Here is a 252636-nt window from a genome sequence, read left to right as displayed (position 1 = left end):
AATTATTTCTCTAAAATGTAACATGGCCAACAAAGTACATTTCGTTGCTGTAGTCTGCAATCAGCTTAGATGCAGTAGAATGTTTTCCAAAACAAAATTTGAATTTCTTTAAATTTATCAATCTCAGGAAAGGGAGCACTGTTCATGTAAGCATTAATGGTGTCCCTAATTGTCAACCCCATAGAACCACTTATCACTTCACAGTCAAGTCAGCTGAGCTAGATCATATTTACAGCAGCTGATAAAAACTGCAAAACAAGATGTCCTTGACCTTGCAGGCTCTTCATTTAACCCACCACTACACCACTCCTCTATATGCATTCATTGCTGTTATAAATTGACTTCATGGCTTAGTTTTGATATCATTCACCCCACCCCCAATAATAAAAACTGCCACTATACAAATAAAAAGAGAATGAGAGAATAGATTTTTTTCCCTTCTGTTTTAGTAACGTTGTACGTAATACCAGTAACATGGTGGTGTGGATGTCACAAGGTAATGGTTTACTTTATCCCATGACTTACTATTGGAAATCTGGGCCTGCTGTCTTGCACGTAGGCCACTTGGACATTGATACATGTAACAGCTATTTAACTCTTGTCTCATGATTCTATATAAGACTTGTGGGACTGTGCAGATCTGTATGTAGACCATTTGGACATTGTTACTTGTAGCAGCTATTTCTCTCTTGTAGTTGTTTCATCTAATCATTTCATGTAGGAAGTCTAAGACTGCTGATCAGTGGGTGGACATTGATAACAGGGATCTGCTCATTGAACGAACAATAAATATATCTCTTCACCTACATTCAACAGAGAGAAGAATTCTTCAATTCCACTTGATGTGATGAGTATTTTTTACAAGACCAATCTGAACTTTAATGACGGTTGAAGGAACAAAAAATAAATCCCTTCACCTAAATACAGCAGGAGATGGATGCAATCAAAATGTAGCAGGACAAGGCAATATCATGATGACGAAAAGAAAAAGAGAAACATTGTGATTCTTCAATTCCACATGAAAACATTTTTGACAAGAATAATCTGAACTTTAATGACAGGCACAACATGCTGTCATTGATGCAAATCCCAGAGATATGAATGCCAGAAGTCACTGTTACTGATACAGCCAGAATAGGGAGGTAAGTAAAATCTAGGAAAACAGATAACAAAATATGATTTTAGTTTTCAAAATAATTTATTCATACTGAAATAGAATCCATGATTCAGATTTTTCTTTGAAAAGATAGTTTTTACCTGAGGCATTATGGTTGTTACATAATATGAACTTTATAAATACAATTATATGACGTGGAGACAGCATTTGAATAACTTAAATATTAGAATTTTTATTCACAAATATGTCATCTCCTCCAGCTTATTTTAACATAATCATTTTAATAGAAAATTAAAATTACGAATATGGCTTACAGGAGACAATATTTCATGCTGTATGATCTATTCAAATTTAAGTTCCAAAGAATTTTTATTATCAAAATTAAAGAAATGATATCAATTTAGTAACTGTATATAAAACATGAGCAAAGTTTCAATATCAATTGAAGTTAATCCACTTTTTTCTGTTGTTTACCATCAAACATCACTGGTAGAAGATGTCAAAATCATGAATAGAAAATTTACATATTTATTTATGATTCATTTAAATATCAAAAGCTGAAAAAAAAATGCTTGATTAATTTTTTCTTCCAACTGCAAATGAATTATTAGAGATATATCAGTATTTTAGAAATTAAGTGTGGAGTGGTGGAATTTTCTCACCCCATCTAAAAGGGAATCAAAAGAATTATAACAATAGCTGTCACGAATAATAATAATAATAATAATAATAATAATAATTGGATATGAACTCTGGTCAAGAGGGCCAAAATTTCCTAAAAATAGGATTTTTTTTTTTTTTTTTTTGCAAAATAATCCACACAGACCTAACCTACAATATTATGAGTAGGTGTTACCCTTGGGGTCATCTTTCATCTGTGTGAGTTTGGGGTAAATCAGTATATTTTTACAGAAGCACCCATTAGATGCCAAAACTGAAAACTCTCTCTAATTCTGGAACCGATAATGCTAGAGACCTCTTGTTTTATGCATTTTATAGAGCTTGTCAAGCGCAATACTGCAGGCAGTGCCCATTATTGTTTTCAATATGTTTTACAAGAGTCGCAATATTCAGTGGTAAAAATAAAATGCAAAATATCTCCAAAATTAGCAAAGATACACCCGTAATTATTATTGAACATGATTAGGAAGTCATATACTGGTATTTTAACTGTGACCTTGAAATGAAGCTATGACCCAATTTTCACCATGAACTGAAGCAATTTTTTAGTCCCTTATATCTCCAAAACTGGCAGAGATAGGGCCATAGTTATCATTGAACTTGACTTTAGGAAGTCATATATTGGCAACCTAACTCTGACCTTGAAAGTGCCCTTTGACCTACGTACCCTGTGCCAGGAACTGCACTAAACAAAATTGGATTTGACCTTTTACTTTTTCTCATGATTTTGTTATAAATTGTAATTTTCAACAACAAAAAAAATGGAAAACTCTTGTTCACTGCATTTTATAGAGCTTGTCAAGCACAACACTGGAGGTGGTGTCCCTTTTTTATGTACAGACACAGATGTGTCTGTACATATTGCCATCACCTGCGACTGTCGTCGCCCTCGTCGCCGTCGTAAAATGCAGCCTGAGTTGGAAAAGCAGTCTAATTGGCTTCTTTTTCTGGAAGTTATACATTTTCAAAGTGTGCACTTGAACTCCCATGGGCCTGAAGCCTTATATGCTTGTTACACATTTTACTTACATTGGTATTACATGTTGAGCATAATTAAAATTTGATGTTGAATTTGCAGTTTAACATAATGTACTTTTGCATCAGAATTGACAGTAGCCTATTTTGTGCATACGGAGATATTTCCTGCTTTTTGTCTGTACATTTGACAGCTTTGCTGCCTTGTTTTGTTTTCCTTACGAATGCACTTACTCCAGGTGGTGGTACAATGCCTGGAGGCGATATTTCCTCTCTTATCCTATATCTATTATTGCATTCACAGCACTGTGTTTGTTCTTTTTATGTACAGACACAGATGTGTCTGTACAGATAGCCATCATTTGCGTCTGTCGTCACCGTCATCGCCGTCGCCGTGCACTTTTACCGATAACACGATAGGTGGGAAAACAATTTTTCTTTTGGCTTGAATCTTACAGAACTGATGAATATTCATAATACGCAGGGCAAGTTCGAAAATCAGCATGATCAGGCTGTTTTTAGGGAAGTTATGCTGTTTTTTTCACTTTTTTTCAGCATTTATGTAGCACCGATAACACGATAAGTGGAAAACCGTTTTACCTTTTGGCTTGAAACTTACAAAACTGGTGAATATTCATAATACACAGGTCAAGTTCAAAAATCAGCATGATTGGGCCATTTATATGGAAGTTTTTCTGTTTTTTCACTTTTTTTCAGCATTTATGCAACACCGATAACATGATATTTGAAAAAATGTTTTACCTTTTGGCTTGAAACTTACAGAACTGATAAATATTCATAATACGCAGTTCAAGTTAAAAAATCAGCATGATAGGAACATTTTTATGGAAGTTATGCTGTTTTTTTCACTTTTTTCAGCATATATGCAACCCTGATAACACGATAAGTGAAACAAGGCAGCAAAGCTGTCAAATGTACAGACAAAAAACAGAAAATAATGATGCAAAATAGGTCATTTTGCCAATTTTGATGCAATAATAAATAATGCTTATAATAGCACTGTTAGTCAACACTGAATTTTAATCATGCACAACAGGTAACATGGTCAATAACAGGAGCTGACCCAGAGATATTTTCTGACAGTATTCCAAAGTATCTTTGTTGATCCATCCTCTATTTTGATGATCTTCCAACAGAAAAAAAAAAAAAAATCAGTCAATATAAACTTAAAAATCCGAACGTCTTCCGGAAGCTGACCCAGAAGATGGTCTCAATCCATCCCTTCAATAAGATTACAGTATCAGGACCATGAGAGACCAAAGTCACATGATGAAAGTCTCAATATTTGAAAAATGATGACAGTGCATAAAATAATATTACATAATGTTTGAAAACATAAATAACATACAACTGCTTATGTGGAAATACAGAAAATGTGCAGAGCTTCAGGCAGTTAAATATCACAAATGCAAGTGTTTGAGAAAAAAGTTATTAAGGAAAATAAACAAAACTAGAAAAGCACTCCGAGAGTGCAGACCTCTGCCCAGGCAGCAATTGTTGATTATATATATATATATATAAATTACCTGCATAATTTACCTCCATAATTATCACTGCTTCCTTATTATTAATCTAGCAGAGAGCTTAACCTTTGGGAGTTTACAGGGAGATATCAATAAGTGTGCTTTATGTAATCTCATTTAATGGCCTATTAATAATCAATTAGGCAAATTACTTTATAACTCAGAGCTAAGCTAAGTGATACCCAAGGGAAATTTACAGACTGACCCTCTCAAAGACCCTTCAGGCCCATAAGTCACATCTTAAGAAAAGCACAAAACAATAATGCACAAAATAGGAGACTACCAATTCTGATGAAATGATACATTATGTTAAACTGCAAAGTCAACATCATATTTTAATTATGCACAGCAGGTAACACCGACCAAAGTAAAAGCATAAGGCTTCAGGCCCATCAGAGTTCAAGTTTATACTTAGAAAGTGCCAGAATAAAAAAATGAAAATTTCACACAAAATTGCATAAATTCAATAATAAACGATAACCCAATTGACCTAGCTTTCTAATTTTAACTGCATGCCAATCCTAAAAATCATTCTCATAAGTTAAAAATAATAATAAGTAACAGTTTTCTTTTCATAATGTTTGCAGTAGCAGTGCAAAAAGATTATTGTAAATTTTGATGTAACATTGCATAATAAATTATAGAATAATTATCACCAATTTTTGATTATTGATTACAAATAGCATGGACATGTAGAAAATTTGATTACCATTCGGCTTCATGTCCATGGGAGCTCCGAGTCCCACAATGAATATGCCAAAAAGTAAGTGAATATTTCACTCAAATGTATAACTTCCAGAAAAAGACGCCAATTAGACTGCTTTTCCAACTCAGGCTGCATTTTAGTACAGTGTTTCTTTTTTTAAGGTTGGACAGTCATAAGTAAAACGGTTTTCCCATCATGGTCATCATGGCAGCAGCACCAAAAATTGTGTTTTCTTCTATTTTGAAGCAACATTACATAATGCTTAACAGCATATATGACCATCAATTTTTATTTAATAGAATATTAGTAACATGGACTTTCAGAAAACATGACAAGCAAAGGTCTTCAGAATCATGGAACTTCAAAGTCACACCTTGAAAATGCCAATAAGTGAAAAATTAAATTTTCACAAAAAACTGTTTAACTGCCAGAAAAAATTACCAAACAGACTGCATTGCCTACTGAAGCTGTATTTTAGACCAACATTTCTTTCCTGTAAATTTGATAACAGTAAGTGACATGATTTTCTTTAAATGGTCATCATGGGAGCAGTGCCCAAAATATGGGTTTCTTCGAATCTTGATGCAATATTACATAATGTTTAACAGCATAATGACCATCAATTTTTAATCATAAAATATTAGTATCATGGATATTCAGAAAATGTGACTAGCAAAGATCTGCAGGCTCATGGAACTTCAAAGTCACATCTTAAAAATGCCAAACTGTAAAAAAGACAGCACTGTTCTGAAATGGTTTTATTTCCATTTTAACACTTTTTAAACAAAACAAAATAAACAGTATACTTCCATTTTTATATGACCAACTAAGAAAATTGATGAGATGGGAAAAATATATATAGAACAGTGTTAAATGTCCAATTTCCTCCATTCTGAGATTCTGAACATAGTTGATGATTGAATCTAACAAACTGCAATATGATATGATATGAGTTTATTTCCATTTTTGACACTTTATTACACAATACACGATATCAAGTTTACCATCATTTTTACATAATCAACTAACAATGTTGTAAAGATGCAGGAAATATCATTAAGAATTGAATCTGAGGAAATGTGAAAAAACAGCATAACTTCTAAAATAATGGCCAGATTATGCTGATTTTCCAACTCAACCTGCATTTTAGTAAGATTGACCACTCCTGTAAGTATAATGACAATAGGCCTATCTGTTTTTCTTATGTAGTGTTATCAGTGTTGCATATATGTTGACAAGGCAGCAAAGCTGTCAAATGTACAGACAAAAACCAGAAAATAAAAACGCAGGAAATAGGATACTGTCAATTCTGATGAACTAATGTATTATGCTTACTGTAACTGCATAGCCAACATCAAATTCTTATTCTGCATAACATTGGATTAGGATGAAAGTAAAATGTGTATCAAGCATTAGTTCCCATACCTAGATCAATCTAACAGGATCAATGCAACTCCAAGGGGTTTCTCACTAAATTGCTTTCAGTTTGAGAGTCTTAGGATTTTGGCATGCCAGTTTCAGTAGGACAGACAACTAAGCCACTTACATTGATTGCAATTTAGCGAGAATTCCCATGGAGATAGATCGATCCACAGTTAGCGTGATAGGGTCTGGAAATAGTCCCTAAGGTGTCAGGCTGATAAGAGTTAAACTTTGGAAATGCCAGAATGAGGTGAAAATTACACACAATGAATGAAAATTACACACAAAAAAAAATTGCTTAAACTCATTAAAAAAAAAAAAAAAAAAAAAAAAAAAAAAAAAATATATATATATATATATATATATATATATATATATATATATATATATATATATATATATATATATATATATATAATAACTATATATTATTATTATTTTTTTTTTTGGGGGGGGCTGTATGTCAATCCTAAGAATCATTCTTGTAACTTAACAAAATACAGAAAATGTTACAAAGTAAGAGTACAGGGCTCCTGGCAGATGGGAGTGATAAGTCACAACTTGAAAATGCCAGTATAGCACTCTATAAACCTGCATTGCCTCCAAAACAGAAAACAATCACACTGGTTTTCAAACACAAGCTGCGCACTTCTGTCTTATGAAACTTTTCACTAAGTTTCAGTATCGTAAGTAACATGGTTTTCCCTTAATCGCTATCCTGGCAGCAGTGTCCAAAATAGGGTTTTCTTCAACTTTCATGCAATAAAACATAATACTTAACAGCATAATGACCATCAAATTTTTATAAAAAAATAAAAGTATCATGAATATTAAGAAAATGTGATTTGGGAAGGTCTTCAAGGCCATGGAAGTTCAGAGCCACACTTTCAAAATGCCAAAATGTAAACAAGAGATAACTGTACTGAAATGATTTTCTTTCCATTTTCAACACCTTTTTTAAAACAAAATGATCAATAAACTGTCATTTTTAAATGTTCAACTAGGAAAATTGCTGATATAGGAAAAATAGCAATAGAACAATTTTCAATGTCCAATTTGCTCTATTTGCAGATGCTGAACATAGTGAATGATTAAATCTGACAAACTGCAATGATGAGTTCCTTTCCATTTATGATACTATATTACACAATGCACAATATTATAACAGGTTTACCATCATTTTTATATAATCAACAAACAATATTGTTAAGAAGCAGAAAATGTCAAAACAACACTTTTACATATCTTATTAGTTCCATAATGAGACTGACAAACTGCAATGATATTTGTTTATTTTCATTTTTGACACTTTATAACATAATACACAATAACAAGTTTACCATCATTTTTACATAATCAACTAACAATGTTATTTAGATGCAGGAAATGTCAAACAAACACTTTTACGTATCTTATTAGTTCAATAATGAGACTGTTAATATGCCTAACAATTGAATCTGAGGAAATGTGAAAAAACAGCATAACTTCTAAAAGAATGGCCCGATTATGCTGATTTTGGAACTCAACCTGCGTTTTATAGTTAGTTTGACTACTCCTGTGAGTATAATGACAATTGGCCTATCTGTTTTTCTTATATTGTGTTATTAGCGTTGCATATATGTTGAAAGAAGTGAAAAAACAGCATAACATCCCTAAAAATGGCCCGATCATGCTGATTTTCAAACTTGACCTGCGTATTTTGAATATTCATCAGTTTTGTAAGTTTCAAGCCAAAAGATAAAATTATTTTCCATTTATGGTGTTATCGGTGCTGCATATATGCTGAAAAAAGAGGAAAAATAGCCTAAATTCACTAAAAATGACCCAATCTCGCCGATTTTCGAACTTGACCTGCGTATTATGAATATTCATTAGTTCTGCAAGTTTCAAGCCAAAAGGTAAAATGATTTTTCACTTATCATGTTATCAGTGTTGCATATATGCTGAAAAAAGTGAAAAAACAGCATAAATTCTCTAAAAATGACCCAATCATACTGATTTTCAAACTTGACCTGCATATTATGAATATTCATCAGTTTTGTAAGTTTCAAGGGAAAAGGTAAAATGGTTTTCCACTTAACGTGTTATCGGTGCTGCACATATGCTGAAACAAGACAGCTCTGTTCTGCAATGGGTTTACTTCCATTTTTAAACAGTTTTCTACCATTTGTATATGATCAACGAAGAAAATTGATGAGATGGGAAAAATATCAATAGAACAGTGTTAAATATCCAATTTCCTCCATTCTGAGATAATGAATATAGTAAATGATTGAATCTGACAAACTGCAATGATATTTGTTTATTTCCATTTTTGACACTTTATAACATAATACACAATAACAAGTATACCATCATTTTTACATAATCAACTAACAATGTTATTAAGATGCAGGAAATGTCAAACAAACACTTTTACGTATCTTATTAGTTCAATAATGAGACTGTTAATATGCCTAACAATTGAATCTGAGGAAATGTGAAAAAACAGCATAACTTCTAAAAGAATGGCCCGATTATGCTGATTTTGGAACTCAACCTGCGTTTTAGTTAGTTTGACTACTCCTGTGAGTATAATGACAATTGGCCTATCTGTTTTTCTTATATTGTGTTATTAGCGTTACATATATGTTGAAAGAAGTGAAAAAACAGCATAACATCCCTAAAAATGGCCCGATCATGCTGATTTTCAAACTTGACCTGCGTATTTTGAATATTCATCAGTTTTGTAAGTTTCAAGCCAAAAGGTAAAATGGTTTTCCATTTATGGTGTTATCGGTGCTGCATATATGCTGAAAAAAGAGAAAAAATAGCCTAAATTCACTAAAAATGACCCGATCATGCTGATTTTCGAACTTAACCTGCGTATTATGAATATTCATCAGTTCTGTAAGTTTCAAGCCAAAAGGTAAAATGGTTTTCCACTTATCGTGTTATCGGTGCTGCATATATGCTGAAAAAAGTGAAAAAACAGCATAAATTCCCTATAAGTGACCCGATCATGCTGATTTTTGAACTTGACCTGCGTATTATGAATATTCATCAGTTCTGTAAGTTTCAAGCCAAAAGGTAAAATGATTTTCCACTTATCGTGTTATCGGTGCTGCATATATGCTGAAAAAAGTGAAAAAACAGCATAAATTCCCTATAAGTGACCCGATCATGCTGATTTTCGAACTTGACGTGCGTATTACGAATATTCTTCAGTTCTGTAAGTTTCAAGCCAAAAGAAAAAACAGTTTTCCACTTATCGTGTTATCGGTAAAAGTGCACGGCGACGGCGACGACGGCGACGGCGACGACAGACGCAGATGATGGCTATATGTACAGACACACCTGTGTCTGTACATAAAAAAAGTGAAAAAATAGCATAACTCCCCTAAAAATGGATTGATCTTGCTGATTTTCGAACTTGATCTGCGGATTATGAATCTTCATCAGTTTTGTAAGTTTGAATCCAAAAAGTAAAGTGGTTTTCCACTTATCGTGTTATCGGTGCTGCATATATGCTGAAAAAAGTAAAAAAAAAACAGCATAACTTCCCTACAAGTCACCCGATCATGCTGATTTTCGAACTTGACCTGCGTATTATAAATATTTATCAGTTCTGTAGTTTCAAGCCAAAAGCCAAAACGGTTTTCCAGTTATCGTGTTATCGGTGCTGTATATATATGCTGAAAAAAGAGAAAAAATAGCCTAAATTCACTAAAAAATTACCCAATCATGCCGATTTTCGAACTTGACCTGTGTATTATGAATATTTATCAGTTCTGTAAGTTTCAAGCCAAAAATTAAAATGGTTTTCCACTTATCATGTTATCGGTGCTGTATTTATGCTGAAAAAAGAGAAAAAATAGCCTAAATTAACTAAAAATGACCCAATCATGCTGATTTTCGAACTTGACCTGCGTATTATGAATATTCATCAGTTCTGTAAGTTTCAAGCCAAAAAGTAAAACAGTTTTCCATTTATCGTGTTATCAGTGCTTCATTTATGCTGAAAAAAGTGAAAAAACAGCATAAATTCCCTATAAGTGACCCGATCATGCTGATTTTCGAACTTGACCTGCGTATTATGAATATTCATTAGTTCTTTAAGTTTCAAGCCAAAAGAAAAAACAGTTTTCCACTTATCGTGTTATCGGTAAAAGTGCACATCAGTGTCTGTGTCAAGACACATCTGTGTCTGTACATAAAAATGCTTTACTTTTTGGCTTGAAACTTACAGAACTGATGAATATCTATAATACGCAAGTCAAGTTCGAAAATTGGCATAATCAGGGCATTTTTATTAAAGTTTTGCTGTTTTTTTTTTTTTCACTTTTTTTCAGCATATATGCCTCACCTATAACACATTTTCGATTGGCCAATTGTCTTGAAATTCACAGTAGTGATCAGTGTTACTGAAATACAGATTAAGTTTTGAAAATAAGCTTGATCAGTTTAAGTTTGGTGAAGTTATGCCTTTTTTGTTTTTTCCTCAAATTTAATTCTAATAAAAGTAAATTGATTATTTTGTTTTATGTAAAAAAGGTGTTGAAAATGGAAATAAACTCTTTCAGTACAGTTTTCTCTTGTTTACATTTTGGGATTTTCAAAGTATGACTCTGAACTCTATGGGCTAGTCACATTTTCTGAATATCCATGATACTTTTATTCTATTATTAAAAAAATTATGGTTATTATGCTGCCATTGTGTAATATTGCATCAAAATTGAACAAAACCCTATTCTGGGCACTGCCTCCGTAGTGGCGGTGAAAGGAAAACCATGTCACTTGCTCTTCTCACACTCACAGGAAAGAAACATAGGACTGAAATACAGCTTCAGTTGAAAAATTGTCTCATTAGTTAATTGTTTGGAAGTAATACAGGTTTTTTGTGAAAATTTTATATCTTTTATATGTTGCAATTTACAATGTGGGAGCTCCCTGGCATGAAGCCCAGTGGTTATCAAATTTTCTTAATGTCCATGTTTTTAATAGTAGATGTCTTAAAATTGGTGGTATTTATACAGTTAATCATTATGTAATGTTGCATCAAAATTGACAAAAAACCTACTTTGTTCTCTGCCATCATTAATATTATGTAAACTAGTCTTACAAGAATGATTCTTAGGATTGACATACAGCTCACATTAGAAAACCAGCTCTATTGGATTATCATTTTTATTAAATTTATGCATTTTTTGTGAAATTTTCATTTTTCTCATTCTGGCACTTTCTAATTGTAAACTTGAACTCTGATGGGCCTGAAGACTTATAGGCCAGTAAACGAGCATATTTTCCCCATTGAGGTTGGAAAAAATTGGTGACAAAGGTTTCTCAACTGATTCTGGTCTGTTGGAGGCCCAATATAGCCCAAAAAATTTTCCCCATAAATCCCCCCATGGCAAAGTCTCATTTTCCACAAAAATCCAAAATGGCCGCTATTGAATGGGGTGGGTGGACTTGAAATCCATAACTTGGAAACCCAATGTCACAGAAACATGCTTTAAGTATCAATTCCTACTAAGTGAAGGATCCCCAATCTTTTGAAACTAGTCTCAAGGTCACTGGAGGTCAAGGTCATGACCTTATTACAAGGTCAAGGCATTTTTGGAGGAAAAAAACCCATAATGTCTAAATGACAGTTTCCCAATGTCACAGAAACATGTTTTAAGTATCAACTCCTACTTAGTGAGGGATTCCCAATCTTTTGCAACCACTTTCAAGGTCACTGGAGGTCAAGGTCATGACCTAATCGTAAGATCTACACATTTTGCAAGCAAAAAAAATGATGTGATGTCCATATATTGGTAACCTAATTCCACAAAACATATTTTAGTATTCACTATTATTGAATGATACACTGCCAATCTTTTGCAAATTTATTCAGAGTCATTTGGGGTCAAGGTCATGACCTTAATTTCAAGGACACTGCATTTTTTGAGCCGAAAATTCCCATATTAGCTAAACCTTTGTTATTGGATGTCACAGAAGCATGTTTAAATATCATTTCCTACTAAGTGAGGTTCTGAGAATAATATGCAATTGCTTTCAAGGCACCAGAGGTCAATGTTATGACCTTATTTTCAAGGTCATGGCATTTTTAGCTCGGACAAAATGCCATCATGTCTACATTTTGATAACCCGGCCAATGTCACAGAAACATGTTTAAAGTATCGATTCATACTAAAGTGACATATTGCCGATCATTTGAAACTATTTCTAAGATCACCCCAGGTCAGGGTCATATCCTTATAACAAGGTTGTCATAATATTTAAGAAAAATTGATTTTACACTTATCAAATACAACACAGGTGATTGTTTAAAAAAATATTTCATTATAGAAAAGGCATCGCTGCTGCTGCATAGTACTCATTTAAATAAATGGCATTCAGTTTACAAGGCTTAAGGGTATACTGTTCCCAATTCAAGACCACTAGGGCCTAGGTGTTATATATATGTTTAAATAAAGCTGTGCGTTTTACATTATACAGGAACTAAAAGTACACTAAAAGCTTAAATACAAAATATAAACTTGTTTCATACTGGGTAAAGACAGCCTGTTATACAATCACCATTGTAGCCTCACATAAGACATGTAAAAAATTGTAATATTCAGAATCTTATTACAGCATTCTATACTACTGCAATGGGGGAATTGATTCATGTTGGGTATATATGTATATTTAGATAAAACATTCTGGAATTAGAAACGGGGACGTTTTATATTGGACACAGGCTGGGGGTACAAACTGCCAGTAAAAAAAAAAACAATCATACAACCGGTGGTAAGTTTACAAGGAATGAAACAACCATATCAGAAGCAGGTAAGCAGTTTCCCTGGGGAAATATGACCAGGTGGGATGGCACCTTTTTATGGTATTTGCCTTCTTGCCCAGAAGTCAGATTGCTACACCATTTGAACATCCGTAACAAATAACTTGGGTTTCTCGCCAGCTTTTAAAAAAATTATCAAATGTTGATTTCTCAGATATTCACTTCCAATGCTCCTCTCAAATCTTCAAACTTACTAGCCACAAGTTTATCACAATTGCTAGCTGTGTGTCTTTAACAATAGGTCTACATGTAGATGTGGCATAGCAGAGTTAGGTATGGGTCCATGGGCGTAACTAGGCATACGCACGGATGCACTGTGCGTACAATTTTTTGGCCAACCATGATATTATTTTATATAAATTTAGTGTATTTTTCACGGAATATAAAAGAAAATCCTCTGCTTATTAAAGTCACCTGTATGTACAAATCCTCTGTATCAATTGTATAGGCACAATTGTTCGCCCCCCCCCCCCCCCCCCCGGTCTTGCAAAATGAGGTAAACAATGCCTGTAACCTTAACAAGTCCTATCTTAATCGTCCATTTAACTGAAACTTCCTTTACCTCTTAATTGGAGGGTTCAGTGGCCCGCAACTCTTCTGTACCCTCTTTCTTAAGAATATCTGGCGTTATTTATCTCAGGTAAAAATCTGCCTGAGTGTTATTTTCAAAGAGCAGCTAGATAAAACCTGGACACCAGGTTTAAGAAGGAGCTAGAGAAACAAAGGAAGAATTTTTCCTCAGAATCAAGCTTCAAAGAATTTTGACACGGACTTGACCCAGCTTACCCCTCCAAACTAACAGGGTGACATGGGCAATTTTTACAAACAAATAATTAAACTTAGATGTATCAGAGCTCTGTCGTGTCGTTGTTTTTGGGAGCCATGCATCCACATGTAAGGTGAATGAAACCGTATGTTAGTTCAACTCAGAGGTGGATCCAGGATTATTCGAAGGGGGTTCCACATATGCGAAGCTAGCCTCCTTTTAAATAAATATACCGTTCTGGGTAATAAGAATATTGAAACTTTTTTAATTGCGAGAATATTTCTAACTAAATGACATATGCTGTAATTACGCTGCCCTTATCTCTTGCGTTAGTCTACATTTTGCTGGGAATTTTAAAAATCTTTGCGTACAATTTTTAAAGGTCTGGTTACACCCCTGGGGTCATTCGTCAATAAGAGTCCTTTTCAGAAAAGAAATACATTTTCCTGGACAAATGTAAGGAGCAATTTGACTGCATGATGGACAGTGATTAAAAGGCAAATGTGTCCCCGGCAGATAAGTTGGACTATTTGCTTCAATACAACTTGAGGATATAAGGTAGTCTGCATTAATGCACAACATTCAATATGCATTTATTACCACTTGATCACTTAATATTTGCCAGAAATCTGCACTTAATATTTCTACATGGTCAGCTTCAAACTGAAGGATACAAAGTCCCAGCTACAACCGTTTGTACGTCCTTGGTGCTTTGACCATCAAATACAGGCCTGTAGCCAGTGGCGTTCTGGATAAAATTTTATCTAATTACACAAATATTTCTTGGTAGAAGGCCCACTTTTTCAGAAAAAGCCCCCCCTCCCCCTTTTTGAGACCGCAAGCTCGACACAATGACTGTCAACTGAGCTGCAGCAATGTAAACGAAGGATGAGGACGAGAGCCTGTAGCCAGTTTCCTATCCTAACAGACCTGATAAAAACTTCCAGGTTGCAATCATGTCTCTGTACAAGTTTTCCAATCTGACAGGAGCTGGCATGATATGAAAACATGTAACTACTTTTGACACAGATGAGCACACCAAGAAACAGCAGCTTTAAAGTTTATCGACTAAAACATACTACACCTTCTAATAGAGTGTTCACTTGCGGTGAGCAAGTTCTTCCCAGCAAATGACCTGCTGCTTATTTCAGAATCCCACTGCAGGACCAAGAATTGGGATATTTAGGAAAAAAGATGCTGAAATGACACTCAAAGTGCACCATCTACAAGTTTGTCTTCACACAAAAAAGTTCTTAATTTCCCACTCAGCCCATTAAAATTACCCAATTAACCCAAGTACCAACTTGTGTCAGCATGCTCAGCAGGCTTGGGAGAGGGTATAGCTTTTAGACCTCACCCATCCATGATGGAGCTAAAGGTATTGAATTGACCATTAAGAATCAACACACTTTACAATTGGCAATTCAGTAATGGCTGGCCTTTGGTTGTCATAAAAGCAACCAAATACAGATACTGATTAAATGGACAAATATGCTTTATCCACTATCTCCTCTCTACAATGGCACACTGATACTCCAAAGTAGATCATACATAAAAAGGTAGGACAAGAAGGCCTTAGGTCAATCATTGGGCAGACAAGAAGAGAGCTTATGCCTATAGCACCTGTATTAAAATTAAGTATTTACATCAAACCACAATGGGCTCAGGTCGCTCTATAAAATGTAACATTTGTCATAAAGAATGGAGATGCATATTTTGCTCTTAAACAATCTTATGTGTTGTATTTAGCACACCCTAGAATCAAATTTTCATTAAATTTCATGATGACCTTGCAATAAGGTCAAGCCTGTACCTCCTAGATTTTGGAAATAGGGTAAACAGGGCCCCAGGGTTATGATAAACAGGGCCCCATTTACAAGGCATTAATTGGCACACTTAACACGTTTCTGACACATTTGGTAATTGAGAAAGTATGGAATTTTGCTTGAAAACCTCATGACCTTGTAATTAGAGGTCATAAACTTAACCTCTGGTGACCTTTAAATGAGTTGCAATTGATTGTTTACTTCTCATTTAGAAGGAATTGATACATTAAACATGCATGATTTAGTGGCATATGGTTACCAAGATATAGATAATATGATATCATTCACTTAGAAAATACCATGACCTTGAAATCTTTTCATAATATTGGCCTCTGATGACCCTGAAAATAGTTACAAGTGTTTGGCAGTGTCCCACTTGGTTAGTATTGTTTCTTATAACATGTTTCTATGACACTGGGAAACTGTCACATAGACATTAAGGGGTTTTTTTTGCTCCAAAAATGCCTTGACTTTGTAATAAGGTTATGACCTTGACCTCTGGTGACCTTGATACTAGTTGCAAAAGATTGGGGATCCCTCACTAGATAGGCGTTGATACTTAAAACATGTTTCTGTGACATTGGGAAACTGCCATGTAGATATTATGGGTTTTTTTCTCCAAATTTGCCTTGACTTTGTAATAAGGTCATGACCTTGACCTCCAGTGACCTTGAGACTAGTTTCAAAAGATTGGGGATCCTTCACTTAGTAGGAATTGATACTTAAAGCATGTTTCTGTGACATTGGGTTCCCAAGTTATGGATTTCAAGTCCACCCACCCCATTCAATAGCGGCCATTTTGGATTTATGTGGAAAATGAGACTTTGCCATGGGGGGATTCATGGGGAAAATTTTTTGGGCTATATTGGGCCTTCAACGGACCAGAATCAATTCAGAAACCTTTGTCACCAATTTTTTCCAACCTAAGTTGTTTATTGACTGGCCTATTATGCTTTTACTTTGATCAGTGTTACCTGCTGTGCATAATTAAAATTTGATGTTGACTGTGCAGTTAAGGTGGGTAATAGGGTTAACTACGCTTAAAATCATGTTTTTGAGTTTTTTGTGTGTTTCTATTAATCAAAAAAGTATCTGACGTTGGGATGTAATAATTTTTTTGAATTTGCACCGCAAAATGTGTCTTTTGATGAGTTTTTCAACCGGCACGCGCCCCAGTCAGGCTGACAACTCTGTTGCTAAGGGCCGTTGCCATGAGGGGGGCAGAGCATAGTTAATGAGTTATAAGCCGATTACGTGTGCGGTGATAGGTCATAAGTCTTACATCAGCTAAGCAGTGAAGAAGTCGAGTACACTATGGGGAAGAGAAAAGTCCGTGTTCAAAGTCCATTTCCAGAGGAAAGAAAGAAAATTTTGAGAGTATGTGGGCGGTTGGAGGAAAACCGGTATTTGTTCAGTCGGATGACGAGAGAGAGAATCTACCTGGAGTGAGCGCTCGTAAGATTTTGAAGGACTTTGAACAGCCTTCGGAGTCTTCTGACAGTGATCGTGAGGAAGAAACGGTAGCTACTGGGTACAGGCTTTGGCACAGTGGACAGTTGTTAGAAAGTGCCTACAAGTCGTGTGTGTGGCTGCGACGTTGTGTTGGTCGATAGACAGTTACAGCCATTGGCGCATGTACAGCTCAAATAAAAGCATCATGAAATGTTTAATATTATTCGTCTTTCTTTTTTCTTTATGTATACCTAATAAATGGGTGAAAGAGTAAATCGAATCGTCTAAATTAATTGAGAAATGTATTTGTACGAAAAATTTATTACTAAAAGAAAAAAAAGCTAGAAACGATACTTTTAGCCTAGCTCTTAATTTTGGCGATATATATCGGCGAGGGTATCTGCGACATGTTATGAAACTGGAAATGATTGTTGGACGCTGTTTGTAGAAGGTAAAAAGTAATGTTGACAAAATATAATTTTATTTTCCAATAAATGAAATCAAGGAGCTTTAGAGACATGCAAAAAATTGATGGGAATGGCCAAATGAGAGAAATCCAAGCAAGGGTTGACAGCATGATTAAAAAAAATAACAATGAAAATAAAAATGCATGTTAACTTGCATTTTGCGATGTTTGGAGAAAAACAATGTCAAAATCACAGATCAAGCGGGAAGAAAGAGTTCAAAATGTACCCAAAATAAAAATCACAAAAAGACTTTTTAAAATAATTTATACCCCCCCCCCCCCCCCCGAGTTCACAGTTACCAGGATAATCAGTTAAGAACTACTACTGTCACCCAGGTTTATCTGATCACTTTGCCGATAACAGAAAAGGAAACTCTCAGGTAAAATTACTCGATTGCTGAGGGAGACCCATTGAAACGTTCAAATGCAACTTCACACTTCTTAATTGTGGTTAAACGTAATCGCCTTTGTTAGCGCTTCCTTCTACATATCCTAGACACCCTACTGGGCATCACTAGGCTAGGGCCCTCTCCAGAACTGTCAATCAAAATGGCGGCACGCTTACATGCCTAACGAGTGGTCGGAAAATGTAACAAAAGCACGATTTTCTGCCCCTTCAAAGCGCCCAAACAAAATATTTTTAGATGACAATGAGCAATGGTTCCATCTGATCGTATAACCGATAACAGGTAAATTTGCCAGCTAAGCATTTGACTAATAAGCTCTGTTAACCAACCTGTGAACGTTTTTGGCTGTTTTAACAGCTTTCTATATTGACGAGATAAGTGAATCGCTGCCAAGTATATCTCATTATCTGAGCAACCGATCGTTACAAAAGTTGCACCTATTGTTGTTGGGAATGTGGACTACAGCATGATGTCAGGGGTTTAAGAGGAAATTGTTTGTTTGAAAGTTATCGTCTTTTAAAGTGAATAACCCATTGAAATATGGGGTAATTTAACGTAAAAGATGATAAAATCAAAAGTAAATGGTTTAAGACAATTCCCTGGTACCGCGCTGAAGTGCTTTCACCCACCTTTATGAGGCCTTTTGAATCACTTGAATAGCTGTCTTGGTTATAGAGAAAATCCCAATTCCAAAAAACGGCATTTCCCCCTAAAATTGGCGCTCTAGCATCATCCGTTGGACACTGCACTTAATCCCCATCTTTAATTGGCCCTATGGGAAGTTTGTTTTAATTTTTTATAAAAACTTATAAGCCCAGGGCTTTGTTTCTATGACTTTGGTCCTTTTACTATTAGTCCCCTTAAACCTAATGTGGTCCTTTTCCTATTAGTCCCCTTAAACATAATGTATTATTGCATCAGAATTGGCAGTCTCCTGTTTTTGTGCATTATTGTTTTCTGATTTTCTTTAGATGTGACTTATGGGCCTGAAGACCTTTAATAGAGTAAGACAAAATTGTGTGGTCAGTCTGTAAATTCCCCTTGGGTATTCACTAAGCTCTCTGCTAGATAACATAGTGACCATAATAAGGAAATAGTGAATTAGATTATATTTTTGTTGTTTGCTTTTTAATTTTTTCTCCAACACTGGCATTTTTAAGATGTGACTTTTGACTCCCATTCACCCAAGGCTCTGCACATTTTCTGTATTTCCACATAAGCAGTTGTATTTGTATTCATGTTTTTAAACACTATGTAATATTATTTTATGCACTGTCATCATTTTTCATATATTGGGACTTTCATCATGTGAATTTTAACTCTCATGGTCATGAAAGTGTAATCGTATTGAAGGGGTGGATTGAGACCATCTTCTGGGTCTCCTGGAAGACAGTCAGATTTTAAACTTTATATTGATGGATATCTATTTTTTCTGTTGGAAGACCTGTTTTTCAGTTTTTTTGTCTGTACATTTGACAGCTTTGCTGCCTTGTTTTGTTTTGTTTTTTGTATGGTTATTTCTTTCTACTTTGCTCTTCTATAAGAAAAAGGGACTGAATCCACCATCTACACTTGCAGGAGCAGAGCAGAATTGCAGGAGCACCCTCTTCTTCTTGTAATTCATAATCTTGTAATTCATATATCGGTGATTAAACATAATCCATTCCATCTATGTGTAGTACACAAGGACTATCTGGAGAATAGAAGAGAACGAACCATGGCTGAAGAAGTTAAAGGAGGCATGGAGGTATTAGACTTTCTACTAGATTTGGAGAGAAGACCAGCAGACAACCAGACACCAGTGCCAAACATGGTCAACCAGTGTACAGAGTTGGAGCTAAAAAATGGGAATATCCAATATGTTCCCAGCACCATAGATAGATGTGCCAATCTTAAGAACATCAATCTTGAAAATAACGATCTGAAGACACTTCCTTGGTCGATGTCCAAGTTAAAAAATCTTACACATCTAAACCTCAGCTTCAATCAGTTCACAGAGCTCCCAGCCTCAGTGTGTAGTCTACCACATATAGAGAACCTGGGCCTACATAATAACAAGCTATCCAGTCTCCCTCCTGATATCAGCAAGATGACCACACTGAAGAGTTTAGACCTCAGTGAGAATCAGTTCACAGAGCTCCCAGCCTCAATATGTGCTCTACCACATATAGAGAACCTGAACCTAGGGTATAACGTGCTATCCAGTCTCCCTCCTGATATCTGCAAGATGACCACACTGAAGAGTTTTAACCTCAGTGGGAATCAGTTCACAGAGCTCCCAGCCTCAGTGTGTGCTCTACCACATATACAAAACCTTGGCCTACAGAATAACAAGCTATTCAGTCTCCCTACTGATGTCAGCAAGATGACAGCACTAAAGAGTTTATACCTTTTGGGGAATCAGTTCACAGAGCTCCCAGCCTCAGTGTGTGCTCTACCACATATAGAGAACCTGAACCTAGGGTATAACGTGCTATCCAGTCTCCCTACTGATATCAGCAAGATGACCACACTGAAGAGTTTAGACCTCAGTGAGAATCAGTTTACAGAGCTCCCAGCCTCAATATGTGCTCTACCACATATAGAGAACCTGAACCTAGGGTATAACAAGCTATCCAGTCTCCCTCCTGATATCAACAAGATGACCACACTGAAGAGTTTAGACCTCAGTGAGAATCAGTTTACAGAGCTCCCAGCCTCAATATGTGCTCTACCACATATAGAGAACCTGAACCTAGGGTATAACGTGCTATCCAGTCTCCCTCCTGATATCTGCAAGATGACCACACTGAAGAGTTTTAACCTCAGTGGGAATCAGTTCACAGAGCTCCCAGCCTCAGTGTGTGCTCTACCACATATACAAAACCTTGGCCTACAGAATAACAAGCTATTCAGTCTCCCTACTGATGTCAGCAAGATGACAACACTAAAGAGTTTATACCTTTTGGGGAATCAGTTCACAGAGCTCCCAGCCTCAGTGTGTAGTCTACCACATATAGAGAACCTGGGCCTACATAATAACAAGCTATCCAGTCTCCCTCCTGATATCAGCAAGATGACCACACTGAAGAGTTTAGACCTCAGTGAGAATCAGTTCACAGAGCTCCCAGCCTCAGTGTGTGCTCTACCACATATACAGAACCTGAACCTAGGGTATAACGTGCTATCCAGTCTCCCTCCTGATGTCAGCAAGATGACCACACTGAAGAGGTTAGACCTCAGTGGGAATAAGTTCACAGATCTCCCAGCCTCAGTGTGTGCTCTACCACATATACAGAACCTGAACCTAGGATATAACATGCTATCCAGTCTCCCTCCTGATATCAACAAGATGACCACACTGATGAGTTTAGACCTCAGTGAGAATCAGTTCACAGAGCTCCCAGCCTCAGTGTGTGCTCTACCACATATAGAGAACCTGAACCTAGGGTATAACGTGCTATCCAGTCTCCCTCCTGATATCAGCAAGATGACCACACTGAAGAGTTTAGACCTCAGTGGGAATCAGTTCACAGAGCTCCCAGCCTCAGTGTGTGCTCTACCACATATACAAAACCTTGGCCTACAGAATAACAAGCTATTCAGTCTCCCTACTGATGTCAGCAAGATGACAGCACTAAAGAGTTTATACCTTTTGGGGAATCAGTTCACAGAGCTCCCATCTTCAGTGTGTGCTCTACCACATATAGAGAAACTTGACCTACAGAATAACAAGCTATCCATTCTCCCTACTGATGTCAGCAAGATGACAACACTGAAGAGTTTAGACCTCAGTGGGAATCAGATCACAGATCTCCCAGCCTCAGTGTGTGCTCTACCACATATAGTGAACTTGAACCTAGGGTATAACTTGCTATCCAGTCTCCCTCCTGATGTCAGCAAGATGACCACACTGAAGAGTTTAGACCTCAGTGAGAATCTGTTTACAGAGCTCCCAGCATTGATGTGTGATCTACCACATATAGAGAACCTGAACCTAGGGTATAACATGCTATCCAGTCTCCCTACTGATGTCAGCAAGATGACCACACTGATGAGTGTAAACCTCAGTGGGAATCAGTTTACAGAGCTCCCAGCCTCAGTATGTGCTCTACCGCATATAGAGAACCTTGACCTACAGAATAACAAGCTATCCAGTCTCCCTACTGATGTCAGCAAGATGACCACACTGAAGAGTTTAGACCTCAGTGAGAATCAGTTCACAGAGCTCCCAGCCTCAGTGTGTGCTCTACCACATATAGAGAACCTGAACCTAGGATATAACGTGTTATCCAGTCTCCCTCCTGATATCAGCAAGATGACCACGCTGAAGAGTTTAGACCTCAGTGAGAATCAGATCACAGAGCTCCCAGCCTCAATATGTGCTCTACCACATATAGAGAACCTGAACCTAGGGTATAACGTGCTATCCAGTCTCCCTCCTGATATCAGCAAGATGACCACGCTGAAGAGTTTAGACCTCAGTGAGAATCAGATCACAGAGCTCCCAGCCTCAATATGTGCTCTACCACATATAGAGAACCTGAACCTAGGGTATAACGTGCTATCCAGTCTCCCTCCTGATATCAGCAAGATGACCACACTGAAGAGTTTAGACCTCAGTGAGAATCAGTTTACAGAGCTCCCAGCCTCAGTATGTGCTCTACCGCATATAGAGAACCTTGACCTACAGAATAACAAGCTATCCAGTCTCCCTACTGATGTCAGCAAGATGACCACACTGAAGAGTTTAGACCTCAGTGAGAATCAGTTCACAGAGCTCCCAGCCTCAGTGTGTGCTCTACCACATATAGAGAACCTGAACCTAAGATATAACGTGTTATCCAGTCTCCCTCCTGATATCAGCAAGATGACCACGCTGAAGAGTTTAGACCTCAGTGAGAATCAGATCACAGAGCTCCCAGCCTCAATATGTGCTCTACCACATATAGAGAACCTGAACCTAGGGTATAACGTGCTATCCAGTCTCCCTCCTGATATCAGCAAGATGACCACACTGAAGAGTTTAGACCTCAGTGGGAATCAGATCACAGAGCTCCCAGCCTCAATATGTGCTCTACCACATATAGAGAACCTGAACCTAGGGTATAACGTGCTATCCAGTCTCCCTCCTGATATCAGCAAGATGACCACACTGAAGAGTTTAGACCTCAGAGAGAATCAGTTTACAGAGCTCCCAGCCTCAGTATGTGCTCTACCACATATAGAAAACCTTGACCTCCACAAAAACAAGCTATCCAGTCTCCCTCCTGATATCAACAAGATGACCACACTGAAGAGTTTAGACCTCAGTGAGAATCAGTTTACAGAGCTCCCAGCGTCGATGTGTGATCTACCACATATAGAGAACCTGAACCTAGGGTATAACAAGCTATCCAGTCTCCCTACTGATGTCAGCAAGATGACCACACTGAAGAGTTTTGACCTCAGTGAGAATCAGTTTACAGAGCTCCCAGCCTCAGTGTGTGTTCTAACACATACAGAGAACCTTGACCTACATAGTAACAAGCTATTCAGTCTCCCAACTGATGTCAGCAAGATGACAACACTAAAGAGTTTTAACCTCAGTGGGAATCAGTTCACAGAGCTCCCAGCCTCAGTGTGTGCTCTACCACATATACAGAAACTGAAACTAAGGTGTAACAAGCTATCCAGTCTCCCTCCTGATATCAGCAAGATGACCACACTGAAGAGTTTAGACCTCAGTGGGAATCAGTTCACAGAGCTCCCAGCCTCAGTGTGTGCTCTACCACATATAGAGAACCTGAAACTAAGGTGTAACAAGCTATCCAGTCTCCCTCCTGATATCAACAAGATGACCACACTGAAGAGTTTAGACCTCAGTGAAAATCAGTTTACAGAGCTCCCAGCCTCAGTATGTGCTCTACCGCATATAGAGAACCTTGACCTACAGAATAACAAGCTATCCAGTCTCCCTCCTGATATCAACAAGATGACCACACTGAAGATTTTAGACCTCAGTGGGAATCAGTTCACAGAGCTCACAGCCTCAATGTGTGCTCTACCACATATAGAGAACCTGAACCTACAGCACAACAAGCTTTCCAGTCCTCCTCCTGATATTGGTAAGCTTACTGCGCTGAAGAGTTTGGACCTGAGGCATAATCAGTTCACAGAGTTCCCAGCCTCAATGTGTGCTCTACCACATTTAGAGAATCTGTACCTACATCACAACAAGCTATCCAGTCTCCCTACTGATGTCAGCAAGATGACCACACTGAAGAGTTTAGAACTCAGTGGGAATAAGTTCACAGATCTCCCAGCCTCAGTGTGTGCTCTACCACATATAGAGAACCTGAACCTAGGGTATAACGTGCTATCCAGTCTCCCTCCTGATATCAGCAAGATGACCACACTGAAGAGTTTAGACCTTTCCAATAATGAAATCACATGTTTACCCCATCAGCTTTCTTCGCTGCCACTTTTGAAATGCCTAAATGTGAATGATAACCCCATTCAGCAACCTCCTTACTCTGTGTGTAAGAAGGGAAAACATGCAATATTGAGATATTTAACAGAACTCAGGGAATCAAAAGCAGTCCAGTCTTGCAGATTGCAGTTAAACTTCCTGGGTGAGACAGAAAGTGGGAAAAGCAGTTTAGCACGCTCCCTGAGACACAGGATACCTATGTTGACTGAGATGGCAGATAGAACTAGAGTTGTGGAGCAGTTTCAGTGGGAAATTGAAGGGGACATCAGTTTTAACATCAATGACTTTGGAGGTCACGAAGTGTACAGAGTTGGACACCGTATATTCATCTCACAGAACAGTATAGTTCTTGTCATCTTTGACCTGTCGAGCTATGATCCCCACAGCAGATCACATTTCAGAAAACATATTGGAATCTGGATAGACATGGTGCATTCCCACAATCCAGATGTGAAAATTGCCTTGGTTGGTACACATGTTGATAAACTTGATGAGGCAACTGGAGAAAATGTCTGTGCATTGATACATCAATCAATTGCAGATAAAAGAAGAAAAAGGCAAGAGTGGTACCATATGCAAACTAGAGATCTCAAAGTAAGAATACAAGCCTTACAGAAAGACAAAACAGAAGTCCTCCTTAGGGCATATAAAAAGAAGATAAAATCACTGAACAATACACGAGGATATGATGAATCAAGAATCCATCCTCACATTTTCATGGTGAGTTCCAAAACCCAAGCAGGTTTTGAAGCCCTTACAGATTACCTTGCTACCCAAGCAAAGGAAAGTAGTGTTACCCTCCCCGAGACCTGGCATGAGGCAGTAAAGACCATCTACTCCAGAAGGGAAAAGAAAACTGAAAACACACTTGATTGGGACACTGTGAAGCAGGACATGGAAAACTCTGTAGAGGGTGTATGGAATAATGCACTATACTTATGGAGCAAGCTACGTCGAGGGACTGATGACATTGCAAATGATATCCTTGCCTTCCTTGTCAGCAGAGGTGACATCATCTGGTATCCAAACAATCCGATTCTAAGAAACACCATCTTCCACAGGCAGGAAGTTCTAGCTGATCTCCTGAAGGCAGTGCTCAACCACAATAAGGATGAATTCAAAGAAGTTCTAGGACACATGTTTGTCAGTAAACCCATGGCAGAGAGAATAAGCCGAGATTTCAGCAGGAGAGGGATTGTCTCTGAGCAGGTGATGGAGGCCATGTGGAAACCATTTGGTCTGACAGACAGGGAAGCCAGTGCAATGGTGGTGCTCATGCAGAGGCTAGAGTTATGCTTCAAGGTGAATAAGGGCAAAGATGGCGCCACATTTCACTTTCCATGGTTGCTTGAACTCGGCTGCCCATCAACCATGGACACTGAGTGGCCAAAGTCCATACCTGCGGACACTATACAGCTTACCCTGAATGTGTATTTCCCATACCGTTGTCCTGATGGGCTATATGAGAAATTATCTGTGCGCCTTCATTCTACCCTTGGGCCCTATAAGCCTATGAGGAGAGACTGGAGAGATGGGGTATTTGTGGACATGACTTCATGTCGCATGCAAATGACCCGATGCCAGATGGACAGAGACTGGATGATCACCATTGCTGTCCGAGGTCAACATCTCCCAGACCTGTGGAGAACACTGCTCCAAAACCATGACCACCTTATGGACATCCTGGAGGAAGATTGGCCTGGCTTACCATGTGACAAGTACCTGGTGTGTCCTCACTGTACAAGTCTAGATGTAGAGACCCCAACCCTGTTCCCTGGTGAAGTGATTGACCAGCCCCCAGCCATGACTGTTAAATTGGTGCCATGTTGGAAAACTGGAGAAATGATACCAGCCAACTTAGTATATCCCAATATGCCAGGTAAGAATATTTGTCACATTATTTACTATTATCCCAACCTACCAGTGTGTTATGTTATCCCAGCCTAAGTTATGGTGTCAACTGCACTAGCAAGCACCTACTTTAAAAATAGATATATATTATGACATATTAATGATAAAAGTTCTATTTCAGAAGTCGATGTCTAAGATGGCATCTTCCTTTTTAACATATGTGCAGATGGAAAAAATAGTTTCATTGTTAAAATGTGCCTTGTTTCTCACATATATTTCAAATTACATTTCCAAAATTCAAAACACAGAGAGAAAAAGCCCAATCTTCAATCTTCGTCTAAGGTGGCATCTCCCTTTTCAGATATATGCAGATGGAAAACATAATTAGCAAGAAAACCCAACTCTCAAGTAGATGTTTTGATTCAACATAGTGAACTAGATTTTATTGTCTTTATCTGTTTCATCTTCACAGGTTTAACAGCCATGAAACCTCACCAAAAGCGTGCCCTGAAACAGCACATGGAGCTGCTGGTCCACAACATTACCACGCCATGCCTGAGTTACCTGCTGGACATGCTGATACAAGAAGGGGTCATCACTGACAGAGAGAAGGAGTATGTACGTTCTAAGCCATCTATTGGGGACACAGAGGAAGCTGAGGGGGCCTCAGCAGCAGCCAGTGAGGTGTCTCCTGAACAGACAAGATCTCTGCTCAACATACTGCTAACCAAAGAGGAGAGAGCATTCCAGTATCTATGTAGATGCCTGGAGAAGAATGGACAGGGGTTCCTAGAAGAGGCACTAAAAAGGTGATGAATTGTTTCCCTGTAAATGAAAAGAGAGGGTATATATGTTTTAATACAGTGCTCATGGATTACAGATGGAGGCTATCTGATGTTGTAACACTTTTTGATTCCTAAAAGGTACATTTCTTTAAAGGAAATAAAACTGAATAGGTAGTATATTCAAGAGTTCCCATTGCTTTCATATCATGCTTTCAGATATAAAAGGCAACATAAAAGAAGAGAAACGATTTCAGTATTATTACCTTACTGCAAATCTTTCTTGTTTTCCCTTTCCAGGTCATGAGTCCTATTGTTATATGAGGAAGACCATGTGGACACTGTGCACCATTGGTAACGTGTCTTGTTACTGTATCATTACTGTCTGGTGACTGTGACCCAATGATGCTGACAACATTGGTAACATGTCTTGTTACTGTATCATTACTGCCTGGTGACTGTGACCCAATGATGCTGACAACATTGGTAACATGTCTTGTTACTGTATCATTACTGTCTGGTGACTGTGACCCACTACTACAGTAGATATCCAGTTACATATATGATGAATAACAGAAACTTGACTGGTGTGTGATAAACTACAGGGATGACATATGCCAAACTAACGGATGTCCAATTTAATGTGATATGAATATCTTTCAGAGAAAGACATATATGACTCTTTATGAACAAAGTCATTTGTCAGAGTAAAATCACTGTGATTAGGATTTGAGATGAACTCAAACACTATACGGACAATAGTTGTTTTGTATCTTTCTTAGGATATATCTCTGAGAAAAATGAGCCAGACAATCAAATGGAAAAAGCTTTTTTTACACAGATTTATCACATTAATTATATCATCAGTATAACTACATGTCAAAATAAATGTCAAGATTTTTCTCTCTGGCTTATCCAAAAGGAACCATTCAAGACAGCCACTTTGTACATATTATCTGGAAGAATTTAAACTTCTGATTTTATGTCTTTGATCATCTTAAGCACACCAGTTGTTGGGATCTTTACCAAAGCTTCTGGTATAAGATACAGCCAGCATCTTATAACTTTTTAGCCAACTGATCACTTGGACTAATTGTATGTATCAAAACTAGCTTGAATATCAAAGCTGTATTAATCCAAGTAAACAGCATAAGTTTTTTTTTTTTTTATTTGAAGGAAAATCCTATAATGGTTGTTGATAATATTTAATTCATATTAAGATTTTAAAAAATGATAAGGCACTCGTTTTTTCTGTAATGATTAGAATTGGATTCAATTACTATATAACCCTTCGAGAAATTTGTTTTTGCACATATATTTTCTTTTTTCTTGACAGATGAAATGTGTTCGTAGTCCATATCTCCTACTCAATTGTCTTACGTAAGACAGAAGTTCAAATTCAACTACCGCTGCGATCAAGTAATTATTATCTGTTGTTCTTTTGTTTATATATAAAATTAGAATATTCTTTACTGTATTTATCAAAGCATTTTTTAAGCAATTTTAGCCAGTCTGTTTACTTCCAGATTATGTGTATTGCTAGATCACCAGCACCAGCTGCTGACACAATGTGCAACAAGAAAGAAATTAATGTGCGATATTCTTACACAGTGTACCCTAAGGTATAAATTTAGCATGTATAAGATGCAATTAAAGTTTTTAGATAATGTCAATAAAATGTGTGAAATTATATGTCTTTAAAGTGCTTCACTATGGATTTTGAAGTTGTAAATTGAATAAAGTACTACACCTTGTTTACAGTTAACATGTGACACTTTATTTCCTACATTTAGAGCCAAGTACAGGTTTAAAACACATTTCAGTACTATTCCAATTATTAGAGAAAATACTAATTTTTTAGGCCAAAAAGGATATTCAAATAAATAATCAACATGTTAAATTAAAATATCTAAATTACATTGGAAAAAATAAGTTTTTTTAATGCTTCATTTTCATAAGAAACTAGCAAAAACTTTACATTTACTTAACAAAACCATAATGCTACATGTGAAAACAAAGGACGGACGCGACTGAGAGGAAGAAATGAAAATAAGTTTAACTTATAATTATGTAACAAAAAATCCAGTTCTATTAAAAGAACTGATACAAAACCATCACAGCTGGTGAACAAAAAATTACATATCTCATATACATACACCATTAAGTACATTTTATACAAAAGCAGCCTAAAAGGATAAGAATGCTTGAGCAAATATTTCTCAGACTTCCATAATTTAACATTCATATTCTTAAAGGAGTTGCCATATGTACATAGTAATATACATAAAAAGCTTCCCTTTTATTATATAAAGCAAACGGCACATAAGTAGTACTTTTTGTTATCCTTTAAGTATGCATGCCAAGAAAAGTTGATGTTTACATAAATAAAAAATCGACCCTCAATCCACAGACAATGTTATGTATAAATCTGGGATATATTGATGGGAATTAACCAAGATTTGTGGGAGAGTAAGGTGAGAAAGAATAGCAGAGGAGTAAGTTAGACATGGCAATGAAAAACAGCTGACAGAATTTACCCATTGACATTTTTTTCTGGTTGTTTTCTTTTCAGTTGTGTAGATTTACAGTCAGTACATGACAAGATAAAAAGCAAGGAAAGAAAATCAAGAAAAAAAAAAACTTGGTGGTACTGCACCTACACCCTTCCTATTTTTTTTTAGCATGAGCCCTAACAACAGCTCACATTTTACATCATTATCCAAAGAGTTTGACTCAGTACATGTCACATGAGTCTCCTGGCCAATCGGATTCACGGAAATTTCACACTAATCGCTTGACCACTTCTACCTTACTTGACCACATGAACCTCTGCAAGGCAAGAGACTGAGGCCTCTTGGTGACACACACAGCACAACACTGTGTCTTCGCTGCAATCAAAAAAGGACAACTTGCATTCAACCCCTCAAAGAATTATTTCCAGAGTCTTTGGGCTAATACAATCCCTGGTCGAATCATAAAAAAAAATCAGCCACCAGTCTTCTACCTTCTCAGACCCTTTTTTTTAAAAATCCTGAAAATACAAGTGCTGAGGGTTGGGCAGCTCCATATGATGGGTCTTGTGGAATAAATAAACCACCCAAATATCCAGATTTCCAGAAAAGTCAGACTTTCATCTCTACTATCTGTATCCCCCATACTGCATGTAAGAGTCTGGCTCTGCGTTTCCATTCATGCCGTTGATGTATTCAGGTGGGATAGGACGACCATAATCATCAACCAATGGGCGGCCATACTGGTCAACCATGACAGTTCCGTAGTCATCAATGGGGGCCCCATATTCATCCACTGTCTGACCGTCCATAAAGAAACCAGGATGGGCATCTGGTCGCGCATAAGACTCGTATTCATCACTGACTCTGGAAACAAAAAATATTTTCTTATAGAATTTTAAGCTTTCTTTCAGTTTAAATTTAAATTCTGTTTAAAAAAATGATTGAATGGCTCATAAAAATCAGTTTCAAACAAATCATTCTTTAAAAAAAAAACAACAAGAATAATTTCAAACCAATGTAATGAAATTAAATTGTAAATTATATAAAGGGCACTTTTTTTTTTCAGGGAAGGGGAAGGGGGCTTAAATTATTCTCATATTAGTGTTGTATTGTTTGCCTTCTACCTCATTCCAGCCAGTCCTTTTTACCTCATTCCATATGGCACTCCACCCATCATGTATCCCTGCTCATCCATGTACTCTGGGGTTACATTACCATCCAGGGTAGGGTCAAAGCCGTCTGCAACAAACAGTAGAATGCAATCATTGCCAAATTATTTACTTTTCATCAAGCCATCATAAGGAAACTGGAAGAGGATGGTTAATTTGGTGGTTTAAACAACATCAAACCTGAGTAAGTTTTATTCTAAGGAAAATCATCATTAAAGAAAAGTTTTAAAGATGTTCATCAACTTTTTTATTTCTAAATCTGAAAAAAAAAAAGGAACAAAAAAGTATTAAATTGAAAAGTTTCCTCTACTCCTCACAGCCTCTAAAACCTCATAGAAGACAATGGGCACATTCAGATAGAGACATCATACTACTTGGGTAGGTCCAACTCTGCAGGGACTCTCGCTAAGTGCAATCAACTTAAATGAATGGCACGCCTTCTTGAGCAGCTAGGGGGTAATTGCACCTGGGTTAACACCCCTAGCTGCTCAAGAAGGCTGTCAGACAATTAAGCTGATTCCACTGATTGCACTTAGCGAGTATCCCCGCAGAGATGGACCGACCCAACTAGTACCATGAGTTTATCTGAATGGGGTCAATCAAAACATGCATTATTTGCTGCTGTGAAATATTAACACAGAGGCCACAGATAGCAGCAATTTTGCATGCAGCAGCTTCCAATCTCTGACAACTGCAATGAGGCAAAACTAGCAACTGGGTGCAGAGAAAGCAGGGGTCAACATTTAAGGTCAATATTATCTAGGCTGGGTATTACTGACAATTAGATTGGTTCAAAACATGATTTTTATTAAGGATTTTAGGTACAGGGAGTCCAAAATACTGTTCTGTAATTTGGTCACTGATTTGCAGGGAGCCCTACTACAAATATACCATCATCCCCCCCAAAAAAATCATAAGCCATCCAGCCACCCTTGAAAATACAGGCATCTTTTGAGGCCAGTGGTGGTCCAAATGTGGCTGGATGGCTTTATGGAGAAGGCATTGGTCTAAAGTAAATTAAATAAAAGTCACCCACAGGTCAAAGTCATGCTTAAAAAGTACCTTCTGATAACTCCAACCAGCCTGGTGTAATAAAATAAAATAATTAAACAATACAAAATATGAAAAACTTTTTACATATTAAGACTAATAGTTTATATTTCTATATCGTACAAGTAATAAAGAAAAGCCAGCAATATTTAAAAAAAAGAAAAGGGATCTTTATTTCTCAATATCATCACAGTCAATAAATAAATAAATAAATAAATAAATAAATAATAAACAGGTCAAGGTCAAATGTTCAATATAAAATTGGGATCAAGGGGGTTAGTGTACCAAGCCCACAACATGCAATTATTGAACAGCAATCTATGGGTAGGAAATATGATTACATGTTACTGTAAAAGAGGTTAATACAAAATTAGTGGGTATTTATCTATGCAAAGCAATAACTCATACAGGTAAGATTTGAAAAAGGGGCGGTTCTTTTCCGTGCATCTTTCAAAAGCATGTTTGCTCAAAGCTGCAGAAACCGTGTAGACTGTAATGAGTGCAAATCTCTGAAAATAATTTTCATTTTTTTCCTTCTTTTTGGAAATATGTGAATTCATATCATCCTGTGATGTATCTATCACAAGGAATAAGCACCAGCATGCTGTGCTCCAAACACTTCATTTCACACGCAGTAAATGTATACATACGTAGATAGTCGCCATAGTAACCACCCATCTCTAGCACATCACCTATTTAAAGTAAGAGAGAATGTGTTGCTGATCTACCAAGCTCAGCACTAAATGCTACTTGGAAGTGACAGTAATCTGATGTTGTGATTGGTCAGTGCAGCACCTTGCTGCAGTGAATGACATCTACTGTAGTGATTGGTCAATTTGAAAATCATTCTACACTGTGCATATTATAAGTTTATACGTTATAGCTTTTCTATGGTGGGTGAACTATGCATGATTAAATTTACTGTTTTATATTAATTTTTTGATTTAAGGAAACATTTGCAGTGCTTGGAATATACTATATACTCAGCCACTACTACTATTACATAATTATTAGTTATAGCCATTCTATGCAATATACACTAATATAATAACTTCAAGTCACTAAAAGCCATTGATAAGATCACCTCTGAAAGAAATCTCATATAGTTAATAATTTTCCAATACAACATCCCCACAATATAATAAAAATTGAATTTATCTCTTAAAGAAAAATAATATAATAAAATTACCAAATATGCCTCTCACACCAACCACAATCTCAGCCAACACATCTGTCTCACCAACCACAATCCCCACCCCCACCCCCACTTTACTAACCTGGCGAGCCATAGAACAGGTCAGGTCTGTCCAGTATGTCCGAATCCTGGACATAGGAACCAAAGCTATCGTCTCCATACAGGAAAGCCTCATTGTCCTCAATCTGGCGTGACTCCACCATCTCCAGCCACTGGGAATTGTGCCAGCGGAACTTCTCCAGCTGGATCTTTTTACGCCAATCTTCTTCAAACTCCTACAATGGTCAACCAAAACCTTAATTAGTACATTACATTACTGACAGTTTTTTTTTATCAGAAACTATTGATAAACACTTTATCAAAACCTCAAATAATATACTCTTCTTTATCTTCATATCAATATCTTTATTAATGTACATTCTTTTTGTCAGTGACTTTTCTTATCATTCATTCATAAATTGAACCTAATTGTCATGCATCAAAACCATTAAGTTGCAGCTGCCAGAGAGACGTACTTTAAACACTCTGTAGTACACAAAAGGTGGATGGTACTTGCACTGCAATAGCTATTTCCATTTGTCTCTTTCTGTTTCCCTTTGTCTGGTTATACCCATCATCTCCCCTCCCCCACCTAAACATACACATACACACACTTACACCCTCACAAAAGTGCAAATGAACACACACATATGCTCGCATGGGAACTTACACACACAGACACATTCTTACCCCTATGATATCCAGTGTCTGGTGTCTCTCTCACTCACTCACTCACTCACTCACTCACTCACTCACTCACACACACACACGCACGCACGCACACATTCTTACCCCTATGATATCCAGTGCCTGGTCACACACACACACACACACACCAAAACACACACACACACACACACACACACACACACACACACACACACACACACACATTCTTACCCCTATGATATCCAGTGTCTGGTCACAGACTTTCCTGATCTCTGGGTTCTTGTCATGCATCAAGTCTATCAGATATGCTGGAGCCTCTGTCACAAGAGTCAAGGATGTTTACGTATATATATATATATATATATTACTACTTCCATTTTTATGTACAGACACATTGTCGCCCTCACTGTCGCCGAGCACTTTCACCAATAACACAATAAGCAGAAAACCATTTTACTTTTTGGCTTGAAACCTACAGCACTGATGAATATTCATCATATGCAGGTCAAGTTCGAAAATCAGCATGATCGGGCCATTTTTATCAAAGTTATGCTGTTTTTTTTATTGTTTCTGTTCAATAACATCATAACCCTATACTCAGGGGGTGAATGTGAAACATAAGGAATATAGCAAGCACTGAAACTGCCCCCTGACTTAACACTATAGCCAGCTTTGTGGAAGGAGACATTCCACTGGGAAATTAGTTTACAATGATATTTCAAATAAATTTTGTAACATTATCCAAGGAAAGAAAAGCAATTAAGATAAAAGATATTCAATTTTTCCTCACATATACATTGTCTTAAACATGTAGACTAAGTTTCTTTGTTTGTGAAAATAAGTAGACAAAGCTGTTTGTCTTTGAAAATATGTATACTAAGTTTAAAGTAAGGATACGTGTCTGCTTAATGATGATCTCTCTGGTAGCCTCATGGAATATCATCTGGTAGAAGACATAGATGATCTGGCAGACCACCTCATCATCCTCTTGTTTGGCTTTGAAGAACAATAAAATAAGAGTCAAGTACAATGTGTATAACAGTATAACTGTGGTAGAAAGTGATTTTCTTTTCTGATAAGACTAAACATGTTATATTTTTTTTTCATGAAGCACAATATGTTGACCTTCCACCAAAGGGTCTTGATCAAGTTTTAGACAAAATTTAAAAAATTAAACGAGACTTACCTTGGTTAAGTCGAAGTTTGATTTCAATTCTTTGAGTAAAGAATTGAGGGAGGGCTTAACTGAGATCCGGTTGCGCGCGCAGGGCACTTTTCAAAGTGTTTGTCACATTAACCACATGGAATTAATTACATTAATTCCCCACAGCTCTCTTCCTCTATAATACAAGCAATGAGCTGTAACCCAAAGTTGGGTGGGAGGGTGGCAGTTAAGCCCTCCCTCAATTCTTTACTCAAAGAATTGAAATCAAACTTCGACTTAACCAAGGTAAGTCTCGTTTAATTTTTTAAATTCTTTTTCGTAAGAAGAATTTCGTTGGTCTTAACTGAGACTTTAAAGCTTGATGTGACAAACATTTCATTCATTTCAAAAGATTCTTTATTTACCCAGAACTCCATCCTGGAATCTGTCTTGATTACTTACAATGCGCTTGTCATAGAACTTCGCAAAAGTACTTTTCTTAGACCAACCAGCTTTGTCAATAATGACTGATATAGGTACTGCAGAGGCTTTTGCCTTAGAGGTAGCTGCAGCTCTAACACTGTGAGAGCTAAATGTATAAGTGTCTATACCAGCTCTACTCATAACAGTTTTTATCCATCTTGCTACTGTGTCTCTTGCGACATTATGATGTGGTTTCATGTAACTTATTAACAAACGTGCACAGTTCTTGTCATTTCTCATGACTTTTGTGCGAAACAAATATTCCTTCAATACAGTATACACACAAAGCCTCCTGTCTGGAGGGTAGGCCTTAAAAGATACTGAAACAACATTATAACCTGGCCTATTTTGTTTTAAAGAACCATCTAACTTGAACAAAAACTCAGTTCTCAATTTTTTATAACCTTGAAAACTTAACAACTGCAAAGTTTGTGTACGTGCAGCTTGAGTCAGAGCCATGAGCTTTAATGTCAAATCTTTGAGAGTTATATGCTTAACAGGAGAAAGTTTCCTCAAATATGTCAATACTCTTTCAACATCCCACACCTCTGTGTATCTGGGTTGTGATGGTCTGGCTGCAAACACACCCTTCATGTATCTGATAATTAATGGGTGATTTCCAATTCTGAATCCATCAAAGTTTATTCCTAAAGCTGAGAGAGCTCCACGTGCAGTGTTCAAACTCTCATAACCCAAACCTTTATTAAATTGTTCAGTTAAAAACTCGATTACTGCTTCCAAAGTTGGCGAAAGTGGAGTAATCGTCCTTTTACTACAGTACTGAAACCACCTGTTAATGTGTGTGTTATATTGTTTTTGTGTCCCTGTTTTCCAAGACAACATAAGTATTTTGGTAGAGTCCTCTGAAAATCCTCGTTCTCTGAAACTATTCCTGACACTTTGCAAGCAATCAGTCTTAATTTCCCTTCCAAAGGGTGTTTCAACTGCAGGTGAGGAAGTCTTAAAAGATTCTTCTTTTTCTGTATTATGACTGGTTTTTCCACCAACAATTCCATCAGTCTCGGAAACCATGCTTGTGTGGGCCACATTGGTGCTACAATGATTCCCTTGGCTCTGTCCTGTCTGACTTTCTGCACACAGTTTCCCAGTAAGCTAAAAGGTGGAAACAAATAAACTGAGTTAAAAGTTTCCCAGTCAATGGTAAAAGCATCAACAAAAGAGCAGTTTGGATCAGGCTTCCATCTAAGATCTAATATACCAAAGATTCGACACTCGGCAATTCTTCAAAGGGTAATCCGATTAACTGTGGAAAGACGTTCGTACGGCGGAAGTAGTCAGTCGCGTTGTGTTCGTGCGGAGGTCGAGTTCTGTTGCATGTGGGCGATTTCAAGGTAGGTAAAATACCGCTTTTAGTCTTGTAGTTTCTCTGAAAATGTATGTGCAGAAGGGAAAACTAACAAGGTTCACTTGTGTGTAAAATTTGCAATATTTTGGAGCAGATGTCATCGTGAAAAATTGCCTTCAATCCGTTGTTGCATTCTAATTAGCAATATGGCGACGAACAAGCGAGTCTGAATGCCTTGTTACCTAAGGTCTAACACGGGTAATTTGATTTTTTATACGTTGAATTTTATATTATTGATGACTGAATAACACGTTCGTTTTATTGGTTGATAATTTAATTTTAAACAGCTTCGTTTTCTATTAAAATTTAAACAATAATTCGGGCAATAAAGCAAGATGGCGGTGCAGATCATAATCGCCGGGGTTCAAATGCAAAGCCGAACACGAAATTGGATCTGTACAATGCGTTGACAGTCTTACTATGTCCATCTAAACAAGTTGTGGACGGCCCTAGGGATAATCTTAGTTAAGATTAAGCTTGTTTTCTTAGAAATATTTATCGGTAAAGATGACGATAAAACAAGATGGCGGGGACTATCGTTATCGAAGGGCTTAAAATGCAAGGCCAAACACGAAAATGGATCTGTACAATGCGTTGACAGTTAAACTGTGTCCATCTTAACAAGTAGTGGACGGCCCTAGGGATAAACTTAGTTAAGATTTAGCTTGTTTTCTTAGAAATATTTATCGGTAAAGATGACGATAAAACAAGATGGCGGGGACTATCGTTATCGAAGGGCTTAAAATGCAAGGCCAAACACGAAATTGGGCCTGTACTTTGCGTTGACAGTTAAACTGTGTCCATCTAAACAAGTAGTGGAAGGCCTTAGGGATAAACTTAGATAAAATTAACGTAGTTTCTTAGAAATATTCATTGGTAAAGATGACAATAAAACAAGATGGCGGCGACTATCGTTATCAATGGGCAACAAACGATGGTATTTTTATCCGTGTTTTATACCTAAGTAAAACAATGCGGTAAAATGTGTCTCACATCCTTATAATTATTATTTTTGTTTTGTTTTCAGATGCCATTAAAATGGGTAAAGGCTCACAGGAGAAAAAATAAATAGAAAAATCTGACAGCAAAAATCGGTAAGCTTTCTGGTCTATAACTAGAACTTAAGTTTATGGAGTTGAAAGTAAAATGTTTGATATACATGGGCACTATTATTCTGTCCCCGGCAACATTATTTCCAGTATAGAATACAAAGGCTACATGTAGGTGCTCTCACCACAGTGGACTTACACAAATGACAAATAATAAGAGACTAGCACATGTCAACCTTTTTAACAGTAAAATATTATTTTATTTTCTCAGATTAATGTAATAATACAAGTGTTGCAGATGATTTAGTTGCACCACTGTCAAGTTTGCTAAGTGATTGTAAACAATCAGAAAGACACACTGATGTATTAAATAAGCAAAATGGTAAGCTGCCCGAAATTAAATATTTAATTTTTGCTCGATAGTTTTACAAGTGCACAAAGAGCTAGGTCAGTGTTGTCCGCACAGTGGACTTTAACATAACATGAACAATTAACACATGTCAGCATCTTTTTAACTGTGTGATAATATTTTTTCAGATATATGTTGCAATGGAAGTGATTCTGATGACGACGTACCTCTGTCAAGTTAACTCGGTGCTACTCAAGAACCTGACAGGCACATTGATATTTCAGCAAATGGACCACCTTGAAACTAGCCATATGTTGTTCTTCATGAAAAACAAATTTATCACTATAAATTGTCTCCCTTCTGTAAACTCTGAAGTTTAGTGTACTGTCAAGTCTAGGTTGGAATTGGTCAGTAGTGCTCTTAGCAATAGATAAATATTATCATCAAGTGCATAATTTTTATTGAATGAGATATTAATGTTGAAACAAGTCAAAATAGGGGGGAAAATGTTATAATTCTTTGTCATGTGAAACTAGTACTCCTAAATAAATTACCTATCTGTTGTGATTGTGTCACAGTGGTATCTAAAGGTGTTAACATTTTTATTTGCATTTCAATTTCTGTGCTTTATTAAATCTATAATAAAATGCTTATGAACAGAATATGACTTGTATTATGTTACTTTAACAGCCAGAAATGAATGATCAGTTTTAAATGCCGAATCTGATGAAATATTGATAATTTTTAGCAATCCTCTTTTATTTAGTCATTTTTTAGTGAGATGGCAAACAAAATTGTTACACATATTATTCTTCCAATACATTCTGTGGAAGATGTTCAAAAGACTGATGTTTCAAAACTGATTTTGCAGAGTTTAAAAATATGTGCATGATTTTGAAGTCGCAAGGAAACTATATTGCATGTGTTCTTTATAAATATGAAAAAACGAGTTTACTTTAATTTGATTGTCAATATAAAGATATGTCTTACCTTTCACTATTATTATGAAGTAGGTACCCAAATAAGTGTTTGTGAAAGTGAAATTAAAAACTACTTTTTCTTAATGGATTTTTTCAGTCCTTTTTGTTTCACTGATTTGCTACGAGTATTCTGGTAAATTTCAATTAATTATGCTCTAAAAGAATGACCGCTGATAGTGACAAAGTTTTACAAACATGCATAATAGATCAAGTTTCTGTTTTGGTGTAGCTTCACCATTCAGTTTCTCCCAGTAGGTTAGCATGGCCTTATTCACGGCTTATTGTCCAAAACAGCATCGAATATCACTATCAGTTACGTTGATGATCTCGTCACGTTTCCGGCTATATCTCCACGTCAATTTCTATAAAATGGCAGCTGTTGTTACAGGTAGTGCGCTATTGGGTATTGCCTCTTCTGAATATAAAGTATTAAGACAACTACGAAAAGTAAACAAACTGTACATCTTTTGCACTTTTTAATAAAAAAAACTCCACGTGTGCCAGTGCTAATCCAATATGGCGGATCTACTTGACGACGATGTGGCGTCCTCGAGAATGCACGAGAAATCACGCTATTCGCTAAACACGGGTTAGGTACAATGGGGATTAAAATTAAGCCCGGCTATCAAAACAACTTAAGGGGAACAATAGAGCAATGTTTACCCGTACGAACGTCTGGTCAAAAGGAAAATGCCGCTGTCCAATCTTTCCGTTTATTAGATCTTAGCTTCCATGAACAATATGTTTCTACTTGAGCATTTATTCTAGATGCAAAGCAGTCTATATCTGGGATTCCCCAAAAATTACATATCTTATGAAAAATCTTGCTGTCTAATTTCCATTCAAGATCATCCTTGAATTCTCTGGAAGCCTTATCTGCTGCCTCATTATTTTTGCCAGCTATATGTGTACATGTTAACCAGACATCATGTGATATACACCAAATCCATATGTCACATGCTACTTTATTACAGTTTTCAGAAACTGTGCCTCCCATGTTGTTAATGTATGACACTGCCGTAGTGTTATCTGACATCACCTTAATATGCTTTGACTTAAGATCACGTTTGAGGGACTTGAGTGCATTCAAAATGGCCATTAATTCTAATACATTAATAGGCAATTTACCCTCTACATCCGTCCATCTACCTCCAAAATTATTGTTTTTATAACTTGCACCCCAACCTAAAGTGGATGCGTCTGTATGTAAAGTCTCTGAGGGGTTTGGTCTAGCAATAACCCTATGCTGGGATTTCAAGTTGACAATCCACCAAATTAAATCTGACCTCATACTGTTTGATATTATCATGGGTGCATCATAGTTACCCTTCGATTCTTGTAAAGCCTTAATCTTTGCTCTTTCTAACTTCCTATAGTACAGTTTGCCATAATCCACAGCTGAAAAACTTGCTACTAACAACCCAATGACTCTCGCCACTTGTCTAATAGGTGCCTTTGAAACATTATACAACTCTTCGCATGCAGAAATTATTTTCTCCTGCCTGTCAAGTGGCAGTGTTACTATCATTTTGTCAGAATCAATAACATTTCCCAAAAATTTTAACTTGCTTGTTGGTCTCAAAACTGATTTGTCTTCATTTATGATGAAACCCAATTTGGACAGAAGTGTAACTGTTGCATTTAAGTTCTCCGTACATTCTAAATCATCACTGCCAATTATTAAACTGTCATCAATGTACCCTGAACTAACATAACCTAAACTTCTCAGTTTCCCAAAAACTGGTTTAAGAAGTTTTGTAAACAATCGCGGGCCTTCACTGACCCCATTGGGTAAGCAGGTATATTGGTAGATTTTATCCCTCCACTGGAATCTAAAAAATTTTTGCTGTTCATCTGCAAGTTTAATTGAATAATAAGCATGACGGATATTGACAGACCCCATTTTTACATTTTTGGTTATCAATGGTAGGGTTTTCTCAAAGGTTTCCATCTTAAAATGCTGATATGGAATGAACCGATTTAATTCCTTTAGATTCAGAATTAATCTGTATTCACCATTTTCTTTTTGTCTCAAAAAAATCGGTGATAAAATTTGGCCTGCTTCACTATTCACAGGAATAATCACTTTCATGTCCAATAATTTTTTAATTTCTATGTCAATAATGGACATTTCTAACCTATTAAACTTGCAATTTGATTTCACAATGGCGGGAATCCCACCGTTGAAATCTAGATTAATATGACAATGCTTTACAATGTCAAGAATAAATAGGTCACTTGTAATCAGTTTCCATTGATCAAAAAAGTCAGCCAATCTACCTGCTTCAAAATAATTATTTACCTCATTTATTGCTTGGGCAGATTCCTCTGTCCCCTGCGTACATAGTTTTTTGCAAAAGAAGGCCCTGCTCCAGGATCATCCTGCCACACTCTGGGTCTTCCCCCTCCAATAGGTCGATTAACACCTCTGTACACAGATCCACGGCCTCTGGCACCACGTCCTCTACGTCCTCTGAGAGATCTGTCAAACAATTTATGTTTGATTTTTGAGCAATCCTCTATATCCCTTGCCATTTTGGGAAGATCGTCTCCAAATAAAAATTTTTGGCTGTAAGTCAGCTCATGACTGCAGAGGTGAGCATATTCTCCGCTCAATTGCGGTTTCAAAAAATCTTTCCTTGTCATATTTATCTGCCTGTTCATACTGTATGTCCCATGAGTGCTAGGACATCGTTGCAGTTTTCGATCATGCTGCCAATATGATCACTCGTGTCCTTTTCTGGATTCCTTTCGTATAAGGCCATCTGGTTTACAGTTTTAACTAAAATGTTTGCACCTTTAACCAAAGTATGTGCTATGTTTTGCATTTTCCTATCGTTTGCTTTGGTCCAACCTGGGACCTGGTCCCATATCAACTGGTTGGTTTTCACGACTTGCAGGTAATCACAGTTACCTGGCCTGTGGTTCTGTTTAATCAACTCGTTTAAATGTTGTTCGTCCAGGCCATTCATAAAAAGATCGTTCACAGTTTTGGCCAGCACATCATCCACGTTGTCGGCCATTTCCTCCGACATGTTAAACTTCTTGGCCATGTGCTTAAACAGGTTGTCTTCCGTGTCGGGAAGATACGAGTCCAACTTCCTTTTTTCACCCGTTGTGCCTGCCTCCTCCGGCTCAACACATTCATTATCGACGTAAACTTCGTCGTCATACTGAGAATATTGCGCCTCCATATTATCAATACGACTGACGATGTTCTCTAACCTGCCGTCCTGAGCGTCCACAGAGGCTTTTAAAGATACAAGTAATGACATAATATTATCCTCTGACGAGGATTTCTCCACAGACTTAGGGTTTTTGGAAGCCGACTTCCCTTTACCCTTCCTGCCATCACTCACGTGTTCAGGTCCATTTTTAGTAATGGTACTACATGTAGTTTCGTCCGCCATGACACCACGTGTTCAGAAGCAGACGACGAAACCTGACTGAAATTGCGCCAAATACCGTTGCAAACGGCAAGACCACTGTCTATAACGATATAGCATGCACCACGTGCACAATAAAAATCACCCAAAACCACGTTTCGGTGAAAAAGATCAGCGCCACTAGACAAATTCGCCCTTCAACCAAGGAGTATTGCACCAAGACTCCTTGCTTCAACTAGCGTGCAACCTAAAGTGCCCTGCGCGCGCAACCGGATCTCAGTTAAGACCAACGAAATTCTTCTTACGAAAAAGAATTGTTGGTCTAATTCAGTACTGAAAATGAGCAGTAGTCCACCTAAGACTAACTTTTAGCCTTAAACTATGGGCGGCGGTTTATACAAAAATGCAAAACACGATTAGTCGTCATCGTTATCAGATCAGTCGAAATGAAAACACGATTAGTCGTCGTCTTTATCAGATCAGAAGGCAAAATACGACTAGTAGTCGTCAAAACGCAACTAGTCATCATCAAAACGCAACTTGTCATCATCAAAACGCAACTAGTCATCATCAAAACGCAACTTGTCATCATCAAAACGCAACTAGTCATCATCAAAACGCAACTTGTCATCAAAACGCAACTTGTCATCAAAACGCAATTTGACGCCAGATGGCGCCCATTGTACGAAAATCTAGGCCAAGTCACATGATCCACAGTGATCAAAATGGCGGACGTTATTGAAGCAGCATTATCATATTCCTCGCTCGAACTCGAGAATTATCTCTACGCGTACAATCTAATAATGATATTATATATATAATAATATCTCGAACTCGAGATAATTCTCGAGTTCGAGCGAGGAATATGATAATGCTGCTTCAATAACGTCCGCCATTTTGATCACTGTGGATCATGTGACTTGGCCTAGATTTTCGTACAATGGGCGCCATCTGGCGTCAAATTGCGTTTTGATGACAAGTTGCGTTTTGATGATGACTAGTTGCGTTTTGATGATGACTAGTTGCGTTTTGATGATGACAAGTTGCGTTTTGATGATGACTAGTTGCGTTTTGATGACTAGTTGCGTTTTGATGACTAGTTGCGTTTTGACGACTACTAGTCGTATTTTGCCTTCTGATCTGATAACGACGACGACTAATCGTGTTTTCATTTCGACTGATCTGATAACGATGACGACTAATCGTGTTTTGCATTTTTGTATAAACCGCCGCCCATATTAAACAGTAGTTACTTTTATCTTATAATGAAAAAATTACATGGATCAAAATAGACTACAGTTCTTTTGTGTACTGGGAGAATGAAGAATGATAAAAGCCTTACCATTGAGGAGTTCTATGAGATTCTGTATGATCCCATTGTCTGCTAACATTTTGGCACAGTTGTCATCACAGCACACTGTCCCCAGCAGGATGACAATCTCCAGGACCATGTCGTCCTCTGCAGCACCTGGATAGATTATATGTATGTGGAGAGAGTAAATACATGTGCGCACGCGCACACACACACACACACACACACACACACACACACGTGAACATAGTATAAGGAGAACATGTGAACATTAAAAAGTCTCTCTCTCTCTCTCTCTCTCTCTCTCTCTCTCTCGCACATACACAGGCTCAGGGAATATATGTTGTTTCACATTTGCTGTTAGACAAAAAATAATTATAATAATAAATCAATAATGAAACATTAAGTGAACTTTTTAAAAGAACTATTTTAAGAATCTAACATGTAACAATTAACTATGTGGTCCTTGTAACAAAACCAATAGGCCTTTTGCAGCAGGTTAACGAAAGAAGTCAATATATTGTCACCAAGCTGCAAATTGCCTATTTCCATCACTAAACCAAGATGACAGTCACAAGTCAGTGATGTATATCAACATTTGAACAGATTTAGTAGTGAACATTTGTTCTACCTGTATACTGATATCTGGTGTTAACATTGCCTGCATCATCAGACTCTACAACAAAAGTCACTGGGAAAAGGTGGGTTATAATGTAAATTAAACTGTATATACCACTACTACCACTATTTCTACAACTGTGTGTATGTATACCTGTGTACATATACTTCTCTTTTTGCGTGTGTGTAAAAGATATTTTAGCTTGAAAGAGAAAGAGCACTTGTACACAAACCAGTAGCAGCTGTATTGATCAGTTTTAATTTTTTATAACATTCTGTCTAATATTAAAAACATATATAAGTACTTCAAGAAAAAATGAAACAAAACACAATACTTACCAGGTTGCATTTTAGTCTGTATCCATGGCACAAGCTGATATTCTTTTAAAAGGAGTTCGTAGTCCAAGTCTGGGAAGGTCACATTACCCAGAATCCCTACACACTCGATGACAAACTCCTCATCCTCTATCTTCTGTATAGCATTAGCTAAGTCACTCACATAGTCCTGGGAATTGTTCATTTTTGATAAATGTTTGAAATTGAAACAAAATCTGCATTGGTTTCAATTAAATCAATTAAAACTTAAATATTTTGATTCAATTTAAATCACTGAATTTTTCTGGAAAAATGCTAGATGTATGCAGTTATAGAAAATCAGTAAAGAAATATTTCCAACATTAAAAAAAATTGAAATATAATCTACTGATGATAACATGTATCAAGACACATTTCACTTTGTGTGTATATACATGCATATGTGCGTATGTCCGTGCATGTACACACATATTTCACACAAACTCACAATAAAAAGCTCCTTAGTCTGGCCATCATGTTGAGAGATATTCCTAATCATCTTCATCAGAAGTGGGTCTTTGAACTTGTAAGCCCTCTTCAGCAGCAGTTTGAGGCCCTGACCCTCACAGATCATCTGAGCATTGCGTTTGTTGGCAGCCAGATTGATTCCCAGTGCTATCAGCTCCAGGTCCACGCGGTCTCCTGGGCTCTCCAGAATCATCTTCATCACCTGAAATATTGATTTAATATGATATACAGTATAAATACTCTGTCTGTCTGTCTGTCTGTGTGTGTGTGTGTGTGTGTGTGTGTGTGTGTGTGTGTGTGTGTATGTGCGCGCGCCATAACAAAGGTTAGAACTTTTTTCTGAAGCCTTCTGATCTTGTAACACAATTATTAAATCTGAAATATGTTGACTTCAGTTTTAAATGATCACATTAAGTGTGTAGCAGTAGCAGTAGCAGCAGTAGTAGTAGTAGTAGTAGTAGTAGTAGTAGCAAAAGAAGCAGCAGTAGTCTTCTATTTTACTACAAACATTAAAATCATATAAACATACTAAAGTACTTACAATAGGAATGCAATCTGTGTAAGTAAAGAGAGATTTACACTTGTCATCCAGACTGAGGTGGTATAAAATACACAGCACTATCAGCTTGTGGTTCTCATTACCTGGGAATAGACAATAACATATAATTATATTTTATCTGTAGTTTAAGACATTTATACAACTATCTATACAACATTGAAGAACTTTTCATTTTCTATACACAAATAAGAAACAGGGTTATAATTTCAGTGTTTTTCTTAATTTATTGAGGGGGAAGGAGGGATAAAACATCCAAACACAAACCCAAGTGTGATATCACATTTCATCCTGTTATATTCCAAACATACCTAACAAGCCCACAAATTTGGGCAGCAGGCCCACTTTGACCATCTTCCCCCTCTGTTCCTGGTCAAAGGAGAGGTTCAGCAGCAGCCGCAGGGTGATGTTGAGGAGGTCCTCGTGTTCACAGGGGACCAGGCGTGACAGCCTCTCCACTATCCCGGCCTCCGCCTGGTAACAGATAAAACTATGCTTGTCTTTTTTCATGGCTCACACCTTTTTACTATTAGTTTAGGAGTATAAGAGTTTAAGTGAACTTATACTTATTTCACTGAAAAATGTTCTTTTTTTCAACATTATTAATCTCAAATTGATTATCATAATATTATTTAAAAGTTTAAATTATTTAACTTGACGAATATAGTATATGTATAAGCAGTAAAAGGAAAAGCCCACTTCTTACCATTTCATTTTTATTTTCCACAAATATACTGAGTTTCTTGAGAAATGAGACAACTAGTATGAGCAGTTCAAAGTTGTCCCTCTCCAGACACTTGACCAGCATGATTACAATGCCTTTGTTCCTCATCTTCTTCTCCACACTGGTGTCTTCTGACAGGTTCAGCAACAGGTAGAAGGACACTGAAAATAAACATGGGCATGTACTGATTCAGAGAAAAAAAGATAATTTCACTGGAATTTTTATAACATTAATTCTCTCTTGTACAAACAGCAAACATTCGCCTGGATTAAAAAAGCTGCAATTCCATTTTACAAAACGAAAATTCTATGCACAAAGCCTTTAGGCTTTAATTTTAGAGATAACTTTCAACAAACCTAACCACTTCATTATAGATAAAGAAAGAAGAATATTTGGAAGGCATTTGTAAAAAGGTTAATTCCCCACCTCTTAGTAACTGCTCCTGTTTAGCTAAAAGACCTTTAAATTTCTTCTCACTCTTCTCATAGTCAGCTTTGGCCTTCTCACTGTTTTTGTCTGCTTCTGGTGATCACAGTTAAGCAAAACAATTAAATCTTTGACGCCTTCACCAACATCCAAATTAAACAAAATAAATTAATTTAAAGCAATCACAGTTAAGCAAAACAATTAAATCTTTGATGCCCTCATGGACATCCAAATTAAACAAAATAAATTAATTTAAAGCAATCACAGTTAAGCAAAACAGTATTTTTTAAGTATTTTACTCCTTCACCGACATCCAAATTAAACAAAATGAATTATTTTTAATTTGGCCTAAATAAATACATGAACTTTTATAACTGTACTTAAGCATTTCTGTACTATAACAATACAGCTGACCCTGTCTGATGTTGGACAAAGCTAGTATTGTAACACCAAGAACATAAAATAGCTGATAAAATTCTTTACAATCTTATACACACATTTTTATTTTACTATTTTGTTTGTCCCATAAAAGGATATCAGCCTTCCTCTTTTTATCCAACTCCTGTTTCCACAGCTCGTACTTCTTCAGCTCATGCTCAATGATCCCCATGGTGCGAGCACCGATTTTGAAATGTGAGATGACTCCATGAAACTGGGAGAATGAGGAGAAACAGAAGAAGATGTAGATGATGTTGGTCGCCAGCTCGGAACTCTTCTGCCAGTCTTCACGGAGTACTCTGGCTAAAGCGCCTACCACAGTTTCTGAAAAAGAGTTAAATATAAACAGAATCTTAACAATCTTAAAATCACTGTTTTTATATTGAAAAAATGAAGGAAATTTTTGTTTACAAGCTTCTAAAATCACAAAATACAAATGTGGTGAAGAAGGAACAAAAATTACCACACGAAAATTGTTTTCACATCCTTTTTGATGAAAAAGATTAGTTCACACAAATATAAGCTTTGTCTTAATTCATAACAATTCCCCCAAAACAATAATAATCTGTGACACCATTTATTGGGTATACACCACCAGCTCCATTATAACATAATTTCAGTAAAACATCATAATAACTATAGCTGACCATACCATTCTGGAAAATCTCTTCCAAGTTGTCTGGGTTCCTGGCTAACTGCAGAAAGAGAGCTGATCCTCGTAACTTCTCTGGCAAATCCTCATACAGGAGTTCCAGGTATTCATCTACATCATTGAGGTTGGCTGTCTCGTCTATTTCTGTGCCTTCAAAGGTCTGCTGGTCTAGAGGCTTCTCTGATAATGTCTTCTTCTCTGGTGAAATAATAAAATCAGTTGTTAAAATAATATATAGATATGTAAGGAACTACCATGTGGGCATACTTTAAAATCCCTGTCACCTTAGAAAGAGGCCTTACATTGTAAAATTCTTCTTCACTAAAGATTACCACAAAAAGGCCTAAGTGCTACTATTGCTACTCCATGGGTCACATTATAGTAGAGTAAATGTAACTATAGATGTACATATTGAGTCCACAACCTTATAACAACTCCTGTTTCCAAATGACATAACATAACATAACATAACATAACATAACATAACATAACATAACAATCTAATCCTGTTCAAGCATTTCAGACAACTGAGAAAACATTAGCTGACTGGTGGAAGTCTTTTTACTTAAATACTACTACTACATATTGAATCTAAAATATTTTATGCAATTTAAATCATATGCTATACACTCCGTCAGTGCAATCACTGCTTCTCCAAACAGCACCATAACCCTGGAACACGCTCGGCTGTCACCTTGATTGGATAGTAAACGATTGTCGTAAAATCGCTAAATGATATTAAAATCGGGTACATAAACTTAAAAACCACCTAGGACAACCTAAGACTGCCACATTAATCCAATACAATGCAAAAATAAACTATAACAAGTGGTTAAAGCCTTCAAAACGAATGTCGTAAAGTCCCCATATACCTCCATAGAGACAATAAAATAGAATGAGCTTCTGAAACAAAACTCAGCCAACTTAAACATAATAATCGAAATAAAATACTGCCGGGCATTGGAGCGGCCTAAAACTTGGCATGCTTACCGCAAATACTGCAGGCTACATCATCCCATCGCTCGTTAGTAAATTCCGTGCATGGCATACGCACAATCAAACCGTATATCCAAATTGCACCTCTGATGTTTGAATTGGTCTTCTCTAACCTACCATTACGAAAAAGAAGCCATGCCATTGGACAATGCGACCTCTGCGGTTACGTCACTTCCTGATTTGAATAGTGTAGAGGACCAATTCAAACATTTAGCGATTTTACGACAATTGTTTACTATCCAATCAAGGTGACAGCCGAGCGTGCCCTGGAATGAACATGAAGAAAAACGAAAATGCATAATACCATTCCCTTTTCCAGGTGGTGGAGAGTCCTTCCTCTTCTGAAGATAGTACAGCAGTTGTTCTACCTCTGGTAGTTTACTGGGGTGGATCAGCTTACACTTGTCTATGATCTCTCTAGCCAGAGCCGCAATGTTAGTGTTCTGGTTCAGTGTTTTTACTCTTATTCTGTAAAATGTAGACATGTAGTTTCAAATAATTTATAAGGTTTATCTGCCAGGAAAGACTGGTGGAATGCCAACTTACCATTTCGCATAGGGCTACAAGTTATTTCTTGACACTTGGACTCCTCTTTATTTAAGTCAGGGCAAATAACTGCTCATGGTTTCACAGGCTACCACCATAATAATATGTTGTAATTGTTTTCTTATTTAACTTGAATACTCACATTTTCTGGCATTCTTTTCTCTCTCCCAGCATTGGGTCACCTAACTCCCCAAGTATTGTTGCTTCTAGTTCATAGTGGACAACCAGGGCTTTTTCCGTGGGATGGACATCAATGTTTCCCCCCTTCACTTTCCTGGGGGAAATCAACATTTGACCCATCTTATTTTTTTTCACATACTTTTCAAGGACTTCAAATACCAACTAAAACATTAAGACAGTTCCCATGAAAAAGAACGATTTTTTCACATCTCAGCATACCTTATGACGACCAATTAATGAGATTAACGTTGCGTTTCACAATCACAAATCACAATCGGGGCAAATCCTAATTATTTATCATTTACTGTGCCTGTAGTAACCAAGTTAACAAGCGGTTTACTGACAACGTACCTCTTCAGAAACCGCGCATCTTCAGCCTGCATGCTGGTCTGATGTATAAGTAAGTCAAAATCTAAAAGACAATTAAATACATCATACAGACTACTAGAATTTTATCTTATTCATCCTCATTATAGAAAATTTCTGACACTCGTCCACCATCTTTTAAACTATTTTTCATATTCTCGCTCTCGCGAGATGTCAGGTTTGACAGGTCCAGAAATAATAAAGATAAGAAAAAAGAAAATACACTGTCTTATATATATGGTTTTTAAAAAGTATCTGACTGTATGTGTATCATGCCTTGACACATTTTTTTTATTAAAAATATTGTAATATTAAACGCGGTCTGTCGCTAGAGGGCAGGTCAATCGGCAGGTAACTGGCAGGTAAATAACAATGTGCCTTAGATCACATAAACACTTTTTCTGTACAGTTAGGTGTAATAGAAACACAGAGGAAGGCGTATTAAAAACTCTTTTTTATTTTGTACATAGTCATACCGGTATTTCCTAAAATAATGAAATGCTTTCCCCAGTAACGTGATTGTGTCTGTGGATTAGTGTGGTATGATCACTTGCAATAACGCGTTGTTATAATTTACTCTCAGTACACAGTATCAACACGACCGGAGAACTGACGAAATGGCAGAACCAGATACGGAGAAGTTTTACCAAGACGCTGATAAATATTGGAAAGAGGTGCCAGCCACAGTTGACGGGATGTTGGGAGGTTTTTCTCACATCTCTAATACTGACATCAACGGATCAACAAAGTTTTTAAGACAGTTCATCAGAGTAAGTATTCTGTGGAAAACGCATTTCATACCCCTGGAGGAATCCATATCACTGTGATGTTGGAAATTTGAGATTTCTTTCAATATTGCGTACACTGTTTATTGATTTTATATTATATTATATTAACTTATTAATTAATTTTGATAGAATACTATTTCATCAAGTTACCAAAAAAAGAAGTTTGATATATAATAACATTATTTTTTTCTTGGTCCATTGCCAAAGTACCCATCCAAATTACCCAGATATTGTATATAAAAAGTCTTTTATTTCAGGGTGAAAATGCAAAGACAAAGTCTCACCGTGCTTTAGACTGTGGTGCAGGGATCGGAAGAATCACAAAACGTCTCCTGATCCCACTCTTTGACACTGTTGACATGGTTGAACTGAACCCAGACTTCTTAAACAAAGCCAGAGAATTCCTGGGTGAACATGCAGATAAAGTAGAACAATACATCGCCAAAGGTTTACAGGACTTTACTCCCGAGGCAGGGCGCTATGATGTCATTTGGTGTCAGTGGGTGCTTGGACACCTGACGGACTCACACTTGGTGGAGTTCTTTAAAAGATGTAAAGTGGGACTGGCACCTGACGGGATGATCTTTGTGAAGGAGAACGTGACATCAAGTGATGAGGTAGATAAAGATGATACAGACAGCAGTGTCACAAGGCCGAGAGATATTCTGGTTAAACTTATGATGGAGGCTGGACTGAAGATTATTAAAGAGGAGAAACAAAAAGGATTTCCCAAAGGACTTTATGATGTCATCATGTTTGCCTTGACGTAGGATTTGAATCTGGTTACTCAAAACCACTGAAATATGAACAAAAGTTTATCTTATATTCTTGGTGTGTAAATATAAAACTGAACACTCTTTTTCGCAACTTTGCATCTTTTGCTGAACGAATTTTCCACATTATTAAAAACGTTGTCTGCTGAGTATTAATGCTGTTTTCTCTGGCATACTGAGAGGCAGATCCAGGGATGTTTTCTCACAGTCTTCCAAATTATTGTTCCATCCTCTATTTTTGACTGTTTTTTGACAGGAAAAGTTGGATGCCCTTCAGTGTAAACTTAAAAATTTTTACCATCTTCTGGGTCTTCCAGAAGACAGCTTCCGTCCGCCCCTGATACTAGTTATTTGTTCAAGTTTGTTCATGACAGGCATTATTGCTATTTCACCCAGTCAACAGGGAGGTGTATAAAAAAGTTCCTTCCTGAAAAATGACTTTGTATAAAAAGAGGTACGAATGCAGCCAAAGATTGATTCCAAATCTGGAATGTCACTCTGAATTTCTTTACAAGGATTATGTGAATTTATTAGCCTTGTATATGCTGCTTTAGAGGTTTAAATTTATTTTTATCTTGCAAGCATCTAAAGGAGTTTACATATGTCATGTTTTCTTGTAATAAAAATATATAGTCTTTGACGTTTTATAACTGCTTTATAGGATCCTGTACATTTTTCAAGCTTCATATATTAATATTGAGAATTTAAACGATTACGATTTGAAATATCTGCAGTGAAATTTTGCAAAGAACTGACCCTGTTGATGGTACTTACTCTCAACAGTTTTTTCAGGTTGATTAAGACATTTTATTTTATGTTGAAACTTTATTTCATACCAAGCAGATAGCTTTTTTTTTTTGGTATCACGTAAAGAAAAGCATAGAAAAAAATAGGATAAAAATTGCTACAACAGTAAACTTTTACTCTGGAAATTGATATTGATATGATATTGCACCTTTAAATAATTCCACTAATTCTTGCACAAATAACATAAGATATGTAGAACTTTCTGTTAAAAAAAGAAAATATTGAAAATTGATTTTCAAAAACTAAACGCCTTAATAAGATATATAACAACTATATTCAGTACCAGTCAAGATGAATTTAAATGTGTACTCAACTGTTTACAAAATTATATGTAACAAAACATCTAACAAAATTTAAAACATAACATATTTTCCATTACATAAGAAGTACATGCACTGCTACTAAATGCTGAAAACTTGTTTTCATATCTTCTTTATATTTACTACCACCTACTGGTGTTTATTGAAATAGTTGAATAGTAAAATAACAAAATATGTCACAAAAAATACAATGAATAGAAAAATGTTTACAATCATTGCCTAGAACAGATGAATCAGTACTATAAAAATTACCCACAATTTAAAATTACTGCAATATTTTTTCTATATAAATTTAACAAGTAAAACTGGTAAAATAACACTTAAGCACAATATATAACTCTATAATTTTACATCAATTTCAATGATGAATAACAACAATAATAACTGTAGATGAAATTATGTACCACACCATACTAGATTATGATCATAGTATTAATGTAAGGTAATTTCAAATCTGGTTTTACACCAGACAAGAATAGGTTGTTTTAATGTTCTTTTTACAAAGCAGAATTCACTCAGGCTGTGTAGCCGCGTCTCCTTCTGCTTTCTCTTTACAATTGGCATTTTCAATAGATTTCTTTTTATTGATTATGACCATGTGAGATTTCTTTTTATGGTTAGAATCATGCTGAGGTTTATCCTTAACATGTACATTTGCAGATGATTTCTCTTTCTTATTGTTTGAATCCAGTTTTTTTCTACTGTTTGAATCCAGTAATTTCTCATTTTTATGAGTCTTTTCATGTTTTACCCTCCGTATGTTAAGAATGAATGCTTTGTCACAGTACTGACATTTATATGGCTTGTTATCACTGTGAATCTTCACATGCATCTCCCACACAACTCGCTGGGCAAATGACTTGTCACAGAATTCGCACTTGTATGGCTTTTCTCCAGTGTGAATCCTCTCATGTTCTACAAGAGTGAACTTCCGAGCAAATGCACTATCGCAAAATTTACATTTGTAAGGCTTCTCTCCAGTGTGAATTCTTTCATGCATAAGACAGTTTGACCTTTGAGAAAACAACTTCTCACAGAACTGGCATTTGTAAGGTTTTTCACCCGTGTGAATCCTTTCATGCCACACACATTTATTTTTAAGTGAGAATGCAGTGTCACAATATTGACACTTATAGGGCTTCTCACCGGTGTGAACTCTTTCATGTTTAGCACAGTTTGACTTTTGAATAAAGCTCTTGTCACAGAACCTGCATTTGTAAGGTTTTTCTCCAGTGTGAGTTTTCTCATGTTGTGCCATGCTTCCCTTCTGGGAGAACGTCTTACAGCAGAAAAGACATTTGTAGGGTCTTTCTCCACTGTGAGTTCTCTGATGCTCTACAAAGCTAAACTTTCTATAAAATGAACTGTCACAGAATTGGCACTTGTATGGCTTCTCTCCAGAGTGAGTTTTCTCGTGTCTCACTTGGCTTTCCCTCTGTGCAAAAACCTTGTCACAAAACTGACACTTGTATGTTTTATCTTCAAAGTGAGTTTTCTCGTGTCTGTTCTGGCTTTCTTTGTGTGAAAACCTCTTTTCACAGTACTGGCATTTATATGGTTTCTCCAGATCCCCATAGTGAGTCGCTTCATGTCTGTCAACATCGCTTTTTGAAATGAATGATTTGCTGCAGTATTTGCATTTAAATTGCTTCTCCATATCTCCCTCATGGGATTTTTCATGTTTTTCTCGATCTTTTTTCAAAACAAATCTCTGATCACAGTATTTGCATTGATAAGGTTTCACAAGATCTCCCTGCTGAGTTTTTTCACCATGAGAGCTTACTTCATGTCTGTCCAGGTCACTTTTCAAACTGAAAGATTTGTCACAGTATTTGCACTTATGGGTGTCTATTATTGGATTAATTTGCTGTGCATCAAATGAAAGCTCTTCTGTCTCTACATTGCCTGCCATTTTGCCAACTGGAGCTGGTAAGTCACTGCGTAGTGCTACACAACTATCAGCAGCTTCAATGATCTCAATTTTTGCATTCCTTCATGTATACTTCTTTGTAGTTGTATTGGCCCTTGCAAACTGAAATATTGGGGAAGAAATCAGTAGATCATATGTGATGGTGTTTATGCTGATAGTGCAATAGCCTTAAGAAGTCCTTTTCATTCACTGTCAGCACTACTACTAATTGCAAACACATTTTTGTGGTATATCATATAATTACTCATTAATATTATAGTTTTTTTTTTTTTAACTCAGAGACCATTGAGCTACTTTTTGTGCACTTTTGTTTTGGCGAAGTAGATTTTCACACGTCGTCATCATGCGTAAAAATCAACATCAAACAGTTTGATTGCCAGTGTGTGTCATTTTCTAATTTGTCCTTGAGAAATCAGATTTATTAGAAATGGGCGTTCTAAAGGATATGGATTTCTTGTATCGCATAATGATAGTTCTAAAATTTATTCATGTACTTACATGCCACTCTATCGGTCAGAATTCCTTTCTGGGACTGAAGTGGGTGTTATTTCCATTTTTTACCTATTCTTATAAAGTGTATGTATCATCAGCTGTTGAGTTTTGTCTACAGTGGAAAATAACTTATCAACGATTATGCATGCACCTGTAGCTTGTCTTGGCAATAATTATGTGAATAAAAAATGGCGGCGCCCATATAGATTATTTCAGAAAAAAACTTTATGTGTAAAATGCACGGTTGAAGTACTGCAGACAATATGATTAGAGGAGGGAATTCACAGCGGATGCTGCGCTAACCTTAGCACTGTGAAGTTTGTCGGATACGCATTTTATTTTTTAGCAAGGCTTCAAGAGCGAGTCATTCATTTTCTCGACATAGAGAAGCGACAGTTTCTGTTTACAAACAGAGTGAATCATCATGTTGCCCACATTGGCGCTTATTTTGATCTCGTTTCTGTGTGGAATAATCCTGACGCTGGTCGTCCAGATCTATATTATCGCTCGTTACGTGCAGAGACAGCCCGTCTCCGAGATTCCTTACGGTGCACAGACTTCAAAAGCCGCGTTGCCACAGGTAAATGTTGTAAGATGCACTATCTTTGATTGTACCTTATTTGTGAAGGTGTATCAATAAAGAATCTCTATACATATACTAGACTGTATTGTAAAAACTACCAACTGCAATTAAGCTTTTATTGATTAATTCATGTGAATTAAATGAAAACGCATTAGAAGAATAATTGTGTAATTTCTATATATATAATAAGACTAGTCTTTTTTTTTTTTTTTTTTTTTTTTTTTTTTTGTGAAGCTATACAGTAACTATGATACAGTATGCCTAACCAGAACAAAGTTGAGACCGGTTATCAAAAAATTCAATGAAGGCTATGAAAATTCATATTTGGAAGCAATATTTAAATTTTATTTGAATGGTCAGCATGTTTTTATTTTATAAATATCTTTTTTTACATTTATTTTACTTTTATTCACTTATTCTCATTTAATTTTGCAGGAACTTCAGAACCTGGTCTTGAATCTTGACCCAACGAAAGAAGACAGCTGTGATAGCCTCAACTTGTTTGTTCAGTTCTTGTTTAGAGAACTGAAGGACACCAAACGAATAAGAGAGTATGTTAAACACGCTCGGCTGTCACCTTAAAGCCTTCAAACCGAATGTCGTAAAGTCCCCATATACCTCCATAGAGACAATAAAATAGAATGAGCTTCTGAAACAAACCTGATCCAGTTCCAACAGAATAATCGAAATAAAATACTGCCGGGCATCGGAGCGGCCTAAAACTTGGCACGCTTACCGCTAATACTGCAGGCTACATCATCCCGTCGCTCGTTTGTAAATTCCGTGCATGGCATACGCACAATCAAGCCATAAAGCCAAATATCACCAAATATCACCCCTGATGTTTATCTTGGTCCTCTCAACAATCCAATTCAGGAAATGACGTAACCGCAGAGGTCGCATTGTCCAATGGCATGGCTTCTTTTTCGTAATGGTAGGTTAGAGTGGACCAACTTAAACATCAGAGGTGGAATTTTGATTTACGGTTTGATTGTGCACGGAATTTTACAAACGAGCGATGGGATGATGTAGCCTGCAGTATTAGCGGTAAGCGTGCCAAGTTTTAGGCCGCTCCGATGCCCGGCAGTATTTTATTTCGATTGAAGGCTTTAACCACTTGTTATAGTTTATTTTTGCATTGTATTGGATTAATGTGGCAGTCTTAGGTTGTCCTAGGTGGTTTTCTAGTTTATGCACCCGATTTTAATATCATTTAGCGATTTTACGACAATCGTTTACTATCCAATCAAGGTGACAGCCGAGCGTGATGTTAAAGATAGGAAAGTGCAAGTGGTCAAAAAACAGTCTGAGCCAAAAACTCAGTACTTTTAGCCTGATACTTCCCAGTGTGACACTTACAATCTACTGTTACTAAGAGGAGAATAACTGAACAATTTTAAAAATAGATGTATTATATTTTGGCTTCATTTGTACTAAGAATTGGTATAGTACTAACATTATAGAAGGACTTCACTATTTGACAATTATGTACTCCCAGAATGATTTAATTTTTTCATGAAATTCTTCTCTTTTGACAGATTTGGTGTAAAATATAAAGTGTTTACAACATTGTTTTGACAGGTATTTGAATGAATGCCAAAATTTGATAATGATGAATACAATGTATGCGTGATTTATTTGTGTTGGGGATTTGTGTTTATCTGTCTACATGTCAGTGTTCCAGGACTGGTTCTCGAAATTGCTGCCTACATGGTTACTTGTTTTATTTCTAGATGGGTGACCAAGAAGATGAACGTAGAGTTTGAAGAACTTCTGCAGACTACCACAGGGAGATTAGTTGATGAAATCTCTGTAAGTAGTAGAATTACATCATATACTGGTACATGTGTACTAGAGCTTAGACTACCACAGGGAGATTAGTTGATCAATGAAATCTCTGTAAGTAGTAGTAGAATTACATCATATACTGGTACATGTGTACTAGAGCTTGGACTACCACAGGGAGATTAGTTGATGAAGTCTTTGTAAGTAGTAGTAGAATTACATCATATACTGGTACATGTGTACTAGAGCTTGGACTACCACAGGGAGATTAGTTGATCAATGAAATCTCTGTAAGTGGTAGTAGAATTACATCATATACTGGTACATGTGTACTAGAGCTTGGACTACCACAGGGAGATTAGTTGATGAAATCTTTGTAAGTAGTAGTAGAATTACATCATAAACTGGTACATGGATTACACCAAAAACTAAAATGAAATTATTGGTGTAATTGTTAAGTGAAAGATGCCATTTTTAAATTAAAATGGGTAAGTGACTTTTACATTGAGGTCATATTCACTTTATTGTAGAACTTGTTTTTAGCAGTAACTTTGTATTTATACATTAGAGTTTCATGTCATAGTTTCATCACAGGTGCGGCATTACACTTTGGGGAATACATTTCCTGTGGTGAAGTCGTCCAAAGTGGCTGCTGTCAAGTTACATGATGACAGGCAGAGCATGGAGGTATGGCTCTAGTTCTATGGGGATATGAAGGAAAATGGAATCAGAGGGATATAAAGTTATATTTAACACAAATATACTAATTGGTGTTTACATTTGAAAACTGGAAGGCAAAAATACTTTTATTCACACTCATTTGTCATCTTTTTTTTTCTTTTTTGAAGAAATCAAATATCTAAAAAAAAATTATAATAAAAAATTCTAATTTTTTATATAATTTGGCCTTGGTCTTCATTCAGACTTTTAGACTTTCATTCACTGTATGGAACCCACAAAAATTCCTTCTAGGAACTAGATTTGAAGTTAGACATTGAATACTCTGGAGGTTTCAAGTTAGCAATAGATGTAGACCTCATATTTGGAAAGTCTGCCTTCCTGTCTGTGGAGCTGTCCAAACTGAAGGGAAGACTGCGCTTACAGTTGTCAAGGCTGCCTTTTACACACTGGTCTCTGACATTTTATGAGGTAAGAGGAGCACTGTTCTACACACTGAATTAACATGATAAATATTTAAGTTTTAATGATAACAATAATTATTATTTTTTGGAGGGGGGGGGGAGGGAGATGTTGCCATGGTTTAATTAAAATGATAAGTAAATACTTGTACAGTGCAGTTTATGCTGAGAAGTATCTTTTAGGTCTATGTCAGTGGATCATTATCATATAAAGGCATAAATATAACTTTCATGCTTTTTTTACATTATGATATATTGCAGAATCTGCTGTTTGTATCCCTGTAAGTTATAGTGCTTATTTCTGGTATCTAACTGCTTTCTACTAATTTTAGGAACCTATTATGGAATTTGAAGTGGATTCCAGGTTTGAAGGAAGACCCATTCCACAACTGACATCTCTAATTGTTAATCAGGTATGGATGAAGATCAAGATTAATCATCAAAACCTAAAGGTCTGTGTGGACTCTGATGTCTAGTTTTAGAAAAATTAGAATGGGAAAGAGAAATCTTTCATGAAATGTTGAGGTCTGTGGCCCAAATATGGCATGTTCCATCAGTTAACTAGCCACAGACAATTGTTCTGATGACAATATGAAGCAATATGATATATTTCTGATTTTTTTTCCAAATTCAGTTAAGGCGTACAATCCGTAAGAAACACACATTGCCATTCTATAAAATCCGCTATGGTCCCCTCTTCCCCAAACAAGAACCCGAATCCAGCTTTCCTGATGTGAGACATGATGAGAGGAGTATCTGTACAGGTAGACTACAGGTGGGCCAGCTCACCTGTTCCAGGCTGGCAGACTATGGAGGAGATGCACACCTGTACTGTACACTGGCTATTGGTGAGACACACGTTTCATCAACCTCAGCTCTTTAATTAATATTGTGTATTGAGAATGGTGCAATTGGTACATTTGTTGGGTCTCTATACTACACGTGACATGATAAAAAAGAAACTGAGAAAACGGGTGATGATGATGATGATGATCCATTCTTAAGATTCACTACGTAGGCTTGATCATTATGAATATGATTATTGTAGCATATGTCAAAATAGATTCTAAATAACTTTTGAAGAACTGATATTGCTGTACTCGAACAGAGATTTAAGAATTATTTACAGGAATGTGTTTAAAAAAAGATGTAAAAAAAGTGGCATACACAAGATGACAAATTTAAAAGAATATTTTACCCTACTATAATGCCATTTAAGGTACAAATGTGACTTTTTAGCCTAGATTAAATTGTAAATTATTAGTGAAGAGTAATCTTTACAGCTTTTAATTTTGAAATATTGAGATATATTTTCTCAACAGATAGTGCACCTTGGGTAGACCTGGCTATGAAGAAGAGAAGAGTATATAAAACATATGAGGTGCCAATAAACAGACCTGTGGGTCAAAATTTGGGACTTCTTTTTAGAGAGGTAAAAAGAAAAAAAAAGATTATGTAGAAAGTTGAACCATTTATGAAAAAACAAATCCATACATGACATTTTTTTAAATGTTATTATAATGTATTAACAAGTTTTGAAGGGTAACAGTAACTACTATTATAAATTTCTATTTTTACCATTTGAATATTTTATAAAGTAATATGAAATGTTTTTTTTTTCTTTCCAGGAATTTAATGTGGACAAATATGAAAATGTTCTGGTTATAGAGGCTGTGTTTGATAACTCCCCAGCCAAGGAAGGAAATATAAAAAAGGTAAAGTGTTATTGGAAATGTTCATCAGCTTTGAGCACCATGAAATACACCTATGTTGAATAGATACAGAAATTAAGGCTCATGTAGGTTTTAGGGCATATTGATAGGTAAACCCCCTATGTATTCACATTGAAATATAAGGGACTTTGTATTGACCCGTGTGTGTGTGTGTTTGTGTTCATCAGTTGTCTGATTAGTAATGTTTGCTATGTTAATTGCTGATTAGGAAGAATATAACTAAATGACCAGGTTACATACACTTTCAAAGTAATTATGTGATTAAATTATGTCAGTTATGTGTGCATAAATAAAAAAATAAATAAAAATAAATAAATAATGTATTAACTTAATGTCACATAAAACCACATATATTCCAGGGTGACATCATGTCAGCAGTCAATGGTGTCAAGATCAACTCAGAAAAACAAGCTGCAAAATTGATCAAACAAGCTGGAGAAAAGTAGGCAGACATGAGTTCTTTGCTCCTCATGATCATCACAGAATTACATGATTTTTAATTCAACTCTGAAGTGGCCAACAGGAAATTGTAAAGTACTCAATCTTTAAGAAAATATTTAATGCACAAGCAAAATTGATTTATTATACGCTATTCACAATGAAAAAAGTAACTTTATGGCATTACATTGTAATGTTTTAAATTTCCTATTATTTGATTTACTTTATGAACAATAGCTATTCAGGTTAAGAAATTAACTACGTACATGGAATTGCAGTCTAATGTTTTACATTTCCTATTGTATTACAGATTCAACTTGCGTATGGAGAGAGTGTCTGTAGTGAAACCCAAGAAGAAGAATGTTCAGCAGTTAAGTGGAGATGAGTTGGAGGAGGACAGGCTCAGTCTCAAGGTGAAGATAATTTATGTATCATCTTTTGTTGTTGGAAAAAAAGCAGCAGATTTGTATTCTAAAATGTTAGAAACATTACAGTTATGGAGAAGATAAACTACACAAAACATTGTTTTCAATATAGTCGTGTGAATGATAACCAAGATTGATCAGATTGAAATAGAATTCACTGATATCAAATGGTTTAATATATTTGGCTCATTTACAATGCTGAATAAATAAAGAAACATTTTTTTGTAAAAATTGATAACATGTAATGACAATGAGCATGCAGCTAATTGGATAACAAAACAACAAAAAAGCAAAGAGGAAGTGTCAGATAGCTGGTGCAGAAAGAAACCATGAATTGGATAGAATTTAGATATGATTATAATGTCTCTCTTTTTTAACACATGTTTAAACCAAGTGATATCTGTATATTATCCAGGAACCTGGCCCAGACACTCAAAGCATTTACACAGAGCCATATGAAGACTTCATCAACATCACCGAGGCTGCAGTGAACGGTGTTGACGGAGACAAACTGGAGAGTAGCTACAGTGGCGCCACCAGTGGTGAGGGATCTCCGCTGCAGAGACGCCGATTTCCGTTCCTACCCAAACAGCCCATGTTCTTGAGGAAGAGAATGACTAAACAGGGCAATGGTAATTTGACATTTGCTAATTTAAAAAATGATTACACACACATAAGCTGCATTGTAGTGAAAGGTAAATCAATCAAAATGTAAGCTTTATTCATGAAAGTTTAAACTTACTGACACTGTGTAAAATTCTTATAGTTTGCCAAGCTTTTGGTCTATTTGCTAGACCTTGGTTACAACATTGTCCACTAGGTGTCACTGCAGACATTGGATAGATGACCTTGCTTAATACTAGTGTTTAAAATCTTTTGTAATTTTTATCATTAATACACTGACAAGGACATTAATTAAAACTCATTCAAAGCTTGTATTTGAATTTATTACCATTTAAATGTTAACATAAATTGTCTACTAAATTGATTAGAATCCAAAGGAACAAACTCATCAACATCAAAGGCCACACCCTTGCCCAGTGTGTCAGCTCCTGCCGTAGTGAAGGAAGACCCAGCTGTGGAAGGAGTCAAGGTCAAAGACAAGGTCAAGGACAGTGTTTCAAGTGGAGACAGTTTGGCATCTTGTAGAACCCATAGTGACCCTTCTTTAAATACCAAGGAAGAAGTAATTTGCTTTTAACTCAACACTTATATGTACTTAAATCTTCTACTGGTACCTGCTCTTTTCTCTTAAAGCGTGTATTTCCATTATTTGTATATTATATTGGTGTGCAGGATGATTACCATAAAGGCTTGGCCTATTATTTAAGAAATAGTGTGTTTGTATATTTGACTTTGATTCACTTTTCTTTGTCTCCAAATTGTCTGCTGAATTATAATTTTTAAAAAATTGAGACCTGTGATATTCACTCATGAGTCATGACAGTAAAAATATATTTAGAACTTTAAGGCATGTTTGCAGATTGTAATTATCGAAGCTTTTTTTTGCATGGCAACCTTAGTGATAATAAGAAACTTAATGATATCCTGAGGATTTTTTTTCCAAATTAAGTTCTAACTTCGTATGTCTATAAAATTCCAGCCCTCCATCCCCTCAGACAACATGAGCCTGCCTGATATAGACCTGCCTCCACTCAACATCCGTACCACCAGAGACCGGGCTGACACAGAGACTGACATGGACCTGAGAAAGACATCTTTAGTCACTTATGCAGTGGTGAATATCAGCTCTTTAATATGTCTTTAAAATTTATGTTGATATTTTCAAACAAGGGTAAAAAGTTACATTTTAGTTTTTAATATGACACCTATATCAGGGAATGGGCGTAAGTTGTTATACTGAAGAAATAATCATTATTATCTTTGTTACAAGGTAAACTGTAACTGGAGAAAAAATTAAGAGAGATATACGGCTGGAGAAAAGTAAAAAAAAATTATACAGGAGCCTCATCTTTAAGAACACTGAACTTTTAGGCCATAACCAAGTGTGATTCATAGCAGGCATGAAATAATGAATTTTTTTCTTACAGTCTAAATGAAACATCTTTGTGCAAAAGAAAAGATAATGATGAATGTCATTTGTAGCATACATAATTGATGTGTTCTCTTTATTGTAGGAGCCAAAGTGGAATGAAAACTTCACATTTGAAGTCCAGGACCATCATAAATACTTCAACATCTGTGTGTGGTGCAAGACCTCAGCCAAAGTGGACAAACAGTTCCGGGTCATCAAGCCAGAGATGGACTTTGTTATAGGACACGTGAGTACTGCAATAGGATTATGACATGTTGATATCATAAACTTGTTCTGGTCTGTCAGGTAGACCTGGGCCTCATGTAATGCAGTGGTTCAGTATCATTCATTTTTTTTTTTTTTGTGTGTGTGTGTTTCAGAGTGGAGCAATGTTTTATGTCAAAGTGTCATTGAATCATGTGTCATAAATATCTTGTGTGACACTAGTAGAAATATTTATACATATTAACTTGTATACATACAACACCACGTAGGTATGCAGTGTCAAAGGAATAAAAAATTTAAGATAACAAAAATAGTAACTGTAAGAAAAAGTGTGTGCCCTGATGTTACCAGTATTAATGTTGACCTTTCCCATTTAGGTCAGTATACCCCTGATGGAGATAGCTGACCAGTGCTTGGCCACCACCCAAGGTGACCGACAGCTGACATATACACTACTGCCATCCATGACTAGGGGAGGAGCAAGGTGAGTCATGTGACGGTTGACATGGTGACAGGAAGACTGACATTTGGCTTACACACTGCTGCCATCTGTCCAATGATGGTTCCAGAGGCATTTTCTGACAGTCTTCCAAATTATCTTTGTTGATCCATCCTCCATTTTTAACCGTCTGCTGACAGAAAATATTAGATCCCGACATAGAAACTCAAAAATTGTGACGGCCTCCCCCACACCTTATCTGTCACATGGGGAGGACCATTCTGTGTATTAGTCACATGAATAATGATTATTTTGTAGTAAGCAAAGTAAGGATCAAGGATGCCTTACTGCACTTGGAGATGAGCTACCTGTAGTTGCTGTTCATATTCCTTTGCTACATAATTTATATCCTAAATTTTGAAGCATAGGAATATGGCATCTAATTGTATCACAAATATTTTTTTTATATAACAAATTAAGACTTTCTCTTCTGTTTCTTCAAACAACTTTGAAGGGCATTTCTGGTATTTGTCCGACTGATAATTTAAACTTTCAGCCGATCTAAAACCAAACTGAGTCTCCAGCGAGGATTTGATGAATCTCTGACGTTTGGGGACATCACTCTCACATTTCGCCACGACCCTGGGCCCCTGACTCCACAGCAGAGGAAGAAAATCAGAGAGGAGATTAAAAAACAGATGGAGGACGAAAAAGAGAGGAAAACTCTGCAGATAGACTCTGTGAGACCCCAGACTGTAGTGAATGAAGAGATTAGAAAGTAAGTATTGTTGAGCGTACCTGTTTTTATTTTTCTGCATATATGGTGTTTGTGTCATAGATTGTTGATGTGTGATTGGACTCTTGTATGTGAAAATTTTGTTTTTATGAATAACCTTATTTGAACTTTGGAGTGGTGATTCCATTCAAATGAACCAAGTTTAAGTTAATCATTGTTAATCCAGTATTTTTTAAGAAACTTAGACATCTAACAAGTGGTTTTGTATGTATGTATAGCAAATAAAAAATAATAAAAAATAAAAATTTAAGAAATAAAATTGACCCTGTTCAATTTCACAGGAAATTTTCTGATTAAATTTGTTAATTGAAGAACATTAAATGACACTCCCTTTTTTAAGCGGTATTTTAATAACTTGTTCTTTTAAATTAAATGTCATATCTGTTTGGGCATTAAAATGTAATATTGATGGTACAGTTTAAACCTACAGATGTGAGTTGTCTTCATGTTTTGTTGTAGGTCCTTAGAGGGAGGTCATGACTTTGTAGAAACTAACTTCCATTCTGTTACTTACTGTAACTTTTGTGGAAAGAAGGTAATGGGAGAAAAGTTAGCCTGTGTTTTAAACCTAATTGTTGTGTGAAGGAGTCTGATTATATCATCAGTTTAATATTAATTGTGTTCAGTCCAAACATTATATATTAGTTGTGTTACATTGTTTGTTGATCCAGTGTTATCTCATTAGTAATGTCTAACAGGATAATTATGTGTTTTGGAGCTCACTAAAAGTGTTAATTAAACAAGCATGAGGGTGTTTGTAGCATTTTGGTCAAAGTCACACCTTTTACTAGGACCTTTGTTGCACAGGGCTATGATAAGTTAGTTCCTGGACATTTTACGCAAAAGTCCTGTGGTTAGGAAAAGAAAGAAAATATTTAAATTTCTCATTTCTAATGTAAATTGTAATATTTACAGACCAAGTTGAAAACCCATGTACAGGAACCCTCAAAGATTGTCTTTGTAGAAAATGCAAAGTTTAGCCTATGATATATTGTTCAGTCTGTTGTTTGTTCCCCAGATCTGGTTAAAGGCAGCCTACCAGTGTTTAATGTGTACCATGATCTGCCATAAGAAATGTATTCAGCGATGCCAGTCCACTATTACTTGTCCAAGGTAAGATTTCTGTAAAACTTCACTTATTTGATTCAGTTTTACATGTACATAGCTTAAATGCAGCATGAGCTACTGACAAATGTTGCGTTTTTAAACAAAATTGTTCATCATTTATTATGGCCACCATTTTTTACTGGAACGCCCATAATTATGAGAGTTATTATAGAATTCTACTGGATTATGTTTTCTTGACTTGCAGAAATGGGAAGCCGCCAGATGTGCCAAAGCCAGTACAGGAGGAGAAGACAGAATCCAACTTTCATCGAAAGAAAGAACACGTCAAAGAAGCAATACTCACTCGATTGCGTAAGAAAACAGGGTCATCACCACTGGTCACTGGCAGCGAGGAGCTCCTAAGAGCATCAGGTTAGATGAAAGATATGTTATGACTACAATGATTTGGTTGTCATCCAAGATGGCCATTAAAAACTTTCTGTTATGACAAAAGGAATGACAATGACAATATTTCATTTGTTTATTTTCTACAGAATTTTGCCTTATTTTGATATCAGATAGAAAAAATTATTGAATTTTGTTTGATTCTGATGTGAGATAAAGCAAAAAAAGTATTTTCTGAGTGATTTTCTTTCCATTATTACATCACACAAAATGTATACCTTGCTATATTTTAGGAGAAGTCAAGATGGACCTACCAGAGAGTTCGCTGGGGAGCGGAGTGAAGGATGATAACTTTGTCCAAACTAAACCTAAAAAATCCCAAAGACGCAGACTGTCCAACAGTGAATCTGCAGAAACTAAGGTTAGAGAGATAAGCAAGTAAAAAAATTGGAAAGAAAAGTAGAACACTGGACAGTGTTATAGTGATGAAGAGATTTGAGTATATCTATAGGTTATTATTTAAAACATAGATGAGTCCTTGTTGATTTTTTTACTTTAAACATCCAACATGAAAGTTTTGAAAAAAATTTCAGGATAGGTCACAATGGGTGAACTTAAAACCAATTAGATGTGGATGACCCATTATTAATTCTTACTCTAATGTTGATTCATCATTAATACTCAGTGTAATGTTGATTCATCGTTTATACTTAGTCTAATGAGAACTGAACTGCGTTGGCAAGAGGAGTCTGCTGGCTTTTCTTACTAGTTATTATATTTAGCATTTTCTTTCTTCATAGTTCATGAAATAATGATTAAATTTTAAAATATCAGCTAATGGTGTGATAATTAATATTCTGATATTTCTAGGAATTTGACTCCTCAGAGACCAACAGTTCAGACTCGGAGGAGGAGTTGAACCTGATCCAGTTCCTGCAGAAGCACCAGAAGACGCATCAACATGAGGAGCAGGTGGTCTCCAAGGCCAAGGAGATGGGGAGAGATCTGCATGCAGACCTGACACCTATTGACAGGAGGGATAAACTAGATGCCATGGTAACTAGCCCTGGAAGTCTCTTGCTTTATATGATAAATGATGTACTATTTTTATATTTAGATATATGTATATCTACATATATTTAGAAAGATGACACAGCCAAGCAGGCCTGTAAGTCATAGAATTGTTCTTATAATCATAATCTACTGGCATTCTGCAAAACCCAATTATCTCTTTAAACAAATTTGAAACAACATTTGCTTTGACCTTATTAATATAATTTCCTGTTATTGATAACAGAGAATTAGGCGTGATTTAAGCAAAATGAAGTCTAAAACTCTCCTTCCACTGTTATCAAATGTAATATTGGGAACAGTATTCTTAAAGATTGCACTCGTTTTTTCAGATCACAAAGTTCCAGCAAGAGATAGACCTGGAGTCGGAATTTCGTGCCGACCTGCTGAAGGAAGAGAAGGAGGCAGTGCACCCAGATCAGAAAGTCCAACTGAAGGCCAAAGTGAAACACTCCGAGGAGAAGATCCAAGCCCTGGGCTATCTCATGCTCCATTACTGTGCAGGACTTCAACATTGTCTGGATCAGATGGAGGAAGAGAAGCAGAAGAGAAAGATGACCTCTGACGCTGCTAAGGTGACCTCTGACCCTTGCTCAGATGACCTCTGACCCTGCTAATGCTACAGATGAGAAGCAAAGAAAGGAACAAGGAGAAGAGCTCTGACTATTTACTTCAGGAGTTGAAGCTGAGAAAAGGATTATGGAAACTGTTTTTTTTTTTCACACATATTGGGTTTCAACTTTTTTTCTATTGACCTGGGAGTTGTAGTATCCAACAAGGATTTTAATTAAGCAGGTGTCTGCAGAATATGAAAACTTGTGCTCATAGTCCCACATAATAAAAACTGACCTTTACCTCATTTTTTTGAAAGTTTTTGACTTTTATTTAGACCACCATAGTATTGACTGGTTTGTGTCCAGTTGCTTTTGTTCTCTGGAGAACCATCTGCTAAGATTAACAAAGATTTTTTTCCACTTTTTGTCCTTGAGAGCGAGCTGACATTGCTAAAAACTACCGCTTCTGCTTGGAAGAGTACTATGGAGACTGACATAGACGGACAATAAACAATGAAATATAATCAGTACTTAATCTTAATATAATACTAGGTTGTCTTGCACATATAAACCCATGTTGTGCACAGGTATATATAAAATATATATATAAAATATATATATAAATATATATATATATATATATATATATATATATGAAGCTCTGGCTTGATTAGTCATAATTTCATGATGCTATATTTTTTCCAGTTATCGACTCATTTCTTAGACTAGTCAAATGCAATTCGAACTCAGATTGTGCATAAATTTCTTATTATTTTTGATTAATCTTATTTTTTTACCTCTTTGACTTAGATTTATTTTGTAATTTTTTGAAGTTTGTTTTACCTCCAAATGTTTTTATTAGGTTTCTCTGTGATAAATTGAAATCACAAAGCAGTTTCTGAGCTTCTTTGTAATTGGTTACTTCTTTGAGCAGTGCTCTTTGTTACACCGTGTTGCCGTAGGAACAGTGCACCGAAGCTGATCTTGCCATCTTAATGCATTTACTGTGATAGAACTTGGATGGAAATTGTTTACTTGCTGAATATGTAGAAGAGCTTTTGAATCAATGCATCATGGAGAATTCAGTGTAATTACTGTTGTTTAGTGTGAATTGTTTTATTTATGAAGTGAATGAGCGCACAAATTTGAATAATTGAAGAATAACTGAAAAGTGCAAAACATTCCTACCAGAGTGAAGATGGTTATTAAACAAGCCCAAATATAAATTTTACAATTTTTTTAAAAATTAGGTTGCTAAAATTTTAAAATTTATTGATCCCATGTGCTTGGATGCCACATGATTGTTTTAATAATGTCTGTAATAGTGTTGTCTTTGCAGTCAATAAATGTATTGTATACTCTTAATTGCGATGCTTATTAATACTGGAATTGGACACAACTGGATTGTTAGAAGAAAATAGGAAGAAATACGTAGCTCATCAAACAGGAGGCGGTTCTGGGGCAGCTTAAGGTGGAAAACGACTACCAATAATTTTTTTCAGATTTAAATTAAAAAATGATTGTGTCTATGTAATAGTGAATTAACCAGAAAACCACTCAGTAAGAGAAATAATTTTATCTGAAATTTGTTAATTTTTGTCAAAGTAATATGAGATTAAAAGTGGCAAAACATCAGGTTCAGCATAAAATAGTCATTACTTAATTACTTAAGGAATGTATTTTCATAAATCTACTCAACTCTACATAGAATATATTATAGTAAAATTGCACTTTTTCCTTTTTCAAGCATTTCAGTTGTGATAATTAAGCCTTAAACTTCAATGAATAAATTTTAACTGTGCCATCTCTGTTAATAAGGGGAAAAACGTTAAACCTCTACCTCTTTTAAAATCAATGCAAGAAACCCAGTTCATTAGTGATTGATTTTCATGAATGTTGATGGTTACAGATTTGAATGTGAGTCATAACCCAAGGCTTCAACTCAGCACCGTCAATACTATCTGAATATATATCAGTTCTAAAGCCATGAGACTTTGTGCTAAAATTTTACTATAATTGCCAGCAGATGCAATGGTGTGCCTCCACATTGATTGTAACAGCAAAATAAGACTTCATCTTTACTGTATCCATCCAAAGTAAAAATTATCTGTATCTTTTCAGTATCTCCTCAGGCATCTGAAAAAAGTTGTAATACTTAAGGCAAATTTCAATTTTTAAGGGTAAAAGGACGTTTGATCAAAAGGCAATTATTTTTTTCAATAATATGTAAAAAATAATAAATTTTCTGCCCAGTTCAACAACTGAAAATATTAAGTGACGAATATTATCATGTAATAACTGGCTTTGTACATGTACTTACAGCACATTAATGTTTTACTCCCACATAGTTTATTTTCTTCCCAGTCTTTTCAAGTGCCTCTAGGAGTTTTTTAGAAGGAAGTGTGGATGTCACAAACACTTTCTTGGCCTCCACATCCGTCTCCACATGGGTCACATCTAATAAACAATCAGCCCCATACAATATCAAGAAAAGTAGCAACATATTTCAGTATCAATGAGTAATCAGTTAATTCTAAGAGGTACTCATAAAGTTAAAGATGCTCCCATACATATCTCAAACTACACAAAAACCAAAAAAATTTGCAAAAGGCTATACAGGTTGGGCAAATGTTCAAACACCAACTAACATAAAACCAAAACTAGACTTATTCTAATTTCTTAGGGGGAAAACTGAATGAATCTAGATACATTTCAATAGAGAGAATAGTGTTTCTATTTACCATCTCCAAGTTTCCCCAGCACTCTCTTTGCTGCATTAGCACAGCCCTCACATGTCATCGCCATGTCAAACTCGTGGACCTGCAAACAGAATAGCTTAATTTTAGAACTGTTGAAGGCATTGGGGACAAAAAAACTGTCTAAAGAATAAAGACGAAAAGCATCTTATTGTAAAATTGTCCAAGGTATTGGGATAAAAAAACATCTTATTGAAAAAATGTCCAAAGCACTGGGAAAAAACATCTCATTGAAAAATTTCTTAAGAACTGAGAAAATAAAAAAGCATCTTATTGCAAAATTGCCTGGAGCACTGATACAATAAATTGTATAACTGTTGAATCAAACTGGGACAAACCAGGACTTTATTCAAAAAGTTATCATAGGCACTGGGGCAATTATTTCACATCAAAATAAAGCAAAATTTATGATTGATAACTACACTATGCAACATTTGTAGCCATCTCATTTCTAAATAGGTTATTTTTTTTATAAATACTTTATGAAGAATCAAAAGTGAGAAACTGAGATTTAGATAGAAGTAAAGAAAGTGTGATAAAAACCAGTTCCATGAAGAATTTTATGTCAATAATTTAATTGCTCCCTATACCTATATTATAAGAATTTTAGTACTTTAATTCCAGTAATGTGTCACAATTTAATCTTAATTTTACTTTAGGTGATGACAACAGTGGCGATTTTGGTGCATGTCATTTAAAAAAAATAACTTACACGCACTTACATGTAACAAAAAAAATCTCAATTTCTAATTTGTAGCACTCACAGCTAGGCCATATGGCTACCAATCAAACAATTTAGGGTAGAAATTGTGTGAATAACATTATCCAGGCACAAAAACTTTCAAAAAATAGACCTATGATCTTTGAGTCAAATATATGTTAAGTATTCAAGAATAAAACGCGGAAAAAAACTGAAAATGAAAGTGCCACTACCCCAGTACAAAGGTTTTCAGAGGCGACCGGCATATTTTCTCAGCCGATCACTGTGATAAATGTCAGCGTTTTTCTCGAGCCATCAATGTAATATAACTCTTTAACCTTTTATGAAGCAGTGCACTTAATCTCAAAATATACTGAGCTTTCTAACACTACCAAAACAGATAATAAAACAGATGAGGCGTTTACCTGTGAAGCCATGCTGGTATATTGTATTTCCGGGTTTCGTCAAAACAAGGATTTCCTGTTTGGGCGGAAGAGATAGCGTGCAAAATATCATTCTTCATCTAAACATAAAATGTTCCACGTGTTTGCTATTACGAAAAGAGCAAAAGGTATTAAATGAGTACAAATGAAAATGCTTTATGTTTATCTCATTCGTTTTAATTTATCAAAACTAAACAACATGACAAATTTCATACGAAACCCAAACAACAGCAAACTACCCAGAGCCTTACTGCCAGAGTTAATAACCTGTTAACTTCTGAGGAGTTAACCAGCCATGAAAGTCCCAAGATGAGAAATACAATCATGTCTGTGACCAGTGCAGGTGCTCTTTTGGTACTGGTAGTTGCAGTCGCTGCTGTCTCAGGACTTACGTTTGCACCCACGGTTTGTTTGTGTGTTTGTGTGTGTCAATTGATCTGTGTTTGTGTGTGTGTTTCAACTTTATACATCTTACACGTATCAATATGTACATTATATTACTTTATAGGGAATATGTGGAAAAATGAATTTTTTTCTGCTCTTTAAGTCAATCATTGTAGTACAGGGTGCATTCAGAACACATGATCCAAGGACTAACTGTTCCCCAGACTAAATATGGCTGACCCCACTTCAAAAGCAATGTCGCTAATTCCATGGTCGCTGCAGGGGCCTAGCAATTAACCCTTGGAGCCGCGATTTAATCCATATTTAGTCAGCAGATCTGTTATGTCAGCAGATCATCTTGTTCTGAATGTGCCCATTGACTTGTATCTCTTAGTTCCATGTAAAAGAATTGACTGACCTTATGTGAACTTTTGTAATGTATATTATAGTAGTAGCTACATGTACATAACAATATATTACATGCATATAACACAACTTAATTATAATATATTGTTAAAATATATATGTATGACTAGTATATGAATTGTTCACATTTACTATTTACTACATGTATCCATATACTTTACATTCATAATAAGTTGAATATTTACTTTATTTGCCATATAACATGATCATTTCACACGTAATCATTCTGGAATATTTCCTGTTTTATAATTATTTAATTTCTGTTATCTGAACTAAGATGAGTGATGATTAAATAATTGTTTGTGTAGTTTTTCTTCAGCAAAAGGAGGAGTGTGCAACAGGGAAATACCCACCTCCAAAGACGTAAGTATGGCCATTATATAATAATGTTGGATCCAGGCTAGAGCATAAGGGGTGTTGGGCAGATTTAAACCTCCCCCCCCCCCCCCATTAGTGGGCTAGATTTTGTCTTAAAATGCAATTTAAGAACACAAATAGTCTTACATGATCTTAAAACATGAGTAAGACCATTTCTAGTCTGACAGCCTATTAAGTTGTCTCCCCTTACACATTCTCCTATTGTGAGCAGAGGAGTCCTCTATTGTGAGGGGAGGTATCCCCCATTGTGAGGGGAGGAAACTGCTTGATCACTTAAGTAGATGTTAGAACATTTTTGATCTTAAAAGCAGATTCAGTCCTTTTTAAGACTACTGCTGTAATGATTAAGATCGTGTAAGATCACTTGTGAACTTAAATTGCATTTTAAGACCAAATCTAGCCCACTAGTGCCCCCCATTTCCTCCTCCTGTGGGAACTTGATATCTTTATTACAAGTAAAACATTAACTAAAGCTAGAAAATATAGAAAATTTGGGATGAATACTTCCATACATATACTAGTAAATATGTTAAAGAAACAATGTGCAGTTGATTAATTAAAAATTATTATCATTAATATTATTTATTTTCTTAGAGCTGAGTACCAGGTCCCAAAGTATGTTGTCAACCTAGATCTTCCTGCTGCTGACAGGTGGACACATATAGTGAAAGAGAGAGCTAACTCTGTAAGTAGGAAACTAATTTAATATGAACGTATAGGTTTCTGTGTAGTTATGAGTTTACCAAGTTTATTACAAACTCACACAATACAGTGTCAGCATCATGCTTATTACTGAAAACTTGCACAGACATTTTTTCATTTACACTATCTGTTTTAACATTTAAAAGTGTTACACATCAGTTATCATTAATTAATTAATTCAGTAATTAATTTTTCTTTGACTTGTCACTTCCAGATTGTTAACCTGCTCACACAATTTAAGGACTTTTTGAGAGCTTTAGATCTTCAAGTTGCAGAGATGTTTATTAATTATATAGACCATAACTTTGTAAGTACACCAAATCTTAGCAGTTACTTGGGTATGTGAGAAGGACAATCATTATGATCAAAATCAAAACAGTAATGAATTGAAAACATGTTGTTTATTTATTTATTTATTTATTTATTTATTTATTTAAGGTAAGGTTATGTGATCAAACCTGTTACTTGAAAATTTTTCCTACATTTCATGACACCCACCAGTTTGCTTTAAATGATTCCAAGAGTCAGTTCTTAGTAATGGATTTATAAGAGTGCAAATGTTATATATGTGTATTTTAGGGGAATTTAACCAACACCCTTCCAGAGCCATATGCTGATGAGATCAAGGGAATAGCCAAGGCTACAGGAATACCACTTGGTGGGGGCATATTACTAAATTAATCAAATCAAGGATTAGATTTATTTTATATACAGTTGAGATATATAAAGAATGTTTTAAAGTAGTGGTTTCAATGACAACATTCTACCCCCCCTCAACAGAAGTTCTCCTGACCACTGATGGTTGACCCTTGTACGAATAAAATGTTTTATTTACCAGATCAATCGACACTTCATCTAAGCGAGAACGCAAAGTTGTCATAGTCACAGTCATCATCTACTGACAGAAAATGTGTAAACAAACAAAGGTGTGACTAAACACCGTTCTTTTTCTGAATCGTTTAAAAGCAGGTTATGTTTTATCATTTATTTAAATTATTTTATGGCAAAATGATTCCAAGAATTGTCACAATGATCAGGAATTAATAAACTACTTATGATTTTTGTAAAAATCATGTTAGTGAACAATCAATGTAGATATGAAGACAACTGGTTTTAATTTGTGTTCCAGGGGAGGTGTTAATGTACAATATATTTTATGAAATGTTCAGTATGTGTACATCCATTGTTGCTGAGGACCCTGCAGGTAAGATTAACCTTAATTAAAAATACTCAAAAGAATCAGACGGAGCTAGCTTTTTAATAACTCTGATTATGTTCAATCTTCAGTCAATACATTTATCACTACTTGATACCACATAATAGTGTTTATCACGAGTGTTCTGATTACAGCAGAATATGACACAGCCTTAGATTCTTCCTAAATCATTGATGCCCATCACTCACAAAATGTCATTTATTTCTTTGATTATAATTTTGATTTGGATAAAAATGTGTCATAAATGTTTATCAATCAGGAACTGTTTGTATCTTATATATGATTGATTAATTATTGATTTGATTTAATTGTACCACCAGCGTTAGCGCTGGCGGTACACATGGTTTCGGTCCCGTCCGGATCGTTCCGCCGGCTCCGTTGGCTCCGCCGGACGGCTACCGTTACGGCTTCTCCTCCTAGACGGTAAGGGCCCCCGTACCCATCTCATTGATTTAGGTCACCTATAATCTCAACTCGTTCCACGTAAAATTTGGGCTTTGTCAGTATTGGGGTCTGGGTGTGGCACTCATTGCAATGCACCCTTGTCTAAAAATGGCAAAATTAAATGCTAATTATCTACCCTACGGAAGGAGTTATGGGAAAAATTTCTATAGACGGCTTTCCAAAAGTCATATGTGTAGATTTCAAATATACCCTTGGATTTGACCTTTGACCTCTACTTCAAGGTCAAATGGGCCAAAATTTTCAAAAAAATGAAATTTTTTACGAAAAAAAATTTTTTTGCCCTGTTATTCAGACACCACACAGACTTAACCAATAATATTATTGGGAAGTGTTACCCTTCAGGTCATCTTTCATCTCCATGAATTTGGGGTCAATCGGTGCATTTTCACGGGAGTAGCGGCCATAAGATACCGAAACTGAAAACTGTCTCTAATTCGGGAACCGTTAATGCTAGAGACCCATTCTTTTTTGCATTTTGTAGAGCATGTAAAGCCCAACACTGGGGGTGGTCTCGGTTTTTTTGTCTTCCATACGGTTTTCTAGTTACGCTGTATCAAAAAGTACATATTGGTGGTAAAAGCAAAATGTGCAGTACGGTAATGGATAATAAATTTTGAACTCTGGAAAAATAAAATATAAGGCTTGGCAAAGCAGACAACTTGTGTTCAAAAATGACATTATTTCATCAAATTTGAACTTCTGAAACTTCAGAGCACCTCCTATTTCAAGAATTTTGACCAAAATGACATTTTCTTTATTTTAATTAATTTTTTCTGTACGAAATTTAAGGCACATTATGGTAACTCCAAAATTATAACATCTAGTCCCTTATATCTCCAAAACTGGCAGAGATAGGTCCATAGTTACTATTGAAGTTGAATAGGAAGTCATATACTGGCAATCTTACTATGACCTTGAAATTGACCTTTGACCTACTTTTCACCATGAACTGAACTTTGCAAATTTTTCTTCCCTTTTATCTCCAAAACTGGCAGAGATAGGTCCGTAGTTACTATTGAACTTGAATAGGAAGTCATATACTGGCAATCTAAATGTGACCTTAAAATTGACCTTTGACCTACTTTACACCATGAACTGAATTTTGCAAATTTTGCTTTCCTTTTATCTCCAAATCTGGCAGAGATAGGTCCGTAGTTACTATTGAACTTGAATAGGAAGTCATATACTGGCAATCTAAATGTGACCTTAAAATTGACCTTTGACCTACTTTTCACCATGAACTGAACTTTGCAAATTTTTCTTCCCTTTTATCTCCAAAACTGGCAGAGATAGGTCCATAGTTACTATTGAAGTTGAATAGGAAGTCACATACTGGCAATCTAAATGTGACCTTAAAATTGACCTTTGACCTACTTTACACCATGAACTAAATTTTGCAAATTTTGCTTTCCTTTTATCTCCAAAACTGTCTGAGATAGGTCCGTAGTTACTATTGAACTTGAATAGGAAGTCATATACTGGCAATCTAAATGTGACCTTAAAATTGACCTTTGACCTACTTTTCACCATAAACTGAACTTTGCAAAATTTGCTTCCCTTTTATCTCCAAAACTGGCAGAGATAGGTCCATAGTTACTATTGAACTTGAATAGGAAGTCATATATTGGCAATCTAAATGTGACCTTGAAATTGACCTTTGACCTACTTTTCACCATGAACTGAACTTTGCAAACTTTTCTGCCCTTTTATCTCCAAAACTGGCAGAGATAGGTCCATAGTTACTATTGAACTTGAAAAGGAAGTCATATACTGGCAATCTAAATGTGACCTTAAAATTGACCTTTGACCTACTTTACACCATGAACTGAATTTTGCAAATTTTGCTTCCCTTTTATCTCCAAAACTGGCTGAGATAGGTCCATAGTTACTATTGAACTTGAAAAGGAAGTCATATACTGGCAATCTAAATGTGACCTTAAAATTGACCTTTGACCTACTTTACACCATGAACTGAATTTTGCAAATTTTGCTTTCCTTTTATCTCCAAAACTGGCTGAGATAGGTCCGTAGTTACTATTGAACTTGAATAGGAAGTCATATACTGGCATTATAAATGTGACATTAAAATTGACCTTTGTCCTACTTTTCACCATAAACTGAAGTTTGCAAATTTTGCTTCCCTTTTATCTCCAAAACTGGCAGAGATAGGTCCATAGTTACTATTGAACTTGAATAGAAAGTCATATACTGGCAATCTAAATGTGACCTTGAAATTGACCTTTGACCTACTTTTCACCATGAACTGAATTTTGCAAATTTTGCTTCCCTTTTATCTCCAAAACTGGCTGAGATAGGTCCATAGTTACTATTGAAGTTGAATAGGAAGTCCTATACTGGCAATCTAAGTGTGACCTTGAAATTGACCTTTGACCTACTTTTTATCATGAACTGAACTCTGCTAATTTCTTTCTCTTTTAATTTCAAACTTGACAGAGATAGGTCCATAGTTACCCTTGAACTTGAATAGGAAGTCATATACTGGCAATTTACTGTGACCTTGAAATTGACCCTTGACCTACCTTACGAAGAACTTAAATTTGATTGTACCATATATATTTTTTGCAATAGTTAAAAAATTCTTGTTGATTGCATTTTTACAGCTTGTCAAGCACAAAACTGGTGGCTGTGTCCCTTATTTTGTGTATGTGGGGGTCTATACGAATGCGTTTGCTCCAGCTGGTGGTACAATATTTGGAGGCGGTATCGCCTCTCTGATCCTCTAGTTAAATTTGATGTTTTTAGGAAAACTTTATCATGCCAGAAATTTGGACTTCGGTCTGTTATTGGGGTATGATTAGTGTTCACTTTTTATGTGATTGAAGACCTATTAATAAGGCTCACAATGACCATTAAACCTTTATTTATCAAATGAATTATTTTCCTGGAAATTTTTACACTTTTCTTTGTGGTCAATTAATCCATTTCTGAGTTCTAAGCTGATTATTTTTTATTAACTGTCATTTTTAATGGAGATGGATTTTGGCACCCTGAGCTTCAGAGCTAACTTGACACTAACCTCTTCACTGTAGCTAGCCTATCTTCATCGTGTCAAGTTACCTCTGACCAGATTCGATTGCCTCCGCCGCCCGCCAATCAAATTTAAAAGCCCGCACTCAATGACTCATTAAACGATCTAGCCAATGAACGCGAACGAGTCAAAGCGCGCTTTGTTCAAATCCGGACCAATCAAAGATAAGGCTGAATATCAGGGACTTGCCGTAACCTGTGGGCAGCACACAAATAACATCGTCTCTCAGTAGAAAATGATGCAGGGCCTCAAACTGCTAGACCCTATGGTTTCAATTCCGATTTACTCATATTTTGCAAAGAATCAAGAGATAACTTAACACATTCTTTTTCGTAGTCACTCGCCTTGCTTTCTTTGTGTACGGTAATACACTCGGAACTACTCGGATGTCTCCGCACTCGACAATAACTTTGTTGTTAGTATGGAGCTTGCGGAATCAGCCGAGGATTGCCGATTGACGGTCAACCAATCAGCGTTTTCACCAAACTTTGGTGAAAAATTTTGAAACATGGATTTGATTGGCTTATATAAACTAGGTCAAACTATTTTCGTCAGAGGTTACTTGACACGATGAAGATAGGCTACAGTGAAGAGGTTAGTGTCAAGTTAGCTCTGAAGCTCAGGGTGGATTTTGGTGAAATGATAGAAGTTTTGTTGGTGCAGAGAGTAGTAATAATAATAATTTTACTTTAAATATAACAGTATCATTGTTTAATTAATTTTAATATTTATTATATTTTAAAATTTAAAATTATTTAGGGTACATTGATTAACTATTTATTCACATTAAAATTCACATTATAGGACATGCAGTAAACACAGTAAAAATTATACTGCATTGTCAGAGCTAACTAGATGATTATTATTTTCAGATGGGACATTAAAAACCACACATGGGTGATAACTGAGTCACTGCGGCCAATGATAATGAATGTAGAGTTCCAGATGAAAGGAAAAGTTGTCTACAAGTCTGTGACATATGCTGGCTTCATTGGAGCTATTACAGGAATGATACCTGTAGGTCCATTTTTGGATTTAATTGTAAATTTTATCTTAGATTGATTTATACTGATTAAAAAAAAAATGCCATGATTATAATTGATTCCAATTAGAAGTTAGTTGAATTTATGTTTAATTATGAATTTAATCATAAGGATATTGTCACCTGAAGAATTGTGGGTGGATTTGGTAAATTTTCAGAAATGGTGTAACTAGGAAGATTTCAATCATGATCCATTAACTGATTAATAAATCTGCAATGAGAATTGGGTTGAATTAAAATCTGCACTCTGAGTGCTTTAATTTCTAGTTATTTCTATTTTATTTTCAGGATTCATGTATGTCAAAAATGGAATATCTTATAATCAGGTAGACTTTGGTGGTGATCCTTTCATCAGTAAATTAGTGATAATTAGAAATGAGCTGCCATGGTGAAGGTCAGCTTTCAATGAGTGCCTTTCTATTCTGTATCACAAGTCTTTCTCTTTCAGGATGTCTTGACATTATCTGTAAACACACGCTTCTCTCTGACTGGAGGAAAAATTGGTATCATAGAGTGGTTGCTAGGTGACCACAGCAGTCAGTGGGTGAGCTTCCTGACCAGGGATGTGTTAACATACTCCACCAGTTATCAGCAAGCCAAGGAGAAACTGTCCCACGTTGAACTTATTGCTCCTGCTTATTATATTCTTGGTGGAAATTTTTCTGGGCAGGTAATTAAGTAACACCATACATTGGTTGTACACAATTTGACACATCATGTCTACATGACAACTTCAGGTCTTATGTAGAATGAAGACTATATACTTATTTATTTTCCACACCTAACTCTCAATTTATTTTCATGGTAGGTAATAAAGTGATGAATTGCACCTTTATTTGCAACCAAGTTTATTTACATAATATAGTTGTAGCATTTAAAATTTCTGAAAATTCATAAAGCTTGAGTTTTTTGTTTCAAAATGCTACTCTTTGTCTACATTAATTGTCCACATTTCATACTACTCTGTGACTGATATTTGCCTGTACATTGGGCAGCTTTACTGTTTTATGAATTTGAATATTCTATACTTTCAAAGGGCTGTGTGATAACAAGAAGCAGAGAAAAAGCCCTGGATATCTGGGAGTTGAACCCTGGGAAAGGCGTGTGGTATCGCCTTCAAACAAACTACGATCACTGGAAGGCGCCACTGTTTGTAGATGACAGACGCACTCCGGGAATGAGGTGTATGAATCAGACCACGCAGCAGGTGAGGCTTGGTCATTAAGTCTAGATTTCACAGATTTTGTGTAATAATTGTATATTTTTACGATATAAATATATATATTTATATACACACACAATTAAAATTAATAAATAAATAAATAAACAAAAGACATGCAATAACCCTGACTCCGAGTTTCACGGGCATACCCAGTTTATTTTCAAATAAACCTCCTGACGATCAGGCATACCTTCTGGGTATGCCCGTGAAACTCGGAGTCGGGGTTATTGCATGTCTTTTGTTTATTTATTTATTTATTAATTTTAATTGTGTACAAATGCTCCGGACTGTTGAGCACTCTGTTCCACACTCAAGCTTGTTATATATATATATACTCTCTATGTGGAGTTTTAGTAATTTTTTTAATGTTTTAATTGATTTTTCTATAAGTTTATAAAGTTTCTAATTCTTTTTACTTGAATAAAATTATTGGCATGATTTGTTGACGTACGAACTGTCTGTACCCAATAATTTTTTAAAAGATATCTTGCCTAACTTTCAATAGTTTGATATGCAGGTGGTTTAACAAATAGACAAGACTGGAGAATTTATGGCTGGAAACAGAATAATAACACATATAAATTATTTTTCTAGAATGTTGGTTTTGCTGGACTTTTCAATGTCTTGTCAACCAAGCCAGTCCTCAACAAGGTACCTTGTGTCCATTTTATTATAATCCCAAATACATTTAGATTGTCAGTGATTATCTTTGTTTGTTTATAATGCCAATGCTCATTGTAAGAAATCTGCTGCAAAATAAGTGTTCATATTAAAAGATTTTAAAAATATTATAATTGTAAATACATTCTAAGCTCTGCTGTTTCCAGCTGACCACATACACAGCACTGATGCAGGTCAATGCAGGGAAACTAGAGACATACAAACAACACTGTGATGACCCATGCTGGCCATGGTAACTGGTTGTCATGGTTACATGTTGCCATGGTTATATATTAAAGACATGGTAACATGATGGTTCCAAAAAGCTGCATTCTTTATATGTGGCTTGTGATGATGGACTTTATAATTACTGTCTTGGTAAATTTATTTCTGATGAAGCTACAACTGGACACAAACTGATACTTTTGATTGTTTATCAAATTTTAGCATAACTTTATGTGAATTTAATTATTAGGTTAGGACTTGTTTTTTTATAGTTTTTGTGAACATTTTCTAAAAGGCATTGATATTTTAATATTTATCATATTAAAATGTATTTTTCTTTTTAACTGATATTTATGTTGAAAACCAGTGCCATTCCCTCAGGAGATAAAATACTCTTCCCAAACAAAAAACTCGAATTCCAGTTGTTGTGACTTATTTAGCTGATCTTCATGAGATAAATGGTTTTTAAGTGAACATATATTTTTGTTTTTAATTTAGTTTATGAAGAAGCAATCCAAACCTCCAAGTTTGAGTAACCTAGATATTCAATGCTGAATGCCCTTCTTATAAGATTTTAAAACAAGGCTGCAAAGCTGTCAAATTTACCAATAAAAAGCAGAAAATAATGATGCACAAAACAGGTTATTTTGTCAATTTTGATGCAATAATACACTTTTCTTAACAGAAAAGTCAAGACCAAATTTTAATTATGCACAGTCAGCTGGTTAGGAACATGTTACTAACATAAGGCTTCAGGCCCATGAAAGTCCCATTTCACACATTGAAATGTGCCAGAATAAGAAATATAAAAATTTCTCCAGAAAAAAAAAATAATAATAATACATAAATAAATAAATAAATAAATAAATAAATAAATAAAATAAATAAATTCAAGAAAAAAATAAATTTTTACCAAGCTGTATGAAAGTCTTAAGAATCATTCTTGTAGGTTACAAAATAATTAATTTAAGTATGACAGTTTTCCTTTCATAAAGCTTGTGGTGGGAGTGCGCAAATTATTACTTTTTTGTCAATTTTGATGCAATAGTACATAATTTCCACCAATTTTAAATAATATACTATGTGTATCAGGGTGATTCCGAAAAAGTATGTATCAAAAGGCTTCAATCCCATGGAAGCTGAAAGTCATAACTTGAAAATGCCAATATGTGAAAAATTAAAAATAGTGAAAAATAGAATAAAATGTAAAAAACTGCATGACTACCAGAAAAGAAACCAAACAGGCTAGTTAGTTTCCAACCCAGGCTGTATTTAGCCGTATATTTCTTTCCTGTAAGTTTTAGAATCATAAGTGACATGGTTTTCCTTAAATAGTGTCCATGCCCTCTATGCTTAAAAAGAATTATCACCATCAATTTTTCATTATGCTCTAGATGAGCAATTAAGAAAATTAACGAGCAAAGCTATTAAGGCACATGGTAGTTCAAAGTCACGCCTTGAAAACGTCACTTTGTGAAAAATGAACATTTGACGAAAAATATTTCTATCAGGCTGATTTTCCAACTCGACCTGAATTTTTGCAATATTTATCACCCCTGTAAGTTTGAAGACAAAAGTTCAATAGATTTTCCGATTAATGCGTTATATATATTGCATATACGTACAGGTATATGCCGAAAAAAGCGAAAAAGAACAGCATTTCTTTTGGAAATAGTCCGATCAAGCTGATTTTCGAACTCGGCATGTATTTTACAATTATTCATCAGTTCTGTAAGTTTGAAGACAATAGGTCGAACGGTTTCTCTGAAATTGCACAACGACAGACGCAGGTGACGGCTTCAGACACATCTGTATCAGTTTCGGTTTCGTTCGTCTTGCGGTACAATGTGACTTGTGGGTTTCATCAAAATGAGGATTTATCGTAAGTGTAAAACGCATCCTGTTTTTCTATTATCTAATATTCCATGCCCTCCATATCATTGAAAGAATAATTATGAAATACTAACAATACAATGAAAATATATATTTACCTTCTCTTTATTTTATTCATTAAAACTTATCGTGAAAAATGTAAACAAAATTTCAAGTTTTATACATGACCGATATGGCCGGTCTGTCTCGTGACTGGGGTAATAGTATGCCTGGTTTGTTTTCAATGACAGCCATAATCTGACAAGGACAACCATGTTTGTGACCAGCACAGTTCTGCGAGGTTGCACCGCTGCTATTTTGGTAGTATTTGTCTCAACTGTCTCTACACACAGGCTTGGGCCTCCGGTGCGTTTCTTTCTTGATTAAAATCATGCATAGCATTGACAAGATAGTTTAATCTGAGCTTATTCTGTGTCCCTTTGTTTTGTTTAATTCTTTGGGTGAGTTCAGTTCTGAGAGAAGTAAGAGATTTTATTGGGCTGTCCATTTGAATTATATATTATTTTCTTTGAATACTTCTTCAGCAAAAAGAGGAATGTGTAACAGGGAAATACCCCCCTCCACAGACGTGAGTATTAATAGTCATAAGAGCTGTCACACAGAAAATAAGGATATATATAATGATGCCACGCACAGGCCCAGAATATAGCACTAAGGGGTGTGTGGTACACTTAACCCCTTCCCCCCACCTGCCCCCTTGGGTCTGCTTAAGGGGCCCGCACACGGTGAGCATTCGGCGCGTGCCACTTGCGCTGCGCCAGATGCTCGCGCTCCTCAGCTCCCCGCAAACGATGCGCTCTTTGCTCAGCAGATATGCCTCCCGGCCTGCCCCTATCGGACGCACCGCGAACTGTGGGATCATGTGATTAAGGAAACATTTTTTTTTTTTTTTTTTCTGAAAGTTATGGCAAATGGTGACCATGTTAATCAATCAGACTAACTATAACTGCATGTGTACACTTTTGTTTACTTCGCTGGAGGCTGCCATTTTTCTTTGTTTCCGGCTACCGGCACATGCGCATTGTTGGCATGGCGTGAGCAATCGGTGCTTGCACCCCTCACACGCGGAGACATTTGCCACAAGAGACCAAAAATATCAAACACGTGAGATTTTGCTCAGCCGCGCGAGAGGCAAAAATCTCACCAAAATAGCCCTGCACACGGTGAGAAAACGGCGCAGCGCAAGTGGCGCACGCCAAATGCTCACCGTGTGCGGGCCCCTTTAATTAGACCAGAGTAAATTAACAAGTTAAAATGCTTATGAACTGTCAGAAATTCTGATTCCACACATAAATTTAGATTGCTTAATTAAGGAAATGGTATTAAATATTGATTTATTTTTGAATATACTGAATGTTAAGATATTCTTAACCATATTCATTATTTCTTAAGCTGATCGAGTACCAAATTATTTATAATCTAATGGATCAAAGAAATGAAAAATTACAAGTCAATTGATTAATGAAAATAAAATGTTCATTGACACATGTAGCTACATGTAGTATATCAGTATTTTTTCTTAGAGCTGAGTACCAGGTCCCAAAGTATGTTGTCAACCTAGATCTTCCTGCTGCTGACAGGTGGACACATATAGTGAAAGAGAGAGCAAAGTCTGTAAGTAGGCTGCTAACTTTATATGGATATATAGGTTTTTGTGCAGTTACAAGTATGTCTTTACCAATTAGGAAACTGAATATCAGCAACTGGAAGGTTTTGTGTAAATTTAGAAGTATCAGGGGCGGATTTAGGCCGTCTTCTGGGTCTTCCGGAAGACGGTCAGATTTTCAAGTTAACATTGTCGGGCATCTAATGTTTTCTGTGGGAAGACGGTCAAAAATTGAAGATGGATAAACAAAGATAATTTGGAAGACTGTCAGAAAATATCTCTGGATCCGCCCCTGAGTATATACCATATGTACATATTTATCACAAGTTCACATAACGTGTAATATTTAAAACGTAGTCAAATTCATATTCCATGCTTAGATTTTTTGCTCATTTCTTGTCATTCACATTTAACAGGCAAATGTTAATTTTTGTTTTTCAGATTGTAAACCTTTTGCAGAAGTTCAAGGATTTTGTGAAAGCTTTGGATGCTAAACTTGCAGAAAAGATTTTTGATTATGTGGACCATAACTTGGTGAGTGTATCAAATTATTTCACCAGGCATAATCTCTCTGTGATTCAGCATATGTTTGTAAATTGAATAAGACAAGAAGTGAAATTTGATATTATAATAATACTGAATGTTATGTTTTGGTAAAATAAAAGTCAGGGCTTTCGTATGTATAGGGTCATTCCTCTCTCTTTCATTTAACATTCACTTTAAGTCATTACTGTTTTCTGATTTCCAACAATGTATATGCAGTTAAATTCTTGATGATGCAACGGGTTTTTTGTGTGTGTATTTAAGGGGAATTTAACCAACACACTTCCACAGCCATATGCTGATGAGATCAAGGGAATAGCCCAGGCTACAGGAATACCACTTGGTGGGGTCATATAACACGGTTTTTATTTTATCCAAATTACTGAATTAATCAAATCAGTGATTCAGCATAGTTTATTAGATTTTTAGGGTCATATTGCTGATGAAATCTCGATTTAATTTCATGCTAACATTAATAGTATTACTTAGTTTTAATTATGACCAAAAAACGGTGCCATCAACTGTCATCAACTGTCAACAAAATTAAGAAATTGAAACAGTAAATTTCACATAACATGGACACTTGGGACAAAAAATTGTTAAAATTTTGTGAATATTTGAGATGACCAATGTAAATTCAAATCAAAAATTTTTTGAAAAAAAAAATTCATTTGAAAAAAAGAAAAACAATAAACTGTAAGAGGATGAGATATCAGGAGCTTTGTATTGATCACAAATATATATAAATCAAATTTCTTAACATATAGGGTAAAGTTCAACAACAACCTGATGTTGCAGTTTCACCTTTAGACCTTTCACTAGGTAATAACCTGGATGGACTGGTCACCTCATTATAAGTAGTGTCATATGGCTAGGTAGTAACCTGGATGGACTGGTCACCTCATTATAAGTAGTGTCATATGGCTAGGTAGTAACCTGGATGGACTGGTCACCTCATTATAAGTAGTGTCGTATGGCTAGGTAGTAACCTGGATGGACTGGTCACCTCATTATATGTAGTGTCGTATGGCTAGGTAGTAACCTGGATGGACTGGTCACCTCATTATAAGTAGTGTCGTATGGCTAGGTAGTAACCTGGATGGACTGGTCACCTCATTATAAGTAGTGTCGTATGGCTAGGTAGTAACCTGGATGGACTGGTCACCTCATTATAAGTAGTGTCATATGGCTAGGTAATAACCTGGATGGACTGGTCACCTCATTATAAGTAGTGTCGTATGGCTAGGTAGTAACCTGGATGGACTGGTCACCTCATTATAAGTAGTGTCGTATGGCTAGGTAGTAACCTGGATGGACTGGTCACCTCATTATAAGTAGTGTCGTATGGCTAGGTAGTAACCTGGATGGACTGGTCACCTCATTATAAGTAGTGTCGTATGGCTAGGTAGTAACCTGGATGGACTGGTCACCTCATTATAAGTAGTGTCGTATGGCTAGGTAGTAACCTGGATGGACTGGTCACCTCATTATAAGTAGTGTCGTATGGCTAGGTAGTAACCTGGATGGACTGGTCACCTCATTATAAGTAGTGTCGTATGGCTAGGTAGTAACCTGGATGGACTGGTCACCTCATTATAAGTAGTGTCGTATGGCTAGGTAGTAACCTGGATGGACTGGTCACCTCATTATAAGTAGTGTCGTATGGCTAGGTAGTAACCTGGATGGACTGGTCACCTCATTATAAGTAGTGTCGTATGGCTAGGTAGTAACCTGGATGGACTGGTCACCTCATTATAAGTAGTGTCGTATGGCTAGGTAGTAACCTGGATGGACTGGTCACCTCATTATATGTAGTGTCGTATGGCTAGGTAGTAACCTGGATGGACTGGTCACCTCATTATAAGTAGTGTCGTATGGCTAGGTAGTAACCTGGATGGACTGGTCACCTCATTATAAGTAGTGTCGTATGGCTAGGTAGTAACCTGGATGGACTGGTCACCTCATTATAAGTAGTGTCGTATGGCTAGGTAGTAACCTGGATGGACTGGTCACCTCATTATAAGTAGTGTCGTATGGCTAGGTAGTAACCTGGATGGACTGGTCACCTCATTATAAGTAGTGTCATATGGCTAGGAATAATCTCCAGCACCCTATACCATGTGTTAGAGGTTAAACCTGGGTTGTACTGTACTTTCTTGTTGAGTGTTGAGCATTTTCCACACTCCCAACGAGCTTTTTTGATGCCTCCTTTGCTCCAGTTCTCCTCGTGGTCAAGAATGGTGAATTCCTTCTGATCTGTTATATGACCATTCTCTGTCTCTGGTATAGTACTGTAGTGCACCCAAATGTTTTGCTCATGCTAAAAATTTTAGAATTGGAGAACTATCAAATGGCATTGTATTCTTACTGCACTTCAACTGAATTCTAAATATTCTTGGCATTCCAACAACATTTGAAATTTTGCATTTTAGGGAGAACTGAAATATCCAGGCCAACCACAGTAATGGGCCTGAATATGTGGAATGCACATAGAATTTTTAGAATGCACTTTGAATATCCAGGAATGTTTAAAAAATCTTTTTGACGGCATCTTAGCTTATTTTGTCTCCAGTGTGACCATAGGTATGGTACAAATTTTTAAAAAAATTTCATTTTGACTGGTTCTGCTTGATTACTGCTGATTCTGAATAAGTACATGTGATGGAGGTATTAACAAGGTGACGAGTCCATCATATAGTGAATTGTCTCAGGATGAAACTGTAATGTCCACGAGTTGTTGAAGGATACCTTAAGATTGGCTGATGAAAATATATAGTCCTGATTCTAATTCTACTGAATCTCTTGAATAAAACATATATACAGTTTTTATTTATATACCAAAGTTAACTCATTCCTTTATCTGTTCTAGGGGAGGTCTTGCTGTACAACATATTTTATGAGATCTTCACAGTGTGTACATCCATTGTTGCTGAGGACCCTGCAGGTAAGATAAGCCATAGTTGATTAGCAGATATGAAATTAATCGACACTGGCTTCATGTTATTGTGGTGCACTATTTGTCCCATGCCCAGTCAATTTATGTTTATCTCCAATTGATAATATAAGTATATATTTGTTACAATCAGTACAGCCTTAAATGATGTAAATTTATATTTATCACAAATGGTTTACTGTTTGTAACAATTACTGCTGCACAATTTATTGATTGTTACTGTGATTGATGGCCATCACTTTTGAAATGTAATTCAAATTTGATATTTTTTGGAAATGATTTTATCATTGAGGCATTGTTAGCATTTTGATTACAATTGATTGATTGATAAAATTGATTTAATTACTCTTCATAATTTTAGGAAAGCTGTATCATGCCAGAAATCTGGACTTTGGTCTGTTTATGGGGTATGTGTCATCATTTAGATTGTGTTGTGCATATCGCAGATATATGATTATATGTGCCATGAAACTTGCACTAAAACTATTGCAAATGGCAGCTTGCACTCTGATGTTAGCATTTCACTGTAGAAATAGCAATTTGATTACATCACTGTAATGATTTAACCAATATTTTGAAATTCAGTTATTTTGATTTGTTTGATGCTGCACAAATCACATATAAGATGCCATTTCACCCTGATCAAAAATATTGCACAGATTTGCAAAAAAAATTGGAAAAAATATTCCAGATGGGATTTTAAAAACCACACTTGGGTGATAACGGAGGCACTGCGGCCAATGATAATGAATATAGAGTTCCAGATGAAAGGAAAAGTTGTCTACAAGGCTGTCACATATGCTGGCTTCATTGGAGCTATTACAGGGATGATACCTGTATGTTTATTACTATTAAAATTAAAATTGTTATAAAATTTCAAATATATTTCATTGATGACCTCATTTTAAATCATTATATTAATTTCAAAACAAATTGAAATCATTATTCAATGTGTACATTCAGATAGAGAGTTCTTTGTTTGATTATTATTTTTTAACCAATACTTCCATTTAATAATTGACATTAATTCAAGAAGGTTATATTATAAATTATCTAGTTAAACATTTTTGAATGAATTTATTGTGCAAGTTAGTATCAGGAATATTTGCAGCTCATGATTGATATCATTTTCTCTTAGTTGAGTAGAAGCTGGTTTTGTCTCAATGGTTCACCCCTTAAAAATGTTTTTTTTTCATCAAATGACCTTTCAGGGTGTCCTGACAATGTCAATGAACGAGCGCTTTAACCTGGATGGGGGCTATCTTGGCATCATTGAGTGGTTGCTAGGTGACCACAATGGAAAATGGATGAGCTTTCTGACCAGGGATGTGTTAATGTACTCCACCAGTTATCAGCAAGCCAAGGAGACCTTGTCCAAAGATGAACTCCTAGCTCCAGGTTACTATATTCTTGGTGGTAATTCTTCTGGACAGGTAAGTAACACACACCATTTCCTTGGTTGCATGCACATGCAGACACACTGTCTACGTAGCAGGTGATAAGTATAAGAGGGAGTGTGCATGCGTAACTTGACACTTAGTTTGACAGCGAGGCGTGATATATGCAGTTTATGGGCTGTAGAGGAGCAGTGGAGAAAACGGTGTTTTAACTGGTAATTTTACCCTTGTAAATATTATAGAAATTTATTTGTATTACTACTATAAGGTATATACTGTATAATTATGATATACATCATCATGTCTCCCTGAATTAATATTCTGTCATTCAGACCAACACACCATTTTTGAAAACTAAATGATAGGCAATTTTTAATGAAATTGTGTCATTCTTCTTCTGTGTAACAGGGTTGTGTGATTACAAGAAGCAGAGAAAAATCCCTGGATATCTGGGAATTGAACCCTGGGAAGGGCGTGTGGTATCTTCTGGAAACAAACTACGACCACTGGAAGGCGCCACTGTTTGTAGATGACAGACGTACTCCGGGAATGAGATGTATGAATCAGACCACACAACAGGTGGGGCTTGGTCATTAACTCTACACAACACAGCTTTGAATAAAAATTTCTTGTAGTTTCTCTTCTGCAGCCATAAATTCTAGGTTACAAAACTTGAGGAATAGGATCTGTTTTGTTTTTTGTTATTTTTCTAAACTGTAACTTTTTCTCAACTGTAAATTTTAATTTCTAACCTTCAAGAATGTGACCCTGAATTATCTTATTTATTTTGCTTGAATTTGGTGGTGTGGTTTACATGATGCATCCAACACAAAGATGTTATTTTAGGAACAAAATACAAAAAGTATGATTTCTGTCAACAAACTGGGTTTTAAAAAACAGAATTGAATTATAACAATAACCTTATTTTCTAGAATGTTGGTTTTGCTGGAATTTTCAATGTCTTGTCAACCAAGCCAGTCCTCAACAAGGTAACTTGGTGTCCATTTTATTTACAGAAATAAATAACAAATAAAAAAATTAAATTAAAAAAAAAGAAAAGTAATAAATTAATTAATTAATAGGCATAAGTAACAGAGGAAAGAGAAAGGGAAGAGGAAAGAGAAATTCATTATCATGCGCATAATGACTTTTAAGTGTGTGTCCATGATAGGACCAGTCAGAGGGTGGCAAGGTGGGGGTCAACAGATTTCAACCAAATTCATAATATTGTTGCATATATAGGAGATATTAAGATTGAAGGCAACAATCCCAAAAGAAATCATTGGATATAATAATAATATGATATTATATGTTTTGGCCATTTTTGGCTTGATTTTCAGCTTCGGTCAATAAAGCCACTTCATAAGCAAATATGTCAAAACTGATGACTTTTTAAAATTAATTGAAAATTTACCTATTTAAACCAGCCATTTGCCATTGAGAATATGTTACTAAATTTCAGTTTAACCCACAAACTAATGAGCCACGCCCATTTTTATGACCCCACCCCCCAAACTCACTTTTCTACCAAGCAATGTTTAAGCATTCATATCTCTCTTTTTGCAGGTTTGACAGCCATAAAATTTTATAGGGATCCTAAGCATATATTGGTCTCATCATACAAAATTCAAAAAGTGTGTTAAACTCAACAGAAGATATTGAAAAAGTGCCTCAAACTTTAGCAATTTTAGCAGAAAACCAAATGGCCGAAATCAAGATATCAGTACATTTTGAGATAATACCTTCCAATAATCAAATTTAATCAAAGACTCACAGCCAGGAATTCAAACTATGCTTTGATAAGGGCAAATCTATCCAATTTTTATAAATACAAAATAGCTGCCATCAAATCTGTCCCAAAATACAGTTACCCTAATTCCTCAAAATAATCAAGAGGCCCATTTTTGCAGGTTTTTTATTTTGAGATCTGTAATACAGGATTGCTCAAATAATATTCTTTTCAAACAGAGCCATACAACTTCTGAATAAATTTAAATTACTAGTGACAAGTTATTTACCCCCCCCCCCCCCCCCCAATTTAATAAGTTATTACTGTGCATATCCAGTGTCATCAGCATTGTGTATATACCTTATTTTCAGGGAGCAATAGAGAAAAAAAATTACAAATGATTTTTCTAAAGGTAAAAGGGAATGACTCTCTCATTTTATCAGTTTTCTCAAGTGCAACACTAATTAATACACTTGAAATGATTTATATTGCATATTTCAACCATTCTTTTTCCTTTCAAATGATTCATAGGCTTTGTAAATACATGTGATATTTTGATATCTATATTCTTTTTCTATAAAGAAAATTAAAACAGAGTCAGCAACATATAATGACAGGAGGAGTACTTTATTTTCATATTATCAATTGGACAGTAAAAGAACTTCTCACAGGAGTGAAATCAAGTTATGAATCCCCAAGGTTCCAATATCATGGTCATCTTTTCCATATACTGAACACAACAGTGATGGGTAGTGTTCCACAGATTTTAATCTTATAACTGATTGATCCCCAAGTTTCTTCTTCTGGTTGAGAGATCCAGGGTCTCAGTAATGATAATTCAGCAATCTTAGAATACTAGTAAGTGTGGTAACTTGAAGCAACATGCCATTATAGTTAAGTGTGACTGAACTGTCAATTGTCAATATTTGTCAATTCAATGGTGCCAATCCTTCTTTCCTACAAAACTGATTGAGATTGCCAAACCTAAGATGCACATTTGTTATGGGGGATTGACCCAAGGTGGCTCTAAGTCCAATAGAGTCTGATGAATCTGATGAATTTGCCTGTGCAATTTCAGGTGACTTTTCTATTATTGTCTGTAAGATTGTCCAGGTAAAGGTTCACATACAGACCTAGGATGTAAAATCTGAAAAATAAACATAACATCAATAAATGCTTTACAACAACAGAGGCTTACTGTGTTCAAAATAGAAACTATCATAGCAGGATCAATCTATCTCAGCGGAGTATCACACTCGAGCTCAGTCGTTGTAATCAGCTTAATTGTCTGGCACGCCCCCTTGCAAAGCAACATGAACAACATAATGGACCACAAAGTTTTCCTGATTTTACTAAAGTACTTTTAGTTACAAGTGTCCTGTGTAATATGTAAGTCTTGAAAATTGAAGCACACTGTGTAACAAAGTCACATAAAGCTAGGCAGTTAACTTCAACTTCATTGTAAACACACATAAATCTGCATAGTGAATATAAACTAAAATATAAACAAGGCAGCAAAGCTGTCAAATGTACAGACAAAAACACAAAATAAAAATGCAGAAAATGGTTCATTTTGTCAATTTTGATGCCTACAATAGCACTGTCAATCAACGCTGAAATTTAATCATGCACAACAGGTGACATCGTCAATAACAGGAGCTGATCCAGAGATATTTTCTGACAGTATTCCAAATTATCTTTGTTGATCCATCCTACATTTTTGATGGTCTTCCAACAGAAAAAAGAGATGCCCATCAATGTGAACTTTAAAATCTGAAAGACCCAGAAGATGGCCTCAATCCACCCCTGCAATAAGATTACAGTTTCAGGACCAAATTCACATAATGAAAATCCCAATATCTAAATAATGATGACAGTGCATAAAATAATATTACATAATGTTTAAAGACATAAAAACCAATGCAACTGCTTATGTGGAAATGCAGAAAATGTGAAGAGCTTCAGGTGGATGGGAGCTGAAAATGCCAGTGTTTGAAAAAAAAAATTAAAAAGAAAACACAAAAATATCCCATTAAAGCTACTATTCAAACTTTTAATCTTGCTGTAATAACATGATATGAATAACCCCAATGTGTTTGAGGATAATAAGACACTGTTATTCATCTATTTTTTTGTTTTGTTTTGTTAACTTATTTGCAATATTAAACAACATTTACCTGCATAATTATCATAGATTCCTAATTATGTGACACAGTTAAGAGAGCTTAACCTATGGGACTTTACTGGGAAGTCTCAGCGTGTGTTTTATGTAATCTTATTTAATGGGCACTTGGAAATCAATTAGGCAAATGATTTTATAGCTCTGAATTTAGCTTGTGACTATCCCAAGGGGCAATTACCACCATCCATACACAGTAGCCCCATATAGCACTCTATAGAGCTACATTGCTTCCAAAACGGAAAACAATCACACTGATTTTCCAACACAAACTGCACATCAGTCTTACGAAACTTTTCAGTAAGTTTGAGTATCATAAGTAACATGGTTTTTCCTTAATGGTCATTCCGGCAGCCATTTCCAAAATTAGGGTTTTCTTCAACTTTTATGCAATATAATATAATGACCATTAATTTTTAATAATAAAATAAAAGTATCATGGATTTACAGAAAATGTGACATGGAAATGTCTTCAAGGCCATGGAAGTTCAGAGTCACACTTTCAAAATGCTAAAATGTAAACAAAAGATAACTGTATTGAATTGATTTTCTTTCCATTTTCAACATCTTTTTTTCATATAACAAAATAATCAATTTACTGTCATTTTTAAATGAACAACTAAGAAAATTGCTGTCATAGGAAAAATATCAATAGAACAATTTTAAATTGCCATTTTGCTCCATTCTGAGATTCTGAACATGGTGAATGATTGAATCTGACAAACTGTAAAGATATGAGTTTATTATTATTTCCATTTTTGACACTTTGTTATATAATACACAATAACAGGTTAACCATCTTTTTTATATAATCAACTAACAATATTGTTAAGATGCAGAAAATGTCAAAAGAACACCTTTACATATTTAATTAGTTCACAGAGGAGATTCTTAACATGCCTAAGAATTAAATCAAAGGAAAAAAAAAACACTTATATACAAAAAAAGGCATAACTTCACCAAAACTGAACCATTTTCAAACTCTATCTGTATTTCAGTAAGACTGATCTCCCCTGTAAATTTCAAGACAATTGGCCAATTGATTTTTCTTGAAATGCGTTAGCGGTATTGCATACATGCTGAAAAAAGTGAAAAAAACAGCATAACTTCCATAAAATTGGTCCGATCACGCTGATTTTCAAACTTTGCCTATGTAATATGAATATTCATCAGTTCTGTAAGTTTCAAGCCAAAAGGTAAAACAGTTTTTCACTTATCGTGTATCAGTGTTGCATATATGCTAAAAAAATGAAAAAATAGCATAACTTCCATAAAAATGACCCGATAAAGCTGATTTTCAAACTTGACCTGCGTATTATAAATATTCATCAGTTCTGTAAGTTTCAAGCCAAAAGGTAAAATGGTTTTCCACTTATCGTGTTATCGGTGCTGCATATATGCTGAAAAAAGTGAAAAAACAGCATAAATTCCCTAAAAATGACCCAATCATGCTGTTTTTCGAACTTGACCTGCGTATTATGAATATTCATCAGTTCTGTAAGTTTCAAGCCAAAAGGTAAAATGGTTTTCCACTTATCGTGTTATCGGTGCTGCATATATGCTGAAAAAAGTGAAAAAACAGCATAAATTCCCTAAAAATGGCCCAATCATGCTGATTTTCGAACTTGACCTGCGTATTAAGAATTTTCATCAGTTCTGTAAGTTTCAAGCCAAAAGGTAAAATGGTTTTCCACTTACTGTGTTATCCGTGCTGCATATATGCTGAAAAAGTGAAAAAACAGCATAAATTCCCTAAAAATGGCCCAATCATGCCGATTTTCGAACTTGACCTGCATATTATGAATATTCATCAGTTCTGTAAGTTTCAAGCCAAAGGGTAAAATGGTTTTCCACTTATTGTGTTATCGGTGCTGCATATATGTTGAAAAAAGTGAAAAAACAGCATAAATTCCCTAAGAGTGACCCGATCATGCTGATTTTCGAACTTGACCTGCGTATTATGAATATTCATCAGTTCTGCAAGTTTCAAATCAAAAGGCAAAATGGTTTTCCACTTATCGTGTTATCGGTAAAAGTGCACGGCGACGGCGACGGCGACGACGGCGACGGCGACGACAGACGCAGATGATGGCTATATGTACAGACACATCTGTGTCTGTACATAAAAACTGGCACAAGTAACATCCCCTAAAATACCAAAACTTGAAACTGAATGTGTGTTACATACCTTTGATTCTGGGTAAGAAATTTCTAATGAAGCTGTCTTCAAGCTCAGTATAGTCCTTAACTGTTTGTGTTATGATAACACATGTAACAAAGCCCTAGAATTTAATGCAAAAATTTACTTCATAAGTTAGATACACAGTTAATTCTTTTCAGCATACATGTTTACCATGAAACAGAAATCAAGTAAAACTCTGTGAATTGAAATATTAACCGATTACAGTGACGTCATATTTGCTCCGTAACACTCGTCCAGCGGCCATTCTGGAGGGAAAGAACGACGGGGAATAGTAGTGTAAATATAGGTGAACCAAATAAAGTGAAATAATCTTCATATCGTGATCAAGTACACCAAAAGGAAAATAGTATATACATGTGAAAACTTCAGCTGATCAGCGTGATCGACCCATATAAACTCAAGACAGTCCAAAGACGTGAAATCCTGACCTACCCCTGTATCCCAACATCGTGGAATGTTGTCAGAAGCTAGTTCAGTTATCTTGTACTTCATTTTTCTTGTTCATTGGGTAATAAAAGTTATAGCTTTAGAGAGTTTACTGTGTAATCATAAGTTCAACCTTTCATAGAAGCCTTTGTACATAAAGGATAGATATAATGTGAAATTTGAGCTGACTATCGGGATCAAACCTTACGGACTCAAAGAAGAGAGTATGCAGGGTTGTGACAAGAAATATTGCTGTCAGATATGATTTAACTGTACATCATGAAGCTGTCAGAAATTATTTCAGCATTCTTGTGCTTCATTTTGGTTCATTAGGAAGTATTTGTAACATGACTGTTGTTTGAGAGTTCAATATTTTACCATGAATTCAACCATTCACAGTAGCAACATTGTTAGCATTTTATTATTAGTCCAGACCTTCACAGAAGCAATGTATTTTTCAAACTTATGACATTCAATGTAACATAACAACAAGTCAGTTCATGAATTGATCTTTATTTGATTGAAAATATAGGAAAATGCACATTTTGTATGGATAAAAGTAAACATGAAATGCAAAACATTGTTGCACAATTCAATGACAGATTATCAGGGTCCCTTTCCTTTTGGTTGATAACACTGACATGAAAAATATTTCCATACTTTTAATGATGCAATGCAACATGTACATGAGCATATTAAGTCGAATCAAGCCACCATAATTTGAGAAACCTGTTTAGTATATTTTTAATTTATGTCTAGAGAAATGCTTGATTGAAGACTCACAATTGATATGTGCTGTGTGGGTATGTACATATTAGGCCTTAGATGGTGTTACTAAGCACTTTGTAATTTTATTTAGGAGAATTCCACAACTGGTGGTCACAATTTAAAAATGCACAACAGTGACAACCTACATGTACAACAGCCATCTGTTTCTGCATATCAGACCATCTGTGGGAGGTGCACCATACAAAATTTTATATTTCTTGCAAACTTTTCCATTTAGCCTTTAAACATATGAGAAAGAAAAAAGTGTTTTCATTTCTTCTTGTGCTTCTGCTCACAATTCTAAATAAATAGAAAACCTGTCCTTGTTGTATGCAAGCTATCAGGATAACAACTTTAAAACAACAAATGAACAATGAAATAAATAAACAAATCCAATTAAATAACTCCTGTCATGCACTGAATTTCACTCTCCTGATGTTCAGATCCTGTCTCTTCAGCTGGTCACAAAGATGTAAGAATATTTTTTTCGCTGCTTCTACCTTGTGTGCCATCTAGCTGCCTTTTGTACCTGTCACCTTTTTTTTTTTTTTTTTTTTTTTTTTTTTTTTTTTTTATAACCAAGATTTATTTGCACCCAATCATTCAGTGTGGCTTGGTGGGAAAATTTCAGATCAATTTCCTAAATGTAAATTAACAAAAAAAGGTAACAATAGTTATTTTTATTCATATTGTAACTTGCATCATAATACAGTAGGAAAACACAGAATTCAACATTTTTCAAATTCATTTCATAAGTTCATTCAATTAAATGGTACCTGAGCTAGAATATATACTTACAAAACAGATTTACTCTTAACACTACACTAAATCTAAAATCAAGCCACTAACTTCCAAATACACATGACACAGGTAATTGATTTAATTGGCCCAGCTGAGCTGTGTACATTGTACTGTAGCCTTGACACTAATTGACAATAATGCTAACCAGGTATTAAAGAGGTAGATGACAGCAGATAAAATCCAAAGAGCACCATAACTGATAACAAATTACACCCAAGGCAATAAGTGAGTCTTCATAATGAAAGTCGAAACCCTGCCTGGGTATTTCCACACGTTTTTACAACACACTCTCCACCAAGATTTTTGGGCACTACTAATATGCAGTGTACATGCGCTCATATCTTATACACCTCGGTCATTGGTTTTCTACATTTTTTTCTTTTATGGTAAAGGCTGCACAGCTGGGTCTTCATTCTTTGCTGTAAAATAAATTAGTTTTATCCTTTACTTGTCCGATGAGTCTTGATTCAAAGCCACTCCTCAATCTCTCCTCCGTTTACGGTTTTCGTCCCTACACCTTGGATTGTTACCACTGCAGGCAGTCTGTGAACGCTTGTTAAGTTATTTATCTTCTCTCTATCATATACCCTGCAGTAATTCATCATTTTACTCGGTTTAATATCAAAGAAAACACAGAAATTAAATGCTAAATTGTACATGCAGACATGATCATGCGCAGCAGACGATTCCGGTCTCCCTCCAGTATGGCTGCCGTTTGTTTTGATGACGAGGGCTACAATGGGTTAATACCAGTACGTCTTTTAAATTTGCTTAATATTATTTATATTACTGAATAATATTCAAACTTATTATTTAAACTGGTTTGAGTTTTTAGTGTATCTGATTCTAGTATATGTGTGCCACCACTGATCACTTACCTTACAACAAACATCCAGAGCTAAATCGATGACCCAAGCCTGACAACAGTCATAAGTCTGAAGTGGTTCAACCAAAAAATGCACTTTCTAAGGACGACCAGCTGCTATGGTCATTTCTTGTTATATTCTGGTGCACACCAATCCTTCTGAGATGTACCTAAGCATCTCTAGTGCGTGTTCTTCATAAATTTAAGAAAGTTTTATGTTTTAACACTGTGAAGACGATGTGCTTTGCTCCACAGTTGCTCCGGTGATAATCCTAGTACCCGCCATGTTGAAAATAGGTCACAGAGTTAGCATCGTTATTTTACATTTAGTTTCTACAACATAAACAAATTAAAAAATGTATTTTCGCTTCATAAGTTCGTCTGCAGGGCAAACATAATTATTTCAAGGGCTTTTCACAAACCTATACATGGTTTTGACTTATTAATTTAGTTGAAGAAACAGTTTAGCATTTAAGTAGTATAAAAATATTCGTTTTTAGGCCATTTTTAAAATTGTTATAGTTCTTATTTTACAAAGTTTAACACAGATTTTATTTTACAGAATTTATTTTTCAATCCTTTTCTATCAGCACATACCAAAATTATATGGATACAACCTGCAAAAAAGAAGTTGTGTGCATTTAAAGAAGGGGAGGGGGTCAAGCATACGGAAAACATGACTTATTAGAATCAACCTTGTGTGGTCATGACAGTGCCTTTTCAAAAAATCTGTACTTGGTATTAAAGGTCTTTCCTTAACCTATCATGTGGCTAACCTAAATAATTCCTTATGATGTACATGGTTTTTAAAAGAATATTTAAAATCATAACTTTTCAAGAGCTAAAAAATGCTATATTTTGGCAAAATTGCCAATAAAAGATCTGCCCCCATATCTCTAAAACTAATGATCCAAAATAAGAAAGCCAGTGGCTCACAATATCTTTTATGTTGATGGTTTACCACACCAAAAATTATTAAAATATGCTGACCCCCACCTTGCCGCCTTCTGACCGATCTGTCTGGCTTTCTCATGGACGCGCTCTTAATACAAGTCTAGAATTGCATCGATTTTAAGAAAATTTAATATGCTGGGAAATAGTTCAAATATTCGAAAAATATTAAATACATTCAAATCTGTCTTGTTTCCAGCTGACCACATACACAGCACTGATGCAGGTCAATGCAGGGAAACTGGAGACATACAAACAACACTGTGATGACCCATGCTGGCCATGGTAACTGGTCGTCATGGTTACATGTTGTCATGGTTACATGCTGGACATATTTTATGTGTGGTTTGTGATGATATATTGGTTTTATTTACTGTCTTGGTTAATTCAAAGACAAAGCCAGGACAGTACACATATTGATTTGAAACTAATATTTTTGTTAATAAGATTTTAACATTACATTATATGAAGTGGGAGGTAAGGATGTTTGTTATCTAAAAGGCATCGAGATTTTTGTGAAATTTATCATATAAGAATTTATTCTTCTTTTTAACTGATATTCAAGCTTGAAAGCAGTGCCTTTCCATTTTAAGATGATGTACTCTTCTGAACAATACTACTTATTGTTGTAACTGATCTTCCTTGGATAATATAAATGTTTGTTAAGTGTATATTTTTTGTTTTAAATTCAGCTTATGAAACATTAACTTTGTTGTGAAATATCTGTGTTTTATATATCTTTATATATAATGGTGCTCAAATGCAGTTCCTCTTCCCAGTCAGCATTCTAGTTCTAAGATTTTTTAAAGAACTAAATGCAACATGTAGAGTAAAAGTTGTGATAATTATTTGTGTTGTAATGAATAATGAAGGAATAAAATTCTATCTGAATTTTTTGTAAAATTCTATTGTTCAATATTTAGTCAGTCAGTTAATGGGTGCTATACTCCAGAGTGTTGTTACAAGTTTTCATGGTAATCATATGGTGATATGAATGGCTTCCCTTGAAAACCTTCAAGTTGTGATGTTTGTGCTGTGATACAGTCTACTTTGCTGACCAGGCACTTTTTACTTCAACCTAGACTGAAAATGTAGAACATTTTAAACTGTGCGCTATTCTTAAGCATAATGTTGATTTTTTTTAGCTACTTTGCAAAAAAATAACTTTTTGGACTCGACTTTAAATTGACATCTGAAAAGTTAAATATATAGTGCTGCATCTGTTAGGTTTTTATTACATACACATTTGAATAAAATTAACATCAACATTAATTTTTCATCAGTGCTTAATTTTGCAAGATTTTTATAAGGAAACAAGATCAAGCCTTCTGTTAATCATTTTATTAATTATGCTTGAGTGCAACCCCACTTTTAAATTGTGTTGACTGAAATTAAATGGAATCTGTTGTCAAAGTTTCTAAAAAGATCGTTCTTTTATTTGGATGGCCAATTTAATTTTTCCCTAAGGGAGCAATTAAGAATGGGTAAAAGGTGGTGGTAAAGAGTAAAGTAATATTAATAAGTTCTTACAATAAAATGTACCGTGGTCTTTGATCATTTACATAAATACATCCAGGTGTTTTAAATAATGTAAAATGATATTAGCGTGCACGATTTTCTATTTGTAAAATTCAATATGACACAGCTGTTGACATAGATATATGATAGACAAGACTGTAAAATCATATATAATTTTATTGTTCTACAATGCTAAATAACAAATTTCATGTAAGTAAACTCGGACATAAAATCTGAAGAAGTGAGCATTCAAACCAGTCATATCAATTTCAATTGTGCTTCCCAAGTTTCAGCACCATAATTAGGCTACATGTTAAAAGTATAGATATATAAATATAAAAAGATAACAATCTGACAGTCCACAATTATTCAACGAGTTAACAACAGATTTCTTCCAATCAACTAATGGAATGTTGCCACTGGGCATTTTTCCCAGCTGATAAATTTTAACCTTACACTGCTTGAAGTTATTATATTATTGTAGAGGAAACCAAACTGATGAAAATCTTGAAATGGTTTACACTGATTTTCTCCTTATATTTGCTTATACATAATGAGGCTCTGTAAATAATGTTGAATTCCCCCTTTTTATGGTAATATGAATATAATTATGTATGGAAGATTTTGTGCATCTGCAGGATATAGTTTGCATATATGTGTAGTCTTCAAATACTTCAAAAAAGAAACAACAGAAAGAAAATACTGGTTCAAAGATGGCTCCCAGCAATCCACAGAGAATTTTTCCCATTATTTTATATCTTGAAGAGTAATTGCGCAACAGGCAGGCTATAAGGGCACTTGAACTTATTCAAAATTAAGCAAGTCAGTGCCATATTTTACCTGGATATGTTGTATACAGTAGCCTAATGTGTTGGCTGCTTTAGAAACGTCCCCATGAAACCATAATTAGAGTTTTAGCAGGTGGCCTAGATATAATAGGAAAGAGAACCACCGTGAGTGTAAGAGGCATTTGACAGCTATGAAAATCCTGCCAACCCCATTATGTGCAAGAACAGACTTGATGATGATGATGATGATGGTGATGATGATAATGTTGATGAAGAGCTGGTGAGGCCCCCTTGGTATTACATTTGCGTTTCCTCAAATCTGTCGTCATCATCGTTATTGTCCAAATTGCAGCTTGCTGCACTGTTTGCTGTTTGTTGACTTGACTGAGCCACAGGCTGGTTTCCAATGGAAAAATGGGCTTGGCGAGGAGAACCCTTTCTATTGCATAGACAATGAATTTGTTCATTAGCACCAATACTGTCCCCACTAGAGTTCAAGCTCAAGTCCAGTTTTGTAGATAGAGGGCAGTGCTCTTCATGAGAGTCCCCATTCCCAGAATGGAATGCCATGGGCCTTGCTGTGGAAGTTTCACTGTGTTTACTGTTTAAAGATGAGTTTGAATGATGATGTGAAGGTGTCCCTGTTACAGGTACAGAGGACTGTGGTTTATTTGATGGGAGCAAATGTGAATTTGATCTTGGAGAGGATGCCTTTGATCTCGTGGGCGGCAATGAAGACATCTCATTTTCCACTGCAAAGGCTGAACTGTCTTTCACTTGTTCTGATGTGGGGCTTTCTATCTCAACTTTACACACCCTTATGTTCCTCCCCCTGCGCTTCTTAGAATTCCCACCTTTCTTCAGACAACTGTTGAGGATTTTTTCACCAGAGGCTGTGACTGTGTCGCCGCCTATGGTTGTGTTGTTGATACTGCTACCTTGCACATTGCCATTTGGAGTGTTCTTCAGTCCCCCGTTACTGACCGGGTCAGTCTGAATACATTTGTCCTCCATGGGGACAGGTTTTTTGGGTTTACGTACAAGAATCATCTCTCCCTCTTCTATGGCTTTCTGGTATTCTGGTGGCACTAGAAAGTGATAAAAAAGTGATACTTCAAAGTGACTAATGATTTATAACACTTTATTCCTCATTCAATAAATATATTGCTGCAATTTTACATACAAATAACACTATCAAAGGCAGCCATGAGCTAACAAAACTTCCTTAATTCTTCTGATAATGGATGAAAAAAATCTTTTTTTTTTTTTTTCATTTAACGAAGTTAAGAAAATGTTTGTTTTTGCCACATAATCAGCACAACATGAAACAACTCAACAATTCTGCAAAGTAACACCTACAAACATCCAAGAACAAACACTCACTGTCTCTAGTAATTAGGTCACTTTTATTAGTGGAGGATGACCCAGAGGGAGATGTCTTTCTGGTCTTTGTGGAAGGTCTCTTGGCAGGTACACTAGACAAGGAGGCCTTCCTTTTCTTCTCCTGTTCTGCTAACTGATGGTTCCTCAGCATTTCTCTCATGCTTCTCACTGTTAACTCTGCAAAGGTTGATATGATGACCATTCAAGACTGACCAGTAATACACATGGGGTCATCACTAAAATGACCAACACCTTACCCCAACTGGAGCAGATTTTATGAGAAATTGTCAAGACTTGCATTTCTACAAATTTTGGAAATTGAATTAAATGCTACAGGCTTATGTCAAGGCAAGATAAGTGTAAAACTGTTGATGTATGTATTGAAAGCCTGTCTCTTTCTGGGTGTTCTCATTTGCTTCATGTTCATCTTCATTGAATATCCTTATAAAATTGGTTAAAATATTTTTTAAAACCTTTAAATAAAGTTTGAGCATAATGTAATATCACATTGCTAAATATTTCACAGTAAAAGAAAAATTAAAAACTTAATTAACTTCAAATCAGTAATATGAACATATGCAATTACCAATGCATTCACCTGCAGATGAAAATATCATATACATACATAAATAAGGTGGATGTACCTTTATCCTCTGACTAAAAGCCAAATCACCTCGATCATGCATCATGTTTATAAAAACTGTGCAATTAGCCCAACTACTTGTGCAATTATAACACCATCTATCAATCACACACCACTTTAAGTATAAAAGTTTGAAGCAAAGGAAATTGTCGATGGCAATGATTAATAAAATGAAGTCATGCCACTAACATTGAATTAACAGTAATTAAATGAAAAGAAATAAGCAAGCAACCTATTCTACAATTTGTAAAGCAAGTGTTGTTTATTGAATGATTAAATGCCACAATTTTGTAATTTTGTGAAAGTTTTTAAAATGTTCATTTTGAAGGATTTTTTATGTTATTTTCATCCATGAAAAATATTATGTTAGTTGCAGTAATCAACAGCTTGCAATTTAAGCAATGATACCACAGGTGAAGCTCGTAAATAAAGTGCAGGTTAACAGTAAAATCTTGCATTATAAGCATGCTAGCTGTTATGAATGCTTTTAGTGTCCTGCCATAAAATATTAGTTTTTATATCAAATTAGTACTGATATCAAGCAGCTACTAATCATCTAATTTCCAGTCATCTTTACAAAGATGTTCTCCATTTCTTTTAACATTTCCTGATCATTCACATGCACATTCAATTTGATAATCTGTTAGTAGCCATGCCTATGTCGTCTAGTCTCAAGTTACCTTCAGTTAACTGGCCATTCCTCAGTAATTCTCTCATACTGCGAACAGTAAGATCTGGAAAGTAAAGCTACAACTGCCAAACACATATCTCCTCATGCACTTTAGTCAACCTTGTCAACCATGTCAACCAACAGTCTGACAACCACCTGCAGATCTTTCAAGAATGCAGACATGAAAATAACACACTTTAACTAGTCTACTCAAGGAAAAAGACATTCTGCTGACAACCATCATTATCAACCATGTGACAGATGCTGAGTTAGAAGTATGCCCAAATCCAAGATCAAAAAACAAGCACAGAAATCTTTATTTCTAACCAGCAACAAAAAGATGGGGGAAAAGATTAAGCCAATGAAGGAAGGTGAAACTTTCTGTGTATTTAAACTTTCTGCACAATAAAACATCACAAACTGCTACATGTGTTATATTTCACACACATCAGCTTGGAATGAAAAACCATGCATGAAACCTCACTCTTCAACCATCAAGTTAGGCCCTGACACTAATGTTTTTACAGGAAGTGAAACTTCAGCTTTACACTTTTCACAAAAGAACTTTCAAATTGCTTTACATATTTTATAATTCACACATTTCCAGTGAAAAAGTTTCAGTCCTCATCCATACAATTTATGAGACTTCTTGTGCCCAGAAAAAAATAAAACGACAATGAAAGAATTTGTCTTAGTGTCACTGACTTTGCAGGTTGAATGTTAACATGCCACATGCCTTTCCATTCTCATTGAATCCTTTCTACAAACCCCAAACAAACCTTTCGTGAACATTAAAAAAAATTTAACATTCATAACCATCCATTCCATACAGAATCTAAAAACAATCCTAAGATTTCCTTAACACTACTGCTTGCCTGATTCCTTACCCACTGAGGACTGTATGCCTTCAAACTCAGTGGTGGAGTCCTCGCTAAGAGCATTGAGATAATAGTTGTACATCCTGGGTAGCTGTGCTATAAACAGTCTGTGCTGCTCCAGTGCTGGACCCCAGTCCACTGTATGGTGAGATACAACTCTTAGTCTCTGAAATATTGAATAATATCATAGTATAGAGATAGTAGTTGTCCAGTCCACTGTATGGTGAGATACCACTCTTAGTCTCTGAAATATTGAATAATATCGTAGTATAGAGAAATAGAGGTAATAACAATATTAATAAGAAAGAGTGGTATTCAAACTACCAAGGTCATTTTTTGTTTGAAGGATGAAATATTTTATTAGGAATATATTTCTTCAATTTAGATTATATTTTTCTTTTCCTTTGTTAAATTTATATTTTATAAGAGACATTGAACTATTCTTTGCCTCACCTCGCAGAGAGATCCATCCTTGCAATTCTTCTATTAAGATTCTTAAACTCCATTTTATCTCACCAACTAATTATATACTTTGTAAGAGACACTGAACTCCTATTGTCTCACCTCACAGAGAGATCCATGTGCCCTACAGATGATGTAGACGGCCCACACAGGAATGACTACAATGGAGACCAGGGCCATCATCCAGCCCATGATATCAGCCCATAGCGGGAAGGAATACTCCACATAGGAGGCGGCCGTGTAGTCTGCCAGGGAAAACACAAGGACAAACTGAAAGAACAAATATTCATTTAGAGAAACGCAAAGCAACAGAGTATGTCTGTGTCGTGGGTTGTTAGACAAAAAGTGCCTCAGTGAATGTGATGCACATGTTTTGTATCATGCTGATTATAGAGTTTAGTTTCCAGTATTCTAGTATTGGTCCGAGACTTTCTCTTATTCAGGGGAGCTCACTGCCTCAGGGGTACTCGGAAACAGAAAGTAAAAGTGAAAAGGGTGAAACAAGCATCCTGTAGTATCACTGGGTCAAGATAATCCCAGCCTGTTTCCCCTATCACTTCACTTAGTTTTCAAGGAGGAAAGCTCATACCTGTTCACCACACAGTCCAACTCACCGTGATAATAATGGGTGTTATCAGCCTCCAGAGGCACTTCCACATAAAGCTGGGCTCCCTGCCAATCATGGCCTTGATGTCAGCCCCAAACCTGTCCACCCCATACACCCAGGACAGGGCTACACACTCACAGATCCCTATGATCAGCACACTCCAGCTGGCTGCATAGTGGTCCATTAGCTGCATTAGGTAGATACCTCCCTGGACAGATAGACAGATATATTAGGTGGATAAACAATAACAAAATTTTGAATTTTTTTATTATAATTCAATAAAATTTTTTTGCTTTTTACTACTTCATGGTATTGCTGCTGGCAGACAAAAGTGTTTGAATGTCTTAATTTTTCAAACTGTAAAAGAAATTCAACAAATTTGTTTACACAAACCGTAAGTATTTGGCAAAATAAAAACAACAGAGAAAAGAAAATGCTCTGTTGTATAACAACATATGACATACAACTCACCTGAGTGCACATTGGCAATCCTAAGAAAAAATATATCAAACAGAGCACCAAAATCAGCAACACTTTCCTCCTGGGTTTGGTGTTGTCAAACTTGTGTGGAAACTCATCAGCAATGGCGGTGGACACAGTCTCCACGATGGCAAACTGTGTATCCAGTCCCACAAAGAGCAGCATGAAGAAGAACAGTATTGACCAGAGTGGAGACACTGGCATACGTAACACTGCGTCTGGGTAGATGACAAAGGCAAGACCAACCTCTGAAACAGTACAATAACCTTATATATATAGATCTATGATCAGATTTTACTGTTCTTTTTAAAGAAAATTAGGAAACTTTTCAAAGCAATTTCATGTGATGAACTCAAAGATTTGCCTTTTGTTTTTCACCCCATTCTCATAGATTAGATCGACCTACATTGGATCGACCTAACTCCCTGGGGGTTCACGCTAAATAGCTGTCAGCCGGGCGGACACGAAAGTTAATTACCCCTTAAAGCTTGTAGTAGGCGGGAACGGACACTTAAGGGGGATTATCTGACAGTAATCTAGTGAGACTCCCCGCAGTGATAGATCGATCTAAAAGTTGTGAGAACAGAGCCTTTAATTTTGAATATATCAAAGCAGGGCCAATGTCTGCTTTTCAATAGCAGACTAATTTTTTTAGCTATATTAAATGTACTAATTACCTGGACACTATATAATGTAATCTAATGTAATTCAATTTTATTGTTCTTATTTCTGAAGCAGTGCAGTCTAAGATCACATCTTTTAGCCTACCTTCTGATATGACTTTATCAATAGTTGTTCCCATCTCGTGTGCCATGACCCCCATGATGGCAAATATGACCAGTCCAGCAAACACACAGGTGGCACCATTACCCAGAGCTATGATCACTGCATCTCTGAAATTATAACACATGACAACTCTTTAAATAATATACAGTAAACACACAGGTGACACCATTACCCAGAGCTATGATCACTGCATCTCTGAAATTATAACACATGACAGCTCTTTAAATAATATACAGTAAACACACAGGTGACACCATTACCCAGAGCTATGATCACTGCATCTCTGAAATTATAACACATGACAACTCTTTAAATAATATACAGTAAACACACAGGTGACACCATTACCCAGAGCTATGATCACTGCATCTCTGAAATTATAACACATGACAACTCTTTAAATAATATACAGTAAACACACAGGTGACACCATTACCCAGAGCTATGATCACTGCATCTCTGAAATTATAACACATGACAACTCTTTAAATAATATACAGTAAACACACAGGTGACACCATTACCCAGAGCTATGATCACTGCATCTCTGAAATTATAACACATGACAACTCTTTAAATAATATACAGTAAACACACAGGTGGCACCATTACCCAGAGCTATGATCACCGCATCTCTGAAATTAACATACACAGCAACTTGTTCATGAAACTTTTTAGATAATATACAGTAATTCTTTGATCCAAGAGAAAACTTTTATTAATCTGAACAAACTGATTTTTGTCCCAGTCCATTAAGTATGCTTCATAAACATAAACATTTTACATAATACCATTCATAAACTGTTTGAAAACTCAAATTTTTAAGTTGCATCACAAACTGGGGCCCTTTTCACATTGTGTGGTTCACTTTTCTGTTTTGCACCATTTTTGAGACTGGCAATTTACATAGAGAGTCATCAAAATCCCATCCTCAGCACAGTCAGTTACTAATATCCAGATTAATTTTAATTGGCCCAATCAGTTAAAGGCAGATTGTGAAACAGAAAGGTACATACTATGTGAAAAAGGGACTCAAAGTCTAATTACAGCTTCAGTTCGAAACATTATTTGACATGGCCCTAAAACAGCATAATTCTAATTTTAAACACGTTTCAATTTTCACAGTTAAATCAGTAATGAACCATTCCCTATGCCTACTAACCTGTAGCAGTTATTATGGAACTTATTGTAGCTGGCCAGAGTGATCAGACCTCCCCAGCAGGTGGACAGTGAGAAGAAGATCTGCACCGCGGCATCCTTCCACACCTGAGCTGAGGCCAGTTTTTCCCACTGAGGGGTAAAATAATATCTGATGCCATCCTCAAACCCACTCAGTGTGACTCCACGTATGAACAGAATGAACAGGAGGATGTATGGGAATGTTGCTGTAAAATACACAACCTGAAATATAGAAATATTTCAATTATTTACAAAGTATTAATGATGTAACTACCATTTAAAACTATTACCATTACTCCACTTGCTATTATTGTTACATGTTCTATACTTCTAAATACTTTACACAATCACTGCAATTCTTTCATTTTTCATCTGGCAATTTATACTTGTTCAAAATATCTTCTTTGGGCCTCATGGTTATCTCAAAGGTATCCTTACACATCTGACTAATATTCACACACTAATGGAGCATACTCTACCTTTCCTGAAGATTTGATGCCTTTAATGAGGCACACAAAGACTAATATCCATGCCAGAGTAAGGCACAGTAGAATATGCCACTTCATGCCACCCAGATCCTGGATACCTTCTGACTTGCTGAGGACATGTAAACTAGAATGATAAAACAAAGACTTGTTTATTAGGCTGAAATATGATTTGTTTAAGAACTAGAGAAGCACTCAGAGAGTGCAGACCTTTTCCAAGGGAAATTAATTTTCATCATCTTTATTATTATTATTATTATTATCATGTGTCGTCTCTTTCTGCATTGTTTATTACGTCCTAAAGAGCCGGGCCCAAACAATGGTCCTGAGGCGCTAGAGGGTAGTTGTTCCTTTCTACTTCATTGATAGCACCCTTCGTAGTATGTGTGTTGTGCCGAGGAGAACTATCTTCTGGACTTCGTGGATGTTGATGTTTCCAGGGATTTTGTCGGTGTATTTCTCTAATCCCTTCTTCACAAGTCCCAGAGCTCCAATGACCACAGGTATTGTTATGGTCTTTGTACCCCACATTCTGTTGATCTCGATCTCCAGGTCCTTGTACTTTGACAGTTTTTCTGTTACTTTGACAGAGGTGTTGCGTTCTGATGGTATTGCCATGTCTATAAGGGTGCATTCCTTGTTTTTCTTGTTCTTGATAACGATATCTGGTCTATTCGCTTTGATCTCTCTGTCGGTCTGTATGGGCATGTCCCACAGGATGGTGATCTCATTGTTCTCAGTGACTGTGTTGGGCTGATGTTCATACCATTTGTCAGCTGTCTTGATCTTGTATTCTCTGCAGATCTTCCAATGCAGGTAGGTTGCTGCTTTGTTATGTCGGTGAATGTACTCTGTCTTTGCCAGTTCTGGGCAGCCTGAGATGATGTGGTCAATGGTCTCTTCGTATCTTCCACAGATCCTACATTGTGGGTCAGTTCCATCTTTGATGATGTGATGGTGGTAGGCTCTAGTGGCCAGACTCTGGTCTTGTGCAGCAATGATCAGGCCTTCTGTCTCAGTTATTATTATTATTATTATTATTATTATTATTATTATTATTATTATTATTGTCATCAGTTCATTGATCACCACCAATACTTCATTGATTCTTAATTATTCCATTTCAAACCTGTCCTGAAATATTCTTCATCATCAAAATATGCTTGTAAATGACTTCTTCCTTGGATGGCACTTTGAACAAAGAACTAAGAAAATTGCACTTGTATTTCTTCTACAAGAGGACAAAGAAGACCATAGACTGCACTGAAGACATTCAAATACAGGCAAGCCTACACCAGTTGTAATTAAAATAAAGGCGTTATTGTTTGTAGTGCCAGCTGTGGTATAACTGGACTCACCTGAAGTACTCCTCACTGGGACTCCTAAACTGTGGCAGTGTGGCGTTAACTACAGCCGTTATCGCTGTGGTGATGGTCTCTCCTATGTCCACCTCTGTATCTGGACTCTGGGTAGTGTTACTGGCCAGGAAGGCAGCCAGGTTAACACTGGAGATATTGGGGAGACTGGAGGTCAAGTTGCTGTCTGTTAATACTGAGGAGAGAGGTGTGGATTTAGTAGGAGCTGCTGTGGTGGTGGTGGTCAAGTTGGACTGTATGGAGTAGGCATTCTCTGAACACACTGGAAGAAAATGGAAAGAAAACAATAAATCTGATTTTAATATACATTACACAATCAACGTCAATAACATTTATTATCATATTCTTGACGTTACTTAATTTAATTATTCAGGGTGACTCCCAACAAAATCACAACCATCATTTCATCCAGTATTACAGATTAAAGACTGTTTATGTGTCAACTTACAGGGTGTATTCCATGTATTATTACAGTGGGCCCAAGGCAAGTCGGCAGTCATGGAGGCAAAGAGGTAATATAATGTCCAGGCAATGATAACATTGTAGTATATGGCAACAAGACTGGAGACTATCACCATGGCATATCCAACTCCTACAATATAATAACAATATCTCTTTAATAAAAATAATTTCTATTCCATATAGATAGATAGATAGATAGATAGATAGATAGATAGATAGATAGTATAATGATAATTTAGAGAACATCTCATTGTTTCAGATTAGTCATCTTTTCTGAATTCAAAATTAATTTCCAATTAAAATATATTGAAAAGGCTCATTATACAAATTTGTTTACAAACATTCAAATAGTAAAGAAGATTAACAATTCTGAACAGTAAACAGATGCAAAAACTAAAATAAGGGAAAGAAAAAAAAGACCCACAAAGAAATGAATAATGGTTGTACATGATCATGATAACGATGCTAATATTGATGATGGTGCTTATCTTCACATTGACGATCATACTGTAGATAATGATCATATTGATTATTATAATGATGACAGGATGGTGAAAATGTGAAGACATTAACCCTGAGTTTACAGCACACCCACCTTTAAAGATGGGCGACACCTTCCATATGGTGATGGGCCCCAGGCTGGCAAACTGCCCAAACGCCAGCTCCAGGTAGAACAGAGGAACTCCAATGAACAACAACATGATTACAAATGGAATGAAGAAAGCACCTGAAAATGAGAACAAGTTATGAGGATATCTATCACTCTCTGGGCATGAAAGGTGTCTAATTCATGGGTTTATAGCAAAGGCTACTGAGCTCTTGTTGATAGTTCTTCTGATTTATTGGAGTTAGCAATTACCTCCTGACACTAAAGGCTGTGGTCGTTTGGTAAAAACATAGGAAATTGCGACAATCTATCACTGAATACATCAATCTGTGTTGTTTACCACATTCTATTCAGCTTTAAGAAATATTTCTTATAGAGATACAAATTCTGTTTCTTGACGCCCAGTATAAATCTGTACAAGACTGCGTGATATGTTTACAAAAAAAACATAATGAACCCAAAAATCTGCTTACAATAAACCAAGGGATCATACAGTCCCAAAATTCCTGTAAAAATACATTACATCACAAAGCATGTTGTATCTATATTAAAAAACATCAATAACATCAAATGTTTCAGCCCAAAATCTTGCTCAGGATTATTTTCCCATTACCTGACTACATTCCATCTGACAAATAAATCAAATCACCACTTCAATCTTTGAATCATTTGTCCAACAATCTTTTATAACTGGTGTTCTTCACATATAGATAACTTAGCTTCCCATAAGAGGTCTTTTTTTTTACATAAATCAACAGTCTTTTAAAATAGGTGTTTTTATAAAGGAGCTCTTTTTAACATGAACATTATAATATCACTGTTATCCTACCTCCACCGTTCCTATAGACAAGGTAAGGAAACCTCCATATGTTTCCCAGTCCCACAGCATACCCCAGGCAGGCCAGGAAGAACTCCACCCTACTCGTCCAGTTGCCACGCTCTTTGTTTTCATCCTCTCCACTGTGGACGTCCGCCCAGCTTGTTTCCGCCTCTATGACGCCACGGAAATCTTCCATGGCGGACTCGGTCTGGCTCTGATCCCGGCCCTGGGAAGATGAAAATGTAGACACATTTTAGTCAGGTTGTTCAGGTGTGTATCTGTTACCATAGTAACCCTAATTTCAGAACCAGTGGATGCCTGGTTATTATTAAATTTGGATATATTACATAGAAATTTAACAGTTAATGAGCTGAAATATATCCATATGAATTGTGTATGCCCTCTTATGGTAAATGCCTTCCTGATAAAAATAAAAATAAAATATAAGGATGACTTTGTTATTGCTGTAGTTTGCTTGGATAGAACAGTTTTATACCAAGCTGTTACATGTCTGGAAAAGTATACAGATATCTCTTTGCAACTTCAGCAATCTAGCTGTTCATCTGTTGGTATATTTCAGACCAACATCTAAATCATTTTATTCTGAACACAGCTTAATACCTTTTTTTCATCTTCTTATATAATTACTTTGCAACCTGGGCAATCAGTTCATCTGTTGGCATATTTCAGACCTCACCAACATCTAACTCATTTTATTCTGTACTAGCACACAGCTTTATATCTTCTTACTTTTCTACCTGTCTGTTCCTAGAGCATATGTTTCAAGGAAATAAGGAACGCCCAGAATGTTTCTACAGGAATGATTCTTACATATCTGATTGGCCTGCTGTCAACAATATATTGAACCCAAGCAGAGATAATGGCATCAGGACACGGCAAACAAATTAGCTTAATTCTACAGGACTTATAATGAGAAAAAATACCCAGAAATATCTATGGATAAATTTAATCAGATTTCATTAGTTGCTGCACCACACTTGCTCTTCTGCCATTATTCCTGACCCCACTCTCCTTTTAATCCCATGGAATCTTGCTTGATCACACAGCAAGTCTAGTATACTACCCGTATATATAAGTCCGACCTTTTCTTACAAGTATCTATATGAGTTGATCAGCTACTAGTACACAGTAAACATCACAGCTATTGAGCACTTTCACCTGCACTCAAAAAATGTAAACACACACAAACACACTTCATAAACATCAAAAATTCCCTTTAAAATATTTCACACATCCACAAATAAACAGCAAAAATTGTCATTGGACATAGCTTTGTGTGACCATTATATGAATGAACACATAATATAACGTATGGTAGTAAAGATGCACTTGCACATACCGATACCTATTTATCATTCACAACATTTAATGTCCATTTGAAATCCTTTCTGAGAAAATTTCAACCGTATTAAATTAAACTAAATCAAAGAAAAATTTACACATACAGGTAACATTACCAGAAAAACACTTACTGAGCACAGACTTCTGCTTTTTTAATTTTCATTATTATCAATTGATTAATTAATTAATTGACCAACACCCAAATCAGCATATATCTGACCTATCCAGAAAATATCATTAAAACCTCTGTCTATAACATTTTGAGTTGGGCTGTAATTTAAAATACTAACAAAGGTCAAAGCATAACCTTCTTGGCATAGGTATTAGACATCTATTATGCGAACACACACAAAAAAACTATATACTTACCACCATGACTTTCATATACACATCAGCAAATTTTTCCAATAGAGCTCTGCTGCTATTGCTACTACTGCTGCTCACACTGGCACCATCAAGACCATCCCCCTCACTACTACTACTATTACTGCCAAACTTCAGGTATCTTTCCAAACTGTTACTGCTATTGCTTTCACTGATATTATGGCTGCTATTGTAACCGTAGCCATTATAATAACGCCTGCTCCCATCCCACTTCATGTTCAACCCCACCATAGGATCCAGCATTTTGGAGGTCCTGCCAGTAGGCTGTAAAGAAGGTTTTTACATGCCAGCTCTCACCACCTCCTGCATATATATCCAACTTGGTGCTAAACACCACATGTGCAATTTTAGGCCAACATAAATCTTTACTACGCCATTCACATGAAGGTTCTGGACTATAAATTCATGGAGTAAAATCATAACTTCTTGGGTACAAGATTGCTCAATTTTAACTAAAGTGCTATGTAAGCCTTACACAGATTAAAAAAATGAAATATAAGTCAAATTATCTATAAGCACACCACATTTCACTGAAAAATAAAGGCCAGATTCTGCTTATCAATTTACAAGACAACACCACAGGGAATGCACCGTAAATGCAGGTAGAAATATCAACATCCCATGCACATAACATTTAGACATGGATATCAGCAAGAACCTGGATCCCTGATATACACCTAAATTCTCCTTAAAGTTTACTTACTATCAGTTTTATTTAAAAACTTTCTGCCCAACTCATTAATATGTAATGTATTTGTACATACTAGTATCTTACTTCCCTTAGTTTAAATGAAAACATCTCCTTCCTCTTTAAAAATGTATTGCATACATATTATACTAGTAATAAAAATTATTGGCAACTGGCCATCTTTTCCAATAATATCCCCTGCCATACCTGTGTAATTATTGCATACGTCTTACTACAAGGCATCTTACAGACAAGTAGATGCTGAAACCAACTCTAAACTGGGAACAAACCATGTTTACATGTATTTGTAACAAGGTATTGATATACAAGACTAATGTGCACGTCAACAACATAACTCTTATCCTAATAGCATTTGTAAAGGACTTCATATCAAAAAGGACACATAATATACATCATTATATAATCATTGAATGTACTACTTGGTGCTTTAACTGCTTTGATATTATATCCTCCAATTATTCATGTGAATTCTGTTTGGCATGTCTCACTCACCTCTAATAAAGTCAATCTTTTCCCCAAGCCCAATACTCAGCTGCAACTTAAAAAAATTTGCTAACAACTTCTGTTGGGTTATTCTGATAATGTCTAAAATCACTGTCTAGTTGCCCTAAAAATCAGTGCCAATGCCTTGCAATCTTTACCAATATATCAGAATCAGCCGAGATATTCTGGCACCAGTGCCCAGGTTTTGGAATCAGAAAAGATATTTTCCTCAAGTCAATTCAACAGTTTCCTGTAAGATAACTAAGATAACGTTTAAATGAATCCATATTTCATCCTGCCAAAGTAAAGTAATAAGGATGTTTCTGGAAAACAAAGATAAAAAACGCTTCACGAACTCAACTTTTCATGATAAAGAGATGTCACTTGCATCCATGGCAATGACCTAAGTTGATCTTAGCCTTTCTTTGTATTAAGAACAACATTCAATCAGTAAGCTGTATGACTGAAGTCACACAACCACCAGTATCTGCTGTGACAATGCCATCGTTAGGCCAATCAATACTGATAAGTTGATTTACCAGTGCGAATAACCCTCATTTTGAGAAACCTGATTTTTACTCCTTTTTTTTTTTTTTTCAAATGGAAATTAGGTATTATAGTGGTCATAAAAGTGGCAGAAATTTAAGAATGATTCCAGGAAAAATCTTAATGTTTATTTACACTATTTATTTACACTGTTTATTTACACTATTAAACTGCTCACATTGTGGCTTAGACTCCCCCTTCCCCCGCTCCCTAAAAGAAAGAAAAAATAATGAATGAAAAATCCTGACCAACCCTAAAATTTGTCTGTTAAGCTCATAAAACATCAAATATTTTAAATACAAAAATAAATTCCATCTACTGACACTGTTTACAAAGAGTGCCCTTAGCTGACATTTTACTTTTATCTAGCCTTATCGAACAATTGCCAGTGTAGAGGTTTTTGCTTAATATACCTGCTACCTCGATATGACATCTAATTTAAGAGTAAGATTCACTAATGAGAAGCTCTGACTTGTTTTAACAATGGCTATATGAAGATAGTTCTGGCCTGTTGTCAGCATTGTTTCAAAACTTTTTTTCTTGAATGCTTACTGTGTAATCCCCAAGGGGAATCTATAGATTCAATGTCTAATTAGGAATTAAGCAGCAAGCTTTTTAGTGGGTTGCCATATTTGATCCGTGTATCTGTTAGTCTGTTGTTCTGAATGTGCTCTAAACCTAAAAGTACACATAGTATTATATATATGTATGAGCCTAGGCCAGGTGAGTAACCTCATGTATACAGGTCTATAAAATCAAATAAAAAATGGCATGGAAGTGGTTTTTATACCAGCATAATTGAATTTCATGCTGTGTGTCAATTTTTTGTTACTACATAAGTCAATTTAGTTAAGTGCTACTGCTGAGGTTCAAATTCCATACCTGCACATCTCTCAATATGATTATTTGCTTGCACGCATTTATTTTCAGCACAAACGGATGAGCCTAATAAGACTCCATGTGTTCAAAACACTTCAAGAGTTCATAGCAAACAGAGAATTAATTAGTACCTTATTGCTGCAGTATCATTTTTGACAGGGTTAATACATAAATTTTACAGGCATGCTTTGAATTTACAGTCACTGTGAAGGAGCAGGCAGACAGCCAAAAAACAACATCAAGTTTTTTCTCAATACCCCTTCTGTCGAGGAAAAAATCATTACATTAACTGCTACACTAACATCAAAGTTTTCACGTAGGAGTTTTTGTCTCCTGTTGCATCTATCAACTACAGAATAAAAGGCCAGCAGTAACACTTGACATTTAGTCCAGTGTTTTCTTTTCTCTTTCTTGGATATTTCCAATCTATCTTTGATGCACCAAATGAACAGATAGAAATCTCTTGTGTTCCAGCTTGGATTGGAGAGAAGGGATTTTTACATCAAAATAAATCATCTTTCTCTCCCTGTCCAATCAGGTGTGTTTATCTCTCTGTTAAGATTGATTTTTTAAGACATACAATCTTTTGGGGAACCTTGTCTTGTTTTCTTCACTCATGCAGAAGATACCATTCTCCTCCTTGCTTAGTCCTTTCCTTTTTTTCTAAATAAATATTTCTAGGGCTTATCCTAACATTCGATACAACGCTAACTATAGCAAAAAGAAACATTCCTGTCGGTTTTAGTTTTCAAATTCTCATGCATCCAGGATACATTTAACATATGTATCCAAGCCAACTATTATCATATGCAAGGTTGCCATCACTACCGACCTGCATACATATTATCCTTTTTTCACAATAATTGCCTTTCTCTTTCTTCATATGCCATTCTACTATTAATAACATCAAGACTGGATTACATTCTTCACAACATGAACAAAACACCTTATCTTTTCTACAGAACTGCAAGGTCATAGTCTTCTGATGACTGTGTCAGATTGTGATAAAAAATGAAATTGTGCTAGTTGATCCTATGCTCAACTGTAGGAATATAGGACACCTGGTCTTTCCATGCATGCTGACGGGACTGGAGCCCCTTTTCCCTAAAGAACATCCCCTTTTCCCCAAAGAACACATAATCTTAACCAATATGAAAATTCTTGGTTTGAATAATAATGTGCTTGGTAAACTGGAGCTACTGATATAGACTTCTGTCTAAGGAGAAAACTACTTTTTACAAATCGTGACATAATGACACTCAAAATCTCTCACATGTTGTGACCAAATGCTTAAAAATAGCAAGTAAAATTGATTAATTAGTACATAAATATACAAAAACTGGTGCACTTCAGCAGCCCTCTTGGCATCAGGCTTGTAACTCATTGAATGAATACAAAAAAGAAAACAAAAACACATTTTAAATAAACGTGACTGTGCATATCAACCAATGTCTTGTGACTGAGGCTGCGCGAAATAATGTAGCATTAAATTACCACCAAACTAAACTTGCATATTAAACACTCTCCTGAAACTGGAATTTCCAATCCACAATGCATATCAAATAAAGTCTAAGTTTGTGAGTTTATCAAGGTATTTGGGTTGCGCGGACGCGCCTGCACACATGTGTGTGTGTGTGTGTGCGCATGTGAGAGTACGTGTGAAGACTGTTCTATGGATTATGCATATTTATATTGAAGTTATTTCAGATGATGAGTTAACTTAAGATTAATACTTCAAACCACCAGTGAAAACAAACCAAGTGGTATCCAACAAAACACAAACATCTGGATATTAATTAGCCGTGAACAATGAGCAACTGTAAAAAGAAGATCTCCAAACTGTGACATCTACACTTCAAAAAAATTAAAGACCTCAACTCACAGCAAACAGTGCTACAGCCCATGCCATCCAGTGTTCGTTAGACACAGCACTCTGTAGTCCCTGTCTGACTCCCCCTGCCTCCTCCCCTTCATCCCTGCTCTGAGATATATCCTTTACCTTGGCCATCACAACTCACAATATACAGCAGTCAAAAAGAAGGCAAAACTGCTAAATGAACTTGATCACAAATTAAAGTCAGTTGTAGTTTGTAGTTATGATGGTAACAGGTAGTTTGGCTCATTTAAAGCTAGAGCACCTCCTATAAGTTTCAGTGTCTGAGGACCAGTGTCACACCTCCTTCAATTCATAGAATAAGTTTTGTCCTGTCAATAAATTATAAAAGTACAACTCCTATTTTGACATACATGTAACTCCCAGTTTTGAAATTTTTTTCAAAGACTGCTTGTCAACTGTTCATATGCGATAAAAAAAACTCCCACGACTGAAATAGTTATAACATTTATCACATGCGTTTTAGCAATGGGAATGGATCCAAGATGTAAGCAAAACAATGTTAAAACTACTGCTTTACCCAGGGAAGTCTAACATGACATTCACATCCCTGATCCAGAAGCATGAAAAGTTGCATTATGCAGGAGCCATGGAGGACTTCAGCGAGTGCAAACGATGTGTAAACTTTTTTACCAACCAAAGTTATGTCAAAGTTACATGTATGTCAAAATAAAATGAAACTGGGAACCAATCCAAGATGTCATACGTATTCCGCAAATGTTCTCACTGGTTACTGTCATCCCAGTTTGAAGAGTCTTAAATATCTTATGCACGTTCAGAAGAAAACACATTCCATCTTCACATGTCACTGAACAGCCAGTCCACGTACACAAATTTATTTTTAAAGACTCGGCTTCCTCTGTAACCATATATCCTATAACCACTTCATAGTAAAGTGTGTGCTCATTTCATGTCTGACTGACTCTAGAAACGTTGATTTGAACCCAGACATTTATGAGGGACACAATTATTCTGTTTCTACTATGCCAGTGTCTCCAGGAATGTTGATTGGGTTTGAAATCAACCTTGGACTCCTAGGCAGGAAAATTATGCATAATGTAACCCCACTCAATGACTGTGTTTGGGTCTCTCTAGTTCTATTTTTTTCTTATAATGGCATAAAACTTCGTCCTTTTACAAATATGGGAATTCTTGTCTTGATCTGTACTGCCAATTAATTTAATGATTCAACGAAGCCTTTTTTATTTTTCTCTAGACACATATTTGGTGAAGGTCTTCAGCTTACATTAAAATACAATAGGCCGATGCACACATTTTTTTCAAGGTCATGAGATTTCAGTCCTGTTGCGTAATTTACATATGCCTCCTGACACGTATTCAAAAATTTCGGATCTGCCCAAATTTCCTGCTTCCTTAAAATGAGCTGAGGAAAATTTCTACAAACTGATGGCAGTGTCTCCTCTATTAGGGTATTTTCATTTCTTTAAATTCTACAGCAACGTAGAACAAAACATGAAAACTTTCACAAATCTTACTTCCTTTGTTTTTGAAATATCACGTGGTAACATTCATAACATCCTCCATTGTGGTAACAGTTCTAATCCAGTGTGAGTAGACTGGTTAATCCTGTACTGGTATCAATGAAGTTTTAAGAATTATTAAATCATAATCACTAATGCACATAGGCAGTCTGGTACAATAAATCTTGTATGATATCCTCCCAGCATAACGACACAGTTCCTATCCTACTCAGAAACAAAGCATTTTGTCATCTCATAAAATCATCAGGTAAAACACACATGCTGGAGTAGCAAATGCAGCAGTATCCAAATGGTATGGTTTGTGAAATAAACCTTCATTCACTATCTCCCACAGTTAGTCCAAATCAGGTCTCCAAGTGCCCATCTGCCAGTGCACTAACTGTCTTTGTCCTAGCTCATTCACAGCATTCACTAATTACCTGCAATCAAGACCAGTGCCCTTGGTAGACTATTTATCCCTGGAGTCACCCGCTGTCTGGTCTTTGTTTTCTACTTTCACAACAGAGTAATCAGGTGGTGCCACTGTAATAGTTACAGTTCAACATGACACCTCTAAGGCTCAATTTTTTTATGGTGGCGATTCTAAATAGGCCCCTCCTCTATCAGTAGTTTATGTCACTCTAACTAGGTACACAGCAATATGTACACCTCCATCAAAAGATTGTCCATAGAGTCCCCCACTGTGATGTTCTTCTTCTCTATTTTCACGTCATAAAATCTGGCAGCACACTTTGGTTACAGTTCAATATGGCCCCTCCTCAGCTCCTGAAAATACTTATATTCTGTCTTCCTTCACAGTGGTGACTCCTGTGATCTGATCCCTCTTCACTGAATTCAGTGTTGTTTATCTCACCTCAATCAGATACACAACAATATGTCCAGCCTATTTCACCTGTCTACCAAAAAACTGACCCTCGAGTCACCTGCTGTTATGTTCTTCTTCTCTATTATCACAACAAAATAATCTGGTGGCACATGGACAAAATTTGTTACTATGTCCTAAGATCTAATATCCGTTTATTAGATCTTAGTTGTGTCCAAGGGTGGCACAAAAATTGCGCAGTCTCTCCTCCAGGTCCTGTTTGTCCATATTTGAACAATGTTAGCTTTTTAAGGCCCAAAAAGTAGCTGATTATCACATGTGATTATCTGTGACTAATGCTGTGCCCCTTTCTATCCTAGGGCTACAAATACCTGTCTATTACCTGTTAGTACATGTACTAGTGTGTGTGTTGTACATGTATGGAGTAAAGAGCTTTCCCAACAAATTATCCTACTTAATTTTAATAAAATAATTATTATGAAAAGATAAACAAATTGAATATTATAATATTAAAATCAAAAATTTATTTCCCCAAAAATAACCTGATGTTGAAATTTCACTGCAGAGATTGTATAGGGTAATTCAGTACTGCACAGTGCATGCTGCTTTACCTTAATTAACTATAATTATTTAATGTGTTTTTGCTGTTCCCTTTTCTTGCTTTTTACAACCAATTTTTCCCTAGTTAACTAGCCTCAGATTGTCTTGAAGTAGTTTAGAAGAAATAACTTTGACAAAGTTCACAGCATGTTTGATGAGTGAAAGAATCAAATACAACTTCTTTTTAAAATCTTATTACATGCAAGAGTAACTACTTAATATTCTCCTTTAAAAGGCAACAGTCCTTCACAATATTGTCACAAATATGAGAACAGCATGCTCCACTTCAGATGACCATTATTACACCTGTCCAACAACATACTCCATTAGTGTAACCAAACATTTGCCTAGGTGGAGGAGGGACAAATGTTGTGTGTCGTAAGATCTTGACCTTCTCTAAGCAAGTACCTATGATATATAATATGCACTTTTCATGGCTGTAAACAGTCATATATAATGATGGAAAATGACTTACAGCATGAATGAAACAACCACACAGTTATCATCAAATGAGTTAGTTTATAATAATAATAATAATAATAATAATAATAATAATAATAATAATTCAATGAGATAATACAAATAAAATAAATACCAGAAATTGAAAAACACACATACAAGTGGCGTAAAAGTACACTATCTGCCCTGTTATTGATCTGATAGAAATGAAAATTTATAATGCCATAAAATATGAGACAGAAAGAAGTATACTATTGTATTGTGGACTCTGAAATAGTTCAGTTGACCCCCCCCCCCCCCCCCCCCCCAAAGACATTCATAAATACCTGGATGTAGTTCTCAGTTCATTATCATCACATCCAATGTGAACCACTTCCTATATTAGATTCTACACTATTCACATACTGAAAAATTCCCCAGTTCTATTATATATTAAGTATATTGGATTGCTAAAAGAGTTCAGTTGATCCCTTGAGTATCACAAACATCTGCAGAATTTACAGGCAATCGTTATAATTAATTTGATATCCTATTCCTTATCTTAGATCCTTTTTTAACTATTCATGTCCTGAAAAACTCCCAAGTTGACAAGACAAACAAATATATCATCATCAGAAGCCTATCCCTCAGCGAGATAAAAATCAGGGGAGTTGATCTTTCCTATTCCTTATTCAACATGATGACATTTGGCAACAATAAGACCACATAATTGCAATTGTCTTTTTTTTTTTTTTTTTTTTTTTTTTTTTTTTTTTTTTTGCATTAAACATTTTGATGTGAACAGAGCAACAATAGTCATTTGTTTGTAAGTATTGAAGGTGGGGAAAGGGGGCATAACCACCTTTTGGAAAAAAATGCCAATGTACCCCATCATTTGAAATTGCCTTGGTAGGCTTATAATGATCACACTGTAAGATTGGAAATACTGCCCATTAGCTGATGAGCAAAGTGATATGATGCTTTTTAGGAAAATAACATAACAATAGAGCAGAAGTCAAATTGCTGTTTGGCTGGTGAGCCAGCTACATTTGGATCCATTGCGCCTGGTTATTGGTTTAGTAAAGGCATGTTAGTGAACAGCACATTTCCTGTGAAGTCCTCACCACAAAACAAGCCCTATATTTGGTGTGGAGTGTTTCTACTCATTTTAATGAAGTGGATTTTCTACTAATCTACTCTATACCTGAGGCAATCCACTTGAATGGCTACAAACTTACTGAATGCTTACATGCACTTTAAATCCGAGTTGGGTCGGTGGTGGTGGTGGGAGGGGGGCTCTTTTGTTTTTTACTTTTTTTTAAAATAAAGCAACCTAGTTAAGAGCCAGCTGTGAATGGGACTTCTTTTCCACATGTGGCACTGAAATTATACAGCAATGAAAAATGCGAAGTGAAAATGGAATTGTTGTGGTGGGCGAAACCTCCTAACACATTTCAGTTATAAATGAAGGGACAGCAGCAGAAAATCAATAATATACAGACACACTGTTCCCATTTTTAACCTTCTCTCATCCACCGCCTACATGTACTTATAATCGTGTTTTTCTCAATCATCATTTGATAATACAAGTGATTTCAGGACTGTTTTTCTGCAACTAATACCTGTGCACGGTTCTGTTGTCTCCAATGTCTCTGCAGCTAATTGCTGAGAAGTTAAGTTTACACTTTGAGAATGCCACAGTTGATGGAATATTTTTTCACTTAGAATCATATCATAAAACAAACAAAGGTATAAAACATCAATCAAATGCCACAAAAAAAAAATGTAACATTTCTTAATCTGCTTTATCAAAGTGGAGTCACAGAGTGCAGACTGTGGCCCACTGAGCTCCACAGTTTATATCAAATCAAGGGCAAATAATTCCTTAATCAAATAACATGGGCCATGTTTTTATATACAACATGCGTACATACTGGGACAGAGGACAAGGCCACCACTTCCTGTCCCAATTTTACTAATAATTTATCAACTCAGCCAGAAAACTTTCCCAATAGGATGCACAATAAGTGGAATTTCCATTGAACCTCATCCTCTCTCACAGACAAAACCTCCATCCCTGCACTTTGCCTCTTGTAGAACACCATTTATTATGTTGATAAATACAGGTAAAACCTGTGCTTGAACTTCCCAGCACAATGCATCAGCTCATTTGTATAGTCAATTAAGTTAACACGGGGACTAAAGAACATCAAGGACTAAGCATACAGTACAACATGTCTAGGCTTGGCCTGAATGCATAATCTCAGAGGAGTCTTTACACAAATAATCTAACATTCTAAATCTTTTAAACCTGTGTACAATAACTTCTTGGACACTTTATGTTATACTTAAAAGGACAAAAACCAGTGGTATTCCAGTATGGCTTTGTCCAAAGGAAGATATAAACTAGTAGTATCTAAATCTGGCAGAGTCATTCTTTCAATGTACAATGTAAGTTCACCACCATCTATTCAAGAACTTCCACAAATGACAAGCACAACTTACAGAAAACAACTTGCTCAGCACCAGGGGGACCCATTCCACTGATTCAGACTCCTTTTTGGAGGCTGGATCCTGGTACTTTTTCACTCTCTTCTCATGACTCTCCATTTCTGCCTCATTTCACTAAGCTCATTCATGTGTCTGTGTCGCCAGTGATCTCCTCTCCTTTGAAGTAAGTCGAGAGCGAGAGCCTCAAGATCAGGAAGGACGTGGTGACAAATTGATGCGAGTCCTGGTATTTTCCTGGCCCTCTCAGTAGCAGCCACTAGCCCTGTGTGTGATCTCAGTGTGTTCCTGTGTGCTACTTATATGTGGGTACCTGTATCAAGGTAGATAAGGACTTTAAACTGAGAGGACCCACAGAGGGTTCATATACAGGTACAGCTAGGACTCCTGCCTCAAGGTGATAGCTGCCTTGCTGTTGTCATCACTGCACTCCAGTCTGTTGTGCTACTTCCACATAATGGATATGTTTTTAATATGCTAATGGATCCTACCCCCGCTTATCCTGCATTAGGCAAAATATGCGGCCAGCGCATACGTTTAATTTATTACAGAAATACCACTTTCGGAGGCTGTATTTACATAGTTGTCAAGGTGTAACATGAGGTCAAGTCCAATTTTGAGCTCCCCCTTTTTAAAATGCAAACAAGGAGGAATTAAGTAGAAGAAAAGTCATCTGTTTGCTTTGACATACAAGGTAGACATTTGTATGCATGCTAAATAGTTGGAACAAGTTTTCAACTTCAGAGGAAAAGCAGCAAATTGCGCAAGACAGGTGAGGATTGCCACAAGTGACGCCCCTCTGCGAAGTTATTAAACTCTGACTACAGGCAATCTCTGAAGACCTGTTTTTTTGTTTGTTTTTTTTTTTCTTCTCCTTACTTGATAAACATTTTATTAAAATGATTAATTTCTTAATACTGAGGCATTTTCTAATTAGAGACAGAGCCACTATTCTGTAAGAAAAAAAAAGTGGGAGGCAAAAATTGATGATGGGAGAAGCACTTTTTCTGGAGGAGCAAAGATTATCTGGTACCAACAATTTTTGAAAGTGTACCCACCGCATCCTAAAATTATTTTACATCATATCCATTTTCATCATCTATGCATTGCTTCCGCAAAATAAAACATCATCTCCACCTTGTCAATTGTGTAGCTGAAAATCTAAACTTTGCCAATTAAATAAATGGTTTATGCTGGGGAAACATTTATAATAACCTGGCTAAAAGGAGGATCAGAGAAGTTTGTCCGCACAATGAGATCAGACCCAGCACCTCAGAAGGCCCCTGTTGTTTATCAGTATTGTTCAGTTTACCTTGGATCATCATTTAATCTGACAAGGTATTAATCTTTGTGTTGATCTACTTACATAACTGTCCGACTGCAATTGTACCACCTCTTTATCACATGTGAGCGATACCTCTCGATTGCAATCAAGTAAAGTAGTGTTCCTGATAATGTGTTGTTTGCTCAGATAATGATCCAGTGTGCACAGGACTGGAGTCTTGGTAAACAGCTATGGCACAAGCATAAACACCGAGATACATCTCTTTTACACATAAATATGACTGCAATCAAGATTCTCTGTAATATTGTATGTATAAATATATATTATGCTATATTCTCCTGGCCTAATTGTCCTAATGGTATAAAGTTACATCAAACAAACAGCTTAATTGCAATCAAACGTAAGAGTAATTTTTTGGAACATATGTGATCCTTCCATTTTTCCACCCATGCCCAATTATAATTTTTATCAAAATCATTATCATTATGAGGTAAATAAATAAATAAATTAATTAATAAATATTTTTTTTATTTTTTTTAATTTTTTTTTTTTAAACTGGCTATATAACTCTGATATTATATAACAGATAGGTGTAATCTTCCCTGGTATTCCTCTCCATACACCTGTACCAGTAATCTCACAGGTGTTTTGTAACATAGTCCAACATAAACATTTCTCTGATCTCTACACTTACTAACCAGCATATCAGTATTATAGCACCTGCCAGGTAGAGTCAAGGTAGTCATTTCTAACAGGGAAGTATCACTTCACATCAGTGTCTTTTAGCTATAATACTGGAATAAACACAACTCAAACACTTAACTTTTTTTATCCACTTCCCCTACTTGTAAATATATATTCCATTTACATTTCTTACGAAAATTTTAACTCGTGATCTAGGGCAATTTAGAAATGAAGCTCCCTCAGAACTTCCTCAGAAATTCTGCACCTTAATTACTAGCATACTGAACACATTGTAAAGGGCCATACACTGTTTCAAAAGGCAGTTTTTTCAAATCCTACCCCCCCCTCTCGAACTCCCCTGTAGTATATACAAATATATATATATATGCAGACAGGCCTGTATAGTTATGGTAGTTAGCATGCAGTAATCCGAGTAATGGGTATTGACATTAACAACTTGTGTTAAAACCACAGTATTACAAGCTCCACATGCCTCCAGACTAGAAAGTAGGAAATACTAGCTGTAAGTGCCTGAGGTTGAGCTGCTCAACACTGGGGGCCAGTCAGTTACAGGGTTGTCAACAGGACAGTACTCCAATACTAGTAATGTACTGGTAGATCATCTATTGCCTATAATGCCTTATGAACAACAGAAAAACACCTGTAAACAATGCCAGTCTGTCCTAAAGTTAATTTAAAAATCGTGTAAATGCACAGAGTTGAAGTCACCAGCAGAAACAGTCCATCTGACCCAGAAAGAGTAATTTGACATAAATTCCTTTTCACTTAATATGTTTGTCTACATCATGCTGTTTCATATCGTGACCTTCAGATTTAGTTTTTCCATAAAGAAAAAAAAAGCAGAGAACAGTAGAGCACCAAAAACCAAAACCAGCACACAAGCTAAGTCACGAGTTTAAACTATTTTTACCACCAATGATTACTGCATGCAACACAGACAGCTTTAAACTTAAAAATATAAAAAAACACCCTCTTATCCGACACTAAGTACATGGTTTATTTGATGCCCTTCAGATTTTTGCTTTAAGTTTTCTTCAAAGATTTCTACAAATATTTTTTTTTCCAAGAACCTGACTTACCAGAAGAAGCACTTCATCTATCGTACTACTGGTACATATATCAGTTAATGAAACAACATACAATACAAGCAGAAGACAATTATCTTTGCCTTAATCAATACTAGTACAGGCAACTATTCCCATTCCTATACCGGTACTTAAAACCTCATAAGACAAATAAAATCACCATTTTATATTTCTCCCATAAGACTGTTCTAAATAAATGCTTACCTTGTGGGTTTTAATATCATAGATCTAATATGTATACCAGTGAAATCATAACTGTGGATGCAATACTGGTATCAAACTATGCATCTGCACAAAGACCTCTCAGTTGCCTACTAGTAGATCAATAGCCACATGTTTTGAGGATCTGTTGGTAAAAGGTCACCCTTACACATGTAGAATGGTAAAACTGGGGTGAGCCTCTGGACAGAGTACCTGCCCTTTCCTTCCTGGTAAGAATATTGTGTTTATTATGGACTTCCTAATTTGATTTTTATCAATACAATCTACATATTTCAAATGTAATTTCAGGATATGCTGAGAATACAGTAAATGCAAGACTATAAGTGTTACACCATGATGATAGGAAAGAGCCTTGGATTTCGATTGCATTGGACAAATCATAAGCAGAAAAAATATTTTTTTCTTTCAATTTTCTTTCTGATTACAAATACTCCAGTCCTTTATTATTCATTTCCCCTTTTTACTAGACTGCCTTAATATTCTGGATATTCTGAGAACCCCTCATGGTTAAACAACAACAAGAGAATACTAATTCACATTTTAAAAATCAGATTAAAATCATGTACTCAGTAAGTACAAGTTGTTGTTTGTCTGTGATGGAGGGTAGTGGATTAAGCTCAGTTTAAGGTTTCACTTTCTGTTGAGAAATGTATTAAACATCTGGTCAAACAGTCCAGTAAACAGTTACAACACTGGAGATCTGTCTACAACAGCAATGGTGAGTGACTGTGAAATAAGACTTGAGAACATATTACAGTGATGAGGGTAGGGAAAACACTCAAATAAGAAATTATGGAAAGAAAACCCATGCTTTGAAGTAATCTACAGTTACAAGAAAAGAAAATAAACATGATAACCTTTAATGGCTACTGTAGGTATAATATGCGTGTACTTGTATACCATAAATTACCTGGAAAGCAAAACCTGGACAGAAATAGACACCTTTGTATACAAACTTTTGACGTACATACCTCTACAAACTTTGTCAGCAGTCCTTGAAGACTTGTGACAGTGAATGATTTATGCATTGTATTCATTTTGACTGACAGGTATCCCTAGGATAATTCCAGTTCTTGTATTAATCCCTCGATCTTCTGAAAAGTATTCTCTAATAAGGTTAATTTCCGTTAATTTCTACAGAGATCTTCTCTGACTTCAGCACTCGCATATCCCAGTGGAAGTGGAGGCCGGGGCTCTCAAATAGGGTTATTATTTCCAGAATTGGTTAGCTGTCTTGTCTTCACTATCTTCAGCAAAAAAACACACTGAATGTTACGTACCCTCAGCTAATGCTCTGTTAAAATCACAGCACATGAAGGTCCATTATTAACTTAAAGTTTTACAGACACCGTTTTCTTCTCCCAAACTGTCAAAGTGCAAACAGTGGTTAAGTTGCGCAACACCTTCGTGTAGGTAATTTTGAAACTTGTGAAAATGCTGTCGCTCTGCTCCTGGTGACAGTGATTTCGTAATTGGTGTTAAATCCTGCTGTCGCTTATGAGTCAGTCAGATTCAATACATAAATTGAGTCACACACCCCCTACTAATTTGAACAAATACGACAAAATTAAGTCATCTGAAAATCCATTTCCAGAATCATCAAAACTTAATTCTCCGATTCCAGTGTCACTGAACCTCATACACCATCTCTACTCGATACCAAAGTTCAGATATTCCGTAAAATTGCCATATCCCAACATGCCAATGTAGTACCTTTCCATACATAACCCTTTCTATATATGTGTTGCTGTAAAGTTGTATTTGAATAGTAATGGTCCAATCAAAGCAAATCACTCCACTGCTATCCAATCAAGCATGAAATCACTTGTTAACTGACCCAATTAACTGAATCCTCCCGATAAACACCTAATGACTAGTTCATCAATCACCAGTTTCAGTCTCAATCAGTCATCTAGTTTACTTAGGGATTAAAATAAAACATTTCTGAACAATGAGGCTACTTTCAAGTCAATACCAAGAATCTGGAGAAGGGAAATCTGTTGTTGAGTTCTCTGAGTTACTTGACTGTACCGCCTCCTTTCTACAGAAAGGCCTCCCCCACCTCAGGTATGTGTATGTGATATCAGTGGGTGACCCATGTCCTTAGACTGACTACATGTGAGTTCACATCAGGTCTCACTTAGACCTGGAATTGCCTAACATGATCTTATCCTTGTAAGTGGGACTTTTACACATTGAATAGTATTGTTTTCCGAAACATTCCAGTTTGAGAGATGGGCAATTGCCTGGGTATTATGTGAGAAAGTTACCTAAAGGAAGCTCACAAACAAGCGCACACACACACACACACACACAGTCAGCTAAGTTCATCTACTGGTACATTGGGGTTTGTGAAAGGGAATAAAGCCCCTCATAGCATAAGGACCATTCAAAGTTCTGCAGTACAGAAAACTGACTCAATGTAAGAAGGGCCTCTGTCTCCGAATGACCTTTTCTTTTTAGCATGTGGTTTTAAGATCCAGGTTGAGAAAGGTGCTCCATGTACTGCACCCATCCAGTGATGTCACTTAGTCCATTAATGGTTCAACTGAGACAGTTTGTGAACACTACCTTAAATCTCCTTACATTTCCACCATCAAAAGCATGCCATGCCCCTTTCAAATAGGAACAATTCATTATAAATATTGAAACACACCTCAAAAACCCCCGGGACGGTTAGGACACCTTTTCTTCCTTTGAAATTCCAGAGCTGTTTTAGAATTCAAGGTGTGAGTCAAAAGAAGTTTCTCAAAAATAAATAAATACTGAAATCTGAAATTTGAGGCACCTCTATAGAGAAATATTGTATAAGAAAGATTGACATATGACATATATTAAAAAATATCAGGGGTATCAGAGACAGCTAGTCTACAAGCGGTTCAAGACCCTGGGTGTCAGAAATATAATAATGAGTATATATGAATATATAAATACATATAAAAATGAATTAAATACCAAGCACTTAATTAACAGCTGGAAATGCTACTGAAATATGCAAAGGTATGCAGATACAACAGTTTAGTTTTCAGTAAATTCTGAAAAAAAATGACACACAGATAACTTGAAGCAAAGATTTTAGTGAAAAAAAAAAACAAAGTTTGTCCATCAAACCCACCTGCAGCAGCATGCTGGCCAAGTTAACAGACGCCCGCCTCACATAGCTAATAGACAGCCTCTCCCTAAATCCAACCTTCTTCTCTATAGCCATCTTTGTCTCGAACACCTTGTAACTTCTGTGACTTCTTTGTACGTTTGACCTAGGTTGAATTTTTAGTGCCCCTTTTTCTTCAAATTGTACAAGTTAAATTTGGTAGGGGCATAATATATTATCTTCTTTTAAATGGGCATGGGGTCATGAACATTTTGACCCCAGTGTTGACATATATGCCGCATGTCATGCACTTCTATGTGTAAAGCTTTATGTGTCTTCTCTTCATTAATAGGAGAAATCGTAACAAATTGCATCTAATCCAAAATTATATAGTTGTAGAAGAGATGGTAACACATTATCGCCTTTCACACCTTGCCTCATTGATGAAGGTTATTTCTATGGCGCTGGTTAGCTCTGTTTATGAGATGTCCTCAAAAAGGGCTGGTTTATATACACCACTGCAGTGTATAGCATTAATGACATTCTTTCAAAAAACATCATTTCCACAGGGAATAAACAAAAAGTGTTTGTTTCTTTCCAATGTTTTCAACATGATAAAACAAACCATCATATATAAAATTCTTGCATGCCCAAATTTAAAAAAATCTTGTTTGACACTGTCCTCTGTGAAAACCATTACCTTTAAAATTAAGTAGAAATAAACAGTCAAGTATGAAAAAAACAGGACATGACCCCACCAATGATAGCCTGGGATGGAAAGAAGACATCACAGAACAAATCCTCTGGTGTATTAATCTACAGAAGTATCATACTCCCACTGTTTCTGTAGTGACCTGAACATTCCACATTGGATATCAAATCTGATGTCTTATCTCCAAGATATCCATCAACAGATGACTTACATGACTTCTACGAGGCAGAAGAGCATCTCAAGTCCTGAGCCTGGGAAGGTACTTGCTGTTTTTCAGACTTGGTTGCTGAATCCATTGTTTTATAAGCAAATGTACATCTCTCTCATGTAAATTTCTTGAAGACAAATCACATTACAAAAATCATCAGCTTGTCTAGTCACAAGCTATGTTTTATGTTAAAGTATGCATGAACACAGGTTCTTCCAATAAAAAAGTAAAACAATGAAGTCTTCTGTCCTTGGGACACAAATTCAGCCATTAAAGGAAACATAACAGCAGGAAGCCACATTCATTTGTCACGCGTGAATTTTTATGGAGATCAACTCTTAAGTTCCTAGTCCGTAGATTGTACATGTGTACTTATGTATTCCTTTCTCAGGCAGAATAATGATTACCAAAACCTTAACTACTTGAAAACACTTATTGCCCCATGAATCAAGCACGTTTTAGTCAATTCAAAAGTGATCAGTCATTTTTAATCCCACTAGAAGTAAAATTTATGCATGATGGTGGTTTTCTATTCAACTGAAGGTCTTTGCACGTGTGTGATACAGTGTAATCTTATGTAAATCCAAATTTTCTAGTGGCTGTATCAAAACATGAGATTAACACTGAAATCCATGTTAAAGTTGAACACTGATCCAGCCACCTGGGGTAGTGACATGGTTAAACCTTATGTTAACCACAAAGTCACAGCAATAAGTAAAAACTGCTCTATTCCACTGCTATTGAAGTTCTAAAAGTTTCCATAAATCCCAAAGATGTAGCAAGATATACAAAGTGCCCCTGCAGTTTCCTTGAGCTATTGAGCAATTTCTTCTTTGACTACTTCCAAAGCCCACGTTAAGGCCTCCTCACAGGATCCTCTCCATTCACAGTATGGGGCTAGTGTATACAGTGTAAATTGCAGCTACGACCTGATATACGTATATATAGACTCCTTGGTTTCAGAAACCAGCTGAGAACATTTAATGCAATTTACTCCAGCAGAATCTTGTTATGTCTAACATGTTTCCAGGTAGTCCTAATGAAGGTGTAAAACGAAAACTTAACATCAAACCAGCTCTTGCAGCCAGATGACAGTTTTCTTAATGTGTTGTTACATCACTGCCCACTTAAAAACTATATGATATACATCCAATTACACCTGGGGTTCCCTCCTTTTCTCTGTCTGTTGATTACAGTCACTTTATTTATAGCACTGCTTGTTTTCTTAACTGAGTTACTGTATACATAAGTGCCAATAGTATGTCACTACAAGCAAAAAGCCACAAATTACTTCAGTTCATCTTGTCTGCGTGATCTATCTCCTTACAGCAAATATGTACATCTCTATCTACGTCACCCTGCAGCACATGTATACACATTGTGGCAACTGTCTTTATAACTTTGTGGCAAATGTGCATCTATATCACTTTATGGGAACTGTCTTTATCACTTTGTGGCAAATGTGCATCTATATCACTTTGTGACAACTGTCTTTATCACTTTGTGGCAAATGTGCATCTATATCACTTTGTGGCAACTGTCTTTATCACTTTGTGGCAAATGTGCATCTATATCACTTTGTGGCAACTGTCTTTATCACTTTGTGGCAAATGTGCATCTATATCACTTTGTGGCAACTGTCTTTATCACTTTGTGGCAAATGTGCATCTATATCACTTTGTGGCAACTGCTTATATCACAAATTTACATCTCTATCACTATGTGGCAAACAGGTACATCTACACCCACAGATCACCGTGGCAAGCATTCACTTCCATATCTTCTCTGTGGCAACAATCTACTGTATACATCTCAATCACCACAGAGTCCATTCGATTGTTTAATATGTGACACAACCACACCTATCCCAAACCTATGTATCAACCAGTTCTCTATGTCCACACTGGTATTAGTGCCAGAACCAAGATGTAACAGGTACCATACATCCACGTCACAAAGGTCTTTAACCATTAAAGTGCACACCATGTCAAAACTAAGCAACACCCTGACTGAAGGCATTCAAACCAACCGCTCAAGCAAGCCAAATTCCACAGCTTGCACTAACAGTGTAGTTAACAACAAAATAGACTTATTTGCAAACACTTTCGCAACAAAGGTCCATTATAAATGCCTGAAAACATTTCAAGCATTTTAGGTAAATAAATAGCACGTAACTGCATTTTAATCATGACACTCTATCTGGCTCTTGTAATATGTATATCAGGGACCACGTGCCATTGTGTTGGGATGAGACAAAGAACAACAACACAATGGATGCTTCATTCACAGCTAACACAATGGTTAAAGACAAAAATGCAAAAAATAATGACATGCAATAGGGTAAAATTAATCACAATTTTATATTTGAAAAACTCCTCAGTTTCCAATAGTGATGACTTCCTCTGAGTCTTACTATGCACTTGTTACCCTGGTTCTTAAAAGTACCCTTCACCCAGGCTGCCTCAATACTTTCTAAATAGCAAATGGCACATAAATTATTCAATAGACAAAACAATAGTTAGATATATGACATACATATCAAGTTTCGTCTAGAAAAAGAAATAGTCTGTATCTTTTACACTATATAGTCAGCATTAAAAACACCAGTAATGTTATATAGTACAGAGTAAAACTGAAAAGGTTCATCAGCTTGGGATTCTCATAACAAACAAGCATTAGAAAATTGACCATTACAAATTTTCACTGCTTGAGTTTAGAGAACTTCTCACAGTATATTACAGTGTTAAAGACATTTCTATGAAATCAAGCGGATTTTCTTAACCCAACTAGCTGAGTTTAGGTTGTCAAGATTTCAGATATTTTCTTTTTTTATGTAAAACAAGGACCTCTCCTTCACACTGAAGGTGCCTGACATTCCGGGACATGTCTCCCACTGTTCTCCAGTAGTTCACTGGTTCATCCCTAGCCTAAAACTACAGATAAGACAGTCCTGCTGTTCTGATTCTTCCTGCAGACAGCGAGGACACCCTGCAGAGGGGTCAGCTGAAGTGTGAGATCTTTACACTGGTAGGTTTCATTGCTTTGTATGGTACTAGAGATAATGTATGGCACTTTTCATATGAAAATATGAAAAAAACACACACATATGCCCACAAACATGATGTACACACACACACACACACACACACTAAAGTGAACATTTAAGTCACATCAGTGATATGTACATATTGTACAATATTTGCATAACTGTTTTATTATTATTTTTTTCTAAATTCCTTTTCATACTGGAAGGTACTAAATTATAAAACAGCTAAAATAATGCAGCAAGTCAAAATTATGCAAATATTACACAAAATATTTGCGTCACTGAGATGATTCAAATGCTCATTTTTTTTATGAAATGACCAACAAACGGTCAAGCAGCATGGACCATATACAAGTTAATGATCTGTAACACTGAGTATACTGATCGCTGCTGCATGTGGCATTACCACTACTTCTACGCTTAATTGTTTTTTCTGCACCTGTTAAGTCAACACTTTCACTAATGGCCTTCCACTTCCCAAATTACACTGAACATTTGATCACTCTGGAAATGATGTCTTAGCTTGTGTTACCTACCCTAGGTTCTAGATTCCGGTATTGTCAGCTCGATCTTGATTTCATATATAACCCATATCAACAATACCAACAATCGTAAAAGCGACTCCACCACGAGGTATATTTAGCAAGCTAGCTTTTACGTTTCTCTGACACTCAGGGTAGTGTTGCCCAACATTTTCTAAAACTTGCAGTTACAATACATCCACCACCCAACTACACTCAGCCCTTTAAAAATAGTTTTTCATTTAAATATACAATAATAGTATCTCTAAAGCAAAGGTTAAAATCATATTTTTATGCACTTTAATATATGTGTATATCACAATCCACATTCAGAATGAATTTTATATTTTAACCAAGACTATATGTGTAAAAGAACTAATGAAACCTAGTTTTACATGACATAAATAAATCAAGCAAATCACTAACATATGATAATCTATAATGAATTGATGATTGACAGCTACTGCTTCCTATATGTTGTCTATTTCTACTTCAAAGAAGAAAGCAGCATGACATTTCTGCTTCATAACAAATATCAGCATATTAAAAATACTATCTCAATGAGACACCTAAAACCATAACTCAACAAACACCTGGTAGACAAATTTTTCCCCTTCATAATTCATTAAGAAATAAATTAACTCAGCAAAAGAACCATATATGGCAGTAGATATCTACCATTCAGCTTGACTGAACACTTCCACATTGGCAGCTCTGCAGTCCTGACACTGTTCCAAGACCTCGACTATGTTAACTACAGTTGATACACTTTTGTATCAGGAAGCCACCACTCATTTCATTCTTCCTGGCAAGCTGCCACCAGTTGAATTTTCACGGTGTCTGCTTATGGTATTACTAATAAATAACTTTTTCAGTTCATTACACAACTGGTCCTGGTACCTAGCTGAATATCTGATGAGGAAATACTGGGGTCCGCTCCTCAAAACATTCAATATTTCATTTCCTCATTCTTATCAGATTTCCTGCTTTTTGACTGCCTGAGCATATTTTCCAGAGTTCACCTTCAGATTGCAAAAAAAAAAAAAAAACTGACCAGTAAATTCTCCAGGGTTCAACTATGGAAAACACCAATAAGATATAAGTATAATGCCATGTGGTGCATCAAATGCCAGGCATGGATAAAGCACTGTGAGGACCACTAGATAACACTACCAGTACAGCCCTAAGTAAACCAGGAGTAACTTACCCTTATAAACCATTAACACTGGACATTAATGAAATGCTTGGTCTTTATCTTATTAGCTCTCTGAGACATTTTAATTTCAAGTGCTGTCCTTAGATTGAGCAAAGTGACCAAACATTGGTTGGGCATCTGTACCAGCAATATTTAGTCTGGATGACAGAGGTATATCAACCACAAACAGAGTTCATGCACTTGCACGTACACCCATACACTAGGGCTGTGTACCTAAACATAACATCAGGTACAGATACAGGTACCAGTACAGAGGTTTAGGTACAGGTCCGGATGTGTATCTGTACCTGAACCAGTGTTCAGTGGTCCCATGGAGGACCGAAGGCCTGATCCCAAGCGGCGCAGCCGCATGCTTCCTGGGGGAGGGGGAGAGGGGGTCTGGGGCATGCTCACAAAATAAGCACATACTCGGTGTAAATTTATATCGGCACAGTACCGGTACTTCATGATCCGGTATTTTGGACTAATCCATTTTTACGGTACTGTACCGGTACAGAATACCTACAGAGTACTGGTATGCAACCCTACCATACACCACTGACACACACAAGCACCCACATATGCAAACTGAGGACACTGGTAGGGAACATCAGAGCCTAAGAAATGCAGTCTTTCAAACTGGTTCCTTATAAAAAAATTCACACAGTTGAAAATGCCATGTCAGTCTACAAAATGTATCACACTAACCTTCTTCTTTGCCATCATCCCCTAGGTCTTCAACATTTCAACACTGTTTTAACATTACCTTACCAGTTAATTATGTCTTTTCCCAATTAAAAAACCTACGTAATTATGCATAGCTGTAAGCTAAGTCTAACAGCAAGGATGTAACTACATGAGCCACTTCATGTCAATTAGCCATCCATCCATCCAAGCTCACATCAGATAATTACAGCTGCAGTAACTGTAGACCAGGGGCAGAATCATGATGGATGTAACAAACATCAAAGGAGGGACTCGTTACAAATATTCTACGAGGCTAGTAATTAACCATAGTGGCCAACATGACAGTTTACTCAAATGTGTCTAGTTACACACATATATTGTCCAACATTCCCTCAACAACAGAATAACACCTGTGAACAACAGGGGTCTATCGTAACTAATACGTAGAATTTGCATAGTTGGCAACTCTGGTCAACTATTAAATTAATGACACAAACTATTTAGCCTTTCTTTATATGTGTCTAGTACTTATAACTCTTTAACCAATGTGCATCTAATATTTACTGACAACAGTATTAATTTTGGTCTCAGAATATCAGAGCTGTGAAAGAACTAAATGACTCTTTGTGTGTTATGATTATGCCAAAATAAAAAATAAATGATTTATAAATAAAATAGGAGTATGATGACATCTCACAAATTGATGTTTTGACAGAAATTAACAATGGCATATCACTGAAAAAGAAAATGACAGTAAAAGAAATGTTATGCAAACAAAAGTTCCCTGAATACTATTTAAATACTGAAGTTCAAACAATAAAAAAACTAGAAAATATTTTTAGACCAAAGGTTATTAAATACCATGCAAACATATTGGAGGGATTAAAACTGAATGAAAAAGGGCTTAATACCTCCCTGGTTGAAGAAAAAGGGGGGAAAATGGGACTCTGAAGTAAAAATTAAAAAAAAGAAAATTGATTTACAGTCAGTCAAGTGGTTTCCTTCAACAGACCACAGCACTAATACACTGAATAATCTCAAACATAGTGTATGGTGAGTCATGATAAAACGACAACATATGCTTGTCAATACAAAAATGTCTCTGGAAGAAAAATGCAAATAAAGTTTTTTTATCATGAAGCTTATACTCAGATATTTGTTCAGTAATTTGCCTCAATGCAGTCCGTTTTCAGAGACAGAAATTAACATAAAAACTGAATATGTCTGGACTGCATTTGCATCGCAAGTCCTTACTGTAAAGGAAAATATGAATTACCACACACCCTCCTACTATTTTAAAATTTGATATATATTAACACATTAAAAAAAGTCTGTAAGTGCCTACTTTACCCCTCCCCCATCATGAATTCAGTCTTTGAAGGCCGGTCATACCTGGACATTGCCACACTGCTCATACATGTGTACTGTACTTCATATATTCTTATATCTCACATACTGACATAATGTGACGTAAGGCTTTACTTACCCAGGCTAAGCGAATAAACTCATCAAAATGTATCCTCATTATAATGGTTACAACATGTGCTGTGACAGTTCTGCAGCATAAGACAGGGAGCGTCCGTCTCCCTCAACTTTCTCTAACAGTGAGTAAGAACAATACCTTAGTCCGGCTAAAACACTAGACAGTTAAATGAACTCTGGCTGTTTCACAGAAATAGTTCCAATTCACAGCAGTGTATGAGTCAACGTGAACTGATCAATACTGCTCACAACACTTTCTACTGGATACCCTCTTGATTTACCAGTTGTTTTCATTATGCCACCTTTTATATCAAAGTAACTGATTGTCCATTTTCAAAATCTTCATTGTGAGAATTTTTACATAATAAGTAACAAATTGTCTATTTTCAGTATTTTTCATTATGAGCCTTTTTTATATCAAAGTAACTAATTGTCTATTTTCAACATCTTCATTATGAGACTATTTACATAATAAGTAACAAATTGTCTATTTTCAGTACCTTTCATTATGAGACTTTTTACATAACAAGCAACAAATTGTTTATTTTCATTAACTTTCATTATGAGACTTTTTACACAATCAGTAACAAATTGTCTATTTTGAGCATCATATTGCTTGACCTTTGCTTAAGGCATGTTTATGATCTGGTTCTTGGAAACTGATCAGATATGAACCAATCTGTAAGAAATGATCGATCTGTTTTTCTTCCTAACAGTCCTTGACGTACTTCAAGTATACACATGTGATACAAGTGACATTCCCAGATAAATGTGACAGTAAAATTTAAACGATTTTTAAAATAATGTACCAAGCCTGTAGGCAGGGGGTAGAGGTGGGGAGGTATTGGAGGGTTAGAAAGGCCTGTCCTCTTGGTCAGAAAAAGGTCTGCTCTGAATCAAAACTTAATCTAGGTTTTATGACAATTCTCTTAAAGTTTGGCCAACAAAGGTAAAGCAAATACCAGATCACCCCTTGCTGGCTATAGTCCTACATATTTCTCTTTTGAGTTTTCTCAAGATAACAAAGTACTCAATGCACCCCCTAACCCCATATCCATAATGCTTTTTATCTATTACTAGGAAGATAATTTCTTGTGATTTCTGTGGTTTTTAATAAAAGGAGAAATACACTCAAAGGACCTAGTATCTATACTTCAAAGCACTCAGATAAATCAAATATCATTTATTGACGTCTCCATCTGTTCAATTATTACTATCTGCTTGCAATTTCTTCCATTTCATAGCATTGCTGATTTTTCAAGGACTTCTTATCATTTATATTAAGTATCAGAAGTATAGAGGTGAGTGCATTTTACTACAATCAGATGTTTTTTTTTTTTTTTTACTCTAGCTAAATCTGACAAAATACACATACTTTTGGCACACCCAGTTCCTATTAACTTGCAGTCCACTTAATGCTGATTGATCACAGCGATTCCTTGCTAAAACGATCCACAAATACCTACAACTGGTCTTTTCTACAACACCACTTTAATCAATGTCCAATCTCATTATCACCTCCATGCTTTAATCCATCTCCTCTCTCAATATCATAAAATGTAATAATGTATTTATTTTTAGCTTTTCCTTTTATCTGGTAAATGTCTTTCTGAACTAGAATGGGAACGAAGATAATCATAAATCATATTAAATATTCTATTAGGAATAAACCAGTGCTTTTGGCAAAATGACATTCTATGCATTATTTTTTAAATCTATCTGAAGAACATCAGTTTTTTTTTCTTTGTGTGTTTTAGAGACCAACTACAGAAAAAAAATGTAAGAAAATGTTGAAGAGGCAGGTGGTTTTAGGATACCCTTTCATCAAATTGGCCACAGTGCACACCTAAAATATAAGCTGGAAAGAGAGATAACCTTGGTATGACGTATTATAAACCCAAGAGACAAGTTCCCATTCTTCACGAAATACATAAATGTCTGAAAATATACATCAAAGAGAAAATCAAATCATGTCCAAGTCCTAGATGTGTGTAGTATGTGAGATTGGATTTTTCGTTAATTCAGGGAATGCAATCCAACTAGACTAATGCAGAGAGAGAGATAGAGAGAGAGAGAGAGAGAGAGAGAGAGAGACTGAATGGATAGTTCTTATCCAAATATAACACTTCCAAATTTCTCTTGCAAAAGTGCATCCAATACACACCATGCCACCACAACACATCCACACAATCCACCAGTACTTACACAGAGTACAGTCTCCAGTATTGAGTGTATGAATCTCTGAGTCCTGGGGCTGTGAGCCACCTCCCCCCGACCCTCCATTGTGACACTTCACAGGGCCTTTCCTGTAGCAAACAAACAGGCACAACCACACGGTGCAGTATAAATATCAACCAAGGACTTAAGAGCAAAGTGCTGTTCAATCAAGAGCAAAGTTCTGTTCGCTCCCTTCTTCTCTCTTCTTCAATATTAAGGAACGGTAAGGCACGTACCATAAAGTGCACGTTTGAATTTCTGCTTATGTATGCCATTTGTTAAGCTGCATACCAGGGCTATTCATTAAAGTCCACTGTTACGCGAATCTTTCAATCATTTGTTTGCAAGCAATAACTTTTCCACCTCATTCAAGACCTTGATCATTTCAAATCAAGCATAAATACACCTGTAGACACATGACCAGGTGATAGCGTGTTAAAAATGATAAAATGGAAATTTTTCACTTACATAAATAATAAATGAAAGAGATGAAGCCCTCATTTCCTTGATAGTTTCATATCCAAGCCTATGTAATTATCTAGCAAGTTCTGCAAAATAATACTTCATCTAATCATAAACCTGGGAAAATCAGGACTCTTATATTCCTCAATTCATGCTGGTGATGTATATCTATTTAATATATGCAAACCAATATATTAAAAACCATGTAAAAACCAGCTTGAAGAGTTATGCATAGTTTCCCTACCTGTATTTAATATTTTTTATAGATATTAAATACCCACCTACCTGAAAAATTGGCTGTACTCTGTCACTGTCGTAAAAACTGTGCACTGACTGTCAGAATGACTACAGCTGAGGATTATATCATAGACATACTTTGCCACAAGGCTATGAAAATACTACCACACTGCACTGACAACTGTAGACATTATCTAAATAATGCATTTTAAATCTAAACATTAATTATTTGCTTTGTGCCGGCAGTTTTCAAGCAGACGGCACCATGTGTTTTTGTTACCTGTTGGAACAGCAAGCTGGCATTTATTTCAATCTATACTGACATGAGATATATCTCTAGAAACATCAGTTAGTTTATTGGCTACCTGTAGTATCAATTGACTATCCAACATTTCTTACTTTTCCAAATAAAGTCTTTAAAATAAAACCACAAAAATAAGCTTGTTTTCTTTCAAAATAAAATAATAAACAAACAAATTCGTTACTAGTAATCAAATAAAGTGAATAATGACCAGGTTTGCTAGAAACTCATATAAAAATCTAGATAGTAATAAGAATATATCAGACATCAGCAGATGGTAGTGATATAGACACTTGTCTGCAGTAATGGATATATAAGAAGCAGGTTAATGAAAATACACAGAGGGCACACAAGTCTCATCCCAACACATTCTAGTGATTTCTTCTTAGTGGCTATGTTACACCTAGCACAATTCATTTCTTATCTGGAAGGATGAGTATCTGTCTTCCTGTTTAAACTGTTAACTTGATAGTAAAATCTCAAGACTCCTTCGTGCAACAATTTTACTGACAAACTACACATCCAATCAAAATTCTGCAAGGATTTAAATTCTCCTGCAAGATTTGCGGCCTTAGAATATTCCCTATAATCATTACAGGGCACTATAGGTAATAATTAATCCAACAGACAATAACCTACAAAATAACTATTGGGAGCACGTTACATCCCTCATTAAACATTGTGCTTACATGGAAAACAGTGGCAAACAGGCAGGTAACAAAGTGAACTTACCCGGACTTGACTAGCAAGCGACTTCACATCCAAAGCGGAGAGGGTCTTATCCAACTTCACGGTGCTAGTAGATGTAATTTCTGAGTCCAGATCAAAATCCAGTGAAGGCTCAAAGCCCTTGTTGTCTATCCCCCCAGACAGGTGTCTCTGGAAGGTCAGGGTGGAGGTGGACTGCTGGAGGTAATAGGGGGTGTTGGGGGACAGAAAGGCCACTATGTCTTCATCTATACTGGGTCCTGGGCCCCAGTCAGCAGCAGGCTGAGTTAGCAGCTGGATACGCTGAAACAATGAATCAACGTCGACAATGGTAAAGTACATAACTTATGAAAGCTTCAAAAAATCTGAGTGATCTTTTTTTGTGTCATCCAGTAGAATTAGTTTAATAGCTTGACAAAATATTTATAAACAGTTCATTATGTCTACAGTAGTTGCCATCAGAAAAAATACTCCTGTTTTAAACATAACAAACTGCAAACTTCTTCTTGCCAATTATCTCATCTATTTTACATAAATAAACACATTTTGTACCTTAAAAATTATTTGCAGGTTCTCACTTGACAAAACACAAGACTCCCTCACTTTGACAAACAAAAGACACATCCTAAATGTCTACTTACTCTCTTTATTGGTCCATCAGTTTTGGAGATGGCATAAAGCATCCAGATAGGTAAAGGTACCAGAGGCAGACAGGTCATGGCCCCACCCAGGAGATTGGCCCAGAATGGGTACTCATACTGGTCATAGTAAGCTGGACTGTAGTCCACCCAGGAGAACACCAGAATAAACTGGACAATATAAACAAAATAAACTAGACAGGACAAACTATCAGAATAAACTAGTCAAGGCAGAATTAACAGTGGCTATAAGTTATGGTTATTTTCAATTGCAAAGGAAAAAATGCACAAAAATATAGACATTTTCAGTGTTTTTTCCCTGCAGCGGCTATTTTAGATTGGAACTTTTGTCAAAATTCTCACACTATTACAAGTAACAATGTTTTAAAAAAGGCACAGGTTTATTGGGCTTTGGTAGTCAAATAACTTTCCCCTCTCAAATAAGGAAGTTCTGCAAAACTTTGAACATTGCCAATGACAAGAAGAATAAATAAATAAAGATTAGAAAAACAACCAATTTACCAAAATAATCACTGGAGTCACAAACTGCCAGAGTGCCCTCCAGTACAGGGACGGTTTCTTCCCTATCATCATCTGTATGTTATCAGCAAACCTATTGTAGCCATACACCCAGCCTATGACCAGACACTCAAACAGGCCCAGAATGAGGACTGACCAGCCTGCTGCATTCAGATCCATCAGGTGAAGCCAATACATCCCTCCCTAATATAATATAATATAATATAATATAATATAATATAATATAATATAATATAATATAATATAATATAATATAATATAATATAATATAATATAATATAATATAATATAATATAAAGCAATGCAATACAATACAATAAGTAAAACCCTTAAATTGTATTTATTTTATTGTATTGTATTTTGTCATCTTCTATCCATATTTTCTAGAAGAATACATCCATTTTATAACTTATCTAGACCAAGGTACTCTACCTTGGTACATAATGGTAATCCCAAAATAAACATCACAATACACACTCCAAGTATAACCCATGTCTTTCTTTTGTGGCATTGTTTTGGATATTCCTCTGGAACACAAAGAAAAATACATTCTTATCTGCTATATGTCCAAAACCTTGCCAGTTACTACATATATTACCTCTTAAAGATAAATGGAATATACATACACGATTAGCAAAGCATCAGAAAACTTCATGCTATGTATATTTTAAATTTGTGAAAATTTTATCCCTTAAATATATCCAGAATCATGTCAATTACTACATTTTAAATATTGGAGATAAATCATGCCTGCATATCATAACTACACGGCAAAAGAAAATGTCATGCAACTTCTGTTTTAAACATATTAACAGACTGAGAATTACACTAATGCAAAGGGGAGAGGGAACTTACCTAGAATAGCAGTAACAAGGGTCTCAATCATCCCAAACTGGGAGTCCAGCCCCAGTGTGAGCAGCATGATAAAGAACAGTATTGCCCAGAGTGGAGAGACAGGGAACTTGGCTACTACCTCTGGGTACACTACAAAAGCCAGGCCGGACCCTACAATGGGGAGTATACAGGAGATGTACATGCACTGGCAAGGATTAGATTTTAAATGCATTCAAATAGCTAACATGCAGGAGGAAATAATTATTGTTACATTATTGAATTGATGCAATTCAAATGATGCACTAGTATGAACTATTCATGTACTTGATCCATGTTACATGATGCATATTCATCTTCATGTGTACATGCTTTATTATAAGGGGATATAGGGCTGTTTACATATCATGCAGTGATAAATGATTAATGTCAATAAGAAAAATGTAACTTGAATATTACTGATTAATTTTTTGGAAAACTTTTCCTTGCCACTGAGCTTGTATTGTGTCTGTTCATTAACACCATGTGATTGGGTTTCACATATTCTAACTCACCTTCCTGTGCCACTTTGTCCACTGTGGTCCCTGACACATGTGCCATGTAGCCCAATATAGAGAAGATCACAACCCCTCCCAACACACTGGTCAGGGTATTCCCCACACACACTATGACTGCATCTCTGAAATAATACAATCACAAACAAACACACTGGTCAGGGTATTCCCCATACACACTATGACTGCATCTCTGAAATAATACAATCACAAACAAACACACTGGTCAGGGTATTCCCCACACACACTATGACTGCATCTCTGAAATAATACAATCACAACTAACACACTGGTCAGGGTATTCCCCACACACACTATGACTGCATCTCTGAAATAATACAATCACAACTAACACACTGGTCAGGGTATTCCCCATACACACTATGACTGCATCTCTGAAATAATACAATCACAACTAACACACTGGTCAGGGTATTCCCCATACACACTATGACTGCATCTCTGAAATAATACAATCACAACTAACACAGTTACAAAATTCATGTATGCAATTTCAGTCGAAATTAGTCAGTCAAGATTAGCCAGTTCTCATAGTTAATTTAAACTGACTATAAGGCCTGATTAAATTACAGTACATTTTCCTTGAAGTCAGTCATGCATATACTCACTTGTAGCAGTTGTTGTGGAACTTGTTGTAGCTTGCCAGTGTTATCAGGGTACCAAAGCAAGACCCCAGGGAGTAGAAAACTTGGATGGCAGCATCATTCCACACCTTAAGAAAAGAAAAGGCAATAACTGTTTTCATGGTTTTTATATTCCAAGCAAAGCATTCATTTAAAACTTTATTTTGATTATAATTAATTATGATCAATACCTTTTGTTGATGAGAATTTAATTGTCACTTGTCAAATTCTGAAGAAGTTATTCTAAAGCCTGTAAAATTTCAAAGGGGGCACTTGGTTCTTTTAAAAAAAAATGGACACTTTTTACCCCCATGGTTGAAAATTGACCCAACTGTTGAGACAAAGTACTGGGTGTTCTGTAGTTATGAAGGGGCTGTACCTCCATTTTGGCTTACCTTTGCCTGTCTCAGACGTTCCCACTTTGGAATGAGAAAAAACTTGATGCCCTCTACTGCTCCATCCAAAGACACTCCACGAATAAGCAGAATCACCAGCACCACATAGGGAAATATGGCAGTAAAGTAGACAACCTGGATAGAAATAGAGAGATATAGTTAATATAGCAATAGATTGTTGTTAAACCATGCATTTTATTTATTTTGGTGTCAAGTATTTTTTGTTAATTATTCATAATTTATAATATTTACACAAAATTTTACTAATTTAAAATCTATAAAAAGTTAGCCAAATGATCCATGGCAAAAGTAAAATTTTAACCGTGCTTGTGATTCATTTGTCTTGGACAAACTTTGAGGTAAATTATCAAAAAAAAAAAAAAAGAAAAAGAAGAAGAATTACAGAGCTCACCTTTCCAGAAGTTTTTATCCCCTTCCTCAGTGCTAAGAAAACCAAGAGCCATGCAAGGCACAGGCAGCCAACATTGTACCACTGCATACCTCCAAAATCACTGATATCATCAGTTATTCCCAGGACATAGTTACTGAAATCAACAAATACACAATTATTAATAGCATTAATAAAACACCCAAATATCTGGATTTCCAGACAAATTAAGACGACTTTCTCTAATGTTTTTTAAAGAAAAATGTTAAAGATTTTTTTTAATATTTATATATTAACAGACGTAAGCCTTTAGCTTGCTCTCATAATTTGTGTTCTGCATGAATACTCACTAAAAGTACTCTTCACTTGATGACTTCAGCCTTCCTACATATGTCAAATTCTGTGTCACATTCTCATAAGGGTCCAATGACACTATGATGTCACCGACATCAGCGCTGTCATTTAAACTAATATTACCCATAACAGAATTTAATATAATTGTGGAATTGTTGCTTGCATTCTGATACTGTCTTCCATCCATTGTACAGGCTGGAAAGAAATTGTTCAAATCATATTAATGAATCATATAGATTTTTATTTTCAATTTTCAAAAATTCTTTTTTCCTCATCTTTTATCTTTGGTCATAAAATATAAAGCTGGCAGGAAAATGCACAAAATTTTTGATTTTGGCTATCATCCATAGCATTCCCTGGAGAAGGCTTTTACAGCATCAACAAAGCCAAACAATTCTGCATATTGACAAGGTAATTTGATTTTAAATCTTTTATTTAACAAAATTAAATTTTTTTCTAATAAATATTAGAAAATGTTGCACCACAAAAAAACTGAGCACCCTACCCGGAGTGTTCCACCAGTTATCACAGGTGCTCCAAGGTACCGGGTCCTGCATGGAGGCAAACAGGTAGAAGATGCTCCATCCTATGATCATGTTGTAATAGATACTAACCATCAAGGACACAGTGACTATGCCATAACCAACACCTATGATAACAATAAATGAAACTAGACAGTAAAGCTTACAAATATACAGACACTGAACTGGTAAAAAAGTTAACATAATTTAAGACATTTTCCACAAAGCTACAGATTATGTATACGAAGCCTTGTCTCTGATTTCATTTTTAACCATCTTTAACATATGCTAAACTTTACTTCACATCACCTCAAAACATAAAGCATACAAATAACTTTAAGAGTTGCTCAATCTCAATTTACCTTTAAATAAAGGTGAAACCTTCCACACTGAAAGAGGGCCCAGGCTGGCAAACTGTCCCAGAGAAATCTCCAGATAGAACAATGGAAACCCACAGAATAACAACATGATCAGGTAGGGGATGAAAAAAGCACCTGAAAAAGAAAACAATTCTTCATGAAATATTTTAATTAAAATTCTACAGACTGCATGGACATTTTCCCCTTTTTCAAATATTTATCATAATGAGAGAGAGAGAGAGAGATAGAGAGAGAGAGAGAGAGAGAGAGATGGACAATTACTAATTTTACAATTTAAATCTGAGAGAAAGAAAGAGAGAGAGTAATCAACACTTTAAATCAAATAAAATTCCAAACATTCCAAAAGTAACATTCAACAAAACTACCTATAATACTTATTTTCCATCCCTGAATTACAATCTGGAAAAAAAGCATGCACACATGCACGCACACACACATGCAGACACACACACAGAAAAAAAGCTTTAACAAAAGTCAATAAGCCACCTCACCTCCTCCATTCCTATAACACATATACGGGAACCTCCACAGGTTCCCCAGTCCCACGGCATAGCCCAGACAGGAGAGGATGAACTCCAGCTTACGAGACCAGACCATTCTCTCCAGGTGGTCCATGCTGACATCACCAATATAGTTGTTATCATCTTCTCTGTGGGTGTAGGTGGGGGCATTGATGATTTGGGCCTAAAGACAAATGTTATATCATGTTTTAAATTTTCCCAGGCACTTGGTATAAAATCTCCTAAAAATGGTTTGTTTTACAAGAGGAAAAGCTCTCTGTGATAACTGACCTCTAACATATTCACTGCTCAAGCTGATAACCCTGGCCCTCACTTTATTTTTGTTGCATATTTTAAATATCTATGTTATCCCTCAATTATACCACCCAACCAAACTCACATGCTGACAGAATGTTATTCTACAAAGTGACACTTGTAAAATTCAGATTTACTTCAATGAAATATCAATTTTATCCCCATGCTGAACAATTATTTCAGTGATTATGTAGCTGGAAAGTTGAACCAAAATGTCTTCTTTTTGCATAACTCTGAAAAAAGTTTTGACAAAAATTATTCAAAATGCTGGTGCAAAAAATGCAACATTTTTTCTAGCACTATTAACTGTCTAGTTTTAAATTATAATGCAACCCGCTAAGTCTTCTTCTCTTTTTTTATTTTTTGAATGAACAATTTCAGGTTCAGCGGAGACAACTATCTGATAGATGACAGCATCCCACAGGTGTGCAAGCTAATGCAATAACACCAACAAAGGATAACTTTGGATACAATATGAGATATACTATAACAAGGGTGCTCACCAAGCACGTGAGGAGTTCATTCAATACCATTCAGAAATAAAGTAAGAAAATCTCCCTATCCTCAATCAGAAAATAATAATAATCATAATTAATAACTTCTATAAATAAACAAATAAATGACATATTTAAAAAAGGGCAGTTTTACTATTAATACTTATTCCTACATTGCCTTTAATTTACATACTGAAACTATAAAAGGTAGAGCCAACCCAATGAGATGACTATGTGAGAAATTGATACTGAAAACACGAAGTTGGTGCGTGAAGACAGAAATGATACCTATGTCTGGAATATCAAATATATCACCTTATGGAAAGCCTGGGAATGAGTTCAACTCATTAAACTTTTTTTTTTTTTTCAAGGGGCTTTTGAAGATCATCCCAAAGAACCGATACATTTCAGCACCACATTTTTTTTTCGCTATTACATAAGAGAGTTACCAAAACAGATTCTCTACACTTCACATGGCCAGTTAACCAAATTAATAATAATTGGTACACTGGGGCTTATGAAAGGGAACTAAAATCCACCAAAGCATAATTCCACTTTCAGTCCAGTCAAACTGGAGTGGTACTGAAAACTGCACCATGTGATGTTTAAAGGGCCTTACTCCTTAATAATAAGGTTACCCCTTGGGATGAGTCTTCCTAAGTTAGGTCCTATATCCAATGGAAATACAAATCTTGTGCCTTGATACACATAGTACTACATAATGCTACAAGTATTATACTAGCTACCTGCTTCAGCAGTCACGTACTGGTACCTTCTATGCTTGAACTGGTACAAGGGTCATTTCACAAAAAAAGCGAAAAAAGCGACTCTCTTAGACACATATAGTGTAATAATTATAATTGTGACTAATACCATTATTGCTGTTTTATACTATAAAGCTACCTCCGATGTGGAAAGAAGTCAACAAGTACAACTAAATTACAATAACAATCAGCACCCCAGTAACTGAAAAAAAAAAAAAAAACACCATGAGAACCTTTTTCTGAGAATTCACATGACAACAATATCACTCACCACTATCGCCACTCTCTTACTACACACCACAGCTTTTCTGGGTTTCATGACTATATTTCCTGTAACAGCCTCTCCTCTGTTGCTCTACTACTGCTACTTCAGTCACAGCTCATCTCATTGAGGTAACCAATCTTCTGCCCTGACTGGGACAGCTATTGTTAGCATGTACATGTTCTTCAATACTAAGTAGCTGGTATTGGTTACAGGTAAAAGAGAACTGCTCACCTGCTCTGTCAAATTGTAATCACCTACTTGGATATGTAGGACTAGTCTTATCTACAGGTGCCCCCTTTCTCTTTATCAATTAATTTCAATGAAATTGTGCTTCTCCTTGGAGTGATAATTAATTGTGAATTTAAATTGTCAAATTCACTTTGGAGCAGTATTTTTTAATTAGGGGAATCACTTTTTGCTACTGCACAATTTAATTAAAAATGTTTTTCTTATCCCCTAGAGAGTAGGCTTTTTCAAAAATGGAATTCACAAAAAAAACTTTTCCACCCCACCATTTACAAAAAAGAAGAAAAGTTAGATAAAAGACATAGGTACTACAACCAGGGCAAATCCAAGGGTTTCCATGGTCTCTGTGAACCAGGGCTCCGTATCTCGAAAGCATCACGTATTGCGAATCGCTATATCAAATAGAGGCTACAATGCATTATATGGAACGAGTATGGGCGAGTTATAAAACAGAGACGCTTGCGCATGTGCGCAACATAGTGAACCTTTCGAGAAACAGAGCCCAGTAAGAATCTGTCAAGAATTGGCTTATCTTGACATGCCACCACTAATTATACTTTCCAGGGGCAGATTCAGAGTTATTTTTTGACAGTCTTCCAAATTATCTTTGATCCATCCTCCATTTTTGACCATCCTCCAACAGAAAAAATTAGATACCAGTCAATGTAAACTTGAAAATCATACCGCCTTCCATAAGACCCAGAAGACAGCCTCAATCTGCCCCTGCTTTTGGCTACGTTATGCCTGACAGGTTACAAAAAGGTAGTGTAAGTAGTTTTACTGTATCTAATTTATCTCATCAAGTAGGATATGCATGTAGTCAGCATGATATAGCCATGGGGTTGACAGGAAAATTGCGCAACATACATGTACCAGTGAGTAACGAACTTTGAAATCACTGGTGTAACATAGTAATATTGCTGTTAAATAAAGATATCTGAGAAAAAAAATGATAGGTATTACAAACTTTTGATTCATGTTAACAAGCTGAGCTTGTCAGACATGAGCCCAGGTTTAAAAAACCTCTGAACATTTATCATGGGACCCAACACTGAACCTTGACAAATCTTAAGAACCATCAAAATTCAATAAAAAATGCGGAATTCCACTTTTCGCTACTGATAGCCAAGTCTTCCCAATGGTGCCCATTCAACATGTTAAAGAATGTTTTCATCACACCTACCACAATATCTGCAGCTAAATCCATTGTGCTAGGATGTGAATTACGGAATAAACATATTTCGACCCTTTTTTTTTTTCATTACTTGCTTCATTCTCCAAGGGGAGTATTCTGTAATAGACCAGTAATACACCTGTTGGGGGTGGAGGTCAGTTGACTGAAAGCTAGCAGTAATTCTTGACTGAAAGCTAACAATAACCTATACAATCAGTTGCAATTTGAATTTCCACATGCAGCAGATAATTTGTTACCTCCAATGGATTGATATAACAGAAATGAAAGTTCAGAGCTTTTTAAATGCAAGCACCTAAGATATGCAGCTCTGTATCTGGATTTTGGGTTAAATTACTGAATAGTGAATGGGAGGGGGTTGAGGAAAGGGGGGGGCGCATGTGCACATTATGGACAATGACCTTGTATTGGTACACTAAGGACATTGAACTTGTATGAGGTTAACAAAACAGAAGTAATCAACCATGTCATTACCTTGTACTACAGACAATACATACACATATACCTCTGATGTACACATGTGGTAAACCTATCAAAGGGTGGTTATCTTCTCAGATGATACTAACAGACTGCTAATTACTTTTCTCAGAAACAGTTTTTATAAGAAAAGTAGCAAGACAGTGCCAAGATGTGTGCCTGTTTGATCCATTGACTCTTAACTGCTAGGGCTATTGAATGCTATCTCATGATGATAATCTTAATAAAGTTGTTTGCTCATCATTCACAAAGTACTGAGGACAAAAACATGAGTGTAAAACTGCTGAAGTGAAAGAAAGCATAAAGTAAATAAAATCAAATCATGAAATCATCTCCATCATCTTGTTCAAATTGTGTCATACAACAGATTTTATACTTATGAGTATCATACATCCTTTGTTAATATTTTTTATTTGTGTTGGAGGTGTGTATAAATTATATGTTGCCATCGCTATAGTTCATTTTTCATTGTTATTAGCAATTGAATATCTCTCAAATACAACATGTAATAACTGTCAAAATTTTTTTCATAACATAGTTAACTGCAAAGAAATAGACATGCTAAAACCTTCAGTCTAGATTTACTAATCATAACTCATAAAAATTTTAAGCATCTGTGAAATATTGTTTAATCAGCCCATGGGCCTGACCACAGTTTTTAAGAAAAAAGAAGTCTGGCAAAAAGCCCTTTCATCTGGCAATTTTTTCAAACTGCCAGTCAAAATGTCTAACTGTTTTTAAAATGTTTTCAGCATACCTGAATAGTAACAAAAAAATTCTACACCTAGTACCTACCTGACTGGCTGTAGGCCCTGGCATAACAACTCTTCTGCTCACTGAGGGCACCTGCTCCAGTTGTGATATCTGACTGGCTGTAGGCCCTGGCATAACAACTCTTCTGCTCACAGAGGGCACCTGCAGTTGTGATATCTGACTGTCCCGAGATGACTCACGAGGAGATCTCTTTTCTCTCCTTGTCCTTGGCACGTCCAATGTTACTTTCTTTTCATGCTCTGTCATTTTCTTATGAGAATATCCTTAAGTTCTGAAACAAATGACAAAAATGTCAGAAATTGATAACTTGTTCCTGCAGTACAGTGATTCCTAATGATGTTGTTTATAAACAAGCAATATTAAAGAAAACATATCTAGAACAAATACTGTAAACAGCTGGTGTTTCTCAGACAAAATAACAAATGTTTTATGTAGCTGAAAATATGCACTTAATATCATAGAACGAGAGAACATGATGTTTTTATCCAAGGTGCCATGACGACCTGTTTAATATGATATCAATTTTTGCTTTTCAGGAGTTTTTGTGGCATAGATCAGAAAGTTTGTGCCAGATACACAAAGATCTGAGTCAGGCAATGTACATATCAATTTTAGTAAATGCCATAGAAAAATTAATTTTATAAGATTTGTTTTGGAGATAACAATAATGCATGGTATAAGGTGACCATTTCCGCAGTGTGTACTGTATTTTGCTTGTTGAACTTGAAGCCCACTGTATTCCATCTGTCACATGTATTTACTGTATGCTTTGTATTCAATCTTTACTGAACCAGTTTGGGTCTGGATGACATCATAGGAAGACCCTGCATGCATATTCATTAAAACCACTGGTGAATTAATTTGGCAATATCTATACTCAAACCAGCTTAAATCCGAGCCCCTGTCTTTGAGCTATTTCTGTTATTAAACTGTCCCTTCCGTCTTTTCTCCTGGGCTGGCCAATATTTGTATGTCACTCAACTTGTAAGTTTACCTTCTGTACAGTTTTGGCTAGGTACTCGCTACATTACAGTTCTCTGTGTGTGACAACTTTTTGGTGCTGGCTTCCTAAATGGGTGCACTGACCTTATATTTAAGTCAGTGAATGAGTTAAACCTAATACAAAAATCAGTCCAAGTATATCATAATACTCTCCCTTTGTTTTGCTCAGTGTAGCTGTTTTAAACAGTGTGCACAAATTAAAACACGATACACTTCAGCAAAACAACTCGCTGCCCATACATTTCAGTTAAGCCTGTATGATATTCAATGCAATACAATAGATGACCATAAATATTTGTACAGAACCAAATGCAAAAGCACTTCATTCATTGGCATCTGTGAAAGGTGTAAAAATACAATTCAATACAATGTAAATATAAGTGACCTGTTCACTTCAAATTCAAGACCAAAAATTCTGCCAGTCACTTTTTTGTTTCAGTTCAAATTCAGAGTCAAGTTTCTCCTTAAATAAAATTCTGTTGCTGTAGCTACTAACATAACTACTTGTGCCTGAAAATATATTTTCACTAAACTATTATTCTTTAATTTAGAAATTTTAAACAAACAAAATGTAACATACATTAAAACAATCATAGCACAAAAAGGGAAAAAAAGGACCTAAACAGTTAAAAAACTGAAAATAAAAAATCCGTCAGCTAAGTTTCACCACATTAATTTATCTAAAACACTGTGTCAAATTATTTGCAATATGTCTGAATGCATTTTTTAGATATTATTCTGGTATTCAGCAAGAGGTGACCAAAACTAATAGCTATTTCTTGCTATCATAAGACTCTATTCGTGATCTTGAATTACAATGTCAGTTGTCAATATAATTTATCAATGAGACCTGGTACAACACTGGAGCCCCAGAAAGCAAACATACTACCATATCTGCATTTTCATAATTTGACTCCTAACCTTTACTCATATATGAGGCCTGTAGGCAGAGGGATGGGGTTAGAGGGGTTCAAAAGCACCACATTTTGAACAGAAAAGATTCACTCTGAATTAAAATTGCTCTAGCTTTTATGCCTTTTTTTCAAGTTTGGGGGGTGGGGTAATTATCTTAAAGGGTAAACATATTAGTCTATTAAAAAAAACTTCTTTCAAAATTGCTGGCTATATGCAAGCCTGTACATAACTCTTATTCCATGCATGTTCTGCTAGATGCTAACACATTTTACAATCAGGTGTCCAATTACTTATGTGACAATACCAGTATATATATATATATACCTAAATCATCCACCATTTTAAATGAAGTATAAATAGCTCCTAACTGCCAACCAAACTGAATAAATACAGATGAAACATAAAACTACACTAAGGATTTGAAGTCATTAAAATAATTGTTGTGGCCCAGTGAGAATTCTACTGGTGAAAAAATTCTTCAAAAGTCTTCAAATTTTATTACCTTGTTAAGCCACCTGGAGGTTTTGTACAGATAAATGGCTTGAAATCATGCTATTTTCAACTTATTCAACTTAAAATGTTTAAACTTTCTTACCTTGTTAAAACTCAGGTGGTGTCCTGGCAGTTTTGTTAAGATCAATGCCTTGAAATTATGCCGTTTTCAACTAACTCATGTAAATCACCATGGATCTCTCTGAACTGACTTTTTATCCACTGGTCATTCTTTAATATTTCAGCCACACAATATACCTGTATGCTACATTGCCATCAATACATTATATATCACACTCTACCTGTTCTCCATGGGAATTAAATACATGTCACAGGCTGTTGCACAAACCAGAAACTAATAGCCACTCTCTGCCTTCAGCAGCATCTGAAAGCCTTCAAAGAAAAGATGGATAGCCAGCTACCCTGGTGATATATTTATTATTGTGGCACTGACCATTGTCCAATACAATAGACCTGCATGTCCACTGTAATTTATAAACTTATCTTTTCATACACATTTGAGGTATGGAATTAGCAAGTTGTGTCTATTATGTAGATGTCTCCCTTATGTCTCGTCTTCTACTTAAGAGAGAGAGAGAGAGAGAGATAGAGAGAGAGAGAGAGAGAGAGTAAATGAATGAAGGGGCAACCCCAAAAAAGACAATTTCTATCAGTCTTTCAAATCACCTTTGTTGATCCATCCTCCATTTTTGACCACCTTCTGGCAGAAAAAATTAAATGCCCATCAATTTAAACTTGAAAAATTCTGACTGTCTTCTGGAAGACACAGATGACAGCTCTGTCTGCCCTTTGAATGGATATAACTATTAGTTGTCGAAATCCACCTGCTATACAATCAAAACACATTTCAATGTTCAACCATTTTTCAAGGCCAATTTCAAGTTAAAATATTCAAAAACACCACTATGCAATACACAATAACCTACCACTTATCTCTAGGCCATTTCCTTTTTTTTTCCTAAGTGTGAAAGGGGAAGGTCTTATCTTTATGGTTCAATAAACCCATATGGTGAAAAACTTGAGGAAAGCCATCACAGCATACTTTCACACATGCAAGCCATTGGTTGTGTGAGTGCACTCTACCTGTTCTTTACTGGCTCTGGGTGCTTTCTACTTTGACGTGTAATCTTGTGTGACAATGTTATGGATCGTCACCGTAATTCCAATCACCTATGTTAGAGCTGCTTACCAGATCTGTCTGGCACAGCAGTCTCAAATGACTGCTAGAAAGGAAAAAACGCAAAAAAAAAAAGGATTTTCAACCTCATTTTATCCTTTTCTTTTTATTATTGCAGTGTCTTTTACAGAACAGTGCTTGTCTGTTTGTCCTGGATCAAAACTATGACGTGTTGATAATTATTTTTGTCGATCTAATTTCATGAAGTCACTAACAACCATATCTAAACAACAAATTGCCTTAGTTCATACAAATTTATTTTGAGCTGGCTGTATAAAACTTAACAATAATTGTGACCAAAAAATGCTAAAGAAAATTTAGAGGAGATCAGTCATTTTAATTGTTTATGAAAACACCCCTAAAATTATTTTGTAACCAATCTGAAGTTTAATTGTTTTGTTTCATAGTTTATTTATTTATTTATTCATTTTTATTTTTTGCTATTATCTGGAAAGTATAACATATTACCAACCAACTAACTTCTAACTTCATGATACAAGGATCCTTGGTACAGAGCTAAAATTTCTAGATTTGCCAACATAACAGTGATAAAAATGCACAATCTATATTCTAATATCTTATTCACAATAGAATAATACCTGTAAACAATGGGGGTCCAGACTAAATAACATGTAGAATATGCATGTATAGCTAGAGTTGGCAACTCTGGATATAAAATTATATCAAACAATGCTCTTTTCACCTGAAAAGATATTCTATAATAACACCTTCAATCTACAAACAAATGAATTGGTATTATAGCACAAAAAAAAAAAAAGAAAATAATTTACACATTTCAAAAATTCTGACTTCTCTTACCTGTTGTTTGTCACATCCCCAAATGAATGTGCAAGGGTTGGGCTGAAGCTATTTACGAGTACAACACCTGTGGATATACATATGACAACACACTTGTTGTACTTGGGGCTCAAGAAGACCACTTCACCTTGCTATCACTTACAACACTGCCTCTAAAATAAAGAAATATAAAATAAAAATCTTCTGATAACCTTGAATATATCATCAAAAATATTATGGAATGTGATATCTTTATCATATTTTAAGAATTAGAAGGGAAAAATGATATACAAATGCACTCCAAGTTTTACTCATTGGTAGCTCTCTCTGCTACCTTGTATATAATGCCTTCACAGACCCTCATTTATTTGTTTATTTTCGCTCCCTTTACCCTGCGTTTATTGCACTCTACAGTCAAAGCAAATATTTAAGGTTCTACGTACATTTGCAAATCCACAGTGTATTTAGCATACTATGTCAAAGCCATGCTCACCTGAAACTTTTTCATAGCCAGCACAGCAAATTATTTGTCCTGTCCACACCCAACTATACGTATATATGTATATCCACAAATCTAACATTATGACCAAGCTGAAGTCCCAGGAGGGGCAGGGGGGGTCGAAAAAATCCCCTTTTGGGAGGAAAAGGTCTGCTGTTAATCAACATTTGTTCTAGATTCTATGTCATTTCTTCAATGGGTCAACATAGGGGGTAATATGCTCCACCCATACAGAAAAAGACCCCCCCCCCCTTCCTTTAAAATTGCTGGCTATACAGTAGCAAATCAGAAAACACATCACTTTGATGGTATAAAATTACTATTCAAATCAGACTAATGAACAAGTAATGCATTTATTACAGCATTCTATTGGACGTATGGATTTTATTATCAAGTGAAATTTAAATAGCAAACAGTGTGTTTTGTCCCCAGAACAGACCACATGGAGATTATATACCCTGAATCCAAGTCACTCAAAGTCTGGATACATATCATGTAGATTTCTATTAACAATATCCTAGATTTATCAATATTTAATTAAATGGGTGTAAAATAATACAACTTCATATAGAATGCTCTTCAGACACCACAATGAGTAAAAAGCATTTTTATGTCCCAGGAAATGACATTGAGCACAAACAATGCAGTTACTGTACAATTTGTAATGAATTGCATTTCATCTTTTATCACAAACCACTTACTTGACATTTCGCAGATCAGTTACTCCTTCAACAAGAGTCTCAGCTCAAGCGTGTTTGCAATTTCTAACCCCACTGTATGGAGTGTCACAGAAAGAAAAAACACATTTTTGATGTTAATTTAGATTTTTCAAGTTATATCAAATATGTTACACCCTAAATTATTATTAAGATTTCATAATTTCTTTTTTTTTTTTTTTTTTGGGGGGGGGGAGGGATTGCAAAGTACTGTCAACTTTATGGATATGCTTGTGAGATTTTCAATTTTTTTGTATTTTCCCCATTATGCCTTTTAAATCTAGTCTATGATTATATTTCAAAGGCATGGAACACTTTTTAAATGAATAATATATTTGCAAATATAAAAATCCATATCGACTCACAGTAAAAATGCAGTGAACTATTGTAACCATTCAGTTCGAATGTCATAATAACGTATTTTTCAAGTGTAAAACAACACAATTTGTTAATGTACTTCAAAAAGAGGAAAAAGTGCCAGGGTGATTTGGGGCCTGCTAATTTTTTCACTAAAATCACACAAATCTTTCAGTTTTTATCATTTTATTTATTTATTTATTTATTTTTTTTTTTCAGAAAAAAAATTACCCATTTCAGTTTTCAAAATGTACATGACAGTCTTAACAGTCAAACTATAACTGGAGATAACCTTATCACCACTGAAAAATTCAGTCAATCTTATTATCCCAAATTCAAAGAGTCAAATCCTCAGCAGAGATAAAAAAAGTATGAAGTTATCCTAATCAAAAATTTATACAAGTCAAAATTTCAATGATTGTTCAGTTAACTTTAAACTACCAGATAGGGCAATGCTAGACATAAAACATGGGTTCACATTCAAAGCAGGGATATCACACATTCTAAGTCAATCATCTATGAGCACAGGTGGCCTGCGCTCTAAATTAGCTCTCTGTCGATACCACTCCTCCAACTCATGCGGCCTGAGGGACTGGTCCACCCCTGGACAGAACTCCTCAAACCAGGGACTGGTGGTGTATCTGTTGTAGAACAGGAATGGTCTCTTCATGTATTCAAAGGCCAGCATCATGATGACACTGTAGGGCACTACCTAGGTCAATGTAAGATACACCTGTCAGATATTTGGGTTGATGTTTGGATTGTGTCAGGTGTGGTTGATGTTTGGATTGTGTCAGGTGTGGTTGATGTTTGGATTGTGTCAGGTGTGGTTGATGTTTGGATTGTGTCAGGTGTGGTTGATGTTTGGATTGTGTCAGGTGTGGTTGATGTTTGGATTGTGTCAGGTGTGGTTGATGTTTGGATTGTGTCAGTTGTGGTTGATGTTTGGATTGTGTCAGTTGTGGTTGATGTTTGGATTGTGTCAGGTGTGGTTGATGTTTGGATTGTGTCAGGTGTGGTTGATGTTTGGATTGTGTCAGGTGTGGTTGATGTTTGGATTGTGTCAGGTGTGGTTGATGTTTGGATTGTGTCAGTTGTGGTTGATGTTTGGATTGTGTCAGGTGTGGTTGATGTTTGGATTGTGTCAGGTGTGGTTGATGTTTGGATTGTGTCAGTTGTGGTTGATGTTTGGATTGTGTCAGGTGTGGTTGATGTTTGGATTGTGTCAGTTGTGGTTGATGTTTGGATTGTGTCAGGTGTGGTTGATGTTTGGATTGTGTCACATTTTTTAAAAATAAAATTATTCAAATACCAATACATGTTTACATACAAATTTTGACAAAAACTTGGCTCCTTTTTACAAATAAGAATTCTTTCCTTGCAATTTTTTTCTCCTACAAACATCCTTAATTTTCTGATAACGTCATCTCAAACCTAGATGCCATCTTCCAAATAATAATTTTACCTTCAGTAATCCTACAGTAGCTCCCCTCCAAAGACCAGTGAAGCCAGTCTGTCTGAAGGCATCCCACATGCCCCTGAAGTCCACATCCACACCACCTCTGTCTGGTAGAACTGCAGACGATGCCTGGAGTTTGAAAAAATATGTCAAATATTGCTTACAATTAAAGGGATAATAACTCATTTTGGCCACAAAATGAATTTTCCTGGAGTAAACATCAATTTTCCCATACTTGCCAATGGTTAATGAATCCACTTTTACATTCAAAGTTAGCCCCTGGTTTTTTTCTAAAAAGTTTGGTTTTTTGTTAAAATCTCTTAAGAGATTATAACAGAGTATAGCTATCAATGGAGGTCACGAGGTCTGAAGCATGCTCAAATATCAGAATAATAGCTATAACTGCTGTTTATGTCGTAAAAAAAAAAATATTATATTTCTATGAGTTATTCACAATGTTTTTATTGTGAAATATAGATCTCATACGAAGAGTTATTATCCCTTTAAGTTATAATTTAATGTAATCTAATTAAAAAATAACAAATGCAGCTGCAATGAAGTTAAAGGAAAATATGCCATTAAACTAGTATAGTTACAATTAGTTATGATTTAATATATAATTTATAAAAAAAAATCATAACAAGTGTAGTTCAAGTTGTGCTTGGATAAAATGTTTAATTCTTTCTCTGCACTGATGAGTTATCTTTGAAACAATAAGACTACCCATTATATCTTATTATTACATGAAATTAGTAAATGAATGCCATATTCTAAGAAATATGCAAGTGGTTTAAAAATTGAGAACTTTATAATATATAATCACAAATGTTATACAACTGTTTCTGAGTGTGTGAGTTGATATTAATATTGACAAGCAACGATTGCAAATAACAAGCATACTTTCTAATTCCCTTTTTTTTTTTGTATCATTCTATTACTATAAAGATTTTGATAATTTTCGTGTCACTGGTAGTTTAGAATGAGTTTTGTAAACATACCTGCATTTTCCTCTTTATTGTATGCAAAGGATACACTATCATTTTGGCAAACGCAGTTGACATGCACCACCTTGCAAAATGTTCTTCTGTGGATATTTCTGACTTTGGCTTATCTATTAACTGATCTATTGCACTATGGGTAAAATAAACTACGCCAGTAAAAGGTATTAATTCTGTAATAAATAAAAAAAGATAACATAACTGTATGCCACCATCTGACAACTGTTTGGTTAAATTACTTTTCTGGCTTTAGGTAATTACATGTTTTAAAATTGAGATATTTCAGGCTTTATAGGATATTCATGTTAAAAACATTCTATTTTCAAAATATTTTAAGTGGATTTCTAAAACAAAACAAAACAAAGCATACATTTCAAAGCTTAGTTTAAACGTGTGATAAGAGCACTGGTAATGGCCAAAAAATAACAAAGCCATATGTACCTAAAACTGCTAATGACAACCCCCTATATAACCGTAAAAATCCCTCCTCTTTCCAGATCATTTTTATAGCATGGGTCATACCGCTGTATCTTGCCTGTTTTTTGTCAGCATTTTGTGCTATTAATCTAGCCATAACCAAGTCAGTGGGGTATAAAACAGCTGTAGAACTAATTGCTGCCCCCATACAAGCAATCGTGGCCGTGGATGCAGAAAGCCGTCCCTGTTCATCCACAAGTTTTAATGACAGATTTTCATAAGTAAAAAGATGAATAACTGAGTAGAGAGGAAGTCTGAAACAGGCTACAGCGTTTCCTTTCCAGAATGCCTTCCATCCTTGCTGCTGGTATAGAGTCCTGAAGGCTCTGTAAGCACCCTGTCGCGTTTCCGGCGTCCCTATTTGACAAGATATTCTAACAACTTCTAAAGGAGAAAGGACCGTTCTGCTAAACATTCCGGCCAAACCTCCGCAAATAAAATTCTGTGTTATTGTAAGCCTTGATTCAGCCTTTGCCCTTGACATGCTGACTCTTAAACAACTAGTTTTCGTTTCAAAATCGGATGCAATAAATATCACAAACAAATTTAGGTCTACTCGTAAGTGACAGCATCCATCGTCTGCTTCTTCCTAGCCGTCTTACCGCTCGGGGAGGTTATGACGAGAAAAAAGAAAGTTCCACTCTGCCTAAGATGATTTAATTTGGTAGTTTATTTCACGAAGGGAGTTAAAAAGTATTTCGGAAATCATAATTTGCATTTATAATCAAAGATGGAGATTTAGTACATTGAAGTGTAAAATATCTACAAGAACATTGTCTCGGTGCGGAATAATTTTTGGAAGAAGCGGAAGTAATTAGCCTCATTTCCCAAGATGGCTGCGCCCACAGAGGTAACATTTGCCGCTGGTATATTCAAGGTAAACCCCTAATTTTTTCTATCTGGATAAAGTGAAATAATCTAAGTATGGTTTTTAGTATCTTGAAACACCAAAGTAATTCAGATTTCATCTAAAGAGCAATTATTCCTTAAATTGCCACCAATCTTCGAAAAAGTACGCTAAATGGTTTTGCCACCGTGGCCAAACATATGTTGACAGAACGAAAACATCCAACGAAAAGAGTCACACTACTGCTATAAATATGACCTTTTTTCTTCGTCGAGCTACAGCTTCATAATTCAATCAAAACAAGGCCACTCATGGGATGGTAATTTGGTATTTGTTATTATCATTCGTTTCTGAGCCAAGTGTAACAGTAATTTGTACAGCCTAAAATAAATGGTTTCTAATTATAATTATTCAAGTTTTAGACCTTAACAATTGAAAATTGCATATGTCTAATGTGAATGCTTCTTGAACCATAATCAACAAGATATTGAGTTTTATTTAGTGATTGGTAATTTGACACACTTTATTATTTTTTATTTATTATTTTGTATATGACTGAGATTTATGTTTCAAGACATAATGACTTATTTCCTATTGTCTTCATACAGGAAAATGTTGCATCTTCGAATGTAGCAGAGCCAGGAGTTACCATTTCATCTGGAGTCTGTGAGGTGAGTCATTTCTAATCAATATACCAATACAAAAAATCCATATGATAATCATAATTGCAATCATTAAATCCAAAATGACAATTTGCAGGTAAATTATTTTTTATTTTATTATAAGACAATAATTGATCTGTAACTATTTCAAAGAATGTACCTGTAATATATTTTATTGTTTTTCTGTAGATTTCATTTCTGATAATATCCAAAATTTAGTTTTCTTGATTCCAGTACTTGAATAAAAACTATCAATAAATTTGTGAAAACTGTTAAAATCTATTAAAATAATTAAACATTACATAAATATAAAAATTGATGGAAATAATGGTAAGGTGTATACTCCTTGCTTCTTTTAGGACCTTATTAATATTTCCCCCACTTGTGAACCCAAAACCTTTGGTTTTCTTGTTGGCCCAGCTAGTTGGGAGGAGAGAGACATCTTCATTGTAAACTGTGCTGTACACACTAGATCTAAGAGCAACACCCTGGTGCAGGATCTAAGAGAAACTATACAGTTGTTGCCTGCTGGTGAATGTTTTTTTGTATTTCTCTTTTTATTATTTACAGAGGAAAAATCTTGAGAGAATCTTTTCTGTCAAAATTTCCGCATTGACACATTTCCATTAAACCAATTTTAAAAACTTTCACTATTACTTAGTAAAAATAGTGTTGATTTAGCCAAATTTGAAAAACATTAATAAATATATTGATCTTTTTTCTGTGTTTCAGGGTTTGATGTATGTGGAGTGTACTGTATTTCACCAGCAGTTACGTCAGAATCTGCACTCGTCAAAGAGAGCAGAAAAATACTGACCCTGGGAATTGAGGTATCTGCCAGCATTTTAATAACATGTATAATATGTGATATTTGCCTGTAGTTGTGTTCATGGCCTCTTTATTGTTTTCACTTCTTGAAACTTTGGGTTAGGAAACTTCAGTGTGATTGATCCATTGGAGATCTTTTTGACCAGGTCTGTTGAACTGAATATTTTTTTCTTTTTGTCCAGGATGGGTGGTGTATCATTCTAAATAATGCAATATCTCAGAATTTATATATTTATTTATTTATTTATTTATTTATTTATTTATGTCACTTCACCACTTTATATTTACGTAGGATGTCCTCCAAGGCAAAAACTTCCTGGTGTGTCACCTGGACAAGGGTAACCCTCTGGTGACGGAGGACACGGTGCATCTGTGTAATGTACAGGACAATGAGGTGGTCAGGGTTAAAGTACACAGGGCCCAGGAGGATAGCCTTAGTTTTGAAGATAGTCTGATATTTAGGCTACGACCTCGACTACAGCTGAGGTTTGAAAATGTACACTTACCAGGTATGTTTTTGTTATTTCATATTCTTATCAAGTTATGAAAAATTTGTGAGGAATTAATTGAAAAAATAAATGTTGTATAAACTGGATTGTATTCAGGGTCAGCTTATTTTAATTTTTATTTTAATATTGGACTCTTTTTTTTTTTTTTTTTTTTTTTTTTTTGTAACATTTGATCTTTGCTAAATAGAATTATAGTAGAAAATTGCTGACCTGCATTTTGTTCTCAAATGAATTTCAGATAAGTGTCAAGAAAAAATTGCCATAGAAATAGAAGACCTTCAAGACCGGTTACAGTCCAATGCAGCAGTATTCCACATTCAAAACAGCTCAGTTTTATTATCCAATCAAAGTGAGAATGATTCTTCTTTAAGTACTTTGAACACAGAAGGACTGACTTGTGCAGATCTTTTAAATTACATTGATGATGAAGAGGAAGGAAGTAATTCTGGTTCTAAAAAGAAAAAAAAGAGCAGAAGTGAGGTAAGATTTAGCTTTCTTTTTATATTTCATTATCTCTGTTGTAGTGAGGTCATTGACTTTCTTTTTCCAGAGGTTCCTTGGTTAAATAAGAGGTGGCACTCAATAAAATTATTTATATTTAGGTACATTTTTATGTAATTTTATGTTATCTTATGTAATTTCAAAAATAAAAAATCCACAACATTTCTACTTAAATTAGTAAAAGGAAAATTATTTATATTTATTGTTTGTTTCTGTCTTCCAATTATGGTTATTCAGTTAATTTCCAAGTGATTGGAGACCTAGACAATTATTATTATTATTCATTGATTTCTGTCATTACAGGATCTTGTGGGTATTAATGTTCTATTCTAAGTAACTGGAGACCTGAACAGTTATTATTATTATTATTATTATTATTATTATTATTATTATTATTATTACAGGATCCAGTGGGTGTCAATGTCCTGTTCCAAGTGACAGGTGACCTTGACACTGGTATAGGATGTGCCCCCATCATCCACTACGAACACAGTAAGGGTAATGGCTTGCTTTTGCTTATTTATTAACTTGATATTAAAACACATAGCGCTGGCTTTATGTTTAGAATTGCATATGCTATCTCAGTGTTTGATATAAAAATGATGCTAAGATATTAACAAAGCTCTTTTTAAAAGAAGAACTTACAATGACTGACATGGAGTAACATAACTTGATGCATTATTTTGGGAAAGGTATTTACACCATACTCTATGCTCACCTGGTTACTATGCTCACCTTGGAAGTTTTGCAGCTTTCATTGCTTTCTTTAACACTCCAAAGCTTAAAATATAGCACTTCTGTTGTAGAGAAGCTTCTTGGCTATTAAAATATGATATAATGTTTCATAAGATTGCCTCATGTTTTTATGGTTTAATTTTTTAAAGGCATAGTATGATCAAATAATACATAATACTATATCTTTAGTTTATCAGAAATGTTTTTAAAAGTATTCTACCAAGATTAAGCTGTCCAGTAAATACAGAAGTTGTAAGTTCCTCATGTTACACATAATGATCTCATTCATGGGGTATGGATAATAATAATGTTTATTTCGTAAATTTAGGCCACCATTACAGTAACAGGAGTCAATTTTATGCCTTCTATATATCCCTAAGTTTGAAGCACTCATACACATACATAAACTCTCTTAACAGACTTGTCAGTGTATGTTAAGGTCTATATTATATGATATTTCAGAGGACTTTGAGTTAGTTGAGCTGGATCTCCCTCTAGATGTTCTGGTTCTGATCTCACAGAGAATGCCTCTCCAGCAGATAGTGCCAGTGTTAGTGGAGGGGTTGTGTAGACAGCTGGATGCCATGCACAGGTGTATCTGTAAACACAAACAGGTGAGATTGTGTACAGTTATAGTAATTACCCACAGGTTCCAAACACAGGTGCCCAACTGTAAGCACAAGATGCACTTTATGCGAGCCTGTAATTGAAGTGTCTGGGCAAATTTTTAAATACCTCAAGTATATACTACAAATTTCATTTTCAAGATCTTTCTAAGATTACAGCAAGTTGCTTCTCATAATTTCATAGTTTTTGAACTGTCGTTTTCATGTACTTTACTGAAATTGTGTTTTAAGAATTATGATTGATTTGTTTAATTTGAATCAAGTATGTGGTTAAACAAGCTAATTGTACCACCAGCGTTAGCGCTGGCGGTACACATGGTTTCGGTCCCGTCCGGATCGTTCCGCCGGCTCCGCCGGCTCCGTTGGCTCCGCCGGACGGCTACCGTTACCGCTTCTCCTCCTAGGCGGTAAGGCCCCCCGTACCCATCTCTTGGATTTAGGTCACCTATAATCTCAACTCGTTCCACGTAAAATTTGGGCTTTGTCGGTATTGGGGTCTGGGTGTGGCACTCATTGAAATGCACCCTTGTCCAAAAATGGCAAAATTAAATGCTAATTATCTACCCTACGGAAGGGGTTATGGGAAAAATTTCTACAGACGGCTTTCCAAAAGTCATATGTGTAGATTTCAAATATGCCCTTGGATTTGACCTTTGACCTTTACTTCAAGGTCAAACGGGCCAAAATTTTCAAAAAAATGAAATTTTTTACGAAAAAAAATTTTTTTGCCCTGTTATTCAGACACCACACAGACTTAACCAATAATATTATTGGAAAGTGTTACCCTTCAGGTCATCCTTCATCTCCGTGAATTTGGGGTCAATCAGTGCATTTTCACCGGAGTAGCGGCCATAAGATGGCGAAACTGAAAACTGTCTCTAATTCGGGAACCGTTAATGCTAGAGACCCATTCTTTTTTGCATTTTGTAGAGCATGTAAAGCCCAACACTGGAGGTGGTCTCCATTTTTTTGTATTCCGTACGGTTTTCAAGTTATGCTGTATCAGAAAGTACATATTGGTGGTGAAAGCAAAATGTGCAGTACGGTAATGGATAATAAATTTTGAACTCTGGAAAAATAAAACATAAGGCTTGGCAAAGCAGACAACTTGTGGTCAAAAATGACATTATTTCATCAAATTTGAACTTCTGGAACTTCAGAGCACCTCCCATTTCAAGAATTTTGACCAAAATGACCTTTTCTTTATTTTAATTAATTTTTGCCGCAGGAAATTTATGGCACATTAAGGTAATTCCAAAATTATAACATTTAGTCCCTTATATCTCCAAAACTGGCAGAGATAGGTCCATAGTTACTATTGAAGTTGAATAGGAAGTCATATACTGGCAATCTAAATGTGACCTTGAAATTGACCTTTGACCTACTTTTCAGCATGAACTGAACTTTGCAAATTTTGCTTCCCTTTTATCTCCAAAACTGGCAGAGATAGGTCCATAGTTACTATTGAAGTTGAATAGGAAGTCATATACTGGCAATCTAAATGTGACCTTGAAATTGACCTTTGACCTACTTTTCACCATGAATTGAACTTTGCAAATTTTGCTTCCCTTTTATTTCAAAACTAGCAGAGATAGGTCCATAGTTACTATTGAAGTTGAATAGGAAGTCATATACTGGCAATCTAAATGTAACCTTGAAATTGACCTTTGACCTACTTTTCACCATGAATTGAACTTTGCAAATTTTGCTTCCCTTTTATCTCCAAAACTGGCAGAGATAGGTCCATAGTTTCTATTGAACTTGAATAGGTCGTCATATACTGGCAATCTTACTGTGACCTTGAAATTGACCTTTGACCTACTTTTCACCTTGAACTGAACTTTGCAAATTTTGCTTCCCTTTTATCTCCAAAACTGGCAGAGATAGGTCCATAGTTACTATTGAAGTTGAATAGGAAGTCATATACTGGCAATCTAAATGTGACCTTGAAATTGACCTTTGACCTACTTTTCACCATGAATTGAACTTTGCAAATTTTGCTTCCCTTTTATCTCCAAAACTGGCAGAGATAGGTCCATAGTTACTATTGAACTTGAATATGAAGTCATATACTGACAATCTAAATGTGACCTTGAAATTGACCTTTGACCTACTTTTCACCATGAACTGAACTTTGCAAATTTTGCTTCCCTTTTATCTCCAAAACTGGCAGAGATAGGTCCATAATTACTATTGAACTGGAATGGGAAGTCATATACTGGCAATCTAAATGTGACCTTGAAATTGACCTTTGACCTACTTTTCATCACATGAACTTTGCAAATTTTGCTTCCCTTTTATCTCCAAAACTGGCAGAGATAGGTCCATAGTTACTATTGAGGTTGAATAGGAAGTCATATACTGGCAATCTTACTGTGACCTTGAAATTGACCTTTGACCTACTTTTCACCATGAACTGAACTTTGCAAATTTTGCTTCCCTTTTATCTCCAAAACTGGCAGAGATAGGTCCATAGTTACTGTTGTATTGAATAGGAAGTCATACTGGCAATCTGAATGTGACCTTGAAATTGACCTTTGACCTACTTTTCACCATGAACTTGAACTTTGCAAATTTTGCTTCCCTTTTATCTCCAAATTTACGCTGTATCAAAAAGTACATATTGGTGGTGAAAGCAAAATGTGCAGTACGGTAATGGATAATTAATTTTGAACTCCAGTAAAATAAAACATAAGGCTTGGCAAAGCAGGCAACTTGTGGTCAAAAATGACATTATTTCATCAAATTTGAACTTCTGGAACTTCAGAGCACCTCCCATTTCAAGAATTTTGACCAAAATGACCTTTTCTTTATTTTAATTAATTTTTTTCTGTAGGAAATTTATGGCACATTATGGTAACTGCAAAATTATAACATTTAGTCCCTTATATCTCCAAAACTGGCAGAGATAGGTCCATAGTTACTATTGAAGTTGAATAGAAAGTCATATACTGACCATTTTTAATTATATTTTTTTGTATATTTTGAGAACTCCTGTTGATTGCATTTTATAGAGCTTGTCAAGCACAAGACTGGTGATGGTGTCCCTTTTTGGAGGGGGGGGGGGTCCATACGAATGCGCTTACTCCAGCTGGTGGTACAATATCCGGAGGCGGTATCGCCTCTCTGATCCTCTAGTTATATTGAGTTTTATGCTTAAATTAAATTTCAATAAAATTTCTATACTTTTCAACCTCAGGCAGGCAATAAATTCATTGTACCACGGCCATATCACTTCAGACACCCAGGCAGTGACACACTGCTTACTGTGGTGTATCCTGATGGTATTACAGAGGATTCTCTACGTACGTTATAAACACAAGGACTGACTGTGATTTTTTTTCCAGTTTGTCACCAACTTGGTATATGATTATTAAAGTCAGTGATACATTTTAAAAATCAGTTCAGTAATTTTCATTTTACCTAATCATCTAGGGATGTTTTCAAATTGTTGAGAAATTTTTATGGTAACTAGAGCTTTGACAAATGTGCCTTCATTTTTTGGATAGACAGTGAAGGATACCATACTATTACTGGTAAAAAGAATCCAAGAACAGTTTAACTTAAAGACAACTCTTCTTTTTATTCAGAGTACAATTCATACTAATATTTTTTATTAGAAACCGTGATATTTAGATATCAACCATGTATTTCTCTAAATTCAGAGCCCACAAGGAGTTCCCTTCACAAGCTGTTCAACATCCCTGCAGACAGGCCAGTGTTCAGGCGTGCCAATGCCCTGGTGTTTCCCTCAGATCAGGTCTGGGATGGATGTCTGAAAAATACACACATAGGGCTCCCTGATCCAGGAGGTAGGCACTGTGTAGGCTCATTGTGATAGTTAATGGTACATTGTGGTAGTTGAGATTTGCTGCATTGTGCCAGTAAAGCTGTTTGTTGAGATGTGGATGGGGACTGTGTGTGTGTATACATGTTGCAGGCAAGATTGAAATCCAGGATAATTTTTAATCTGCATTGATCAGATAGAAATTACTATCTTTGTCTATATATAGATGTATCTGAATCTGCTTGTTTTACATCTGTATTTGTTTTTTAATCTGTCAGTGCCATATTCAATTTATTTATTTATTCTGAGCATATTTCTGTAATTCTCTTCCAGTAAAAGATGGCCATATCTACACAGTCCAGGGGACCTACTCCTACCACCACTATATGCAGGATCATTTTGATGATGACAAGTGGGGGTGTGCTTACAGGTCTCTCCAGACCCTGATATCCTGGTTCCGTCTCCAGGGCTACACTGAGGTCCCCATACCAACACACAGGCAGATACAACAGGTGGGTTGTCCAGGTGGATGATTTCATTGTTCTGATGCATTGAATTTTGTAATGTGAAAAAAGGTGGAATGAATAATGAGATGGGCCTGTATTATATATATATTATATATATATATATATATATATACATTTGTGCAGCCGTTTTCAATGCCAAATTATCATACAACATGTACAGCAATGTTTTTTAACCTGTTGCATGAATGCTGTTATGGGCCTATTAGTTTTCTGTTCTCCGCAGAATAAAAACATCTGCCAATCTCTGTGATCCCACTGATGTGATTAGTATGCGAAGTTTTGTGCCAAGACACTTATCCTGTTGTTTCAAAGGTTCAAGGATATAAACAGCTGTGTATTTCTGGTTCCAGGCACTGGTGGACATAGGAGATAAAGAGCCCAGCTTTGTTGGGTCTAGGAAGTGGATTGGGTCAACAGAAGTCAGCTACTGCCTGGACCACCTTCTTGGGGTATGGGACATCTGTGTGGTACATTGTGGTAGTTGAGATGTGTGAGATTGTGCTGGTTGAGATATTAGTATTGTGGTAATTTGAGATGTGTGAGATTGTGCTGGTTGAGATATTAGTATTGTGGTAGTTGTGATGTTATTTTGAGGTGGTTTTGATACTTGTATAGAGTTGTGATATTTTCTTCATTGTACTGGTTAAGATGTTCATGAAATTCAGACTAGAATCAAGCTGATTTTTGTGAGAATAATACCAATTTGATCATTTTTATGGCAGATGTTAGAAACAACTCAAACCTAAAAACCTCCAGAGATTTGAAAAAAAACCTTATAAAATATGTGATGATCTAGAAAGAATTTTAACAGTTTTACATTTAGAATGAATATTCTGTTAGCTCTTTTGTAAAAACATTTTAAAGATAAAAAGATTAAGGTTAGCATTATCTTGGTGTTAAATTTCAGGTTCAGTCAAAAATAATGTTTGTAAGCAGTGGTGCTGACTTGAGCAATAAAGGAAGAGAATTAGCACATCATTTCCAAACTCAGGGGACTCCAATTATGATAGGTAAGACCCTGACACCCAGTTTTGTGAAGACAGACTATGTTTTAGACTTCAAAGTTAAAACAATATTATCTTTGAAAAGTCCAATTGTATACAGTGGAGTAGGTTTTTCAATGGTGGTAAAAAAGTCAATTGTTTCTAAAAACAGCACTGTTTGTATTTAAAGTCATATTTTTTGTATTATTTCATAATAATGTAATAATTTTTCTGCAGGTGGTGGGGTATTAGCCCACACAATATTGGGAGTAGACTTCAGTGAAGTGACAGGAGAGCTGAAGTTCCTCATTCTGGATCCTCACTACACTGGGGGCGAGGATCTGAGGATCATACAGGAGAAGGTAACTTCAGTGAAGTGACGGGAGAGCTGGTGTTCCTCATTCTTTATCTTTCAGTCTTTCAAAAAATATCCATACCTACTCTGGAAGTATTAGGGCGTTTCTGTGATATTCAGTGAGCTGACATATGTTTTTTTTTTATCACAACATACATTTGCTTTTATGAATTAAAGATTCATACATACTAGGTAATTAGATTTTTTCTGGATGCCAAATACATAATTCCAAAAATTTGTAGTGGTATTCTGTAAACTTTTTTTTTTTTTACTGAAATATGATAAACTTTATGTTTGTTTGTGTTAATGTTTACTTTTGCTCTTATTAATAAAAAGTCATTTTCATCTTTTCTACAGGGTTGGTGTGGTTGGAAGACTACTGATTTCTGGGATAAAAATGCCTACTACAACCTGTGTATGCCGCAGAGACCCAAGACATATTAGGCTATAAAATAGCCTGAAGACCGTAAACTTGATTTTATAAATGCAGACAATATATGCATGTAGGAAAAACTCTCTTTTATTAAAACATGTCATGATCATGAATACCATTCATTTCATCAAATTGATGATATTTCCATGTTGGACGTATCTGTTCAGTATTGAATTTGTATCTTCTCTTTCTGTTTTATAAGTTGTACATTAAAATTTATCTCATATTTAGATTGCTTATAAGCGAAGAGATTTATTATGAGCCTCCAGATTTCCTCTGATGTTCTTTTATGTGTCTGCCCTAACACATAGAGATTTTGATGTGTGATTTGAGTGTATTTAGAAATGGTCAAAAAAGAATGACTGAAGACAATGACAGTGCCATACGCTTATGTGTTGCAATATGAATTTAGGAGCTAATGTTTATGTATGGAATTATATATTTCCAGGATCTGAATTATCCTTGAATAGCCACACCAGCGTCAGTTCAAGTGATATGAACTTGTTAATTATGTTGCAATCAGACATGCTGAAACTGTTGGCCCTGTGAATTATGGATAAGTAGGTTTTTCAGTAGGTCCTAGAGACCAACAACAATCTTAAGAGCAAACTTTCTGAATTTATAGTCAGTCCATCAAAAAAATCCTTCAGACCAGCAGTTCTCACAAATGTTTTTAAATGTTATTAATTTCTAGTTGATATATTCTTTATTTTAAGTTGTGCCATTACACCAGCATAACCTGTTATGCCACACTAACTAGAGAACAAATGAATCCAAGTGCAATATCGCTTTTTCTGTTGTAATTCTTACACGTAGCATAGACATGATGGTAAAAATAAAGTCAGACAAATTGTATATTTTCAGCCATTACATGAGGGCGCTATCAAAACAAAGTATTTTGTTTGGTTATTTTATGGAAAAAAGATATTTATTTCTGAGGCTCTTTTCCAAAGGATAATTGCCCAGAAAAAAGTCTAAACCGTTAAACCAGAAATTATGCTTCAAGTTAAAACACAATCCATAATAGTCCACTTAAAAGGTTAGCCAGGTGTTGCCCTTTATAACAAAACATGTAATCTTTCATGTCATTGGGCTACTGGTATATCTGGAGTCAAATAAGACTAAAATGTTAGTCAAAAAATTGAGGTAAATTTTCAGGCTAGAGCTCTTGGTTAAATGTGGCTGAGGTTACCCCCTTTCAAAACAAAGACAAATTGTACACTATAGTGTTATTGCATGTGATATGTCATATTTTGTGCATTTGTCTGTAAAGATGCAGCCTATCCAGGTTTGTATTGTAACTGTCCTCTGTAATCTGTTCACCATCAGGTCATATTGACTCAATTTGTGGTCTTGTTTGATATGAGAGAAAGGCCAATGTTGAATTATGGTGGAGGAACAAAAATTATTTCTCCCCATTTGTGGTACACATATTGTAAAATTTGTTACTTTTCAGCAAGAGATAGATATTTGTGAAGTATACATTTTAATGCGAAATACAACAGGTTCTCATACATCAGTTTTGGCATTAAATGTACATCAACTGCATCTTCGTTTTGCGTCTTTTCTTTTCATATTTTCAGATTAAAGTGTAAAAGAATATATTGCTTGCAACTTTTTCTTTTCTGAAAATTTTGTGATTCAAGGGAAAACAAAGGCTAGTTATAGGTTACTAGAATTAATTTATTACACTTTGTACAATATTCGTACACTGGCTAAATGATTTGGCTTTATAATAACAGAATGCAGATGTAATACAGAACAGGGTTGATGTGCTCATTAACCACAAACAAATCAACTGGTACCAAGACCAGTACTTTATATCTTGAATAACCTGAACCTCCTTGCCACAGAGCACTTACAGGTGTCATCACTCCTCCTTTCTGACCTTAATTAAGTTAACATGAATACCATGAGTGGTGGCAAGGCAAAAAAAAAAAATTTGAAAAAAAACCCTTAAATTACACATCCCTTTCACATGCGTAAAAATACCCCCCCCCCCCCCTTTAATGTCATACGTTTCACACATGACAATATTCACTAAGTTCTGTCAGTGGTGCAAAGAGTCATTTGCACACCTAAGATTCAACATATAATATCAAGTCACAAAAAGTCAAGTACCCAGCCATGTCAAAAAAATGTAATTTGTTTGAAACTACCCACAAGGCTTCAGTTAAATCCAAACACTTGGCATCAGTTAAAGCACATCACAAACACAGGATTAAAAAGGAACTTCAAATAGAAATTTAATATTTTTGTGCTTTAACAAACTTGTTGATAACAACCCTAGATACAACAATTAAAATAGACAAGATTCTATGTTCCAATTTGTAAATGATTGGTGCAAAAATGCCTGCCTTGAATGATATGACAACTCGTGACCTTTCCGCAGCCTTGACCTACATTTTGATGCCTAATCAACAACCAATACGAAATAGAAACTGTACTCTACTTTTTCATCACTGAAAACAAAGGTTGCCTGTTCTATCACAAATGAATGTGTTTAAATCACATTCATAAATTACCACAACTATTTCCTACCCCAAATAAAATACCCAATAGACTTAGGACAACAAAAGCAAAATGGGAGAAGTGGCCACCGTCTCAGACAGTGGTTAATAAATAATGGCGATGCCAATGATGTCCAGTGATTTACTAGGCAGGTGCTCCTTTATTTCAGACCCTAGTGGTAGACAAACAAGTTGGAACCAGGCACTGTTAAGGTGTCTTAAAACTGGCAACAGAAAGAAAGAGAGAGAGAAAGTTGATATGAGTGTTCACATATTTTTAGTACCAGGTGTATTACTGGTTTAGCCAGTTATCCACCATATTTTATTTTGTCCACAAATGTCCTTGTGAATACAGAGGTAAATCTCAGAGCAAAAAAAGTCTTTGGCAAAGACATCAAATCCAATGCAGGTGAATTTATCTCACCAAGCCATATTTGGTTAAGTGATTTTTTTCCATCTAATTCATGTATCAAAATACAAAGTCTTTTAATCACTTGATGGTCTCCACTGTTAATATTACAAGTAAAATCCCTCCTGAACATCTCTAGAAAACAACAAGCATCCCCAAAAGACATCAAAGATGAACATTTCACAGTCTCCTGTGTCATAAGAGGATAAGATGCCACACATGGCCAAGTAATGAAAGGTGTCTTAGCATCTTTTGATTAATACACTGCTCCAACATCCTCTTCCAGAACAGCGATCAAATATGGAACATTGAATGGCTTTAGCTGCAGTTGAAATCTCGCAGAGACTAAGCCTTCCTACATGAACTATCCAGTGTTATCTGAAGTTCACTCTGACATGGGCAGTGATGTAACTGGACAGACAGATAATACAACAACAGACAGGTACGAACCCAGCCTGTTTCTCTTCTAATCCAGTTCCGATGCTAATCCCAATTCAGATGGTAACTGGACAGACAAGTGATACAATAGTAGACAGGTACCAACACTGGATGTTCTCTTTAATCCAGTTCAGATGCTAATCCCAATTCAGATGCTCATCCAACTTTCCTCCACAATTACCCTCACTTTTTTTTCATACTCCCGTCGGTTTTCCTGATAAAGTTGAGCAGCTAAGTTATTGGCTGGACTGTTGGGGTTAGGCTCGTCTAAGAGAGACTGAAACAGAGGAGAGGAGGTCGTGTTAAAATTTTGTTGGCGTTTTTTAAAAAGACCCTCACACTCTGTTCATGTTATTTCAGTAGAATCTGCCAGTCTCCTGTAGGTGGAAGGCTGAAAACTGATGACAAGGTTTGCAGAGTTCATCACAACATATGACTTCACATGTATCCCTCATCTGCGGAGAGTCAACTGCAGCATGTTAACGATGTCCTCAGAAATAATAATAATAATAATAAAACAGGCTCATGCCCTTCATGAAAAAATTGTAGGTTTCTCATCTTTGCCAAAGCTGAAAGTATGGTATTTAGAATATGATCCAAGCATTGTCCCACTTTTCAGAACGTCTGCAGTTAACTAGTAACAGTAGTGATAATTCCAAGCTGTCATGTAGTCCACACACAGACTATGAGACGAGGTCCGGGGAAAATAACATCAACAAAACAAGGTGTATTTGTAGTGGCTTGTACATATAACAATAACAAAAACACTTTGTCGATTTCATCAATTTCATCACAGATGAATGAAGATTCACAGTCCAGTGGTTTCTCTCTATATTCCATCCTCCCACTAGGGTGCGCCACGGGTACAGGAGGTGCTGCTCACAGATGACGGTGCACTGTCCTACCATTAAAAGCCCAGCGCATTTCAACAAAATTTCAGCCAATATATGTGCTCATGATTACTGCTTATTTATATGATGATTCAATTTAAAAATCAAACAAGTCCTCAGGTGAGAAGAAAAAAAAACATGAGAAAAGTCTAGAGTTATTATTTTTCTTCTTTTGATTGCATTTCTTCGTCATCGTCATCGTTCCAACTTTCCTGCACCACGGCTGCTACCCGCCGTTCATATTCCCGCCTGTTTTCCCTATAAAGCTGTGCTGCCTCGTTGTTGGCAGGGCTATTGGGGTTAGGGTCATGTAAAAGTGACTGGAAGAGATATACAGTAGGAAATCAATACTTGGCACTGTACATAATTAACAGTAGGGTCACTGGGGCTAGTTCACAATTGTTGCATCTCTCTCTCTCTCTCTCTCTCACACACACACACAAACCCACACACATACACACACAGTGACACACACATATGCAACCAAAAACATACAAAAATATATGAAAACATGCAAAACTGTGACAAAAAAAAAAAAAAAAACATACACACACACTCAGAGAAATATCATTCCTCAGTGTAAAAAAACTTCCTGTACAAAATTTACAAAACTGGTTAAAAACTGGAAACAAACACACTACCAATGCAACCAAAAGGGATTTCCAAGCTACGGGGAACTAATCAGCAAAAGCCTTCAGGTAAACACGTGACCAATGCCTGTTATTAATTAAAAGCTTCTTCCATCATGACTATGACTCAGGTGTGTTTTAATGCCAGACGTTGCCAACAGGTATATTCCAGAGATTTGGGCCAGAAAACAAAACAATGACCTTTGCTCCATTAGAACCCCATATTGTGAAATCCCAGTTATTCCTGCTCATGTAGAAAACCTCTGACAGAAGAGCACTGTCAAAACCAGTAACTATAAGCAATCTTTACACTGACCCAGATTCTAGTTAAAAATGAAAGAAAAAAATTGATAAGCAAAGATATCCATAGATTTATGTGGCTTACGTATCACACCAAAATAACCAAGAAAATATAAACAGATGTATGAACAGGAGATAACCAAGCAATAAAATTTTGTAAAATACTGAAGATAATTTACTGACTAAAAGAAATGAATTTTTTCTTGGGGGGGGGGGGGGGGGGGGGGGGGGGTGCTTTGCATTGATTTGGCAAAAACAGTGCTGATGGCCAGGTTATGATGTAGAAGTCACCTCATCTTACCTGAATAGAAGTTAGAATAGCTGAAACATCATATGTAGGACTCCATCTATTCTGTAGAATGTCTAAACATATGCTACCGTCTGCATATACTGAAATGAAAATTGAAGATGCCCTCAGACACATACAAATCGATATTAGTCATCACTTATTTATTGTTTATTTCAACTTAATGTTCCTAGACTTGCTAAACTTGCCATTAAGCAAAAAAAAAAAAAAAAAAAAAAAAAAAGCATGTCTGTAGTGTATAGTATATATAGACTATATATACGTTCTGAATATATCTAGCCGACAGACTGAGAATTGGTAATAATCCTCTGCCACTTACCATTTGGATGAAACATTTTTGACACAAATCGCACTGTAGGAGGTTTGTTAGGATATTCTTCTGTAAATTCAATTGTTAACTTGAAGGTACCATCTTCAAAAGGTGTGTCATGTGGCCTGAAATATACAACAGAATAGATTACACACTGCAGCTGGGTGGGTTAGGATGTATGCTCTGCTGTGTTTTGACTTACAAAGTAATGAAAGTAGGCAATGCTATGATGGGAGGCACCAACATGTTACCAGATCCAGATGGTTTAAATGTCATCATAATTTGAGTCTACTTTAAAAGTACAATACAATTTCTAAATCATTTCTTTTCATATTATCTTCATTCATTCATCCATTTGTTTCTTTTTTTTTTTTCTTTCTATATATAGCATTGTAATGTATTCCCTTCACTGTTACAAGCAAATGCGAAGAAAATCTTGGAAACCAGTTCAACTGAGACCATTTCCATGGAATCTGGGCCTTGATTGACACAATCACCATGGCAACCCGTATGATGAGGTAATGTAACAGCAGATATGTAACACAGCATTTACAGCCATTTCTGAGATGACTGCGTCCATAAAAAAAACACATTTCCTCACAACAATGACTGACATACACACTGGTTTGGGGTTAAAATAATTGGTAGAAAAACTGGTCTTGTAAAAACATCCTGGATGGTGTATTTGCCTTTCCAAAAGAAAGTAGTGCACACAAAAAGACTTTCTTTTTGGCACACCAGCAATGTCTACGCATTTCTGGAATGACTGAAAAAAATTCTAAAATGCAGCATGAAAACTTTACAGTTACTGACTACCTAGGAACTCAACATTCCTCATAAAATGGTAATATTGCTCTGTAATCTTATACTTTACCAGCTTATATGGACAAACAGTCAGTTGATGAAAACACGTATAGAGCATAGTTATTGGCTGTCTCTGACGACCAAGTCTAATGATTGAATTCCAACCAGCACATACAGCAACAAATTTGATATGGCCATGATCATTTTAGCCGTATCAATATGAGCTGGTCAGGTCAATTGATTTCTTCTCTGTACATATTTATACTGTGTTCATCAGTGATATGTACAGGCTACTGAATCTGAAATATCTCCAGTTGTAATATAGACTCATCTGTATTGGGGGCTACTTCAACTTGCCTGCAAAAACTGTAATTACACTAGAGGATCAGAGAGGCGATACCGCCTCCGAATATTGTACCACCAGCTGGAGCAAGCGCATTCATATAGACCCCCACATATACAAAATAAGGAACACAGCCACCAGTCTTGTGCTTGACAAGCTGTAAAAATGCAATCAACAAGAATTTTCAAAATATGCAAAAAAATATATATATTACTAAAAATGGTACAATCAAAGTTAAGTTTATCGCAAGGTAGGTCAAAGGTCAATTCCAAGGTCACAGTAAATTGCCAGTATATGACTTCCTATTCAACTTCAATAGTAACTATGGGCCTATCTCTGCCAGGTTTGGAGTTAAAAGAGAAAGAAATTAGCAGAGTTCAGTTCATGATAATAAGTAGGTCAAAGGTCAATTTTAAGGTCACACTTAGATTGCCAGTATATGACTTCCTATTCAACTTCAATAGTAACTATGGACCTATCTCTGCCAGTTTTGGAGATAAAGGGGAAGCAAACTATGCAAAGTTCAGTTCATGGTGAAAAGTAGGTCAAAGGTCAATTTTAAGGTCACATTTAGATTGCCAGTATATGACTTCCTATTCAACTTCAATAGTAACTATGGACCTATCTCTGCCAGTTTTGGAGATAAAAGGGAAGCAAAATTTGCAAAGTTCAGTTCATGGTGAAAAGTAGGTCAAAGGTCAATTTTAAGGTCACATTTAGATTGCCAGTATATGACTTCCTATTCAAGTTCAATAGAAACTATGGACCTATCTCTGCCAGTTTTGGAGATAAAAAGGAAGCAAAATTTGCAAAGTTCAGTTCATGGTGAAAAGTAGGTCAAAGGTCAATTTTAAGGTCACATTTAGATTGCCAGTGTATGACTTCCTATTCAAGTTCAATAGTATCTATGGACCTATCTCTGCCAGTTTTGGAGATATAAGGGACTAAATGTTATAATTTTGGAGTTACCATAATGTGCCATAAATTTCCTACAAAAAAAATTAATTAAAATAAAGAAAAGGTCATTTTGGTCAAAATTCTTGAAATGGGAGGTGCTCTGAAGTTCCAGATGTTCAAATTTGATGAAATAATGTCATTTTTGACCACAAGTTGTCTGCTTTGCCAAGCCTTATGTTTTATTTTTCCGGAGTTCAAAATTTATTATCCATTACCGTACTGCACATTTTGCTTTCACCACCAATATGTACTTTTTGATACAGTGTAGCTCGAAAACCGTATGGAATACAAAAAAACGGAGACCACCTCCAGTGTTGGGCTTTACATGCTCTACAAAATGCAAAAAAGAATGGGTGTCTAGCATTAACGGTTCCCGAATTAGAGACAGTTTTCAGTTTCGATATCTTATGTCCGCTACTCCCGTGAAAATGCACCGATTGACCCCAAATTCACGGAGATGAAAGACAACCTGAAGGGTAACACTTTCCATTAATATTATTAGTTAAGTCTGTGTGGTGTCTGAATAAGACCGCAAATAATTTTTTTTTCGGCAAAAATTTTGTTTTTTTGAAAATTTTGGCCCGTTTGACCTTAAAATAAAGGTCAAAGGTCAAATCCAAGGGCATATTTGAAATCTACACATATGACTTTTGGAAAGCTGTCTGTAGAAATTTTTCCCATAATTCCTTCTGTAGGGGAGATAATTAGCATTTAATTTTGCCATTTTTGGACAAGGGTGCATTGCAATGAGTGCCACACCTAGACCCCAATACCGACAAAGCCCAAATTTTACATGGAACGAGTTGAGATTATAGGTGACCTAAATCCAAGAGATGGGTATGGAGGCCCTTACCGTCTAGGAGGAGAAGCGGTAACGGTGACTTGGCGGCGGAGCCGCAGGAGCCGCAGGAGCCGGCGGAGCCGCAGGAGCCGGCGGAACATACGGGTCGGGACTAAAACCATGTGTACCGCCAGCGCCTACGCTGGTGGTACAATTAAGAACCCATCAACATCTACACCTTAAATCTTCCTATTTTAAAATAAGACTTTTCTTAGAAAATATACAACATATGTTGCCTACAAAATCCAAATTCAAAATGTCACATCAGAAAAAAACATCATTTTTACATAAAAACAAATACAACTTCCCACTGAATATTATATATTGTCATTAACATTGTTTGTGGAACAGGTTGCCAATAAACTGACATAACAGCTGACTAACATGCATACAGAGCTCTACAGGCGTTTCATAGTTATGAAAATCAACACTATTCCTAGAAAACCCCACTGGTGCGTGCCAATAGTTGTCAATAAACTATGAAAAAAATATCTGAAGACTTCCACATTTCTAGCACTCTAGTGAATATAAATTACACTGTGTTCATATGAAACAACTAATTCTCAGGTCAGAGAAATCTGGATTAAGGCAGATTGAAAGTTTTGTGCGTAATCATATTCATCCCAGTTGGTCTACTGCACAAATAACCATACACATGTCAATAAGGTTCGTTATATTGTATACAAAACCCTATTTCTTATCAGTGAAATCTTTATATCCATATCCTTTTATTTGCAATTTCCACAAAGGAAACCACAATGTGAATATAATAGGAAAAGGAAGCTGGGAAATATTAGCTCTTATCCGATAATAAGGCAGGTTCCTCTTATTACAGCCATCAGAGACACTGTACTAGAATTTTGGGGTAAAATTTTATCATTGTGATACTTGGAAGATAATAATCATGAATTTCAGCACTTTCTGGGCTTTAAGTGACATACAGTATCATTATCTGCATAAGATAAATAGAAGCTGTTACAAAATCCTGTCATACCAGTATTAGACAATGGAAATACATGACAGCAAGTGGGAATTATGTCACCGAGGTTGAGTTTTATTTGACAAGCATTAGGGCTATTCACATCATCTTCCTGAAAAACTTGTTGTTACATAACTAGTTTCTTCATATTTACTGAGTTGAGCACTACTAGATTCAGGACCCTATGTAATTTTATAAGAATTAGATATATAATTTCTCCTTTCTGCTATAAGATAAAATGAACCACAGAGTAACAATTATAAAAGAAACAAATTTTTCATGAAAACATCTTTGACACTCTCATGCAAATGAGAAATCAAATTTTTTCAAAATCCCTCAGCAGTTTTCAGATAAAGATATGAATGTACACCCCATCAATCCTGAAGACCAGCATGTAAATAAAGGGGTGTCTGTCTGTACTTAGTCTTCCTCAGACTGGTGTGTTATCTCAAGGTGCTAACCAACAGGTTATCCACTCTCTAAATATAGCACTAGTAAGGCCTGAACATGTGCCAAAGTTTACCTGGGCTTTAAATTATGATGAGGTTTGTGTGCTAGTTAACCTGAAATCTAAAGACTAATGAATAGGCAAACTGCCCTATAATGTATTTCTTGGAGTCAGTGAAAGGACACTGGAAAGGGGGCAGGTGTGATGATGAGAGAGAGAGAGTTCAAAAGGTCAACAACAATCTTAGTCATCATTCACATGACAAAACAATAACATAGTAGTTAAGGTTTGTCTTGGGTCAAACTAAGGGTAAATATATATTCAATGATTCAAGAATGATATCCATTTTTCATCCTTTCAGAAAACAAAATCAATCCCAATTTGTTTATCAATATTGACCTAGGTCACAGCCATTGTTGACTACAGTCACTGTTGACCTCAGAAAACATTTGAGAACAAGTGACTTTTCTATCCCTATCTTTGTTTAGCATCACCTTACTAGTAGTTGAGCCTCTTCACACTGTCAATATTGGCAATATCTAATGACTGTGGGCACTTTGAGGAGTCAAGGATGTAAAACTCAACTCTACCAAAATTTCACCAAAACCATGAATCACAATTAGTCATTTTCTAGAAACTAAAACAACTCAGCATTTTATAATGTCAGTTTCATAATTAGTAACTTGTAGAATCTGTTCAGATAATACTAACAAGTTATTGAATGATAATCACTCAAGCCCACTCTCTATCCACTGATAAGACAAAACAAATGTCCTCCCAAACTGCAATGACAGGAAGGTGAAAACTACAAGTACTAATATAAATATTAGATACTGTATCCATCTTGCTACACAGGGACACAAGAAGCATTTTTAATCCAGTTAAGGCAGATTTATTTGGCCCCTTCTAAAATTGAGTGGTACACTTAATTGTCCACTTTGAGAGAGTGACAAGAGAGTCACTTGCTATAACATGAGAGACACTTAAATGGGGCACCACAACAGGGACGAGTCCAAATTATAATCAAACAATCTCTGTGGCAGCCAGCTGTGGCATAAAGCTGAAGTGTTGCACAAACATTGGAAATGTGGTGATAACCTGACATTTCTTCTCAAACATGCTGCAACTGTATTAGCCTAGAATAAAGGGACTGTGGACTGTCACCACTGCTAACTCGCCAAAATGAGATTACCTAGGGTCCTCACAGGTGTTCTCACCACAGATGGTGTTGCTGACAATCACCAATCACACGTAATTCACACTATGCAGTAAAACCAAAAGTAAATCCAGGATCGGGGATAAAGCAAAGCATTGTTTGTAGGGGGAATAGGTCGATATAAATTTTGACTCTTTTCGGTTCATATCCTTAAGTTTCGATTTCATTGAAAACCGAATACTGACTCACAAATCATCGTAATTTCTGACGACGTATTTCCGCATCTCACTTTGACAAAGGAAACTTCTCGAACGGCTCAAAGACTTACCCAAATATAACAGCATTCCATAACATAATATTATTATCTGTAGGAGCACCACTTACACCAGCTGGTGGATCTTCTTGTAATCTGAAAAAATATTAAAAATTGTGTAACAAAAAGATAAAAGATTTTGTAACTGGGGGCAGCCATGATGAATAATTCCCCACATCATCAACAAAAACACTTCGGAGCTCAACTCACCTTTTGAAATCTCTCATTAATCTCCTTCTAGCTGGTGTAGACATTTTACGGATCAATACAATACTATACAGAAGTTTTTCCTTTCGTTAACTAATAGAAATTTGATAAATAGTGAATACAAATAGTTAAACAGTTGTTTCTGTTGTTTCCTACGCTTTCATCCGGGTATTACTGGAGTGATGACATCACGGTGGAAATAAACTTGGAGATCACGTGATGCCAAGATGGGAGATTCCTGACCTCCATTCTGGAAATAGGTCAAAGTGTTCTCATATTTACTTTACATTAGCGGGCCTACGCTTTATCTCAGATGCAGTAGGTGTTTGAGATGAGTGAGACTTAATGCTGTAGGAGGACCTTTGTTCCTCCCAGTATTTTTGTCAATGAGTCAGATTATCAGGTATCCTGAGCGCGAATGGGGAGGGGGCATCTTGTAACATAATTGATAGTAAAACTACATTTTACAATTTTTCAATGTTTACAATTAATTTGTTAACACCAATGAGAAGAAAAAATAAATAAAGCAATCCATTCCGTTTTTTTTTTTTTTTTTTTTTTTTTTTTTGAAAGAACATTTATTTCAATTTACTTTTTATAATCAGAGCTTGTAGACTCTGTAACCAATATAGCAGACAGCTAAATAAAATGATCACATTAAATGCTTTTAAAATCAATCAAAAGATGAGACCAGGAGATCATATGGTGAAATTCTTATCACTAATAATTTAAATCTAATATATCTGTCATCTGCAGATTTAAAGTTATTATCTCATGTAATATTCTATCACTTGGACCAAGTTAGTCCAACATTTGCCAACTATAATCTGAATTTTACACATTATGTAGTACTGAAATTACAATGGTGAGGTAATAATCAAAATAAGGAGATAATTATTATTATGAAAAAAAATTAATCTGCAAATATATTAAGTCTTGGAAATGCCTGTTAACAATTACTTCAATAAGGCAAAATCCGAGATCTTATTACTACACGATGAACATCAAGCAAAATTTAATTTGTGAAATAAGAATCAAGCAAAGAGATAACACGTCATAACACTTCAAAAACTTCCAAATGTCATGTAAAATTTGAGGGGCAACCATTGGACAATGACATTCTATGACCTCTTTAAAACGTTCATGATTGAAATTCAGCCCAGGGTTTTGTATCATCAAACAATAAACATTTACACTGACTAAAAATAACTCATTCTTTAACTGTGTTCTCAACAGGGGAAATATGGATCCTGACTCATTGATGACTAAATAAATAGAATATTGCTTTTATATCTCTGTTGATTCAGAATCTCATATATACCAGTGTGAATATATTTATAAGCAACACATACGGCTAGAAAAATAAAGCTACAAAATGAAATAATCTAAATACACATTAAATAAATATGTATTGTACAGTACTTCCTATACAATCACATGGCTATACTATCACCAACAGTTTATAATACTAAAACAATAGGGCATAATAAATGTAAACACTAACTAAAAAGTGGTACAAAGGAATATAAATGAAGCAAAAGCTGAAATATTAAATGTCATGTATATACCATAATTTGCATACACTAAAGCTGCGATGAAAACATTGTTTAACTTTAACTGACAAAGACTTAAAGTATCCCAATTTCAAATTAAATGCTAACAAGCATTCATTGCATCATAGTCTTTATAATAACTTGTAGTCAAAAACATTCAATTTCCTGCAATTGGTAACAGTGTTGAAATACAATTTTCAAATCAAGTGATTTTTGTATTACCTGCATTTAACAAGTGGTAAAAAGGATTGCAAGATATCTGTTATATCTGTAATGGTCTTTTTGAAAAACAAAAAATGATTACCAAAGGCAGGCAATCTATTCACTTCTTGTTTACTCTCATAATCAACATTTCTATTCAATAGCCACACCTTTTTAATGATAATATCATTTAATAGGATTTCAATTTCATTATATTCAGTGTGAACCACAGACTTGAGGACTCCATTACATCATGACTAAAATGTTTGTGCGTTTTTTTTTTTTTTTTTTTTTGCAAGTACTGCCAGTAGACTAGCTGAAAGGAACACCACTAGGTCATCTTACAAAAATGATAAAATCAGGCTAGATTTTTAATCTTAAGATGTACCATTCTCTTCCTTCTTCTCTTCTCTTTTTTTTTTTCATAATCCTCTGTGTACAGCACAGTAAACATAATCATTCAATTAATTTCCATAAAAGGGACATTTGCTTAAAATCCCCATGTTATAATGTGTATGGCTCACAAATTAAATTCCAATTTTTTTGCCAATTATATAATATTATGTGTCATGAGGTTAACAGTGGTCTAAAGCAGAATAGTCAATTCACATCAGCCTACCGTATTTGGTGGATTAAAATATCATAAACCAGATTTTCATAAACATCTTTCAAATCATACTGACAATGAAAATGTCACATCACTGAATGCTGAATCACTGAATTCTTAATTTCCTGAGTGAAATACCAAAGAAAATCATAATTTGAATTTTAGTTCAATTGCCCACTTATTCACAGTACCACCATTTTGTGGTAGTGACATATTTACAAGTAAGGTAGACTGCCTTGCATTTCTCTGCACTAGCTTGGTGACAAGTTTTCGCACAAGAATCTTAACACAGAATACGGGTTATGCACGTAACTGTTCACACTGCCATGTCTTTGCGACTCTGGTTTCACAAATAACATGCAGATGCTAAATATGCATCTGGGTAAAGACGGTACAAATAGTGCTACATCGATTATCAATTTCACAATTTTGTACAGCTGATGAAGTAGATCTGACCACCTGACATGCAGAATTTAAAGATACCGTTTTAGAGAAATATAATTTCACACCCAAATATAAGCAAATATTTACCTTTTTTGTATAATCTAATACATTAAAAACAAATTATTTTTACAATATAAAACACATCTCACATATCAATATATATAATATATATGTTACATGTACCCTGTTGGATCATAAGTGACACCCATTTCAAAAATCACATGAGATCAAAGCATCACTTCAAGGTACGATTTAAAAGATTTTGGCATAAAAATGGCTGGCATCCTTGACCCTATGTTCAAATACCTACCGACCACCAGTCTGTAGCATTTCAAACTAAAAAAACACCCCTTATTTAAAGAACTTTTTCCCCACCAGGGTTGAACTAAGCCAATGACTTCCTTCACATCCCATAAAGATGTCATGTTTGAGCATTGGTCATAATTGCAAGAATAAAACTGGGTACAACCTGTCTTCAGATGTTTATGCAGGTTGTCCTAAAAAGGGATTTACTATCCTATTAAACACAATAGTTTACAAATCTATAAAAGTTGACAGTTTTTTCTTCTTAATCAAATAAAACAACTATCAATATGTACAAACATACAAAAATGAGAAACTTTGATATCTTTCATAACAGCTGCTAATGTGGTTGACATAATTGGATGAAGTCACATGATAATCATGTGAATGTCACATGACATACCAGACCTACTTGAAATATACTATTAGACAGTCTTGAACTACATGTGTTTCAATTTTCAGCAAAACATCAATCAGTGATTTTGACAGTTTTGCAATGTAATATCTCAATATTAAATAAATCTAGATCTTATCTTCAGAACACTATATGAGGAGTGAATAATGGTACCGGAGATGCATTCACATTTGGCAAAGATCTTGTCGATTTTCCTTCATCTTCAGATCCAACCTCTGGACTTTCCACAACATGCATATATTCTATGCACAAGATAGTGAAGTTGTGTCTCTTTTACTGGAACCTACACAAAATCTTTGACAAATAACGGTGGGTCCAGATCCATTTGTGAAAATGCTCCTTTTTTTAGTATCAAAGAAGGAATTGAAGTCAAGAACCATGTTGTGTGACCATGGCTTCGTAGATCAAGCTGTCGTAGCCTTGTTGCATTGCAAGTGTGCTGTCATGTTCGACGGCGCTCTCGGTTACCTCGTGCTGGTTGCTGTTGATGTGCACAGGGAGGCCATTGCATGTGTTCCTCGTGAAAGGTTCTAAAGAGAGAGAAAAAAAGATTTCTGTTAAAATATGGCCAAAATATTTTGTGGATCATCTGAGAAATATATCTTGAATTATATGTTTTTTTTTTTTTCTAATTTAAACAACTATTAAAAACACTGCCTTTAGAAATAAATGAAAGGAAACAATTAAAATAAACTGTTCATTTTTTGGGGGAAAAGCAAAACAAATAAACAACGTCAGATAATTTCTCCTTTCTTGCACATCAACAGCAGCCAGCACCTAAGAAACAGGACGAAACTCAAATTATATACAGGTCATTCACAGTAAAATAACAGGTCTATAGCCTCTTTTCAGACATAAAAACCTCTGTGTTACAACTCATTTTCTCACATTAAAATCCTCACTTCTAAAGAACAAAACCATACTGCTAACCAATAATCTTATTACTAACAACACATTCGAGAACAATGTCACACATGGAAAAAATACTGAGGCCAGTCGTGCACAAAAGGCTGCTTTTCTTTGTCTTCATCTTTATTTTGCCAAGTCTCCATGGTGCCATTGGCTGTAGTAAGAGAAGTTACTCCTTCTGTGCTACCATTTATGTGTAGACTGGGAGAGAATGGTGCTTCATGCTCATCTGCAACATGATGGAATGTCTGTGTGAGTGTTAGAGTATGAATCTTCAAGTAAACTTGGTACAAACACCACAAGTGAGGCATAACAAGTCCACTTGATCTAAACTGGGCACACCAAAGCATGATCGTAAGAGTATAAGCTTGTGGTCATCATATGAGAAAGATAATGATTTCAATATAAAAAAAGTGGAAGAAAATCGGCTTGTTTTTCTGGATAAAAACCTTGACCACTGAGCCAATTTAGATATAGTGGCCTGCTAAAGCCATACACTTGTGGGGGCAGTCTTTGCGTCTAACATCCTGCACTTCGTCAATGGTAGCCACGCCATTCTTCTGGTTTCTTGCACTTCTGTCATGGTCATCATTATCAGAAGGAAATGGCTGCAGCTTGCCATCTCTGCTGCTGACTACACTACCTTGACAAAAAGTGGTGCCATTAGTATTATGATCACTGTTCCAACTGAAGGTGGCGCCACCCACTTCTGAGTTGAAAATATCTCCCATAGGGGAAGAGAACTGCACACAAGGAAAGACATCTGGAAAAAGCAAGAGACACACATGTACACATTTTTTTTTTTTTTTTTGCTTTAAAAAATCTGATGGAGAAGGAAATAAATAATTAAATAATCTCTCATTAAAAAAACAATTATTAAAACAAAAGCAAAAACTGTGTTCTTTTTTTTCTTTAACCGCCAATCAATTCTTGGTAAATAATAAAACGATATAAAATACAGATAAACAGAAAGCAGATTTCCAACTAACAAAAGTGAAGGGCAGTTTTGGCATAAACTAAACCCATGAAAGTCTTCTGCTATTGCAATCACACTCACAGCAAACAAAGTCAACATAGACAACATTTTTCACCCATTTTTTAATTGTATATATTCAAATGTTGAAGTTAAATTAATTAATTAAACAGAACTCGTTATCTGCACTGCATTTGAGGCCATATCAAAACTGAAACCGAAAAGAATATATGTCTGAAAATAATTTTAATAGAGGTTGGTTAGAAATGATTGAATGTGAAATAATATAGGTAATATTAGGTCAAAAAGATTTAAATGTTGACATTTGTGGTTGGTAAGTGTTGTGACTGGCATGTTTGTGAGATGCTATATTATAAGGTCTTAGGTCAGTCAAGTTTTAATAATAATTTCATAATAATTTTGCTCCATTTATTCTTAAAAATCATGATTCATCCAATTACTTCCAAGCTCATTTGAATGGCATCAGAAATAAATAAAAAATATCTGATTCACACTCAAGGTGAACATGCGATTGAAAAAAAAAACATGCTCAAAAAATGTGCAAATCATACTTGTAACATCTTAAACCCATTAATTAATTAAACCACAAAGAAAACTGTCAATGTCAATCAACCCAAACTGTACAATGACCTAAGAGCTTAAAATATAACATACCATTTAGACCATGACCAGCCAGTAGTGGGGATCTTCAGAGACTTCATCCTCTGCCTCCCAAATGATCTCAGGTTGTTTTAAAGGCTCTGTAGAAATGCTAAGGATGTCACTGTAGGTGAATGTGGTAGTACCCCCACTGGGCTCATCAAAGTTTGCTTCACTTTCCATGGCTTCTGTCACCTGTGGCAACTGACCCAGGGGGGACTCCGAGGTGGAGCATAAAGCATCGCTTTGGGGGAAATTTGGTACATAATCTGAAAGTGAAAACTTGGATATTCTCTGAGATATTCTGAAATGTAAAAATTGGATGACTTTGGTGTTCTAAATGAGAAAGATATTGATATATTCTGAAAGGGAAAATACAGAAAACATCTCTTTTTTTCAAATATGGAGAAAATAATCCAAATAACTTCTAAATTCATTTTCTAAAAGGCCATCAATTCAAAAGATATTGCACAGAACAGTAAATCCACTTTTTATGTTCAATATCTTTCTTAATGGTTGCTTATTTCATATACTAAAAGAAGAAATGGTTGCAACAATATTACAACACATTTCTTATAAACCACTCTGAAATTCTGCAAAAAAAAAAAAAAAAAAGGCTTTAAGTATTTCATCAGCACACTCTAAAGAAGAAGTTTCAATATGGTAATCATAATGCACCCATTCATCCCCCCCTAAATTCTATCATACACACACAAACAAATATACAGAAGGAGATGCACCCCTCTGATAACACTAATTTATGAAGAAACAGTTCCATATGTTATATTGAAAGAAATCAATTGGTATATTCTGACTTTGCAAATTGCAGGTTGTGTGCTCTCTATCTGACTCATTTCTGTACTCATCTGAAAACAACAGACAACAGCAGATCAATAACTATGTTGTATTCTAATATCATTCAGGGTAGATCTGTGCAACCAGGTAAATGCAACCAACATGTGTTTTATCTATTTTTTGGGGGGGTTAATTCATCACCAGGATGTACCAAAATAAATTCTTATATTATCCCTTGTCTTCAAATCATTGTTATCTGTTTATTTTAATTTTTTACCTCTGCCAAGGAAGTTGTGTTTATTCGTCTGTTGTGGTTGGTTAGTTAACAGCTGAACTCCAAAATTTATGGTTAAATTTTGGTAAAATTTTCAGGATAGATCTAAAATGGGCTAACTTAGAATCAATTACACTTTGGTGGTAAATATGATCAATAAATTAATGAGCATTTTTTCCCTGAAGGTGACACTTTCCCTGACACAGGAGTAAGTGTTTTTTTCAATAACTGAACTCAGTAATACCAGTCTACTCCTGGTATTCAGATTAATGTGATTTAATCAGACCACGAGTAGAAACAAGTAACTCATCCCACTGGCACACCACGCACACAGATATACCCCTATCTACACTTAAAATAAAACAACAGTTATATCATTAGCCTTGAACTCAATGTATTCTATTCATAAACCTTATTACTGATCCAGTGCTATTCATATACACATGGAGGAAGGAAGACGGAACATTCACCCTGTGACCTTGAGACAGCAGACAGCCAACCCTTGCTGTAAACAAACAATTCATGTTATCAGTGTGGATACCATAAACATGTCTTTTCATTTCTAGACTCACAACTTTCTTATAAACAGAGAACTTTTATAGTAGTGGATACAAAGATTGTTTCAAACAGACAACACATCCCATGAGTTCAGAATTTTGTTTTCTATCTTTTAAATCTGCTAAACCCACCCCTGGTTTGTGGAAACATATCTATCAGCATGCCCCTGCCTTTACCATTTTCTGGTCACAGAGTAAAGTGTTCGATATTCCCTGAAAATATTAAAACTTAGTGATAATCATGTTTTTTGTTCTTGTTGTTGTTTTAGAACAAATTCAGTACAATTTGTGCCATATTACCTCCTCTGCGCACTTTCTTGTAGTTCTCCTCTCCATCGTCTTCTCGACATCGTTTATGCCCTGCTATAGGGACCAGATTGCTTGAGACGCCATTTTGCAAGAGAATATCACCGTTTAGGTGTACCTGAGAGGAGCCGTTGACTGTGGGATGAAGGTGAGGGTGAGCATTTATATGACCATTTACCACAGGAGGGTTGCTCAGGTGATGACCTTGAGGCCCATCACCTTGACCTTGGTGAAGGTCATGTGAATCTGAGTCCATTTCCTCCATTTCGTGGTCTTGTTCGTTGATTCCATTGATTCCATTGGTTGTAACAGTATCTGGTGGTGGGAGAAGACCACCATTAAGTCCCTGTTTGACAACACAGTCATGATTTTTTTCACTACTTTCTTCGTTGGCTGTAACAGGAGGCAGCAATCCCGGTGTCTGGCCTGTCTGTTGAAGCTTCTGTTGCTCTAGTGCACGTTCTAAGTAATTGGCGCACTCTTCGTAGCCGCAGTTTCTCGCTAGTTGGGCAGGAATGTTACCAGAATAGCTCCGGATTCTGAAACAAGATATATAATTCCACGTTATATTTGTATCTTGTATTTAATGATTATGACCTATGTCATTTTATATTACTAGTAATCGTGGATATGGACTGCTCGGCAATCTTGTACCATTGCAGACATGAAGTCTTTAATTGGACCTCACCAATTCTTTTATTCATTTTTATTTTTTCATTCGTTTAAACTTCCATATTTTATAATTCTACTATTTCCAATCATATATATTTTCAGTTGTCCTAAATTTACAAAAGACATGAAAACTGTTCTTTATCTGCCTAACATAGATTTTAATTTATGCAAATTATGCATTTTTTCACCAAATTTGCAATAGACAGCCAATAACATACCAAATAAGCAAATTTCCTCTTAGCCAAAGTAATATTTGCCTTGGTCAAAGCACTTTTTTCACTATTTGGTAAAAATTCCTACACGTACTAATTGGGCCTGTCACTGATTATCTTTTTCTTTTTAATAAATTTATTTAGAAAGGATAAATAAAAACACAAAGCTAAAAAACACAAATTTGGTATTTAGGAATCTAAAAATGAAGGTATTTTTCAAATGTTGACCTCCCAAAATATTTCAAGAAAATAAATACAATAAAATGAAATGACACTAACAAGAGAGACAACTCTGCCAACTCCCCCTGAAGCACACAAAACTGTGTTTACACAGGCTAAGCACACCTGTGGTCAGTTCCATGTCTGACCTCTCCACATGACCAGAGTGATAAAACAGCAAAAGTGACATAGATGGACTATTACACAACCTAACAAGCTGAACCTCCACTAAAGAAAACTTCAGACCAAATGCTTGTTTTAAGTGGTCTGTTTTCAACACACCAGAGAGTGCTATAAGCAGTGCTACGAAATATGCTTATAATGCCACAAAGTTTATTTTTGCCAAATCTTTATTTCAGTTCCTGGCAAACTTTCTGCCCAAATCAAATGAAAAACCAACAATAATAAGCTGTAAATGAGAGAACAAAAAAAAAAAAAAAAAAAAAAAAAAAAAAAACAATTTGAATAAGCTGTAATTTTAAAACCAAGATTAAAAGAATGAGACAGACAAAATAATAGCAGCCATATCAATATGGGAATCTTTGAGATGAGAAATTCAAATCTAAAAGATAACTGTTAACAATTGCAGATACACCACCAAGCATTCACCGGTATATACACGCACAAACACGTACACACACACACACACACACACACACACACACGTACATACACATACACACACACACACACACACACACACGCATGCACACCCTATCATCAGCAAACTGTTACAACTATGTAGCACTAGCGGTGATGACTTACGTGAGTGAAGCACCATGAGAGGCCAGCAGACTGATACACTCCATGCTGCCAGTACGGGCGGCTTTATGGATCGGTGTCTCACCCAGGTAATCCTGAAAACACACCAGAAAAATAAATTAAATTTCAAAAATTGTAAGTGATTACAATCTTAATTTCTAATACTTTCTAAGCCTCTTGCTTCAGAAACTTATTAGCATGTCTCTGTAGTAGTTTACAGAAAAACCTCTGGGTACACTATAACCTGTGGTTATCACTTTAACATATAGGATATACTTAATTTCATATTAAGCCAAACATTTTTTCAGAAAATAATTATATTTTTTCGTTTCCAAATACACATGATTCTACATTCCCTTTGATCCAATCATGGTCTAACATAAAAATTAAAGAACAAGAAAGACAATAGCTGAAAGACAAAATTGTTAGGAAAAACAAAATATCAAATACAAATAAAACATTTCAATGACTGTTCCCAAATCCACTTCGACTGAGATTTTTTAAATGAAATTAAAATGCTACACCACTGACTAGCATAGCATTTCCCCAATAGCTTTGAAACGGGAGTCACAATCTGAATGATATTTTCCTCCAAACGGATATTTCTCTGTCCGTTTGTTGAATCATAGCATGAAAACTATTGACCTGCTGCTACATTCACCTCTCTATAGAGTACATCCCCGAGTTTAAGTTTTTTTAATACAATATCTGAAAAGTAAACTGAATATGATCTGATTTCTCTATCCAGGCACTTCTGAATGTGTTTCAAGGGCCAGCAGGAGTTAATATTGAGGAGAGATATTCCCACCTAGCTAATAAAGTTCAAGAGATTGCCTAGGAAAATTGATATTGAGAAATTTCCTGCGACATGCACTGTAAGCAAGGTCAAAGCAAGTGCAGATGAACATAATAAATACATGGTAACAGATTAAATTATGGCACTGTTGTATAAATGAACTGTTTTCTAAATATATCTATGTATTCATTTATCTAGATATTCAATCATTAACCTTGTTTTTTTCCTATAGTCTTTATTTATCGATCAAATGTAACCAGAAATACATCTATATGGTTATATCCCAAATGACATCTTATTTCACTTAACTCAGCTACAAAATAAATCTGGAAAAGGAAAACGATAATAATAATAATACTGAAACACCCAGTCCACAGTAAAAAATATCTAACAAGATCTAGGGTCAAATACAAAGCAGATAATGTTTACGGCAAACGTTGCCATGCTATTACTCACACGCCAATGTTTGTCTACACTGCAGCTTTGGATTCCTCTCTAATAACACAGCTAACTGATCAGAGTAGAAATAGGTAATGGAGGAAGTCTACCTTGAGTACGGTATTTACTTATCAAATCCCAACAAAAGGATTTCAAAATATTCTCTGTTTTTTTAATAATGCAAGTAATGCTTTTTGTAAATAAAAGTTGGCTTCACATCAATAAGTTAATTTTTGTGAGTTACTCAAAATGACAAATTTTGAAAGGGCTAAATACTGCAATCAACTCAAGGGATGTGAAAATTTGTAGTCATTACTGTAGATTAGCAAATGAATCGTCTGCTCTAGGTCACGTTGTCTGTGTACAGCTATTTTTTGGAGAGTCACGTTTACATTTGACCTCTGTGGAAGGGTCACATGTTCCATCCACTCATGGCTCAAGGAGACTCTCATCTTCTGTTTACTATGGGCAAATAGATAGAGGTCTTCTAATTTTGCTTTTTTCAAATTCTTTCTTTCTTTTTCTCTTTCCTTGTTATTATCCAGAGACGGGGGCGTGCAGGCATTTGTTATAAAGACGATGTTCTTATGTGCCTTGCCTTTAAGTTGCAGTGATGCAGCATGATACAAGAGGCAAAGATTTACATACTGTTTTTTTAATACTTCTAAATCCTTTTCACTAAATAAATGCAACTTTCTTTGCCTCAGCTTTACTCTGAAAGGCCACAATGCTCATTTGCATGACAACTGTCAATCACTAACTTTTTATTACAAAGAATTCCAAGGGGCAAATAAAAAGTTTCTGATTCTCAAATACTAATTTCTTCAAACATGAAAACTCCCAATGTGTAAATATCAAGTTTCAAATAAATGCGATCATTCAACCAGAAAAATCTGAGAAACCATCCATGAGCCCCGACACAATAAGGAAGCGGGTATTTGTTTTGCTAACCAACGTGAAACAAAAGCACTGTTCACATGGCAAAATGTGGCTCAACTTTCACCCCCTTCCCCTCCCCCTCCCCCTACCACCACCCTAAGTGTACATGTATACTACATATTCCCATTCTTCATTTAAAACATTATTGTGTAGAAATTCCACACTGAAAGCCTAAATGCTTGCCATTTCAAATACAGAGCCTCCTGTAAAGGTCTCGAGCAATAAAATGATAAAAGTAAGTTTTTTCTCCTTCACAAACACTTCTAGCTACTACTCCCTCAACATTTCACCAGTCTGACAAGCATTAAAATCATTTGCCTGGGACCTGTTATTTCTAACGACCCCAGCATCCAATCTTTAAAGGCCATTTAATTCAAAACCAAATTAAATTTGATTAAATTCCCCTTTCTAGACTGAAATGCTTTGATTGCAGTAGGTGTACACCCACATTGTGTGCCACAGCAGTGTGTATTGTGAGTGGGATAGAGAGAGAAAAGTGGTCAGCACTTGCATGACCACAATTAAAATTATTGCAGGGCATAAATCAACTGTCAAGAACTTAAGTTAAAAGATTGACTATGAGATATACATATTTCATAAAAAAAAAAAAAAGAAGAAGAAAGGGGGACAAAGGAATACCTGTTTGCAAAAAGGTTATGTCATCAAATCTTCAAATTCTAAAGGGAGTCAGGGCATGAATTGAAAATCCTAATTTAAATCACACAATTTTATGCAATCTACCTACCTCCAGGCTACCAATAATTGATAAGATCAAAACAGAAAGTATTGGAAATGTGTACAAGTTATCAATATCATACTGATTCCTTCCATATTTCCTGTTGTCCATAGCTAAAATCTTGGGCTAGTACTGATGTAGACTGAACTATACATTCAGCAGAGATGACTATGTCTGATGACCACAGAAGACATTCGAAGACTCTCTTTAGCCAAATAACCAAGTTTTTTTTTTTTTTTTGGCCACAAAATTGATGAAGTTTTATCAATAATATTTTATTTAATTTGAAGCAATTATCTTTTGCATTTGTGGAAAATTTAACATGCTCAGTTTTGCTAGAACGTGTTAATTTATTTGTCAGAAAAGATTATTGAGATATTGTAAGGACTCACTAAATTCCACCAACACTGATTGAAAATATATTCCAAAAATCAATGTTTTGTTAAAAATACCGAAATAAGACTGTCTGACTGTGCTGAAAAGTGATTAGAGATGTTCGGACAAAAGCACCAAAATGACTCACCTAAAAAATACAATAAAAGAGTTGTCCAAAAATTGTGAGCCATTACCCGACTTTCCCGCCATGCAATGTATGAACCTACATCTACAACAATGGCAAGCATCTTTCAAAGTAACCATACAGAATTTTTACCAGAATTGCTTCTCTCCTCTGTATCTAGTTATCTCATTATTCTACCCTAAAACTAAAATGAACATACACAGCAGCAACCAGGAAGTGATTATTTGCTCTGACCTGGGACTTTTTATAAACCTCCTTGTATCTTTTATAGTGACTTTGCGTGAGTAAATGAAAACACTCATAACAATATATCATATAACATAGCATACCTCAGCACCTACACAAAACATTTAAACAGAGTACCATTATTAAAAGCTGCATGATCTTACAAGATTAAAAAAATGCCCTAAAATCCCATTTCCCCAAATGAATCATTTTTGGGTGGTGGTAACAAAGGAGTCATAAATATTCACATGTGCACCCACACACAAACCTATCAGTTTTCCTTCCCACTGTAGTCATCTATTAGCCCAGCACATATAATCCACTGAACTTTTCAATCTTACAACCAAAAACAATAATAAAAATAAATTTTAAAAGAAGCAGAGTGTAACAGTTGTGTCAAGTAAAATTATTAACAATTTACATTTAAAAAAAACAAACAAAATATTACACATCTGAAGTTTGTTTAGCCTCTTTAAAAAAATAGAAAAAAACAAAAGACATGACTTCACAGCAAATTTTATAATTTTTGTTCTCATTCCTGGTGTCTTCTGTTCTCAGATGACAACTGACAATATCATTTTTATTAAATATTTCCTTCTTTGACAATTCATTGTAGTACAACTGTCACATTCAGAATTAATTTAATACATTCTGAATTTACTTTAAAATTCAATTCAGTAGGTAATATGAAAAAGTAGGTCACCTCAACTTTGGCACACTCAAATAATTTACTTGGGCTAAAATCACTACAAAAGAAAGGATATATTCTTTAAATTTCCTAAAAATTACCAAGCTTATCCGCATAAAACACGCTAATACTTTTTACAACATCTTAAGGAGATAAACACATTGTTTCTAATTATTTTACAAATACAACTACTTTTCCCTTTTCTTTAAACTTTCCTTTTAACATGTTTACTCTAAGAATTGCTATTTGTAAATAAGGAAGTTGTTCTTACACTGCCTACACATACTTATCTTGAGAGTATAAGGAAAGAAATTCATCTCAATACTGTTCCTCTTGCCAGAGCTCCCTACTTCCTCAAAAGTATGACCATTTATGAACAGTTGAGTTAAGAGATTCATAACCAGATTAAAAAAGAGATCTATAATTAACAGCCTCAGTCTATCTATACCTATACTATACATGAAACAAGAATCTTAGGGTCCATTCCCCATAAAACTATCATTCTACATTCTACATAGATGGATCCTACAGTATTCCTACTCCCTGGGGACTCTCACTGAATGCAGTCAGATTAACACGCCTCCTCCTCTTATCAACATACTCATATAATCACCAGCTTTTCTGAATTTTACTCATCACCAGGGAGATGCATGTTACTTTGTTAGCATTCAGCGAGTGTTGCTGCGAAGATGGATCGATCTATACAGAACAATTATCTTTGGAAATGAGCTCTTGCCATATGCTTAATCTTTTAATTAATACAGCAAATTTATCTATAGTAGACATGTAATATTTCAATTATCTTGAGTGACCTAGAAAAAACCCAGCAAATGAAACTGTGCTGGTATATAGCAGGGAGTTCACTGATATTATATATGTACAGAGACATGCAGTGTCTGAATTATACAATCCATGTGGGTTACATTATAATTTATTTCAATGAACCCGAGACAAAGTTCCAAGAAAGAAATCAAATGTCATTTCATTATAGAACAGCATCCATTGGTTCAAATATATAAAGTAGAAAATAGTCACAGCTCTCTGTCAAGAACTGGGCAGTCCACAAATAACAAGACAAATGTTACTTTCTCAATCTTTTCTCATGATTATTATTATTATTATTTTATTTTATTGTTATTTTTTTAGTTGAGAATAAATTTCTTACTGACCTGTTTGTCTCTCCCTGCCCCAGACTGTAGCAGCCATTGCAAACATCCCGGATGCCCACCAAAAGCTGCAATATGTGCAGGGGTCTGCAGAAAGCGTGTCGTAAGCACATCGCAATCCGCTCCCAGTCGAGTAATACTCATTAACTTTCTCAAACACGCCAGCTAAAAAAGTGCAAGAAAAAAGAGAGGTGTATACAAAAAATAACACTTTACCTGACGATTGTAAGCAGCTCCGCAGTGAAGTAGCCATTTGAGACAGTGACCGCGGCTGGCAAAGGCAGCAATATGGGCGGGAGACTGGTTGAAACGGAAGGTGGTAACGTCACAGTTCATGCCGTGTTCAAGAAGGCGCATAAGGCAATTCAGCTGAGGGGAAGAGCAGAAATGAGACAAAATTCAAAAAACAAGACAAAAATGACAAGCCTCCATACACACACATAATATTAAATAACTCTGAATTGCAACTGCGTCTTCTGGAATACGACACAACTCAAACAATAATCTACAGAATACCCAGGAGGTTGACAAAGCAAAATACAAGGAAAAAATACAAGCAATTCATATATGATATACCCTAAAGAGTACTGCTGCTGGGATTTTTAAATCAAAAGACAAATCATGTATATTTTTTTCCTCCAAATTTGCAAAAAAAATATATTTTAAGCAAATTTGAATTTTCAACCACTTGACCAAAATCTACTTTTGAAGTAGTAAGCCTAGTAAATATTCCCCACTGCCCACCCACTTCTTATATTCCGCAGATAATGATTTTGTCTGCCTTGTTTACTGGAAACTGCTAGGTAATTGAGTGTCTGGGTCACGCTCAGGGAAGTCAACAATTTAGGGATCTAATGTATTGTCTTTTATCAAAATAATCTCGAGTCTGTTGACCTTTTTTATCATTTTTTAAACAGGATAATTGTTGTTGTTTTTTCTACCACAAAGATATGCATTTTGATTTTTTTTTCAGATTGTGATTTAATGACTAAACAGTATTTAAAATATTCAATTCCATTACAAGCACAATTTCTATTTTTCAGCATTTTTTTTCCTTTTTTTGCATTCATGCAGGTTTGGGGAGGGTTTTTCCAGGTAAACATAAACACTGATAAATAACAAAACTGGGACAAAGTAAAGGACAACTTGACCAAAAACAAAGGTTTCCTATCCAAAATTTCCCGCCAAATAGAATGCTCCGAAAAAAAGCAATTTTCCAGTAATCATGCATCATTTGGCAACCCATCCCCGCATTTGGTTTTCATGTTTTTTTATATCATTTCTAATTATATAAAAAACAAATCCTTAATGACTGGCCAGTCAGTTAAACTGACGTGTCTTGCTGTACACTTCAAAAGGAAAAACACTGTCAGGTTCTTGAATCTAAGGTGTTTTATCATTTCTAAGATCTGCATTGGGAACTTTAGATAAGTAGCTTTGCAGGATGATTACTATACATAAAACAAATATGGCTTCAGGACATTTTCAAGCACGGATAGTATACCTTTAAAAAAGAAGATCTGATATATATATAAATAAATATATATATATATATATATATATATATATATATATATATATATATATATATATATATATATATAGGACATTTAATGAGTAAATTGACAATTAGTGAAATCTGCTGACCTTTCTAGCCTCGAATTCCTCTACAGGTCTGCTTGTCTGTAAAAAGTGAGGACAAGTGTGAAAGAAGTGGCATGACCTTATTGTAATCATAAGTAAATTATTATATGGAAAGCTCATTCTTGTCCAAATAATGTGCTTTTCATATTTTATGGATTCCAAACTATATGGTTTCATCTGGGCTCACTCTTGCCTTGAATTGTTTACTTTGGCCAAAATTTAAAATGGCAATACTTTATTTAGCTGATAAAATTTACATAACCTCAGTCAATGATTACACAGGTGAAGACCATGAAGTAATAAATTATATTTTCAGGTATTCACTTTCATCCAAGATAAGATATCCTGAGGTATATTTAAGAATCATATCATCAACTTTTCGAGTGACCCCAGATCATAAAGCCTGTGAACTTATTTAGTCTGTTAATCAACTTATTAGTCTAATGATCTATGACCAGATATCAAGATACCTGTCTTTCTCACTCTCAAATAATTAAAAATCAATCAAAGAGATGTGTATCTAGCATTTTTCTCCTAACTCTGAAGGGGTTGGATATACGAAAATGGAAGATGTCAAATGAATAAAATAAACACAAAACAGTAGCAAACAATATAATAACAAAAACCCAATGTATCCATTTGCCTTGAAAATAATTAGCCAGGTCACTGTCTCGAGCTTCCAAAACCTAGCCATTTTATAATTACTGTTATAACGTAAGGTGTGCGAAAAATTCAGTAACTAGCGGTTAGATCAACAACCACTTGCGCTATCGTCGGGCTGTTGACGCAAATCCCCTGCTTCTATATTTAGATTCTCCCGCCATGACCATTTCAAAATTCAGTGCATCACAAACGAGGAAAACGCCCGATAAAACAAATATCTACTGATGTGATCTTAATAAAATATAAATGATCGAATAGGCAAGACACTCACCCGCCCGAAATAAGCTGCCCAATGTGCCGGCGTCCAACCGTAAAACGTGTCTTCGACGTAGACGCTGTGTTGAGCTTGTAGTAACAACAAGGACAAAGCTTCTACATCGCCGTCTCGACAAGCTCGATGGAGTGGATAGTCTCTTTTTAATATTTCCTCACTCATTCCTCCCCAGTAACCAAATCCACTTGTTTCATCCATGATTTAGAAATCTTTCTGGTGTATTTTTTTCGATGATCGAAGTTAAATTCTTTGTCAATTAGCCGGCGGATTTAGCACTTCAATTTTGAATTCGCACATCAGCCGCCGGCTCAACATGAGGTCAAACATCCGGGTAACTTACGTCAATGAAAAGCAGGTCACCTCGCCGGGTTATTTTGGGCGAGTCAAATAAGGTGACCTTGGATAAGTTTGCTTTATCTTCCTTGCCAAAAATTACCAAACTTCAATCATGCTTAACTGTCGTTCTTTTGTATGAATTGTTATATTTTTCTGAACAAGAACAGGTTCGTGCAAAACGCTTCAAAGTAGGAGCCTCGTTTTTTCGATTCAATGTACTAAAATTATTGTCTTAATCGGTCAAATTATCTTTGAAATCGAGACTGATTATTGGAGATCGACCGCAAGATTTGTGTTTATATTCAGCTCTTCTTTGCGTGAGAGGGCAGAAAATGGTTAGAGACAAATAAACGCAACACGTGCCCCGGAGCTGAAAAAAGAAGATGTGGAAATATTTTGCATTAATTCGCTATCTTGTTCCACTGGCTTTAACTAATATTGCACCAGATATTGCTAAACAGGTGAGATGTTTTTCATAATGGACATGCGGTACATGAAAAATGGGCCCATTTTAAATTAATTTTAGTTTAATTTTTTTGCACCAGTAAATTAAAATGAGCTTGGCATCATTTTATTGAAATGAAATCTGGACGGAGATTTTCCTTTGTTTGGAAGAAAAATTACTCTTACGAAGGCCCATTTGAAGGATAGCTGTTTGGAGTATACTGTAAAATGTTAAGACTATGGAAGGAAGGGGGCGGATTTTTCCTTTGTCACCATATTATCCTTTATGATTAAATTGACATAGTTATTTCATCACCATTCCCTGGCTGCTTCCGATAGTGATGATGACTTGCACATTGTGAAATTGTGTTGCCATATATAGCATATAATATGTATTTTTGTGATTTTTTCCTAGTAAATTTTTGTTCATGATCATGCAAATACTATCACATGGAGGCAGCATGGCATAGCATTAAGATTCATGCCTTTCCAGTCACTCTGAAATGCGCAATTCAGCTCAATACAGCACACTCCCATAAAGCCATGGAGCTATTTAGCCATCAGAAAATAAAGTAAGATTTGCCTGCTCATATACCAACTACGTACAGTATGCTGCAGTGACATCTTACACCCACCAAAGACTGCAATTAACAGACTTCAGAATGTGCAAAGTACATCAATACGTATAGGAACTAGAGGATCAGAGAGGCGATACCGCCTCCGAATATTGTACCACCAGCTGGAGCAAGCGCATTCGTATAGACCCCCACATACACAAAATAAGGGGTGCAGTCACCAGTCTTGTGCTTGACAAGCTGTAAAAATGCAATCAACAAGAATTTTCAAAATATGCAAAAAATATATATAACTAAAAATGGTGCAATCAAAGTTAAGTTCATTGTAAGGTAGGTCAAAGGTCAATTTCAAGGTCACAGTAAATTGCCAGTATATGACTTCCTATCCAACTTCAATAGTAACTATGGACCTATCTCTGCCAGTTTTGGAGATAAAAGGGAAGCAAAATTTGCAAAGTTCAGTTCATGGTGAAAAGTAGGTCAAAGGTCAATTTCAAGGTCACAGTAAGATTGCCAGTATATGACTTCCTATTCAACTTCAATAGTAACTATGGACCTATCTCTGCCAGTTTTGGAGATAAAAGGGAAGCAAAATTTGCAAAGTTCAGTTCATGGTGAAAAGTAGGTCAAAGGTCAATTTCAAGGTCACATTTAGATTGCCAGTATATGACTTCCTATTCAACTTCAATAGTAACTATGGACCTATCTCTGCCAGTTTTGGAGATAAAAGGGAAGCAAAATTTGCAAAGTTCAGTTCATGGTGAAAAGAAGGTCAAAGGTCAATTTCAAGGTCACAGTAAAATTGCCAGTATATGACTTCCTATGCAAGTTCAATAGTAACTATGGACCTATCTCTGCCAGTTTTGGAGATAAAAGGGAAGCAAATTTTGCAAAGTTCAGTTCAAGGTGAAAAGTAGGTCAAAGGTCAATTTCAAGGTCACAGTAAAATTGCCAGTATATGACTTCCTATTCAAGTTCAATAGTAACTATGGACCTATCTCTGCCAGTTTTGGAGATAAAAGGGAAGCAAAATTTGCAAAGTTCAGTTCATGGTGATAAGTAGGTCAAAGGTCAATTTCAAGGTCACAGTAAGATTGCCAGTATATGACTTCCTATTCAACTTCAATAGTAACTATGGACCTATCTCTGCCAGTTTTGGAGATAAAAGGGAAGCAAAATTTGCAAAGTTCAGTTCATGGTGAAAAGTAGGTCAAAGGTCAATTTCAAGGTCACATTTAGATTGCCAGTATATGACTTCCTATTCAACTTCAATAGTAACTATGGACCTATCTCTGCCAGTTTTGGAGATAAAAGGGAAGCAAAATTTGCAAAGTTCAGTTCATGGTGAAAAGAAGGTCAAAGGTCAATTTCAAGGTCACAGTAAAATTGCCAGTATATGACTTCCTATGCAAGTTCAATAGTAACTATGGACCTATCTCTGCCAGTTTTGGAGATAAAAGGGAAGCAAATTTTGCAAAGTTCAGTTCAAGGTGAAAAGTAGGTCAAAGGTCAATTTCAAGGTCACAGTAAAATTGCCAGTATATGACTTCCTATTCAAGTTCAATAGTAACTATGGACCTATCTCTGCCAGTTTTGGAGATAAAAGGGAAGCAAAATTTGCAAAGTTCAGTTCATGGTGATAAGTAGGTCAAAGGTCAATTTCAAGGTCACAGTAAGATTGCCAGTATATGACTTCCTATTCAACTTCAATAGTAACTATGGACCTATCTCTGCCAGTTTTGGAGATAAAAGGGAAGCAAAATTTGCAAAGTTCAGTTCATGGTGAAAAGTAGGTCAAAGGTCAATGTCAAGGTCACAGTAAGATTGCCAGTATATGACTTCCTATTCAACTTTTTTTTGTTCAAATTTCAAAATACTATCTCGAAATTTCGAGATAAATTTTTTTGCTCAAATATCAAAATGCTATCTCGAAATTTCGAGATAATTTTTTTTTTGTTCAAATTTCAAAATTCTATCTCGAAATTTCGAGATAAAAATTTTTTTTGTTCAAATTTCAAAATAGTATCTCGAAATTTCGAGATAATTTTTTTTTCTACATATGGCACCAGTCGGCTTCCGTACATTTTCCTTTCACCACCAATATGTACTTTCTGATACAGCGTAACTCGAAAACCGTATGGAATACAAAAAAAACGAGACCACCTCCAGTGTTGGGCTTTACATGCTCTACAAAATGCAAAAAAGAATGGGTCTCTAGCATTAACGGTTCCCGAATTAGAGACAGTTTTCAGTTTCGGTATCTTATGGCCGCTACTCCTGTGAAAATGCACCGATTGACCCCAAATTCACGGAGATGAAAGATGACCTGAAGGGTAACACTTTCCAATAATATTATTGGTTAAGTCTGTGTGGCGTCTGAATAACAGGGCAAAAAAATTTTTTTTCGTAAAAAATTTCATTTTTTTGAAAATTTTGACCCATTTGACCTTGAAGTAAAGGTCAAAGGTCAAATCCGAGGGTATATTTGAAATCTACACATATGACTTTTGGAAAGCCGTCTATAGAAATTTTTCCCGTAACTCCTTCTGTAGGGTAGATAATTAGCATTTAATTTTGCCATTTTTAGACAAGGGTGCATTGCAATGAGTGCCACACCCAGACCCCAATACCGACAAAGCCCAAATTTTACGTGGAACGAGTTGAGATTATAGGTGACCTAAATCCATGAGATGGGTACGGGGGCCCTTACCGTCTAGGAGGAGAAGCGGTAACGGTAACATGGCGGCGGAGCCGGCGGAACGGACCGGACGGGACCGAAACCATGTGTACCGCCAGCGCTAACGCTGGTGGTAAATTTTTTTGTTCAAATTTCAAAATAGTATCTCGAAATTTCGAGATAATTTTTTTTTCTACATATGGCACCAGTGGGCTTCCGTACATTTTCCTTTCACCACCAATATGTACTTTTTGATACAGCGTAACTCGAAAACCGTATGGAATACAAAAAAACCGAGACCACCTCCAGTGTTGGGCTTTACATGCTCTACAAAATGCAAAAAAGAATGGGTCTCTAGCATTAACGGTTCCCGAATTAGAGACAGTTTTCAGTTTCGGTATCTTATGGCCGCTACTCCTGTGAAAATGCACCGATTGACCCCAAATTCACGGAGATGAAAGATGACCTGAAGGGTAACACTTTCCAATAATATTATTGGTTAAGTCTGTGTGGTGTCTGAATAACAGGGCAAAAAAATTTTTTTTCGTAAAAAATTTCATTTTTTTGAAAATTTTGGCCCATTTGACCTTGAAGTAAAGGTCAAAGGTCAAATCCGAGGGTATATTTGAAATCTACACATATGACTTTTGGAAAGCCGTCTGTAGAAATTTTTCCCGTAACTCCTTCCGTAGGGTAGATAATTAGCATTTAATTTTGCCATTTTTGGACAAGGGTGCATTGCAATGAGTGCCACACCCAGACCCCAATACCGACAAAGCCCAAATTTTACGTGGAACGAGTTGAGATTATAGGTGACCTAAATCCATGAGATGGGTATGGGGGGCCTTACCGTCTAGGAGGAGAAGCGGTAACGGTAGCCGTCCGGCGGAGCCGGCGGAGCCGGCGGAACGATCCGGACGAGACCGAAACCATGTGTACCGCCAGCGCTAACGCTGGTGGTACAATTACTCTGTTTTAATCCAATACTGATGCCAATTTCAGGTGTTAAACAGAGGAATCACAGCCACTGATGATGTGGAAGACACTTTGGCAAGTTTTGGCCTTGCCTATGGTATTGTGGAGCTCATGTTTGGCAGCTTGAGTGAGTGTTTATTTATTTATTTATTTATTTATTTATTTATTTATTTATTTATTTATTGTTATTATCATTAAACTTTCTGGTAGGCATATGGTTACTGCTTATTGATGTGTTGTCAACACTAACTAAAATAAATTGTAATAAATAAAAATATTTATAAATATACTTGTCTCACTAAATACCTGTACATATTTAGACAAATCAGAAATTGTCTAGAAATGATGATACATATGTAAGCTGCCTTAATTATAAAAAAAATGAATTTCACTTTTTTATCCAAAATGTTTCATCTCAAACAATAGATTTATTCTAGTATGTATTTATTGTACCACCAGCGTAGGCGCTGGCGGTACACATGGTTTTAGTCCCGACCCGTATGTTCCGCCGGCTCCGCCGGCTCCTGCGGCTCCTGCGGCTCCGCCGCCAAGTCACCGTTACCGCTTCTCCTCCTAGACGGTAAGGGCCTCCATACCCATCTCTTGGATTTAGGTCACCTATAATCTCAACTCGTTCCACGTAAAATTTGGGCTTTGTCCGTATTGGGGTCTAGGTGTGGCACTCATTGCAATGCACCCTTGTCCAAAAATGGCAAAATTAAATGCTAATTATCTCCCCTACAGAAGGAATTATGGGAAAAATTTCTACAGACAGCTTTCCAAAAGTCATATGTGTAGATTTCAAATATGCCCTTGGATTTGACCTTTGACCTTTATGTTAAGGTCAAACAGGCCAAAATTTTCAAAAAAACAAAATTTTTGCCGAAAAAAAAATTATTTGTGGTCTTATTCAGACACCACACAGACTTAACTAATAATATTAATGGAAAGTGTTACCCTTCAGGTCATCTTTCATCTCCGTGAATTTGGGGTCAATCGGTGCATTTTCACGGGAGTAGCGGCCATAAGATATCGAAACTGAAAACTGTCTCTAATTCGGGAACCGTTAATGCTAGACACCCATTCTTTTTTGCATTTTGTAGAGCATGTAAACCCCAACACTGAAGGTGGTCTCCGTTTTTTTGTATTCCATACGGTTTTCGAGTTACGCTGTATCAAAAAGTACATATTGGTGGTGAAAGCAAAATGTGCAGTACGGTAATGGATAATAAATTTTGAACTCCGGAAAAATAAAACATAAGGCTTGGCAAAGCAGACAACTTGTGGTCAAAAATGACATTATTTCATCAAATTTGAACATCTGGAACTTCAGAGCACCTCCCATTTCAAGAATTTTGACCAAAATGACCTTTTCTTTATTTTAATTAATTTTTTTTGTAGGAAATTTATGGCACATTATGGTAACTCCAAAATTATAACATTTAGTCCCTTATATCTCCAAAACTGGCAGAGATAGGTCCATAGTTACTATTGAACTTGAATAGGAAGTCATACACTGGCAATCTAAATGTGACCTTAAAATTGACCTTTGACCTACTTTTCACCATGAACTGAACGTTGCAAATTTTGCTTCCTTTTTATCTCCAAAACTGGCAGAGATAGGTCCATAGTTTCTATTGAACTTGAATAGGAAGTCATATACTGGCAATCTAAATGTGACCTTAAAATTGACCTTTGACCTACTTTTCACCATGAACTGAACTTTGCAAATTTTGCTTCCCTTTTATCTCCAAAACTGGCAGAGATAGGTCCATAGTTACTATTGAAGTTGAATAGGAAGTCATATACTGGCAATCTAAAGGTGACCTTAAAATTGACCTTTGACCTACTTTTCACCATGAACTGAACTTTGCAAATTTTGCTTCCCTTTTATCTCCAAAACTGGCAGAGATAGGTCTATAGTTACTATTGAACTTGAATAGGAAGTCATATACTGGCAATCTAAATGTGACCTTAAAATTGACCTTTGACCTACTTTTCACCATGAACTGAACTTTGCAAATTTTGATTCCCTTTTATCTCCAAAACTGGCAGAGATAGGTCCATAGTTACTATTGAAGTTGAATAGGAAGTCATATACCAGCAATCCAAATGTGACCTTAAAATTGACCTTTGACCTACTTTTCACCATGAACTGAACTTTGCAAATTTTGCTTCCCTTTTATCTCCAAAGTTACGCTGTATCAAAAAGTCATATTGGTGGTGAAAGCAAAATGTGCAGTACGGTAATGGATAATAAATTTTGAACTCCGGAAAAATAAAACAAAAGGCTTGGCAAAGCAGACAACTTGTGGTCAAAAATGACATTTCATCAAATTTGAACATCTGGAACTTCAGAGCACCTCCCATTTCAAGAATTTTGACCAAAATGACCTTTTCTTTATTTTAATAAATTTTTTCTGTAGGAAATATATGGCACATTATGGTAACTCCAAAATTAAAACATTTATTCCCTTATATCTCCAAAACTGGCAGAGATACGTCCATAGTTACTATTGAAGTTGAATAGGAAGACATATACTGGCAATCTAAATGTGACCTTAAAATTGACCTTTGACCTACTTTTCACCATGAACTGAACTTTGCAAATTTTGCTTCCCTTTTATCTCCAAAACTGGCAGAGATAGGTCCATAGTCTCTATTGAACTTGAACAGGAAGTCATATACTGGCAATCTACATGTGACCTTAAAATTGACCTTTGACCTACTTTTCACCATGAACTGAACTTTGCAAATTTTGATTCCCTTTTATCTCCAAAACTGGCAGAGATAGGTCCATAGTCTCTATTGAAGTTGAATAGGAAGTCATATACTGGCAATCTAAAAGTAACCTTAAAATTGACCTTTGACCTACTTTTCACCATGAACTGAACTTTGCATAGTTTGCTTCCCCTTTATCTCCAAAACTGGCAGAGATAGGTCCATAGTTACTATTGAACGTGAATAGGAAGTCATATACTGGCAATCTAAGTGTGACCTTGAAATTGACCTTTGACCTACTTATTATCATGAACTGAACTCTGCTAATTTCTTTCTCTTTTAACTCCAAACCTGGCAGAGATAGGCCCATAGTTACGATTGAAGTTGAATAGGAAGTCATATACTGGCAATTTACTGTGACCTTGGAATTGACCTTTGACCTACCTTGCGATGAACTTAACTTTGATTGTACCATTTTTAGTAATATATATATTTTTTGCATATTTTGAAAATTCTTGTTGATTGCATTTTTACAGCTTGTCAAGCACAAGACTGGTGGCTGTGTTCCTTATTTTGTATATATGGGGGTCTATATGAATGCGCTTGCTCCAGCTGGTGGTACAATATTCGGAGGCGGTATCGCCTCTCTGATCCTCTAGTTCATAGTTGGCACAATTATGTTTGCTTACTAGCTAGTGTAGATAAATCTGTTTTATTGAAATTCAAATTTTGTTTCAGCTGAAATGCGTAATGTAGGCCTGGTACTCTTAGTGTCCAGAAAGGATAGAATCAAGGGTCTTCTGACAGGTGGAGTGATCGCCATGGTGGGATTTGTCTTGCTGCTAATTACAGGTAAATAAATGAGGGGAATTTGCTACAGGTATCCACACAGCAAATGTTGAGATAAAATGATCCAGATATGGGGGATCTTGCATAAGCACACTCCTGGTTCTTGTGTCCTCATCATCAGTCTTGGTATAACTCGGACTAACACCTTGTCAGCAAGGTACAGTACATGTGATATCCATTTGTAGTCTAATGTACCTCTTACATTCTACAATGTTTCGATGACTTTTTCTTGTGTAATGTCATAATATCATATATAAGAACTAAACAAGGGCAATATAATGACAAAATTTCATATTTACGGACCAGTCCTATTGGTAAACATTATATAATTGTATTTTCAGCCACCCCCAGGCCCTATGAGCAAATGGCCCATAAATTCAATACAGTTGTGACTCCAAATTTTGATTTTGTGAAAGGTCAGAAATATGCAACAATGAAAACATGGTGTTAGGACTTAATCAGTATATACATATATTGTGGTCTTATTGTGCATTTTAAATACATGGTCATGTGTGTATGTTGTTGGATGTTTGAAATTCTTTACAGGTTACACAGTGGTTGGGACATATTTGATAGAAAAACTTCACCAAGTAGATGAGCATGTGAGCGAAATGACGAAGACTGCTCTGGTTTATCTTTCTTTAATTCCCCTCCTAGAAGTATTGGTATGATCTTTGATATTTTATCTTTCTATTATCTTACATTCTGAGGTAGATTGATTTATTTCAGTGGGTGTCTAATTAATGTTATGGAAATATTTTACTAATTATCTTTTGAATATTATCCTTTAAAAAAATGTAGGTAATGATATAAAATAAGGTAATGTAATGTAAATTCATTGAATTATTGTAGAAGAATTTTTGTTATTGCAGTATATATTTTTGGCCACAGTATGTTGATGACAGAATAAAAACCAAACAATTGCAATATGACAACTGCTTCCATTACAGGCCCAGGCCCATGCTGGAATGTTACTTCAACATCGGCACAGTCTGCTGGTGGGGGTATCTTCCCTCAGTGATGTCATTACTCAGGTAAGATGGGACAAGTGGGACAGTCTTCTCTCAGTGATATCATAACACAGGTAAGATGGGACAAGTGGGACAGTCTTCCCTCATTGATGTCATTACACAGGTAAGATGGAACAAGTGGGACAGTCTTCCCTCAGTGATGTCATTACTCAGGTAAGATGGGACAAGTGGGACAGTCTTCCCTCATTGATGTCATAACACAGGTAAGCTGGGACAAATGGGAGTGCAAATGGAGGCTAAAAGATGCCATGTAACTGAAAATATTGTTGACTTGATATACTAGGACAATATTCTGTTAATGTTTAATGTTAGTGTTTAATGTTTAGGGATCAAGTACTTTTATTATTTTTAAGAAACCAAAGCAAGTGATATTGAGCATTATTCGGAATTCTTGCCTTTAATTTTAAATCTCCAAAAGCTGTCAGTGACATGTGACAATTAATATTTCACTTTCAGTTTGTCATGATCGTGGGGTTGATCATGACTCCACTGAAAAACGAAGACCCCATCCTAATCCCGGTGCTGGCAGTCTATGCTGGCTTCACATGCAGGGTGGTTATCAATGTGATAGGCTACTATTGCACTGTGGAGAAACTCATGAAGGAGGAAGCAGAGGTGAAGCAGACTGCATTGTGTTTTTCATATTTCTGGATTTTTTTTTGTTTGTAATAATCAGGTGTTACAATCAGATTATTTTGAATTTTACCAAATTTGCAGAAAGTGGAAATTACAGAAAAAAAACAATCACACATTTCAAAATTCGGATATTGTGATTTTCCCATGATGTGGAATTTCATTTATGCTTTAAACCGTAGTGCTTATTTGTTATCATAGTTTATTTGTTCTTGTAGTATAATTAAAATTTAAAAGAATTGACCACAAGCAGTTTTTTAAGGCTAAAACACACATTTTCATTTTACAAGTTTCAGTGCTTTCTGATGATCTCATTTATATATTCTTTAGGAAACTCTGACAGTGAAAAGAATCTTAAAGTTCCTATGGCCCCTAATGTTGGTTCGGTTTGTCCAAGTTGTAAGCCGGCCAATCATTCTCTTGCTTGTATCACGCAGTATGGAAGATTCAGCAGCGTCAGTCAGAGTAGGTGGCCCCTAGATTGGCCTGTATCGTCCTGCTTTTGTTGTTGCAGGTTCCACTAACAATACCAAAGCTTTTGCACTTTCTCTGGCCTCTGTGGTTAGTTCAGATAGCACATAAAATCAGTCGTCCTATGATTAGCATGGTAGCAGCACGAAGTGCTAAAAATAGTGCCAGAGCTACCGAAGTAAGTTCTTAAAAAATATTTTTGTTTGCTTTGGTTGTTTTCTCTTGTCTCTGTTCATAATTTTTACTGATCAGCTCTTGGCACTTATGCTGAAGATTAGTAATTGTGGACCTCTTGTTTTACGCACAGTTTTAACGTATATGGTTCATTGCAGAGGCGGATTGAGGCTGTCTTCTGGGTCTTCCAGAAGACGGTCAGATTTTCAAGTTTACATTGACGGGTATTTAATTTTTTTCTGTTGGAAGATGGTCAAAAATGGAGGATGGATCAGCAAAGATAATTTGGAAAACTGTCAGAAAATGTCTCTGGATCCGCCCCTGCATTGCATTAATAAATGGCTTGGGATAGTTGTAAAGATCAAGCACATGTAATGCCACCCTCAGCAACCAATATTATTCTTGATGAACACTGAACTTTCTTGTGTGTATCATCTCAACTGTATTTTGGATATTTTTCTTTAAATTCCTTCCAGACCATCGCTGTGTTGGCCTTGACCTTTCCCTTGGCCAGAGTGTTCTATGGCTGGCTGAACAACCTCAAGGCTGTACTGCCTCCGTTCTCCAAGGTAAATATGTTTTTTATCACTGGAATATTTTAAATCAATCAGAAGATGAGGTTATCCCATGAGACTTAATTTTTACGATAATTTTTAGTAAAAAGATGATGAGAATAACCAAAGTGGTGTTATTTTCTTTGGCCACTAGAATTAATCTTTGGCAGTTGTGAAAATAAAAAGTATTACTATTATCCTAGAGGACTGTCAGTGAATTATTGTTGAAGACTATAAATTGTGATAATTGTGAGAACCTTCACAATAATAATAATATTAGTTGTGTCAAGTAGACGCCTCTACAACAATCTCAACCCAAGAGTTTCCCAATATACCCATATATGGTCAGTGATTGCAGTCCACATGAATAAAATAAAAAAATACTTAAATATTTATGTTTGATTGGGGAATTTTTTTTCCTTCCTACATTTTCAAATTTGTATATTTTTGATTTTGTCTTACGTAAGTAATTTTATTTTTTGTTTGCCACTTATATTTGTTATATTTTCAAAAAAAATATTTTTAAAGGAAACCAAAGAACACAGAGCTTATAGTGTCAGAGAGATCACATATTTCTCCATGGGCTGCTGTGTCTTTGCTGCAATGGTAAGTGCTTTCCATCATATGTATTAATTTTTTGTCTAAGCAGGTTTCTTACCAAGTGTTTTATCTTAGCATTTCATCAGTTTGTTTTAAGACATTAAAAGCTGAGGTTTCATTCAGGACAGATGACCTGCTGACTAACTGAGCCGCCGACTAAATATGGCCGTCCCCACTTAAAAGCAACTAATCCCCTGATGGTGTCCCTGCCTCTTCACGCGCCATTAAACAGATTAAATCTCAGTTCCAAGGTTTAATTGCTAGGCCCCTGCAGCAACAACAAGTATGGAGACATCATGGAATTAGTAGGCACTGCTTTAAAGTGTGTTGGCCATATTAAGTCCCCATTAACTTGAATGCTCCTAGTGAAGTAAAACATAAAATATTTTAATTCCCTGTCTCTCCTCTAGTTTGCCTTCCCCCTGGCGTGGGTACCAGGCTCAGCTCAGGCTATGGTGGCTACACTGATGGGTGTTAACTTGACCCTGGCAGGGGAGTGTGTGATTCCCATACAGATCTTTACCTTTATGGGAATATGTGGTAAGTGTGGGTATCTTTTCTTACTGCTTTAGTTTATATAATGACGTATTTCTTACTTCTTTATTTGATATTATGGCATGTTTTTTACTTCTTTATTTTATATGATGATGTATATTTCTTTCTTCCCTTTTCTATATTATGATGTATTTCTGTTGTAAACTTCTTGTCTGCATTGCAAAATAATATGTTTTGTGTGTGCCGTCTGTGTACAGTTTTATTCATTTATTTATTTAATCTCAGCTCCATGTATGCCCTCATTTCCAAGTTTTACTCCACAGTTAATCATAAAAATTGTTCACCTTGTTCTGCCAGTGTTCATATTTTATTTTTTACAGTCACATTCCGAGCACACCTTACTGGTTGGCTTTTGAGCAAGAAGAAGACAAAGCTCCTGGCGCCCTCAGGTGTTGTCAGACTTGTGGCTATCATTGCTGCCCTCTTTATTTTGCCTTTACTTGGGTGAGTACAGAGACTTTGGCACGACATACATGGCAGAAGTTTTCAGGATTATGCCTGATGTCAGGATTTTCAGTCTTCATTTTGATTTTTTTCATACGGCCTATATGCAATTTTCAGTGTTAATATTTTCACCCATGAATGTCATACCACACTTTGTGTCTTCCTGGTGCTATAAACATATGCAGGACTTAGAGCTCATTCCCAATGGAACTGTCATTCTACAAAGAACTAAGTGTGTGGGGACTCTTGCTGAATACAATCAGAAAAACAAATTTTACACGCCTCCTCTTGGCATTGAGTAGAATACAGAAAAGCTGATGATAATACGTATTGGAAACAATAGGAAACGTGATAACCCATCTCCACGGAGTTGGAAATATCTACATAGAACAATAGTCTCATTGGGAATGAGCCCATATTTATTACCAAAATATGAATTTTTATGAAAAAATAATAAAAGGAAAATTTATCAAGAAGTTATTCATCCAGTGGGTGGTGTTTTATCTTTCTTGTAGCATCAAGGAGGCCCCTATGGGGGTGGCTGCACTATTGATAGGTTTTATTACTGAGGCACTGATGGTTATTATTGGTGCTACATATGTGCTGAAAACTCAGGTATGTCTGAAGTTCTACCCAGAAAACATGTTGCACTGTCGCTCATCTTCTCTAAATTTAGGTGACTGAAATTTAACTGGAAATAGAAAATTTAATTTAGACAACTTTGCAGAAAGGCAATCTGGATTAGCACTTCTCCATGTCTTTACTTCAGCAGTATTCACAGTATAAACTAGGAGCTCCTTTTTAACCTACTCTCTCTTCTCAAAATCCTATTTTCACCCCCCTACTGCTGATAATCAGCCGCTGTATATACACTAGAATACGTATTTAAAGAATATAATTGTATTTTGTAACGCAACTCATATGTTACCAGTTGTACATGTTGTCTCAAAACAGAGAGCGCTTAATACTGAGACCATAAAATACTTTTTTTTTTCCAAAATATTTTCCAGACTTATGACTCAGTTCAACTGGCATCCGAACAACAGCTTCAACTTCCAGAGTTGTACAATCCCCGTCTCTCTGGCATGGCTGTGGAATCAATGGAGTCCATTTATATCGGGAAGGGTTTTATTTCTCCAGCTCAGGATCACCACCAAGGCCCATCACATACAGATGTTCCAAACACTCAGGAGTTGAGTCATACAGAAGAGAATCATCAAAATGATATTGGGGTAGAAAAGCCCGATTCAAATGAGCATACGGAGCTTTCTGTGTTGAACGCGTAGTAGGATTCTGAGTTTACTGCTCAACCTGGTCTGACACCCTTCTCACAGCAAACAGTATATAGTACACTATGGCAATACAATCTGTACTGGTACACTTTGGAAAGTACACACATGGAATTTAATTGTGTTACAGCATTAGCTAGGCTTTGTTATATGACTCTGCTACTATAGTCAGGCCATTCAGTTGTCAGTCTTTCAAATTGTACAGCCTGTCTATCTTAAGTATGCTGCTTGATGTGAAAGGTGTTCATGTGGATGAATTGGGCTTCGTTCACATGAAAAGTCTATTTTCTCAAAATCTATTTTCTATTCGCGTTATCCTGTGATCACGGTCTGTGCCCTGAATACCCCACAGCGTAATTACTGGCAGCGCGAGCCAGTTACTCGCAAAGCTGTAATTAATTCTCGGATGCGCTTGGAGTGATCACAAGATACCGCGAATAGAAAATAGATTTTTAGAAAATAGATTTTTCATGTGAACTGAGTCTTGGTGTTTGCTATTGGTGCATTGAACCAGTGGATCAAGGATTACAGTTAGGGGGGTGAAGGGGGGGGGGGGGCAGAGGCAGCATATACCTGCATTGTGCTACCTATCCCATAATGACTTGCCAATAATTCTTATAATATATTTGAAATAAATTTTTAATGATCAGGGATGTATATAGTTGAAAATATAGAGTGAGAGTAGAGTGCATGTGACATGATTGATACCTCTATCAAGGAGGTTAAGTTTTTGCCATTGGTGGCTTGTTACAGCTTAACCTAAAAACTTTTGGATACATTTTATTTTGATTTGCAAAATAAGTCAGAAATGGTCTAACTTAAAGTTGTTAGAATTTTGGTAATCCATTAATGGATGAATGAATTGATTAATTAATTAATTGGTTGGTAATGAGTATTATGCTTCCTTGGAGGAGTTATCTTTTTGGTGATCAGGTATTTAGAGCTGAAAATACAGAGTGAATATAATATGCGTAAAATGATATCTTTAAATTGTAGAGGTGATTTTTGCCAGGTTGTTATAATTACTGTTAAGGAAATGATATATTGGATAATTTGTGCTAAACTATATAAAAGTGCAATTGTTGCCACTTGTTCAGCAGAATCAAGTTGAATAACACCCATTTTCTGTGCTCACATTAACATATATTTCTCTGTACTATTCTATGTACAAAAATAACTTTTATTATATACACTTTATTATGGATTGTTAGAAACACATGTTCTTAGACACTGGAATACTCATAGTGTTTTCCCCAAAACACTACATACACTGTCATTTATTGCTTTCTTGGAATTCAAACATCATATTGCTAATACTCCAAGTAGTGAGCTAGATCTTGGACATTGTTCTGTAGTAAGTAAGCCTTGTCTGCGTCGGCAGGGGTGTAAAGAGCAGAAGCTTCTAATTGAACATTTTTATTTTATTGCTATTCTGATGTTGTTTTTTTAAGTTAATTTTTTAGACCCATATATCTGTTAATGAACATCTAAATAAAAGCTAAATGAAAGGGCTGTCAAAGAGTGAAAACATTTTGGAACACTATATTAACTGCCTAAAGACAAGATCTCGTCCATTTGAACTTGTGCTATATGAATATACTTTGTAAGAGCACGGGAATTTTTATGATTGAGAGTTTTTCAGGGGTTCAAACTTAATCGCAAATTTACTGACCATAACTTTCAATATATTTCACTGATGCATCAGTCTTGTATTTTTGCACTTGCAAGGATTTCATAGATTAAGAAAATTAAATTAATCGCACAAATGTGTAATTTTGATCTCTGTGATTTGTTAGTGCCAAAAGTCACTGATGTAATGAATTCAAAGTTTAATTTATACATTAAATCAAAGACGAACTATATTTATCAGACTTGTTATTTATTGAATACAATATAGACAAGTAACAGTCTTGCCCGACTCGTACAAGACAAAAATCAAATCTCTGGGTTAAAAATGCAATAATAATATATTTTAATTGGTAATATTTCATTGCCAGTCATTGGCAGACCAGGAGACAGGGAAGGGTCAGAAAGTCTCGTACTCATGTACTCCAGTCCCTACTTCCAGCCATCTGAATTTGAACGCGGCATGCAAACAATTTTATAACTCGTTGGCGTTTCAGACACGAAAAGCACTACGTAGAGATAGGCAACAAAGAATGAGGCTATTTGAAGTGATGTTGAATTCGATGTTGAGTCTGACCGCTGCCGCACCTTGTATGCTTACCATGGACGATTGAACGTTTTCTTGGCGCTTTGCCCCCGCTTACGCCTTGATGAGATGAAAAATTCTTCTACGTACGTCTACATAATTCTGAAATTGTGTATAACTAAAAGATTTGCAAATGATGATACAGAATCTATGTTAAAAGTCCAAAAGACATTTAAATGACTGTTCAAGTCTAGAAATATTGGGTCTAGGATCGCAAATTGAAGCTTTAGAGACTTATTCACGCATAAAAATTTTCTTAAAGGAGTTTACAGGGCCCCAATCCCCCTTCCTGCGCCCATGATTGGCGTGGTTCTCAAATATTGTAGCCGACTGAGCCAGCCTCTCCGGCCTATCGTGCTTCAAAAACGTGACACATGTACGTTTAAACCCTATTTTAAGGACTGCAGGTTAAAAAAATTGTCTCTCCGAATCCCCCACCCCCACTCCAAGCTGTGAGGACTATCCGCCTCTGATAAATGTACCTAATACTTCAAGAAACGTAAGTCTCATGGTTTGCTTCTTTCAGAGCGCGTAAACCTTAAAAGGTTCGGTGACGAGCCTACTACTACTACTACTATTACTACTAGGGAAAAAGAGGATTAATGTACGATTCCCTGCTTCGTCATGAGATTGGAGGTCAGAACCTATGTTATACGAAATTCCTCTCAATGCAAAAAAAGTGTGATAGGTGAACTTGACACGATAATGATAAAAGATAGAGACTCTCCCGCGTCCTATGCGCATTCTTGCAAATTGACAAGAGGACAAGATGGCCACAGAACTGACGCGTCAAACCGAGGAGTTCTTCAACAAAGTATTAAACACTAACGCCTCAAACCAAGAGATTTTGGAGGTATACAAAGACTGGGCCCGGATATACGACGACGTAAGTATATTCATTGGCAAAGAACTTAACACCATTGTACCAAAGCGAGATGTACGAATTAAAGGTTTAACTGAAGTTATGCTACTAGTTATATATATATATATATATATATATATACTCGTGCATTTGTAAGTATGTACATGTACCTTTAGAGGTCCAACATTTTGGAGGGTCCTTTATATACTTGTAGCCAGTCTATTGTATTAATGCATTGTCATTTTCTTAAAGTGTACCGGTGCAGACTAGTACTGAAGCGTACTGCTCGGTATATATATATAGGGCCGTGCATTACCATACGGTGGAACCGAAATACTCTCTCCAACAAGTGCTCATCATTGCGCTTTAGCTACATGAAGGCAAAGTTGTCACATTCTATCTGTGCAGAATAATATTTGTAAATTATTCATATGGATAACGTACACGTAATCTGCTTTGCTGCGAATGTCATGTTGAGGGCATATTATCACTAGGCGGTATGCGTCCATTTCGTAGCCATGTTCGCCTTCTTCAGTCTTCTCTCAGGGAGTGTTTTGGGTTTGATTTATCCACAGTGTTTCCCAAGAGAGACAAATGTAATCAATGTCAATCTAGAAAAAAAATGGGGTGGTGACATTATTGGACGCCGCTGTCACCTTTGCCTCACTAAAATTCTTTTCACCATCAAATGTCCGAGTGGAACGAGCGTAAAGTATTAAATTCCCTCTTTCTGCTGAATACCGTGGTTTGTCCATACGGTTTATTCTTTATTTTTGCATTGTGATATAAAATATATAATTGTAAGAAATTATAGTGTATTAAAAGCTTGCTTTATCGGTATTTCCACCAGTCTGCAGCGATTTTGGATCACGAAGGTCCCTCTATAGTAGCCAAGGAAGTGGAGAAACTCTTTGAGGAGAAGAAAGATGCCCTCATTTTAGACGTGGCGGCGGGAACTGGACGGTTGGGTGCGGAGGTGAAGCAAAGATGTTAATTACTAAATTTTTAAGAAGTTAGCTGGCTCTTCCACGAGACAGATTAGCTCTTACTTTATTTTATACCTACGTGAATCATTTGGGTATTTTATCAAAAGAAAATTGTCATGATTGAATAGCTATTTTCATAAACTAATGGTTTCTGTTGGACATTTATTTTATCCGCTTATTAATTTTTTTGCTTACTCGTTAAAGACAATTTACTAACTGGTACAGTCCTTTTTTTTCAAACGTTGGGAAGTTGAAGAAAAATGGTTTTCACAACCTAGATGCCTTGGATGCCAGCAAAGAAATGTTGGAAATAGCAAAGGAAAAGAAACTGTACAGAAACGTCGTCTGCGATCTTTTAGGCCCAAACCGCCTTGACATACCAGACGGTAGTTGCAGATTTTGTAGCGTGCCGTCATAAGTAAATAAATTAATTAATTAATGAGTAGTTGTATGCACAAATGCATGTATGATAGGTAGTCTCTAGGATCGACCTAAATATCAAATCTAACAATTTTTTCAACAATATTGTATGCCTTAATAAAACGTGAAGTGTTTACCCTTTAATTATTAATTTAATTAAAAAATATCTCAATATATATATTTCAGATACCTATGACGCCATCATAACAACGGGCAGTTTCTGCCCTGGTCACTTGAACGGAAGTTGTTTGGCTGAACTGATACGCATCGTAAAACCAGGTAAGTTTTTTAAATTCCTACTCTCAAAAGTCTTATTATTCTTAACTAATTAAAATTTTTTCTGCCCTTTTTATTTGCCAGGTTTTTAAATATGTATATCAAATAACCCTGTACAATCCCCGTTCAACGTGTTTCTTTGAATGGTAGAAATAGGCAACCACGTATGGAAATGAAACACATGACGGGCGAAAAGGGCGCTGTTGGTTTTCAGCAAGTGGCGCGTGGTAACCTTGTCAACCAACGAGCACAGTTATCATTTTCAAGATAACTGGAATCAAGACCATTATGTCTTTTGTTTAAAGTTGCTGTTTTTTTTAAATGTTTTATGTATTTTTTAAATTTTCATATATATTATATTCTTATTCTATTTTTTCTTCCTTTCTACGTGTATATACAACCAACAATGTTTCTGCTTGTTTTCTTAAAGATGGCTCCATCGTTATCGTCTTGAGAAAGGAGTTGTTGGACGAGGAATATGGACGAGATCTTCTGAAAATTATGGATGACCACGTCAGTTCAGGACTCTGGACAGTAGTCTCCAGGCGTCCAGTTCCCCGTTACATTGGGCCTAAGGACGGAATGGTGTTTGTACATCGCGTTAAGTGAACTAAGACTTGAATATATTGGCGTTTCAGCGTAATAAAGATGTTCTGTCAAATTGTAAAGATGTAATTGTCAAATAAATGATATTCTGTACTAGGTTGCGGTAATTTTGACAAAAATTCTTACAGTTGGTTAGTTGAAAACACTGTTGTCTGACCGATGTCAGATAAAAAGCTGTAGTCACAGGGAAAAAAAAAGCAGCGCATTCAGAACAGGCTGATCCGCGGACTAACAGATTCCGTGTCTGGTTGCGCTTCATTTAAATAATTAGTGACCAAAGATCGGAAGTCTGAATGAGACAAGTCCAAATAGCTTGAACATATATGTACAATCCCAGAAAATATGCAATAAAGTTTCTTTTGGGTCATTACAGAAAGTGCATCGCTCATGTTCTAACATATTATATGCACCTACGTACACAGTACTCTGTTGAATTACAACAACAACCTTGCCTATTTATGTTTGGAATCCTGGACGACAGCCCTCTCTTAGGTATTAATCTACTACTTCTTTATATAAAGAAATATTTAACTCTATGTAAACAGAATAAAATTACGCCTCTTTGAATGCCTGCAAAAAGTATTTGGAAAAGCAAGAAAAGAAAATAGATTTTCAATCTTTATGCCTACTGGGTCCTCAAAAGGCAGATAATCTAAGAAAAAAATGGGAAAGTATAGAAAAAGTATTGATATGAATAGAAAAGAACATTTGTCGTAGCCTAGGCCTACTAAGATTCTTTTATTTAAAAAATTCTACATGCATTTTTAATCAACATTTGTAAGAATTTTGTTTGCAGTGTGTGAATGGTGTGTGGAAGGTGTATTTGTCTCTTATTTTGTTGTAAATGTCCTGTATTAATTTTCGTGAATAAAAAAAAATAAATAAAAATAAAAAAAGATCGGAAGTCTGGAACGGATTTTAAAATGTTTAACTAAGTCGTCATGATTTTAACTGACGTTCTTTTTTTAAGCATATTCACCCTATCCTTCTCCAAACGACATCATAAATTGAAAATACTAAATTTACTCTAGAAATTAAAATTCTAAAGTTGCAGTGTAGTGTACAGTTGCACCCTGTGCACCGTGCACAATGAACATTAAGACCAATTTTCTTTCTTTTCTTTCTTTTTTTTTTTTTTTTTTTTTTTTTTTTTTTTTTTTTTTTGTCATTACACGATTATACTTGTTATTTTAAATGAACTGAATGCCTTCGAGTACACGAGAGTTTAGAAAATTCATGCTTAGCGTTTCGTATAAAAACACCATATATATGGAAATGGAGCAGAAAAAAGTAACCCCAAAAAACATTTATGCACATGAAGTGACAACGTGCACCTAGCGGTGTGCCGGGCGCCGTTAAATGTCTTTTATTAATGTCTTTAATTAACATAAGCATGCAATATATAGGTTTTGCGCAAAAAGTGCCAGCAGAAGTTTATCAAGACATCGCTCACTATTGTAAAGCAGGCAAAGGCAGAAAGGCATCTAATACCTGAAAAGGGAAGAAAGCAGCTAAGAGGTATGTTTCTTTTCACTTTACAATTCAATAACAATACGAAATCTGTCTTAGAGAAAAGGGAGAACAGTATGAAAGGTAGACCGGCATAAAGAGAAATATTTTCGCTAAATACTCCACTAAAACGGGTTTCGGTTTGTTTCCCACTTTATCTATAGTTACCTTTAAATATTGATCCACTAAAGAGATGTAGCCTAACGTAGTATTTATGTCAATTTTTTTTATTTCGTCCAGACTAAACGATGTACATTGTTTGATGCAAACATGCTATATTCAAATAATATTTTCATGAAAAATGTGCTCCCTTTCGTGATGACTAAGTAGATAAGACTTGACATTTATCATTTTAAAACAAAGTATTTATTTATTTCTTTTTTTTTTGGGGGGGGGGGGGGGAGGGGGTACAGAATGGTAAATACAGCGCACATATATACTGTATCATATTGTTTATGTTATATTTAACATTTGCAGAAATAAACATCATGCTGCGACTCATTATCGGCCTTGCCTGCGTGTACGTCTCGGCCTCTGTCACTCCTTACATACTGTGTGCGTTCAAAATGATTGAAGACAACTATGACTGTTGCTATTACGATAGAGATAAGCCGTGCAGCTGCAGGCCCCCTAGGCTCTCGTACGACATACGACATTGCCCCAAGACCACCGAGGGTTATTACTGCCAGGTAATAGCGGATATGTGCGGTCCTGATAGATTATACGCCTGCTGTGACAAGATGGACTATTGCGACTGCCCAGAGACCGAATCTGGTGTTTACTTCCTGTGTAATAACTGCATGATAGTATTTAAAAAATAAATAAAAGAAAAAGTCTTATGCAACGATAGAAACGTTCATATCTATACTCTTTTTGATACGAAATGCTGAACAGTAATATTAATTCAAGTGAAGAACTGACCTAGGTGCCTTTGGGACATTTTATTTGTGTGTGCTCTCGAACAGATATCTGGCAAGGAATAAAAACTAAGAATTAAGTTTTATAGTGAAATGTCTGTGATATCTATATTTTTTTTTTTTTTCAAATTCAAATTTCTGGTGAAAAATTCTATGGATAGGTCCAACTCTGCAGGGCATTCTCGCTTAATTGCAAAGTTTGTACATCAAATTCATAAGAAATAGATATTTAAATGTATAGAGTATCAGTTTGATTTCAGTGTGCCTCATGGAATGCCGACATATTGGATTTTTCATAGGCTGGGCCAATCTCTTATGACTTTTATTTTCTTATTCCTTTTTTTATCCAAATAATAGTACTGAATGGATAAAATGTTTACTTTGTATATTGTTGTAAAGTTAATTACTTACCCTTACACTCATTACAATTAGTAATAAAAGGGAAATCAAATAGATGAAAAGTTAGAGTGATATTGAGTGTCAACAAGTGTAGAACATGTTTTTAGTGTCAGAAGAAGATGGAAAAGGTCCAAGTCAATAACATTTAATGTGATTGGTCAATTTCATAACAGATTTTAATTTTGATCAACTGTTTATCACATGATAACTAAGTTTTGGACATGATTCAAGTATGAGTAATGCAAATAGTATTTTGGATGAGTTTAGTTGAAAACAAGGCTCTTAGACATTACCTAATAAGGGAATGTTCTATGGTAAAGTCAACATGACAATGGAAAGTTTCTGGAAATCACGCCATAAACAATAAAAAGAACATAATTACACGCGTGATCAGTACGGAAAATTAGAGTATAAATATGGGTAAAATTGTATGAAAATTAAGTGGTGAATAAATGATTGAGAACTCCAGCGTCGTTATAATAATATTAACAATGTATCAGTGTCTTACTACTGGTAAGTTGCATGTGGTATTTCTTGTGTGGATGTTGACAAACGTGCATTGGAAACCAAGTTACAAGATATTCATCTAAGGACATCTAAATCCTACAATTTTCTTAATACTTTCATACATTTTGTTACTGCATGGTGTGTGTGTGTGTTTGGATTAATTTCACTTAGAGGAAAATAAAGACCAACTACACCTTCTCTTTGAAACAAAATATCTAAATGCTGAAATGTTAATGTTAATGTTTTTGCCTAGACATGGAGAAATTGTTTTTTAAGAAAGGAGGCATTCTAAGAATTTGCTAGAGGTTGAACACAGAATTTATTCAATTGACTGGGATGAAATAAAAAAATCAGATAACATGAATCTGCCTTGGTCAAAATCTGGCCGGGCCATTTTTAAAAATGTGTGCCGTGAATTATTTAGTGATAATTTATTATATTTCAATATTTCTATATGATTAAAAACACTGAAAAAACACTTGGTGCTTCTAAATTATTGTACTGTATGGAGAAATCTTCAAATATTAACTTAACTGTCCAAATAATTGTACTGAATGGAAAAATATTTCAAAATTAATAATTGTACTGTGTGTAATAATTGCACACAGTAAAATAAATAATTGTAGGCCTACTGTGTGTAATAATTGCACTGCATGGAAAAGGTTGGCAATTCCCATGTTTATTGTGAAAAAAAGGCATTGCTTTAAAAAATATTTTTCAAAATATTTGCAATCTTTTTTAACCTGAAAATAATTAAGCAGTGATCGAAGTTGAGAGTCCATCTTACGTAGGCTATATCTATATTCACTTAAAATCTAGCAAGCAACTACAAAACGTTACTCTTGTTTATGATTGGGTAAATTTGGATAAAGTTGTCACGTGGAACAGAGTACGATTTATCTTCTAAAATATACTGTTTATTTCCTAAGCATCAAAAAAGTATAGCATGTATTTCCACCAAAAATCCTTGGTCCTCTGTTAAGTGATTTATGGGTTTTGTCCATTTGCACTTTAACAAAACCATAGAAGTAGAGAAAACAAAACCAATAGAAGAATGGTGTAGATCTACATCGCAACACCAAATGTCCGCTCGTGAACGTCTCACGTCACATGGGTGCACGGAGAGTTGAAAATCGCACTGTTTACTGGTCATGTTGTTCAATAAGTCTAATGATTTTAACTAATTGGGAAAGAAAAGAGAAAAGTTTTCAGCATACAAATCATTTTTACTTGAGTGATCGGATATCAATGCTCAGTAGAAGACGATGTCTTGAAGCACACATCGTAACCATGTGACAAATCACCACAAGGCACTTCTTGGCCAGCCCTTGTGAATATTTTCCATGGGATAATACAAGCCTTGTCAATGCTATACAAGCCTTACTTAAACGCTCCTTTCCATCCCTTCTCCGCGAAAATTCTTTCATCGCGGCATTCGTAAAGAAAGTCGAAAGTACTTTACGTCGTAAAAGACCAAGCGTTTATTGATACGCAACACATTGTTGACCAAAATAACAACACAGATTTCATAAAAGGACGAATTACATATTTTATTGCATTTTATATTTTTATCATTAGACGCTATCGCAAAAAAACTTCTCATGCGCGAAATCTGCGCAGATCGCAAAAAAAGCTAATATAAGAGTGCCTCTTAAGTATAAAATGTCATATCTCTGACACAGAACTACCCAATGTACATAGTAGTTGACCCGACCTACATACAGAATGAACACCTGTATCAGTTCAAGATCAGTCTAAAATTAACATTCTGATAAAGAACACTCATGGACCCCATTTCCATAGATTTTAGATCGATCTATCCCTGTGGGGAGTCTCACTTGATTACTGTCAGCTTAGCCGGCTTAATCGTCTGTCCCGCCTACTGAAAGCTGTAAGGGGGTAATTAACTATGGTGTGCGCTCGGCTGACTGCAATTTAGCGTGAACCCCAAGGTAGTTAGGTCGATCTAAATCTAAATCTCTGGATCGATCTAAATCTCTGGGAATAAACCCATGATGTCAACAATCAAAATCCAATCCTGTCACGGGACACTGATACTTGGAACTCCCACTTGGCAAAGTGAAAGAAGAACAGACTGGCACAGACTGCTACCAGTGCCTGCATTACATCAGGGCAATCTGTTCGATAACAGTTAACGGTCGCGGGATTTAATTAAGGTAAGTCAACATCTTTCTCTAATTATCCTCATAAAAATTTAGAATTTAATAAGTGGGAGAGAAGTGAAGAAGGGGGATGAAAAGTTTTAACCTCAAATAGACGTCTAATGGCTGGTACTGGTTAGTAGGCATCGGTATGACGTGTCTTAGAAAAACATGATAACCATACAGTTTCATGCATAATTAAACCGGGGGCGTCTCGATAGTCCGAAGGTTCATTGGTCCGAAGGTTCTATAGTGAACATTCGGACCAATGAACCTTCGGACTATCGCTACGGCCCCATTAAACCAATGTAAAAAAGTGGGAAATTTCAATTTCTTTATACAAAAAAATTAATGAGTCTTGTTATGTTGGCAGTTTCACAGCTGTTTATGTTGTCGTGTACACTGTGAAAGAAGATTAATGCAGATAAAATCTCCAATATGGCGGCCATTTTTGCCACTCCCCCTTCATCCATCTTGTCTTATAAGTTATAAATATCAAATTCTACCAGAAAATAAAGATTTAATAATCAATTGCTATTTTTAAGTTGATAAAATTTAACTTTATTTTATTGAAAGTTCACAATACTGGGAAAATGTATTTTATTTGTAAACAACCATGCAGATAGAGAATGTAGTGAATAATATTATAACGACGACGAAGTTCTGGAGTCTTCAATCATTTACTCACCACTCACTTTTCATACAATTTTACCCATATTTATACTCTAATTCTCTGTACTGATCACGCGTGTAATTATATCTTTTTATTGTTAAAGGCATGATTTCCAGAAACTTTCCATTGTCATGTTTACTTTACCATAGGACATTTCCCTTATTAGGCAATGTCTAATTAGAGCCTTGTTTTCAACTAAACTTATCAAAATATACTATTTGCATTACTCATACTTGAATCATGTCCAAAACTTAGTTATCATGTAATAAACAGTTGATCAAAACTAAAATCTGTTATGAAATTAACCAGTCACATTAAATGTTATTGACTTTTACCCTTTTTATCTTTTTCTGACATTAAAAACAAGTTCTACACTTATTGACTCTTGATGAAACTTAATTTACACTCAATATCACTCTAACTTTTCATCTATTTGATTTCCCTTTTATTAGTACCACCAGCTTGTACGCTGGCAGTACTCATGGTTTTAATCCTGACCCGTCTCGTACGGCTCCACCGGCTTCTGCAACTCCGCCGGCTTCGCGTACTGGCGCTGGATACAAGTCACCGTTACCGTTTCTCCTCCTAGACTGCAAGGACCCATGTCCCCATCTCTTGGATTTAGGTCACATATAATCTCAACTTGAAACCCCTTTTATTTTTGTCTCAGTCAGTGCATTGGCCTGGGCATGACGCTCGTTGAAACACACCCTTGTCAAAATTTTTGAAAATTCAATGCCAAATATCTCCCAAATCGAAGGAATTATGGGAAAAATTACCACAGAAGTCTGACCGAAAGTCATATGTGAAGATTCCAAATATGCCCTTGGATTTGACTTTTGGCCTTTATTTCAAGGTCAAACTTATGGCAAGCCAAAGGGGAAATAATTGCAGAACATGTTTATCACAGCCCAGAACCAATAAATAGTATTCAGAAATATGATTTCAATGCCAAAAATCATATCTATACACATATCAGGAGGTATTTTTATACTTCAGAAATGATTTCCTCTTCAGAAATATCCTACATCATATATAAGAAACATTTATCATTCATACATAAGAAGTGAAGTTCATGTTGCAGAAAAAAAAACATAATATCAGGTAAAAACATAATATTATCTGGTAGCAAATGATGGATTTTGTGTCCTTCAGAGTACATGTTATGCAATAATGTTTTAGATAGTTCATCTCTTCTACAAGCATGAGTGATAAGTTTACATGTTTCAAGTGCCCCATCATAGGACAGCTCTGGGAATATAATCTTACATGCTCTAATCTGGATGGATTCAATTTGTTGTTGTGTAAGACCTGGGTGCCACACCTGACATGCATATTCTAATGTAGGTCTGATTACTGATGTATAAAAGCTTACAAGTTCATTGGTTGGAATACCCGCTCTTTTCAGAAGCTTAAGATTGTGTAGCCTTTTACTTGCTTTTTTACAAATATCACAGATGTGACCTTCCCAGCTCAAATCACTACTGATCCTAACCCCTAAAAAGACAGCAGACCCCACTCTCTCAATCCTTTGATTATCTACTAGTAAGGGTGTAGTTTTGTGTCCTTTTTTGGAGAAATCAAATATGATCTCTTTGGTCTTGGTAGTATTTATTGTTAGTTTATTAGCATGGGACCAGAGAGTGAGTTCTGTTGTTGCATCAGGGAGATTGTCCTGCAGTTTGGTATTCCCGTAGCTTATACTGTGCCGTCTTATACTGTGACCTTGAAATTGACCTTTGACCTTCTTTTTCACCATGAACTAAACTTTCCATATTTTCTTGCCCCTCATATCTTCAAAACTAGCAGAGATCAGCCCAGTGTTGCCCCTTGGTTTTCTTTTTCATCAGCAAATATGCAACACTGATAATACATTTCGAGGAAAACTAATAGGCCTATTGTCTAAAAAATTACAGGAGTGATCAATGTGAGGAAAATACAGGTCAATTCGAAAATTGGTAGGACCACTTTTTACAGGTTTTTTTTTTTTTTTTTGATATTTTGAGAATTCTTGTTTATTGCATTTTATGGAGCTTGTCAAGCACAAGACTGGTAGTGGTGTCCCTTTTTTATTTTTTGGTTTTCCATACAAATGAGCTTACTCCAGCTGGTGGTACAATATCCAGAGGCGGTATTGCCTCTGATCCGCTAGTTACTAATTGTAATTAGTGTAAATGTAAGTAATTAACTTTACAACAATAAAACAAACCACTTAACCTGTGGAAAATAAAACCATCTTTACCAAACTTTCTGTCAACACAGACACTTTTCTCAGTTTTCTTGCTTTGTTATATATGTACAGCCATAACTCTTAATTTGATTCTTTTCACTTTATCATAGATACTCAATTGCTATCAACAATAGAATTCATACTTAATCAAAACTTAATTAACACTTTATTATCAGCACAATGGCAAGCAATATTCCATCAGAAGATGGCGCCACCACGAGTCCTTCCCGCTGTGAGATATGTCTCTGCAACCCAGAAACACCCAAGGTTCTCCCCTGCCTCCACTCCTTCTGTCTACATTGTCTACAGTCCCACACTCAGTTGACAGACCCCCCTACCGAGCCCCAGAGGTTCAGCTGCCCATGCTGTGGTATGTGTATTGAGGCCCCTGGGGGGAGTCTGGAAGATTTTCCCACACAATCCTGGCTAAGTGAGGTGGAGGCTAAAGTTGAGAAAACAACTGCTGCTGCTATAGAAGTGAAGTTGTGCTTCATTTGCTCTGTCTTAAAAAAGTCAGCACCAGCCGACTATCAATGCATGACCTGCAGTGAATTTCTTTGCTCCATTTGCAAACAGGAACACGGTCGTGTGAAAATCACTGCTTCTCATCAGCTTTGTACTCTAAGCAGGAACCATGGAAGTTGCTCCCTACATGATGAACAGGCATTAAAATACTACTGCACAACGTGCGCCATCTATATCTGTATGGTCTGCCTGATGACGTCACACAAATCCTGCGAAGTCACCGATGCCAAAGTCGTCGCTGACAAAGAAAAAACATGGCTGCAACAGCTACAACAGAAATACCACCAGGGGGCAGAGGAACTTCAAGACAAGATCAGAGTCCATGATGCCCAGTCAAAAAGTGCTGAAGAGAAACTGAAAGCCATTAACACGGCTCGGGACCATCTTCGTGCAAGACGAGGGAGCTATTTGAAAATAGATCTTGCGTGTCAAAAGCTCCTCTCCAGCTGTCCATCACTGAGTGATTTAAGGTCAATCTCTGATAGCTTAGCTGAGGGTATCAAGGTGTTTGAGTCTGGGGTGGCAACTACTGAAAATCTGGCTGGTTCTCAGAACATCATGTCAGCTTCTTCTCATCTTTCTTTTGATAACAGCACAACCAAACAGGGTAGTAACATCATGAAACCCAAACTTAAGTTCACCAGGGTTATAAGTATTGGTTCCCCCCTGAATGGCCCCTCCAGTGTCAGCCCTGGCACATCTGACGGTTATTTTGCTGTCACAGATACCTCTGAGGCTGGCAGTGTGTTTTTCTTTGATTATTCAGGCAATGTTCAGAATGTGTTCTCTGAGATCTACTATGAGGGCTGCAGATACCAACTAGTGACCCAGTGTAAGGTATTTTATGATGATTCTTTTAAAATGCTGTACAAGGTAAAGGATAGACATCCTATCCCACCTGATTCATACAATGAACAAGAACGTGCCTATATTTATGCATCTTATAGTCCCCGCAGCTCAAAGATGTCTAAAGAAATAGTATCAAACATCTTTTTTGAGCCCAGTGCAATCACTTTGGGAGACAATCTTATGTTTGTATTGTCCAGCAAATCTTCATTCTTAGCAGTTGATTATGAGCATGATTATGATTATGATAATGATGATGATAATGATGATAATGATGATGATAATGATGATGATGATAATGATTATGATAATGATAATGATGATGATAATGATAATGCTGATGATGATAATGATGATGATGATAATGATGATGATAATGATGATGATGATGATGATAATGATAATGACGATGATGATAATGATGATGATAATGATAATAATGATAATGATAATGATTTTGATGATGGTTATCCTAACAGTCACAGGGGTCTAGGTAGTTATGGGGACCAGAACAATCAGTTCAAAAATCCCGAGTTTATGTGCACAGAATGTCCCAATTCAGAATCACCAACAGAAACTGCTCAGCATTTGATATATGTCTCTGATCATGGAAATCACTGCATAAAAGTGCTGAAATGCACCATTGTAAAAAGAAGATCAGATATAATTGGAGTAGAGTTTGAGTCCACCATAGGGTCACATGGCAGTGGACCAGGTCAGTTGAACCATCCTTACGGGGTCTGTCTCTACAAAGAGAACATCCTTGTTGCAGACTATGGCAACAATCGCATCTCCATGTTTGGCAAAGATGGCCTATTTCAGCGCCACCTTTTGACCATTGCTGATGGTATTGAGAAACCAATGGGGTTGGCTGTGGATGAAAACAACAAGTTGTTATTTGTTACTCAGTTTGTCACCTTGACTCAGCTCCATGAGGTCAGGGTGTACAGTTTGCATAATCTTTGAAGGAAAAAATTGATTGTTTGGAATTAAGTGGATTTTCTTTAATATATAACCAAACGTCTGGTTATGGCCTGATTGGAATATTAGAGTGTACAGGTACAGTAATATACTACATATCTTTCAAAAAATTAATGAAAGAACTGATAGGAATGAAATGGATAGCATGCTTCAAGTCAACCCCCTCCTTTGTTGAATATAAGATTCAGGAAGATAGAGTATCTAGAAGAGCAACTGTCCAAAAATCAAGCCAATTTTAGCATGTTTTCTTAATCAGTGGATTAATTTGTGTCCTTGCTCCAGTTAAACAGAAAGGGTTATTCTGAAAAAAAAATTGAACATCAGAGAGTACAGTGAAGAACATAGTGTATTTGTGGGCGAACAAAGTAAACCAGTCCTTCATAAACAGTGCCTCCCTGTCTCCTGGCTTGGCAATCAGTACTTTGAGGTTAAAGCAGGGGTAAAGTCCCCTAGGGGGGAGTCTGGAAGATTTTCCCACACAATCCTGGCTAAGTGAGGTGGAGGCTAAAGTTGGTCTGGCAGTGACAGATAGTGTTGGTCTGCTAGTCCTCAGTGCCACACATGGGTGTTGAGCTGTATCCTCCACCAGTAGGTGAGAACATATACACCCAGTCTGCAGGGGCATAACCAGACCTTTAGAAATGGCCCCCCAGTTATATTCTGTGTAAAATATACTAAATTAAGAGAGAATAACATCATGGTAGGACAAAAAGAAAAAAAAGGTACGCACAGTGCATCTGTGCGTATGCCTCATTATGCCCTTGGTCTGTATCAGAGCCAAAAAAATATTTGGGGCACATTGTAAACTGCACTGCGACTTTTTTTAACATAAACTATAATAATACTGGAACATGTGCTTGAGATATTGAATAATATGGAGATTTTATAATCAGTTGACTGAAAAATATGGTGTTTATATTAAAGTTAACTGAAAAAGATTCTATGCATATGTGTGTCTGTATATATTTGTGCTATGCTGATATTTTTTGTTTCTTCTGCAGTTTCTTTTTGTTTCACTTACTTTATGATTAATTGACAAAATAAGACATTTTAATCTTCCTAGAAAGTGCAACTCGGAGGCAATTCGATTGGATCATTTTTTTTCCATGTAAGGGGCTGCTCATTTAATTATGACAAAGCAATTATAAGTGATTGCACCGGAAGCACTGCTTTGTTAGAAAAGCTAAAGATGTTGATTTAGAAGGTCTGAAAAGTTTGATGGTTCTACACCAGAAGGTATTTTATTGAGAGTTACTTAAAGTAATTGTGACAGGTGACGCCTCAAGTGATACAAAGGAGGAAACGCTGTACTGAGTATCTGTACTCCTACGCTTTATTTAACTTGCTTGTTTACATAAGAGTAACTGTGCATAAGGTTCAAATCCCTAATAAAAACACAAAAAATATGTTTACATAACTGACAAGTAACTTTTTAAGCTTAGAGCACACTATATACATATATAAAGAAACTTAAATAGATTAATGCCTGTAATGATAGCCAATGTTATTCAGGTCTTGGACGAATAATGCGAATTATGGATATTATTCGTCCAAGTTCTAGTATATCCATACTGTATAAAGATTTACGTATCTGAAATCCACTCTCGCACTGGAACTGGATGGAACGTTTCGAAACGATTACGACATTTTGACCTTGTCACAAATCCTACTTCACGTGAACTGATGTCTCACGCGGAACGACCCTCCAAGTGTGGTAGATAGGATCTCAGATGGTGTGATCTCCGTTGTAAATTGTAAGATGCAGCATGAGAGTCAATTCCATTTCTATATTTACTTAGTTTCAAACAACTGGATGAATGAAAACATTCATTTGTTATTTATGTATATTTCACATATAACCCAAACAATCCGGAGCCAAAAATAATTTTATTGGTTGTTTTTCGTTTGTGTATCATGGTGTGAAGGGACGAGTTTTATAAATATTTATCTGTTTCCTTCATAAACATGTATAAAAATAACACTTGGAACGGTGTAGTAAACCACAAATGACACTGAATAAAACATATTAACAGGTATTGTTTGTCTTCTCTTCTTTATCTGAATTGATGAATGTTATTTTAAGTGTAAACGTAACTATTTCAAAATAACAAAAGTGGTTTTCGTCCGGCTTATACCATGGAAACAGATTCATAACAGGACAACACGAGTAAATTTAGTAAATCATCGCTACTTATTCAGAAGTGAAACAAGGATGGACGTGCACCTGTATGTGTTTGTTAGGTACTGTAGGACAATAAATAAGTTTATTTTTGAAAGTTGAAGAAAACCGAAAGATGTTTAATGAAAGCAGGATCGGTAAATAGGGAACGGTTAAAATGTGCCATGATTGATGAAATATTACAGGGTAATGCTGTTATGTCTGGGTGCGTTTAATTAAGATAATTGGCAAAGATCGGAAGCCAGGGAGGGCTTTTTAGATTTTTAAATTAAAGTGCATGGCAGTTGTTATACGCAAAACTATATTATCTTCCAAAAGTTGAAAATTAAATTAAAACTCTAAAAGCCACATGCGGGGTAAATAAACTTTCTTTCAGCTACAATGCATTAATTTAGACATGGGAATAGTTTATCTAATTAACGTATACACACACTGGACAAAAGAAGTGTCACCCCCTAACTCAGAGTAATGAAAGTAGGCAAATCTTGGGTACTTATAATGCCTGGTCTACTTATAATGTGACTAATGAGTATAAAACCGCTATACCATGGAATTGTATTGTTGGTCTTGTACATGTACAGCAAATGTTATTCCTGTCTTCCTCCAGTATGGCAAGATACAGGTAATTATCTAACGGTTATAGGTGCAAGTTATTAACCTGAAGAGGCGGAATATAAGCAATGTCAGAATATCGATACAATTGAATTGTTCAGTCAGAACCGTCAGAGGGTCTGGTCTCGGTATAGAAACACTGGATCAAGAGACAAATTGCCTCTGATGGGTCGTCCAAGAAAAAATACTGGCCGTGAAGACCGACGACTGATTTTGATGTCCAGGTTGTCAAAGTTCGACACTGCTTGTCAGTTGACAACACAGTGGAACAATTTCACACATAAGAATGTGTCTGTGAAAATTGCTAGGCGTCGGTTACATGCTCAGAGAGTGTACAGCAGGGTATCAAGACTGAAACCTCTTATATCGTTACAAAACAGGCAACATACAGTAAACTAGGGTCAACAGGATCTGGAACTGGACAGTTTATGACAATTGGTCCTATATATTTTTTCTGATGAGTGTTGCTTTGGTCTGACCTCTGATGACAGACGGGTACTATGCTGGCAAACTGCTGGTAAAGCATTTGAACCACATGCACTAAATTTTCGAACCCGGAGCAGCATATTCATCATGGTGTGGGACTGCATCAGCATCCATGGCTTGGGCGAATTGATAGTGGTTAATGGAAACATGAATCACTAGAAATATATCGATGTTTTGGAGTCAGGCTTGCTACCATCTATTATTAATATGTTTGGTGAAAGGAATTATCCATCTGTTCACCAGGATGACAATGCTCCTTGTCACAGGCCCAGAGCAGTTGATGATTGGTTTGACCAACAGGACATTCGCAGGGTGATGTGGCCTGCCCAGAGTCCGGATACAAACATAATAGAAAATGTGTGGAATTATATGTCAAAACTTTTTACAAATGCCCGTCTAACCAGCAGAGAAACTCTGTTATATTCAGTGTTTCATGCTTGGGCCAGCATAAGCCCTGAACGCATCAGACAATTAAATGAATCCATGTTTCGTAGACTGGCACCTATTATTAGGTCACGTGGCTATGCCACTAAGTACTAATTTTGGACTTGAAACTACATATTTTGGTAGAATGTATATTTTGTTCTCATTTTGTGATTTTTTGTGAAATTTGATGCTAATAAAATGATACCAGGAGCATATCATTCCACAGTCATTTATCTCCCCCATAGTATTGGTTCAGTAGGGGTGACACTTCTTTTGTCCAGTGTGTGTACAATGCATTGTTATGATTATAACCAACGTTCTTTTCAAATACACACTTTTTAAAGTATCGCCCTCCTTGCAAAAATGAAATATTTTATTATAATTTAGAAATCCGAACTCTCAAGTCGCAGTGAAGCCAAATGCGCACCGTCTACAATACAACAATTAATACATGGAAATATTTTCTAATTGCACGCTTAAATCATCTAAATACCTTCGAGTACACAAGAATTTAAAGAAGTCACACTTAGTGTTTCGTATAAAATCACCATATATATGGTAATTGAGCACAAACAAGTACCCGAAAGCGAATAAAATTTATGCACAGAAATGATAAAGAAAGGAGTCAATTGCGGTCGAATTACAAACATTTTTTCGAGTTAACCACAATAAGATTGTAGAAAGAGACTAAGTTATTACCAGTGAGATCTGTCAATTAGCAAAAATTTCTTTTCAAAAGTTTTCAATCTAAACTACGTAGTAAATTCTAGGGATGATGTGTGACGTCAGAGGGGGTGTGTAACTTACAGACGCTTTTCAACTATCTATCTTCACAGGATTATTATTATTACCATTAACTTATGATCTAGAAGAGAAAAAAGTCCTTCTTTATTTCTGTATCTAAACTCTCCCTCAAAAACCTTTTAAAAGTGAAACGAAAAATTAAAAAAAAAAATTAAAAAGTCTGTGGTGCAATAAAGCTTGAAATAAAACAAGCAATACCATAAACATAAAGAAACCATTTCAAAATTTAAAGCTGCAATCCCCCCATTCTCATTCCTCCAATTCAGACAGTGTGGGGTAAAACCTACATAAATCCATGTCGCATTCTTGTCATTTGAGAAGAGAGTGTGGTGACAGCTAATGGCGACCGTGGCGAGCCCCCGAGTGACAGCGTGCAGCTTCCGGTGTGTCGAACGCATCAAATTGTCCTTAATTAACCTGATGTCCAGGTATAAATATTGGTGCAAAAACTGACTGCTAACAGAAACTGAAGACATTGCTCGACTACTGCAAATCAAGAAAAAGCTGAAAGGCACCTAATACGTGAGAAGGAAAGCAAGAAGCCAAAAGGTAAGAGTTAATTACACGATTTCATATTGGTTTGGTTTAAAATTTTTCTGTTTATGTATTGCGCACATTTGAGGGTTTCTCCACTTTGCTATATTTAGTAAAATAATGGTATTTCATTAGAAATGTCAGTTTATTGTACATTTATATCTGTAAAAGGTCACATTTTTCAAGTAAATGCTGATGCATAACTTGCAATAAATCTGTATATAAGTTTTAGCAAAAAGGAAGAACAGCGTAATTATTGCAAAATATTCCACTAAAACGGGATTCGATGTGCTTTCCATATTGCCTTTTGTTTACTTCAACTTTTCCACGGTGTCAGTACTTTATTTACGAGGCTTGTCGTTTACATGTTGTAAACATGTCAAATTCAAGTGATATGTTTGTGAAAAATGTGCGTTATCATTAAATAGGCAAGAGAACCACATTAGCATATCAACAAAAAGCATTAAGTCCTGTCTAAAATCATTTGGTTTATTTCATGCGTCTTTTCCAATGCAGAGAATGAAATATACTGCATCATATACAGTATATACTGTAGCATATTGTATACATTGCGTTAAAATTTGCAGAAACAAGCACCATGCTTCGATTCATCATCGGTCTTGCCTGCGTGTGCGCCGCGTTCTCGGCGTCCCTGAATCTTCCACTGTGTGAGTTCCAGATGACGGAAGACGGTGACTATCTATGCTGTAATTACACCGTAGATGAGTCCGGTACTCCGTGTAGCTGCAAGCCCCCCGGATACCCCGAGGACAAGGTCATACCACGCTGTGGTACTCAGGATGCAGACCAAAGTAGATACTGTGAAATTAAAAAAGACATGTGCGGTATAAACAAACAATATAGCTGCTGCGACAAGGTCGGCGACTGCGAATGTCCGCCTAACGAATCAGGCATTTACTACTTGTGTAATAATTGCGTGCAAGTATTATAGAAATATAGAAAAAGGAAAAAAAATGGAAATGAACAGCCTAGAAAAAAATCATGGGTAAAATTAGAAACGCTGTAACGCTCATATCTGAAGTAGGTTTATGTCTTTCTTTTTATACCAAATACTGAACAGTAATTTATTAAATGTTAAATGTATATTGGCATGATGCAAGTGTAAGATTAAGCCCGGTTTAGAAACAGTTTATTTCTCGTTAGTACTGTGTATGTGCTGCCGAACAGATAGGTTGCGATAAAAAACTTAACTTAGTGATGTAGTACATATATATATGTATATATGTAAATACTATTTCGTAATGTTAAAGTATTGATAAATATTCGCACACGTGAACGAAGGAACTTTGAACTACTCGCCTGGTCTTGAACGCCATAACCATAAAGGCATATATATATATATGCAAACTGAAAAATTAAAGGCATTATTCTATCAAAAGCTGTCTAACGCACTAAGGTAACGGCACCAAGTTCAATTTTTACATCTGAAGGAGTCGCTTTAAAAATGGACACTCAGCGTCTTCCAGCTGACAAGTTTTTGACTCTTCCTTCTATACTCGACGTTATGGTACATGTGTCTACACAGAACAACTTGGCCTAAATCAGAAAACGTCATCCTGAATATGAAAGGCAGACTTCCACTGAAGGTTGTGCACCCACCAAAAACTAAATTGTGATAATTTAGAAGTATTGTAATACGCTATAGGAATTCATAAATCACTTTGGGGTTCTACAGGACACTTTTCAATGGCCCTACATTTACTTTTGAAAATCATTACAAAAACATGTTCAAAATACAGTATGACGATAGGCCCTATTACTTAAGAATGGCTAAAGTGCCGTTGTAAATATAACAAATCAATCGATTAGGATCCAAATGATACATCACTGTATTTTTATAAATAATAAAAATTATATGAGTGTACTTTGAAGTGTGTGTTGCGTTGTACTATTATATTTCGTTCTCTTTTCTTTTGTTTTTATTTCTTTAATTTCATGTTGGCAGAGAAGTTGTTTCAAACTCAGCCCACTGTCAGAAATACTGAGACGCGTCAAGTTTATTACCTGTGTTAGACATTTCTGTCTCTTTAATAGAATGTCCAGTGTCTAATTAACAGTCTAGTTTTGATTAAGTCTTGTAGTCTTTATTATCGTCCTAGTCTGCAGGTAAATGTCACCAAAAGGTTTATTTTGCTGTTATCCGCGAGTTAACTCTGCATTAGATACTACAGCTACCGCATGGGTGCTTTATGTGTGATGCATTCTTTCTATTCAAGCATGCACGTCAAGAATATGGACCCTAAAGTATGTGGTAGTTTTGCGCCTTTGTAACTTATTTCGTTTACTATTACGGACAAAAAGAATGACTGTCTTTTTAATTTTGCTTCATTCATAATAGGCTTCAAACCTAAAACAAAATGGGGGGGGGGGGGAAGCTAACTCACAGACGTCTCCATGTTTTGTAATCCTTATCAGTTTTTTAGTAAATTAATGGGGAAAAGGTAATTGATGTACTGTACAGTGATATACTGATCTGTGCATGATTTTTTTTTCATTTCCCTTCTACGATAACCGTAAACGCTTTCTATATTTTTAGTGTCTGGATACCGTTATAACCGCAACTTACCGGGAGATGGTCTAACCAAAAACCACTGATTACTACTGATTTATATTTGACTCAAGATAAATCAGAAGTAGTCAAATTGTATGAAATACTGCGCCTATTTTATAGACTTTTGCTTCAGACCAATACAGGCTTTACTTCATTCAATAAAACTAGTGTGAATGTATCTTCAACTGAAAAGCACCGACCATCATTTGGACTTTAAACTTTTTTTTTTTTGTGAGCCTAATTTGTTGGTTTAGGGGTTGTTCGCAACTGATGGATGAGCAGTGTCACATTTTTACGAACATCATGTGCTGCACAACTACTACATTTGGCTGTTAAACGCAACATTGGTGAAATGGTATTTCGTTTTTATGTATCTTAAGGGGGTATTCCTTTAAATCCAGGACTCATGGTTTCCATCTTTAATAAACTATCCAACAGCATAGACAAAAAAGCAGTATTAATATGTAGAATTCTGCATCAACCATTACTAGCCTCCAAGTCAAGAAACTTCGCCTTAATATGAAGTCATTCTACATTCTACTCTAAAAATGTCTTGTGAGAAATGAATTGCTTTGTGATAAATCCGTTACTGGTTTTTCTCCAGTCATCTAATAATCATAAAATGGCGCAATTCCGAAATGTTCTCTGTCATTGGATTAAACGCTCGAACTAGACACAAAAGGTCTTTTTTTCAATTCATTCAGCACATCTTGTATGACGCTGCAGATATTTGCTCCAAGGTCATAAACACCCCCACCCCTTGCGAATTTGCAGTTGACAACAAGGAAATATTGCAATTAATACAAATATTTACGCTCTAGTTCAACTTTGTTGCAATATAGGAGGAATAAATAACGAAGGCATATGGAATTTATCCTTGGGAACATCCCGCCTCTTTAAAAAGATTTATGATACTGTGGATCAGTGGTAAAATATGAGAAGATGACACGATGGGGTGGGGGGGCTTATTGGCTAAATTTTTAATACTTTTCCTTGGAAATTTCGCAGCATAAAACACTGGTAAATATTATCAAAAAATAAAATTTTCATCTAAATCTACTTATTTTTTTTCGAATTTATTTACTGAAAATCCTTTTACCACTGCGAAGACATTTTTGGAAAAAATGGCAATATTTTTTTTCGAATTTATTTACTTAAAATTCTTTTACCACTGCGAAGACATTTTTGGAAAAAATGGCAATATTTGGATAATTTTGCCGTAATTTTAAATGCCTTAAATTATTTTTTTCCCACGTGGTTAAGACACAAGGGAGAAAAAAAAGGGGTCGACATTCCTCTCTTATTCATCTACCAATTGATTCTACTTTCATGTTATCCCACTTGAGCTTATTCTGAAACAACAGAGTCAAAAGTAAATTTTACCAATCTCTTGGAATAATTTCAACACCTAGATCAAATCATCATGCTGATTTATGAAAATAAGCAAGAGCAACAGGTAAGCATGACAAGCGGGGTGACACGTTTGTCTGTGACCCGCTCTCTCTTCAGCTGGCATTCCGACCTTAATAAATGTGACCTTATTAACTCAGAAAACCCAAACTAGCCAATATGATTAATTTTGAATAAATCAGGTCATTAAAATTGTGCCACTTATTATAAGTTCACAAGGTGCTGTTTCGAGGAGAAAGGTCAGCTTAAAGTGCCCATAGACTTTAGTTAAAGGAGGACAATGCTAGAGTCCACCAATTATGCAGTATAAAGGGCACCCTCTACGAGGGCCACAGGCAGAATTTTGGACCAGATAGTCAAAGATATATCCCTGGTTAATTCAGTGCATATTTTTGTACCGTCCAGCGAGAATCTTTGCACAGAGTTGCCGCCACCACTCACCTGACCCTTGTTGAGAGTACATAAAAAGTTAGTTACTTCAACCCAGGAGGGCATACGTGTACATCAAATATTATGGTATTGAAACATTAAACTTCCAAATTCAATACCTTACATCGCGAGATTAGGTATTTGTCATATGTTGCATTACATATATTTGACAACATGGGTGTTGAGATGGTGAAAAATGGGACTCATACAAGACAGCAAAAAAGTAAAGATAGGCCATATTGGTTGTTATATCTCCATCATCACGAGTAGAACGATATTAATTTAATACAACAAAGACAAAAATAGTGTATAGATTGATTGATTAGTATTTAGACTGTTTAAATAAAAATAGTAAAATCCCTTAAACAATCTAATGATTGATACGAATGGGATAAGGAGAGGGAAAGGGCGTCTATGAGAACAGATCGTCATTACAATTTCCCAAATAATCTACATTCAAGAATTGGTAATTCGTCTTATTTTTTTTCCGTGTTAACATATGTGATGACGCAAAGAAAATGTAAACGAATTATTAAATCTAATATATTTTCATATTTTGATAAACAGACGTCACAGTCCGCTGAGGATGCTACCATGGCTAGCATGGGAGGGAAATGAATACAATATTAATGTCATCATCCCTTGATAGAAACGCCCAGTTAAGACACTGCTTGCGTCCGCTGGTGCGTTCCTACATGTATGTCTTTTAACGAAATAGTACCATACCAGTCACAAGCTGAGTCAACGGCGGCTTAACACTTACACTGAATAACAGAACAGCGACAGAAGATAAATAATAATATGATCATTCAAATAAAATAAATACATAACGAAGATTGCATTCTATGCTGCATTCCAATATTCTCTTCCGTCGTTTTCCCATGTTGTTTTCGAGTGATATTATAATGATTTACTGTGGTCCTTTCCTTTTATTAAAATGCAAGAAAACAGCAATCGGAAGCCTTCACCAAACCACAAATAACAATGAATAAAACATATTTCCTGACATTGTTTGTATGTTCTCCCTCACCTGGCTTGACAAATGATATTTTATGTGAAATGAGTATTTTCAAATAAATATTCAAAGTTGTTTTCATCCTTCGGTTTGTGGCATGGCTTTGACACGAAACTGATAAATTCAGACATGACAGCAGGTATGGGGTATTTGAGCAGATGGTTGTTACATAAACAGAAGTGAGAGAAAGAATGTACGCGTGTGTGTGTGTGTGTGTGTGTGTTTGTGTGTGTGTGTGTGATTGTGTTTGAGAGAGAGATAAGACAGAAAAAACACAGTTTGGATGAAAAGAGAAGACATCAGACTGGGAGAAGGGGAAGGTAACTTTATTTAATTTATCTCTCCATGTGCATACATTGAAAGTTGTCAAAGTGTAAAACAATTCAATAAGAATCATACAGTAATTCTACAATGAATCAAAGACATTTATCAACACTTGTTGTTGACCAGAAGCATGGAACGATTTTTAAGATCGTTAATTATACCTTCTCTTGACTATTATGATAAAAACTTCCCTTTTAAACATCAACCAAGAAAAGTGAAATTCTTAACTCTAGTCCAAGGAAACGTGTGACATGCGCCAATGAAGTTTAAACGCCGAGATAAAGCGTAAATGACATGGTTAAACTGGATATATTAAATGTAGTTATACTGGTTATACTAGTTAACGGAATGTGTTGGCGTCTTTCCCCCTACTACAAAGCATGTTCATGAAAGTTTAAAAAGGCCAGACTTGATGACCTGTATAAAATCGCCATAGATATGGTGATTGGGCGTAAACAAGATGTCAAATGGAATAAATGAAGAAGGAGGCGTCTTCCGACGTCAGCAGAAAGCTTTTACAAGGTACCGACGTAAGGTAGAGTTCCATGTATCAAAAGGGTGATAGGAAATAAAACGCTATAAATAATTTATCTCTAACTTTTTAATTTGATTTTAAGCAGACACCTTCTTAGAAATTGAAAAGCCCGTAACAAACTTTCTCCCTCACACCGCTTCTCTTTACCAGATGCCATTCTAGCAGTTTCTAACATTGCAAAACTAAGACCTTCGTCCAATTATTAAATAACAGCTAGCACTTCTGGTAGAGTACCCCCCCCCCCCTCCACACACACACACACACCGGAAAATGGCAGTTAAAGGTAGGAGAGTCGTTTCATTTATAGTGGCTATTGTTAATTATTTCCATTGTTAATTACAACTTTTTTTACATTTGGCAAATCTCAGAGCTAATGGAATTTTGAATGATAAATCATATTTTCAGGAAAATTGTTATCAATTGAATCTTCGCTGAAAAAAGAACAAATACTTTATACACTTTATTTCACTGGTGCGTAATAAATTATACATGGAAATAATAACTATGAAATCATGACGACGAAACTCAGCATTCTGCAATAAATTGCGGTTGATTTAAATACATAAAAATTATTATGAATATACCGCCGCAAGACAGCTGAATAGGAATTTTACAGTGCCGAGGTAACACGACAAATAGCTAAAGCTCGCTTTGAAATGCTTTCAGTTCGAACTACGTAGTAAATTCTAGCCTTATTAATGGTTGACGTCATAGGAGGTGTGAAATGTAATATCTTATATTTTTTCACACAGCGTTAAAATTCAACTCAAGTGGACGTGTATTAAACTTATGAAGAATGTTTCTCGTGAACAGCAAAAAGTTTGGGGAATGTGATTATCTTACCAATTCGTCTTTTTAATTTCGAAACACGTATTACACTGTTTATAAACACGTTACGAAAGTTCTGCTGTCTCCGACACGGGTTGTCTTACTCTCTGGCCAGTGGGTGCGCTAGTTGTCTGTTATTTTAATTTTGTTCACTATTTTAGAACATCTTTCATCAGAGAGTTCGTTATCTTGTCCTCATTTAGCCAGAAAAAGTGATAGACATTTCTCCCCTGGGCTTGAGCCAACATCTGTTCTTTTTTTTTAAGTAGAATTGATTATTTTTACGGAGAAATATTTCCCTCAATAACTGCGTGTGAAACATTTTACAAAATATATTTACTATAAAACAAAAATAAAACAAAATAGGAGAATAAAACGAGAAGGGTTAAAAGACAAATACCTTTACAAATATCTGAAATTCCCCTTCATTCTTTTAATAATGTCACAGAATGAAGAATACATAAATTCACGTCAAATTCTTGACATTTGAATTCATTTATTCTGTTTCAGATAATGAAGGGCTAGTGTAGTCACAGTCAATAGCGACTAAGAGGCGTCCGTAAACTACCTTTGTGCCACTTCCTGGGCCAAAATATGAATATTGTTATTTCATCTGACCTGACCTGGACACCGGCTACACCTATATATTGGCGGTCACATCGCCACCGGACAGAAGTTAAAGATATTTCTGTACTACTATATTGCTATACTGCTACAAGGACAGCTACAAGTCAAAGGGCCTCCGCCCTGTTAGTCGAAAGTGAATCAAGAAGCTAAAAGGTAAGATTTTCAGTGTACTGCAGTCCTCTCAAAGTTGTCTTAAGAAACTGGGGTCCGTTAAATGTTTTGCGCTCATGGTATTTCTATTTTGATTTGTCTTCAAAAAATAACCAGACTTATAACACAGCTTGCAAAAGTGAAAGGTATGGGATTCAGACGAATGTTGCGAAATACCACAGATTTAATTTACACGTAGTTTTGACACCGGACAATGACTAATGTGGTAAAACCTTACCTTCTATATTCATTAAAAAAAGAAAAAAAGAAAAACAATATTTAAACGCATTTTCTGCATCGTTTTCCATGTTCAGTCTTGTTTGTTTTGACATTTTTTCAAAAATTATGCATATTCAATGTTATAAACATTGCATATTATGCTCTGGTAGCCAATGACATAACCCACTTGGTTTTTAACTAAGAAAATTCCTTTGCCTTAAAGTAAAATTTCATTCTGCCTAATATAGTTGTATTCTCTTAAATATAGTTAGATTAGATTATTTAGAATGATGTTTTGGTTAAAGCCACTTCATTTCTTTATTTATTTGTTAATTTTTTTATGCGGGAGAGAACAACGAGCAAATAAACAACAATCTTATGTATTAAACCAAACATTTGCAGGAACAAACGCTCCACCATGCTCCGCCACCTGATCGTTATTGCCTGCGTCTGTGCGGCAATGGTGGCGTCGGATCAGCTCCCACAGTGCGAGTTCGATATGACAGAAGATGGCGACTATCTCTGCTGTAACTACGTGAAACACGAAGATACCCCCTGCAGCTGCAAGCCGTCAAACTTCCCGGAAGACAAACGCTTGCCAATCTGCGGTACCTTAGACGCAGCAAAGGACAAATACTGCAAAACCATACCGAATATGTGCGGGCCACGTAAATACTTCAGCTGCTGCGACCAAAAGGACGACTGCGAATGCCCACCCACCGAATCAGGCATTTACTTCATTTGTAACAACTGCCAAATAAAGTTTTGAAAATGAGCAAGAAGGCCTTTAAAGAATTTATGCTCTTGGGGAATCTTTTATAACATTCTAACATGTAATTCGTTAATCCTTAAATGACAGTAAATACCTGTACTAACTTGTATTTTAAAATTTATAAATTTATTGTAACCTTGTTTACTACTGCAGTAGTGTTCACATACAATCAGAACAGGCAACCAGTTATTTTTACAAAATAATTAGGCCTATATAACCATCTAGTGCACGTGTCTTGATTTAGGAAAGTCCATTCGTTATTGCATATCACGGCAATTGGGTGAAATCACTCGAAAGGCGGAAATTATATTTGGGGTAGTATGGTAGTACCAGGGTGTATTCGTATGTATATATTTGCTTTCTGTTCTTGTCTAAAAATTGTGATCAATTTATATGCACTTGTGAGAGGATAAACACCAAACCCCAGCCCTTTCCTCGAATTCAAAGGGAGTCCATGCCAACGAATACCAGAAGTTCTAGTTCTAAGTCATGCGAAACACTTTTTAAGAAACACTTTGTATGGCACATACTTTGTTACTTGAATTTAACTCCCAGTAGGTAACTTGTATTTACATGTATAATTTACACCTTGTAAACCACAACTAAGCACTCAAAAGGCTAGATGTACTCATCAAAATGTACTTAACTTGGGTCAATTCTCATAAAATACCAATAAAAGATAGTTAAATTGATTTACTACGTGTTTATTTAGCGTCGTCTGGTGTTTATTCCTCCATTATTTTACATATCTGTTGAAGTAAAGTTATTTTTAACAACTACTTGAGGTCAACCAACCGCTATTTTCCTTTTTGTTGGTCCTTCATTTTTAGTAAATGTTTCTCGAACGAGCTTTTTTAGAGTGCATGGGATGGAACGTATTAAAATGATATAGAAACTCTGACATCAAAATCCATATAAATCGCATATATGTTAAAGAACGTTAATAAACACACGTAATTTTGACGCAATATGATGAGAGAGAAAAAAAACACTCTAACATTTCAATGTCTATCTACATATAGTCTACCAGTTCATCTGGATAGCCTCATGTCTTGATGAAAATTTTCTAGATAGACATCGAAATATTGGAGGTAAACAATGATTTCAATTCTAGCTGTTGACAGAAGACAAAATAACAGCTTTATTCTTAGTACATAACAGCTGACGAAATTCTTCTCTGACATTACTATAGAAAAACAGTTTAAAGGAGGTGACCTTACAAGGTCTAATAGGTTCATTGGAACTGCAAATATTTACACATTAAAATTGTTGCCGTGATGAGTCCCTATTCTTCTTAGATGTGGTTTTCTTATGCAATATACATTAGAGCGCTTCAGTTGTAGTTCATGTCACACTCTGTTCACTCAAACAAAACAAACAATGGTGCTTGCCATATAGATGGTTATTATATAGGGGATGGTTAATAAATTTCATATCGGAAACAAACCAAATTCATCAAAGTGTTGTTGTTATTGGAACTATTATGCACCTAATACGTGAAGCACACAGCGGCTTTTGAGTCATTGGAATATCCATAAACGTGACATGTAGATAAGATGTAAAATAAAAAGGAAAAGAGCACAACTTTTACATAAGGAATGCAATGGTGCACGTACAATATAAGTAAACACGTCTTAACCCACCACTTTTTTGTCATCTGTAACAAAAATATATATTAAGTCATTTTAATAAAATTTCAAAACTTCTGTCTCTTTTGAGATTTTGATTTTTTGACTATCATTTGATTTCCTGGAAATTTCAACTTTACCTTAACCACGTTAGAAATATCATAATAACTGTTGAAAAAAATCATGATCCATAAATCCGCTTTTGTGTTCTAATCATTGTATCCCTTTAAAGATGAGGGGCAAAATCTGTCGGCACGCGTGACGTCATACGAGACTAAAATAAAACGAGAATCCGCGTGAGTTGGGGTTAACTATTCAGTGATAAGGGTGAAACTCTATGTGCCAGGAATGTTTTTCCTTGGAAAGTAATACAAAAATGACCTCCAAAACATGGCGAATTTGAAATATTTGGCAGTATACTGTAGTTTGAGAGAACCTAAGGGGAAACAATCAGAATTTTTTTATTCGGAATCGCACCGCACTTCTGCCGTTATTTCTTATCCCACTCTCCTCAAAATTCCGCAAAATTTCACTTAATTTAACGCTAAGTCAAATTGCTTTGGTGTATCTCGGATGATTTACGTTCGCGTGCTGTTACAGTGGTTTCCCATGGTGACCGTTAGTTATAGCAGCAGGCACTGTTGGTATTTGTAGATACTTGTCTCTGAATCCATAACTTTTAAACTGATCAAATTTTAACTGAGTGACAAGCTGCTGATTAACTATCACTTATTGACTGGCGGATCGAACTAAATTAACTAGCTGACTGAATTAGAGACAAATAAAGAAAAGGATTGAGTACATCAGTGACCAGCATGTGATCAGCAGCTCAGTCAGTCCTTGTTAAGGGCAATGATGTTAAAGTTTTAGGCCTGTATTTGGCCAAAGTTGACGCTGCTAGATAATATTTACCTGCTACTTTCACGATTTATAAAGACCCAACGTCTCATTATTGTTATCCTCCGTCAAGAAATTAATTTCAAAAGAAAAATTTAAATAATTTTGAACTTTTCTGGCTGAAATCATTGTTCTGCAAGTTGTAATGCACTGTAAATGTATCTCATTCTTAGAGACAGGGATTATTAACTCTCTTAATGGATTTCCAAGTTTTTCCACCCGCATATACATATCTAAGCCAAATCAGCACAAATTCTGCATGCATCCACGTCACAGCCCACGCAAATGATGTTTTTATGCAGTTTTAGAAAATAAACAGTTTAATGCAGTCACAGCCAATGGGGGCTCTGGACTTTGAGATATATCACATGCCACTGAAAGATTTAATTGGCCGCAACCACAGGTATATATTGCCATGTAAAGTGTTATTTGACTCCAACATCTAACACCTCTGCTTAGAACTAGCGAAAAAGAAACGAGAAAAAGAGAGCAAGAAATACAAAGGTAAAATATGTATTGGTATTTGATCAACATCATAAAGAAATTTAGGTTCTCATTGGAATACACATGAAGATGGCGCTCTCCTATTTTATAACTATTGAAACTTATATGGAAACTTCTTTTTTTAAACTCATATATCTACGATATGCACGTTTAATGTCTAGCGACATACCTGAAAGACAGTTATGTGTAATGTAAGAATAATGAAGCAGCAATTTGTATATTAGATTCAGGAATTCAGAAGGAGAGACTGTTTAGGTCGCTTAGTCCTGTACTCAAGTGCACGCAGAAAACAATGTTTATATATATATAAGGGCATAGAATACACACCTTACTTCAAATTTCTCAAAATCTGTTTAAAGATCTTTTTTTTTTAAACTTTAACTCAATACTGCTACTGCCTCTAGCAAATTCGAATCAGTAGATTTCATTACGCCCGTTTGGCGTTAATTTTTGGCGTTCCCTACAAAAAAATGATCTTACAAAATCCAGTCAGATTTTTAATGTGTTAAGGGCAGTACCATGAAGTTATATAAAGTAAATTAAATTAGAGTGAACAATATTTGAGTGACTAAAATCTGTGTTGGATTAGTCCTTTTACTTACCCGATGCACATATGGTATTGTATGGGATTATTTAAACATTTGCAGCAACAAGCAACATGGTTTGTCTCATCGTTTTTCTTACCTGTGTGTGCGCCACTCTCTCGGCGTCCTTGGATCTTCCGCTGTGCAAGTTCGATATGAAGGCAGAAGGGGGATACCTATGCTGCAATTACGTTAAAGATGATGAAGGAAAACCTTGTAACTGCAAACCCCCGGATTATCCAGAAGACAAGGACATACCGCGCTGCGATATCAAACCCGATGACAAAGATGTAGCGTGCGCAGTAATAAAAGATGTTTGCGGTACCGATGGCAGTAGTAGTTGCTGTGATAAGAAGGATGACTGTGTGTGTCCCACGGGAGAATCCGGCGCTTACTACCTTTGCCCTGGATGTGATCCGATCTTTTAAGAATAAATAAAAATTAGAAGCACATACTTTTGGAATCTCTCGGGCACTGTTGGCTACCTGATAATCGTCACATGATGCCAGTCGGTAAACAGTGTTTTTCTGTGTTTTACTGTGTGTGTGTGTGTTCAATACTTGGACCGATTTCACTGAAGAACCTTAGCTAGAAAATGGGTCTAAACTGTCATGCTAAAGTTTTGGTCTGATTTATAGTAATCATCTTGAATAGAGCTAGTATGGGACTGGAGTTTATTGGCCACGCCTTCCTTGATACATGACAAGCACAACGGCTTAAATCTAATTAAACTGACACTATTTTTTCTTGGAACAAAGTATACTAAATTTTGGTTTCAATTGTTTAGGCCATTTTTCAGGCTGAAGTTGTTTTGTGATGGGGCACCTGGGGGTCAGGTTATATCTGAGGGGGCCGTAGCAATAGTCCGAAGGTTCATTGGTCCGAATGTTCACTATAGAGCCTTCGGACCAATGAACCCTTGATTAAAAAAATCGATGAAAATGTTACCGTTTTTCGGACAAATGAACCTTCGGACTATCGAGACGCCCCCGTTTGTTTCTGAAGATGCCGACCGGATCCGACGTAACACGAGAATTACCGACTCCAAGGTCTGCGATAAAACAAGGACGGATTGACATGTTCCAAACATAACAAGATATATTTATTGAACGACTGCTTCCGCATGTGTATACATATTATGTCAGATATTGAAAAAAATGCACTCATCTTATTGTCTGTCTCAAATGGTGGGAGTGAGCAAAATGGTGCTGCTAGCTTAATGTCTACATTATTTTAATAATATAATGTAAAACTTACATTGATATTGTGCTATGGGCGTGGAAAATCATAAATATGATTTGATTATCTCAGAGTAACTTATGTTGCAAATATGCGGACCGAAGACGACTGATATCAATAAATAAATATTTTTATGACATGTGCATTGGTTTCTA

General features: G+C 35.8%; 17 protein-coding genes and 4 long non-coding RNA genes across 50 annotated transcripts; 12 read left to right on the top strand and 9 right to left on the bottom strand.

Moving 5' to 3' along the window:
- Positions 1-20562: 20562 nt before the first annotated feature.
- LOC106155758 (uncharacterized) lies at positions 20563-28959 on the top strand. 2 transcript variants are annotated; one of them, XM_087009399.1, is made up of 3 exons: positions 20563-26515; positions 26969-27296; positions 27570-28959. In XM_087009399.1, exons 1-3 carry the CDS (start codon positions 20689-20691, stop codon positions 27574-27576), a joined length of 6162 nt encoding a protein of 2053 aa, XP_086865525.1. In that variant the 5' UTR covers positions 20563-20688; the 3' UTR covers positions 27577-28959. The 2 variants fall into 2 exon arrangements, with proteins under 2 accessions (XP_086865525.1, XP_086865524.1); XM_087009398.1 differs by having other exon boundaries at positions 20564-26515; positions 26960-27296.
- Positions 28960-29022: 63 nt separating this feature from the next.
- On the bottom strand, positions 29023-50460 carry LOC112041747 (kinesin-associated protein 3). Of its 3 annotated transcripts, XM_087009415.1 has the most exons (19): positions 50283-50356; positions 49894-50025; positions 49510-49673; positions 48210-48407; positions 47657-47881; positions 47120-47218; positions 46676-46854; positions 46281-46443; positions 45955-46055; positions 45394-45615; positions 44931-45096; positions 44004-44129; positions 34802-34900; positions 34136-34221; positions 33279-33471; positions 32652-32693; positions 32014-32034; positions 30931-31021; positions 29023-30646 (listed from the first exon to the last, which is right to left on the bottom strand). In XM_087009415.1, the coding sequence occupies exons 1-19, from the start codon at positions 50312-50314 to the stop codon at positions 30409-30411; spliced, it is 2577 nt and encodes an 858-aa protein (XP_086865541.1). In that variant the 5' UTR covers positions 50315-50356; the 3' UTR covers positions 29023-30408. The 3 variants fall into 3 exon arrangements, with proteins under 3 accessions (XP_086865541.1, XP_086865539.1, XP_086865540.1); XM_087009413.1 differs by lacking the exon at positions 32014-32034 and having other exon boundaries at positions 29024-30646; positions 50283-50460; XM_087009414.1 differs by lacking the exons at positions 32014-32034; positions 32652-32693 and having other exon boundaries at positions 29024-30646; positions 50283-50460.
- Positions 35518-43894, bottom strand: LOC106161315 (uncharacterized). Its single transcript, XM_087009430.1, has 2 exons — positions 41578-43894; positions 35518-36644 (listed from the first exon to the last, which is right to left on the bottom strand). The coding sequence occupies exon 1, from the start codon at positions 42683-42685 to the stop codon at positions 41936-41938; it is 750 nt and encodes a 249-aa protein (XP_086865556.1). The 5' UTR covers positions 42686-43894; the 3' UTR covers positions 35518-36644; positions 41578-41935.
- On the top strand, positions 37435-38957 carry LOC147762774 (uncharacterized). The gene is made up of 2 exons (XR_015333553.1): positions 37435-37991; positions 38484-38957. It is a non-coding gene; the product is annotated as an uncharacterized LOC147762774 (long non-coding RNA).
- Positions 44526-52498, top strand: LOC106155767 (N-terminal Xaa-Pro-Lys N-methyltransferase 1-B-like). 3 transcript variants are annotated; one of them, XM_087009432.1, is made up of 3 exons: positions 44526-44674; positions 50881-51067; positions 51343-52498. In XM_087009432.1, exons 2-3 carry the CDS (start codon positions 50915-50917, stop codon positions 51853-51855), a joined length of 666 nt encoding a protein of 221 aa, XP_086865558.1. In that variant the 5' UTR covers positions 44526-44674; positions 50881-50914; the 3' UTR covers positions 51856-52498. The 3 variants fall into 3 exon arrangements, with proteins under 3 accessions (XP_086865558.1, XP_013386213.2, XP_086865559.1); XM_013530759.2 differs by lacking the exon at positions 44526-44674 and adding an exon at positions 50522-50659; XM_087009433.1 differs by lacking the exon at positions 44526-44674 and adding an exon at positions 50550-50644.
- A 996-nt stretch (positions 52499-53494) lies between these two features.
- LOC106155762 (uncharacterized) lies at positions 53495-55549 on the bottom strand. The gene is made up of 2 exons (XM_013530752.2): positions 55414-55549; positions 53495-55017 (listed from the first exon to the last, which is right to left on the bottom strand). Exon 2 carries the CDS (start codon positions 54895-54897, stop codon positions 53497-53499), a length of 1401 nt encoding a protein of 466 aa, XP_013386206.2. The 5' UTR covers positions 54898-55017; positions 55414-55549; the 3' UTR covers positions 53495-53496.
- A 43-nt stretch (positions 55550-55592) lies between these two features.
- On the top strand, positions 55593-68695 carry LOC106155760 (PDZ domain-containing protein 8). The gene is made up of 23 exons (XM_087009407.1): positions 55593-55987; positions 56426-56541; positions 57724-57802; positions 58370-58462; positions 58748-58924; positions 59247-59327; positions 59549-59762; positions 60237-60346; positions 60543-60629; positions 61007-61089; positions 61396-61498; positions 61926-62142; positions 62503-62696; positions 63114-63248; positions 63649-63792; positions 64148-64254; positions 64766-64987; positions 65465-65540; positions 66024-66118; positions 66318-66484; positions 66751-66878; positions 67328-67513; positions 67861-68695. The coding sequence occupies exons 1-23, from the start codon at positions 55832-55834 to the stop codon at positions 68134-68136; spliced, it is 3246 nt and encodes a 1081-aa protein (XP_086865533.1). The 5' UTR covers positions 55593-55831; the 3' UTR covers positions 68137-68695.
- Positions 68696-69643: 948 nt separating this feature from the next.
- Positions 69644-72099, bottom strand: LOC106155771 (copper transport protein ATOX1-like). Its single transcript, XM_013530765.2, has 4 exons — positions 71964-72099; positions 70824-70902; positions 70403-70539; positions 69644-70218 (listed from the first exon to the last, which is right to left on the bottom strand). The coding sequence occupies exons 1-3, from the start codon at positions 71973-71975 to the stop codon at positions 70409-70411; spliced, it is 222 nt and encodes a 73-aa protein (XP_013386219.2). The 5' UTR covers positions 71976-72099; the 3' UTR covers positions 69644-70218; positions 70403-70408.
- A 77-nt stretch (positions 72100-72176) lies between these two features.
- Positions 72177-82224, top strand: LOC106155763 (acid ceramidase-like). The gene is made up of 12 exons (XM_087009429.1): positions 72177-72386; positions 73111-73154; positions 73764-73854; positions 74086-74178; positions 74451-74529; positions 75001-75075; positions 78316-78361; positions 79474-79618; positions 80092-80313; positions 80680-80850; positions 81460-81516; positions 81693-82224. The coding sequence occupies exons 1-12, from the start codon at positions 72291-72293 to the stop codon at positions 81780-81782; spliced, it is 1209 nt and encodes a 402-aa protein (XP_086865555.1). The 5' UTR covers positions 72177-72290; the 3' UTR covers positions 81783-82224.
- A 1566-nt stretch (positions 82225-83790) lies between these two features.
- On the top strand, positions 83791-100955 carry LOC106155770 (acid ceramidase). The gene is made up of 12 exons (XM_013530763.2): positions 83791-83988; positions 84168-84211; positions 85167-85257; positions 85691-85783; positions 86057-86135; positions 88662-88736; positions 89107-89152; positions 89437-89581; positions 89957-90178; positions 90551-90721; positions 91075-91131; positions 100264-100955. Exons 1-12 carry the CDS (start codon positions 83896-83898, stop codon positions 100351-100353), a joined length of 1206 nt encoding a protein of 401 aa, XP_013386217.2. The 5' UTR covers positions 83791-83895; the 3' UTR covers positions 100354-100955.
- Positions 92478-99658, bottom strand: LOC147762773 (uncharacterized). Its single transcript, XR_015333554.1, has 3 exons — positions 99127-99658; positions 96239-96332; positions 92478-93018 (listed from the first exon to the last, which is right to left on the bottom strand). It is a non-coding gene; the product is annotated as an uncharacterized LOC147762773 (long non-coding RNA).
- A 786-nt stretch (positions 100956-101741) lies between the features above and the next one.
- Positions 101742-156473, bottom strand: LOC106156982 (uncharacterized). Of its 6 annotated transcripts, none has more exons than XM_087009400.1 (29): positions 156285-156472; positions 153794-154043; positions 149237-149429; positions 148728-148859; positions 148350-148493; positions 147841-148039; positions 147515-147647; positions 147103-147237; positions 146693-146796; positions 146064-146188; positions 145534-145683; positions 145111-145205; positions 144661-144861; positions 144142-144309; positions 143525-143803; positions 113218-113434; positions 112377-112508; positions 111768-111911; positions 111302-111581; positions 109938-110070; positions 109442-109680; positions 108262-108386; positions 107485-107741; positions 107021-107221; positions 106509-106676; positions 105942-106110; positions 105077-105130; positions 103754-103930; positions 101742-103458 (listed from the first exon to the last, which is right to left on the bottom strand). In XM_087009400.1, exons 2-29 carry the CDS (start codon positions 154016-154018, stop codon positions 102668-102670), a joined length of 5370 nt encoding a protein of 1789 aa, XP_086865526.1. In that variant the 5' UTR covers positions 154019-154043; positions 156285-156472; the 3' UTR covers positions 101742-102667. The 6 variants fall into 6 exon arrangements, with proteins under 6 accessions (XP_086865526.1, XP_086865527.1, XP_086865528.1 ...); XM_087009401.1 differs by having other exon boundaries at positions 105954-106110; XM_087009402.1 differs by lacking the exon at positions 105077-105130.
- Positions 156474-159010: 2537 nt separating this feature from the next.
- LOC106156979 (solute carrier family 25 member 43) lies at positions 159011-163307 on the bottom strand. The gene is made up of 4 exons (XM_013532425.2): positions 162648-163307; positions 162207-162379; positions 161215-161337; positions 159011-160461 (listed from the first exon to the last, which is right to left on the bottom strand). The coding sequence occupies exons 1-4, from the start codon at positions 163165-163167 to the stop codon at positions 160258-160260; spliced, it is 1020 nt and encodes a 339-aa protein (XP_013387879.1). The 5' UTR covers positions 163168-163307; the 3' UTR covers positions 159011-160257.
- A 110-nt stretch (positions 163308-163417) lies between these two features.
- On the top strand, positions 163418-175024 carry LOC106172611 (ufm1-specific protease 2). 2 transcript variants are annotated; one of them, XM_024075231.2, is made up of 15 exons: positions 163418-163560; positions 164139-164201; positions 164552-164723; positions 164925-165022; positions 165313-165529; positions 165768-166009; positions 166435-166522; positions 167228-167379; positions 170591-170696; positions 171057-171203; positions 171512-171690; positions 172056-172154; positions 172613-172715; positions 172926-173050; positions 173401-175024. In XM_024075231.2, exons 1-15 carry the CDS (start codon positions 163516-163518, stop codon positions 173485-173487), a joined length of 1923 nt encoding a protein of 640 aa, XP_023930999.2. In that variant the 5' UTR covers positions 163418-163515; the 3' UTR covers positions 173488-175024. The 2 variants fall into 2 exon arrangements, with proteins under 2 accessions (XP_023930999.2, XP_023930998.2); XM_024075230.2 differs by having other exon boundaries at positions 163419-163560; positions 166435-166528.
- Positions 175025-175138: 114 nt separating this feature from the next.
- Positions 175139-185514, bottom strand: LOC106156986 (ubiquitin-conjugating enzyme E2 A). 3 transcript variants are annotated; one of them, XR_015333551.1, is made up of 6 exons: positions 185321-185514; positions 185126-185206; positions 179279-179394; positions 178954-179042; positions 176932-177110; positions 175139-176837 (listed from the first exon to the last, which is right to left on the bottom strand). XR_015333551.1 is itself a non-coding variant. In XM_013532447.2 (5 exons), the coding sequence occupies exons 1-5, from the start codon at positions 185362-185364 to the stop codon at positions 176982-176984; spliced, it is 459 nt and encodes a 152-aa protein (XP_013387901.1). In that variant the 5' UTR covers positions 185365-185513; the 3' UTR covers positions 175139-176981. The 3 variants fall into 3 exon arrangements, 2 of the variants coding, with proteins under 2 accessions (XP_013387901.1, XP_013387900.1); XM_013532447.2 differs by having other exon boundaries at positions 175139-177110; positions 185321-185513; XM_013532446.2 differs by having other exon boundaries at positions 175139-178043; positions 185321-185512.
- A 686-nt stretch (positions 185515-186200) lies between these two features.
- LOC106156984 (uncharacterized) lies at positions 186201-203615 on the bottom strand. 16 transcript variants are annotated; one of them, XR_015333548.1, is made up of 8 exons: positions 203266-203614; positions 202335-202370; positions 200691-200852; positions 195183-195274; positions 193309-193853; positions 192863-192956; positions 191398-191651; positions 189199-189370 (listed from the first exon to the last, which is right to left on the bottom strand). XR_015333548.1 is itself a non-coding variant. In XM_087009420.1 (8 exons), exons 1-7 carry the CDS (start codon positions 203464-203466, stop codon positions 191401-191403), a joined length of 1416 nt encoding a protein of 471 aa, XP_086865546.1. In that variant the 5' UTR covers positions 203467-203614; the 3' UTR covers positions 189199-189370; positions 191398-191400. The 16 variants fall into 16 exon arrangements, 13 of the variants coding, with proteins under 13 accessions (XP_086865552.1, XP_086865554.1, XP_086865553.1 ...); XM_087009420.1 differs by having other exon boundaries at positions 191398-191686; XM_087009423.1 differs by lacking the exon at positions 200691-200852 and adding an exon at positions 200904-201056 and having other exon boundaries at positions 191398-191686; positions 203266-203613.
- Positions 203616-203837: 222 nt separating this feature from the next.
- Positions 203838-219458, top strand: LOC106156976 (progressive ankylosis protein homolog). 2 transcript variants are annotated; one of them, XM_013532421.2, is made up of 13 exons: positions 203838-204065; positions 208303-208402; positions 211735-211848; positions 212392-212510; positions 212796-212879; positions 213333-213491; positions 214024-214158; positions 214631-214723; positions 215237-215314; positions 215719-215848; positions 216184-216307; positions 216823-216922; positions 217318-219458. In XM_013532421.2, the coding sequence occupies exons 1-13, from the start codon at positions 203988-203990 to the stop codon at positions 217591-217593; spliced, it is 1590 nt and encodes a 529-aa protein (XP_013387875.2). In that variant the 5' UTR covers positions 203838-203987; the 3' UTR covers positions 217594-219458. The 2 variants fall into 2 exon arrangements, with proteins under 2 accessions (XP_013387875.2, XP_013387874.2); XM_013532420.2 differs by lacking the exon at positions 214024-214158 and adding an exon at positions 213840-213974 and having other exon boundaries at positions 203844-204065.
- An 822-nt stretch (positions 219459-220280) lies between these two features.
- On the top strand, positions 220281-222964 carry LOC106156980 (methyltransferase-like protein 27). The gene is made up of 5 exons (XM_013532426.3): positions 220281-220694; positions 221521-221646; positions 221907-222042; positions 222263-222355; positions 222783-222964. Exons 1-5 carry the CDS (start codon positions 220578-220580, stop codon positions 222959-222961), a joined length of 651 nt encoding a protein of 216 aa, XP_013387880.2. The 5' UTR covers positions 220281-220577; the 3' UTR covers positions 222962-222964.
- A 5302-nt stretch (positions 222965-228266) lies between these two features.
- On the top strand, positions 228267-233692 carry LOC106157496 (uncharacterized). The gene is made up of 3 exons (XM_024075232.2): positions 228267-228467; positions 231532-233062; positions 233261-233692. Exons 2-3 carry the CDS (start codon positions 231536-231538, stop codon positions 233690-233692), a joined length of 1959 nt encoding a protein of 652 aa, XP_023931000.2. The 5' UTR covers positions 228267-228467; positions 231532-231535.
- A 4028-nt stretch (positions 233693-237720) lies between these two features.
- Positions 237721-240640, top strand: LOC147762772 (uncharacterized). Its single transcript, XR_015333552.1, has 2 exons — positions 237721-238763; positions 239336-240640. It is a non-coding gene; the product is annotated as an uncharacterized LOC147762772 (long non-coding RNA).
- Positions 240641-244336: 3696 nt separating this feature from the next.
- Positions 244337-248321, top strand: LOC106157495 (uncharacterized). The gene is made up of 3 exons (XR_001237812.3): positions 244337-244494; positions 246372-246641; positions 247260-248321. It is a non-coding gene; the product is annotated as an uncharacterized LOC106157495 (long non-coding RNA).
- The last annotated feature ends 4315 nt before the right edge of the window (positions 248322-252636 follow it).

Source organism: Lingula anatina, chromosome 3 (assembly GCF_051362555.1).
Source record: "Lingula anatina isolate TDL-2025a chromosome 3, LinAna3.0, whole genome shotgun sequence".
Taxonomy (NCBI): Eukaryota; Metazoa; Brachiopoda; class Lingulata; order Lingulida; family Lingulidae; genus Lingula; species Lingula anatina.
This window is presented reverse-complemented; position numbering and strand designations above follow the sequence as displayed.

Coding starts and splice junctions, on each gene's coding strand:
- LOC106156980 (XM_013532426.3), top strand. CDS start 220,578: ATGGCCACAGAACTGACGCGTCAAACCGAGGAGTTCTTCAACAAAGTA. Junction 220,695..221,520: donor GGGCCCGGATATACGACGAC/GTAAGTATATTC, acceptor TATTTCCACCAG/TCTGCAGCGATTTTGGATCA. Junction 222,043..222,262: donor CCGCCTTGACATACCAGACG/GTAGTTGCAGAT, acceptor TATATATTTCAG/ATACCTATGACGCCATCATA.
- LOC106156976 (XM_013532421.2), top strand. CDS start 203,988: ATGTGGAAATATTTTGCATTAATTCGCTATCTTGTTCCACTGGCTTTA. Junction 211,849..212,391: donor TGTCTTGCTGCTAATTACAG/GTAAATAAATGA, acceptor AATTCTTTACAG/GTTACACAGTGGTTGGGACA. Junction 214,159..214,630: donor ATAGTGCCAGAGCTACCGAA/GTAAGTTCTTAA, acceptor AATTCCTTCCAG/ACCATCGCTGTGTTGGCCTT.
- LOC106155763 (XM_087009429.1), top strand. CDS start 72,291: ATGAGAAATACAATCATGTCTGTGACCAGTGCAGGTGCTCTTTTGGTA. Junction 73,155..73,763: donor AAATACCCACCTCCAAAGAC/GTAAGTATGGCC, acceptor TTATTTTCTTAG/AGCTGAGTACCAGGTCCCAA. Junction 79,619..80,091: donor CTATTACAGGAATGATACCT/GTAGGTCCATTT, acceptor TTTCTCTTTCAG/GATGTCTTGACATTATCTGT.
- LOC112041747 (XM_087009415.1), bottom strand. CDS start 50,314: ATGCAGGCTGAAGATGCGCGGTTTCTGAAGAG. Junction 46,855..47,119: donor ACAGGAGCAGTTACTAAGAG/GTGGGGAATTAA, acceptor GTTTATTTTCAG/TGTCCTTCTACCTGTTGCTG. Junction 33,472..34,135: donor AGACACTGGATATCATAGGG/GTAAGAATGTGT, acceptor TGACCATTGTAG/GAGTTTGAAGAAGATTGGCG.
- LOC106155770 (XM_013530763.2), top strand. CDS start 83,896: ATGTTTGTGACCAGCACAGTTCTGCGAGGTTGCACCGCTGCTATTTTG. Junction 84,212..85,166: donor AAATACCCCCCTCCACAGAC/GTGAGTATTAAT, acceptor ATTTTTTCTTAG/AGCTGAGTACCAGGTCCCAA. Junction 89,153..89,436: donor GACTTTGGTCTGTTTATGGG/GTATGTGTCATC, acceptor AAAATATTCCAG/ATGGGATTTTAAAAACCACA.
- LOC106156986 (XM_013532446.2), bottom strand. CDS start 185,364: ATGTCTACACCAGCTAGAAGGAGATTAATGAGAGATTTCAAAAG. Junction 185,207..185,320: donor TTAATGAGAGATTTCAAAAG/GTGAGTTGAGCT, acceptor ATATTTTTTCAG/ATTACAAGAAGATCCACCAG. Junction 179,395..185,125: donor TGGAATGCTGTTATATTTGG/GTAAGTCTTTGA, acceptor TGTATATTTCAG/GCCACATGACACACCTTTTG.
- LOC106155771 (XM_013530765.2), bottom strand. Junction 70,540..70,823: donor GCTGGGGAAACTTGGAGATG/GTAAATAGAAAC, acceptor ATTGTTTATTAG/ATGTGACCCATGTGGAGACG.
- LOC106156979 (XM_013532425.2), bottom strand. CDS start 163,167: ATGTCAAGGGCAAAGGCTGAATCAAGGCTTACAATAACACAGAATTTT. Junction 162,380..162,647: donor GTTGTCATTAGCAGTTTTAG/GTACATATGGCT, acceptor TATTTATTACAG/AATTAATACCTTTTACTGGC. Junction 160,462..161,214: donor CTACTGTAGGATTACTGAAG/GTAAAATTATTA, acceptor ACATTGACCTAG/GTAGTGCCCTACAGTGTCAT.
- LOC106172611 (XM_024075230.2), top strand. CDS start 163,516: ATGGCTGCGCCCACAGAGGTAACATTTGCCGCTGGTATATTCAAG. Junction 163,561..164,138: donor TTGCCGCTGGTATATTCAAG/GTAAACCCCTAA, acceptor GTCTTCATACAG/GAAAATGTTGCATCTTCGAA. Junction 173,051..173,400: donor TGAGGATCATACAGGAGAAG/GTAACTTCAGTG, acceptor TCTTTTCTACAG/GGTTGGTGTGGTTGGAAGAC.
- LOC106156984 (XM_087009422.1), bottom strand. CDS start 203,466: ATGGATGAAACAAGTGGATTTGGTTACTGGGGAGGAATGAGTGAGGAA. Junction 202,371..203,265: donor GGGCAGCTTATTTCGGGCGG/GTGAGTGTCTTG, acceptor CACTTTTTACAG/ACAAGCAGACCTGTAGAGGA. Junction 200,853..202,334: donor AGGAATTCGAGGCTAGAAAG/GTCAGCAGATTT, acceptor GCACTTTTTTAG/CTGGCGTGTTTGAGAAAGTT.
- LOC106155767 (XM_087009432.1), top strand. CDS start 50,915: ATGGCAGAACCAGATACGGAGAAGTTTTACCAAGACGCTGATAAATAT. Junction 51,068..51,342: donor TTTTAAGACAGTTCATCAGA/GTAAGTATTCTG, acceptor CTTTTATTTCAG/GGTGAAAATGCAAAGACAAA.
- LOC106155758 (XM_087009398.1), top strand. CDS start 20,689: ATGACCACACTGAAGAGTTTAGACCTCAGTGAGAATCAGTTTACAGAG. Junction 26,516..26,959: donor AGTATATCCCAATATGCCAG/GTAAGAATATTT, acceptor TCATCTTCACAG/GTTTAACAGCCATGAAACCT.
- LOC106161315 (XM_087009430.1), bottom strand. CDS start 42,685: ATGGCGGACGAAACTACATGTAGTACCATTACTAAAAATGGACCTGAA.
- LOC106157496 (XM_024075232.2), top strand. CDS start 231,536: ATGGCAAGCAATATTCCATCAGAAGATGGCGCCACCACGAGTCCTTCC. Junction 233,063..233,260: donor ATGATGATGATAATGATAAT/GCTGATGATGAT, acceptor AAAAATCCCGAG/TTTATGTGCACAGAATGTCC.
- LOC106156982 (XM_087009400.1), bottom strand. CDS start 154,018: ATGACAGAGCATGAAAAGAAAGTAACATTGGACGTGCCAAGGACAAGG. Junction 145,206..145,533: donor CCTTGTTACTGCTATTCTAG/GTAAGTTCCCTC, acceptor TTTGTGTTCCAG/AGGAATATCCAAAACAATGC. Junction 105,131..105,941: donor CTCAGTGGGTAAGGAATCAG/GCAAGCAGTAGT, acceptor TTTACTTTCCAG/ATCTTACTGTTCGCAGTATG.
- LOC106155762 (XM_013530752.2), bottom strand. CDS start 54,897: ATGGCAGGCAATGTAGAGACAGAAGAGCTTTCATTTGATGCACAGCAA.
- LOC106155760 (XM_087009407.1), top strand. CDS start 55,832: ATGTTGCCCACATTGGCGCTTATTTTGATCTCGTTTCTGTGTGGAATA. Junction 61,499..61,925: donor AGGACAGGCTCAGTCTCAAG/GTGAAGATAATT, acceptor TATATTATCCAG/GAACCTGGCCCAGACACTCA. Junction 64,255..64,765: donor ATGACTAGGGGAGGAGCAAG/GTGAGTCATGTG, acceptor TTAAACTTTCAG/CCGATCTAAAACCAAACTGA.